This window comes from Falco punctatus (assembly GCF_963210335.1).
Source record: "Falco punctatus genome assembly, chromosome: 10".
NCBI classification, from domain to species: Eukaryota; Metazoa; Chordata; class Aves; order Falconiformes; family Falconidae; genus Falco; species Falco punctatus.
Genome location: NC_137590.1, coordinates 7,506,045 through 7,792,586, shown reverse-complemented (window position 1 = coordinate 7,792,586; position 286,542 = coordinate 7,506,045). Strand labels below are relative to the sequence as shown.

The following is a 286,542-nucleotide window of genomic DNA, read 5'->3' as shown; positions in this document are numbered from 1 at the left end:
GTGCTCCTCCTATACACACCTCCCTACATGGACAGAGTAAGATAATTTTGAAGACTGCAAGCTTTTTGAAACCTCATGGCAGGAGGAGTTGTTCTTTAGATCCTACAGAACAATACCCTCCGTATATTGTTTGATGGTTTGTGGAAAAACAGACAAATGCTCTGGGATGCCTTATGTACTCCAGCTTTTTGCACATGAGGTTTCAGAGTGGCTTTTCTTTAGTTTTCTTTAGTACTCCTGCTTAGCCAGAAATTGCGTTAAAATAAAACCCAGGCAGAGGGGTGCTGTTGTTACCACCTTCTCATGGCCTTTGCTTTGACTCTTTCAAAATAATTCCCATCTGCCTTTTATGATTAATTCATGACTCACTGTACTAGCTACTTTCCCTCTGTATATGACTCAATCCTCTCTCATCTGCTTTATGCTTTTTCAGGGGTTACTTCAATCTGTATGGATCAATTTAAAATTAGATTATAATTATAATTAAGATAAAAAGTAAGTTAAGAAACTGTTTCTCCTCCCTTTGTCCAAATAGTTACTCTGTGCTAACACTAACCAAGCTCTGCCTTTGGGATATTTTTGAAATTACATTGCTTGGCTTTTTCCACCGCTCTCATTTATCTTTTTTAGTAAAAAATAATGCACAAGTCTTGGGAAATGTAAAAAGAAAAAATAAAACCCACAAATCAGTGAACCACTGAATAAAAAACCCAAACCAACCATCTTCTCTGTCTTGCTAAGATTAATGTCCTTCTTGTTCCTCTTGCGTGCTTTGGAGTCCTCAATGTCAATCAGTCTGATGAGCGGCATGGTTCCTCCTCCCAGCAGCAAAATTGTGAACAGTACTATGATGATTGTTGTTGTCCCAATGAGCTGCCGCTTCTCTATCGGTTCCAAGCCCAAATGGAGGCTGAGGGCATAGGGAATTGCACCACGTAAGCCTGATCAAAGAGGACAGTAAATCAATGAAGACTGAATCAACAAGCACACTGGTCTACAGCACCCTGATAATAGGAATTCTCCATCTTTAAAAGATTTTTTACAATCCTGTATTGTGTCTGTTTGTTTATCATTTGTTGCCACCCTAAAATCAATCTGAGCTCTCTGGATACTGTTCAAACTGTGAAGTTGCTAGACCTAGGAAGAAAAGTAGATTCTCTGCAGAAAAGCTTTAGTGGGGATCACCACTGCATAGTCCTCTAGCATAAGCAGGAAAGAGAACACATACACTGCACTTGGGTTTCAGAACAGTGAAAATGTTGAGTTTTGTTCCACAGATGGAAACCCAGTTCTTCCTGGAGTAGCCCACACAATGTAAAAGGTAAAACATTTTTTCCATTTCTCTGCACTTTGAGCTTTAACTTACCACTAAACCACATGATAAACATCATTTTGGGGGTGATTTTATGATCACGGAAAAAGTTGAGTAGGTAGGAAAGTGGGAAAATATTCACTGCTCTGCCAAACAGAACAAGTACCTGAAAAACAGAAATAAAAGCAAAAGACCGTTTGATGTGTTACATTCAAGCAGGCCCCGGCCGCACCTGGTTTGCACAGGGTAAGGTGAGTACGCTCTTTTCACTCACAAGTCTTGCAAGCAGGCGTGCTGCTAAACTGACATAGAGAAATCCCTCAGCATAGGTCATTGTGGAATTCAACTTTTTAAACATTTTGTCTGATTAACTGAAACTCAACCAGACTTGTCACTGACAGAGACCAGACGCCACTTTACTTTTAATAAATAAATGAAACCCAAGAGGCGTTCCAGGGAGACCAAGAATTACTTTGGGTAAAAGTTCTCCTCAGTTCAGCCCCTTTAATCATTCCCTTGGCACAGCAGCTAAAAGGCAGTAAGATATTTCTATTGTCTCCCCATGGACCAGTTCCTCAGAGAAAAAGGCCAGAAGCCAAACAAACAGCATGTAATCCAGTTCCTCAGCACTTCCCGGGGTACGCTTAGAAAATATACCATGCACTGAAGTAACATTTTGAGGTGTGTGTGTGTGGGGAGGTACTATTGATTTAATGGCAGACAATTAACAAATACAGTGAAAACTTCAACTCAAATAACAAAGGTTTTCACAATGGCATTGCTTTTAAGCTCCACTACAAACAGACCTCGGTAAGGTAAATATCCTCAAATTAGTCAGCAGGATCCTTGAAGGGCTGTGCTGTTTTCCTTTATGAATCACCCCAAAATTACACAATTTGCATTATACCTGTGAGGGCAATGCAATATAAGGAAGTGTCACACCTTAGATATATATTAGATAAGGAAGCTGGGTGTTATGCAGTGAGAGCAGTTCCCCATGCTGATACTACTATCTGTAAATTGTAGATAACAATTCTCCCCTTGAACCATGGACTAAAATGTGCCAGTATACATTGCTGTACATGACTGGAAATGGATTCACATTTCCCTCTTTTGACTCTGCAAAACGGAACATACCCTTCATGTCTATGTTCAACAATTATAATAGCAATAGATGTAGGTAACCGCCGTGTGAAACAGAAGTCAAAGTGCCACTACATAAAACTACACTGAAATACAGAATGAAAGAAAAAGATTTAAGAATGGAGTCAAAGAATGAGTACACATTGAAGAAGGTTTGAGTAAGGTCTTCCTCTGAAGAAGGTGAGCACAGAGTGAAGAAGTGATACTAAATTGGATTGTGATACTAAATTGAAGGAGTGATGGAATTAATTGGTTTATCTAAACAAACTGCAATGAACTCAGGATTGTTTTCTGTAAAATAACTTCTAGAATAAAGTGGCCTGTATAATAACCTCTCAACACGTTTTGAGATTTCTTTTATTTTAATAAATCTAATAGGGTCAAAACAAGTCAGGTTGTTTTCCTTCTTTTTAATAATCTTACACAACAGGGCTCCAAAAAAACAGCAAACCAAAATTCGTTAAAGACGACTGATGCATTTGTACACCACAGTGCTGAGAACTAGATGAATAATTTCATGCTAGCTATTAGTGATAGATAACTTTGTGCAATATATAAAAACATAGAAGTATTTTCATAAAACCAACAAAACATAACAACTATTCTAAAATGTTTTAACTGTAAGGTGTTTCCACCCTCCCGAATACCAAGGTATCTAAAGAAGTATGAAAGTAAATACCTACTATGCACCAGATGACAAAGGACATTTCAAACTTGTGAGGAAAACTAAAAATTGACAGGCCAAGAAATGCAAAAACACACGTTTCTGAAAAAGAGAAATCACATCTTAAATAAGTAATGATATAAAATATTTTTTACTTTTATTATAAGTCACTACATAGGGTACATAAAATACTATTTCCTGAGTTTTGAATGCACAAAGGCCATTAAGCAAAAAGCCAGCTTCTTCCACTCCTGCTGTCAGTGGACAGCACCTTAGTCTATGTGTGTAGGCTTTTTTTAGCTGTAAATTACTAATGAGTATGAAACAAAGCTAGCAAAACCTTGTTCTAAAGACTGAGGAATTTTTTACTTGAGGAATATAGGACAAACTGCAGAACACAAGCTACATGAGCAACTACTGATGACTTCTGTAGCTTTGAATCAGATTCTATACAAAACTGAAATATCAAGGCACAATCTCATATATTGCAAACTGAACACTACTACGAAGTATTAAATGCCTTACATTCTTATAAATGGCAGCAGTTCATTACTTGATTTGTAATAAAATACTGTACTGTATGATCTAACAACCCTAGAAGCGATGTTTGCAAATCTGAAATAGTACCACCACTGCACAGTGACTACAGTAATCCAGATATTTTATTTCCACAGCACCAATCCATTACACCATCAGAGAACTGCAGAGTCAAGATGTTTCGTCAGTTCACTGCTGCCCTAGCAAGGTAGGTTCCTTGTCATAAAGGCAGTTAAAAAAAGGACAGTTTTGGACAGACAGTAGCAATACCTGAGTTACTGCAGCATAAGACATTGGTCATGCTTTGGGTACTGGCCACTTACATTTGCATGTTCACAACCTGCTGCAGATGTGTTTTACAGTCTTTTGAATGAATACGTGCTTTTTTAGCATTTGTAATAGATTAAGACCAAACCTGATGAGCTACTGGTGCTCAGGTAATGAGTGGTTTAGTTTGCAGCAAGGCCGCTCCCTGACCATGTTCCAAATGCATATTCCTGCAAACAATACAGAACGCATTCATGCCATCCCCTAAAACCCAGGGCTGTATTAGTAATACAGAAGCATGCCACTTCTTTGAAAGTTTGCTTGTAAAAAGAAACAGAAAGACTATGGGATTCTAAGATGCTTGTATCCCTACTTCCAAAACCAACTTCTCCATTTGTGAAGCTATCGTTTTTGCAAGTATCTTCTTATATCCAAAACTGTTTTTAAAAATACCGCTAAAAATCCATCTCCTAAAACTAAAAATTGACCAGAGGAATACAGGAGTCAGAGATCTCATTTGGTTATCAGTCTTGTGGCAAATCCTAGCAGGAGCTTGCAGGATGGGAGAGATTTACTGGATGTTTTATCCAGTATGGCAGGAAAGGTGACTTTTGACTGCCTTCCAGCCTCCACTACTAGGAATTCTTCTCTTGAAGACACGTACTACTGACATAAGCATGGCCTAAAGAAAATTCACACCTCTGCTGCTCCCATCAGAATCACCATTTCAGGCAAATGTATGTTTAAACTATTAATATTAGATATTAATATATATTAATATAACCATTAATCTTGGATATTAATAGCAGGAAGAACCTACCACACATGAAAGCAACAGTTCTCAGTGTCTGCTGCATTAAAATCTGTGTCACTGGGGACAAGTTATGATGTGTGTAGTGAGACATCACAATGCCAGAGAAGAGGATTGCCATGATACCTGGAGATAAAAATGTGACAGTCAACAGAAGACAAATAGCTTGCACTGCAAATATTTGTGTTCATCGCCCTTACTAACTCAAAAGCTTACGAAGAAATAAGTGAGCCACTCCAGTATGGTGCACCACATCCACCAATACCATAAAAAACTAAGAATGAGCAGCACATACAGGTGTACCCCAATTTTCCATCAATCTGAGAATGAGAAAAGCTATTGAAACTTGAGAATTCAGGGCAAAAATTACCTTCATAGGGATCATAGAATCCCAACTGTAAGGAAGGTACAGCCTGATACCTAAGGCCCACAAGGAATGCTACTGTGCAGAATGTCCCTTATCTCCAGCAGAAAGCGTCACTAAAGCATCTGCTGTAAGTTACTACAGAGATGTATCTTGGCTATCGACTATGGGAAAATGCACCAAATTTGCCATTTATAGAGTTCTGTCCCCCTACTGACATGCACAGCTTGGACAGAGGTACAGCAACAGATACCACAGGCCAGAACAGCTACCTCAGATTTCACTGTATTTTGATTTGTGTTAGGGATTTTTCCCATCTACCTTGCTTGCCAGCTCTTGGTTATTTATGGGAAGAATCTGAACTTCACTCTATCTTGCTAACTGCTCAAGACCTATCACAGGTGCTGTCAGCTGTTCACTGTTCAGAGGGAGCTGGATATCTTTAAGCATTTCCACGGCTGCTGCATAGACTTACACCTGCAAAGGATGTCATCTGAGATGATGGTTAGGGTTGTGGAAAAATTTAGCAGTCCACTTGAAGAACAACTTCCCTGTGAGGAAATGATTGACCAAAATTGACAGCATAACCCAGACGAAATCAATTGCAATGCAAAACTCGAGAGGACAGGATGACATGTGGGATTATGTCCTCTTTGCCCCAAACAAGCAAGGTTCAAAAGACTAGAAGTATTTGGCTGGAGCTACGTGCCTGGGAGTGGCCCTGAACGCAACTGGAAGGATTAAAATACCTGAGAATACAAGAATCCTTTGTCTGAAACACACAGGTGACCTAAGGTCATTCAAAGTTTGTATTTCTTGAGAAGTCATTCTTGAAGGCATGTCAGCAAATTAAAGAGGTTGTCTTTACAAATAAAATTACAAAGAACCTCTATCATCCTGACAGTAACTAACTAGGAATCTTACTGTAAATTCTTTTTCATTGTATACCAACATACAGATAAGTTGGTTATATAATGCAATGACACTGTAATTCTGTAGTATTTTATTATAATTTTATATTAATAAGCAATATAAATTAGAAATAGAAAAGGCCACATTTTGAAACCCTCCAGAATAATCTTCTCACAAGGAAAAACTTGTTTTTACAGCAATACAGATATTTTAACATATCAAACTACTTGCTCAGGTTTCCTATACTATCATTTCCCTACATATGTATTGACCTATACACACATATGGAGTAGTTCTGGATGCAAGTGGGCAGGATGGAATGTTTGCATTAGGATTACGCACCTTCGTTGTGTAACTACCATGATTACAGGTCATATCTTCTTACATATTAAAAAAATACAACTCCACTGACAGTGAAGGTATGCTGATATACACTGCTACAGATCCATTTCAAAACAGCCACATTAGCTCACATTTACTTCTTCAGAAAGTCTGATTTCAAACTTGCAGCTCATTTACAAGAAATCTAGTCCTGCTGCTACTCCTCACAAACTTGTAACATTCTTACACAGTTCAAGTTCTAGAGCAAATATATCTTTTAATGCACTTAAAATTAGAAAAAAGGGAAAAAAGGAAAAACAAGAGCCAAGCAGAGGCTCTAGCTATTTGGATTATAGTAACTCTTACATCCTTTCCTACTTTTCTTTGAGAAATGAGACGGGAAGCTGATTGCCTTTAAAAACCACTTAAATCAGCAAAGATCAGAGACATTGGGCATCCAGCAGAACTGGACCCTGTCTTCATACTTGGTTCCACAGAATGATGGAAGAAGTTCAACTGTAAGCCTCTTCTTGTGGCCTTTAGCAAAACTTCCCCCAAGTATTCAGAGATACATATGACACTCAGTGGTCTCAGTTGACTTCCCCAATGGCACCGAAGGACAGGCAGAAATACGGCTACAAGCGTAGTGGGCTGGATATGATCCAAGTCAGCTCAGATGTGGCTCAGATCTACAGTGTGCAGCTGAAATTTTAATTCTCTGTTAGGCAGAGGTAACCAAGGAGAATACTAGTCTTTATGTTCATTAACTAATGCTTATGAAAACTGCAATTACCTTTCCTATACTTTTATAACATGAAGTAGAGAATAAGTGTTTATTTAAAGTATGTCAAAGTTAGAAGTAAAAGCATAGGTTAAAAGAGAAAACGTGTGATAAACCAGGGGCCCTCTTAGACGCAAATAATATCTAGTCCTTAAATGTACCAAAGAAACCAGCACACACTCATTTTGCTACTCACCTGAGAGTGAGATACCTTCTGCAAGTCCATATGGAAGGTAAGCGAAAATAATCATCATCCCAAACTCTAGGGAGGGTGTCTTCCTTAAATCAATATGCTTTAGCACGTACACATAAAAACGTTATGGAAAATTTTAAAAAAAAAACATTTCAAAGGCAAGTTTAAATCTGTGCTATTCCATTACAAAACCAGGATTACGCTTAATGTACTGCATCTACTGAATAGCTACTAAAGCCTGCACATTGGCCTTTGACTCAAGTATGGAAAGATGAATAATTTCTTACGAGGACTGTTTCTTATAGAATCTACTGCTGGTAGAAATTTAACAGAAAGGACACACCTAAAGACAGAAAAGATCTGCTACTGATGTACCCATACAACACTGATAGCAACACACCAAACCGTTCAGAGCTAGAAGGGCCATTTCCCTACACATTCAGTCTTTGAAATATCTGCCTCAAAACTATTGCAGAAAATCCACAGAGAATCATTAAATAGTAAAGGAGCACTATGAAACAGCAAATGAAAGAGTAAAATAGCTCTCATTTATGTTTTAACAAAAATAATGTCCTTTTGATACTCATAATATTTAAAACTTACTTTATATTTGTAGTCATAAATGTGGACTCTTGTCAAGGGCCACAAGTTCTGCTTTGCATCTCATGCATGGTTCTGCAGCACAGTGGCCAAGTACAAGTACATTTTGCGTCAGACATCGTTATTTGTCACACTAAGCATGCATGCAATCTCCTCTGCTCAGTCACTAGACTTCTAGCTACTTTCAAATGGATATGACGGATTTGCAGTAATATTAACAGCGAGGAATATTCCTTCAATCACATCCTTGCCTTAACACTTAAGATACTCTACCTACCATCTTTGTTAAAATTCACATGCCTGTGACATGGAAGTTCACATTCCTCCTGGGTCATGAACAAGCAACAACCTTCAACGATATTTATTTGATGGCAACTGGTAAAAGATGTCCTTTGCCACACTGAAATTTTGCATGCTTAGGGTAAATCCAATAATTTGAGGCACAAGTAACTGCAATAGGGCAAACAAGCTGCTTTTCTCTTTGTCTTAATATAATTTAGATATCAGTGAAAGAAGTGTTGAACATCTGTCTCCCTGTTTTGTTCAGATGCATGGAATAATTTAAAAGTTCATGGAATGAGGCTAATAAACTAAGACACAGAAGTGTGTCTACATTTAATGAAACACTCTGTTCCTGTTATTTACAAACAAAGTGCTTAACAGTATGTCCCAAATGACATCAATAACTGTTGTACAAACCTACCACAAAGACAGTATTAATATAAAACAAGCTCTGAAAAGTAACAAAGGTGTCTGACTTACAGCAAACATCCCTCCTTATCTCAACAGAGAAGCCGCTGGGTTGTTTAGCAACCAATTCATGGTAGTAAAAGAGGCAAAATATAACTCAAGAGTAAATCCAAATGGAACAGTATCTATTCAGCTGCCTGAATATGATACATAGGGACAAATGAGCTGGTCTGACTCAAAAGCCCTCAGGAAAAACAGTTCTTTTTTTCCTTTTTAATTAACTGTTTTATGTATGTAAAAAAGGAGCCATATGCTTGTAAAAATGGATCAGTATTGAAATGGAGTAAGATATTTTGAATTCACAAAACAATTAGCATATTTTATAACACTCCAATGCACATAATATACACTCTACTATACAGCATTTCCGACATTAATTATGTTCATAAAAAATTTATGCAACTTTTTAATACACATGCATGCACACTAATATAAAACCAAAATGAGCATGAGGAAATCTGCAGCCAACAAAATAACATCTAATAAGAAATAAGCCCTAAGAAATGTTGGAGAAGATGGGAAACTAAAATACTATTCAAATGCTGAAGTTCACCAATTTATACATGTGTATCACCAAAATTAAAAAAGGATATTAATGCAGAAATAAGACCAGTAAGTGTGCCCAGTGCTGCAGAGCCAAAGAACATCTTGAGGAAGTATCCCAGTGCCTGTAGAAAGGTTTGCCATCCACTGACATCTGACATATTTTCTCTTGTCAAACCTTCTGCTGTGCTAGATACAATTAACGAATAAATAAAAAGAAACAGTTACAAATTCTAAGACTGGATCCCAAAATTCCAAACGTCTTTTGAGAACAACAAAAAAAAAAGACTTCCGTTTCTTTGTGGCTACCATTCTTAAAAGGCTTTTACTGTGATACACATAACAAGAGGAATGTCAAAACACGTTACATCAAATCTTAGCGTAATCCCCAAAGGGAAACCTAATTCTGCTAAAAATCTGAAAATCCAGCATTGCTCTGCTGAAGAATCCCCAGAATGGCGTAAATAGGCTATGGTAATGCCCAGTATTACAAAACAATTTTCAAACTCTGAAAAGGAAAACACATTTTGCAGTGGTAAAAACTCATGAAAAAGAAAAGAGGTGGATCATGTGATCTTCAGAGAAGAACAAATTAACAGGAAAACCTCTCATCGAATATTTAGGTGTGGATGAGAGGCAAGAAGGTCACTGAAGAAGAACGAAGAAGCTCTCAGGAGGAAAGGGGAGAACTCTCTTTGAATTTCAGCAATGTATTTCATAAAAATTCCATGCAAAGACGACATGGATTCCAACTACTGTTCTTTTTGACTCCTGTTAGCCTTCATGGTCTTCCATAAAAGAACCACAACTGTATTAAAAGCAATTAGTTCACTGAAAAATGACTAACTTCATTACCTTCTTCGTGTATCTACTTCTATACATTCATAGTCATATCTACTGACCTTAGCAATAATATGAAGATAGACTTTTTATTTTTTTATACTCTTTCAATCCCAAAGAATTATCATGGACAAAGCATAAGTATATTGGATGTTTTTCTTCCATATAGTCCCAACATATACATAAACCTATTGCATGGATGTTGAGGTATCATTGCCCTCCCCCCAGCTGAAGGTGACTCTTGGGTACAAGCCAATACCGGAGACACAGCTGTGTATTTGGCAAGCTAAATATTTTTGTGCAAGCCTGAAAGGACACAGGTTGGGTTTCTGTTGACAGGTGGAAGAGAGCTGGTCAATGTATGGACTTAGAAAACAATCAGTTATCTGGGGTCAATGAGATACGACATTCAGGTAGTGGTAATAAGACATCCATTAACTGTCTTCTGCCTGCACAGTTTATGTTATGGACTGCTTTTAACAAAGAAAAATCATACACAATTCAGCTTTACACCAGAAACACATGATTTGCTCCAAATGGAGATGGAAGAATTACTGTATATTTGAACAATTAATTAACAGAACATAGCATGGTTGCTGTTTCCATGAACACGTGTAGTTCCAACGCACTTACTTCGTCAAGACAATAGAGACCGCATCATTGAGAATGCTTTCTCCAAAAACCAGCATGTTAAGTACAGGATCCACATTGAGGGCATTGAAAATGGCAATAGTAGCCACAGGGTCAACTGCAGATATTAAAGAGCCAAATGCAAAACTGGGAAAACACAAAAAAACCCAGAAAGCTAGATTAAAGAAAACTGTGTACCTAGTAAACTTACGTGAACAACTAGTAACAAAGACATCATGTGTTAACAGTTTCTACACAGTGAAAAGTAGTCTTCCCATTCATAAGAACCTGAAGGGACAAAAGGGAAGGTTTTGTTTTTCATTTTCTGATATACCAAAGAGAAAAGTTGTTATCCAGCTGGAGGAGATGTTGGAGAAATAGCTATCAATGTCTTGCTCCAACTAAATAAAAAAATCAGAGGAATGGGAAACGAAAACAACTTTACAGACACAGCCCAAACCACGTACCATACATGTATAGTGTTACCTGTTCAGGAGTACTAGTCAGGAAGATTTAAAGGGAATTGCTAAAACTCCTTTACTTTGGAATCCAAACATAGACAATACAGAGGCAATGTGACTGCTCAGCTGTGGCTATGTAAAGTTGAACACTGGAACCAAGTAAGGAAGATTTTTGCTGTTCATGCATATTTTACTTGTTATGTTTCTTGCTTGCCACCCAATTTATTTGGTAATCCATTTATTTATGGTTTTTAACAGAAAACTGTTGTATTTGCTCTACAATAAACAAACAAAAATCCCAACTAAACGAGGAACAAACTTTACTTAAAGGTAGGGTGCTGTACTCCTAAAAACTGATTAGATCCTCTTCCAAGTTCTTAAAAAATCTTCATTACTGACACTGAAAAACTCATTCTGTCTTCTAAGAGAAGATTTGGACAAGGAACTTATGCCCCTATCATATATATTAGTAATAGCAACCAATCAAAGTTCGTACGTTTTAACTTAATTTAAAAGTTGGTTAAAAAACCCAGCTAGAAAAATCACTAAGCACAGAATACTATTTGGAAACAAGGGTGTAATAAATAGGGTTTAGAAGTGTTTGATCTGTTTATTACTGTCATACACCATGTTGAATCTAAGTAATGTAAACAATAAGCAGAAGAGCTGGCCAACTACAGGGCATTTCCCATAGACAGTTACCTTGAATAATGCTTCATTTCATTCATATACACCGTTTTCCCAAGAGCTTACCTGTCTGTCATGTTGAGTTTATAAATTACATCAGCCTGAAAAAATAAGTAAAACATTACAACAAATCACAATCCACTGTGTTTTTCTGCTGTTTCAAAAAATGAAACTATTCATCAAATCCTAAGTTTTCTATCACGAAAAAAAATCACAGTAGTGATGTTAGCCAGTCTAACACTACCCTTCAACAGTGATCTACTCCTACAGTTCTGGTCACCCAAAACCAGGGAAGACCAGATGAAACTGGAAAAGATACAGGTGAGCAGAGTAACTAAGGTATTCAAAGGAATGAAAATCTGAGAGGCAAAGAGGAAAGTATGGATTGTTTGGCCTAACAGAATGAAGTCTGAGAGAAAATGTAATTATCTATGTCTGTAACTAATCAATGAGGAAACACCAAAGAAGAGAAGCAAAAAAAAAAAAAAAATATTGAGAGAAGAACAAGTAAGTTTAATACTGGAAATTAGAAGGCTCTAGAGAATACAGGTTTTGGAACAGCCTTCTGACAGGAAGATTGAGTAAGTTAAAAAAGTAAAACTCAAGTCTTAATTGCTTTTAACATGGAGCATGCTATATCTGTGGAAGGGATTATACAACATTGCCTCTGTGACAGCAGAGAACTGGACTTTGTGACCCAGGAATTCACTTTCACTATGTTTGCCTGCTCTTGAAAGATGGACTTTCAAAGAGTAAGCCAAATAAGCTTAAGTGCTTCAAAGCTGTTATTCTTACCTGGCCCAGGAAATAAATTCCTCCACCTACAATGAAAGCTGATATTGCAGTGCCAAACACAGAAAACAGAGTGATGGAACCAATGTTCTGGAAAAAATTACCCTGGAACACAATAATAGAGTAAGTAAATTAATGAAAATTATCTGAGGGAAAACTCATGTTTGGGTCTGCATATAAACTAGATTGTGATTCACAACTGGGTTTCCAATAATAAAGCTTTATTACTTTGGTGCCAGGTACCCCAGGACATCCACCCACCCCATTTGCCTGCTCTCCTGAGGGTAACAGCAAATCCCTCTGATACCCAGGACAGGCTGTCAGTCTGGTACACCGACAACAAACCAATGCTCACACCAACAGCAAGATATTCACAGCACTTTGACATATTCCCCACCTGACAACTGTAAATTAAGCCATCTATTGAAGACAGGGCATGTGAAAAGGCTTGTAAACTTCCCAGTTGCTAGTCCATCTCTTAGGCTGTGATTCTGTATGAAAAAATCTTCTGTGTTGGTACCAATTCATGATAATGCTGTCACCCACTGCTCACTCTCTTTCTGCAGCACAGCTCAAGCTGAAAGGCAGCACACAGGGAGGACCAGACCCGCTTCAGCCAGGACCAGTGCTGTGAGAAATGCCGATGGAAACACAGGCTCCCGGGCAAACAGTGAAAACCCTTGTAAACATTTACCTCCTCTTTAGGTATGGAGTGGCCCCACCGTTGCCACTTCTGATCCTACTCCTTCCCATTTTGCCTCCTCCACATCAGCCCTCGTACAGCTCTGATGAGGTAAGAAACCTCTCCAACCAAGGGAAACAAGCTCTACGCAGTACCTAACACCTTGCCAACATTCATTTAACAGGAATAAGCTACCTTCCCTGCATTCTGCGTTGAAAAGGCTTTAATTTTGCATCCACAATTCCCTAATGATTAACATGATGGAATTTTTTGCAATTATTCTAAACTTCATGAAGATTAATTACAAGCAGAATGTGTTCCAAACAAAACCTCAACATGTAAAATGACTGTCTGGCAGGGGCTAACTAACCTTGTGCAATGAATATCCAGATTCAAATATAATAGGTGGAAGCAAAAGCAGAAAAAACATATTTGGACGAAACATTTCTTCTTCCTGCAAAACAAAAATGAAGTATAATTTCAAGGATATCATAATTATTGAAATAACACCTAATCTCTCAGAAGGGAAATTTTTTAAAACAAACAAACAAAAATGTTGGAAAATGGAAAGGGCATTAACCTTTCTCCCTTCTTATCACAAAATAAAAGACTGAACAACAGAAAGCTACTCTCCAGGGCTGCTATTTCTATTGGAGTTTTTTAATCCAATAATGGAAATCTAGGCATTACTAATTTTAAATTACTGCATCCAAGTATACTGCACAAAAAAGGGATTGTTTATAGCAAAGGAAAAGTCTTTCTGTTTCCACAAAAAAGTATTCCCATTCTATCTCATGGTCTCAAAATCTGTAAGGACTGTCAAGGAGCAGTGGCCTCCCGGTCACTGGTTTGAATATAATCTAGATTAGCTATGACCAAGTACAGTTTCACTAGAAAATTCATCACCCAACAGGCAGAAAACAGATTATGTTAGTACACTTGCAAGTGAACAGGCTCAAGATATACGTTGCTGTTAAGAGTCTGAGGATCGATTCTTCTTGGCAAATGTCATTTATGCCTGTAATTTAATGTTCTGATGTTCCTTTTTACCATCAGAGTGATATAAATGAAGCCTACCATGAAGTAAGATGTTATTTTTTGGTGACCATACTCTTTGACACCCATCTCATCACCTCACTAACACTGCTTTATGGAGTTGTGCCCCCAAACTGGCACTGGTACCTTGTTTTTTCTGCTGGCAGATTAAGCACAGAAGGCAAACCTGGCTGAATGTGCCTCTCGTGCTCTACCCACCAGGCTGCCTCCTGGTCACCAGAGGTCTGAATACAGCAGAACTTGTCACCTTTGTAAGCAGTGATTAATTTGTATAAATCCAGGTTAAACTGCCAATTGACTGTTCTGTTAAAACATCAGCTTTCAAAAAAAAGTACTCATCTCTTTAAAGTCTCATTCCTGTCTGTACCAGCGATAATCATCTTAAAGGATTTGGGGGACTTAGAAAATAAAACTCATCCTTTATACTGAAATGCTTTAGTCCATTATTCTGCATGCACAATTCCATGTGTCGATGGCTAACACTACCTAGTTTCTGTCAACACAGTAACTGCGCTAGAACAAAAAACCCACATACCTGATTAATTACACTGTTTAAAAGCCCCTGAAAGCAAAGCTGGACAAGGAGGGGAGAAATAATTAAAAGGAAGGACTGCATTTGTACTGCATTGAAGCAGAGACCAGGAAAGTAAAACATGAAGACTGTAATTATCAGCCATGCTAGCCAGCAAGAAACACCAGCAAGTACAAGGTCCGCCGAAGACTTAATAAGACACAATTGCAAGAAATTACATTACAAAGTTCTTAGGGCAGGGATATCATCCAAGATTTGCTTTGTACACGTACATAGCCTGCAGTTAAATATTATAATTTTTTCCATATCAGATAAAAAAAGCTCTAGTAAATTTATAATATTTAAAACCATTTTATAAAGCACATAATAATTATTGATGAAAACATTTAATATCTGAAGTTATGACAGCCTATGTTAAGACCTAAGCTTTAACACAGTGAAAGTAACTTAAATAAGCAAATAATAATGTGATATCTGCAACCCTTTACCTTAGCTGATAACATGAGCAACTGGACACAGCATCTGCAGTGCCTTCCAACATTTGACCAATGAATACCAGAAATATAATTCACTAGCTATGATCAATATTTCCTGTGTTTATAGGATCAGTGCTCAAATCAGAACATACTTCAAGATTCCTTTTTTCTTCCTACAGAGGCAATCTTCTTCAAAGTATTTGATTTAACCAATAAGAAGCTATTTTAAAATGCTGATTTTGTAGTTGTTTAACTGACTTTCAATTTTAAGTCAAATCCAGTTGAAACAAAACAGGAATGAAAAAACACTAACCAGTGCATCATCCACTGTTTCTAATAAATAAATACATAGAAATTAGGTATTACAACATAACTCTTGAACTATGTAATTGCTTACATGAATGTACACAGAACTAGTGAAGTTAGTTGACAAAGAGTATAATATGTAATTAAAAAGCTACATCTGATTTAAAATATATGCATTTTAATGCATTTCAACTAAGGAAAAAAAAATTAAAAAATCTTCCTTTAGGGAAATAACTGCCAAGAACTATAAAGCTGCAAGCTAGGATGAGAATTCACTACTAAGCCAAGTTTTGAATATCTTTGTGGATAAAGATTCCCACAATCTCTCTGGTCACATGTTCCTATGTTTGGTTGCCAGCACTGTTAACATTTTCTTCCTAACGTCTAAATCCATAAAGTACCAGGCACCAGCCTCCTGCACAGAAGCTTTGCTTGCGTTTTCTGCTGGAAATACAGCTCAAATCATGTTTCCATTGTCTTAATCAGCATGAAGCATGCTGCTGCTTCAGGCACGCTGGTTTCAGCAGTCTTTCCAAAAGAAGCAAAAGAAGCACCCAGGAAACATGCCATGCTGAATGGATTGCTTTGAGAACTGTCTGTTCTTAGGACCACAATTTGTTCGTTTTAAGTATAAGTAAATAAAACAAGTAAATAACATGAATTTTAGCATAGCTATTCTGAAGAAGTGCTCCTTTTTACCTCTGTGAAATCCATGTCAACATCTTCAGGTAAAACATCTGACTTTACAACCTATCAAAACACACTGTTTTCTATGAAAACACCTACAAAATCAACGCTAAAAAGGAGGAAGAGGACAAAATACCATCAAAAAGTATCCAAGACAAATAACTGAACTGCTGTATTTTTTACTCTAATTGATCCCAAAGATGCCCAGTACCTTCTACCATGTATCTAACAGGAACAGATTTGGTACTGTGAAAAGGATTACTGGGAGAAAAAAAAATACTCTGCAGAAAATGTTTAGCAGCATCAGGACCTCAAATTGGTTGTATTATTATTTTTAAAAACCTGAATTCTGGCATCAAGTATAATGTACCTGATTTTTGGAAATTACATCTAAAGAAACCAATATTTCAGCCTTATTTTAAACATTTAAGGATTTTTCTACAATTAAAAATTCATTGCTTCAAATATACCTTCCAGTTGGCCAGCTTTTGAGCCTCTATGATTTTTATAAAAGCTCCCATAAGGATACCTAGGAGAGAACGAGATAACATTCTGAAATATTCACAAAACACATCACTGTTTCCATTAACTGTTTATCAACTCTTAGTCAAAATAGTTTTAAAAGTGAAAACAAAGCAAAACATAAAGCAGCAAGTCTTCCATTCCTATCACAATTCACAAAAACACAAACTGCTTTTTGGGTCAGATGTATGCCATTTTCCAGTACGTTACATAATTATATAGCTTCCCTACACAACAGATTGTCACTTGGGATATTCAAATCCTGAACACACATATTGAGAGTGCTGTGTTCATTGGTTCATAAAGGTAACAGGTTTACTCAAAAACGCTTCTCATCTAAGCTGCATTTAAATAAAATTTCAACTTTCATGCTAAAGAATCAGGAAATTATGAGTTAGATATCTGTGTCATAGCACAAAACCTTCATGTCACTTCGTTATGAGTTAGATATCTGTGTCATAGCACAAAATCTTCATGTCACTTCAATGGTATTTGCAGTGCTAACACAGATGAAGTGAAATCGGTCTCCTCCACAGAAGTGAATTCTGTCTCCATGAAATCATAGTGCTTACTGGCAATCAAGTAGGCAACAAATTCTCATCAGGGTGGAGACACTGTCAGAACTATTTCCCAAATGAATTACACACATTTTAAGTCATGTAGAAATACTAATTTGAGTATAGAAGAATTTATCAAGGGTGCTGCAAACTCAATAGTTAAAGGTTATCAGGTTCTTTCCTCCTGTATGTATTCAAACAGATAAAGTCATCAAGAAGTTATGAGAAATGTTATTTAGTCAAATTTCAGATCTGTGTTTCTGCACAGTTGTGTTTTATTATTTACATAACGGAGACTTCATAGTCAAACACTGGGATGTAGACATGAAATACACTGAATGAGAGGTAAAATGTGGCTAAGAAGCTTAAAGCATGCTTTCCTTTAAGTCATGCGTTTTCATTCTCTCATGATGTAGCTATCAAAAGAGTATTACAAACAGCATCACATGGATTACTCCTGATGGATGTGTCATACACACAAAGCCACATAAAAAATATGTGAGAGCACTGGTTCCAGAGGGCAGAAATAATTGTTTCATGAAATGGTTTATATGGAAAGGAAGAGCAAAACATTAGTGAGGGAACATCAAAGGTCTGCTGTTCTTTGAAGGAGGGCAGAATGCAGATACAGCCACTCATATGCCATATGAACACTGGTCTCAGCACTAACAGGCAGGCTTTCCATGCTGGGATGGAAGCTGTGTCAGAAGCTGAGAACTACAACATTTCTATTTCTGCATAGGAGCAACACTGTCTTCAACTGGTACAGGCAGTACTTGTATCACTTAAAAAGAAGTTTATGTGGGGAAACAACAAACCACAACAACCAGACTGCATACATCTGAAGGCACAGACTTTAGAAAGTATATACTTCCTGAATGAGCTTGCAGTATTTTTTGAATTAGTATTGAGAGCTCTCACATAAATTTAAAAGAAAAGAGAATCCCTTAACTCACATCTCCTGAAGTGGAAGGGCTCCAGCACAACTTTGTGAAATTGGACCCCCCTGAGTAGGCCAACCACAGCCTGTGGGCTACAAGCTGGGCATCCCTATCCTATGAGCTCACGAGGCTTAAGTAAAAGGCTGGTCTCGACCTCTTTTTTAGAGGAAGAGCTAACCACAAGCTGACCCTAACAACAGTGACACAGACAGATGAGGTCCTTTTATGATATCAAAAGTTAAGCGAACAACAATATAAATTTAAGGCAACAGCAGAGATTATGGGAAAAGGATAATCCTGAATCATACAACTTACACCTTTATATAGCACAAAGCTGCATGTTACACACAACAGCACTACTAAACTAAAATTATGCTAAGTCAAGTCATGAAAAGGCTGCACAAAATAATGCATCACCAAGAGGGTTTAATAGCAGCAGAATCAAACTTTGACACTGGTTTTCAAAACCTGTCCCACATATCCTTACAAACTACTCTTCTTTTATTACTAGATTAATGAATGCAGGTTTTGTTCAGCTGGTTCCATATACTTAATCAGGCAGATCAGTTGTGTGACAGGGCTAATTGGAAAGATAAGTCTGTAAGAGTTAATCTAAGCCTCATTCTTTTGAAAATGCTATAGGAATCTTCTTATTACAACCAGCCTTTATTTTTCTTGAGAACAAGTTAAAACTCGCTAAGAAATCAAAGAGAAAAACTCTTCTGGCAACTGTTTTTACAAAAAAAATATTCCAGTAACTTTTAAGAATGAAGACCACAATCCAGAGAATGCACTCCCATCCTGTCCCCTGGGACAGTAACATATCCTAGAAACTGTGAAGTGGAGCTTCCCGAGTAGCTTAGACAATGGAAGGAAAAGCAGTCATGAAAATCGTACTTCTCTTCTCTGCTGCCATTTTTACTAGTCTTCAATAACTTTCTGAGAGTATTTGCTTAATTTACAGGACAAAATAGGACACACCTCACTTCTGGCACGGCTAGCAACACTGGATACTTGAAACTCAAGCTGTGCTCTTGCAGCTGTGTAGATCATTACCAGTAACAGAGGCTCACTGACCAGCAATTAGCTGGCAATTCCAATAATTATACAGATGCCACACCCTGTCAACAGAGTTGACAGTAGTTTAAATATGACTGAGTCAATACACTAAATAAATAAGACTTAAGTGACACAGGACATCTGTTAGCTGGGTTGCTACTGGGTATAACTCCTGATTTAGTGGAATTGCATTTGCTGGTATCAGCTTGTCTGGTTTGGGAGACAAGACTACAGCTATGCTGCAGTTCAGAACAAAAACCAAACTCTGCAGGTCTCCTATACACCCTCTATGTAAAACCACAAGAGATGCACACAACTGGTCCATCTTACCCATCTTGAGTAGCAGTGACAGCCCCAGCAAGAAAACTTACCAGTTTCATGAACGAGCTTTTGTTGGGACTGACAGAAGCACAGAACATACTAGCACAGCTAAAATCCTTGTCCTACTGCTGAGATGCCAAGAACAAGAAACAGAATGGCTGTGCCTCTGCTGCTCTCTGCAAAGCTCAGCAGGAGCAGTGACGTAAGCTTGCCTGACACCTCAGCTCAGCACTGCCCAGTAGTTGGCTTGGGGAAAACCCTAAGAAATTATAGCAAAGAAAATCCAAAACTATGCCAGCAAGAGCAATCAATATACTGCTGCATTTAAAATTGGGGGTTATGCTTAAATTTAGATTAGCTATTTGATAACAATGGTAACTAACCTCATTAGAAGCCAAATTAACATCCTTCACCTGGATTTTTGTGTACAAAGATGAAGATATAAAGGGATAGTACAGTCCTTTTGGAATCTTTCAAGACACTGGAAGATATACTACACAAGACATCTCAACTATCCACAGCAATAATGTAAGAAGGGAAGGGAAGAGAAGTGTGTCAACAGTGAATCAAATGCTGCATGGTTTCTATGGGGATGACACAGTAAGGCAGGATGATCTGCAGCAGCTCTGATCTTTCTATGTCATAAGATGGTAGACAGAAACACAAACGCACAAAGCCTGATGGATGCTGCTCTGATAAAGATGAGGTGTGCATGCAATACCCAGGAAATCCATACCAGCACTGACAGATTTACAGGTCTACTTGTTTTTCAACTGCACAGAAATATCGAAACTCAGATAGGGCCTTGCAAGTGAATGTCCCTAAGCTTCAATACTTTCTACTGTGCCAGTAATGTGATGTGATCTGCATCAAATTGAGTTCTCTAAAAATTCAGGAAATCACGCCTGCAGGAAAATATGTTTTTCTTTCTGCTAAGTAACAGCTCTAAGATTTTTTCAATCTAACACCCAAGATGCAAGAAGATCCCTGTTTTTCAGAAAGCATAAGGTACTGACAAGCACCAGAAAGCTTACTCCCTCCCATTGAGAAATTGTGTGAAACTACAGTTAAGAAATGAGAGCAGAAGACACCAGCAAAGCCCAGGAGAAAGTAAAAAATCTACCTGCTCAACAAGTATTACACTCCCCCATGCTACGTTAGGATTATAGCTTAGCACCTTTCTCTTTGTGTTCTATTTTCAGAATGGCTGTCAGTGAAAGTGTCAGTATTAACAGAAGCAAAATATCACAGATTCTTGTAAACAAGTTACAGAGACAGCTGAAAAACTGTTGCTGGGATTAGTTAGGCCAGGTTCTTTAAACGTTATGTTAAACATTATGTAGAGAAAATAACTGTATTTGGCCTGATTCCCTCCTCATTTAGACATTAATACATCAGGAGCAACAGCATACAAATAAATGAAATTACCCTAACATAAAACTACATGATTAGGAATATTCCCAATTTGATTCATATTAAGTAAGCACTTGATCTCCATTAAGAGTGGTACTCTTATAGCTCACGTCACAGGAAGAGCTCTTGTCATGTTACTGAAGGGATAGTTCAGTATCTGGAAGTCCAGCCAAGTTTTCAGGATGCAATTACAGTCCCCAACTAGATTAAAATCACATATACAGACATCATTCCACCAAAACTAAAACAAACACATATACTACTTCAAAGGGAAGGCCAGAGTCTTGCTGCCAGGGAATGTGGCCATATCTTGTCCAGATGCAAAAATAAGAGGAAGCTGCCGGTAGTGACACCCCTATAGTGCCTGTTATGTATCATTTTACTGCGCTAGCCTCTGCGCATATGCTCATTTCTTGATTTCTCCCATGAATCTAATCATACGAATTGGTTGTTTTCTTTGCTGCAGTTTGCCACATCTTTCTAGTGATGGTTAACACATAACAGAGCATTATTTCAAGTACAGGCTACCGAGGGTAGTCTGTAAACAAATTCAATATAAAAATGTTCCAGTTACTCACCTAAAGAAACAACAGCCACACTCTCTGGTAAAAAATGAAGTCTGTATTTTATCAGTAAATGCACCAATATGATGCAGATAGCTGTGAAGGGAAAAAAATCAGATTTAGAAGTGTTAGAAGAGAATAAAATATACTTTTAAGTGGGAATACTAAAATGCACGCAGCAAATCTTACTGCTAATGATTCAGTAGAAACTCACTAATGCAAGTAACCAAATTTTAGTTCAAACCTAATTCTCACTTAAGTACATAAATGGATCTACAAATGACAGAGAATAACTAAAAGCAAATTTTAGGCCTCAAAATTATCTCCTAAAAATACAAGTATTACTACATTTAAAGCCTGATTCAGCTTACAAGAAAACATTCTCTGAGCAGTAGCTGTAAAAAATGATTTATACAGAATACAGTTTTAATAAAGCTTTTGGTAAACCATTTTGTATTTTTTAACTAAAACATACATGTACACATGGCCTCAATTAAAATTTCAAAGCAACGCTTTCACGTCTGAGTCCCTCTGAGCAAATGGACTTTACCCAAACCGATAATTATAGAATCTGAAAAATTACATTGGAAGGGATCTCTCGAGGTCATCTAGTCCAACTTCCTGCTTAAAGCAGGGCTAACCTGAAATCAAAGAAGGCTTACCAGGGACTTGTCCAGTCAAGTTTGAAAATCTCTGAAGACAGAGAAGTCACAACCTCTGTCAACCCCAGTCCCACTGCTTAAGTCTTATGGTGAAGAATGTTCTTCTCTCCAATCCACATTTCCCTTTTTGCAAGTTGCGACTGGTGCTTCTTGTTTTTTTGTGCACCTCAGAAGTGTCTCGCTAAATAGCCTCTGTAACTCCCGTTCACTGGGGCTATGAGGTTGCAGAAGGCCAACTGTTCAAATACCCCGGTTCTCATAACAAGCAGCAGCCAAATTCTTATCCAAATCAGCAAGAGACATTTATTGCTGAGCATTGCTAAAAGTTAAACCAGTGAGGGGAAAAGACAGATCTGGCTTGAAGTTAAAAAACAACCAGAATTTAAATCTGATGCAACATTCACTTATTATTTTTAAAAATTCAATTTTGTACTGTAGTAATGTATTTCACCCAGTAGGGAGAAAGCCTATGTCTCACAACAAGAACAAAGGTTACAGTAATAGGAAAATCCCATCACAGCCTCTGTGCCAATGGTAAAGGCAAATTACAAAGGATGTATAGCAGATCTGGGTACCTTCCGTGGATAATTTTGGAAGACACCATTTGATTTATTTACAACTACTGCAGGCAGGAAATTTATTTAAAAGCATCAAATAATCCTGGGTTATTGAATTCTTAAGAATTTTGATCTAAATATTCCCCATATTGAAAGTACCACAATTCTTCTCCCATTTTAATTTAGCTCAACAAAGGGTCAACCAAAGAAACAACATCTGGCTTGCTTGCCTATAATACATGTATTTCTATTTGCTAACAAATCATTCTGCAGTGGCCAGGGATATAAGCTGTATTACTGCTTGTTTTGTCAGAAAGCAACTGAAGCTCAAGCTAAGTCAATAGCATTTTACATACAGGAATCAAATTGTGGCCTGTTAATTGCAGCAGAAACTGTTTTAAACTGTGTACTTGGCAAACCTAGTCACAACTGCAACAGGACTCTTCATTCTTACTCCGTGCCTTGTGTCTGTGACTCTCACCCTATTTCAGCGTGGGCAGCACAGTGCCAGGCCACAATACAACAGTGCGTATTTTGAACCTGGGAACGAACTAGCTTCTTGGAACTGCTCTTGGTGATTTGGTTTAACAGCTCCTTCTAGTTCGCTAAAAGCCAGCCCCTCAGAGATGGTTTAGAAGAGTGTTTTCAGATTTCAACCTGAAAAGGTGCAAAATGGCCCACAAGTAGTTCTCAGCACTGGCATGGTTTACTGGATCCCACCACCCATGAACTACTGGGGGTCTACAACATGATCTGTATTAACTATATAGTCACAAAGAAGTACAAACCTCATAAATAAAGTATCATTTTTCATTGTCCCACTCTCCAATACAGTGCTAAGGAACGGGATATCACACTAACGCCTGCATTCTGCCACTTGCTATCTTGTACACTCGGTTCATAACAACATGGTAAGCATTTCATTGACGTGCACGTGAATAGATGGATGGGTTTACAAACTGAGCAAGAACTCATGAAAACCAGTAATATTTGCTCAATTACTGGCATGTAATTTGTTCAGGGACAAAGCTGTGGGTTTGGAGTGATGAGCAGGGATGGTTCCACTCATGAAGACTGGCAGGGCTCTCCCACATATTTACCCCACTTCCACTCCACCAATCTTTAAGATATTGGATCAACCAGTTCTTGAAACACCTGAGTTTACAGTACGATACTTTAATGCACGCAAGCTGGTGTGTTTAAAAAGCTGTAGTAGAAACTGCAGCAGTTCAGAAGCTGACTAACAAGCAACTAAGATATTTGGCTGCTAAGTGCCAAACAGACTATGGGAGCAATATCTTCATCATGTATCCCAAGCAAAGTTTTTATTCACCTGTCAATCAGTATTATTGAGTTTCATAACATGAAAAATATGCATCTAGTAACGACATCTAGGATTACTGTGTTAAAAGCATTCTATACTGCTCTTTGGGATAGATCCATAAAGGCATCTGGACATGACGGATTTCCAGCGAACTCCAACGCAAGCACAAACATGCCTTCTATTCAACTGATCTAATCACCATCTCCTTTCTAGCAGCTTCTGACTACTTTGGCAATAAACCAAAAAGCAACCATAGCCTAAGAAGTAACTCCCACCACCATAAATATTATGGCAGCCTGGTATACTCTTTAGCTGTTGGTCACCCACTCCTTGTGTAAGACTGCTCAGTTCATATCTGGCAGTGTATCATCTGCTCCAGGCACTTGTATGTATCAGGAGTACAACAAGGCAACAGACTAAAAAACCCAGTGTTCTGGACAGGCTAAAAGACCATTTGAGCGTCCCTTTAAGGATGAGCACAGTAAAAGCATATAATATAAAAGAAGGGAATTCATAGGTCACATGAATACAGCAGAACAGAGGCAAGACTTTGAAAGTGAATTGGTGTTTGAACAGATAAACAAGCCATAGAAATCTGGGGTCAAAGACTAACTCATGCTACTTCAGGGACTTGAAATTTGGTGCTTGACTCTGACACTACACAGCCATGAACTGATCTGCTTCTGGGTCTATTCCAGTTTAGCCCATTTCAAAGAGCATTTTACAGCTCACAACATCCAGATTTAAGAGTATGGTATACACATTCATTTTTACTATTCCTACACTCTTAAATCAGACATTATAAATGGGAATAACTATGAAAAATAAGCTTTCATACTGGCTTTACTTTGTTCAGGGAACTCCCCTGTCCTGAGGGTGATGCTTTTAAGATCCATTAAGTTACTAAAATGGCATAAATAGGCTGGAACACAGCCAAAAAAATCATAGCTCCGTTCTTGCGACTTAAGAATACAATTTTTCCATGAATGGCCCTTTTAAAATCCACGAGACACATGTATTCAGAAACTTTCTTTTAATCTTAGAGGTCTTCTGATCACTGCATTTTGCTTTGGTCTTTCCTTTGTTTCTGTTCGAATTCTAATATGCCACTGACCTCTGGAAAAACATTAACCCTCTTTGAAGACAAGTAGACACTTTAGAAATAAGTAGAAGCCTTCTACTTTTTGCTGCACTTAGTAAGTTATTTATAGGAGGCAAAAAAATCCTTTTTTAAACTCAAATGTCTTGAAGAAGTTTCTGCATTGCTGTCCACTCCATAGCTATTATTTTCTCCATTTGCTACTGGAAAGAATAACCACTTAAAAGACTAGGTGACCCATCTGTCACAAGAAAGTGTCTCTGCGTAGGTTGCTTTGAAGGAACCAAACACAAATGAGAACATATGAACCTCAACCCTCCATAAAGTTTTGTTATTGTTACAGTTTTGATTACAGCACTGCTCTAAGCAGATGGTGAGAGATAACTATATTCTATTAAAATAAGATAACAGCCCAGACTTACAGAAAAGCTGGGCATGCATCTGTCATTCAAAATGCCTATAGAGGTACAACATTAATACAATTATGGCAATCTGCAGATTATCATACTCTTGTAGGAATGTAAGAAAGTAACGAGAGCCAGAAAAATAGATACTGAACTTTAGTATTTGTGCACGTAAATCTGACTGTCTTCTATTGGTTTATATACCAAAATATCTGAGGGCTGGCCAGAAGTGCTAGAAGTAGTTAAATTGGCATCTATCCAGTACACTGTCCTCAAAGACAGATGCAAACACCATAGAGTATTCTGACAGTGTCTTTTTCATATATGAACATATGCCATGTGCTTGATAAAGAAGGCAAAGACAATTAAGCATGTTGTTTGCACATTTGAGACCACAGTGAAAAGGTTTGGAATGGTCTTCAGCCTTCTACAGTTTTGGGAGGTTCAGGCATTTGTATACCCAATTTTCTAACCCCCTGTGCCTATATGATATTCCACTTCATGGAGAGAAAACCAGAGGATAAATAAATATGATTTAGAAAGCTGGCCTATATCCTTCAGACAGAGTACAATTAACAGAGATTAAAAGACTTTCAGTTCATCATTCACCTAGAACAAGAAGACTAAAAAAAATCGTCATGCCACTAGATTGCTCCTCTTGCTGTGCTTGGACTCCAGTCTGAACTGGAAGGATAGGTTTAGCAGGTGTTGGTACCACCAGTTTGGTAGTAGCAGCCAGCGTAGTGTGGAGGGTGACATTGATGACTTCACGTGTGGCATTTGCGGACCTGTCAGGATAACATAACACGTGATTATACTGGATGGGAGCAGCAAGATGAAGACTTAGCCTACCAAAGACAGGCACATATGAAATAACTACCAGGTCACAGTGAATTTGTACTGGTGACCAACATGTTAAGAGTGTTTTTTAGAAGTGGTCTCTGATCACAGATAAATACTGGAACTTCAGATTCACGAAGCCGATTATTGCTGAGCTCCTTCACACACCTCAGATACCAAATATTCTGTGCTGCAGCTCGGGGTGCAGGTGAAAGCCAGACTCAAGCGAATGAAGTACCCCGCTCAGCCTGCCGAGTGTAACAAGCCTGCTGTGCAGGGACCCCGGGACCGCACTCGCCAGCTCCCACTGCCCTCCCCACCGCGCAGGGCCGCTCCAGAGCCGGCCTCCCGCGCCCGGGGGCCCGATGCTCCCAGAGCCACCAGGGGCCCGCCCCGCAGCCCCCAGCCCAAGGGCAGGCAGAGCCCACCGGGCTGCCCCACTACACGGCGGGCCGTCCCGCAGCTGCAGGCGCCGCGCTGAGCGGAGAGGCCGGCACCGAGGGGCTGGGGACGCTGCCCCCTTCCCCCCGGAAGCCCCTGCTGAGGGGAAAGGCAAAGGCGCCCCCGTCGGACACACGGCAGCGAGGCCCTGCCCCGGAGACGGCGCCTTCCCGCCAACAGGGCCCGGGGGAAGCAGGCCAACCCCTCCCGCCGCCCGTGGCCCACCCGCCACCGCACTCACTCCGCCATCTTGCCGGCCGCCAGCTTAAACCTCCCACCGCGCTCCTGCGGGGCCGCCCCACATGCAGCCACTTCCGGGGCTCCTGGGCGACACTCTGGCGGGCGCGTCCGCAGTCTCTATGGTAGAAGCAGGGCGGGGCGGGAGGGCGCACGCGTGCGCGGGGGCTGCCTGCCGCCGGCCTCCTGCGACGGGCGCGTGATCGGGGCCGGGAGGGGGACGTCACGTGGGAGCGGGGCGGCTGCGCGCGCGGCGGGAGGCGAGAGGGGTTGGGCGCGTGGTGGCGGCGCGTCGTCGTGCGCGGAGCGGTGGCGGTGTGTCCTGCCGCCCGGCCCCTCAGCCGCCATCGGCCCGCGGCCTCGGCTACCTCAGCCGCCATCGGCCCGCGGCCTCTGCTACCTCAGCCGCCATCGCCCCGCGGCCTCGGCTGCCTCAGCCGCCATCGCCCCGCGGCCTCTGCTACCTCAGCCGCCATCGCCCCGCGGCCTCGGCTACCTCAGCTGCCATCGCCCCGCGGCCTCTGCTACCTCAGCCGCCATCACCCTATGGCTTCTGGCCCCTCAGCTGCCATCCCCCATGGCCTCTGGTCCCTGAACCATAACCCAGCAGCCCTGGTCCCTCAGCCATTACAGCCTGGGTGCTGTGTCCCTCAGCTACCTTTGCCCTATGGCAACTGGTCCCTCAGCCATCACAGCCTGGTGCCACGTCCCTCAGCCACCATCGCCCAGTTCCTGGTTCCTCAGCCATTGCTGCTTGACACCATGTCCCTCAGAGCTGCCACCACCCAGCAGCTTACTCTCCCTCAGTCACCCTGGCCTTGCACCTTGTCCTGCAGTTGTCTGGTGGCTCCTCCTGCTTTGGCCAGGACTGCCCAGCAGCTCCGTGTCCCTCAGCCACAGTCGTCCAGTAGCTGCTTGTCCCTCAGTCGTTGTTACCTGACAGCTCCTTCCCCAGCACTATTGCCCAGCTGCTTTCCCCTCAGCTGCCATCACCCAGCCGCAACTTGTCCCTCAACTGTCATTGCCTGGTGGCTCCTTGTCCCTCCACCACCATCACCGAAGCTCATACGTAACCCCTTGTGCTTAAATGGAGACTGAGGTCAGGATGGCGTAGGGTTATTGGAGAGGGTCTGCTGAAACCTGGGTATAATGACTGCAAAAGTATGCCGAAGTATCACGTCAAAGTATTCTGCCTAAAAGCAGGAAATTGGTCCTGACTTTTTTAAACAAGACACGATCAACGTGCAGCCCCTCTAACCCTTTCCCACTGCCTGAGCAGACCTGGGCAGCTGATCCGTGGTCAGCTTTCACTGCTTAATCACAGACTGAAAACCTAGCCTTACAGCAAAAAGGAAGCGTCAAATCAGCATTTATCCGGTTACCATCAAACTGAAATAGAAAGCCAGTGCCTCAAAATCAGTGTCAAAGTGCTCTTGAGTTAAAATATCGTCGAGTTGTCAGCCTTACTCAGTGTGAGTTTCAAATGCCGTCCTCTGGCACAGGCTGCCGCTCTGACTCGGGTCTCTGAGCTCTCCCGCAAATCCATTCTGGAAATCGAAAAAAAACCCTGGAAAATGGGGCTGATTAGCAACTCCAAGCTTATAAAGCCAGCCATGGACACACATCCAGTCTGTGAAACTCTGAGATGCTGGGATGGTGGGCACTATGGAAACAAACAGTATAATGTCATTACATGCCTTTCTGTTCATTGCTGGTTTGACTTCTTCAGGGCAAAAAAAGGGGATTGTACAGCAGACATACTGGTTTGTATAGCTCGGGTCATTTTGAAGGCCCTTTAGTGTATCAGCTGTGCACTTAAAATGAAATTTTAGATTTATGGCACAGACACACTGTCACTCATGTGATCCGTTTACATGAAAGTGAAAGCCGCTCAAATAGGTGTGAACATGCATGAGTTTTAAAAAACAGTGAGATTTGGGCAGCAGCTGGTTTTATCTGTTCCACAGGCAGGGCAAAGCTGGAGAATGTCTGGTTTCCTGTAGTGAGACTGAACCCACACCTCCTTTGCTCTCATCTTCTGATATGGTTTTGTGGTGACCTACTTAGATAGCCTTACTACAGTTACAACCAAATATTTTTTTCCCACACTGGCTAATTTCTGACAATCTGCAGTTTGCTAATCCCTAACTGCTTTAACTCATTCTCTCCATCCCAGTAGTGTTTGGTACAATTTAGAGAGCGTGACTTCAGCTTAGCACATGTGATGTGGCGCACTTAAAGCTTACTGATGCCAGTGAAAAACGAGAGTGGCGCTTTGCAAAGTGGTGCATTTGGACATTGCCCATTTGGAAACTAGGGGCGACTGCGGCCCTCCAACACATCTTAAGCTCAGGCACTTCTGCTTCTTTGATCTCTGTTTTCATGATGCTCTGGGGTGGAGATTTTGAACAACAACTTCATCCATAAATAATGAAGCTTGATCCAGAATGTGTTACACTTAAATGGATGAAACACAGGAAATTTCCTGTGAATGCTATCTTCCTTTTTTGTGCAAAAATTAAAATTCAAAGTTTGCCAAGACTCGGCCAATTTCAGTGTTTGTGAAGTGCTCCAAATGCTCTGTGTCAAAGCACCGGAGGACTATGGAGGTCAGTCTAGATGGCTGGAAGTTGCTGGTTGCTAAAAGGTGAATTCTCAGTGTTTCCCTTGAGGACATCTCTAAAACGGAATTGGTCTTCTGCAAATTGGCATGTTTTTAGCTTTTACTAATTTTAGGGTGTCTTCTTTTGCTTTTCTGGGAAGCTCCATGAAAATGCAAGAAGTTAAATTGAAAGGGATTGAGGGAGAACAGGTGGGAACATGGCAGAGAAGGACAGTGAGGGCCAGGGGCATCTCGCCTCCACACAGTATGGCTCATGCTCTGGGTCATACGACAGGAAGAAGGTCCCCTGTTGTGCAGCCCAGTCCTCCTCGCCTGGTTCTTACCCTATCCATCTAGAAATCAGAGAAAAAATAGTTGAAAGGCACCTCTGGAGAGCTCCAGTCCAGCCTCCTGCTCACAGTTGGGCCAACTTCAAAGTTAGAGGACGTTGCTCTTGTCCAGATAAATTTTGAAAATCTCTGAGGATGGAGGGTTCCCAGCTTCTCTGGGAGACCTCTCACCATGCTGCACCACTGTCAGGGTGAAGAACTTTTCCCCTGTTGCACAGCTGGAAGCCTCCTTTTTGCCACTTCATAACTGGTGCCTCTTCTGTTGTGCAGCTCTGATAGGAGTCTGCTCCTCCTCCCTGTAGCCCACTTCCTCCATATCTTATAGCTGTGCCTATGCTGCTCTGAGTTAAAAGGAGTAGCTGGGTTTGTCTGCAAGGGCAAAGTTTCTTAAAAGCGAATGGTGGAAGACGTAGAGCCATTGCAGCAGTGCCGGACCAGGAAAAGGGCATGGCTAGAGTCCCGTGTAATCTTCATCTGTTGCAATGGGCTCTTGCAGCTGTCATCAGAGTGATGTTCATTTCTGTACCAGACTGGTGTAGAATAAAGAAAAACTTAAAACTATCTTTCTTAGTCACTCGAGTTTTGCTTGGCGTGAAGAATAGGTCATCTGGCCTAAGAATGAAAGCCAGAAATTTTAGCTGTTTTGCTTTCTGTTTGGTTTTGTGTTGTTTTGGGCTTTTTTGGTTTTGGCCTTGACTTTGGCCTCATTTTTTTGGTTGTTTTTGTTCCTTAAATCATTAAACTGGCATGATCAGGAAACTCCACGCTTGTTTTCTTGTAGCTGTCATGTGCTTTTAGTCTTGAGAGATTGATGTAGAAAAGGGATGACTGCAGATGCAACTCTGCAGGACGTGAGCTGACCTTCTCCTCACTGTGCCTGCTGGCCCTGGCCAAAGGGAAATCACAGATGGGTGTTGGGGGCCATGGGAAGGGTTCAGGAAGGGATGTGGAAGGAAGGAGGACTGAGCCAGGAAAGCAGAGGCCTGGGAACCTAGAGAAATAAAAATCCAGGACTGAACCTCACAAAAGCCAGGATCTGAAGGGGGGGGGGGGGGGGGGGAGCGAAAAAGAAAAAAAAAAAAAGAAAAAGGTAAAAGGTAGGAGGAGGACAAGAATCCCAGGGACCCCTGTGGGAGCAGGGAGCATCAGAGCAGCTGGAGGCTGATCAGGGGCTGCTGAGTCAAGCAACTGTGTGAGAACAGAAAGCCACAAGTACCAGGAGGTGCAGTTGGTCAGCTACTGTGAATTGTCGCATTTCCACTGAGAGCACACACTGTGGGTGAAGTAACCACAGGTGATATCAAATTATAATGTCTAAAATGTTCTGTATGGAGAGACAGTGATTTTCATGTCTCACCCCTGACTCATCAGCAGGAAATACCACTGCTTGCTTGACCTGTTGTTGCCACTGAGAAGGGGTAAGTCAGACTTACTGCCACAGAGATAACTACTGAACCAAACACCAGTCTAGCATCTCTATACAGATGGTTTTCCAAGGACTTGGTGGCAACAGAAAGTAATCATTTTGGCAGGAGGCCTTTCAGCCTGCTTCTCACTTGTGGTTTTCTGATACACAGCTACTGAGCATCTGTTGATTAATGTGTGCACTGAATGTTTCTTTTAATAGATCCCAGGAATTTCACAGTTGTTTAAGCTCATCTAAGATGATGTGGCTGTAGGTAACATAGTATTTAGTTTTAATTCTTCAATTATACAGAGCAGCCTAAATAGATAGCTGTGTGGAACACTGAGGGCAAGCACAGATGAGTAAGTGACCAGCTGTAACCCTGTGCTGGAAATGTAGGGGAAGGTGCTAATTTACAGGCACAGGACTTTGTTCTTTCTTGTAAGTGGAGGCTGTCAGCTCCAAAGAGCAAGGGCATGCCACGCTTGCTCTAGGGACCTGGTTTAGCAGATATGGCAGCCTTTGGCCGTGGAGAGCTCTGCATTCGCCTTTTAGATTATCTGCAAACATGGTGATCTTAAGCAGGCTGGAGTGACCCTTGATTCAAGTCTTTCTGAAACAGAGACCAGTGAACTTCCTCCTGCAGCATTGTTAGGTGGTGGGAGGAGGCTGCCACATGTAGGTAAGGTAGAAGTGCTTCACCTAAATTTAATGTAGAACTATCCTACAAGTACTTAAATACACCAATCACCTTCATAGCTTGCTTTTGTAGTAAAAAGAAAATACTTCCTGGGGTGTGGAGAGTGGTTACACTCTAAGCTCACCTGAAGCCAGATTCTGATTTTGGTGTGGAATATGGTATAGGCCAAACAACAAGATGAGCCTGGGATTTCAATGGCATAAGACAAAATCAGCAGTATCAACAATACCAAAATCAGGAGTAGTCTTAAAATGTCAGTATCTATAGGCTGCATGTGAGGAAATGCCTATGGCTATGGCACCAAAGTGCCAACAGGACACTTATTGCTTACAAAAGCCTTGCCTTTTGGGGGCATCTTCGTTCCCCAGGATCGGTCCCATCACAGCTCCTGAAGACGTTGGCAGGCTGGGATGTGAATGCTGAGGAGCTGCATTGGCCTGAAAACAATCTGTGCAGTAAGATCATCTCCTCCTACTCCCTTCTCTCAGTTCTCCTGCACTCTGGTATGAGACTGAGAGAGAACTGATGGTACTTTAAAAGAGAGGATGAATGATCTTTGTTATAAGACTCAGGACATTTATTTATTATACAGGCAAAGGTTAAACATGCTGCTAAGAAGGTAGGGAAAGAGTCAGCTGTGTAATTTGCTTGCTTTATTGCTTTTGGGCAGATGGGAAGGATTCTCTTAAGCTGACTGATGAAATGCTGAAAATTGTTTTAAACCCTTCACTATATAGATTTGGTTTTATATCTTCTTAATGTGTCTTGGTATATATAGTGTCTTATTCTCCTGTTCTCTAGATATATGCAGTAGGCATATGCCTGTGTGAATACATATACACACACTTACATATATAAATATAAGCAAATATATATATATATATATATATATGTATATATGCAAATTCCAGGCATGAGTTCTCAGCAGATAATGTTTCTCCTGTTGCTTTGGTATTTGTTGTTTGAAACTATTGGATGCGTGGATCTAAAAAAGAAACTATTTGTTTGCCTTTCATTTCATGTTTTATCTGCTTCTGACATGCTAAATCTGGAGTGTTTCTAGGAGGAAGCAGTGACAGAGGGAAGCCCATCACATGGCTGTAGTCAGTGCCCAGCAAGATGTGCTGCTGTGGCCAGTCACCAGAACTTGTGATCCATCTGCAATGAAATGCAAACAAATGGGATCAGCCCTTGGAAACACAGACCCAAAGGGCGCTGGGAAGGGAATGTTCCCAAGGTCACTGTCATGTCACCTGCTGGCACTGCCAGTTAGGTGGCTGAATACACAGGCTGGGGAGACTGAACTCCTCCCTTTCCTTGGACATGGGGGTGGGGTGAGGTGTTCTTTGTTGAGAAGTAATGGCTGACTTCTCCAGCCCTGTTTGCCCTTCAGGAAAATGCAGCCCTCCTGACCCCAACCTCATTTCCTCATTTTTGGTACCAGATCCTTGTTCATGCTGGCTTGTGCCCTGCCACGCACCGACAACTCCGCTGGGTAGGCAGACACAGTCCCCATCCATGGAGCTGGCAGGCTTCCCAGCAGACAGGCTGTGCTGAGTGAATGGTTCAGACCCTGTCAAGTGAGGCCAGGAGGTGCAGCCCAGAGACAGGACATAGAGGAATTGTCCTTCCTCAGCTTTGCTTTTAAACAGCAAATTTTTTTGGACTGAGAGCTCAGGCATTTCATGTGTTTCAGAGCTGGTGCTGTGCTTGTGTGCCATGACTCATCCGAGTCTGCTCTCGCAGCAGTGTGTGATGGGCCTTCTGTCTCAAGACGTGACTCTCCCAGCATGAATGGGTTATGCTTAGTGACAGGCTTCAGCAGGAGGCAGTTGCTATTTTACAAATGCCTAAACTGAGGCACAGAGAGGCTGGAGAAACAGCCCTGAAATGGACAGCAAGTCAACAAGTGAGCTGGGAAGCACATCTCACAGCATGCCCTACCTCCTGCCCTCTGACCAATGCTTTATCTGAAGACTCGAAAAGACTGGGAATATCTGGTCCCACTTTTTCACTCTAATCTCCCAGTAAACAGGTTTCTGTTTGTTTACTGGCACAGACAGCTCTCACTAACACCTTTCTTATCTGATGTTTGTGGCCACCACAGGCAGCCAGCCACACAGGCTCACCGCACCACAGGCTGAAGCCCAGCATTATGCAGCGCCATGGCCATGTCCTCTGCCAGGCCCAGGGATGCAGCTGCACTGTGTCAGGCCAGCAGGTCCTGCAGGCCCTGGGCCTTCTTTCCAGCAGTGGCCTCCAAATGCTTCTGCACGGTCAGAAAATGAGGGGAGAAGGCAGTGACAGCAAAGTACCACCCTTTTCCATATCTTCCTGAATGTCTTCCTCAAGTCAATGTAGTTTCTTCTTCAGAGGGCTGTTAAATGCTTAATTTCAAACATGCATTGCAAGTTCAAGCCTCCCGCAGCCTGTGACAGGTGTGATTTCTGGAGTGTATCTATTTGGTACATGTGTATCTATCCCAGAATTTGATGGCATGTTGCATGTGTGCATATATAGAGGGGATGACAGGGAAAGAAGATGCCAACAGTAGAAACCATCATTTGTAAATTAAGAAAGACAAACAAAATAACCAAGAAGGGAAAAATCAATTATGGTCAGACTAGAATTAGAATTTAAAAAAACAACACCTGCCTCTTCTCCTACACAAAGCCAGCAGAGGCTGTAAGCAGAACTCTTGAGAGACAAAGAGCAGGGCAAGCAGATGCAGTCCTGCTCCTGATAGCCTCCAGCTACTCTTCAGCATTTTGAAATTGTGGAAATGTATAGTATCTGCAGCTTCCTCTAGCAGCCAGTCCCCTGTTTGCATCGGGCTGTGAGCAGAACCACCTCCTTTTCTGTTCTGGACCTGGCTGCCCCAGCTTCCTTGGATGTGTGTCCATGCATGCGAGGGACCATGAGTGTTGTGTCCGCCTTCGCCCTCGATGGCCATGCAGCAGCTGCTTCCCGGACAGAAGCCATTCATCACCCGGGAGGTGAAACCTGAATACCAGCTGCAGGAAGCTTGGCCTTGCATGTCCTCTGCCTTCCTCTCTCCCACAGCGGTTCTTCACTGCCTGCCCCTCCAATGGGGGTTGTTTGTAATGCTGAATACCTTTTTGCTGAGGGCAGTGTTTAGGTATTCTCTGAATTACATTCTTGTTGGCATAGACATTAAAAATTCTTCCTCCTTCCTTGCTGCAGACTATCCTGAAAGCCCTTCCGGCAGTGGGAATTAACAAATCTTTGTGACAACTCTGATAAACAGACTGTGTTGTTAGCTGGATTACAGTTACTGGTACTAGACCCAAATGAGTCCAAGTATCCGTTGTACTGGTGAGACGCATCTGCTGTGACATGTCTACAAACAAACGGCAATGGTAAAAGAGAACAACTGTACAAACTGCATTTCTCGCTCGGAGCAGTAGCCTGGAGCTGCTGGGCACTCCCAGGACTTGTCACCTCACGCTTACATGAGCAGCCTGCTCTTGAGCTGCCTCCGATACCTGCCAGCCCTTGCGGGAGGCAGCGCAGGGCCCTTCCAAGAAGGATGCCAATCTTCTCTGCCCTTTGCCAGTAATGGGATGGCATGGCAAAGGCAGCTGGGACACAGGGAGGCACCTGGGGTGGGCACCCCAAAGTGTGATTTAATGACAGTGTGCACACAGATGTCCCACCAGCTGGGTGCTTCTGCTCAGTAGCCCTGATGCAGCCAGAGTGCTGTTTAGCAGATTGTTGGGAATCCAAGCAGTAGGACCTAGATTTTTTTGGTAGGCTCTGTTACCCTGCCCATGGTGCCTCTGCTGGGAGAAGTTTCACAGCTGATATGAGGCAAGTATCCAGTTCAGTATCCAGCAAAGTGATAGCAGAGAGAAAAACAGTAATCTGAATGTGCTGACTCCTGCTCTAACTAGTAAACCATGTTTTCTCTCATGTCTTCTTTCCATCAGAAGCAGCTGGTGGTGATTTTTATGAGCACTCTTCTGAAGTGTCTCCCTAGAAGAATGTTCTGCTGCTTCTGATATCTCTGTAATCCCTCATCAGGACAGCAATTGGTTTGTTGATAAAACACAGCTCCTGTTCACACCTACTCCACAAATCGCTTTTGATACACAACATGAAGGCCCCATATCATAGAGCAGGGCATCCCTTCCCATGGCTATGTGGCCTGCCTTGCCCTGGGTAGAGCAACATTGCTTCTGCAGCCAGGAGCAGAGATAGGAGGAGAAGTACAGATTTAAGAGAGTTAAAATGAAAAAGCAACAATAACAGAGATTTAACACTGGCAAGAGTGGTAACCATCTCATAGGAAAGGGGGGAAACATAACAAAAGAAACAGAAAGGCTAAATGGAAGGAAACTTATCTAGCTGTGGTGGGCTGGTAAGCACCCACCCAAGTTGTTCACTCCCCTCCGGTGGGATGGGGGAAAGAATCAGAAGGGCGAAAGTGAGAAAAAACTAGTGGATTGAGACACAATTTAATAAGTGAAGCAAAGCTGCATGAGCAAGCAAAGCAAATTAAGGAATTCATTCACTGCTTACCATCAGCAGGCAGGTGTTCGACCATTCCTAGCAAACCAAACAGAGGTTACTTGGGAAGACAAACACCATAACCTCAAACATCCCCCTTTCCTCCTCCTGTCCCTGAGTTTTTATTGCTGAGCACAACATCCTATGGCATGGAATACCCCTTTGGTAACTGGGGGTCAGCTGTCCTGGCTGTGTGTCTCCCCCTCAGCTTCTCACCACCCCCAGCCTCCTTGTTGAGAGGGCAGAGTAGGAAAAAGAAAAAAAAAGCCTTGATGCTGTGCCAGCCCTGCTCAGCAGTAGGTAAAACACTGCGGTGTTATCAGCACTGGTTTAGTCACAGATCCAAAACACAGCACCCGACCAGAGCCTCTGAAGAAAATCCACTCCCCCCCAGCCAGACCCCCTCCAGCAGCACTGGAGGAGGAGAGCCTGGTGAAAACAGACCAAGAGCTGAGGGCATGGGAATTGTTTCTTTCCTTGGCAAGGCCATTCTCCTTGGACCCTTTCTTCCCAAGAAGAGCTCAGCTCTGGCAGCCTCCTTTCACCCCCGCAATGACCCTTCTGATAGCTCCATCTGCCCCTTCTCTCTGCCACATCCATCCAGCCTTGGTACACGAATTGAAGGGGGTGCCTCACCCATCGCCACGGTGCTGCTGCCCATGTCTCTCCCTAGCTGTGGGGCGAGACGAAGCTGTAACCCAGCGGGTCCCCCTGCTCTGAAAGCCAAGGGAAAGCCTGAGGGTCAGGCCTTCGGCTGATGCCTCCAATGAATTTCAGAGACACTGCCAGAAAAATGGCTGCATGGTCTCAGAGTTTCAGCTGGGATGTACAACATCTCACCCCTCTGTCCTAGCAAAGCAGTACTGGCTCAAAGAGATCAGTGCTGTTCTAAACCTAGAAATCTGCAGTGCTAGTGAAAATGTTAACAAAAAGTGTTTGTTTAGTTCAAAATACCCTTACAAACTAAACAGCTTAAATCCATGTTGTGTATAATGAACTGCACACTGTAAAAAAAATTTTTTTCTTGGTTTATCTGAGAAAAATATGCCCATGGCAAAGCCAAGTTTGGTTTGTTGTTGTAACTAGGCACCCTTCTTAGCAAACTTGCCTGCTAGCCGCCGTCAGCTGTTGTGAATAACTAGTGCAGGTTGCATAAGATGAGAAACTCTGTGAACCTGGCTGAAACCAGCTGTCATGCTGGTAATGCAGGGAGTACCTCTCTTCCCTGTGAATCATGAGGTGGCGATTGTTTAGGGACACATAGCAGTTAGGGCCAGAAGAGCCAGTAGGTCATCGCCACTGGCCACCTCTCTATCACAGACCATGTAATACAGCTGTAAAACTCTGTAATGAACCTCATAGCTTGTGTTTCAGGAAGGTAGGATGTTGGCTGACACAGAAATTCCACAGAATTACACTTCTTTAACTAGGTGACAGCGAGAAATAAAGAAACTACAACTTCCACTTTTGCTATTACAAAATTAATCCCAGCCTTTAATTGGAATATTTCTGTCTGCAGTTACATCATGTAGTCACTCAGGTTGTTCATAACAAGCAAATATGAGCCCTGGTGTCTTGATTAAATTCCAGGTTAGATGATTGCGTTCTGCTTTGCTACAGTTTCCACCATTCCCGTACCAGCTGGTGATGCTCTGCCTTTCCTGCCCTGCCCTGCCCTGTGATCTGGGGTCATTCTGTGCTGTCAGCTGCAGACCCTGGCATGGGCTTGGGCTGACGTCTTGAGCTCACCAGAGGAAATATCAGCACAGGCTCAGCCTGATCATGGATTGCAGCCCTTGTTCCTGTTCTTCAGATGGATACATAGCACACACAGAGCCACATGTGCAAAACCAAACCAATCTGGCTGGCAGCCACGGTGCCACCGCCAAATGGTGCCATGTTGCAGTATCCGGGCTGGCACAGACAACCCCGTCACACCAAAAACGTGGTGTCCATCAGGAAATGCTCTGCCTCTTTCAAGGCCCACCCTGCGATGACTGCCGTCTTTCCCTGTGGGTGAATGGGACCTCTGCCATTCCGTGTGGGGAACCAGGGCTGGTGCCTTTCTTTGTGGCTTTACTGGGCAGATGGTTTGTACACACTTAGCAAATCCATTGCACGCAAAAGGTGCTGATCCATCACACACATGTACGCAGCTGCACAGCACCTCTACAATAAATCTGATCCTTCCAGAAGGTGTTAGTCTTGCAGCAGATTCACTATGTGATGGACAGAATAACGCTGTGCTGCTTCCTGATTTTTGCTGTGTGTGGCAGCACAGCTGGGGCTGTCGTACAGCGGTGCCAACCAGCTTGCAGATCCCGGACTGCTGTAAATAACTCTTCTCTCCAGGTACAACGTCTAGGCTGAAAAAGAGCATGTATCTTGGGAAATGCAGGCAGGCAGCAAGCTTGCCTAGGGGGATGGCTGCAGTTTGGAAATAAGTCACTTCCGGGTGCCTGAGGATCCTTGCACTGACGGTATCGAATCAATACCTATTTCACTGCTATAGGCAGGGTCCTGCTTATGTCAACAGCTGATGCTTCAAAGCATTAAGTAATTAGAAAAATGAACTGCCCTGTAGAGTAAGATATGCAGTGGAGTAAAGATCTATTTAAACCAGATTGTTGTGACGGATGCTGTGCAAACCTCAGAGGCCACTCAAGAGATACTTTGCCCTTGAATTCTGTGGAGAAGGAAGGACAAGAGATGTGCACGTGGCACCTCCCAGCCTTGCGTGAAGGTCATCACAGGGATGACTCTGGTGAGCGTTTTCCAGAACCAGTACTGCAAAGACAGTGTGTGAGCAGTGGTGCGGGTGTCGCTTTGTGCAGGTGTGTGCCCTGCCCTTGGTGGCAGATCAGCTCTTTGACTCCAGCCCTGTACTGTTGAAATCACTCATTTACTTTATTTTGCTCAGTAAGTCAGGCCAATACCCTGGGAATGGGCAAGCTGAGCCCTTGCCCTTGCTTCACGCTGGACTTCTGCAAGCAGCAGCATCTGTAGAGCCCTGCATGCTGGGGGCCTGGGGCGGTTTATAGTTTGCAACCCCATATTCAGAGTCCTGTTATAGCTGTTACAAACAATCCTGCTGGCCCTGAGTTTCACTTTCTGCTCCATGCTAGGGATTTTCTGGTTGTTAATTTTTCAGAGGCACCCAGCACAGCTGAGTAATGCAGGGAAGCAGCCTCAGACTGCCTGAGCGTGGAGGAAGTTACACATTTGGCATTTGAGAAAATGTATGCAAATAGCTTTTCCAAGGCGTTCTTATCATCATCCATGTTGAAAGCAATTAAACCTCCCTCAGAGTGACACTTCTATGCAAAAAACATTATACAGCACGTCGCCAAACTCCAGCACAGCCAAATAAATCATCGGAGGCAACGATTCTGGGCTATGAACTGTTGCTCTCCAGATGAGGTATAAATCAGTTGCAGCAGCAAGAGCAGCAGCTGTTTTTAGAGCTGGTAAAGGTCTCTTTAGCTTGACTTCACCTTTTCTGCTCTTGGTCACGCTCTCTTCTGCAAAGATTTCAGAGTCAGATATTTATAGAGCAACAGCAGGAGTCCCATTGGAAACAGGAACAAAATCAAGCATGACAGAAAATCATTAGGATTTCCTCAGAATAAAATAAATATAGCAAAGGTGCAAATGCTCCTTCGGGGAAAAATAAAAGCATACAGCACAAGTGGTGCCAGCACCAAAAGCAGGCGGTAATTAAGCCTAGAGGAGAGGGAACCCGAAAGGGTGGTGTTGATGGTTCTAGCAGATCGCTCGCACGGGCTGAGCTGCTTCCCAAGCCTTGATTCAGCACATGCCTAAGCCGTGCTGAAGTTGGTGACTTTTAAGCAGGTATTTGAGTGCTTTGTTGAATTGCAGGTTACAGGGAAGGGAAGGGGAGCGTGGCCACCATGCATGCCTCTCACCCAGCACTGTCACCAATGTGCAGCCCACTATGCAGTGTGTCAGTGTTACCTGCCTCGTGTCAGCACCACAGCAGTGCTCTACACAGGAGAACATCCTGAGTATGGTCCTGCCTGGTACCCACTGCAGTGCAGCCGGCAGGTCCCCCGGAGCTCTGCAGTGGCCATGACCAGGAGCTTTTTCCATGTCTATGTTACAGCTCATCACAGCAAACATTTAGCAGTCACCACTTCGGGACTGCTGCGGGAGCAGGGGGCAGCAGGGCCAGCCTTCCAGCCCTATGGTTTTCGTAGGGAAGTGAGTGACATGGGGACCTGGAAAACAAATGCCCAAGGTCCTGTTGGCTGTGGAGGGCAAAGCAAGCCTCCCCTCATCAGACCAAGCTCAGCAGGAATCACTTTGTGCAACGTTCACCACACCGCTTCTGAGCGACAAACCCCAAAACGAGCCCGACCTTGCTATGATTTTAAAAGAAATGAAAGGCTGCACTTGTTTTAAGAAAGTCCTACAAGCCTTTTCCCTGTACATCAAAGGGCAATGACTACAGAGGCAAAGCCTGGGTAGTCAAGAGGTTCAGCTCTTTGCCTTTTTAATTAAATATTTATTCCACTTAATCAAAATCCAGGCTGGGAAGAAGGTTAAGATGGCTGGAAGCCTTTACACGTTATTCCAGCAAAATATCTAAATATATTCACAGAATTAATTGGGACTCAGCTGTGTGGCTGGAAGTATGAGGAGGCATCCAGAATGGAGCCGTCTCGTTGGGTCACCTGGGTAGTTTGCGCTGGTCAGCGATAGAGTGGAAATGGTTAAAATCCCCTCAGCTGCAGCTCTTGAAGGTAATGGGCATTTTCTGCTGCACAGCAGAATTTATATTCTATATTTAAAACACGGTATTTAACATAGCTGGAAGGTTCTTATTCACCACACAACTGTCTTCCCCGCTTGGGAATCCAATTAAGCTGTTGGCCTTTGCAAGTTACTTTTGCATTATGTAATTATGAGTTAATAGAAAGCAATTTCCTCTGAACTGTTCTTTGTTCCTGGTTGTCCTTGTCCCCAGATTTCTGGAAGGCAGTCACATTTCTACATGGTGTGAAGTCCTGAAATCATTTTTACAGGTGGCTTCAATACAGGCAGAGTTTGATCCCATTTTCTTGCCTCTGCTGTTAGTTTTGAAATCCAGCTGAATGTCTGAATAGTCCAGATGTTTCTTTTCCATCGCTATCACCTGGCAGGAGTTAGGCAGGGTTTCACCTCTGCCTGCACTGCCCTTTCATCTGGTTTTTCCCGATGTCCTTACAATCAGACCAGGGAAGAGCAGTGTTCTTCCATACCGTCCACAAACAAGGCTGGCCCCAGTGGAGAATTTCCTGGCACCCCCATCTCGACCTCCTGGTGTGCCGAAGATGGCCTATTTATTTTCTGACTTTTAGACAGTTCGGGCTGTTTGACAGTATTTTAGCCCAGCCATCATCATAACTTTTTGAGATGTAGAAAATATTTTGTTAAATGACATTTGAAAAGCTTTGTTAAATGACATTTGAAAATCTGGATAAGGGACTTACACTAAATTATGCAATAATTTTACTTCCTGTCTGCTGAAGTTTCCTTCCTTGTGAAATTTTGGAAAGTACAGCCTGATGTATTCCCTCAACAGAATATTTAGATCCCAAAGGCATTTTATGAGCTTTACACAAGACCACTTTGACTGGGATAGATCATCAGCCTCCAGAGGTAGGCTGATGCAAACAGAGGCAACAAAATCAATTGCATCTCTGCAAAGTGCCATGACAAGCTTAATATTTTAGCCTACTTTTCTGATGACAGCCACCTTCCAAGTGAACATGAAGCTCTGCAAAATGATTTCTGTCGATATTGCCTCCTTTTGGGAGCTATGACACATCTATTGACTGTGGTAGAATGAGCAGTCCCTATGGTTAGTCACGTGTACAGGTGCTATTAAGATCGGAGCCCTAACAGCCTTGTTAGAAAGTGTAGTGGGTGGCATAATCTGAGAACTGGTCTACAGTAATTCTGCTGGCAAGGAGCACCTTGCAGTGTTCAGTTGAGTTTTTCCATCTTAATAAACAAATATCTGCCTTTGGTTTCCTTTCTGCTGCTGCCGACACATTGATGTGAGATAAAACAGCAGCACTCGTGGGTGGCAGTGGTCTTAACAGCCAAAAATGCCAGGGCCACTTAGGTGTGCTCTTATTGCCAAATTAAGTACACACCCTGTTGTGTCTTTTTGAAAAACCTGCTGCATCAATAATTATGTCTATGATCTGGCACACAGCAAACGATATGCTGAGTGAGTATTTATTGCATACTCTGTGTCTGTGGGTGTAAATGTAGAAAATATTTACATTCCTACTGTGCATCCTCTGTATCTTGCTCCTGCTCAAAGCTGGTGATGACACTGCGTTGGCTTTAAATGGAGCTGGAGCAAGCCCTGTGTTGCAAAGAGACTTTTAGTAAAAAACAGAGGGAGCACATTGTTTTCGTAAAGCCGAGAGCTGGTCAGCATCTACTCCACCCCAAGTGTCCGTCTCTGAGTGACACAGCTCAGGCTCCCACGTTGCTCACAAACCATCTGGCAGCAGAAACTCCAGGGAAGATCTAAAGCAAACAGCATTGCTGAGCAGCTGGAGGGCTGACATGGTGCAATGCTGACTGTCCTCACCTTTAAGTAGAGGCATTTTCCTAATCACAGGATGGAGTCTATTCTGGAAAGTCTCTACCATTGGGGCTGGAGGTGCCAGAAGCTCTGGAGACTATGACAAAGACAGCAAAACACTAGTGAGGGCTGTGACATCCTTGCTACAATCTGTTATTTGCTGAAGTGGCAGAACAAAGATTATCCTCCCAGATTAGACAGTCCGCGTCAAGCCTTTGCATAAAGTGGCAATAAAAGGTGTGTGGTTGAAGTGGAGCAGCCCTTTAACGACTGTTTCAACCCCAAAACTGAGGATTAGGTTCCCCACAGCAGCTGTTTTACATGGCTGCCTGCTCTGGGGCCAGGTCCTGCGTGTGGCTCTGCTGCTAACCCTGCTGTGCAGCGCTCCCCAGCCCTGCCTGCTCCCCGCTGGCCCTTGGGAGCATGTGACACCATCCTTCAGAGGTCCGAGACCTTGGGGCACTTACTGGGCAGGTGAGTTTGCTCCTTGCAGGGTGCAGGGCAGCCCCTGGTCACCCTCTCCCATAGTGGCTCCGATGCTCTCGCAGCTGGGCACAGGATCTGGCCCTGCCAGACGTCTGCCCATCCTGGCCACGCCAGTGTTCATCAGGAGTGAGCAATGATAGCTCCCAGGCTGGTCTCCCACACACAGCGCTTGAGCAACTGTGTTGGTGCCACTGTGAATATGCAGCTCCAGCCTCTCCAGACCGTGCGTGGTGCAATAGTGCCTGTACCGTCCCTCCAAGCACCGCACTTGCACCGGGGCACCCCCAAGCCATCAAAACAGAGCTCTCCCTCCAGTGATGCAGAATGCCTTTTATGTGGAGACGTGCTTTAAGGGTGCAGCTACATCTTCTTGTGAGCGTAGGTGCGCTGGCAGGACCTGTCCCTCCATTCCTGCTCATGGCCACACAGCAAGAGATCTTACCTTCCCCTTCAGGCTGCTGGCAAAGCTGCTCACACAAGCCCTCCTTAAAGTGTCTCAGGCACCATCCATATGTTAAACTCTGCAGAAAATGGGACTTGGCTTATCCACCTCAGGCTGGGAGGGCTGGAGTAGCAGGTGCAGGCTGGAGCAGGGCAGGCAGAGGAAGGTGGTGGGACCGAGCCAGGACTCCCTGGGCATGAGCCACCCACACGCTCCCTGCAACAGCCCTGCTCAGAAGTGCTCCCACCCCGAAGTCCTCACCTGGCCCTGTGGAATGATCTGAGACTTGTAAATCTCTCTTCCTGTTGTTTTTCATTTTATTTTATTGGAAGAGGGCAAAGGGAGGGAGAATGGCTTTGGCTGGTGTTTCTATTCCCTTAGTGGAGAGGCAGGATGGGGAGAAGAGGGAAAGAGGGAGTAAGCAAAAAAAAAAAAAAAAGGGGTGGGGTGGGGAAAGTGAAGTGGGCTGAGTGGGACTGAGCTGAGCCCTGGGAGAGGGAGAGGTGAGGTGAGTCAGAGCCAGGGCAGCAGGGCAGGCATGCCCCAGCATGGCTCCAGGGCTTCCCTGGCTTCACTCCTCCGTGACAGTCCCCATTGCGGCAGCCTGGGCCTGGGAGTGAGTTTCTGGGTGGCTCCTCCAGCAATGTCATTGCTAATTAAATATGTTTAAAAGGTTAGATTATTGGTTGTGACGATGTCTCACCTTTGACGATGTCTGCATCAAACAAATCATAAACCAAGCAAGAAATCTTGAGTTTCCTTGACCAAGGCATCCTTTTAGGAGTTGGATAAAAGGTATTTTGCAAACAGCAGTTCCAGCCACCACTTGGCCGTGCAGTTCTGCTGGAGTATTGTGGGCTCCCAGAAATTAATAGGGCTCAGGGATTAGTTTATTTCAGTTAAGGTGGTGATGGAGTGGCAATTCTGGAAAAGAAGAACAAGTACCAGTTTCCTTGTTCCTGAAGTTAATGCAGCTCACACAGCCTCTTCAGGGAAATCCCTGCTTTCCTCCTCAGCCTTCTGGCTCTTGAGGGTCTTCTGCCCTTGAGATCCTTCTGCACCTTGGCACATTAAGAAAATTAATGCCTTACCTTTTAAAGAGAGATTTCTACTTATCCCTGCTCTTTTTTACTTTATCTTTGTTTTTTATCTCCTCTCTCTTCTGAGAACCTATGTCTCTAACAGGAACATGTTTGTCTCCCATTTGTCAAACATGGGAACTGTTTTCTTCATTTGCCCTTACTGCATCCAGGCTGGAAGGGGGGCTAATCCTTCCTGGAATTACTGTAATATACAGCTGTACCTGGAGAATCCTTTATCCCAGTGTCTGGCCCCTGGCTGACATGGGGCTGGCGCTGGGCACCCCCCAGCCCACAGCCAGGCAGTCACCGTCTGGCTGGGTCAGAAGTCTGGATTGAGCAATGCCTCGCTCCCTGCTGGGGAGAGGCTCACCCTGGGGCGCGGAAGCAGTTGGGGACACACTGGACATGTCCCAGCAGACAGTCTGTCCCCATCTCCCACCCCACAGCCCGCCGTTACGGGAGGTGCCCCTGCCTTTGCTGCCCACCCTGGGTGGAGGTGGCCAGCCTCTGCCTGCATGCCTGATCCACAGCCCTGCATCCCGCCCTTGGCTGGGAGCCCGGGCTCAGTTTTCTCAGCTCTGTCTGTCGATGAAATACAGAATTACCTCTCCCTCCGGCCTCCCCTGAATGAAGTCTGAGTTGCACTGATCCTGCAATCATAAATGAGGCAAAAATCACAGCTCCATGGGCTGGACTGGGCCCCATCTGCTCTGCAGCTACTTCTGGCTCCCCTGATGGGGATGGCGTTTCTTCCAGTTTTTCATTTTCAGGCATCTCCGTATCTCCTTCCAACTCCTCCTACACACAACAGAGGAACTGCCCAGAAACATGTGCAAAACTGCTTAATTACTCTTTAACCGACGGGGCTGCTGATTGCTGCTGGTGCTGATCATTGCACTGACCGTGATGGCTTCGCCCCATCTTCACTTCTGCCCATCTGTGCCCATCACCTCCTCCCAGGCTGCGCCTCCTGCGCAGTGTCTGGGGGGCACACAGCACTCATCTGAACAGACCCCTGCTGCCTGGTGGGCTGAGTGTCCTTGCTCTCCTGCGGCTGGGTGTCTCAGGTTCATTACCAGGTGTCCCAGGACCATGGCTGGGTGCCCTGAGCCACTGTCAAGTGTCTTGGGGCCATTGCTGGGTGTTCCAGGCATATGGATGAATGTCCCTGGACCATTGCTGAGTGTCTCAGATCCATTGCAGGGTGTCCCAGGGCCATTGCTGAGGCTCAGGGGCTATTGCTGGGTGTCCCAGGGCCATCAGTGGTACCCCAGGACCATGGCTGGGTGTCCTAATGTCATTGCTGGGTGTCCCAGGACCATTGCTGGGTATGTCAAGACCATCAGCATGTGTCCCAGGACCATGGCTGAGCATGTTGAGGCCACTGCCTGGTGCCCCAGGGCCATCAGTTTTGCCCAGATCTGTGGTCAGGTGTCCCTGGGTCACTGCCGGGTGTCCTGGGGTCCACGGCCAGGTGTCGTGGGGCCGTCAGGGGTGCCCAGGTCGATAGCTGGGTGTCCCTGAGTCACTGCCCAGAGTCCCAGGGCCATCAAGACGTGCCCAGTCCATCATAAGGTGTTGTTGGTTCACTGTCTGGTGTCCTGGGGCCATCAGTTGTGCCCACATCTGTGGTCAGGTGTCCCTGGGTCACCGCCCGTGGTCCTGGGGTCCACAGCTAGGTGCCCCAGGGCCATCAGGGGTGCCCAGGTCCATGACCAGGTGTCCTTGGGTCACTGCCCGGGGCCCCAGGGTCCACAGCCAGGCGTCCTGGGGCCACCAGGGGTGCCCAGGTCCGTGGCCGGGTGTCCCCAGGACCACAGCGGGGCCGCAGGGTGCCCGGCAGCCGCGGGGGGCCGGGGGGGCGGTCTCTGCCGCGGATCCCCCGGCGCTGCAGCGGCGGCGGCGGCGGGAGTTTGCTGCCGGTCCCCGGGCGCCCCGCCCCGCCCCGCGCCTCCCGCCCCGCCCCGCCGCGGCTCATTCATGCGGCGGCGCTGGGCGCGGGCGGCGGCTCGGAGCGGCCCAGGCGCGGCGCTTCCCGCCGGGCCTCGGCGCATGTGAGCGGCGGCGGCGGTAGCAGGGCGGCGGCAGCAGCAGCAGGGCGGCGGCGGCGCCGCATCGGCCATGCGGTGGCACCGCGGCCCCCGCTGTGCCTGGCGGCTGCTGCCCCGGCGCTCGCTGCTGGCCGCGCTCTTCCTCTTCTCGCTCTCTTCCTCCTTCCTCTACTTCGTCTATGTGGCGCCGGGCATCGGTAAGCGGCGGGCCGAGGCCCGGGGCGCGGGGAGGGGGCACGCCGTCTCCCACTGGAAACGCTGAGTAATCCGCGGAGGGGGGGCGGCATCCCCGGCGGCCGCTGCCCCGAGAGGGACGGCCCGGGCCCGGCGGCCCCGGCTGCGGCTCCGCGGTGCCCCGGGGCTCGGCGCGGCAGCGCGTCCTCGCCCCGCTGCGGGGCTGGGGGAGCCCGGGGGTGGGGGGCTCCCCCCGGGGGGGCGCCCGCTTGTGCCTCTCAGGGTGGGCACACGGAGGGGTGACGGGAGGTGCCGGCCGCGCTCCCCGCGGGCTTTCCCGGGCCGTGGCGCTGCCGGAGCCGGGCGGGGGGCAGCGATCCTGGCAGCCTCCTGCCTGCCTCCTGCCTGCGAGTTTGTTTTGAAGAAGTGGAGCGTTGTCCAAGTGCTTGTGGTCTAAACTCGCTCTCTGGCGGAAATCCTAATCTTTTTGTCAAGTGGGAAGATGGGAAGTGTGTGTTTCGGAAGGAGCGCGCACTCCTTCCTATCGTCTTTTCCTTAGCGTGCTTCGCGGGGGCCCCGGTATCAAAATGGCCAGTGCCTGGCGGCGGGGCCAGCGGGGCTGCGTGCCCATCTCCCCTGAGATACGGGAAGACTCGTTCCTCAGAAAGCAGCTGTTGTCTTGATATGGTGTGTCTTGTTTCTGTGAGGAGCCAAGGCTCGCGGTTTGGCCTTCAACCAAACTTTGGCAACAATTTATTTCTATGAAAACAACCCTTTCAAAAGAAATCTTGCGGATGGGAGTTTCTCCTTGAAATGTCATTGGTATTGCTCATGCCATTCCTAGCTTGGACATCCCATGGAGACCTTTGTGTGACTTCCAAGGTGACTTCTGTGGGTTTTTATTAACGGATGGTGTCCCATGGCTGCCAGTGGGCTTTAGGAGCCTTTCCTGGGGCTAGGTAGGGGCTGGCTGGTGTGCGAAGACCTGCTCATGGGGCTCATGTCTGGGCAGAGCCTGGGTGAGGCTGGGCATCCCTGTGGTGGCCCAGGGCTTTGCTGTCCCCACAGGCAGGCCACCGAGCTCCTGGCCACTGTCCTGCAGGCTGGCCTCGGAGCTGCTGAGCTGCTCTCCTGCATGTGTTGGAGGACATGGTACTGTGGGTGGTGCAGCTGCTGCTTGCTCCCTCTGTAAACACAGCTGGACTTGTCCTGTTCTTGTGCTGCTGTGGGGCCAGCAGTTGTATCAGATGCATCCCGCAGCCCTTTGTGGGGCAGGCCCAAGGGATGCCTTCTCCAAGAGCTGTGGTGTGGGTGTTGACAGACTTCCCTGGGCCCAGAGGGAATAGCTTTTTAGAAATAGTACAGTTTAAGAAGGAAACTTCTCTTATAAGGGTGGTTTTGTTCCTTTTTTAGAGTTGTCTAATTCATTTTGTGCCTCTTCTGCATGGTTGCCAGTTCTAGAGGTGCTGGAGATGCTGTAGGGTATAAAAAGCTGTTTAAAACCAGCTTTGGGCCCAGAGGCCTTTTCCTAAGTGGACCTTGGATAATGTGGTCATGTCCCACCCAGTGTTCTCACTATCTCTGATGCTGGAAGAAGAGGCAGGGAGGTGAAGGTGGTCCCTTTCCCCACCCACCCATGGATTTTAGTGGTGTTCTGAGTCATCTCCCCATCAGGTGACAGAAGATCTGCTTCCTGGTTTGGTTTTTTATTTTCTCTCCCTCTTTCAGCCAAAAGTGTTCACTCATGAAAACCCAGCCCCAGTATTCCTGGGGTGGCTGGGCTTGTCCTCCCAGTGCTTGAAGAGAGTTTGTGTTCAGGCCAGAGTGGTGAGGAGAAGCTTGGAAGAAAAGGAAATGAGAGGACATGAGCAGAGCTGGGGACTTTAATAAACTGTATGGCATGTGATGGAGAGATGTTGTCAGCAGGGTGTTCTGGAGGCCTTTGGCCTGCCTGCCGCCGCCTTGGTGTGGTGGGGTAGGGCTGGGCTGGTTTTCTCCAGCCACTGAAGGGCCTGGAGAAGCTTCTGTCCTAAAACTGTCTGTTGCAGGACATGCTGGAGAAGCGGCTGAAGAAGGACTTGCAGCTCATCAGCTAAAGCACAGGCAGAGGAGTGATGAATCCATTACTTGATCATACATCAGTTAAAAAGGAAAAAGTCCAAATAAACATGACATGATGCTGCAAGTGAGCTTGAACCTGCTGGAGCCTGGGCCTGGAAGGGCTTTCATCTGTGTGGTGCCACAGGCTGCTGGGGAGGGTCTGTTACAGCAGACCCCCGCTTGTGGGGGTCAGCAGCTGGTGCTGCCAGGGCTGGAGCCAGCCTGCCCTGTCTGGACAGTGTCAGCCCCATGGCGTGGGGGACGGCCCTGCGAGGGGAGTTAGGGTCTAGGCATCCCTGCAGTAGGATGTGCTGTCACTGTGGCAGAGGGCAGAGCTGGGCCAAGCCTGTCCCTGAGCCCCTCATTTGGGGGGGCAAAAACTCATCAGCATTGTTAAGGCTTGTTGTGTTTGAGCAGTTGTGCGCCAGTGCCAGGAGAAAACTGGGACAGTTGCACTTCTGGGTGCTGTCTCAGCGCATTGGCGTGGAGCTGGCGTGCTTGCCGGCTCTCTTGTCGGCTGGAAAACTGCTCCTGGTGCCCTTTGGAGGTGGGAAAGGCGAGGCCAGCCTGGGCTCTGGGTTGCCTACCCCAGCGCTGGCCTGTTGCCCGGCTGGCTGTTGTGCTTGGCTCCCTGCAGCCCAGGTAATGCCAGCGTGCCCTCGGTCTGCTTGAGACGGAAAAGCAGGAAGAAATTCGTGTTTACTGTCAGCAAATCACCATGCTTGGTACCCAGAGAGTCCAGAGCTCTTGGGGCTTATGTCTGTATTGTGCCTGGGTTTGTGACGACTGGGGTAGCTCCTTATTTCTGTTCTTCACTGAGGTTTCCTCCCGTGGAACTGAGATTTTCTTGTGGCATCAGTTTTGTGCAGAGGGATCAAATGTGAACACCCAGTGCTGCCTCTTTCCCTGCACTCGCATCCCATGTCTGGGTGTCCTCCCCACGCATCACCCTGAGAACTTACATCCCCGTGCTCCCACAGCCACCTCAGAAAGTAAATTACCAGAGACCCATCTGATGGCACAAATACAGAAGGCTGCCCTTTTATTCGATGCTATTCCCTGGCGCTCACTTGCTTTTGTCCCTGCTGTGGCTGGGGTGATTATGTGGGTCTGTCTCATCGTGGCCATTGTGCGCTGGATGAGGCGGCCAATTGTTCTGCTCCGCAGCGAGCTGTGGCTGAGGCATGCCGGGGCTGGTGGAGATGAAGCGGCTGGAGGCTCCAGGAGATGCTCTCGTATCTGCATGGGTCCCCGCTCCTCCTAGAGAAGCCTCACCAGGCAGCAGGTATGAGGCGATGCTGTATGGGTGGGGAGCTTGCTTTTCCTTGCTCTGAAGTCTTGTGAGTGGCAGCAGCAGGGTAAAGAGCTGTGAGGCAGACTGTTTTAATTACAAGAAGTTGCACTGGCCTTGTCTCTGGAATAAGCAGAGCTTGGCGCTGGGTGAACTGTTTTGGCTCACTCTGGGGTCCAGCAGGCACCTCAGCAGGTTTTTTTTGCAGCGCTCGTTGCTGGCGTTGAGGCTTTCGCCCTCCTGGGACAGCCACCCTGCGTGCTTCTCGCTTCTCCAGAAGGAATGTGAAGAAGTGGGCTTGCCAGAGTTGTTCTGGTGTGGTGGTTCATCCAGCTTTCCTAAAAATGTCAGCTTTTGTGCTCTTTTAACAGGGCCTAGGAAATCAGGGGAATGCCTTCCTGCAGCTGGAACAGTAATGCTTTGACAAGCTGCGTGCACTGCAAGCTGCTGTTTCATCTTGATAACTCGCTACAACAGTAGGAATTTCTCAGGCCTTGGACTTGGCCCTCGCAGAGAGGGTGGTTGCTGCGTGGCTGGGAGCAGCGAGGTCAGGGACTTTCCTCGGTGCTTGGGTAGCTGTCCTTGGCTTTTCCCTTGTCCCTCCAGACACTGGAGTCTTTTTTTAATTATTATTTTTAAATTTTTTTAAAACTTGAGTTTGCACTGGAGTCTTATTTGATTGAATCTGATGCAGGAAAATAATGCTGAGAAATTATTGGGTGAGAGACTATTACCTTTGTGAGACAGCTGTAATTCGCTATGGCTTTACTTCCCCAAAGCTTATTGGGAATTGCTCCCCATTGGTCGTACGGGACACGAAGTAGCAGCGTTATCCCTGGATTACCTTTATGGCACAAGAACTTGATTTTGATAGTCAGGAGTGCTTTGAAATGATATTGCTTCACGCTGTGTTTGGGTAGACAGCAGAGCAGTACTGTGCAGACCAGAAGCTTCCTTTGTACAGCTTGCTTGTGGCTTTGGTCCCTTTCAAGAACATTATATGGCTGGATGTGGCTGATCCAGTTTGGTGGTTTAATGCATCAGCCTGACAAATTTTAGCACAGAGAAGATCCACGGGTGAAAATGCCAAAAGATTTTGCTGCTGCCAGTTTGCCCCAGATTGAGGGGACCATGGCACTGTGAGGAGTGGGTGAGTTGCCCTTGGTGTCAAGGAACAGAGGAAAAGTAGTGGCCGTGGTCCCAGGAGAGGAGATGGCACTGTGGGGACACAGAGCTGGGGCTGGTGAGCCCTCGAATGACAGAATTGTTTAGATTGGAAAAAAAACTTTTAAGATCATTGAGTCCAACTGTTAACCCAGCACTGCCAAGTCCATCACTAAACTGTGTCCCTAAGTGCCACATCTATGTGTTTTTTGAGTACCTCCAGGGATGGTGACTCCCCTGCTCCCTGGGTAGCCTGTTTCAATGCTTGATAGCCCTTTCAGTGAAGAAATTTTTCCTAATATCCAGTGTAAACCTCCTTGGCACAACCTGAGGCCATTTCCTCTTGTCTTGCTGCTTTTTACTTGGGGGAAGAGACTGACACCAAGTCTGGGCGAGGGGAGTGGGGAGGTCATATGGGGGAATGGGTACCTGCTGCTGTACCTTCTGTGCACCTCTCGTGGGGATGCCATCAGGACTAGCACGGTTAGACTGAGTGGCCGGTGGAGAGAAAGGCAGAAGGGGGCTGGCAGTGCAGAGTCCTGAGCGAGGGGGCAGGGGTTGCTGGTACCCAGCTCATCAGAGAAACACTGGTGCGCTGTGGTGGCCTTGGCTCGGCTGGGCAGAGGCTGGGTGCAGGTGTCCTTCTGGGCTTGCCACGTGGCTGGGCACTGCCTGAGCTGGGACAGAAGGTGAAGGTGCAGCATGGAATAATGACGCGAGGTTTGTGCGGCGGTAGCCCTGGCTCTTATCTTCTGAGCCTTCCCTCAGCAGTGTAAGGGAGTATGGTACCTCACTGAAACACCAACAGTGCTGCCCTCCTCCACCCTCTCTGCCTGAAAGATCTGCCAAGCAGCATTTCACAACCAAAGTAAGGAACAGCCCAGTTCCTCAGCATATCCTACTGAGGTTTTTGCAGTCAGCGGATCCAGCAGTGACTGGGGGTAGTAAGAAATCCTCAGGTGCTCCTAGATGCAGTAACTTGAGCTCAGGATCTCCTGTGCTGTGCATGGAAGGAGACTGGTGGTGGCTGTGGGACACTGCTCCTTTGGTAGCACCACTTTTTTCCAGCACCGAGCCTCCTCAGAGGCAGATGCAGGCAGGAGAGCAACTGAGGCCCTGCTTGCACATTGCTGCTCCTGTGCCAATGCATCCAAAGTGCTGGTGGTGCAGAGCATTGGCTGGAGACCACCTTTTGGTCAAGGCTAACAAATTACAAGATTTATTTGAGGGCAGGTGAATTACTGGACTTTCTTTGCCTGTAAGCACCTGTGTTGTCTGTCAGGCACATCTGGTTTGGGTTATCTTGCTGGTGGCTCACAGGGTGTTGCAACTGCAGGGAGGATGTGAAGAATTTGTGTCTCATCTGTCTACCTCTGGAAGGCCTGGCTTCTGGAAGCTGCTCAGCAGTCACAAAACCTTACAGGTACTGGTTCATTCCTGCAAATTAAATGCTTCGAAACTTGATGTTCTGCCACAGACCAAACCTTAAAGCAAAGCCATTAGTGCTGTCAGCCCAGGCTTCCAAGAGACCTGATCTGCATGGGCTTGGGAGGCCATGGAAGGCTGGGGCTTCACCGGGTACTCAGCCACTTCAGCTGGCTGCTGGCTTGGGGGGAGATAAGGGCTCCGACACTGCTGGTTTGTTTCCTGAGCTGATCGGCTGACTTTTCCAGGTGGACTCATTAATTGTATTAACTCGGCAGCATCTGCTCTGCAGGGTACGGTGGAACACCCAGGGGACGACTGCAGGGAATGGAGATGAGCAATGTGGGGAGCTGTATGTTTGCACTTGTTCCTATTTGAATGCTGTTACTGTTAGTGGATTTTAATATCCAAGCAGTGCGTGGAGTCTTAAAATGCTTAATTTTATTTGAACTTCTGGGGAATATCACAGGGCTGGCACTGGTGACCCTCAAGCAGTGGTGCTGGCTGGGGCTGCTGTGCTGCTGGCTGGGTAGGACTGCAGAGCCCTCGGCTCTCCCTGTGGCAGCATCAAGGGATGAATAGTCTGGAAGAGAAACTGATATGTAGCTATACAGAGTGAGAAAATCTTTCCTTGAACAGCTTTATTTTTCAAGCATCATTGTTACAATAGAATGCATTTACTTTGACAAAACCTTTGCTGGGTTAGTTTAGTAAAGTTGATTTTCATACTAGCTTTTTCTTTGCATTTGCATTTTGACTGTTGTTCTGGCTGTGGTTTTGTCTGACAGCATTTTGAATGCTGGTGTGTTAGGGTGGTTAATGTGTGTTTGAAGGTTTTCTAGCACTTGCTGTAAATACTGTGGGTATTAGTCCTGTTTTGAGAGATGGAGCAGAAAATGTATAGTGGACTGTGCTGCTGAAATGCAAAGAAAAAAACCCAAATCAGAAATTTTTGAGAGTTGTTTGTGGGTGTATTTTTGAGAACATTAAAAATGCCAGGGCTTTTTGGAGCTGATCTTATTTTGAAAGGAAAGGTAGACCACAAAGCTGAGGGGTGATATCAGTGCCTGGCAGGAAAACTGTTCTTGGCCATCCTCATCTGCTACTTGGAAAGGTCCCAGGGGTGATGGAGGGACAGCATGTGTAACACCCATCCTGGTGACTGGCAGGGCAGCGGAGCCCTTTTTCTGTTACAAAAGGAATTTTCTGGGGCTTGCAGGTTGTGCTCAAACCTAAAGAGGAACGGGCTGTTGTGCCTGGGGGGCAGGCAGGTTTGGGGAATCCCTTGTGCTCTGTAGTGACCTGTGGGTGTGTTGTATAAAGCCGCAAGCTTTAGTACACCTTATTTGACACTTTGTTTTTCCAAGGCATGTAAATACTACTTCAGGGGTACAAGAAGCTCAGCTTGTTCGTCCCTCCTTGGCTACATGGAGGAGGCAAGGGGGTTAGTGCTTGCTTGGGCTGGGCTTTAGCGGAAAGTCTGTGGCCATGTTGTTTGTGACTTCCTAAAGCTCATTTTTGTAGGTTTTTGGTTTTGAGGTGCAAAACCAATGGGCTCTTTCCTTTGCAAACCTGTGGTTGTGTGTGACATGGCTGGGCTGAGACAAGTGCCTCCAGCGTCCTTGCCCTGTGATGGGTCTTGCCCTGGGGGCCCTCTGAAGACGCTGGCAGGGTGCTGGCCAGCCCCCCTTGCAGCAGAGGGGACCCCAACCTGGGTACCCATCCCTTCCCCCCCAGCTCTTGCTGCAAGGGAGAGGCTGCTTGCAGGGGATTTGGGTTCAAATAGCACTATGGGTATTTTTTTTCCCTCCAGTTTGTGTCTTGGTTTCCCTGCTTGGTGAGAGCCGGTTGTTAGAAAGCCGCTGTTTTCCTGCCCCGGTGAGCAGGCACATGTCTGCACGGTGCTTGCTTGGGCTGTGTGCTCCCAGCCTGCTGCGAGAGGGCTGCATGTGAGATGGCGCCTGCAAAGCTCTTCCCTCCGTGTGCCTTTCTAACCTGCCAGGTAAATGTTTGGAGGTATTTCTGCATGGAGGATGCCACGGCACACGTAATGGAAGAAAGCAAATACAGGCAAAAAAACCCATCACACAGCTGCAGGTTGGACTATGGTATAAGCAGTCTTCAGCCAGTGTTTGCTTGCATATCTAGGGAATTTTATGGCAAAGTAATTGATCGGTTTTACTTGAATGCTATTGTCGTACAGATGATCAAAGGAACGTCTTGAATCCTGGCACTGTTAGCTACCTTCCTTGCTTTGGAGAGGCCAGGGACCAAGCTGTGCTGAAACTTTATAAATATGCTGATATGCTGCCAAAAGGCTCCTGTGCAGGGATCAGAGGGTTACGCTCCAACAACGAGGACAAGCTGGTGGAGGTCTGTGTCATGCCTGTGATGGGGGAGCCTGTACTCTTAATTTATGGTGTCTCCCCTCAGCAGCAGGTTGGGAGAGGCTATGTCTTGAGCAAGGATTTTGGATGGGAAGTGGTGAAGACTGCTATGCGAATGCCAATGTTTATGAAGTGCCTCTGGAAAAAAAATATGTGTACAAAGCATACAGAGTAGAAGAGGAAAGCAAACACTGCAGTGCACCAGGTAGTCAAGTCCTAACTGATTTTTTTTTTTTTTCCTCTCCCTCACTGACCTGGCAGGAAAAGGAAAGGGTTTCAGTCCTGTTTCCTGCCTTTCATGTCCCTGTGTGGCATGTGGCCGTGGCGTGGGAGCCTTGGGCACGTTGCGCAATGGCTGCTCTTGCTAAAACACCCGGCAGTGTGGCCAGGGCTCTGCTGGGGGGCTGCTTGGGGTGCAAAGCAACGAGGGGAAGCTGCTGGGAGTCTGCAAGTGATGCACAGACCACAGCTAAATAAACCTGCTAAAATGGCTGTCTTACACAGCAGGAAAGCCCAGGGCTGTCCTAGCTTGAAACTAGTGTGGGCCATGCCCAAGGCGTGTGGTATGTTCTGCGCTAGGGTTGCAGCAACCTGCTTTGGGGGAGAAAACTGGATATTAAGGTCCTGTCGGCAAACATGGTGTTCCCTTGGAGCTGGGGACCCTTGGGAGGTGCATGGGGTGGCCCCCAGCCACAGCAGCTCCCGCAGGAGTGTGAAATGATTCCACACATGCAGTTCGCTCTTATTCTGCAGTCATATTTTTTTCCCCCTCAGTGTTTTTCCAACTCATGTCTTGCTGCCAGAGTCCATATTAATAATGCATGACTTTTTTTTTTTTTTATGGTGCTTCCTTCCCAGCGTCCCTTTCAGCTGCTGAGTCAGAGAAGATTGTTATAGCAGCAACCTCTGAAGCGGTGAAATGCCCCTGCAATGCTCAACTGCTGTCATTTATCATCCCGGCTCCTCTGCAGGCAGCCCTTTCCCTTGCTGGGCTCTGGGTGAGGATACCAATGCCAAAAGGCTGGTTCCCGCTACGCCAGCTGGTGACTGGCAAGATCTGCTCTGCTGAGCCTTCCTGGCTAGTATTTGATTAAAGCAGTTACTGTCTCTGACTGCTTTTTTGGTTTGTTTGTTTTGAAATCCTGTGAGGGTTGTTTTCTCTCTTACCCCCCCGATCTGCCAGAGACTCTGCTTTGGGATCATGCCCAAGATTCCCCCCAAGTAATTTTTAAATCGTAGTTTTTTTTCCTCCTCCCTGCATTCCCCCTGAGATCTGTGCCTGAGCTTTTTAAGGTAATTGAGATGACAGAAACCACATAACGTATTAACATGGTTAAATTAACTTAAAATCCTTCAGTGGACGTTGAAACGTGCCTGGCTGCTGCGGGAAGCTGTAGAGCTGTTAATGCAGCACGGAGCAGGGCTTTGCGGGGCTCCTGCCTCTGGGTTGGGATCGGCCCTGGGGGGGAAATCACCACCCCTCAGAGCCGGTCCCCACCTGTAGGGTCCGACACCTGGAGGGGAATAGGGAACAGCAGTGCTTTCCAGAGAATTTGTCTTCTAATGACTCAAATAATAAATATGCTGTAGTCTTTGGAGCTGATCTCTCCTGTCCCATGTCCCAACAGAATTTTCTCTTTGGATGGAACTGGTGGGGAGTGGGGTCATACAGCTTCAGGCTGGGAAGGAGCATCCTTGGGGCTGGGAAACAGCATCTTCATAGTCTACTTCTGTGGGCTTTGAAAGACTCACCTGTTATATAAATATATATATGTTTATAGAGTTATCCCAGAGCCAAGCAAGAGAGGAACAGGCTTGCCTGGGGCAGGAGGGTTTCTTTTTGCCAGACTTCCCCAACTGCCTTGTTCCCCCATGTCTCGCTGCTGGGGATGGCATGAACATGCGTGCACCCACACTGGCATCTGCGCTGGGAAGTGCAGAGGAGTTGGAGAGAGGCAGCCTGGGACCCAGCAGGGAAGTGGTGCTGCTTTTCCTCCTCAGCTGGTGAGCGATGCCACCCTTGGGAGCGGGCTGTGCGTGCGAGGCAGACCCTGGCTGCGTGCCTGTATCTCGCCCAGAGCCAGGCTCTTGCCTGTCTGGCATGGGGAAAGTTGCCCTTGCTGTGGCACGCTTCCCACGCAGCAGCCGGGCCTTTCTGCTAATGCTCTACGAACGCCGTGCCACAGATTCATTCGTCCCGAGGAAGGGGAAGCGTGACCAGCGTATCCTGCGCTCCAGCCTGGCTCCCTTGCTCGGGGCCAGTGATTGCGCTGGTGTGACCAGTGCTGAGTGGTGTTCCTATGGAGTCTGTGCTGGGACCAGTGCTGTTCAGCATCTTTGTCAGTGACGTGGACAGTGGGATCAAGTGCACCCTTGGCAAGTTTGCCAGTGACAGTGAGCTGTGTAGTGTGGTTGATGTGCTGGAGGGAAGGACGTGCTGTCCAGAGGGACCTGGAGAGGCTTGGATGGTGGGGCCGAGCAAACCTCGTGAAGTTCAGCAAGGCCAAGTGCAAGATCTTGTATGTGGGATGGGGCAGTCCCCAGCAGCAACACAGGCTGAGCAGAGAGTGCATTGAGAGCAGCCCTGTGGAGGAGGACTTGGGGGTGCTGGTCAGTAAAAAACTGAATATGAGCCAGCAATGGCTGTTTGCAGCCCAGAAAACCAGCCGTGTCCTGGGCTGCACCAGAAGAAGTGTGACCAGCAGGTCGAGCGAGGCGATTCTCCCCCTCTGCTCTGCTCTTGTGAGACACACCCCCCCCCCCCCCCCAGTGCTGCGTTCAGCTCTGGGGCCCCCAGCGTTAAGAAGGACACGGACCTGCTGGAGCAAGTCCAGAGGAGGCCACGAAGATGGGCAGAGGGCTGGAACACCTCTCCTGGGATGAGGGGCTGAGAGAGCTGGGGTTGTTCAGCCTGGAGAAGTGAAGGCTCTGGGGAGACCTTACAGCTCCTGCCGGTACCTAAAGGGGCTGACAGGAAAGCTGGCGAGGGGCTTGTCACAAGGGCATGTGGCGATAGGACAAGGGGGAATGGGTTTAAACTGAAAGAGGGTAGATTTAGGTTAGATATCAGGAAGAAATTCTTCACCGTGAGGGTGGTGAGACCCTGGAACAGGCTGCCCAGAGCAGCTGTGGCTGCCCCATCCCTGGAAGTGCTCAAGGCCAGGCTGGATGGGGCTGGGAGCAACTGGTCTAGTGGAAGGTGTCCCTGCCCATGGCTGGGGGTTGGAACCCGGTGATCTTTAGGGTCCCTTCCAACCCAAACCGTTCTATGATTTCTTTTGCTGTAGTTTTTTTGTTGTTTGGTTTTTTTAATATTTTTTTTTTAGAGCTTTGCTGGCTGTTGGATGCTCATTGTCCTGGCCATGGGGTGAGCCTGGAAGTGGTCTCCCTGTGTCCTCCAGCGGGTAGCAGACAAGCTCTTTCCCTGGGTGGCTTTTGCCAGTTACGGGGAAAAGCTTTATGGAAGGGTCTTGTGAACTTCTATGCACCTTGAATCCATATGGGCTTGCTGGGGCAGTGGTGGCAAGCAGTGCACCTTCTTGCTGTGGTTGCCAGCTGCCCCAGTGCTTCTGCCTGCCTGGGCTGTGTCCCCGAGGGGCACTGTCACGCTGGAGGCAGCCTGGCTTGCCTGGCAGTGAAACGCAACGCCACCCACAACTAGTGAGATGAGCGACTTGCTTCTCGGCTAACAAGATTTAGGTGGATTATGCTATGTATTTAATCAAGGGCTAAGCTCATTGCCTTATTTGAAATGGATCAAAGCCTTTGAAAATGCCAGCCTGGAGACCAGCTATTGAGCAAGAATATTATCCAGCCGTGTTTGTGTGGCAAGGCTTGCTTTCGAAGAAGTCGGGTAGTTTAGCAGGCAGGTTTCAGACTGCAACAGTGACCAAATGCAGAACCAGATGGGAAAAGTCTGAAGTGATGGGGAAGTAGGAGCGTGCAAATGTTCTTAGTCATTCAGCATCCTGGAGGATTTTGGGGAAAAGGGCGTCCTTTTCTGGCTTGCAGTTTGAACCCATGTTTCCAGATATATAAAGCTCCGTGCTGACAGGTAAGGGAGATGCTCTGGCATTTGGCAGTCAGGCTTCCACCTTCTAGAAAAGCAGCTGTGACTTGTGGAGCTTGTGTGGCTCTGCAGAAGGGACCAGATTCTCCAGAGCTTCCACAGGGAGGCCAGCACCCCCCTGCAGTGGCCATTGCCAGCGTTGGACCTCACAAGGGTCTCCCCTGCCCTTATGCCAGTCGCTGCAGCATTGTGTCCCTGGGAGCCTGTGGGACTTCAGCTGTGGCAGCCGAGGAGCTCGTGCTGGTTGCAGAGGAGTAAAGCAGATGATGCCTCTTGCTGCGCTCTCAGCCCAGAGGCACTGGCTGCTCGGCCCTTTGCTGCGCTGGAGGCACGCCGGGCGGTGGGAGCCCACCTCTCCCCCTTTCCTGGGGTTGCTGGCCACAGGGCTTCTGCTGGGCTCGGGCAGGTGCTGCCCTGCCTGGAGCTTGTCCTGGCACAGGGCACGGGGGGACCTGGCCCCCTCCCACCCCATGCCCTGCTCACGCTGCCGGTGTGGGCATGGCAGCAGACCGGCTGTGCTGGGTTTGTGCCTGCGTGTGTGCCATGGCGGGCAGAGGGAAGTGTCTCAATCGGCAGATAGAGGGAAGTTTAAAATCACTTTCCAGTTAAGAGCTGTTGTGCTTGCCAGCATCCACCTGGAGTGGTAGGGCAAGGGTGTCCAAGGTGCATGGCTATCTCTTTTTTTCGCAAGGTTACAGTTTTTTGCTGTGGGAGTGTCTTGGTGCTTGTGGGTGCCCTGTCCCCGTGGGTCTGTGATCATTGTGCTGTGAGCGTGCCCTGTGCCGCTTCACCTGCGTGCAGCGAGCTGCCCTGACTTAGCTGAATGAGCTGCTGAAAATATGCTGGCTATTCAAATTGTCTTTCCTTTTTCTTAAAAAGGCTTATTCTGGTAACCACCTTCTGTCTCCCTGCCATTCGACATAAGGAGGGCAGCCACAGCTCGCAGCAATCCAGTGCTTTGCTTGTGACTGTTGGCACTGCCGGCAGGACAGAAAATACCCCAAGCAAGTGGCTTGGAGGATTTGGGGCCGGAGGACAGGTATTGGTGACTTCTGCTTTGAGATGAACTGAACAGTGCAGTTATCATGCAGCAGCAGATGCTGGTGCTCCCTGCAGTGTTGTTGCTCCTTCCCCTTTGCTTAAAGCAGTGATGCTGCTTTGCAGACTTCTCTCCGCTCTGATTCTCAGACCTCCTCATGTTTTTGTCTCGTTGCATGCTGCAGTGGAAATTATTCCAGAGTAAATGCGAGGCAATAAATTCAGCTGCATCCCACCTGTGCTGCAGGCATGGGGGCCCCACACTCAGGCTGCCCCCTCTCTCCTGGATGTGACCTGAGCCCTTGTGTGGGGCTGGCAGAGCTTCTTGTGTGACAGCCGGCTGCAAAATGTTCCCATGTTTAATTTATTGCTAATCAAACCTGCAAATGAGGCTTGGCCTCAGTTCTCCTCCAGCCTAAGCCCGTTATATGTCTTCCTGCCCTAACTTGCTTTTGTAATTACGGGCAAGGATTAGTCAAGCATCTTTTTGTATTTCGGAGGCCTTGGCAGACTTGCTAGCTTGCAATAGTCTTGTCAGCACAGCCTTTCTGGTGTCCTGGGTTGTATCAAATGGTCTTACAGCTTCTAGGTTGCAGCAGTGGGCTGTCTGCTGGTACCTGGCCCTGTGAAGCAGCTCCAGGGTTGCTGGTTCCGCACATGATGTTGCGAAGGGCTGTAGGGCAAGAGCAGATGGAGGGAACTGTGCTGGGGGCGGGGGGCTGCCTAGCTTCAGGGTGCTCTAGGTTAACCTTGCTTTCACATAATTAAAGTAGAAAAAATGCCAGTCAACACAGTAATTGTCTTGTTTGCTGCTGTGCTGCAGAAAGCTGATAGCAAAGCACGTCTTGCAGCGGGTGCTGACACCAACCCTTTCCCCCCTTGTTGCACTCCCCCAGCTGCCTCCCCACTTTGCATTTGGGGTACTGCAACTGGTTCAGGAGCCGGTCAGACCCCTCCCCCACCCCCACCCCCATTTGCAGGGTGCTGCTGAAGAGGGACCTGGCACTTAGGGGCTGTGTTTGCAAGGTGCTGCTGAGGGCTTGGCCGCATTGGGGATGGGGGAGCGGAGGAGGATGGGGTTTAGCTGTAATACCTTGGAGAAGCAAGCGCAACCTGCACACATCGGGTAACTTGACTGAATACATCAGTGTAATCTAAAAATCTCGTTATCCAGCATGGAGGGAAGGGCTGGTGCCTCGGCCAGGAGGAGGGTGGGCTGCTGTCACTGGGCTGGTGCGGTGCTGGGTGGGTTGGAGGGGCTGCTGTGGGCAGTCTGTGGGACACCAGCCCTGATCAGCTCCTTCCGTGTGGCCCCTTGGGGTCCTGCGCTTGCTTCGTGCCCGGCTCCTTCCCTGCAGCCTTCGCAAACCCATGGGTGTCTGCAGTAGCCAACCCTGCCCGTTTGAAGTGAGGGGGCTGTTTGCAGAGGGAGAGAAGGAGGTTAACCCCTGATGAAGCTAGCTTTGCTTCCAGCTGTCCTGTGTGGGCTCTCCCAGTGCCCGCCCTGGCCCCAAGGCTGATGGGGAGCTGCTCTGATCCATCTTCGTGAGATGCACACCAAGATACATATTTTTTTTTGGTGCATTTTTTTAGGATGCAAAGGAAACATGTCATCCCTGAGACCTCACAGCATGCTTGATGCACTCATGAGTTTTAGCTTCCCAGTAGTGATGTGGGGGTTGGAGGCCAGGAAGACTCTTAAATGGGAGCTGGATGTGAGAGGGAACAGAAATTGGAGGCTGGCATCTCTGGGCTCTGCGTATGGTCACAGGGAGTTGCTTGGGTAAGGGCAGGGAAGCCCATGTCAGGATCAGCCACAGCTTCAGGTGAGCACAGGGGCTTCCTTCTCTGCATCTGAGACTGAAACACTGCAAGGCCTGGTGCTGCCTTGGTGCGGGAGGTGGCCAGTGTTTGCTCTTAGAGGTTGTGTTTCTGACCCATCCCACCCTTAGTGTTTGTATGCTGGGCGTCCCCTTGGGGTTTGGTGCCCTCTTGGACTTTGGTGTCTTGCTCTGCCTCTGCTCAGGGATCTGGTTGCGCAGTAAGGTGCCAGCATGCTCCCGGTTTTCCCAGAGCCCACCCTTGTGCTGTGGTGACAAAGCCCTGAGCTGCTCCCCAGCTCGCCCTGCCTTGCTCCTGCCCACCCGGGTCCTGTTTGCAGGCTGTGGTAGGTGCTGGAGCACCGCTGGGTGCTGGGTGCTGGCCCCCATGGATGGGCTTCTGGAGCTGCCATGTCTAAACCCTGCTCCTGAGCCCAAACAGAGATGTGCCCACCTGTGAGAAGTTAATTCCCCTCCTGGTCTGCCAAGTGCCGCCCTGATCTGGGGGTCTGTGCAGGAGGCAGGCTGGGGCAGCACAGCAGAGCTGGGCACGGCGGGGGGACGTGTCCCACGTGGGGCTGGGGAGGGATGATCAACCTGGGGAGCACTGGCCTCCTGTTCCCAGCGTGTTTATCTTTTCCAAGGTAGCCAAATGTATGACTCTTGTTTGCAAAGCTTGACTTCGGGCCACAGGCAGGCTGGAATCTGGTTTATTTTTTTATTTTATTTCCCTCCCCTGCCCTGTTTCTCATATTGATGATCAGATCCCTCAGTAAACACACACCTCTAAAACTTCAGCTGCTGCTGTGTGTGAGGAGATAAAGGTGTCTGTGGGGCAGTGGGTTGCAGGGAGGGGGTGTTTGCTGTTCCCCAGTGTGTCCCCACATGTACTTGTCTCTCTCCAGGGCTGCCGGGGTGGGGGTGCTAAGGAAGAACATTGGCTTGGAAGTCCCCAGGCAGCTGTAGAGCCACCACACAGGTGAGTGCTGGTGGCTCCGGGCAGGAGAAGGCAGCCCTGGCTGCCTGCGGTGGGACGGGCATGGCACTGTGTGCCCCATGCTGCTGGGATGCTGTGGGCAGCTGGGCTCGGTGCCCAGCGCCCTGTCCCCACAGCCTGCTCACGGGCACCCTGTGATGCTGAACTTGCATCAGGTTTTTCCCCTGTTTGTATAAACCCCAAACCTGGTGGAGCGGGAGCTGGGGGGCTGCAAGCTTCCAGTCTCTTGCAGCCAGCATGTCCCCATCACGCCATGAAGCCTGGTTACAGCTTGCGGCTGTGGGCGCTCTTTCTTATCCCTTGATGAGCTCACTCACTTAATAGCCTTTTTTCTGCTTATCTGGGATTAATATGTAACTTAATGGTAGTGTGTTAGGCACAACTCTGCAAGTGTGCTGATTGTGGTAAAGGGCGGTGCAAATGTGGTTCCTGATGCCAGGGCACTTTATCACGGGAAGGGGGGAATAGGGTTTAGGGTTTTCTTTACGCCTGGCGCCAGGGCAGCAGTGCTGTTAGTAAATGTTTGCCAGAGGGAGGGAGAGCAGGGTGATCCTGGGGGGAAGCCGTGGGGCGCAGCAGAGGTGTGTGGCGTGGGGTGGTGGAGAGAAGAGTTTTTCAATTTCAGACATTTATGTCCTATTCAGGGCATCCCGAACAGACTGTCACACCATTGTTTTTCTGCTGACATACAGGAGGGCATCACACAGGCTGTGATTTGGTGTGTAGTCTCTTAGTTAAGTGCTCAATAAGTTTGCAGATGTGAATTACTTCCAATAAAATAATTCCCTACTCTGATAATGGAATTAGTTAATTTATTTACAGCAGCTGTATTACCAGCTTGCTTGTCAGGTGGAAGAAGACCATATTAAAAATGTTAGGTATTTCAAGGCTGCATAAGTCACAACAAAGCTGATTAATGTCTTGGGACATCAGAGTTCTTACAAAATCTGATAGGTAATGGTCTGTGTGTTGGAACTTCAAAGTCCCATCCTGTCTCTGATAGCTTTTTCTGTTCTATAAAAACGCAGCAGCTGGTACGGACTGTTTGCAGTGCAGTCTTTAATTATTGCAGACGAGAACAACTCTGTAATCTTACTGCGGAGGCCAGGCTACTGTGGATCTTGATGGCACTGTACGGTGAAAGTACCCTTGGCAGGGAGCTCCGAGCTGCTGCCTTTTAAAATCTTGGACAACAATAATCCCACGTGATTGAAGAATTTCAGCTTGGAGAATTTTTTAGGAGTTGAAAGGGCTAATGGGCAGATGAGCCAGGCTGATGCATAGTGTGGAGATGGGGCTGTGGCAGTGCTCCTTCTCTGGCTGCTGAAACGGTGGGTTTCCCAGGACCTGGCAATGTATGGGAAAGAAATCACAGCAGGGACAGTCTTGGTGTATTGCTACAGAGGGATCTCTCCTTAGATGCAGTCTCCACAGTGCAAATAGTGTCTGCTGCAAAGCTGCTTTTACACTTCCCAGGGCTGGAGCATTTGCAGGGTGGTTTATTCCCACCAGCAGGTACTGACCCAGTATCGCGGTGCATGCTCCTGGCTCTGGGCTTTTTAGCCGCAGCGAGGAGTCAAAGCGCCTGATGTCAGGTCAGATGAGAGCCTGCATCTTCTGGTGGTAGATATTGCCCTGCTGATAAGAGTAATCATGTTATGGCGCTTGGGTATTGCTAGGGTAAATGCCTTAGTGCAGGCGGAGGGTTGCGCTCTGCAGCCTGCCTCGAACCTCCCATGGGACGGTTCGTGGGGTGTCCCTGTCCTGCTCAGGTTGGGGACACGAAGCAGCCAGCAGCTTGGCATAGGAAAGACCACTGCAGGGCTAAAAATCGCTGCCTTGGGTTTCACCGTTCCGATGGTGAGGAGTGGGTCCCCTGGGATTGCATGCATCGTGGGCAAACTAGGCAGGGGGCAGGACTTGCCCCGTGGTAATCTGGTTTTTTGGAGACAGATTTCATAGGAGCTGGGCCGTGCTTTAGCAGTAAATGGCAGTGGAAGATGTGCCACGGGTCTTGCTGAACTGATCAGAGAGCAAATGCCATCCTGGATGCTGTAACTACAAATCTGGTGCCTGTATTTAAGCATAACTGGGAGGGCATATTGTTTCGTATGTGTTAACTGGGATGGTCCAGCCTGGTGTAAGAGGCAAGCCACTGACCAGAAACAACATCTCGGGCTCCCCTACGGAACTGCTCATTGCCGTAAACATGAGGCTGTACATGTGATAACCCTTTTTGTTCAGCCACGCTGAACTTGTAAAACATGCTTGAAAAATCAGGTCTTTTGTCTGTTTTTTGGGGGAATATCCTAAACAACAGTCCCGTTGTCTTTTTCTCCATTAAAGTCAGGGTGTGAAAGCTTCAGACAGTGCAGTTTGTACTGTGTGAACTGAGTCAGTAAATCCATGACTCTGAAATTGTTTTTATCTTGACAATTTTATACTCTCCAATAAGTACAGCTGATCTCCTAATTTGGAAGGCTAACAAATCGGTGATTTCAAAATCTATTTAAATAGTGTGTGATGTATATAGAAATTTTAAATCCAAATCTAACCTGTCTTCTGTTCTCTGCTGTGGTCTGGCTGTATTCCAGATTGCTTCAACTGGTGAAGGCCAGCCCTGAGGAAAACGCCCTGTTGAATGCATTTCTTGAGGAGTACCACCCCATGTGTACCCTTTTTCCTGTACGTCCTAAGGCTGCGTGTTTGAGTAGGGTGCCCAGGCTGGTGCCTGGGGTTGCCTGCAGTAAAGGATTTCCTTCCTGTCCTGCAGCCCTTCTGATTCCCACGACCTGGGAGATGAGGAGTTGTCCCAGGCTGCCCACATCCTCCCCTGCCCTTCTGCTTCTGGGGCAGCACGGGGGAGTATCTGCCTGTTCTTCCTCTCCCTTGCTTGCCCAAGTGTTCACTGATTTATTTTTTTTTTAAATTGAAACCCTCCCTCTGTTTCCTTATCCTGATCCTATGTGAGCATTGGGCTTAGGTGTCAGGATTCCTGCTGCTTTGAGATGGTGTCTGGGGTGCAGGAATTTCCACCGCTTTGTCTCCTAATGAACCTAAGGAACAAATGCTGAGCTGTAAATGTTTGCTGTTGGTAGCCAGCAGCAGCCTGCCAGTGCTGCCAGCCAGAGAGGTTAGCAACCATTTCACTCCGCCTGCTGAAGAGACTTTTATTGTGCATTTAACTGTGCGGTGCCCACAAGTGCCCAGTGAGTGCTGTGCTTTTATGCTTTGTGTGCGGAGAAATCTGCTGGCAGCTGATGCTCTTTTTCTCCTTGGAAGTGTTTGCGCTGACCCTGGCGAAGGGAGGCGAGATGGGGAGGGCAGGCTGGCTGTAGATGGGGAGAGCTGCCCATTGCTGTGAAGGAGGAGGGATGGAAAATAAACAGGAGATACAGTCGTGTGGAATTGCATCTCCTGAGCTGCAGTTAGAGTCCGAATCTCTCTGGGAAGGGTAATATTTAACTTGGGCAAATGCTTGTTATGCTCTGTGCTCCAGCCTGCACATGTCACTACGCCCTTCCTTGCAAAGAGGAATTGCAGCCAAGCCCAGGGGCTGAGCTGCTCGCTGCTCTTGGGCTTTGTAAAGCCCTGTGTGACCTTACAGCCATCCGTTGTGTTGCTGCCCTGGTGCACGAGTGTACTCTGTCCTCCTGGTTTCCCCACCCGCAGCATCACTTGTGTGGAGCCAGGTACAGTGCGTGCCGGCGCTGGGCTCCTTGCTGTCCCGGTCAGTGTGACTGTGCCTGGGTGACCTGGGGCTCAATCCCTCCGCCTGTCCTGGCAGCTGCTGGGGTGCAGGGCTCCTTCCACGGGTACTTTGGTGCTGTAAACACTCCCTTGGACTCCTGAGTTTTCCCATGCGCAGAGCATGTTGTGCTTTTCTTGCTGGGTATCCTAAAATTGGTGCAGCGTTCTTCAAAGTGACAAACACCTTAGCTTGTCCAGTTGTGGGATTGCAACTGAAAGCTGCCATCTTAAATATGTCCATTAAAATTTCAGGGATTATTAGAATAATTTGAATTTTCTTCCCTCTTGCTAAATCCTCCCCAGGGTCACTTTTCTCTAAGACAGTTCAGATGCAGATTCCCTGTATTCAGGTTCTGGTTGAGCATCCCTGTAGTCTCCCATCTTCCCCACTGGCTTCGTGCACGTGCAGGCTGTGAACTCGCCAATTTTGGGGCTGGATGGTTTGTAATTAACAGCTCAGTGCTGCTGCTGCACTGTTAATTCTTAGACCACTTAACGTATCAAATTATTCCTTCCTGTACTATTTATAGGTGAAGGACTAAGTAACAGTGAGGGCGTTAATATTATATTCTCTAAAACTAATAGGAACCGCTTGCTTATTTGTTCTGGCACTCTGTATGTCTGGGGAATACGGTGCTGCTGGAAGGCTAATAGAGACAGAGGTCTCGTGGTGTGTTAGTGATGGGATGCTGCTAAACTTCCTAGTTAGTCTTAACTCGTAAACAACCTATCTTAACTGTCTATCTGTTCCTTGGAGGCTTAGTTTGATTAAACCCCTTTGTACTGCTAATGCTAACAGAGCTGAATTGATGCTGGGGATCTGCTGGGAGAGCTTAACCAAAGGCTTAAGGCAGACGTGACTGCTGGTTTGGCTGTCTCTGGGCCCCGTGGGAGGTGTTGGCAGTGGGCAGCATCTCCCAGCCCTGGCAGGGTGCTGGGTGACCTCAGCACCCAGCCCTGCTGCCTGTGGGACCTTCACCCCTTCTGGAGTCTGTTGTGCCTCCTGCGTGCGGGGGTCCCGCAGGCTCTGCTGGGTGCTTCCTACCTGCTCCCAGCGCCTGGCCGAGCAGTTTGTGCAGCGGCAGTTCCCTTTCCCTGGCTGTATGGATTTATGATGGGGTTGTTGGGATGTGCGCTCCCGCGGCAGGGCAGGGGTACGTGCTGGCTGCCCTGGCTGGGCTGGGGTCCAGCTGCCCCAGAGCTCCCGGGAGAATGCTGCACGTCGCAGTGAGACCATGGTAAACTCACAAATGGGGCCCCTCTGTGCATCTGCATGACGGACTAACGAACTGGGAAAAATGCTGAATGGAACAGTCCTAAATCTCAAAGCAGAGGAAGACCTGCTCCTTCCTCAGGAAAGCCTGGGTGTCGTGCTGGGCGCTGATACTGCTGCGGGCATGCAGGGCTGCTGTGAGCTGCCTGGCCCCTCTTCCTGACCCCAGCCCCGGTGGGTGGCTGTCCCTCCCAGCGTGGGGCTTGGCGTGCCGCGCCATCCCTGTGCCGGGGGATGCTGGAGGAAGGTCCTTTCCGCAGGTGGCGGAAGCATGCTGGGGTCAGGAGCAAGACGTGTCAGGTCTGTCTCCTTCCTGTGCCGGTAGCTGGCACGGCTTATGCTCAGACCTCTTCTGAATCAACTCCCAAGTTGCAAATTACCCTGCTGCCTCTTCTAGTACATATCATCACAGTGAAATTAATTTTCCATGAGCGAGTCAGCTGTTTCTTGATTAGAAGTGCTCCGAAAATACCACTGGAGAAATGATTACAGGAAGCCTTCAGCACTCATTTATATAATTGGACTTTACCTCCTCAGTTGAAGTCACTGCATCCACTCGTGGCTTGGACGAGCGCTTGCCATCCCTGTTGCTTGTGGGCAGGGGTTGGGGTGCAGCAGCCCTGGGGTGCAGCCGGGGACCTCTGCTCCAGCTGGTGGCAAGCTGTAGGTCTGATGTCATGGTTTCCACGTGTTTAAATCCCAGCAGGGTTGACTTGTTCTTTAACGAGCTAACAAGAATAATTTTCAGGCAGTCGTTTGGGCACTCTTAAAGCTTGCTCGTTTTACGTGTGGGTAGTGAGGGTCTGCTGGAAATTGGTAGGAAAAGGGACGTTTCCCCAACCACTCACAGCAGCTAAAAATCCCTCTCCTGTCCTTGTCCCGCTGCTCTGTGGCCGCGGCCAGGCTGTTACTGCTGCGTGTATGTGGTCTGAAGTGCTGCATGCTCAAATGGAATAAAGGCAGAAGGCCAATGTAATTTTCAAGATCATCCTATGTGATTAGGTTAGCAATATCTCACAACATGGAGAATTACTTTCTGGCTGAACCCTGGTTCAGACCGAGCGCACCGTGGGGGGGTGTGTGCACGTTCCTCCCCTGGCAGAGGGGATGCCCGATGCTCGGCATGCCCTTCCTCCCTGGTGGGGGCTCTGGCACTGGGGCGATGTCGGGTCAGCCAGGTCAGGCTTAATACATTTAAAACGTGGCCGATTTGCTCATCAGAAGCAAAGTAAAGGGAGGAGTTGAGGTATGAGTTCGGTGCAGTGATTCCCAAATGTCTGTCCAGACCCAGCCCTGGCCACGGCAGCCCTGTGGGGCTAATTTAAGCCCCGTATGGGTACGTGGAGTGAAATGTTTTCAATCATGAGTTTTAAATCTGATTTTCTGACCTGAATGGATTGCGTGTTCTGGATAAGCATGGGGTTTGTGAAGCTTATCTCATGGTGGCGGGTCATTTTGGGGGCAGGAGAAGGGACTCTCATCCCTGGGCTGGGGTCATATGGCTGGGGCAGGGGGGATCTTGGTGTTGGGGGTGTGGCGTGTTGGTGGCACGGCTTGTCTGTGGCCAGGTATCTCCTGAATCATCTGAGTAAAGGGGTTAATATGTGAAAAGACAACTGCTGCCTTAAACAAAGCTGGCGTTGTTTGTGCTCGTTCTCCCCTGGGATGGTGGCTGCTGTGACAGTCTGTTCAGGATTCCCACTGCAGCTCCGTGGACCAGCAAGCCGTGTCATGTGGCTGTGGTGAGCCCTGCTCCGTCTGCCCGCCGAGGCAGCGGGGAACAAATGGCGCTTTCACTGCGCCCAGCAAACCTCCCTCGTCCTTAAATGAAGCAGGGATTGGATGCCGGTTTGCGTCTCTCCTGTTCTTTCATGCTTCACCAAACCTGGTTCTGCTTTATCCAGTAAATGGAAGGCGTAATGAAGTAAAAGCTAAATTACTTGTTCAGCATCAGCGAGTTACGCCTTGCCGCTGACTCAAACTCCATGTGAGCTGGGAGGCGAAGGCTTGCTGCCCCCTCTTTCCTTATCAGCAGCCTGGTCCTGATAAGCATCTCGACTCCACTCGGTGGCTTCAGCTACCCATTGCTCCGTGCAAAGAGGAGAGGAGCTGCCCCGGCTCTTGGTTAGCCTTTCAGGTTTTTGGGAAGGGAGCTGGGCAGTCGCTAACCCTCGCTGATGGCAGAGGTGAGGCTGTGCCGCTCTCCCTTAGGAGCCCACACTCTGCCGTACTCCTCGGCTTTGGAGGATGCCGCTCCTGTCCCGCAGTGTTGGGTTTGTGCTGCCTCCCTGCAGAGCCTCGCAGCGTCTGCCCGCAGCTTGGGGTGGGTGCTCTCCGTGGGGCAGGGCGTTGTAAATGTGTCCTGAGGAGCTGTATGCCCCAAGCATCAGCCCTTAATATGTCACCTTTGCAACCGAGGCAGAGCTGCGACTTGGGCTGCTGAGCTAGAGCAGAGACTGCCCAGCTTCTGTGTCCTGTTGTCATCTGGGAGAGCTGCCCTGTGCATCCTGCCCTCGACCCCAAGGCCATGCCAGCCTGGCTGTGTCGCTCGCTTGTTCACCACTAGCCCCCCTGCCCCCCTCCCTGAACAAGCCCATTTCTGTGAATTTTTATTCTCCCTCCAGGAACTCCTCATTTCCGTAAATCCTGGTTGGCAGCTGCCTGGCGATGCTGGGGCTGTGGTGGGGAGGGATGCTGGGGCTGAATCGCTGATGCTGGGAGGCGACGCAGTTTCATGCTGAGCTCTGAGCAGGACACGAGTCCAAGTGTGAGCATATGAAGGTTTTAGGGCTGGGTGTAAGGCTTTGCATGGGAATTCCAGCTACATTCTTTTCTGGCCAGTAGTGCCACATCAAAATGCCAGCTTTTCATTCAGCTTTGTCCCCTGGGGATCTGGCAGAGCGGATTCCCCATCTTTCTGAGTGGGAGCAGCCCTTGCTGCCTCTCACTGTCATTGCAACAGGAGTGCCTTGCCAAGGAGCTGCACCAGAGCACATGTTTATTTTGTAGCTGTCACTAATGGACCCCGACGGCGGGTGAGCAAAGAGGGTTTGGGTGGGTGCAGCTTTGGCTGAGGCAGCTCCTGCTTGCAGCTGCTGTAACGACTGGCTCAGGGTGCCATCGCTGGCTCCACCACGAAGGGTACCCAGTGGGAAGGGAGGGGGATGGGAATGGGCATTTAAAATTGCATTTCAAAGCCATTTAGTTGCCAAGGACTTAATGCAGCTGACCCTCTTTTTGCTGAAAATCTGATGATTGCCCATGGCTCAGAGGCAGGCTGGGCACGGGCAGCACCTGTGGGGGCTCTGGGCATGGCATGGGGCTCTGTTGCCCTTTAAAATATTTACTTAGCTGTGTGAAAACAAAGTCTGGTTGGGATTGGGAAATGCATCTGAGCAGCCTTTCTGGAGGCTGACTCAGTCTGCGGGTGTAAAAGGGGCAAGCAGGGCAGGGAGGCTGTGGGGCGTGCGTCTGGCTGTGTGTTGGGGGGACCTCACTCTCTGATAGTGGTGCCATCTCTGGGCTGCCCTATCTAATCTGTGCTCCTCGTGACTCCAGCAGTGACTGTACCTTCCTGGCACCGGCAGCCACTGGTTTCAGGCTATTACAGCTTGTGATATGCCTGCTGTGGAAATGACCTGTTCGTTATGGATGTTCCGTGATGACGTTTCATCGGTTACTGCCCTCCTCTGTGCGGGGTCCCTGGTCTTCCCTTGGCCTGCTGCCCTTTTCATCCCTCCTGGAGCATCTTCTGACCTGGTTTTTTGAATATTAATACAGAACTGTTAGATCTCCCCTCCTCCACGTTTTGAAATCAAGATTATTTTTTTTTTCTTCCTTTCATTCTTAAGCCTAAAACTTCACTGCAGGGGGCACGTGGCTGGCACTGCGATGCTGGTGAGGGGTGCTGGGGCGTGCATGGTGGCTGTCCTGCGTCCCCACGAGTGCTGCTGGGGCTGCAGGGCTGTGCTTGCTGCCATTTGCTCTGGGACCCGTGTCTGCCAGCGCCGGGTGTCAGCTTAAACTGAAACCTAAGTAGGCTCAGTCTGAGCTGTGCCAGGGCACGGGGTCAGAGGGAAAGGAGGGGGGGAAGAAACCTGGCTTTGGGGGGGAGGCTGGTCCCAGGGAGCCAGGGGGCTTGTGCTGCAAAATGCTGCCTGCTCTGGGACTTCCAGATTGCTGGTGGGCTCAGAGACTGGCAGTGGGATGTTTTTTGTGGTGCCCGTTGAGGCACCCTTGCCGAGCAAGTGTCAACCCTTGGTGTTGCAGTCTAGGAACGACTGCCCTTCTCCAGGCGTGCAGCTTGGTTTCCTGTTATAATGATATTTCCTAATTAAACTTCCCTACTTGGGCAGCAAAAGGTACGGGTCTTAAGCTGAATGCTGTGTTACAGTCTGTGTTGTCAGGTCTAGCTGGGGACGTTCCCCTTATTAACCAGCTGGGTTTCCAGACATGCCCTACGCCTCTGCTTCCCGACTCCATGCCCTTCCCAGCTCCCGTCAGGCAACCGAGGCACGTGCGACCTGGGGATCCTCCTGGCAGGAGGGAGCTGAAACCAAGCAGAAGGCTGGGAATGGTTCCAAAAGACTCCTATTTCTCTTTACTATAAAAGCTGATGCTTGTGGAAATATTCCTTTTTTCTTTTTTTCTTCTTCCTTGCAGTGAACACCTACCTCTTCATGATGCAAGCCCAAGGCATCATGATTCGTGAAAACATGAGAACAATAGGAGCTCAGGTGTACGAGCAGGTGGTCCGCAGTGCCTATGCCAAGAGGAACAGCAGTGTGAATGACTCAGGTACTTCTTGAGTAATTGTCATTTTGATCAAAGATTCTGTTTCCATTGGAAATAAGAGTGGTTCAGGTCAACTCTGCTTGAAAGAATTAATGCATGCTGGTAAATGCAGGGTGGGAACTTTAATTGGTTTATTTTTTTATTTTTATATGTAAGAATATTTTATGTAACATAAAATACATATGATATAAAGAATGAATATGTATATATATGCACTATATATAAAAAATATTAATTTCTTTATAAAACATACAAATGCTTCTGACTTGTGTAAGGGGTGAAAAATCTTGAAAGGTCTCAAATGATGGAATGTGGAGCTGAGAACCTCTTTGCTTTCCAGGAATTCAGCTTGTTAGCTTCAACCAGTCTGAGGGTAAACATTGGAAATTCAGTGCAAGGATCAGGTTTCATATGTAAAAAATAACTTCCCAGGCACAAGCGCATGCAGATCCCCGGCTCCATGCACGTGGAGGAGCCTGTGCTCATAAGCTTCACTCTTCCCATGCAAGGATGAGCAGAGATGACTTGGCTGGAGACCTGCCACAAATAATATATTGAACTTTGGGCAGAATGCAGCGAGCAGAGTCGCAGGCTCCCACTCCCAGGCTGCTCATCGTCTGTAATATAAAGCTGATAACAGGGTTATGAGTTTTGGTGTAAATCTGGTACAGCGAAGCATAAATGCACATTGGCTGTGTGTAAGGCAGGGTGAGGCATCATCGCCTTTGGGCTGCTGTGACACCGAGCGGGTACCTTCCCTGCTGACATGTCACCAGTGCCCCATGCTGGTGGGGCTGGCATCAGGCTGCAGCAGTGCCAGGGAGCTCAGCTCAGCTCCTCCACTGCGAGGGCTCGGCGGCAGGGGCTGGCAGGGTTGTCACGGGGCAAGATTATTTTCTTATTAACAAGAAATAGAAGCAGTGTCCTTGCTGGCCAGCCTGCTGGGGAGCTGAGCGGGGTGGCTGACAGTTCGGCTGTACTCTGGCTGGGGATGGGGATGGGGGGTGGTGTGGTGGTGGTGGTGGAATTATCAACTTGTGCAAGGGATTGACACGCCGGGTCTCCTCCAAAGGCAGCCGAGGCTGCCACCATGGGCTATTTTTGAGGCTGGAAACATGGAGTAGAGCAGACACAGGGTGAGGAAGTGGCTGATCCCCTGAGGGGAGGAGGGTTTGGTGCTCCCACCGCTGCTTGTGGTGATGAGAGCCTCAGCCCTGCTGCTGTCCCGGCCCTCGGGGCTCCGAGCCCTGCAGAAGCCTGCTGTGTGCTCCTGCTGCCTGCAGCAGGCAGGGGGATGGTTACCACGTTAGCGTAGCAATACTGGTGGTGCCATTAATGAAATAACTGTCCTTGCTTGGACCTCACATCTGTCCCAGATCTGCAGGCAGGGGCAGATGCCCCTCCTGCCCTGAGAGATCCGGCTGCAAGGAGAGTTTAACGTACACAAGTGCTGTGCGCCATTCTTGGGCGGCCTTCCCTGGCAGGCAGGTCGGAGCACATGCATGACGGATGGTGGTGACATCTGGAAGGCACGTGGCACTGTGGCCACAAGGATTATGTTAACACTGGGATCGGTATCTTGCCTCCCTGACTCTAGGTTTGGGTGCCTCGGTGGGATCTGGGTGGGCAGCACTGCCTGGTTAGCGCATCCTCCCCACGCTGCTGCGGGCAGCGTGACAGTGACGGCCAGGAGAGCGAGCCTACCTGGTGCGGTGGTGGGGATGGACCCAGCAAAGGCCTTGGCTGTCCCAGCAGCTCCCCAGGCTCTCCTGCCTCCACCCTGCCCTGCAGGCAGCAGTGGGTGTCACATCTCTCCCTGTGCCCCCTCCCCATCCCTGTGCTCCCTCCCCTTTTGCTGGGTGAGGCATGTGGAGCAGGGTCGGGGATGCTGCTTCTGGGTGTGAGCTCCACAGGTCACAAACCAGTTTGGGCAGTAGAAGACCCTGTGACCCCTCTCTGGTTGTCCCTGCTCCAGCTGCATGGGAGCACTGGGAAGTAGGAGGCTGCCGATGCTTTCTGAGCTGCAACCTCTCCCGCACATCATTTGTGTTCCAGCAAGGGGCTGGGCAGGGGGGAGCAGTTCTTTGTGCAGTGCTGCCTCATGTTTGTGTCCTCCTGGGGCTTTAATTTTGGGGCAGATTCCTTAAAGATGCGATGTCCCACCCTGAATGACGAGGTGCCCAAGCACAGAGTGGTCTGCTGCGAGCACAGTGTGCTTGTCCCCATCCAGCTGCACTTATTCTTTGCCCTTAGCTGTTTCCCTCTTGTGTTAAAATGGGGAAGTAATTTATCTTTTTCTGCATTTGCTAATAGATGCAATAATAGGTTTCCTGTTTGGTTAAGTCAAAAAGGGTCCCTTCTGTGCTTCTGCAAGCAAAAAAGGTGGCCCTTTATGCAAAAGAAGGGAGCTGAGCTTCACCATGTGTTGTCAGCTGGACCAAATATTGAGAGTGCACTTTGGTGATAGGAGTCTAATGGGAATTTGGTTATTAAAATTTAGAACAGCATCAGGCATTCAAAACAGTATCAATCATACTTGGAAAGCTCTTAGGTTCTGTTTACAAGTCCATCTTGAGTCTGAGAGAGTTTGGGTGCCACTTCTTTGCGTGGATAAACAGTATTCATGTTGTGATGGTAGATACTAGCACAATAAAGCAAGCTGAAATATCAGTCCAGCAATTACTTGCCCCAGTTAATTGAAATGAAAGATTTTGACCTTGCAGGTAAAGACAACCTTCCCTGCTTTGCTTTAAAAAGATTAACTTGTCACTAGATTATTTTTCCCAGATACATCATTAATGTGGTTATTAGATGCAGCCTTTCTGCTGCAGAGAATATACTGTGCTTAAGCAATTACTTAAATGTCCCTATCCTTAAATATGACTTACATTCTTAACTCCTAATCTTAGCAGATTCATTTACTTCACTACACTGTAATTCTAGGTTTATTAAATTGCTCCCAGGATAAAATGTGTGAAGCCCTTTTGCTATCAGTATGTTCTTGATACTAAATGTATGCTTAATTTGAAAGGTTATAGCTGCTGGTTTAAAAAACGTGTGAATCTCACACTGGGTTCAGTCAAATAACTTAAAAATCTGGCTCCCTACTGTAAAATCAAGTTTGCTGATGGATCACTTGCCAACCCTTGTGTCCAAGGCTTAGCAGAGCTGCTTGGACAGCTCTCGGGGGGGTGGCAGGAGGGATCCTAGACCTCCTTTTTGTCTCTGGGTGCCTGAACACCAGCTGGTTTGTACTGTGCTCATGAGAAACCAGGGCTGCTCTTGCTCTGAATCAGCATGGTGAATGTCAGCCCCAAGGCGTGCTTCTGCAGCTCATGCTGCAGATGCCTCTGCATGGGAAGGCAACGAGAAAGGATGAGACCACCTTGTCCTGGTAGGTCTGAGGGCTGCCTGTGATGGGACTGGGTGGCTCAGCACTAAATGGCTGCTTTCCAGGACTGCTGTGAGGTGTCAGGTTGGTGCTGTGGGACCAAAAGGCCAACATCAGATCAGAGAAAGTACATCCTCCTGTAACAGCTGATGCTTTACCACAGACAGGGAACTTTTTCTAGTGCCTAAAATGAAGGTTATGCTTGGCTAAAGAAGCCTTATGCAAAGCTGGTGACTTTGCTGTAGAAAGCAGAAGTTCATGGTTATGTAAAAACCTTCTTAAAACATCTCCAGGTGTAGCAGGCTGGAGGGAGTTTGCCTGGGAGGTACAAGGATGCAGGGGGTTGGGGGGGCTTGAAAAATGTGCTGTGCTGGGCACTGCCGCAGCTGCTGGGGCACGGGGGCTCCTCTGCTTTTGCACGGTGTAAAGCAGAGGAAAGGCCAGGTGTAACGTGATCATTTTTATTGATCCTTTGAGGAGGATGCAAGGCAGGATTTCCCTGCGCAGACTGCTGCACTGACGGTCCTTGCTGGCATCAGGACCTGCCTGGGGACTTCCCGCTCTGAGCCTGTTGGGAAAGGACCCGCTGGAGGGGCAAGTCTCCTCCCGCTGTGCCGTGGTCCTTCTTCCAAGTGCCATGTGCTCCTTCACTTTGAGCTGTTTGTGGTACCTAAAGGTGACACTCAAAATTCTTCCTCTGGCCAGAAAACGTGAAGGTTTCTTTGGTGTGGCATTGTGTATGGCCACGGGGGCTTCTGCAGCCACCAGCCCCAGGGTGGGGATGAGCCCATAGCTGGGCTGCAAGTCTAGAGCTGGTGTTGTGGGGGGACACTCGCGTGCCATTGGGGACATCCTTAGCCATGGGTGGCTTTGGAGTCTGCTCACAGTGGCACAGGGAGGTGGCTGAAAACTGCAGCTCAAGTGTGCACTCTTTTTTTTTTTTTTTCTTTTTTCTCATTCCTCAGATTATCCTCTTGATCTGAACCACAACGACACCTTTCTGCAAGCCACAACATTTCTTCCTGAAGACTTTACCTACTTCCCCAACCTCACCTGCCCTGAGAGGCTCCCTTCTATGAGTGAGTAGCATCCTGACAGCCCTGTGCCCTTTGAGGTCCTGTTCCCTGTGGCTTTGGAGGGCACATTGTGGCATTCCCTGGCTCGCCAACGTTGCACCTTTCCCTGCCGGGTACCTGGGGGTGAATGGCAGCGCTGTTTGGAGCCTGGTCCCCTCCTGGGAAATCATTGTTTACCCACTCACAGAAATTAATCCCTGCTATGTCGGAGGCACGTCTCCCCGCCGAAGCAGGAACCCATTGCTTGGCAGACGCAAACAAAAGAGGGATTGTGTGCTGGGAGCTGGTGAAAAGGCTCGGCCAGCTCTTTTCCAGGGGCAGTGGCGGCGGGGTGGCTCCTTTGCCCTGTGGCAGTGCTGCTGGTCCCAGCCTGAGCTGTGCCCGGTACAGCTGGGCAGGGGCTGGTGCGGGAGACAGGCTGGTGGTGGACCCCCAGAAGGGAGCCGCAGCCAGGAGAAATGCTTCCAGCAAAGTGATATTGCAGTGGAAAACTGGGCTTTTGCCGGTAAATTTTTCCTGAAAGGGGGAGACTGCTCTCTGCTGAGGTGAGGGGTGTTGCATCTGCTGGAAACCTGTATGGAGGAGTAGAGGGGTGCCATGGCCAGTGTGGGTCTCTAATGGAGTGCATCCATCGGCCACAAAGGCTAAACAGCCCAGCTGCCAAGGAGATGGAGGTGTTACAAGTCGTGCCAGCAGCATTTCCTAATAATTTTTGTTGGTGCTTGGGGAAAAGAAGAGGCTGCCTGCATTCAGTGCTGGGGATAGAGGGCAGGGATGCAGCGAAGTGCTGCCCTGAGCAGGCACTGAGCCACCTCAGGACCACAGCGGTTCCTGACCCCCTCCTGCTTCTCCCTGCTGTCTCTGCAGAGGGCCTCATTGATGTAAATATGAGCGAGATCACGATGGAGGATATCCACCAGTTCTTCTCAAAAGACCCTTCTATCAAGCTGGGAGGCCACTGGAAGCCGAGCGACTGCCTGCCTCGCTGGAAGGTAACTGGGGTGCTGGGCAGCCCCGTGTCCCTGCTGAGCACGGGGGGGTGGAGGGTCCCAAGGGGGTGGTGGGAAGACAGGAATGTCTCTCATGTGCTACAGCTTCAGAGTAATGAATATAAGGATCTGAAGTGTGGGGCTGCAGTGCCTGAGGAAGAAACGCTGAACTCAGAGGCTGCTTTAGTGCTGCGTGAGTCAGCTCTGGATTTCTGCACGGACTGCTGAGGGGTCGGGCAGCAAGCTTGCCTGCCTGCTTCCCTGCTGCCCTGTCCGGGGTAGGATCTGATGTAGAGAGGCAAGGTGGCAGTGCTGGGACTCCTGTTTCCAGCGGGCGGTGGCTTTAGGCCAGCATGATAGCAGGACCTGGCCCCGCTCCTGCTGTGCCTGGCACCGGGCAGAGGCAGTGGGGTGGGCAGCGGGTCTCCCTCCTAGTCAAGGTCACACAGAATTTCCCCAAAGCAACAATTCCCCAAGAGGTGAATAAGAAATCCATGTTGTGGGGGTTGGAAGGGTTTCAGGCTGCTCAGCCCTACTTGGGAGAGCTGAGACACCACGTTTAGTGCTGCTCCTCCGACAACACCGTGCCAGCCAGCCCCGCTCCCCAGCCCAGGGGTCAGTCAGCAGCAGGAGCCACTGGTGCAGTACAGTAAGAGCTGTGTCCTCTCCCCATCAGGTGGCAATCCTGATCCCATTCCGCAACCGATACGAGCATCTTCCTGTCCTCTTCAGACACCTTATTCCCATGCTGCAGCGACAACGTTTACAGTTCGCCTTCTACGTTGTGGAACAAGTGAGTGAGCCCTGGGGTGGTCTGGGCAGCAGCCACTGGGGCATGGATGTGCTGCGCTAAAAACGCATCTGCGAAAGCTGCAAGTGTAGCTCTGTGCCGTGTCCCACGGAGCTTACCTGCCAGATCACATCATTTGACCTGTGGCAGGTTTAGGGTTCATGTTGCAATGTGTAAGTTGTCCCATTCTGCCTAGAAGTGGCACAGCTAAGAGGGGTGCCCAAAAATCACTGGTTTTATCTGAAAATGAAGTAGATTCAGGGTGGTGTGGTTGGTTTTTTTTTAAGTCCTGTATTGGAGGAGGTATTTTTTTTAAAAAAAAGACAACTTTGAACCTAGTATTTGTAGTTTAACTAATGCTGCGTTATTTTTGTGGGTTTGTACATCTGTTCTGGGGAGCATCCCCTAGGCACAGGGTGGCCTGACCAGAGTCAGACATTTCTTGTCTGGGCAGTATCTAGAAGACTTTTATAAATGTTAAACCTAAGATTCTCATTTGGTATACACATGGCTTCATCCACTCAGTAAATGTACTTTCATATTTAGCTCTATCTTAAAAAAAATGATGAAAACTGGGTAGTGGGGTGGTTTTTTTTTTCCAAGTGTCTGAGTAAATAAGACTTTAGCATCTTTATTTTTGCTCCTGCACAGTAAAGTGAATATTTAAGTCTTGGTTGATCTCACCAGTCTGTCCCAATACATCGTTTCCTTTTGCGGCACCTTGGTGGGAGCTGGTTGCCCTCCAGTTTTCTAGACAAGACAGAGAAAGTATACGCAGACATGAGCTGCGCGGGACTCCCCTTGAGAAGGAACTTTCTCCCTCCTAGGCTGGAAACCACCCCTTTAACCGTGCCATGCTCTTCAATGTTGGCTTTCGGGAAGCAATGAAGGACTTGGACTGGGACTGTCTCATCTTCCACGATGTGGACCACATACCAGAAAATGACCGTAACTATTATGGGTGTGGACAGATGCCGAGGCACTTTGCAGCCAAGCTGGATAAGTACATGTATCTGTAAGCACTGTTCTTCCTCCCCACTACCATAGTAGCTAAGGAGCCAGTGTTAGATGTATTTATTTTTTTTTTTTAAAAGAAGGAAGATGAATTTCAGTTTGCTTCTCAGGCTTTGTGCAAAGTGGACATGGGAGGGGAATAGAAGAAGGCATCCTCCCAGCTCGGGCTTTCCCCGTTGCAGGCAGGAGAGCTGCAGTGCTGGTGGGCTCTGCCCTAACCCCTTCTCTCCCGCTTAGGCTCCCTTACAAGGAGTTCTTCGGTGGGGTGAGCGGCCTGACTGTCGAGCAGTTTCAGAAGATCAATGGTTTCGCTAACGCCTTCTGGGGCTGGGGCGGCGAAGACGATGACCTCTGGAACAGGTACGGGCTTGGCTCAGCCGGCGCCCCTGAGCTCACTGCTGTGGTGGTTCTGCGTGCCGGGCTTTGCACATGCTGCGGCACGAAGCGTTGTCACCGCGGCAGTCGGCGCTGGGCTTGCTGCGCCTGCTTCACCGTGGCTAGGGACCAGCCAGCCTGGCTGCGGTGGCTTGGTGGGAACAGGGGCTGCTCCAGCCCGTGCAGGCACTAGATGGGAAACTCAGAGCAGTGCTGGCTGGGGGAGTTGTTGGCCCTGTGTGTGGTTATCCCACGCTGCTGAGCTCAAACTGATCTTGGCTGAGCTGAAGCCTTGAGGTGCGTGCCGAGCGTCGTGTGGCTTGCCTGGAGCCTGGGCTGGAGTGAGGAGGTTTGCATGGCTTATCTGCTGGGTGGAAAGGCAGAGCTGCTGTCGGAGCCGCAAGCGCGCTGACTGTGCAGCCCTGGCAAGTGCTGACAGCACAGCAAATGCAATGACGGATTTTTACTTTATTTCTCCCCTTTCTAATGCAGGGTGCAGTATGCAGGTTACTCGGTGACTCGACCAGAAGGAGACACAGGGAAATACAAATCAATTCCTCACCATCATCGGGGAGAAGTCCAGTTCCTGGGAAGGCAAGTAGTTTTTTAATTTTAATATCTTGTGGGGTTTTTTAAGAATTCCAAAGCCCTTCACAAAGAGTCTACCAAGTACAAGGCTCCCTGCAGCTGTTTGGGGGCAGTAACAGCCTTAACTCCTGAAGGAAACCAACTGTGGAGAGATGGAGGTAGAGCACTGTCGGGATTCCTTCATCCCTGTGTTTTATATCCCGCATCCCTGCAACAAGGGGTCCTCACTTTGTGGCTTTAGCTGGTTGGGTGCCATCCAGAAGAGGGAGTTGTCAGCATGGCACGCTGTGGGCCTGTCCTGTATCTCCAGCGGGATGTTCCCAAAGGGGTGGCTAATGCCAGATGTCAGAGAAGATTTGTGTGTTCCTAGGAGAGCCTGACCCAAGTGTTGAAGGAGGAACTGGTCGTCCCACAGAAGGCAGAGAGCAGGGGCTCTCTCTGTATGTGGCTGCTAAAGCATCAGGTGTCCCTGAGAACACTGACAAGGTCCAGCAGCAACACCCTGGCTTTGTGCCGCAAAGGCAGTTGCTGTCACAGCAGCGATGTCCTCCTGCGGTGGAGTTCTTCAGCAGTGGATGGTGTTCAGGGTTTGGAGTCGGAGGGTAGCACTGACACCAATTTCATCCCGTGATGGTGTGTGCAGACAGGGAGATGGCAGCAGCTCCAGCACACTTCCACTGCAGTGCTGAGACGGAGCAGCTCGCTCCTTCCCATTCTTCTGTTCCTGCCTCTTGGCCCCAAACTGGGCTGAGTGTACAGAGCCCCTGAACTCAGGGTTTGCTCTCTTGCGAGACTTTGGACATCCATCAGGGGCACTGACTGTCCCCTGCATCTAGGGAGCATGCGTACTACGTGAACGTTTTGTCTTTTTTTCTCAAAAAGCTGAAATTTTGGAGCTTTCCAGGACATCTCCGACCCCTTTGTCCAGGAGCCAGGGTTGTTTCAGAAGGTACAAGAACTGGTTGAATGACTGCGTTTGCCTAGAGACCTGGGTGGAACTGGAGTCTTCTGAAAACTGTGCAACAAAAAATGAGAGAAATAACTTTTTCACAAACAACTGCAGGAATTAACACTTACAAGTGATGAGCTGCTGGACCATGCAAGCTCTGTTCTGTGCGGGGGCTCCTGGCTGCTGCTGCAGAAGAGGCAGCAAGGAGGGTTTTTATGTTGCAGACACCATGTCAGCTGTCTGTGGGTCTCTTTACAGAAAACTCATTTTTTTGGGAGTTTCCATTTGAGGTTGTCATCTTTAGCCCTAGTTTCCATTTCTCTTTTAGGCAGAATGCAGCCACTAAGAGATACTTCACTTGTTCCACTCTTGAAAAAGAGAAGTTGGTTTGGCTTAAAGCCGTATTTAGTCAAACCCTTGAAGCATGGAAGGCTGGCAGTGCAGTGGGATTGAGCTCTTGTTCCTGATGGTTCCCTGGTCTCCTGTTGGCCCCAGCCAGCCAGGAGCCCGAGTTCAATGTCAGCAGGAGCTGTGGGAGGGGGATCTGCGGTGAAGGGTGGTGGTGGGTAAGGCAGTGATGGCCCTGGTGAGGCTGGCGCCGGTGCTGCTAGTGCTCCTGCCTCTGCTGCTGCATCTGGAGCTCGATGCCCAGCCTAGGCAAGGCTTAGCAATAGATACCCTCTTGTGTCCTGCACGGAAACCTCAATTTCCTTCTCCTCTGCGCTCACCCACAGGCAAGTACTAACTGCTGCCATCTGAAAGCCCTGCTGCTTCTCCCACCTGAGCAGGGGGACCCAACACTTCTCGCTGTGGAGAAGGAAAGTGTTCATCAAGACACTTAAGTGTCCTGCCCATGTCCTGATGCTGTGACTTTGAAACGAGCTTTAGCACTTCCCTCTTTGCTCTCACCCAGCATCTTTCTCTTCCTCCTGGCACATCCCTTCCCTGGTGCTTTTTCTGTCCCCAGGTCTCAGCCCAGCTCCCGCTCGTCCTGGTGCTGCCAGGCCCCCAGCACTGTGGTGCAGAAAGTCAGTGCCATGTCCTGATGAAATGTTTCTGCTTATTTTGTTTTTTGCCCCTCTCACCCTTAGCCTGTACATCTCATCATCTTGCCTCTAAATATGGTTGAGGTGGGTAGTTTTTATGCACCAGCTGCAGTTTCTTTCCCCAAACCGTCATTTTTCTAGTTTTACTTCCTTTTCCCCCATCCCTTAGACTAAACCAATTCAGTTCTGCTCTTGTTTGTGGCCTAGGTTGTCAAAAATGGACAGGACCACATCACCCATTACTGGTTTTCTCTGGAATGTTTTGTCTGGTGAGGGCTTGGCAGGATGCCCCCATGCTCATCCACCTCCTGGGAATGGGACCCCCAGGCTTTGGGCAGGAGTGACAGGCTGTTCTGACAGCTGAGTGCTTGCTGGTGGCACAGGGAGCATTTTACTCTTCATCCAGTGATGGACTGTAATTTTCAAAGTTTGGGGTATTTACCAGTATAGAAAGTGTGATTGTTCCCTTTATTAAGGGCTCAGAAGTGTGTTGGGTTGTACCTGCTGCTGGGACTGGCTGTTTTAAGGGTGTTTTAGTAGCGTTGGGAGAACTTTGCAGGGCTCTGTGGGATACAGGGAAGTGACTCTGGCCTCTGGTTCTCATTCCACAGGTATGCCTTGCTGAGGAAGTCGAGAGAAAGGCAAGCCCTGGACGGCCTCAATAACTTGAACTACTTTCCAAACGTCACGTATGACGCCTTGTATAAGAACATCACTGTTAACCTGACACCGGAGCTGGCTCTGGTGCCTGAATATTAAGAGGAGAAAATAACTTTGCTCTGCCCTTCACCAAGAAAGCACCACACTAGACTTTCTTTTCCAAGGGTTATCAAGGACAAGCAACACTTTGTCTAATGAAGGATCACAGTATTTTGGAGAATAAGGCTGAAAGTGCACGCACAAATTGCCCTAGCTGTACCAATCCAGCCCGATACTTGTGCAGCGAGCTCATCAGTCTCTTTTCTTTTTTCTGCCACTTGCTTTCTGGGTTTCAGGACAACTGTTTGACCTGCTGCTCTCGACTCCACATTCCTCCTCCAGCAATCTTCGGCACTGGGACTCGCCTCGGACGTGCTTTCTCCTCCAGGAAGCAGCTCAGCTGGGGGACTCTGGCTTCTCGATGGCGAACGTCGGGAGTGATTCAGTCGGTAACTGCCCTGGTGGGAGATCAGGCGACTTCTAATACCGTTCTTCTATGTCTGTGCAGTTTTTTAAATGACCTGCTTGAAGTATATACAACAGAATCGCTTCTTAAAGAAGTGTAAGTGTAAATATGCTGTGTAAATTGCCCCTTTTTTCCTCCTATGGCTCAAATCCAAGCTAGAGGTTTACATACAGTCACTCATTTTAGTCCTGAATTCTGTAAACACTTGTGTGTGCATCACTGTACTTGTGCAAGGTGTTCCCTTTTAAGCCAGTGAGACTGCTTGCATGATTTAAGCTGTGCATATGCAGAAAAGTTTGTGGGACAGGGCCCTAAACTTGCCAGTGTAGCGGATGAAATACAGCCATGTCATTGCTCATTCCAGAAACCACAGGGGTGGCTTTTTCCAGGGAGAATGAGGAGATGGGAATATTTATGACAAAACTCCCCTTTCTGTCACTCTTGCAACACGATGTGCAAATGAATCCAGAAGCCATATGGAATAAAATCCTTTGCCTGTTGCTCTCTATCCCAGTGGTGGTAAGCGTGAGCATGGCAGGTTGCTCAAGAGCTCACATCCCCGCTGCTGCGGGAAGCGCAGCCCCTGGGCGCCATCCTCGGAATGGGGCGGCTGACCCCCCACGGAGCCCTCCCCGCACCAGCAGCGCCCTGCCATCGCTCCTGTAACGTGACGGTACAGTTTGGGAGGTTGTTCCTGTGTAAATCCAGCAGCACACTGGTGCTGTCAGAGCCAGGCAGTGCCTGTGGTTATCATCGTCGGCACCTGGTGGCCCTTGCGCAGGCGCAGCTGGTGGGGTAGGTTGTTGCAGGTTAGTGAGAGAAATGAAGGACGCACGTATCAAGCTCATGAAAACATGAGGACCAGGAACCAGAGAGCTTGGTCCGACACCCCATCCAGCCACCCAAACTGGAGTGCCCGCTCCCTTCTCCCGTGGGCCGCCCCCTCCTTCCCCGCAGCCGCGGTGGGCAGGCTGGGCTCCGGGCTCTCCCCACCGCTGCCCCTCGGTCCGGTCCTTACACAGCACCGACACAGTCACTTCTACTGGACCTCTGACTTAAAAGTAAATACATTGGGGGTTGCTTTTTAATTTGTATTTCTACGTAACAATGGTGTGTACGTAACCTCCAACGTACTTTAACTTTCTCTTTATTGCATTGTTTGCCTTCGATTTCCTTATCTCCTCATGGTTTACATTGTTTTCTTGGTTCTGTGGACGTATGATCCCCATATGCATCTGTTGTGGGTGTGACTGCCCAGGGCATTCCTAACCTGTGTCCAGAAAATGTTAGTTTAGAAAACACGAGTTCTTGTGTAGATCTTATCGGCCGGTATGAGAGGACAGCAAGCCTGCCCTTGAAAAGCGCTGATAAGTTTGTAACTTAGGTTTTAAAGTCTTTGAACTTACATGTGCTTTAAGCTCACTTCCCAAGGGGATTCAACCTGGCTATTTATAGGCAGAGGTGAGGACTTGCTTTTTATGGCGCATATAGCAATAAAGACTTTTGCTTCTGAATCTCGATGTCTAATTCACGTGGACCCTTTTCAGATGCTGAACCCGTGTTGCCCTACCCTGCTTTTCTTTCATCTTGAGACCTTGCTAGAAATCTTTGTTTAATGGTGCTTCAAACAAGGAATGTATTTCAACTAGTCCAAGTCCACTACCCCAGGAATCATGCATGTGTGTGTGAGTAGGTGTTAAACTACCTTAGTCGGGATCCTCAGCCTTTGATGTGTACCTGAGACCCATCGCACCTTGTGTTGAACAAAAAGCCGTTACCTCTGCTCAGAAATGCACTCTATGGTTGGCACAAAAGGGTCCACCCCCTGCCCCAGCAGCATCCTTCTTCATAGTTCCTTTGTTCTAATCACGTTGATTTTTCTCCACCCCCTTCCCCCCTTTTTAAGATGTGGAATATCTGAAAATGTGCACTGTTAATCTTATCAGCTATGTCAAATCCTGTATAGTAAATGTAATTGTTAAAAACATACTGTCAAGCGCATGTGCTGTTATGGTGTAAAAATTCTCATATTAAGGAGAACTTGTACATATTCTGGCAGCTGAGATTCAACAAGGCCACTCACCCCTTCCATGTCAACACCGTTGGTCAGCCCTGCTGGAGGGCAGGTCCTGTTCAATGCTGATATCTTCTTTTTTTTTTAATTGATTTTTTTTTTTAATGAGCCATGTGGATTTTATTTGAAAAACTATTTATTGACAGTTAATTATCTATAAAGCTCTGCTTCTCTAAGGGAGGTACCGTCTGAGCAACAGCCACGCACTTCGGGTCGCTCACCATCAGAAGTGGCTTTAAACTCTAAAGTAGTTTCCATCATCATGGCTTTTGAGCTTACTGTTACGTTTTTAAGAGGTGCCAGGGGGACGTTTTTGCACTGAAGACTAGTGTTTTAAAACACACACACACTTCTCAGCAAAGCAATCCTTTGTGTCATTACATTTATTTACCCATGTGTTTGTACATTTTTGTATTTGTTAATTTATGAATGATTTTTTCAGTAAAAAATACATATTCAAGAACAAAGTTTGCAGTCATTGCTTTTTTTTATAGGAAGTTGGGGTGTGCTTTTGGTTTGAAGGAGGTGAGATCTGTAAGCCCAGAGTGGTAAGCACTTATGGCAGTTTGAGTGGAGAAGGGTAAGTCCTGGATGCTAAAAATGGTTAGAATTTTTATGGTTAGAAATCTGTCATTAGGACTGGACAGAAGTAAACTGAGTGCAGGATGGGGATGCTCCCCAAGCTCGTACCACACTGTACATGCTACAGCCTTTTCTCCAAGCATCTGCTTCAGTGTAGTACTGATGGTGGGGCTGCTGTAGAGAGGGTGCATTTGGGAAGGTACATGGCTGTAGGTGGTGCAGGGCTTGGAGCTGTTGGTGGGGAGGGCTGGTAATTAGATTTTTTGATCAACAAACCCAGGCAGATAGACAAGCGTCCTTGGAGCAGCTTTAAAATATCTTTCTCCTGCTCTGCAGCGTATAGGCATGCTAGAATAAATAGCTGGCAGCCCTGGGTTGTTCCAGGCCTTGCCTTTATTTAGCTCTCTGTCTTCTGGGAAGCTTCCTCCCACCCACGGCGCTTGGCTGGAGCCTGCGGGGTGACAGGCTCCTTCCAGCCACTGCCACCCGCCTGGGAATGGCAGCCTTGCCTCCCCCTACACTTGCAGGAGCGAGGGTGGGAGCTTGTCTTGCTGGTGGGAGTCTGACCTCACTTTGTGGGGGGTCCTCTGTGGGTACCCTGGCTGCCCCGAGGGGTTCGTTGCCTGTGTTGTCCCTGCAGCGGCTGGGGGAGATGGATGCACATGCAAAATATTGGGGTTGCTCCTATACAGGAAAAATGAGATGGGTAGCGAAGCCTCCAGCCTGCATCCCACGTGTGTGTGTGGGACCCCTTCACTGGGGCCAGCTGCAAAAACAGGAGCTGAAGCAAACCCCCTTTTGCACGGGCTGTGCTGGGAGGGTGCTAAAGAGAGGAGCCCTGCGAGGGACTGGCATGGCAGCACGTTTCTGGCATGGCCACCGCTGCAGACCAGCAGCCACAGAGCTGAGGCTTTCCTCCGGAGCAGCCCATGCCTGTGCGGGAGAGCGCTCGCTGCTCAGGTTGGAAAACCCTCAAGCTTCTCTGCAGAGTGCATCAAAAAGAACCCTAACTGCCAAAGCAGGGTGTTTTCTCACACTTCTTCCCCTCTTCATCTCTGTGTGGCACAATAGACCTGCCTGGGTTGGCCCGGGCTGGCAGCGGGGGCCACGCGTGCTGGGGCGTGCAGCTGCAGGGCATCCCTGCCCATCCGGAGCAGCCCCACCAGGATGCCCAGAGGATGCCCGGCTCAGGAGCTGGTGGAAAGGCTGGGCAGGAGCTTGGGGCAGGAGTTTCTGTCCTGTTCATGAGTATTTTTATGGCACTGTTCAGCCTCACCGGGCTGGGGGGTGTGAGTGTGGGCACCCACAATGGCTTGGGAGAGGCAGAGGCACTGGTCCCTGCGCTGCAATGAGCTCAAGTTGGAAGTGTGAGGCTAGTGCTACTCCTTCCACTATAGAGCACCTGCTCTAGAAATCAGGCTTTTTCTGAACATCTGGTAAATACCACAGAAAACCTTTCCCCCCCCCAAAGATTCATCAGTGTAACCTTTCCCAGGGTAACAGCATCTACCCTGGCAGGACGGGGCCAGGCTGTCTGCCCAGTGGCCGGTGGCACAGCCCTGCTGCTGGCACATGCCATCAGTGCATCTCCTGGGATTAGGCGGCTGCACGTGGTGATACCCCTGGTGAAACCTCAGTATGGCTTCAGAGGCTCCTCCAGTGCTGGGAAGTCATTTTTTTAGGTTAAAAGTTTTTAGTTGCAGGAATTTTGTTCCCCTTTAGGGTTACTAATTTCCTCCCGGGAGTGTTGTGCTGATGTACAGTGGCTCTTGGGTTGGCCTCTCTCCTCCCACAGACCAAAAGGCACAGCCGGGGGCTCCTGCTGACCCCCCGAGCCTGGGGGTTTGCTGCTGCAGGCGTGCTCCCCACGGGAAGGGCAAGGTGTCCCCAGATATTTGTTCTCTTGGGCGAGCAGTGTGACAATACTGACTTATTTAAGAAGGGTTCTTGGTAATCATGAGGTGAGGGGGCAAGCGAGCAGGAGTGGTGGGGTCATGGAGGCTCTCAGGCAGCTGCCCTTGGTAAAGCCTGCTGGGGAGGACTTCCTAAAAAACCTCTTTTCTCTGAAAGACTCTCCCACTTATGCAGCCAAGGACTGCCGGCAGCTCCCTCTCCTCCCCCGCAGACGGTACCGATAGCTCAGCCCCACCATGCCCACCCTTTGCATCCCGTCTCCCACCGCCCCGGGTGCCCCCTTTGCCAGCTGGCCACCCTGGTGGTGCCCAGCCAGCACCCTGCTCTGCCCCAGCAGCACCCACCGGGGCAAGGAGCCTCGGTGACATCCCTCCAGGGATTTCGGGCACCTCCTGCTGTGGGGGGTCAGGCCGGAGCTCCGTGAGGTTTATCTGGGCAGCCTGGGGCACGAGGAGCAGAGCCACAGGCACCGGCCCACGTCACAGCTCCCAGGCTCTCCAGCACCGCTGATGGTGCTGCGTGCCCACCGCATTGCTTTTGGGTAAGGAAACAGCAAAAAGGGCGAAAACCAAAAACTCATCCAGCATCACCCGGGTGATGCTAGAGCAAACACTCCCCTGTGAGCAGCGGGGACTCAGGCTGGTCCTTTACCCCCATTGTGCTGGCGCAGGTGCAGGATGAGTGGGTGGGTGGCTGGGGGGAACAGGCAGAGCTGGTCAGCCAAGGGGAGCTATGGGATGCCTGGACATCCAGGTGAGAAACTGGCTCCTTAAGTGCCGTCTTGAGCAGGGGACGGTGGGCGGCAGGGCACTTTCCGAAGGCCACGGATGAGGTGGCATGTTTGGGACTCCCTTGCACAGCCACCTGCATCCCCAGGACCTCCTGCTCACTGGTGGTGGGTTCCCAGCGGACAGGAATGCTTCCTCGGCCATAAAACTGCGAGTCACCTCGCAGTGCGTGCCTCGCTGCAGAGCCAAGGTACAGGACCAGGCGGGCCCTGCCGCCCCTGCTCTGCCCGCGGCGGGGTCGGGCACGGGCAGTGCCTCCCCAGGACTAACACTGGTGGCCCCAGCACAGTCCCTGCGGCCACATTGCTGCAATTTGCGTTGGCCCATGAGACAGGCTGGGGACCAGGCTGGGGGGCGATGCCGGTGCAGCCAGCTGTGCTGCCCGGGAATCACCGCCAGGCACACTGCCTCCCCACACATCCCAGCACCGCTCCCCTCTGATTACATTTCATCCCAGCACCGCTCCCCGCTTTGATTGCATTACGGCAGCTAATCGTGTTATTGAGGCAATGGCCCGGGATCCATCCCGGGGTACGCGTGTGCCGGGGCTTTGTTACCGGTAAGTGTCCCCAGCACACGGCTGAGACCTAACCCCTGAGCAGAGCCCTGCCTCTGACAAAGCAAATTCATTCATAATTCAGAGCTGCTTCTGTGGCTGGAAACTTCCCCTGGGGGACTGATCAGCCTGGAGCTGCCGTGGCCCCGGCAGCCACCCCAGGGCAGGGCGCCCCCGAACAGCTCATTTTAACAGAGCTCGTTTCTGCTGGGGTTTGGAGCCCCCCTGAAGCGGGGGATGAGGCAGGGTCGGGGTTACCGTGCCTGGCTCCGCGGTCGGTAATCCCGTGCGGCAGCGGGCTGGGCTGGGAGCTCGCTACCGTGGGGGGCGGGGGGGTCACTGGAAGGCAGATCAGCTGTTTGCCTGGGGGGTCCCTGCCCAGCTGCTCCCTGCCTGGCTGCGGGGGGTCCCTGCCCGCTGGGACCCCCGCGGCGGGGGCTGTAGCCCGGCTCTGGGGCGCGGCCAGGCCGCTGCTACCCTCCTGGGACGGGGGGCAGAAGGCAACGCTGCGGAGGCAGCGCTGAGCCCCGACCCCCCCCGCAGAGCCGGACCCCCGCCCCGCTGCAGCCCCCCTCCGAGGCGGGACCAGGCAGGTGCTTCGGGGCAGCCCGGAGCGGAAGGAGCCGGGGAGGGCAGCCGGGGCCAGGGCTGGGGGTGCCCCCGGGACCTGGCCTTGCCCCCCCCGCGTCCCCCCGGACCGCCCTGCGGCAGGGGCTGACGGGGCTGATGGCTCCGGGGGCGGCGGGGGTGGGCTCAGGCGGGGCCGGGCCTCGGGGCGCCCGGAGGAGGGCTCGGGAGATGCTCCGCAAGCAGCAGCAGCCCAGAGCTGCCAGGGGCGCGGGGGAGACCCCCAGCCCCGACCCCGGCCCCTCTCTCCGAGCTGGCGGCCGGGTGGAGCCGTGCCGCCGGGGCCCGGGGGATGTTCCGGCGGGGCGGGGCGGGCGGTGGAGCGCGGTCCCACAGCGCCGCCTGGCGGCACGAGCGAGCGAGGCCTCGGCCCCGCCGCCACCGAACCCCGCGTCCCCCTTTCGGCGCGGCGGCACCCACGCGTGTGCCCCCCGGGGGCCAGCCGCCCCCTGCCCGGCCTCGCAGGGTCCCGCTTTGCCGTCAAGCCCCGGCAGCGAGGCTGGCCGGCTCCCCCCCCGGCGGGCTCGTACCGGCGCTTTGCCGGCTCCGGTCCGGGTGCGGCGGGCAGCCAGAGCCCGGGGGACCGGCCGCCGGGGTGTGGGGCAGGGGGGGTGAAGAGGGAGGAAGGCGCCGGAGGGGAAGGGGGTTCAGGGGGTTCTTTCGCTCCCAGGAGCAATCCTCAGCCCAGCATCCCCAGCATTTGCTGGTCGGGGTAATGATGGCAGCTGGGCAAAATAAAAAAATAGCTTGGGGAAAAACTGGGACCAGTTTCTGCACGAGGGAGAGAAATCCCAGAATTTCAGAGGCAGCAAAAGGCGCCAAGTGAAAACGAAGCAGGAGACTCGGCACCCACGGAGGCTGGGCACCCCCGGGTGAGCGGCTGACGGCTTTTGCTTGCTGGGTGTGAGATGAGGCCGGGGCTTGAAGATGCTCCCCGACATCTCCGTGACGCTTCCCTGATTTCTCTGGGTGAGTTATCCCTCTCTTGCAGCTGGCACTTTCCACCCAGACGACATCACTGTAACTTTTTCAGTTGCTTCATTCCTTTCTGTAACAGTGCCTGGTGAGGGTCTCCCTTCCACTACCCCTCCGCAGAGCACTGAGCCTGCCATGGATTTTCCTGTCCCGTGACCAAAACTAGGGAAAGTTCTGAGCTGAAGAGAAACATCTGTCCCCAAACTCATATATGATGTTTCATGTTCACGCTGTTTTACCCTCCTGTTTAACCCTTTTCTCTATTAATATTTATCAACACAACATTTTTCTTCTTTTAAACAATGTCTTGCAAAATGATTTGCCTTAAAATAAAAAAAAAAAGTAGATTAAAATTTTTAAGTGCTTGGACGTTTTTCAGCTCCCCCTTTCCTTCTTCCCTGCCTGTTTTGGCCCAAACTGCAGCCTGATTTTAGTGAAATGTATTATTCTGTAGAAACATCAGATAAACATGCCTAGCTCAAATGCTGTCAGCCTCCTGAAACAGCTGCAAGGTCAGTGTCATGCCAGGAGATGGACACAGGGAGGTGAAGCCACATCTCCTTCCCATGGATGGGCTCAAGAAACCTGAGTGCTCTTGCAGCCACTTCTGTGGTAAAGGCACCCTTCCCAGCACCCTTCCCAGCACCCCTCCCAGCACCCCTGCTCCCTCGCACCCCTGCCAGCACCCCTCCCAGTGCCCCTGCTCTCTCTGAGACCCAGTGGGGCTGGGTTCCCCCTGCCCTGCTCATCCCACCAACCTTCACGGCTGCCTGCTGTTGTGTCCCTTCCGCTCCTTCCTCTGACTTTTAGGGGAGTGCAGCATCCTCGTGGGTGCCCCTTGAACTGCCGTGGCACTCCTGGCCCTTGCTCCCCCCCAAGCAGGGACCTGACCAAGCCTAGAAAGGAGCTGAAGTTCCCCGTGCTCTCATGCCTTGTTTGGGTAAACCGTTTGGCTATCAGAGGGAGAGAGTGGGGAGCTGGGTCCTCTGCGGGGGGGTGTGTGTGAGCCACGTTTGTGACAGTCCAGCTGTCTGCCTGCACAGGAGGAGGTTGGGATGTAAGTTGGGACAATATGGGAAGGCATATGGAAAAGGAGACAGGTGTTTCTGAACATCCCATGAGTCTATCTTGAGAGCTTTTTTTTCCCTGTGGGAATTTTACAGGGAACCAGGTTTCTCTCAGAAAACCAAGGTGTCTTGAAGGCTTAACTCACCTCTGCTCCCAAACCCTGTGCAAGCCAGCAGCAGTGGCTGTTCCCCTGGGAGCATGTCCTACCCTGCTCCAGAAGCACTGTGTCCCACCAGGTGCAGCTTAGGATGTGGTGGATTTTTAAACCTGATGCTTTACTCCTTTCAAGTACTGTCTCTTCTCAAGACACTGCAGTTCATGTTTTTCTTAAGTACACACGAATACTGCAAAGTCTGACAGTGGTTTATGTTGGCGAATTCCTGCTGCCCTTGCGTATCTATCTTGTGTTTGTTGGATGATGTGAATCAGTTCTTTGGGTTTTTCATGTTCTTATTTGGTAAACTAAGGTTCATGTTCTAGGAAGTTCACCCCAGAGCTCTATCATGGTCTGTGAGTATAAATCTACTTTGAATTAGTGCTCATTGCCAACATTTTTCAAAATAAATATTGAATGAGAGAGGTTTCTGGTTAATATAAACCTGAGTCAATTTATGATGACAAAATATTGCTAGATGTGTCAGGGAAAAGACAATCTGCTGAAAAGTTTGGCTAAAGTCAAGTTAAAAACTGGAACGTTGTTCTTTGGTGGATTCCCAAAGCCTGGCTCCAGCAGGGTGGGGAGGTTGCTCGTCACCAGCTACCTTTGCCAGCTCCCGGTTGTGTTCAGGAGGAGGATGGAGACTGATGTTTTCAACCATTTGGCAGTGGGTGGTGGGTAAGGTCCTTCTGAAACTCAGCTGGTCTGTTTTGATGGTGCATTTGGTTTGGTTTGGTTTTCTTCTTTAAGATATCTTCAGTGCAAAATGCGGTTATGGATATTTTGCTTGAGATAAAAAGGTGCAGAGCCCTGTAGTGCTGTACTCAGACTAGCGACTTCCCACACTTTCCTGATGCAAACACTGATGGCTGCAACTCGGGCAGGCTGTGATGACTGACTAAAAGTGGTTTTCCTGGTTGGTTTCCAGTGGCTCAAGGACAATACTTTCTCCTGCTGGGACTTGATGGAGTTGGACTTGATGATCCTTATGGATTCTTTCCAACCTGAGATATTCTATCATTGCAGCACCCAGGCAGGAGCACCTTCAGGGTCTGCAGCATCCATCAGTGAATGGCTTGGCCATTAAGCTGAAGGTGCTTAACATTTATGGTTAAATTCACTGAGAGTTTTTGCAGCCTGAGGGGCTGGAGACCCATCTGCTGCTCAGAAACACCTGCGTCCAGACCTCTGCTCTCCAGTGTCTGTCTGTGCCCCTTCACCGTGCGGCTCGGCCGCTGAGCCTGGGAAAGCAGCTTGTGCTCTGTGAAAATGTCTCCTGGTACTGACAACCTGTTCACACACAGCTATTGGACTTCATTATATTTTCAGTCCCAAATAACTCTGGAGACAACAGGAACACAGGGAAATGCACAGCAAAGGGTCTCCACGGTCCTTGCTCCCCTCACTCTTGCTCAAGGAGTTACTCTGCCAGAGCTGTGTCAGCCTCGTTAGCTGACAGCATAAGGTGTCTTCCTCTCCCCTTCCCGACAACATGCCTGCCTGTTTTTCTTCCATTTTCTGCCTGAGGTAGCTGTAGGGCTGTGTGTGTATGGAGCTGGGAGAGATTTACTTGGCTGGGTCAGATACAACAAGATATCAGCATGATCAGTTGCCCTTCTTGATTGCCAAAGCAGCCTACAGCTGAAATGGTGATGCTGATACGGGTGTGCCATGATCACTGGCTGCTGGAAAGTCACTCCTTTGTGCCCTTAATCCCATTTTTGTGCCTTCTGCTGGGGCTGTCAGGGCTCTGTCCCACCATGGGGTCATCAGCCCTGCTGCAGTGAGCTGGGTTCAACCTCGTGCAGGAGGTTCTGCTCCCTGTGGGGCATGCCTAGGGACAGAGGGTCCCTCCTGAGGGGCATACCTAGGGATGGGGGCCTGGGGACCACTGAGAAATGTGCTCAGGGATGAAGCAGCCACCTCTGTGCAGGCTGCTCCAGCTGTAGTCATGTGTGTGGTTTCAACACAAGAGATGAATGGAAAGGAGGAACCTCAAGCAATCAAGTGAAAACATTTTTCTTGGGATCAAAATTATGAATGTGTCTCAGAATACTTTGTCAAAACTCTCAGCGCTTGCACTGTGCTTGCACCTCAAAGCCAAAGGAGACTTCACAATGTGAGTAAGGGCGGCTCTGAGAGGATCAATAACACTCAAAAGCATATTCATACTTCCAGTGGCTTGAATTTAAATAGTTAAATCCTCTTCCCTCCAGTGCAGTCTTCCTTGCTTGCCAGCTGTCAGATCTTGTGATTATTTGTCTGTATGGCATGCACTTATGACTTAAAGACATTAATAAGTAACAGAAACAGTAACTTTTTCTTTGCAATGACACTGCTATGAGCTTGGAGCAGAGCTCCTCAGAAGTACCCCCAAGTGTTTGCAGGAGGTTGCACATGTTCTAAGCAGCAGCTCAGAGTTTCCAGTGTCAGGTTTTCCATTTGCAATAATCTAACCCATTACTTATCCAAATGTGTCCAGAAGAGTGATAGCGGTGCTGGACTTTTATATTATTTTATTTTCGTAAGGGGAAGGCATGCCCTCACACTCTTATTCAGGGCAAGAACTTTAGGCTGAGGTCCAGCCTTTGCGCCTGTCCCTGTTCATCACCACTGCCTCTGCCGCTTTTGAGGGGTTTCTGCAGTGTATTGAAAGATGACGGGGATCAAATCATTGGCAGCTTCTGTTATAGTTTGAGTTTTTGTGTGCTGAATCTCTGCACCGGATGAAAAATGAATCGGATAAGGCAGGGTGGCAGCGGGGTGAGTCGAGTTCTGTCTCTGGCACTGTGGTTTCTGTGCAAGCCTCTGTGCAAGGTCTTGAGCCAGCTCCCTCTGATGCTGGTGCAATGCACTGTGATACACTTGGATCATCCCGAGGAGAGAGGTCTGGAACAAAGGCCGTGGGTTAGCTGCCAGACCACCGCAGCAATAGTTGCTGTGTAGATCTGGACATATCAAGTGTCTTGGCCACGCAGTTAAACTGCAGGACACTGGAGAAGGGCAGAAAGCTGGTATGGGGCCGGCAGAACTGTCTCTAGGGAGGAGAGACTGTCCTTCAGGCTGTAACAAGCATAACTCTGCTAAAAGTGAGTTAAAAACCTGAAAGGCCTGAGTTAGAGACTTAATCTCATGATCATATATTTTCCATCCTCCTCAGGCGTGGAGGTGCCTTGCCAGGGGCCGAGCTGTCACAAGGGGGTGGCTTTGCTTCGGACATGGAGCCAGATCCCTTTGCTGTAGGTTGCTGTGGGGCGTGGGCACAAAGCAGAGCCCACTCTGATCTGAGCACCATGGTGTACTGGGTGAGTTGGGCTAAACCAGCGTGGTTTCCTCCAAAAGGCTTAGCGCCGTACGGCTCAGGAAATCCCCAGGGTGAGCCCTGTGGCTCCGTGCACCAAGGAGGATGGGAAATGATGGAAGCTGCCCTGGATGCTGCTGAGATGGTGTGAAGAGATCAGAGGGCTGGGTCTGCTCATGCAAGCGGTGCGGGGCTGCTCATTCCCACACCGTGTTTGTCACCCCGCAGCCTCGTCAGCAGGAACGCTGATCTCTGCCTGGGAAAGGTGTGCTGTGCCAGCCAAACCCTGCAGCCGCACCACGGCCACCCCCACCCCCGATCACTGCACCACCCCGATCACCATCCAGCCAAGCCTGTAGCTGCCTTTCTCCTCCCCAGACGTCATTCCTCCTTGAGACCAAAACGTGGAGGTCATGCCCTTGTGGGACCCGAGACACGAACACGCTGAGGGCAGCAGCTGGGCTGTGTCCGTCCTGCCGTGAGGGCCATGCAACCGCAGATGCCAGGGATGCCATGTGCCAGCAACGATTATCTATCGCTGCTTCTCTGCGGGGAGAGGAGAGGTGTTTGCTGGAAGTTTGGGAGATGGTTTTGGTGGTTTTAACCAGGAGTCCAAAAGCAAGGAGAAGTGAGTGACAAGAGAGCCACTGAATACCAAAATGCTGATGTACCAGATGAAGACAAACACCATGAGTACAGAGTGTTTTCACTGTTCATTTTGACTAGAGCTGGGTCCCTGATGCTATCTGGCAATGACAGAGGAAACTGCAGCGCTCCACCTCCTCGGGCTACAGGCTGGACACATCTGTGAGCAGTTCAGGAACGCGGAGCAGGTTTTGATGCCATGCCTGCTCCATGCTGGCCACAGGTCACTGCCAGGGCTGGGGTGACCATGCAGCTGCTCTCCTACTCTCCTCCTTGCGGGGGGGAATGATGAGTGTTGGCTGCTTTTGATTTGCTTTCTGAGCAGTATAACTTTATTTCGGGCTGATACCCGTTTTGTGGAGGTTACTGCTCAGACCAGGGCTGGGGTTCCCCCTGCACTGCCCTCATCTAGGGCATCACGAGCCAGCAGAGAAGTTCCCATTGAGCCAGAGGCCTGGGGAAGAAGGGAGAGGGCTGTTTCCTGCAGTGTCATTAGGAAGAAAGCAATTTGAAATCATCTGCATTCTGGTTATCTGCCTTCATAACATCCCTAATTGCGAGGGAGAACCTGCTTTAAGGCAGGCACTGGGGCAGATTGATTTTGCATCGCATTGGCTCTCCAGCACTTTGTTCTTTTTTTGGTTTGACCTCAGCAAATGTGTCTTCCCAGATGACTCTGTGCTGCACAGGGGACCAAAACACGCTCTCATCACAAGACAGACTTCCTCAGCTCATTCACAGCCCGGCAGTTTGCTGGGTGTAATCCACAGAAAGATGAAAGCTGCTTTATTCTTTGTAACGCGCAACCAAGGCAGCTTGCTCCAAACATGAATGATTAAAGACCCACGTGTGTTTGTAAATGCCTACATTTAAATTAAAAAGCAACCTTCTCCTTGAAAATTTAGGCAGCTAAAGTGGCATTGTGCTTACCAAAAGAGCATGAATTATTTGTGTGATATGCTCTGCTCTTTAAATTACTTGGGTTTAATGTACTGCATAGGCACTCTGTATTGATAACAGTACTGTTTTGCTTCCACTTAATCATCCCAACTTCATTTATTTATTTATTAACAAGAACAAAAGCACCCAGCGCTGGCCAATCTGACCCTTTGCTGGGCTGCTGACAGGCTGCGTTTCCTCCCAGTCTTATTTTGTAATAATGGTGGTTTTGCTGTAAAGAGGCTGTTTCACAGCCCGCTGTAGTACTTGGTGCTGTGCGTGAGCTGGGACGGTGGCATTTGTCACCACAGTGGTGCTGACACCCATTTGTGTTTTGCTCTCTGTGCTTTATGGGAGCTCTGTTGGTTCCAGTTCATCTACTCACCGTTTTAATAACTGACTCCTCTCGGGTGTTTATTTTTAGGGTAATGTAGGCCCTGCGGTTTTTTGGCTTCTCCTGTTTCTTTTAAAGTATCCTGCAGCTGTGGCAGCAGTTCAAGGTGAATTAGAAAAAGTAGTAGAAGCAGAGAGAGGGACAAGCTGCAAAGCTGATACGTGGATGTAACCAGGGGATGCTGGACAATGCGGCTGTTCTGGGCTGCTGCACCTCCTCTGCGTGTTTTGATTCCCAATAACTCTGAGCTTTATTTTCCTAGAATTGAATTTACCAGAAAAGAAAACTTTTGGACGACTTAGGAGACCGTGTTCAAGGGGACTGGATGCCTTGAACAGAGTTGCTGCCCTGTGTCTGTGGTTTGCAGCCATTGCACAGTGTGCACGGTCACGTCGCCGCGTGCAGAGCTGGCGTAGGGTGCAAGAGCGTTGCACAACAGCTTTCAGGGGAGGAAGCCAGAGGTAAGAGGCAACCGTGGGAGCATCTGTTTGCCACGCAGCAGCTGTGGAGGTCTCCCTCAGGTGCACCTTACTCCTTTCCTGGCTTATCTAACCCATAAATGATCCTTTTTGGTGCCCAGATACCTGCCTGCGCCTGCGGCACAGTGAGAGCGTGCAATGCTGCTGGGGCACCTCGGCCCTGGTTTGGTGGCATCGCTGCACAGATTTAATGAGCATTTTTTGCCCAGAGCAGGGGCAGGGCTGTGCCCGCTGAGCGGCTCTCTCCCTGGCTGGGTTACAGACCTAGAAGCCCTGGCTGCCTGTGGAGGGCAGTTTGGATCTGATTTTGATACAAAGCAGAAGGTTTTTGATAGAGCTGAGCAGAAGCAAACATTGGGGCTTTGATTTAATTTATTTTGCCTTGCCATTTGGAATTAGACTGCCATGTTACCAGAGTTATTTCAGATGGGGTCAGTTGCTACTTTCTTGTGACAATTTAAAAATATTTCATTTCAATTTTGATACACTCCCTTCATTTTCCCTCTGTTTCAACTATCAGTTGTTGGGGGTTTTGTTTTTGTAATTCAAATCAGTTGGGATTCAAGCTGCCTGGCTGCTCAGCAGCCTCCCCACTGGGATTGCTCTGTCAGCTTTAATGTGGTACCGTACCCCGTTAGTAATTGCACACTCTTCAGGCGCACAGGGATGCTGTGTGCAATCTCCTGACTTCTTTTCCACAGTCTCCTAGTAAGCAAAGGATTTTGACTCTTAGTAAGATGCAAAGAGCTGCTGTTAACTCCAGAACAGTCAAGACAGTTTAGCACGAACTTAAAAGCGTAGAAAACCAGGCATTGATGGGCTGCAGGAAAGGTGTTATTGCATTACAGACATTTCTAAGTGCTGGGTCATGTTTGCTAGATTAGTAACAGGTTTTGCTAGTTTAAGATAAAGGGGCATCAGCTGAGAGGGATGGAGCAGATAGACCTGTGAATGCTGCTGCTGGGGACACCGAGCTTCCAGGCTGCTGTGGCCATGAAAAGGCAAGCTGAAAACTGCTGAGCCTGCAAAGAGAGGTGCTGCCGGGGTGCCGCTGAAAACTTTAGCTTCCTTCTGAAATACCAGACCTAACTCCGGTCACTGCAATCAAGAAGACTCTGACTGCTGTAAATGGCTGCTGAGGTGTGTGGAAGATCAGTGTGTGATGGTAATGCATAGGTGAGGTTCTCATAGAAAAACCAAGTTATGTGTGGCAGGAAGGGACAGGAAGATGTACCTTAATCCATCCTCTTGTACCAAGCCCAGATCGATATGTCTAGACCATCCCTGACAGATGCTTAAGCACCTTTTTCTTGAAAGTCTTCATGATGTCTCCATCCTCCAGTCTCCTTGGGCAACCTACCCCAGGCCTTTACTGTACTTCTGCTATGAAAGTTTTTCCCAACAGCCATTCTAATTCTCTCATCTTATTTTTTGTCTGATTCCCAGCAGACGTGGAAAGCAAGTCTCCTTTCTTCTACAGGAACAGAAACCTGTTACCCCATCTCTGCTCTGCCTTCCATTTTCATGAGTTAATTGACCCATTTTCTCTGCCTCTCTGTAGAGGCTGTTTTCTCCATCTCTGGTCACTCCTGCTGCTGCCCTCTGGGCTCTTGCCAGTTTGGGCCTCTCTTTCTTGATGAACAGTGCCCAAACTTGGATGCAGGGCTCCAGCCGAGGCTTTAGTGACGGGGAAGGGAAGGTTTATTTCGTATGTCTCACATACAGCTTTTCTGTTTATGAATTCCAGCTTGATAGCTGCAAAAAAAAGCAAACCATGTCCTGGTGGCCCTTGAGATTTGTGCACAGTGGAGATGAGGACCATATAAGCACATGGATGGATGCAGGGATGAAATGCAGGCTTTCACCTGTCAGACAAAAGAAATTAAGCTTGGGGAAGTGGCACCGCAAGGGACAAACTCCTGCTACCATATGTGTGAGCCTCAGGTCTGCCCTGATGAGGACCGACGATGGGTGTGGAAGGAGGGGTTCGTTCCCATCCCACCGGGATGCACCCCGTGAGTACCTTGTTCACATCCAGAGCAGTTGCCTGGGGACACACCAGGTGGGTTTCAGCATGCTGGTGGCTCCCAGCCCCTGTGGGCTCCATGAGCTGAGCGGGTCTGAGCCTTTCTGCTGCTAGACTTGGCGCTCAGCGCTTGTCTCTGTAGGCATATTTATTTAAGCTGTTCTTCTCATTTGCTTTTCACTTCTGGAGGAAAAATCTTTCTGTGAAAAGATGAGTTGCACATTTTTTTTTTGCCTCCCCTTCAGCCCAAGTGTTAGGCAGGAGGCTGGTGAGTGATGCAAAGTTGGGCTCTGCAGAGGATGGCGGGGAGGCGTTTGGAGGAGCACGCGGTGGTGGCTGGAATTCCTGTTGCCATAACAACCGGATGCAGGGCTCAAATATAGAACGGGTTCTACCCCATAGCCTCCCTCTGTCCTCACTCCTGTAACACAGGAGCAAATGGCCTTTGCTTCCTTCACGCTGCAACCTGGTAAGGGTCCAAAAGGTCAGGAACGGGGCCGACCGCGGCAATGTAAACTGTAATAAAATGGTGAGGGCGGTGTGGGAGGTCAAGAGACTGGCTAGTAACGGGTGTGATGGTCCTGCTCCGTTCAGAGCTGTGGTGTGTGGGCTCCAGATACTGGTTTAGCTCAGTGAATATCCTCAGACAGGTTGGGCTGAAAGAAAAAAATCTCCCAGCAAGAGTGGAAAACATTTAACTGCTGACATGGCTGCTTCCCTGCTGCAGCTTTGACCGTGGTGGGTGGGAGGGGACCATCGCTGCTTTGGAGCTGGGCAGGGATGGGGACAAACTGTGCCAGAGCAAAATGTCAGCCTTACTCTGCGTGGGGACTCGGTGTCATTTTCCAAAGGAAAACTTGATTGAAGGAGCTGCCCTGTCTTTGTGAGCTATTTGCAGATGCTGTCCAAAGAACTGTCCCCACACAAGGGTCTTCTTTCCTGTGACCCCCTGTCACTGTCTCATTCCCATGAACACTGGGAGACTGCAAAGCATCAATGGCTGTGCTCCATGCATCAAGCATGAGCTGTCTGCACCAGGGACAGGTCAATTAGCCGGGATGTGGCATTATTGTCTTTCAGGAACTTAACTACAGGAGATTCCTCAATGCAGACACCACCGAGGAAGATTTCTAGATGGGAGGCTCAGTACTGCAGCGTGCTGTGGGGAGCAGGAGCGAGGAAACGTGTTGGGCAGCTACGTGCAGTCAGTAGCATCAAGCAGTAAGCGTGCAGCGAGTCTGCGGAGTGTGGCTCTCCTCCCCAGCGTGCTCCTGGTGATGGTGATGCTAATGAATTCAGCTGAAGTCCCTTAGCTTGGGAGAAAGATCATCACATAGAAAATTCACTGGATGCCTTTGATATCTCCAGCGTATGATTACACAGCAAACCCATCTGTTAAATTTATGCTTATTCCTCAGCAAACTGTATAGATGCTTTTAGAACTTCATACATATCTTTTTAATTAAATATTGGGTTTCATACCATAGATCAGGAAAAGTCCCAAACTGCAGGAATTATTTACTGGTGCAATATAGCGGGAGAGCTCCCAGGATCCTGACTACACTGTAGTCTTGGTTTCATTTTGTTAGTGTAATTAGTGTAATTTCATTCTCCTAGTTTGTTAGAGGGATACTTGGATTGCGAAATCAAGCAGCTAATTGATATGAAATACTATAATTAAAGTTTTCCCATAAAATCCTAATTCCTCTCCCTTATCAATCTACAGAGAGATGCAACCTGCAAATGGCAGATGAATCTCTTATTTTTCATTCTCCAATAACAATCTCATCCCTGTTAATGTTGTGTAATTTTCCCCTCATCTGGTCATTGAAAATAGCCAATTTTCCTGAAATGGCCTTTGATTCCTGCTAGACATCAACAAATGGTGTGGAAAATTCCAACCTGAGCCATTTTAATCTTGGCAAAGTTGCAAGTAACTGAATATGGAATAACTTGGGTAGGTCAAGCAGGTATCTTCCAAGTGCCCCAACAGAAGACAGCTCTTCTGAACTGACTGTTCTACCATTTTAGATATATTTTCCTTCAGTTGACCTCTTCTGAATTGGAAGTGAAAGACAGCAGTTCACAGATTCCAGGGTTTAACAAGGGAAAGACACCACTTTGGGATGTCACAGCTAGAAAAGGACATCAGGGTTCAATATCAATTGAAGATTGAGTAAAAGAGAACGGGCTTGCCTTCCATCAGCTGATCATCTTCTTCCACTTCTCTGTATGTTTGTTGAGAATTGTTACTGTCCTGCTTCTCAACCCAACTAATATATTGATTAGTCCATTGGGATGAAGAAAAAATTGCACTCAAAAAATAGCATTGCTGTACATCAGCTTTGTAGCTGTGAGCCTCTACCTTTGACACAGAGTGTCTGAGGATGCTGGGGGGTTCCAGCATGCTGTACAGTCATTTCAAGTAACTAAGGACTAGATACACTCAAAGACAACTGCATCCTGGAGGCATATTTCAAGGGAAAACATAACTGTCAGAAACTACAGGATGTAACTTGCAATTAAGTTTGCACATTCATCCATTTTCTTGCAAATCCTTGGGTAGATGGGAGCTAAATATAGCTAATGGACTCATGAGCTCAAGTACACACAATGCTGTGCTTTTATTTCTACAGAGTGAGCCCCAGGGTCTGGGCAGAGGGTTGATGTTCCTTGACAGCAGCATAACGAGTGAGAACTGGAGGGAAGATGCTCTGGAGTGACTCAGCATCACAACTGCACATATAAAGTGCATTAGTGCCATATTTAGCCACTGGAAAAAGTCCTGACAGGGTTTAAGGTCCCCGCCCAAGCAGTGGTGGACCAGAAGACCTGCATGCAGCATGGCTGGGCAGGAGATGCTCAGATGGGTGTTTAAAGGTGGCTGCTGTGTTTGTATAGGTGTTCCCCAAGGGCTGGAGGTGCAGTGCACAACTCACCTGGCTCAGAGCTGCTGCAGTGGCTTCTCACAGCACCAAGGAGCTGCTGCCCTGTGCAGCTGTCCCCTGGCAGACCAGTTGTGTTTGAAGCAGGGAAGAGGGGGAGGAGGAGGCAGCTAATCTTGTAACCCTTTGTTCCAAACCTGGGGAGACTATTTCTCTCTGAGAACCAAGCAGAACTTTCAAGTGTCTTTGGTAAACCTGGTGGCACCTAGCAGAAAGGCACAAGTCTTGCTTTGCCTGTAACTACTGGTGCTTATGCGTGCCCTCCTGCAAGGCACTAGCTGGAAAGTTCATCTTCTCCCAGGCTGCAGCTTTCCAGCTGCTCGGTGCTGAGACAGCCTCCTGCTCTCTTCTGGGGGTGCTCCTTTAGGGTCTGGAAAGACTGCATTTAAACCTGGAAACTGTGAGCAGGCCAAAGGATTTGCTTGTATCTACAAAGTCACCCCCCTAAAGTGTGCTTTAGTCCATATGAGGGCTGGAGCATCACATTTCTCCTGATCCAGCAAATGGCTGGGAGATTTGGTCTCAGATTGCACTGCAAAGACTTGTAAAGCAAACCATTGAAGTTCCTGGGATGGTTCCCCAGGCACTGCTGCTTGTTTGTGCTTGTTCCTGTCCTAATTAATTTTTTTCTGCAGGGAAACCCTTGTTTTAGTCAATTTCTTTCAAAATTGAACTGGTCTTTCTTGGTTTACTAAATAAAAATCCACAAAGATGGATGCTTTAAGAATAGATACTTCAAGACGTATTGTTCACATGGTTGATGCTGATGTTGCAGCAAGATGACCAGTGCACACCTCTCTGCTCACACGAGATGAACCCAGGCTCTTCCGTAGGCAAGGAAGGGATACCAAGGGACAGTGTTCCTAATGGCACATGCTCAGCAGTCTGGGACTGCCAGGGTAAGTCGTACCTGCGTATCTGTGTGATGTTACTTCAGGTCTTTGCATGGCTGCAGTAGGACATGCTGCTTTAACTTAAAGAACCCACTGATGGGCACTTCTGCAGGGACCCATCAGTTGCCAATGTTGTCTTAGTAACCGTAGAGAAGCAGTGGAGAAGACCTGCTTGCACCCAGTGCTGGGGAAGGGGAACAGCTGAACTAACCTCAAGGTATTGTTATGGAAACTTCAAGCAAACCTACTTTTTATTACTGAATAAAATACTTACCTTTGTTACCCTGAAGAAACAATACAAGCTCAAAACCTGTGCTTTTTACAGTGCTTTTTTTTTTTTTTTTATTCCCTTGTGTGCATTGTTCCTGGGGGCTATTAGCTGCTTTAACTGGAAAAGCAGCTGCTGGGACCCTGGGTATTTGCCCTCAGAGGCAGCATGTTCCCTGCAGCCCCAGCCCCTGCGGGGGGGCCCACACTCAGAGCCCTCATCAGCCTCTGAACTGCTGCCCTACATCTCCCTGCCTCCTTTCCTCTGAAAGCATCATTTAGGAGAGCAAAGACCAGGGCAGGAAGGGTTTGTGCAGCCACGTGTGGCACCCTAAAGGTCAATCCACATTTTACGGGGACTTTTTCTGCAGAAAGGAGAAAAACACACATGCAGGACAAACAGCTTTAGGCTAGGAATGAATTGTAGCTGCTTTATGGAGCTTAAGATCTATTGAAATGATACTTGTGTTGCCCTTGGTAATCAGGAGAGCTGAACTGCTGCTTGGCTTCCCTAAGCCCCCCCTGCACAAGGGATTGTGCCCTTTCTGTATCAAAGGGATTGGTCTGGGCAAGGCACGCAGAGATCACCCGCACACACACTGGGCTTGGGGGGGAGGCTTTGATGTGTTGCTGAGCAGAGGTATTTAATTAAGCTCCTCTGATTTTGATGGAGAGCCACCTTCACTTTTTATGTGCAAGAGAAAAAGGGACTGCCTGAAGAGCAGCCATCTGTAGATGATGGCCAAGCGAGTGTTGGGATGGGCTTGGTTCACTCACCTCTGGTTTTCCAGTGCAAGACTGTGGCTGACCTTTGCAAACACACCAGAAAATAAAGACAGGGTGAGGGAGTTGAAGAAAACTGGAGAGAACATCTCCAGATGCCTTATGTTCCCCCAGCATGATGCAGAGTGATACGGGCAGTGTGCGGGGGGTGGAGAAACACCCTGCTCCTTCCAGCAAGTGAGCCATGGCCTCGAGCCATGGATCTGCTCTGCACCAAGACCAAAGGGAAGAGGGAAGGTGGACATCCCCTAGCATCAGCTGCCAGGACAGAGGATTTCAGTGCTTCCAGCTGTGGTGAATTCCACCAGGCGGAGGTGCAAGTGGGTCATCCCTCGGCAGCCTTACTTAGCCCTGTTGCACACCCCATCAGGAGTGAGGAGATAGGTTGGAAATGCAGGCTAAGCTTGAATGGCCATCGAAGGATTTTGGAGAACAATTATGAAATATTGAAATGGCTGCTTGTTCTTCAAGCACAACGATGGGTGAGAAGTTTGGGAGTTTACTGGGATTTCCTGGAGATAACTGCTTGAACTGAGGGCCTTTTAAATTTCACACTATGCTGGCTAGGTGTCAATATTTAACATATGGAAAAAGAAAAAGGTACCTACAACTGAAAACAGCTGACAGCTCTCTTAAAGTTAAAATCTCTATTATGATAATCCTGAGGAATCTTTGCTATTGTTATTACTTTGGTTACTGGAATGGCCGAACATAAATGCGAGGAGCAGGGAAGGAAATCCGGTTTGTGCCAGGAGCCATGTGAATGGAGGGGGGCCAGAAGCCTGCAGTCTCAAAGACAGGGAGGACATGGGGACAGAAGTCTGTCCCCTAGTGAAGGCTGTGACCATGTCAAGCCCTCAATGTCTCGTGGCTGCACTCAAGGCAGCCCTCTCTGATGTGACTCCCTGCGCTGTGCTGGGTGCTCCTGCCCCATGGGGTGCGATGTCCTCTGCGGGGCACCTGTGACTGCCATGCCACTGCACGGAGCAGGAAGGCATCCCAAGTCTGGGGTCATGCCGCTGCTTTTTAACCTGCGGCCTTTTCTCCTCTCCCCTTCCCAGCCTTGCCCTTCCAGCCAGCAGAGATTCGAAGAGCTGGTGGTGGCAGCCCAGGACTGCTGCTCCCCGAAGGCACTCACCACCTGCAAAGCTGCAGGAGCTTAGCCAGACCATACCTTTTCATCTGCTTAAAACAGGTGACAATGATTTCTGTCTTCCACAGTGGATCTGAGTTCTGCTGAATCCCCCCTCCCCGAGCTGCCATAAGCACAGGCAGGGATTTCAGAGGCATCTCTGCCGGATCCTCTGCCCTTTGCACAGAAGCAGCCTGATGTGCTTTACAGCAAAGCTGGATTGCAACTGTTTTTTGCAAAAAATAAAGCATTCACCAGAACCCTTAATTCTGTGTTATAGTGAGGAGCTTGATAGTAAAATGCTTTTTAGAGCGCTCCAATGCTAGATGGTAGAAATTTCTAAGCTGTTGACCTTTTTAGGTGTTTAGTCACACTGGAAAATGAGTCTCCATGGGACTGGGATGGTTGGGTTAGATGTTGGGGTAAAGGTTTTGCTGTGAAGCTGTTGAGAATTTCTATGCCTAAATCTAAAGCAGTTGGGGGCAGGGAGTGGATTTGAGCCTATTTGTGCTGAAGGACTTGAGCAGGGGTCTCTGCTCCCTCGACAAGTGTTCATTGCTGAAGTATTTCTAAAAAAATTAAAAATCTGCTTGGACCCATGTTTTCCAGCTGCACCTCTGAGAAACAAAGTGACCAGTAAGCAATACACTGAAAGATGTAGCACATGAAACTTTAGGAGAGGGTCTCAAGGCTGCAAATCCCAAGGGGAAGCAGAAATGCCCCTGGCCCCCTCAAAGAGGGACTACCCAAACATCCAAAAAATATGATCTTAAGATGGCTTTATCCTCTGGTTTTCCTCCTGGTCTGCTCCAGATAACTCCTTGCTTCATTGCTGGCTCTTCCCAGCCCTGCTTTACTGCTCCGTGGGCACTGTGCAATAGCCTGGTCTCAAAATCCAGACCTGCAGCACCCTCTGAGCTGGGCACTGCGGCAATACCTGCTCTGCTCTCAGCATCCTCCACTCCTGCTGAGATCAAGGAAGTGAAGCTGCATTTTGGTAAGTTATTGCAGTGTTTTCAGTTTGTATGATTACCCTCGATTTGTTCTTTTTGGTTAGCTGCTGCTGGCTATTGTTCTTCTGCAGAACCCGTGTATACGGCGAAAAAGGCATGTTTAGAAGAGCTCATTAAAATTCACGGGGAGTAGTGCTGTCCCATGTGAAGAAGTTTAATCCGAGGCAGGCTTCAAGAATGGCTTATCGCAGCCTTCTGCATCACCCACAAATACTTTGGGGAAAAACAGGGAAGCAGAATTAGTGTGTTAGATAAGCTGCTTTGAAGCGATCTTCATAATCCTGCAAATTAAAACATATTTTGTTAAAGACAAGTTACAGATGCAAAATAACGCAAGGAAGGCTGGAAGTTACCCTTCCCAGAGACAATTTATGCTATTCCTGCAACTGTGACTGGATGTTACTGAAATCAAAGCTCTCCCCACTCCAAGGAGTAAGCCCCACTGGTGGCACAAGACACCCAGCCTTTCTTCCAGGACCTCTCCCCAGGAGACCTAGGCCCCCTTAATACTAGGAATAGCGTTAAATAGTTGCTTGAAATTAGATTTGACCCCGCCACGTCACTTTGCAGCCATTGGCATTGGACCCCAATGTGGCCCAGCTTTTACTGCTGTTGAAGGGCACAACGGCGAGGAGAAGGAGGAGTGCTTTTATTCAAGGCTTAGGGCAACTGAGATCAGCAAATGGCCAAGAAGGGCTGGGTTCATGCAAGGTTTTCAAATCCTGCCCATTTTCTGCCAGTTCCTCATAAAAGATGAGCATCAAAAAGCTTAAACTGTTGGGTACTCCCATCAGCCTTATTCTCACCGAGACGTGCGACTCTCAGAAAAGCTTCTGCCACGGGTGGCAGCAGCCTCTGACAGACACGCTCCCCGTTAGCGGCACTAACAGGGACAAGGCAAACAATCTTGGTAGGAATCACTGAAGGATAGCTCTTAAGATTTAAAGTACATTTAGCTGCTCATTTATCCCCCACCCCATGTGGTTTTTGGCAGGTCGCTTTAATCCTTCTTAGTCTCAATTTCCCTCAGCCTGAAAGAGGATATTACCGTACTTTCCTCCCAGGAACCATCTGAAATTGCTCTCTGACTGCAGAATCCTTTTAGGATCTGCATATGCAAGAGCAGAGCAGTTCTTACTCTCATTATCCTGAGAAAACTCCCACTTCAGGACACTGAAGTGATAGCATTTTCCCAGCATTAGACTCCAAAGAAGATTTTATCTGTTGGCTGAGTTAGGTGTTTGCTCTGCCTCCAGTGCTGAGCCTTCAGCCTGTGTCTGTTAAAGAGGAGCTGGGCAAGAGATGGGGCAGGGATGGAAATTGGGTGTCTGTCGAGCAGCAGTGAATTCTATTAGGAACAAGTTCAGGTCACAGCTGCCTTGTTGCCACATTCCCACACTATATCCCCAAACTCAGGTGAAAGATGCTTAGGGAGAGAACTTGACTTCTCCTCTCCAGCTGTGAGGATGCTGTGAGCAGCTGCACCCTGACATGCCCTTCAGAGCCCCAGCTCCCTTGCAGCATCACTTGTCTTTGCTTCAGCCACACGGGAAGATGCTGCCAGGGACTGGAACAGGGAAGCTCTTTTGGAGACCCAGCTGCTAGCTATACTGCTTGGAGTCCTGCTGCCAAAAGCCTTTCCTGAAGCAGTTGAGCTGGCATATTGTCTACTGGAGGAAGGTGGACTTGTCGTTCCTCTTGCTGCTCTTTCTCAGTGCTTCTGTCCCCAGTAGCAGGCGATGGCTCCCCACCCCCTGTTGTGGCATGCTTCAAGAAGTTTGGCTCTCCCTCCACACGCTGGTTAAAGCAGTCAGGATTCCTCCAACCCAGGGGGAGAAACAGCACCCACCACCTTTGAATCAGACTCGTGTGTAATGTGCAGGGCTGGTGGAAGCATGACAGGGTCAATGATATTTATCTAGTTCCCATTACATCCCTATTTGTGTCTTTTGTTCAGAGCTGGGACGTCACCTTGCTCCCTGCATCAGCAGCTGCCCTACCATGTCTGCAGCCCCTGCCTGGCTGTCCAAGGGGGTTTCCCCTACGTGCAAGCTCCCCCCATGGCTGGGATCCCTGTGGCAGCTGGGGGAGGTGGCTAGGCTGAGGGAGGCAGAGGAATCCCAGCCGTGGGGGCAGCTTAGGGAGGGCAGGCAGGGCCTCCTGCCCATGACTTCCTGGGAATGATACTGCATCTGGCTCCTGCATCCTGGCTTTGCCAAAAGACTGCCCAGTCCACCTGCAGTCAGCATGAGTCTGGTGTGCCACAGCCCCCAAGGGGTGTGAAGGGCTGCAGGGCCATTTACAGCCCTCAGCAGGTGGGAAAGTGGCCTGGTCACCCCTGCGAGAGAGAGGTCACATCACCACTGCAGACACTGGCTGAGACCTCTAGCTCTGCTGCCCTTCCTCCTGACTGGTGGCGAGGTGACTAATGTGAGCCTCCAGCCCTTCAGGGGCTAATAAATCTGCAGTTGCTGAATAACACAGTGAGTCCAATTGCTTTACAGATCTTGGCGCTTAAAGCTAAATGTTAGGTAACATATTATAGGCAGCTGTTTTTCCCTTGGTGCCAGCCTTGCCTTGAACAGCACAAGCCAGGAGGATAAAAGATCCCCCTGGACCCTCCATGGGCTGCCACCAGTCCTTCCTGGGCAGGACAGGGACCTGGGGCCCCAAGGATTTGGCTTAGGATGATGATAAGTAGGAAAAAAATTAATTTCTCAGGTCATTTTGCAAATTCCCTAGCAGGTGGGTGACAGGAACAAATTGGCCCATTGGGGGCTTTTTATTCCTTAATCAGCAGAGAAGTTTGTGTATTTTTTGTTCCTGCATGAATTGTATTTGGTCTCAAACCTGATGTGAACAAGACAGGCGCAGCCGGGAGGTGATGTTTTACACACCTGGCCACCTTAGGGAATAGGCTGGTGCTTCCACAGCTTTCAGTCAGTCCCCCAGACTCATCCTCATCAAGATAAGAGGAAAGGTGGGTCTGATGGAGCCATCCTTGGGAAGAAGAGTCGCAGGGTGTGTGCTTGTGGTCAGTGAGCACAGAGAGGAGACTTAACAGAGGAAATGCACACCCTGGGGAAGGCAGAAAGCTGGAGCCAAGGCGGGTGGCTCTGAATGCGCTTTGTGGGAACCTGAACCAGAAGCTTCTCTGATAACCAATTTGCACTGGCGTGTTTCCTGCCCTTTTCCTGAAGGCCAAAGGAGCCCAAGGCTGACTAAGCACCAAGAGCCTGGGCAGAGTCGTGTCAGGCAAGCAGCAAAGCAGCTCTGCTCTGCCCCTCCTTGAGGCAGCAGGACGGAGGGAAGCCTGCCCGCAGCTGGGGGTGCGGGACGACTTTGGGCACTCCTGGGACTTCAAAATGCATCTGAAAAGTTTACATAAGCTAGAAATTTCAACTCCTTACAGGACAGGGTCCCCCTGTGGCTTATTGTCCCCCAGAACGTGAGAGAGGGCTGCCCTCACCTGTCTTTTCCATACCTGAGACTTTTCAGAGACTGCCCTCTGCCAAGGGGCATTTGCTGTCTGGTCCTTGGTCCCTGCTGAGACCTCTCCACTCTTCCTCTGTCCATCTCCCACTTTTGCAGATATCCAGCCATCCAGCTCAGCCCTCCCCAATCCTTTGGTACTTCTCTGAGGACCCAGAGAGCCTGGCAGAGGTCAGACCCTGCTTTCTGCACCAAGAAGCTATTATGGACTTAAACAGCTGGGAAAAGGCTTTTACCGTGGTGAGAGGAGAAGCTGGTACAAGGCAAGAGTGGACAATGGAGCATGCTGGGAGGCCAGGAAAGCCGTGGCTACCACGGCTTCCCCCCTGCATGCAGAGCCTGCTTTTCCACAGTAGTGCAGCTCAACTCCTCCAAAAGGGGCTTTCAGCAAGGGACAATGTGGTGGTGGAGCCCAACTGCTGCTGCTGTTGTCATCCAAGCTCTGCCTAAGTTTTTCAAGGAGGACCTTGTCTCTTTAAGGTTCATTTTTGGATTGTATTTTGCTGTCTGCTTCCAGTATTCTTCCCTGGTATTCCAGTATTTCCACGCTCCTGGGCTCTCAGTAGCACAAGTCACTCTGCATTATGTATCTCAGTTCTTTTTGCCCTTTTCAACACTTGCTACAGTTCTGTGCCAAGAAACCTGGTAATTTTTTTCCCGTTTAAGGGGAAGGATTTTGGACTACAAAAGAAAATCTCCATTGTACTTAAAGTGTTTCTATGCTGGAAAGAAAATCCCTGGAAACTAAGGGAATCCTTAAAGGGACATAACAGGAAACACTGTAACGGAGACAGCTTATTGTGTATAACTGTCTTTCCCACTCACCAGGATGAGTACAAGGCCCTTGGGCTGCAAGAACAATAGGTGTAATTGTTACATCTTATAGCTCATTTTAGAATGTGAAATCCAGTATCCTCCAGCATCAGGAACCAGCCAAAAATCATGGGCCACCAAAGCTGCTGTGCCCATCTCTGCTGGAAACCCATTGTTCCACATACCATTGCTGTGTCGGGGCTGAGCGCTTGTTTACTGGCGAGAAGTCTTTCTTTTCTCACAGCCTTTTGTTCTTCTTTGACCAGTAACATGACGTAAATTGCCCTCCCCTCTTGCTTCGCAGGATGGACAGGAAGATGCCAGACTGTTGTATAGGCGTGGGTGTTTGCGAAGATGTGACACTTTTCCTGATGCAGGCAGAGGAGTCACTGCAGATCAGCAGAGGGATATTTCCACATTTAGGCTGAGCCTATTTCCCTGTCACGTTGTAGCTCAACAAACACTGTCTTAAGGACCTTTCCTGCCTGGCAGGTGTAATCGAGATATGTATATATTACTGACTGTGAGCCCAGGAGAACATGCATTTGTTGGGCTCTGCCTATTTCCTCTAAAGTACTTGAGGTTTAAGGTGTTTCCTTGTGAAGAACTGCTGTAGTACCTGGAAAGGAACAGGGGTTGCCACGGACTGCATTCAAGCATTTGGCTGGCTCCATAGGCTGTGGAAATAACAAACCATAAATTAAGTTTGCAGAAGCTCAGAGTACAAAAATCTCAATTGAAAGGTATATCCAAACCAGGGGGTTAAATAACCTTGGAGAAGAGTGAGCAGGCTGCACAGCTCTGCATCCTCAGGCCTGCACTGCCCCTTGTTGACAAACTCTCCATCTTGGGACAAGAAACGCTGCAGGGAACAGATGTCCTGGGGGTGGAAACACCCTTTCCTCTCCCCAGACTCCTGGATCACCCCAGGCACAGCCAGTTGGAGGGTCTGTCCTGAGCAGGGTTCCCTCTCACAGCTTCTACCTGAGACTCTAGTATGGTTTTTCAGTACTGGCAAGAAGATGCGTGGAAGGGTGAGGAACAGCAGTGGAGGAGTCTGTGCTTCCATGCTACCCCCTCACGTGCCCCCCTTCACAGCTGGTTCACTGGCCTCTTGGCAGAACATGCGAATGACATTGGCATGGTAGCAAGAGTGATGCAAGAAGATACAAATGCCTTGCTAATAAACCCAAGTTGCCTCTCTCCCAGTGATTTAACTGCATTGAATCTGATGAATCTCCCTGAATTTGGCTACTTGTCATCTTCCCTCCCAGCACCCTCTTCCCGCAGAAGAGTGGTCTGCGTTTTCACAAGGGGAGATGATGTGCCCTGGATGCCAGTGCTGACAAAAACCTAACTTGCTCTCCTATAGCATCTTCCAGCTGGAAGTTTCAAAGCACTTTGTAATCATTAACAGGTTTGTTTCCTAGCCCTGAGGAATGGTCGTCTTCTCTGCTATAAGAGGAGTAAAGCAGGGTCTGGAGGCGAAATGACAAGAAAGTCAGGGGAGAACGGTTCACCTCTGGATACTGCTTATAGGTTTTCATGGAGTAGGAGGAGCTACTTCAGTGGATGGGTATTGGTCTGGGATTACACTGGTCAACAGATTTTATTGCCAATTCTTCCTTCCACTCCCTCTGGGTGATCTTGCTTTTCTATATCTTATTTTCCCCACCTGCAAAAGGAAGGTAGTGACCCACTTCTAAGAAATTCTGAAATTTACAGTTGATATACAGTTGTGGGAGGTACTGGAGAAAAACAAACACTGCCTGGGATTTCAGAAAGCTATCTCTAAGGAAGATGTGGACATTCAAAACCACATATAAAAGCATAACATCAACATTGTGTACGCTGAGCAATGGGAGACTGGTGGGGGCTAGGGAGAGAAGCATAGAAAGAAGGGAAAAGCAGCACTGAGACTCTTTTCCCCCTAGTTAATCACATAAAATCAGACACTGGGCTCCTATTTTAGAAACCTGGTAGCAGGAATTGTCACTGCAGTCCAAAAGCCATGGTCAATCAATACAAGAGGACAAAGGGCTAACGAGCATTGCATTGCCGGATACCTCTGGTACACCAGCCTAAGCAGGTGAACTGCATTAAGTGCTAATGTACCCATTAAATGGTACTAATGGAGCTCCAGGCAAGGTCCATTTCCCTTGTTGGGGGTGAAGGCAGAAGGCAAGGACAGAGGGATACTTTGAATGCTGTGCTGTTACCTGGAAAGTCGCCCTTTTCTCCACTTCTGCTGTATTTTCAGGTTAGTGAATGCTCCTTTTTATTATACTTACAATCCTAAGCAGCAGCACAGACCTGTATCCCCAATATATGTAACCACCCTGAGAAGAGGGTCTTTCCCCTGACGAGGGGCTGCCGGAGGGCTGCCGAGGGCCCGGATTGCTCCCTGCTCAGTGATGTGCAGCCTGGCTGGGCTCAGCTGCTCCTGGCTCAGGCAGCAGGGCCTGGGAGCCGGGGGGGGGGGGGCCCTGCTGGGCTCCCAGGCGCTCTCGGCTCAGCATTCATCTGCTGGCACCAATCCCTGCTCCTATTTGCACGGGTGATACCACCGGGAGCTGGAGGATGGTGGGAAGAGCCCCATCCCCCTAAGGAGAGATGCGGCGGCTCTCCCCCCCACACCCCCCCCCCCCCCCCCCCCCCCGGTGCTGGGTCTGCTCCAGGCGCCTCCCCCACTGTAAATCAGCCCCGGGGCGGCGGGGCCCGGCCAGGAAAGCGTTAACCTTCCCTGCAATGCTGCATCCCAGCTCACGGTGGAGCTGCCTTCCTCTCTTCCACCCCCAACTTCCAATTCACTCCAAACAACTCCGGGACAGAATTGCAGGGAAAAGCCGGCGGTTCAGCCTAGACTTGTTGATCTCCGTTCCGAGGCAGCAGGAGGAAGTGCTGGAGCTTTCCTTTGTGTCCGCGCCGGCAGCGGGCTGGGGGGGCGGGGGCAGATGCGGCTTCGGCGCTGACTGTAGGCAGGAGCGAGGAGCCGCAGCCGAGGGAAGGCCTGGGAAAGCTTCCTGCCGAGGGATCCGATTTACCTCGTTTCCCTTCCCCTCCCCCCGGGCTCCGTGGACAGCCGGGAGCGCCACCGCCATCCCTCCGCCTTGAGGCTGCCCGCGGGGGGATGCGAGCGGGGCCGCCCCTGCTGCCCGCCCCGCCGCACGATGTAGCCGCCCTCGGCCCCGCACAGCCCCGCACCGCCTTGCTGGGAGCCCGCAGGAGGAGGTAGGTGCGGGCCGGGCTCGGGCGAGGCGAGGGAGCCTTTCCCCGTGCGCGGCGGCGGCGGCGGGGAGCAGCCCCGGAGGCGGCCTGGGGGCAGCGGCGGTGTCTCGGTTTTGGGGCTGGGGGGGACCTGGATCGGCGGGGAGGGGAGCCGAACCCCCGGGGCTGTGCCGGCTGGGCGCGGGGGAGCCGTTCCTTTCCGCGCCGGGGTTTCTCTTCGTGCCATCTTGTGTAAGCAACAGTGCTCAGGGCTGTCATAAGCCACCCGGCTTTGCAGGGAAGGCTCGGGTTTTTTCCTTGTTCCGATTTTCGTTGATTTCTTTGTTATGCGGAGGTTGGCGTGGGGGTGTGGGGGGGCATCCCTGGGTAGCCCGGTGAGGTAGAGTGCGTCGTTAGAGTGGCTGGAGATAGCCCCCCTCCCCCTTTTCCCTTCCCCAGCTCTTTCCTCGGGGAAATTTGCAAGCCTGGAGTTACAGAAAGCTTCCGCGCCTCCCTGTAGCCTGCAGGGCCGGGGACACCGCCGGCTCCGAGGGCGGGGGGTGCCCCGGTGGGGTCGTAGGGGCACCCAGGGTCTGGCAGGGCCGCTCTGCGGGAGGGAGCGGCGGCGGGGCCGGGCGCTCGGGAGACGGCGGTGGCGGGGCCGGTGCGCTCCCAGCCGGTCGCTCCGGGATGGGTGACAACGCGCCAGCGCACCCCTGGCCACCGGCCCGGCGTCTTTTGGGGCGCGTTGCTGAGCTCTGCTCTCTCCTCTCGCTCAGCAGCTCCCAGACCTTTGCTAGCAGAGGCTCCCGGGGCCGTGTCCAGCCTCCGCGCCTCTCCCGGACGGGGTGTGCGAGCGACCCTCCCGGGGCGCCGCGGGGAGGGGGGGAGACCGGCACCGGGCCGCCGCCCGGGGGAGCTCGGCGGCAGCGCCCGGGCCGACACGTGGGAGCGGGCGGCCTCCGGCACCGCGGGCGCGGACAGCGGCCGGCCGGCGGAGCGCGGTTCAGCACCGCCAGTGCGGACAGCGCCGCCGCCCCCCCCGGCAGATTAGCGGCGCCCGGCGCTCCCCCGCGCGGGGATCAGGCGGCGGCGGCGGGGGGCGGCGGGCGGGGACCCACGGCTTGGCCTCTCTTGCAGCTCCGGGCATGGAGGGGAAGGAGAGGTGAGGAGAGCGTCCTGCCCCACGCCGCACCTTGGAGCGTCCAGCCTGAGGGGGACCAGCGATGCCTCTGGGGATGAATAAGCATGGATCTCGCTCTACTACCTCTTTGCCTCCGGACCCCACCGAGATCGTCAGGAGCAAGGCCTGCTCCCGAAGGGTCAAGCTCAACGTGGGGGGGCTGGCCCACGAGGTTCTCTGGCGGACCTTGGACAGGTTGCCACGGACCAGGCTGGGTAAGCTCAGAGACTGCAACACACATGACTCCCTCATGGAGATCTGTGATGACTACAACCTGGAGGAGAACGAGTACTTCTTCGACAGGCATCCCGGGGCATTCACCTCAATCTTGAACTTCTACCGTACTGGCAAGCTGCACATGATGGAGGAGATGTGCGCCTTGTCCTTCAGCCAGGAGCTGGACTACTGGGGGGTGGATGAGATCTACCTGGAGTCCTGCTGCCAGGCCCGCTACCACCAGAAGAAGGAGCAGATGAATGAGGAGCTGAAGAGAGAAGCTGAGACATTGAGGGAAAGGGAAGGGGAGGAATTTGATAACACTTGCTGTGCTGACAAAAGGAAAAAGCTCTGGGACCTCCTGGAGAAGCCCAACTCCTCCGTAGCGGCCAAGGTAAGAACTTCACGTTTCTTCTCAAGCCTTGTCTATATTGGCTCATGACTGGTGATTCTTACAAGGTGTTGTTCTGTTAACGTTGCTTTCATGTCTGGAGGCTTGTGGATGCTCAGAGTGAAGGGGAGAAAGGCCTCTCGGATGCAAACAAGTTTTAATTTTTTTTTTTTTGGGGGGGGGTGGCGGGTAGTTTGGAAGGGATCTGGTTTGAGTTTCCCTGAGGCAGCCCAGGCCGCTCAGTGTGGGAGCAGCCCCACTGCCCTGTGGGTCAGTGTACATGGATTGCTGTGGCTAGAGGTTGTAGGCTTGTTATCCAGTGGCCGCCTTGGTGCGTTTTGTAACAGAGATTTCTTTGGGCCTAAAACGTGTGTCTCCTACTGCTTAATCAAACTGGCCTTTAAGAAGAGGAAATGTACTTGAACTTTAAGACCCAGTTCTATTCAGGAAATAACGCCTCCCCTTCTAGGGCTTAATTTAAAATTTTGCAGCGAAACACATCTCCTAGTTGTTTGCATCATGTGCTCCAAGGCGGTGGATCTGCTAAAGCCAGTGTTTGAATTTCATCCTTTACCTGAATCCAGCCTATTTTAAGTCGCCCTGTGCAATACTGCTGCAGCTCTGTCTCTGTCAATAGTTGAAGTGCTGCTTACTCTGAAGTTGGTACCAGTGCAACAGATCTATTTGAAGGCGCTTGGAAGATAAGATCCATGTTAGGAGAAACGAATGTCAGAGTTGGTTCTGATAATTTAGCCGTCTCATGTTAGTCACGTTCTTTAGTGAGGAAAATCTCTCTGAACACAGTGATTCAGTAACCATGGGGACAAAAGTGAAGGGGGAGAGGTTGAAAACTGTGTGATGAATAACTGAAAAGCATGACAGACTGAGCAGTAGGGACCAAAACTTGAATTTTTTATGGACCAGTGTCCTCACAGTCTGGCAAAGTAGTAGAAAGAGGCCCCAGCTATCTCTTTAACGTCACCTCCCTGTTGTATGTACATTTGCAAATGCAAACCTTGGCTCCATCTCATAGGGAGCCTGGCTTTGGTGGGCCACTTATGAAAACAGACTTCTTCTTTCCCTCTTTTCTCTTATCAAAATGTTGCGCATCATGAACCAAGAGCATGTGTGGAAGTTTGGGGAAGGGATTTTATGAAGTGTGGAGCTAAATGGCTCATTCTGGCAGGGGAAGGGAGAGGCATGGTCGGCTGCTGAACCGATTATCACTTCTTTAATGACAAACGGAGGCCCAGAATGTCTCTTTCTCTCCAATGGCACAGATGACACTGTGCTGAATGCATTAATCATTTATAAGTCTCCTTTGGCACAGTCCTGGAATCCTGAAACACAGGCCCCGGGCTTTGCTGTCTGTGGCACTGACTCAAAATCCATTAGAGACTGTTGATGCTCATGATTTATTGTATATGAGCAGGGGTCATTCTTGCCAAATAAGTGTCTTTTGTGATTTATAAATGAAATGCACTGTAGTACCATTTTCCGAGAAAATTCTCGGAGTAAGTGCATTCAGCATTGCAGGCTTTGGATTAATTGAGAAGGAATGGTAATGCATTATTATCCTTGATGTTTAAAGCTACCATTCTGTGACTTCATTACTGTAATGAAAATGGTGCCGTACGTTCTCAGACCTCAGATATTCCAGCAGTTCCCAAACACCAATTTCTACTCAATTCAAATGTAGCAAGGAAAATGCGCATGATGAACAATTAGCTTACCAGGCAGGGACAGAAGAGCTGCTAAGCCTATTCTTTATCCGATTTTCTCCCTGCTGCTGGATAGCTTTTCTCTCATGCCAGAGTATGCCCTTTGCTTTGATCACCTTCATGAGAATTCATTCCACACATTGAATAGGCTGGACCAAATCTTCTACTCCTGATGGAAGGATGTGGGGAGAGGGACTTGGCAGCCTGACCTGTTATCTGACCTAGCTAGCTGTGCCTAGGCTCTGTTTTCAGGCTGAATTTTTCTAAATCTGACAGCTCCTGGCCAGCTTTCCTCAGCTGTCTGCTCAGTGGAGCACTTTCGCTAAGGCCACGGGCCTCCAGGAACTTCTGCCACCTTTCCTAAAGCCAGGCTCCATCTGCTTGGCCAGGTCTGGGAGCTCAGACTGTTCCTATGGAAAGGGAACAAAGTAAACTATTCTGAGGTTTAATGACTGTCACTGAAAGACCTAAAATCGCCATTGGGAAAATCTGTACCAGTCTCACCTATTCTTTTTCTTCAGACTTGTGTCACTCAATGCAAAGGTTTTTTTCCATTTAAATGTAACAAATCGAGGCTACCTTCATGTTTCCTTTAAGAAGTCTAGAAAATGGCTACAAATGCAGGTTCTCCCTGAAACCTAACACAGTCCCCTCTGTAAGCCATGTCCCACCACCTAACTCCCGCTCCAGCATGGTGAGCTTTCTTGCCAGCTGTCAACATTGTTTGTATTTTCACGTTTTCTGCACAACACTCGACCTGACTCCTCCATAACAGCTTGCTGCAGAGCTTCTCATGGTTATACTGGGACTGGTTGAATACTGAAAGTGTGAGTTGTGTTTTACTTTTTTTTTTTTTTTTTTTTCCCCAAAGGAATTATGTGATAAACCTCAGGATGCAAAACAGCATTCAAATAGGAGAAGAATCCCCCAGACCTTAACTTTTGTTGCTTTTTTACCCAGTGGGGATTTATCCATATCTTTTGGCTAATCTGTCTGGCTTTTAAACTAACCACCTCATGGCAAGCAGTGTCTTATTTATGTGCAATGCTTCACCCTGTACGTGACTGGAGAGAACGCTGTTAGACTTTACAATACCCACTCTATGAGAGCCTCCCGATTTCTGCAATGAGGAATTGGACAGCTGGTGAAGCCCCAGGCTTGCCTTGTTACCCCCCAGCACTAGCAGAGCTGGGGTGTTTGCTCCTTTCCTATAACACTGCAGTCCCTTGCCGTTGTCACTGAAGCTGTGCTGTCCTTGTGTGAGATGCTCTAGAGCCATGGGACAGCATTCCCAGCCCTTCCCCAGGCTCAGGCTGGGCAACCGGGGCCCAAACTATTTCACCCACCAGTCCATTTAACTGGGAGGCACTTGATGTGCTGCACTCCCCTGAGCTAGTCTTGCCCAGTGGGAAAACCCCTACGCACAAAGTCGACCAAATGAAAAAATACTTAACCAGAAGTTATTTAATAAAACTTAATTTCTTCCTCTAGTCTTACAATGTATTTTAAAGGACCAGTTTATCCTGTTTCCAGTGACTTTGTCTGTGTACTTCTCAGAAATATTCATTGCAGTCTTCATTGGATGCTTCCTCCTCTTCCTGCAATTGCTGTTTTTGCACGCTCCTGCTTATTTTTATCATTCTCTCAGTCTGTGTGAATAGTCTGGTGGCTGATTTTTGTTTTTTAAACAGTGTTCTTCCTGTACTTTTGTGTACTTATAACATCCATTTTAAACCATAGAGGACACTGGTGTTTTCATCTGTCCAGATTTACCCTAGATGAAGATGAGGTGGAGATATTTTCTGGAGTAGCTGTTACATTTTTTGGTATGGTAGATTTCCTTTCCCCAGGAAAGAAAAGCAGCTCTCCAGAAGCCAAGCAGAACTGCTGCTTTTTCTTGGGGCTTAGTGTCCATGTCAGGGCAGTAGTGACTAGCAGTTCTCCAGCACTCTGGTTTGGGCTTTTAATCTTAATTACTCTTTCCCTTGCCAAGGCTAAGCCTGGGCAGCTTGTTTCTGGTACTCACAATGCAGCTAGCAGCCCTGGGTTTCCAAAGCAGAGGTCCCTCCTGTAGCTGTTGTTTTTTACTAACCAAGCTAGTTAGGATCTGTGGGTGTCTTGCCTGCCTGGTGAGACATTCATGCCCCTTGAGAGAGCCAGCCTAGCTGTTACTTCAACTAGTCTTCATGGCATCCTGAAAAATCACAGGCTGCTGTTGTTCTGTGCCTTCCAGTATAAACGAGTAACAAATTAGAACAACTCAACATCTTAACTAACTTATATGGTCTTGGAAATCCTCTGGTCACCTGGACCTTTCCAGCAACTCTGCAAAAATATTGCCCTTTTTGCCCCTTAAGAGGAAAATAAATCCTTTCTTCTTTTAGTCCTTAGAAAATATTTTCCCGATCAATATTTGAGCAATTAGTGTTGCACGGAGTGGAGGGGGGGAAGTCTGCTCGTCTTACAGACTCCTCTGCATGTGCTGGTTTCATCTATTTTTCTCTTGCTGTCCTGAAGGCTGAGAAAAACACGATGACATCACCCACTTTGCAAAAAGCTTCTCTGCATATCTGCATGTCAAGTAGGATGTGCACTTCCTCTCCTCCTCGCTGCCTCCACTTCCCACTTGTCCCTGTCCTGTTGGGAGCTCAGCTGCAGCAACCCCTCCATTCTGACAGGCTATTTCGCATCCTTTCCCCTGTTCCTACTACGTCTGCCAGTGCAATAATATCACGTTTATCCCTGAAAACATGCAACTCCAATTCAGTAATCTTATTATGCATGCCTCTACATTTGTTGAACAGCTTTTCTCAAGCTGCCCACTGCTCTCTGCTGCTAATCTCTGGATGCATTGCTTAGGGATTGGGGAGGTTGCTCTGTAAGCTCTTTTCTTATTATTGTTGATAGTAGTGACAAAATAAGAATGATAAAGCCTCTTGGAGATGCATTTGCTACATCTAGAGAGTTCTTCCCCCACATGGGCTTTCTATTCCTGGCCCTCCCTTATGGCATGCAGTTTTCATTCATCTCCAGACCTGCCTGAATTTAGCATTCAGCAGAGGAAACCCCTCTCTTTAATTGCAGGGGTCACATCTTAGCTCTGTCTCGTCTGCCTCTGAGGCTCCCATCACAGGGCAGATGTTGGCTTTGTCTGTTAAAGCCAGATTGCCCATATTTTGCTGGTATCTGTAGCTTTCATTTTTCTGATGCGGCTACTGCCTTGGTTTTCCTGCTATATATAAAAGACTTTTTTTTTTTTTTTTTTTTTTCCCTTCATCCAAGGTAAACTCCTGTCTTCAGAGATCCCAAAAAAGCAGAACCTCGTTCCAAAGCCTTTCCCCTGGGTTCACTGATTTGCCACTTTGGTCTATAGTTTATTGCTGGGTTTCTAGCACAGTGCTGTCCTGTGGGTGCACAAATCATTGCTGTTCTGTATCAATCTCTTTTCAACCTGCAGCTCCTTTCTGGGGGCTTGTCCTTCCAGTGAACTTCTGAAATCTTTTGTCTGGGGAGCTCTAATTCCTACATCATTCCACGCAACGTGTCCTCTGCCTCACTAGTGACCTTCCCACAATGTATTGCTGTGCTGCCAGATCCCAGAACTCCTCTGCATTACAGCCTCCCTAAAGTCCCAGTTTGAGGGGTAGAAGAGAACAGCCTAGTAACACTGCTGGCTTGGTAATAATGTCCTGTGACTGTTTCCTGGCTCTAAAGAATCTTGCTGGGAGTCCTTGTCCAGGGTCTCTCATATGTTTACGTCTCATAACATTACATTGGTAGTCTCCCACATTTCTAATGCAACATCCCATGTTATTTCCTTCATGGGATGCATCTGCCAACAACTTGTTCTAAGCTCTTCAAGTGGGAGCCTCACCCTTCCAAGGTGATCCTTTCTCTAGACCTGTTACTGCAGCCCTGAGCAGCCCTTGGATCCAGGCAGGCAGCTGCCTGGCAGTTCTTGCCTGAAAATGGTTTGGGTTCAGCAGTTTACAATCCAAGCCTGCAGGTCTGCAGTCTATAAAGAATTTTATAAAAGGGAAGTTAAAACAGTTACACCTGGTAGTTCTTTTGATGCACTTGCCATACAATCCATGAAGTATAGTATGCATGAACAGATATATGTACACATACTGCTGGATTGTTAATTTAACCTGTAACTTTCTGCTAGGAGAGCCTGGAGCAAGTCTTCCCTGAGCCTAAGCATCCACATCAGTGGGAGACTGCCTGCCTGCGTGTCACAGGAGGGAAGCAACAAGCTTATGTGCTAGGGCTGAATCCCTTACAGGACGTGCGCTATAGAAATATAGTCAAAGCTATTTTTAAAGCACCAGTTCTCATTTGTACCTTTGAAAAATGTCTCTGAGAAATTAATTCCCTTTGCTGCTCATCATTCTTCCATCCTGCTCAGCCTGTGAGCAGACGTGGTTTAAGGTGCCAACACCACCAGTCAGAAATGTAGGAAATCTTGCAAGAATAGAAAAATCCCTGTTTTGTTCAACTGTAACTGCAGAGGTTTAGTAATAATGGGATTCAGAAGAAAAGTACTGGGCCTGATCCCCACCCCCCTCTCCCCCAGATATGCTGGTGTGGTGTAATGCACACAACGTGTGGGTGCAGCTTCAGCTTGTACCTGTACAAGGCGCTTGCATGTGCTGCTGAGCCAAGCATGCTGTGCCCCATGGGTGCGTGCTGCCTGCAGCCAGTCAGGGCTAGCTGTGCAGGGGAGCTCCAGCACTGTGTGAAAAAATCAATCCTTCTCACTTTTTAAAATACTTTCTTCACTTAACTCCTCTTACACAGTGGGATAAATATCCTTGCCATCACGTTCCTCCTTTTACCTCTTTCCCTTGATCCTGAAGATCACAGTTTTCTTCTGATTTCTTTCAACACAAATACCCCCATGGAAAGGAATAATCCAATGTTACTTTTGCAACGTGAGCGTTGCTATTTGTCATTGCTAATGGCAAAATATTTATGTCAAAGAAAGTTCACAGCTGATCACTTAGTTCTTATAATAAACACAGTCAATATGATTTACTCCATGGAGATATCTGGCAGCAACAGAAGAGGCACAATGCGGCCAGTGAATGTGAGCAAGACATTAATATTAGCCTTCTCTCAAGAAGTTACACATAGAAGATACACATCGTCACTGCTGCTACCACGTTAAGGCAGACAAGGACCAGACCCTTACTGTTGGGAGAGTTGCCTGGTTTGTTTCCTGGATCTTGAGGCTTAGCTCCATCGTGGGCTGGGTTGGCTTCCCATGTGTTGCAGTAGTACTGGGAGCACTGGCACCATTGGTACGGCAATAGCTGAGCTCAGGCTTGGAGGTCTTTCATTATGGGGAAAGCTGCTTTGAGGGCCGAGTGGGTATGTTGGCTCTGCATTGCTCTGTGCCATGGACCTATGAGCTAGCAACAGCTCAGGGATCCCTGCCCCACACCCCATCGCTTAACTGTTGTGTCTGAGCTGCTTTAGCTTTGGCACTCTTTATCCTTAAGATGACTTTGCTCTAAGTTTAGTCCCTGGGGCAATAGCCACATGTTCACCTCCTGGTGCTCTCAATTAGTACAGCAAAAGTAAACCTTGTAGTAAGCTTCCCCGCTGAGTTTGGCTGGTCTCTGGTTTCTCTCTGCTGTCCTAACTCTTCCAGGCCTCTGTCTCCTTTACAACCTGGCACTAGCTGAACATGTTTACCAGGAGGATTTGGTAAGGTCTTACTCTGATTTTTAATTAAAAAGGTCTACTCTTTATCCTAGGCCAAGCCTGGAAGAGTGCTGAGCACCCCTAAGCAAGCACTATGCCTTTGTACCTGCTATAGCCCCTTCCAAAATGCCAGTATTTAAACACACCCCAAGCATATCTATTTTCTAGGTCCCTCAATAGCCCCAGCAGCCCCAGCCCTGCTCCTGTGGAGGAGGAGGTGCTGGCATTCAACTCCCGTTGAATGTAATGGGAACAGATGAGTATTATAATGTCTGAACTCATCAAGCAAAGCTCTCAAAATGCTTTGAAAAGATGGATTAGTTAAGGCTAGGACAAACCTGTGATATATGTATTATCCTCATCTTAAAGTGAAGAGGTGATCATTGCCCCAAGGTCGGCGAGGAAGGCTAGGGCAGAGCTGGGGGGGGTCCTAGCTACCCCCTATCTTGTGTCACCAGTACATTTTCACGGTATAGATGAACTTCCAGTGGCCTCTGCCTGCAGTGGGGTATTACAGAGGGAAAGGTGCTGGCAGCACTCTGACAGTTTATTCAAGGGGAAGGCATGAGAAAGCAAACCTGTCCTTGTTTCCGCACAGGTATTCCTACTTAAATGAGCCCAGTCTGCATGGGAAGGTCCTGGGAAATTTTTTCATGTTTGAGGAATGCGTGGTTACAGGAAAACTGGCAAGTTTTTTAGTAGATCTAAAAGCAGAAGGTCTGTGCTGAGGCATTTTCAGCACGCTGTGGTGCAGCTCTGACTCTAGTGTCAATGGTGTCAAGTGGGTTTGAATAGCAGGAGGGTACATATGTTAGACTATATATGTAAATAGCTGTATTGTGAAATGATAAATCATAATACATATCTAATGTAGTATATGTTGATATGTATGCACACATAGTACATTAAAATTCCCCTTCCATATGGGGAATTCCTTTGTACCAAAATTAACCTATATAAGCAAGGTATTTATTGTCAATTAAGAACTAATCCTAGCAATGAGTTCTGCTTTAAGCACAGAAAACATAATGAGCGACTCAAACATTACTCAACTTGAATAGTATCTAAGACAAAGCAATTGCTGTCTTTGATAGTAACAGTATCCGTGTGAACGTTACGGTCAGAGCCTGGGCTTTCTGGTAGTTTGGACCTCCCTTCTAGCCTGGCCTCAAAGATGTATTGATGTTTTTAGGAATGTTCCTCCTTTCCCCATTTGCAAGTCTCACCTAGGCTGTTGTGATTCCTTCGGGTGTTTTTGCTGAAGGTTGCAGCTATTCTGGTCCAATGATGTGGACCACTGGTCCCATGGCTGTGGATGTTTTGTGACTGCACCCTGAGGTGCTGGCACTGCAGTGTGGGGAAGGTGGTGTTAACTCAGCACTCTGCCTTAGTCGTGTGCCTGAAGCCTGGGAGTGGGCGAGAGAAATCAGTATCAAAGCAAAAAATGAAGTACTTGGTACCCGAATCTTGTATCAACAACATTGGTCAGGCATCCATCTAATCTGATAAAAAAATTTGTTGCTAACAAAAGTTGAATTGAACAGTCAAAGCAAATGGAAGGAGCAATTTATTTTAAAGTTCAATTTTTTCTGCAGTGCATAATCAGTTCCGGTTATTAGAAGTTGAACTTAATTCAGTGCTATTCGGACTAGGATTCATGCAGAGTCTTCAGCCAAAAGCACATATTAGTTTTTTTTTATTTTATTTAAGTGCATTTGCTCTTGCTCACTTTTGAGCAAAATGGAGCTGTAAATCTCATTTGCAGTACATAAACACATAAACACCAGAAATGCTATCTTGTCGGTACTGATGGACAAAATGTTTCTAAAACTTGATTATACTTACCAAATTTTGTTTTAGACTTAAGGTTCCTTGTGGGTATCTCTTAAAAAAAAATATACTAATTTTGCTCAAAAAATAAACTGAAGATGTGAGCAAAGATATCTGTCCCAGTCTTGCTACTTTTTCTGTAGGGAGCAGGAACTGTAGTAAGCACACTTCCCACAACACAACAAATCTCTTCCACTTGCCAGGTATGCTTGGCTTGGCTGGTTTCAATGGTATCTAGTGGTGGCATAAACTGGGAATAGAAACATGTTGTGGCACAAAGCACCAGGAGCAGCTCCTTGGTTCCCTGAGGACCCTTTTAAATGACAATGTCCAGTCTTCTCTTAACTTTTTCTGCAGTGATTCAGCATCTGCCCATCCCTAGCTTTCTCTACCCTGGTATCTGAGTGCATTGTAATTTGTCCTCACGTTTGTCTTGTGAAGGAGAGCAGCGTGATTATCCCAATTTACTTGGAGAGGGTATAGAGGGACTAACTGGCTTCTCAAGGTCTGTGATGGAGCAAGGAACAGAGTCATAATCCACCCCTAATCCCAGGACCACTTTTCTCCTCTGGTGCAGCTGGTTTCCAGCCATAAGCATTCAAGAGGCAGCTGCAATATATAAGCGTTTAATGCTTCCATGAAACTGCCTAGGGATCCATCCCAGATTGGGTTTCTTCATATTTCTGGGAATCTTGTTTGTATCTGGCACATTCTCAGCTCTGAAAAACTTCATTCGCACAGCTGTAATTTTTCTGTTTGTTTCAAAATGTCCATCTATTGCTCTGCAGAAATACTTTCTTTTGCATCACGTGCTCCTATTAACCGTAGCAATCACACATTAAACAAACTCTCTTTACTTCTCATAGCTGGTGCATTTGACCACTTCCACTATCAATAATTACCTTCACATCCTTATATTTCTCCAAATCTGTCCATTCCCAAGAACTATGGGTTCATCAAGTGTCTGGATAGAAAAGGAGTGTAACTCTCTTTCTGAAGCCATGTTTGCTGTCTGCTATCAGGAGTTGGAATAGGGAGATTTTTATTTATTTGTGATTTTTTAGTAAATCTGTCCTTCATAGCATTAAAGTTAAATCTTTTTAGAAAAGGGAAGAAAAAAAAATGTTGTCTCCTCTCCTGTCAATGTGCCAGAAGTTTATTAATAAAACATCATAATTATACATTGCATTTCTTCTCTCCTTTCATCTGAGGATCTTAAAGTGCTTCACAAACATTAATTAAGTGATCCCCATGTCTATCTGGTGCAGTAACTATTATCATCAATCTACACTTAAATATGACAAAGCAGAAGAAATAGTAAATAAGAAAATTTCCCAAATACAGGCAAGAGTAAACCTGATTTAGGAAGATTTGAGCAGATATTATAATTTTCTGGTTGCGTTTTGTGTAAGTGAATCCACTAGTCTGCCTGTCAATGTGTCTGAGCCATTATATCTGAAGTTGATTGGTGTTGGACACAGGCTGAAGACAGCAGTTAGAACTGATTTTCTAGACCAACACAGTATTATCTCTGCTGGCAAGAGGGAAGTTGCGACTGGCAGCAGAACTCGTGTCGCTGGTAGAAAGCAGCAGAGCTAGTGGCGGAGGGCTTTCTCCGAAGCCGCCTCTGTGATGGGGTTTACTGATCCTTGCTCCAAGAGAGCCTTCATTTGTTATCCTTTGCAGGAGGTGGCCCTGCGGTGCAGCCCATCAAGTGCGTGTAGTGTCCCACAAAGGGTCTTTTTAACTTTCAGCAGACCCAGCTGGCCACCAAGGCTGTCACAGCGATGGGGTCTCTTCCAGCGCTCATACCACATGGGTGCAAGGACCCAAAGCTATAAGCCCAGTGCAGTTGGTCTCACCAAGGTGTCACTACGCAGAGTGGGGGGACATTCACCCTTGAGCCTTTCATTTCTGACTGCTCTCCTGCTCTCTTCCCTTCCACAGGGAGCCACTGCAGAGCTGCTGCTCCCGGGCTGAGTCTGCTTTTGCAGGGGAAGGAGTTTTTGTGGTGTCGCACCTAAGATAGCGCTCTCCTTTCCACGCACAAAGCTTTAGGAAGTCCTGCACAGGGTCAACTGCAACAGTGGCCTTTAGTTCTTTCCCCTCAGCCCATGGACTAAGAGTTGCATGAGCATCTATGTCTTATTATCTTGACCAACATCACTTAGGAATGGGTTTGTTCTCAGAAAGAATAGTTTTTCTTAAGGTAGAACAGAGATGATAAAAAAAAAAAAAACAACCAACCAAACACAAAAAATGTTCTGGCAGCAAATGCACTCTCATTTTATAGATGTATCTCATGCTTATTGCTAGTGAGCTGGATTAAGTTAGTCAACACATGGTTATTCTTAGCCTCTAGTCTTCCCCAGGTAAGAGTCTGATTGATCTCGGCAGGTTTTACAGCATATAGCTGAGAAAAGCCATGTCTTTTCAATGTGCTACCTGTTACTATGACGAAAGCAGGCTCACACAACAGCAGTTTTGGTTTGCAGTGTTAAGTACCTGCTGGTTTTTGCAAGGTATTAAGATAGATACTGCCTGTGTTGGGAAGGACTACGAGAATGTGGTCTGGCATGGTTTCCCAGGAGGGCTGAAGACCCTCTGGTACCACCAGAGCTCTTGGATACGTCAACCCTGAGTTTGGCCTTCTGGAGGAGGTGACAAGCAGCATGAATGACACTTATTTTTAGTTTATTTTGACAAAGTTGTGGGATAGGTAGCTGACTCCAGGTACATTGGGTCCTACTTATTGTTATTTTGATCCTTCAAAGTAAATTTGAAGCAGGTGAGGTGCAGTGTGTGATGCCTGAGTCCTACTCATCCGGGCCTCCCAGCCCCATCTTGACTGAAGCAGATCTTGCCAAAGGGAGCTTTTCAGGAGTCAGAACCTCACACATCCTTCATGCCGCCCGAGGTACCAACAGACTCAACACTTGCTGTATGTGTTTTGACCCCTTTCTGACTCCCAGGCTCCTGTATGTGGCTCGGTATGGCAGGACAGGGCACTTTTGGGCTGTCATGGTAAGGAGATACCTCCACCAAGTGTAAGATGTGCTGCATTCTAGATCACGTCAGGTATCAGAGTTCATTTTGCTAATTGACACGTTTGTGTTTTGCATCTGCATTTACACACAATGTTATTCTATAGAAGTAACTTTAGACTTCTAGCAATCCCAGGGAATGGTCTCATTTAACACCTGTGGCCCTGGCCAAAGCCAGCTTTAGCATATGCAATCTACCTACTGAAATATAAGACTCCCATCATGCTAGGCAAGTGCATCAGGTCCCACTGGAGTGATACCTGGCTTTTCTTTCCTCTCTTCTGAATGTGAGGGCAGGTATAATTCTGCTATTTTTGCATGTCTGTTAAGTTAACAAATTTGCTAAAGTTTCTGGCTAGGAATGAATGTCCACGAACAAAACCCACTTGACTTGATACTTATTTTTAAGGATGCTCTTAAGAGCTTCTTGTAAGTTGGTGTGGAGTACTTCTTAGTTTGCACCGTCTTCTGGAAAACTTGCTTTGTTGTCTAGGTAACATGGGCATGGCAATGCCACTTCCAGGAGTAATAATGTAATTTGTTGAGTTCATAAACTCCTTGCAGAAAGTTCCATCCCTTTGTTTGGTGTTTACATAGCACTAAGCGCAACACTGTCCTGACTCACAGCTCAGGTATGCTACCCCAAAACAAGTAATAAATACGTTTTACAGAGAAAACACAAACTGCCGTAGAAAGGTATGGAATTCGTTTCCATAATTGCTAATCCCATAACCAAACTGGCCGGTTCCTTGAGGAGAAGTGGCAGAAGGATGGCATGCCTCTGCCTGCTCTTTAACCATGCTGCTTACCTTACCACCCCTAGCTCCCCTAAACTGGGATCCCAGTTTTCAGTAGGACTCTGAGCTGTGCAAAGCAGCGAAGGATTACAGGACCTGTTTGGCTGTCCTCCTCTTGCGGAGACTTACATGGAAGCAGTGATCTCCAAAACAGGGAGCAGGGCAGATATGGAGAGAAAGTTATTGCTTTGCCTGTCCCTGCTTAATTCACCTAAGCTGGTTGCATCACAGGTTTTGTCAGTATAAACTAATCCTGCAGCAACTGGGTAGCGTTCCCCCAGGCACTCCATGCCAGCTCTGGTAGATGAATGCGCTACTGATACTTTTCACACGAATGTAACCTGTGGTCCTGATTTGAGCAGACCTAGGGATGTGTGTGCGAGGGAAAGATGAACAGCTAGGTTGTACACGCAGTTGCCGTGATTTAGCATGCAAATCAGGTAGCTGGAATACGCAAATATGTCTTGCAGTTTATACAAGCAATTACTTAATCTGTGTGTGGAAAAACAGGATAATTGTGTGCAAATTAGACATATCATTGCGTACAGTACAGTTGAGTGTTTAAATGGTCAGCAAATCAGATCCTTTCTATCAGTAATTAATGACTTTTTATCCTAAGGGAAGCTAAGTACTAAGTCTCTTCCTAATTTTATTCTTTTTTCCTTTTCCACCAGGTTCTTAAGCAGTTCACATCTCTGCTGTCATTTCATCTCTTGTTCCCTACATGACCACCAGCCTGCTGGAATATTTCTTTTCCTTAGCACATTTTTGGGGGGAGTAAGCCATAATTCTGGTAATAGACTCCCTTTTCCTGCTTGCAGAATGATCTTTTGCACCAAAAGTACATTGCAACCCCCCCTTAAAAGCCTGTTTCTTTCAGTAGAAGTCCTTCACCATTGACCTCCTTGCTGCAGTCTTTCCCAAAGTGTTTCCAGCAAGTCAAAATGTAGCTTGATATTCTTGAATTCGGGCCTATGGCATTATACTGTTCTGGTTTGTCTTCCTGCCGTGCAGGTGGGATGAAACCCCAAGCTGGGATGATGGTCTGTTGGGCACTGACATAGGTGATATTGTCAGATCTCAGGGGTCATGGCTTTGCTGTGAGTTCTCTGCACAAACTCCAAAAGGTGACTTTTCTCTTTTGTACCTCTGATGAACATCTGTAAAAGATGGCAAATCTCTCTTTGCTTTTCCCATGCTTGTCTTGTTAGAATGTAAATCCTTTGGGCACTTCTTTGCCCTGTACTGGTACATCAGAGCCTTAATTCAAGGGGCAAAACAAACACAGTCTGTCTTTTTGCTGCCCTGCTGGTAGAGCATCATTTCTCCTTGTGTTCTTCAGAAGGAATACAAATAAAGCTTAGTTTTGCCAGCTGTCGCCTTTTTGATTTAGTATCTTAGGTGGTCAACAGCTAATGATTAATCTTAAATGTCACCCCTTTTCCTTTCACACTGGCTTCTTAAACTGTTGGGATGTTTCAATACATTTTAAGTAAAGCAATGATGCCCTGTGCCAAAGAACAGAGAGCAAGTATGGCAAAGCTCCAGCCTTTGCACCTGTTCTGGTTTGCTTTTTGTGTGAAGTGCTGTATAATTGTCATCTTCATTAGCAGTCTGCTGAATTCTGGTGTGTCAGGAATTAAAAACTCTAATGAATATGGATTATTTCAAATATTTCCCTTTGGGGCCCAGTACAGAATGGCGTTTTTTGAAGCTATATGTTCATATAATAACATGGAATGGAAGATGCCTTCCCCTACCCTTTTTCAAAGTTATCTCTTAAGAGTGAGTATCAAAACAGACAGCTGATCCTCTTGCTCTGCCTGGGGCATACATGATGCTCAGATCCAGCTGACCCTCTGGCTGGATCTGGCTAGAAGCAAAATGAAAACATTGCTAAGAGTTTTCTCTTAATACTCACATAACTTTCAGCATGTGAGTAGTCTCCTTGAAGTTGACAAGCCTTAAGCATCTGCTTAACATTAAGCATGTAGGAAAGAGGGAGCGAGTTATGGTGCAATTAAGGGACCCATTTCACTGAGGAGGCCAGGAGTATGTGCTGGTTAAGTTTCTGTGTAAATAAGTAAATTTTCCTCCTCTAATTAAAATTCTTCAGTGCTTAAGGTTAATGTGTCATCTGCAACATCCAAGAGGCCTGGAGAGATTGTTTCTGTGAAACAGATGTTTGACAACCTGCATTCCCTTTTTTGTCAGTTTGGATACTTTTTTGCTACTGATTGCAGAAATTGGATTCTTCATATCTACAGGGAAGGCTCTTCTCTGCCCTGGTCCGTCTCTGCGGCGTTCCTCCCAAGGGGATCACAGAGCGCTCTTCAGGAGTCTGCTTAATTAATTCCACTTTGCTGGCAGGGAAACTGAGGCACACTAGCAGCTTTTGCATCTCCCAAGTTGGGTCTAGTCCACAGGCCAGTGTTTCCCACAGCAAGTCAGCCGTGCAGGCAGTGCCAAACCACCCAGCCGAGCTGGTGCCCATCAGATGTGCCCCCCTGGCTGGGGCTCAGAGCAGGCACACCAGCAGTTCCCTCCCTCAGCTGGCATGCCTGGCTGGTAAGCTGCAGCGGAGCATCTCATGGACCTGAGCCCTGGCATCCTATGTGACCATTGAGGTCTCATCTGCTGTTTGTGGCTACAGTTATGACAGTGCTGGGCCCAGGAGCTGTGAGGTATGGCTGAAATGGGGAAGGGAATCTGTATTTTTCTAGAATTCAGCCATCTGTCTCTCATTGCACATCCAGAGCAAGTCCTTTCCCCTCCCTGCTGAAGGGAACCTTGGATTCTCTCTCCTGTCAGCATTGCAGAGCCAGGCTTACTGCAATTGTGGGACAAAGGGGGGAGAACCTCTTTTTGACCTCATTTTGGAAATATCCTCCCAAACTGCATAGCAAAATCCCTCTTAAAGCAGCAATCCATGTAACAGGAGCTTTCTGATGGATGATGTTTCTCACCAGGGTGAAGGAGCAGGATGCCCTTGCAGCAGCTCAGTCAGATCAATAGGCTGGTAGAGGCAGGGCAGCTTAAAGCTATCTGTTACTCTGAAGCTCTTCTTGCTGGGATAAAACTTTTACAGGAACTTTTAACCAGCTCGGGGGGTGGGGGTGGGGGGTGTCTCACTGTAGGTGCAGCAGCTGAGCAGTTCCCCAGGGAAAGCCCCTGGCCCCGCTGCAGCCAGCCAGCACACACAGATGCTCTCCAGCCTGCGGAGAACATAGAGGTCTTTTTTTGTCAGACAATAAATCTCAGTCCTTAACTGGCTGTGCAGGGATACTATTCCTCTCCAGGTGAAGAATCATACAGCCATAAAATTTTGTAATATAAACAAGGCAGACGTGGTCAGAATCCTATTTGGACAGATTTATAGCTTGACTATGGAGCAGCAACCTTGCCTGGGCTTTATGCCACCAGTAATTAATATGCATCCTGGGCTCTGTTTTCCTTCTGGACAGTGTACTCTTGCATGCTTGTGTTTTAGACTGTGAGCATGAAAGTCTGCCGTCTTCTGAGAAAGAGACTTTCCTGGGGAGGCTGTGCTGAAAAGCTACTGCCCTGCAGATTGTGTGGAAGTGAAAGATAGCAAATGGCCCAGTTTGGGAGAGCAGCACTTCCCCAGCACGTTTAAAGCCTCCAGGTAGCTGGCGCTCAGCCTTTGTGCGGTGATTGTCATAAACACAGCCAATGTTTGCCATGGTTTCTGCCTACACTGAGATGAAGAGGTTGTTGAAGAAACCAAGTCTTGTCTGTGGACACTGGACAGTGATGTCCAGCTCCCTGCCCTGCCTGTGGGATGTGTATGGTGAACAGCAGCTGTATCTAGGTGCAAATACCTCCACCAAATCTTTGAATATTGAATGAATTTCTCTGCTGCTAATTTATTCCAGTCTAATTCAGCAAAGCATGTACATGTAGGCTTCACTTTCAGTGTGTGCTTTCCTAATGTGTGTGCATCTCACCAAAGCTGACTAAAGGTGTGCTCATGCCCTCCTGAAAAGGATCAGTGGCATGGAAGGGCTGGGTGTCTATTGAGCAACCTGGAGTGCTGTGACGGAGGGAGGCAAGGACATCAAAGAGAGATTCATCCCTGGCAAACCCTCCTGGCAGCAGGGTCCCACTTGGCCCATGAAAAGGCAGGAGACCAGATGAGGCTAGATCATGTTGCCTCAGTATTTACCTCCTGTGTTCAAATGTAAGCCACAATTTTATTTTCTCCTCTTGATGGATCTTCCTGGAGCGACAGCGGTGCCCTTCGTTGTTCTCCTCATCCATGTGTTCACACCCAGAGGGTGACCGCAGGAGTTACCACCCCTCTGAGCTGCCCAGACTTGCCATTCTTCATCATTCATCCTCGGGTCATCTCTTAGGTGTTCCTTTGCAACTTGTACTTCAAAAACTTTGAAAAATAATGAAGGAATTAAAGAAAAAGGCAGGGAAGTGAGAAAAACTTATCCTGTTATTCCAGGGGTCATGATCCCAGCACCGGATTTGGGCACAGATTTTCAGCTTGAATAGTCCCCACATATGAAATCCCTGCTCAGCATCATTGAGCTCTGTAGCCAGAAACTACCCACAATAACACAATTCTCCTCACAGAACAGCTGTTCCCTTTTTACCATCCTTCCCGTTTTCTGTAGCCATTCAGTCACAGTGCCTGTGTACAGAGGAGTTTTGGCATTGTGAGCCCCCTCCCCCCATATCAGTAGGGGTACGGTGTAAAAGATGTATCTAATGACCAGTGACCCAGTGCCATTCAAAACTGTCATCAGGTAGGAGGCAAGATGCTGAGCACAGTAAAACCTGTCACCTTTAGGATGTGAATTTGGAACAAGCACTATTGGGTTGCTGGCTTATTTGTTTTATTGTTAATGAGATTTCTCTGCATTTTTTTGTCTGTATGGTTGGGAAAACATGTCTTGGTAGGCCAGAAATCCTAGAAACGTAGGCTTTAACAACAAAATCAATGTAGTTTCATTAGACTTAGCACTTGGTGTGCAATTATGCTGTTTTCTCAACAGCAAGTGGATGTATCGGCTCAGGCAGGGAGAAGGGCTTAGCCTGGGAGCTTGCTGAGGCTTGCCTGGGTGTGGACATTGGGCTGCTGGAAGCCAGGGCTTGTGTTTACCAAACACCAGTTTTGCACTAACTCCCCACAGTGATGTTTTTGTATGTGCTGCGTGCAAGACAGTTTACTCCTTGATTGCGTATTTGAAGCCATGGAGACTGTGAAGAGCAAAGGCTACCTTGTGTTTGGGATTGAGTTAGTCACTGAGGGTTGAATAAAAGCATTCTGCAGCAAATGATTCCATCACAGGTGCTCTGTGACCCTACCACACATTATCCCAAAATAACTCGGTCACGTGGCAACTTTACAGCATATGTATGGGCCAAATTAATGCTTTTTAAGCAAGTAGATTAGGTAAAAAGACCTGGTTTTTCTGATGAATGACTTAAGCTGTGTTGATCAAATGACCACTAGTCTGAAAGGCTGGTTGCCATGGGATTGTCTGATAGCTCAAAAAACCCAAAAAACCAAAAACCAACAAAGTTTATTTGGGTTCAGAAGTTGATGGTATACCAGCATTAATGTGAAGGCATGTGGTTTGGTCTGTTTATACTTTCCCTGCTATTTACAGAGCACTCTGGTGGTTTATGAAATTTCATGTGAGACGGCAAGAGGCAAGTGTGCACTGGGATGCTCCAGTGCTGCGCAGATGAATAGCACTTTGTGCTGGCAAAGACCTGGGGAAACTCTGTGCTGTTGGCTGCCTTCACGTCTCCATCCCCACAGAGCCCCTTCCCAGCGTTACCAGCATTTCTGGCAGCGTTTGATTAAAGTCTTTAATCTGAGCTCTGCGTTGCAGGAAAAGCATCAAAAGCAAGCTCTCTCCTTTACCTCTGGCAGAAGGTAGGAGCTGCTTCTGCCCAAGCTGAGCCCATAACTGGGTCTCCTCACCAGGGTTTTCAAAGGAGTAAAGTTTTGTTGTATGATACCACGCATGGCACCAGAGTGTATGTGTATTTCTAAGCCTTTGGGAAGGCGCACAAAATGCGAATGGAATGGCAGGTTAGTTGCTGAGGTGAGCAACACATACTACATTCAAAATGACCTAACCGGTGTAATTATAGAGCTAACAGATGTGTTATAATTGAGTTTTACAAGCGAATGCTTCCCCCACTGCTGGGGGAAGGGTATAAAAGTGCATAAACTATCAAATTTGCTCCTTTAAAATTTATTTAATGATAGAAGGTTTGTATGGCACAAGGTGTCTATATTAGCGGCACTAAGAACGGTGAAGGTCACAGGTAACCTGGAGATGTTACTTGTGGGATCCATCTTTAGTGTAGACTAGCAAACTTCTAAATCCCTTTCCACTACCCTTGTGTCCCCTTCCTGTTATTGACATTTAGGGAAGCTCCAGAGAAAGGAGTATTCTGAACATTTCATCCTCGTAAAGGTGCAAATCATTCCTGGGGCTCGCACCATTAAAGAGATATTTGCAGTCATCAAGATGATGGATGGTAAAGGCTCCTGAGCTTTTTGGGGGAGAGCTACTCATTGACTGAAGAATGAGAGGGTTTGTAGAAGGATTAGCACTCAATAAATCAATCACAGGAGTACCAATATATTATCACTTGGGTTTGGAATATCCCAAAATAACTCAACACCCTGGCAATTTTGCATCATTTATATACTCTCAGCTGGGTAATATGACTTTCTAGAAATGGAGCAGATAAACTGAGCTGTTTTAAGAGGGTCTGTCTCTATTACTCACATATTTCTTCACTTTGCATTCTAGCAGAAATAATAATTTTCCCCAGGGGCACCATTTGTTTGTATGTTCAAAACACAGCCCCAAATGCTAACACCGATAAAACTGAACGTTTTCTTAATTAACAGCCTCAGAAAGCACTGCGTCAGGCAGGTAGATACCATCAGCACTTTAGAACAACATACACTTAGAATGAGATGCAGCTATTTATTAAAAGCTTCTAGAAAGCCAGCAGTAAAACTGTTTGTTTTTCCAGCACATGTTGTGCACTCGCTGCTATTTCTCTAGGTGGAGGGAGCAATCTATGAGACGGTAAAAATACACAACATAGACGAAGAGAACTGTAAAATTATGCTGAATAAACAGTAACCCAAGGAAATCTTACTAGCTTACAGCTTTATCTTCTGTGTGAGGCAGAATAGGTTATAGGGCAGGATTTGATTTGAGGGGGTGCATTGGGCAGCGTTGCATGGAAGCCTGGATGCATCTCTTAGCAGAGAGGACAGCAGCGTGCAAGCCAGGTGGGAACACACTGAGACAGCTGCCTTTGGAAGCAATTTGTTGCAGGATGGGAGCAATGAAATCTATCTTTTGAGATGAACTCAACATGCATAAAACCAGTGAGGAGATGCAATTTGTATTTTCCTTTCTGCAGTAACGTGCAGTGCAGATCAGAGCTGGAGCAAGAGAGAGAGGTTTGAGCCCAGGAACAGCTCTTTACCTTGGGAAAGCGTTGGTGGCTGATGCCGACAAAAGGCAGGCAGGGGAAGCGCTCAGCTTGAGAGCAGGTGACTGGCAGAGGAGGATCAGGTGGGGTTAGTTGTGTTGAGGGCAGGCTGCAGAGAGGCTGTGAAGCCTGAACCACGTTGACTGTGGGCCTGGGGAGCCATTTGGACTGGATGGGGAAGGTCTCATGGACTGTCACTTTCAGATTTTTAGATGCAATGTGGACGCTATCTGTCATTATGTGTAAAGCTGCAACTCCAAAGTGGCTTTGGAGTGGCATTTGCTGTTTCAGACCTAGAGACAATGGAGAGAAAGTAATTTTTCCTAAAATAACAAGCACGTCAAAACTTGATTTTATTTATTGGCCTTTCCAAAAACCCATAAAAATGCTTTTACAGAAATACCCACTGCCTTGCACCTGGCTCCAGAGGCCCGGGGAGCATGTGGAACCCAGCATGACTGCTGCTGGTGTCACTGGGAGCCAGACATGAGGTCTGGGCCCTTGACCATGCACTCGTACATAATTAATTGGCGTAGTTTTAAAAATGACATTTGCTCTGTCTCGTGTCAGCCACACACTTCTGGCTCCGCTGAACTGCTTATTCTTTTGCTCAAGCTTTGCCCTTGCTCTGACAAAGGATTTCTAGTAGTTTATTTTTGATTGCTAACAGCCTGGTAGAAAGTTATAGACGCAGATGTTATTTTCCTGGTAATGCAGAATTCCACTGCGGTGGGGTACTTTTTAAGCCTGTCCGTCAGACAGATAAAACAGGCTCCTTTTTTCTCCACTGTCAGATTTTTCAAAGGCTCTTTCAGAGCAGGTGCATAAATTATAACAAAACTGAAGTTGGAAGAAAACTCTTAAATCTGCATCCTACTGAGAGGGATTATGGGGAGTGGAAAGTATGAGTCATGACATGGCTACTTCTTTTAGACAGAGTTAATGCGGCTTCGGGCAGAACAGGGGAGAGTCCTCTGGAGGGGCAGCCTGTTCTTGCCTCTTTAAAATACATTTCCACTCCTGCAAATCTGATCGGAGTTTCAAAAAAACCCCAACAAAACAAAACCTCCAAAACCCCAAAAAGGAAACAAGTCAGTGAGATGGACTTATCCTTTGTTCTTTCTCTAAAGTCCAGCTTCTTGGCTTGATTTCCAAGTATTTCGGTATTGAGAATGTGGCAGTGTTTAACTCCATGTTGGCAGCTCAGTGACTGCCTGGGGATTTATCCTGGCTGCCCTTTACCTCTGCAGACACACTGGTGCATGGAGCCTGAATGAAATGCCCGGGGTGAAAACTTTGCCCCTGATTCTCTCAACTTCTGGGTTACATCAGGTGCCCCACTGAAGCCAGGGAGGTGGCCGGTGCCTGGAGTAAGATCTGCTCTCCTGGACCTCCCACCCTGGACTTTCTGCCCTTGCAGAACACCCTATTCCTCCCCTTGCACAACACTACACACATAATGAGCTTTATAAATATTAACTGAGAGGCTGAAGGAGCCGTGAGCCTGGAAGTCAGCTCCCATAAAGCTCCCATCATACCAAAATGCTGTGTCTGGAGTTGAATTTTTCTCTCTCAGCCAAGGGAAGTGCAAGGGACGTCTGACGCACTGTGCATGGGCACACATCCCCACCCCGAACAGTGCGGCTACAACCGTGAAATTGGAAACATGGGCTGTGAAATTGGCCTCTCTCTGCTCTGCTCCCCTGCAATCCTGTTCTTCAGTCCTTGTCAGTCAATGGGCTGTTTTCCCACTGGGAACTTGTGGGATCCCAGCATGCAAAGCCTTGGATTTCATAGCTCCTTGTCAGTGGGAAAGGGACAACCTGACAATGTTCACTCGGAACTGAGGGCAGGGGGGTTTGCTTTCCCACCAGCTCAGGCTGTTTACACCTGGTTCCCCAGCAGAGAGCAGATTTGGTTTCCTGTGTGCACTGACCAGTAGGAACCAGCAGACCTGGGATGAATCTGTGTAAGCAATCAGCTGAAACGGACACTTGGGCAAAAGTGTTCACTTTGGTCTGTGTCATTTTTGGATGTTTTATTAGAAATGAGCATATTTATGGGCAGGACAACCTTGTTCAACAGTGGTCTTGCAAGCATGGAGTTTTGCTTTCAGAAAGAACGTCTATAGATTTTTCACAGCATCTCAGGCTTCCTTATGTGCATTTTGGATTTCATCAGGCTTTTCCTTTAAGGCATAGATGGTGCCTTCACTTGATACAGGTACATGCAGCATCAGAAAGATGTCAGCAGACTTGCTGAGTCCCAAAAGTCCCTTTAAAGTTGGAATGCGGACCTTAACTCTCCATCCTTCAGCAAGAGTATCAGAGTTGAGGTTGACCTTGTATTCTCCTAATTAAAAAATTCCGTATCTGCAAACTAAGTGCATTGGTCACTGCATGGTAAGTGAACTTCAGGTGAGGGGGTACTTGTGGCATTACCATCTTGCTGCATCAGCCTGGACTTTCATCCCTCCCAAGAGAGCTCTTTGAAGAGGCAGAGGATAAAAAAAGCCATGGACAGTGTGTACTTACAAAAATTTCTAATGGAGCAAGGTTAACAAGGGCTGTCTTAGTCTCAACTTTCATAAAGGCAGGTTACGTGGAAATGAGAAAACAAGGGTTGTAGGGTTTATATTTTTTCCCCAGGCAAACACAGGAGATAGATTAAACTGAGGAATGCCTTGTTCTTCAGTTTATTCTCCAAATATAACACACATCCAGAGGGATATAATTTTTCTGTTAAGCTTACGACACTATCTTTGTTAGATTCACTTCTGATGATTCACTTGTCACAATAAAAACCTCATCTGAGAAACAATCCGCCGCCGCTCCTCTGCCACTCGCCAGCGCTGGGCTGCCCGTGCGTGGCCACAGCACCCAGTGTAACCCTGGCAAACACTCCTGGGATGCCCGGTGAGTGTGTCCCCCGCCACCCATGACCCCCAGGCACTCCTTGCTCTGAAGGAGATCCGCCCTGGATTGCTGTTGAGCACACTTGGATTCCAGCTCTGCAGTGAAGGTGAGACCATTCAGCCTGATGCTGTTTTCTGTCCCCTTCGCCAGCTGACTGACTGTGCTACGGCTGATGGCAGCGAGGGGGTAATTACCCTCGGAGGAGAAACACTCTGTAAAGCAACAACTTCAGTGGCCTGACACAAGTAGGAGATTGAAGTGCCAGTTACCCAAACCCCAGGAGGGTTTAAGGTGTTAGATTATGCGGTAGCGTGTGATGACAGTTATGGCGTCTCCCTTGTATTTGTACTGACAACTCCTCTGTCCGTGCTCTCTCATGTTTATTTTCCCCTTGTTTCTTCTCTCCATCCTCCCACACCTGCATGTCCTTTATTTCAGTCTGGCTGAGCCCAGGCCACTTTCCCATCCCCACAGCAAGGGGGTTTGTGCCAGGCAAGGCTGCTCGCTCCCTGCTCACACCTTGGGTCCTCTCACTTGACCACATAAACCCCCGTCTGGTCCCTCCTCCTCTCAATACCACCCTCATGGGCCGTTCAAAACGGTGTTGCTAGATTGTGCTGTGTTTCCCCCAGTACGTGCTCCTAGAACCCCATCTTCCTTTCCTATGGATATATACATTTCCTGTTACTATATATGCATCTCTTTCTTTTCTTTGTTGCTATATAAAATGCAGGTAATGCAAATTTACATAGAGGTTCCCTTCCCTCTTCCAATTGTGACTCTTGGTGAGGGGAAGTCCTACTGCCATGTGCTGAGCTGCTTGGGGTTTTGGGGGGATATTCTTTTGGGGACATAAATATAGCTGGATTGTGTTCAAGGTTGAGGTGGAACAGTATAAGCTGAGAAATGTCTGAACAAAATCCTTTGCACTGTTCAGGCTGCAAAGCAAGAGTTGGTTCTTCTTGCTGTGAGTTGAGCTTTCTGCCCTGCTTTTAATTTCTCCCCATTTTTTGCTCCTTTCTTCTCAAAGCCTGAGATATCCCATCCCCAGTGGTGCTGACCCTGTCCCTGGGGTGCTGGAGGGGGGCCCTGAGGTGAAGGAGCCCCAGAGCTGCCTGACAGCCTCCAGGAATAACAAAACCCGAACGTGCCTCATACAGGGGTGGTTTTCTCCGTGAGGGACTGTCATTAGCGATACATCTTCCTTCGGTTTTACTGAAGCAAAGAACCCAGTGAGATTTCAGTCCTTTTGACTCAAAGCAATGAGGATGTAAATTTTAAGGAATATATAGACTGTCATACCAAGACCAGGGGATATTTCTGACAGTGGCTGGGAGCAGATGTTTTGTGGAAAGCTGCCCTGCAGATGTTTACTCATAAAGTCATAGAATGTTTGGGTTGGAAGGGACCTTAAAGATCACCTAGTCCCACCCCCTGCCATGGGCAGGGACGCCTTCTGCTAGGCCAGGTTGCTCAAAGCTCCATCCAGCCTGGCCTTGAGCACTTCCAGGGATGCATCCTAAGCCCTTGCTATCCAAGCATGGGAGCAGGAGGGAGGGATGACAGGGTCCATGAAGACTCAAGGTCCTTATTTTTCAGATTGACGGCCCCTGAGCAACGCCCCTTGGACAGTGCTTCTCACCATATTTTCTGTAACTGAATTTTTCCATCTTTAACTGAGCTCAGGTAGCTGCGGAGGTCATGATGGCAGGGCCTAGGCTTCGATGGAGGAAGGGGTTTGGGGAGAGCTGTGCAGCCAGGCTGGCTGGGGGGTGTGTGGGCGCTGGTGTCAGCGGTTACAGCACAATGGGGCAGATGCTGCCCTGGGCCTGGTGTTACTGGGACAGGCAGACCCAGCCTGGCCAGAGGTGACGATATGGGAAAACATCTGCAGAAAGCAGAGCAGACACTGACGGAGAACGAGGGAGGCTGGTTTTTAAAATTCAAAGAGACCTAGCCCAAAAAGCCTGGGCAAACCTTTCCCCAGCCCCTCACCTCCAGTTAGGCTTTAGTATAAAGATACAGCACAGACCTGCCCCAAGGTGATGGAGCAGGAAAAACTGGTGGGAGATGGAACTTTTGGAGTAGCAAGAGCTGCTCTCACATGGGCAGATGTGATGCCCTCTCGGGCTGTCACCCCATCCGCAGGGTGCTCCAGCCCCCACAGCACGCCTTGGGCTCTTGCAGCATCTTCTCTCTGTGCAGTGCCCAGGGACTGGCCCCAAGTGTGACAGCCCCCCAGCTGCCAGAAGGTCGAGAGGATGGCCACTTGTCAGCAGAGCAACTCTTTTTCCAGGTTTAATTTTCCCTTTCCATAGATTCTTGCCTTACAAATATTTTATGGTTTTCAACAGCCCTACTAATAGGCCTCACTGACAAGTTCACAAACATTGGCATGACGCACTTATAATTAATATTTCCATTGCCTTAGGGATAGCCTTGCAGTGGCTCGTTAGGCACACAGCTGTATGAGCTGGTCCTTGTTACTCTGCACCCCTGGTGCTGCTGCTGAGATGGGCAGGGGGAGCAGGAGAGGAGACGTTGCTCTGTCTGGCTTGTTCACCACATCTGCTGCCCAGGGGTCCCTGCCTTACTGGACAGGTGGTGGAAGAGCCTCAGCTCCCTCTGTGCTTCCTCTGCCCAACTCACTGCCTGTTTCCCTGTGACGTGGCTCACACTTCCTGAGCTGATGTTGTCACCCCGTTCAAACCCCTCCTGGAGAGAGCCATGGTGCCCATGCAGGAGCAGCTCAGTTGCCATCCCAAGCTGGTACAAACTGTCCCACCTCCCCTTGAGCCAGCCAGGCTGCACCAGCTGCCCTTAACTGATTACCTGGGGATCACTGTCTTTATGTGCTTATATTATGGGCATTAACAGCAATATGTAGCGCTCTCCCCATAATTTTAACCCCAAACTGTGGGATGTTATGAAAGAGGAACACTACCTTGTCACTTATTCTAATTCTGGCCTGCAGGGTGTTAGAGATGTTAACATTTAATCCCTCTTTCCTTTTCGTTATTTACGTGTTGTGCAGCTTCTCAGCTGGTGTTGGTGGCTCCAGCCTTGTTGCATGTGGTGGATTTATGCTGCTTGATGCCAGCTCAGGGTCTGGCACTGCACACCAACACTTAGGTAGCTGAGAAAAAAATATGTTCTTGGGTATCATGTGCAATTAGAAGGTCAAACAGTTCAAGCTTACGATGAAAATAATTTTCTGCCACCACTTAGGTCAGCTGTACCGAATTCACACGTCAGAGCGATTGAGATGATTTCTTTCATGCTGAGTAATACGATCATGAAGACTGTGGCTGGTTCCACCTCTTCAGGGCTTTACTCACCAGCTTTGTTCAGAGGATCAGTTGCCAGATTCCAAGTTAGACTTAAGGAATCATATTTATTTATATTACGGTAGTGCTTGGGAGGTCTAGTCCGGGGCCAGGAGCCTGCTGTGCGAGGTGCTGTGCATGCACCCTGGCCCAAGGGCTTTACTATTGTTTTTAAGGGAAAAGAGAAGGGAAGGCAGAGGTCACCCCATGAAGACTGGGGAACACCATTTATTGTCTTGTCAATTCCTTGTAGGGGATGCTGGGGATGAGAGAGATATTTTACTTTTCTAGATATGGGAGGGGACCATACCACTGTGCTGCAGAGAAAATATTTCCTCTCTAAGCTGCTGCTAAAACCAGTTATTGGCATAGGATGGGCACAGGAGTTTGTTTTTTATTGGCTTAGAGTGAGACTTTCATAGCAAAACTTCTTTTTGAGGAAAAGATAAATGGTCCCAGCATTGGCAAATTAGTGCATTATCCATGAGATTAATTACTGTAAAGCGAAATAAGGTGTTCATTATTTATTCAAAGCTTCACTAGAAATCCTTGGTGGATACTGAGCTCAGAGGCCTGACTCGATACAGAGGAAAGGACAAAGCCATCGAGGTGGCATGTAAATAACCATGCTTGTCTCTGCACCAGTGAGTGCTGAGGGGAAAGGGAACCAAGCAACTTCCCCACAAGGAGAGCAGGTCGCCTGTGGGATGGATCCACAACCGCAGCGTGGGAAGAGCCCGTTCTCGCAGGGAATCACCACACTTTGCTTCTACTGCTGACACTGTTTTTACACATGTCATTTCAGTGGCATCTCCCTAGAGCGCTCTGTGCTTGCAGGCAACTCCTTTTTTTCCCCTTTAGTAGCTGTGAGAACTCCTTGCTTTTCAACCAGTTAACTGGCCAGATCACCACTCGCCTGGCAGCTGCGTTACCCCAAGGCACTTGGAGGCTGCCTGCTGGTGCCGTGCTGGATAACCAACTGTGTCACATGAAAAAGAATGTAGAAAAGTCAAAACTTATCACGTGTGTAAAGCCACTGAGTTCAGCAGTGTCATGGCAGGGATGAACTTGGCCTCAGACGGTTATTTCTGCAGCTCTCCCGGCCTCGTGGATGATTGACAGGTTTAGGTGTCTGCTGCTGCCTTGTTTGCTTTTGCCTTCCATGCCTGATGGTAGCTTTGAAATGCTAATTGAAAACTTTATGTGGCCCGTCAAAGGGAGTATGAGTTATTTTGATGTATTTTTGATGTGCTCTGGAGCTTCACAATCAAACTTCGAGGTTTACTTAGGAAGGTAAGAACTGCTCGCTGCCAAAGATGACAGCTGAAAGCAGAGCAGGAAAGGGGCTGAGCAAATTTGCAGTAAGGGCTGAAAGATGAAGTGTCTGCACGTGGAGCTTCAGGGTTCACTAGGAGGTTCAGGCATCAGCATGTGGAGGCTGGGAAGGTGCCACACCAGCACGCCTCTTCTCTGCTGGTGATTGCATAGGGGTACTTGAGTTGGGGTCCTGTCATTGCACTGGGGGATACTGGTTTTTATTCCTTCCCCCGGTGCTGCTGCTGCTGCATTAGGGCATCGCCCACCTTGCCTCCATGCCCCACTGGACGCTGGTCTATTTAAACCTCAGGCTGCTGTGGGCAGCACTGGCCCTGTGCGCGGTGGGGAGCACAGAGCCAGCCCTTGGGCTCTGGGGAATATTTTAGGCACTGGTGTAAGACAAATGAGAAGCGCCGTTCCTTCAGTGGGCTACAGAAACTGGGTTGTATTGAAAAGAAATGTTATATAAGGGGCTAAAATTAGCAGGATGGAAAAAGAAGTCTGCTAAATACTCCTGTCTCTCTGTTGATACAAGCAGACTTCCGCCAGGAGGGGAGGGCTCCTTAATTATACTTTTCTGACGTATTCCGGAAATCAGGGATTGAGAGGGTCCATGAGCTCGGGTTGCCCACCCCGGTGGGTTGCTGGTGGGGGGATGATCTGGACAGCCCTGGCCTGTAGCCCCCTCCCCACGTAGGGTCTGACTTGCCATGCTACAGCATGATGGGGTGGGAACAGACCCTGCCCTGTCCCCTGTGGGAAGGAAGCCCTGCCGCTGGGACAGGCAGCGCTGACCGGGCAGATGGAGCTGGTGTTGCTGGAGGTGGATTTTTGGAGGTAGCAGGGTGGGAGCTATTAACTGCCCACCCCCACCCAGGCAGGTTAATCATAGGTGAGCATCCCTGCGGGAGGACACAGTGGCCTGTTTCCCCCAGCTAGGCACCCAAGCAAACGAATTTATTATTTTTTTAGCACCTTCCTGTTGAATTGGAGCCTGTAGCGCAGCACGGCTGAGGTTCACTCCTCCTGCTTTTGGCTTTGCCCGCTCTGCCAACAGACTGGTTTATTTGCTTTTCATGATTTATCCCCTAAGCCGTAACCTTAGAGACCTTCCTTGCCCTGTAAATACCAGTTGTCTTTTGCTCTTTATCCAGAGAAATGGTACAGGGATATGGGATGGCCCCAGGTGGGTGCCGGGGAGACGTTGCTATTTGCACTGTGCTCCTGGGCTCCAGGGAGCTGCGGGCTGTGCACACATCTATTGCTCTGCCCCCACCGAACAGCCTTGCGGGGCACGGCGTGGATTCGGTCCTTTTGTTGAGCTGTGAACACAGCTTCAGCATCTCTAGGGGAAGAAAGGAGATCAGATCAGTGAAAGGACAGTGGAAACCGAATCCTCTCCTAAGGGATGCTCCTGTCCACACAGCAGCAGGGGCAGCTGCGCCATCCGCGGCTCGTGCCTGCGTTCCCGGTGCTGCCATGCTGCGGAAGCAGACGCTCACCCCAGTACTGTCATCCCTGACAGAAAACATCCATTTCGCTGACACCCACACGCTCGGCATCACAGGAAATCAGAAGCTTTATATAGAGGTGGGAACCACACTCCCCAGCCGCCCCGGCGCAGAGGGGTTGCCTCGCACATGTGCTCACAGCACCTTCCGAGGGAGGAGGAGGAGGAATGCCCGGCTCCTTGCTCCTGCTCACGGAGAGCCCGACCAAGTGGCCGCCTTGCAGGCTGCTTCCCTGAGCCTAAAGGAGAGCAGGACCTGTGTACAGGAGCTTTCCCATATGGCAAAGGGGCCTTTCCCCTGCGGTTCCCTCCCGCTGGCAGCAGACCAGCTCATCAGCTGTGCCAGCGCTGTCCTTTCCCAGGGCCCCTGGAAGCATTGCTGTTATAGCTACAGCTGCTGGAAAATTTTCCAGCAAAGCCATTTTCTAGCTGAAAACTATATTTCAGCAAAATGAAGCAGATGTTTGTTTTTTTTTTTTTTTGCTGGGAGTGGGTTGGTTTGTGTTTGGTTTTTTTGTTCCCCCTATAGACCGTTTGGATATTTTTGCCAAAAAAAAAAAAAAAAATTACTTGGAAATGCTTTTGTAGGGATTCATGGGAGTCGTAGTCCAGTGCCTTGCATCCCTATTCTTCCTTCTACTCTGAGCTCCCAGGAGAGAACATACTTTCTGTGGTGCACCACATAGGTTTATGAAGGGAGGAAACCATGTAGTAAGTGAAGTTTGTTCAGAAGCTGTGGTCCAGAAATGAAGATTAAATAAGAGGTATCGGCACCAAACTCAGCAGTAGCTGAGGTTAGATGCCACAGCCTGAGAGGGTAACAATCCATGAGCTAAAGCTATAAATTAGTATAGCTCAAACAAAAGATTGTTCACATTTCTTGAGGGAGTCTATGGTAGAACCTTGCTTGTTGCATGGGGCATCCTTCAGTGTTTGCAGTGCCTTGGCAGAGCAGAGTTGGATGTGCTGTCAGGGTGTCTGTATATTTACAAGTATAAGTGTTTACCAGTAGCCACTGACTTTGATTCCTCTTTCACCCACTGCTTTGCTGGGATACTGCTAAGAGCAAAATAGGAGATTAACTGATGAGAATGAGCTGAGCTATTTTTAGCAGAGGTTCATAAATCACCCAATATCTGAAGTTTTTGTTTTGAACTTTAAATTCAGACAATGGAAAATAGAGCTCCCAGATCAAATAAACATTCTCTTTCTATTGACAGAAAAATAAACATGAGCTGCTTAAATATCTGTAGAGCATAATTTATTAATCACATGAGAATGAAAAACACAAGCCCACTGTGATCTTGTGATAAGTATGAGTCTCAGGAGTGCATGAAAGGCTGGGAGAGGTCAAGGCTGTTAGGGCTGGAAAATGAAGCAGTTGTGGTTTCCAGGCTAGGATGTGGCACGTACAAGTTTTAATGTGTCCAGACAGCACTGGGTAGGACAGAGCAGGGATGCAAACCACACCTGTCGCCTGCAAGATTTCCAAATTCCCATTCATGCACCAAAGTGGAGAGTGGTAGTTGAGGCTCGGTTTATATATCATTGAGCTGTGCTACTAGCCGTGGAGGCAACCCTGGTCTGAAGCTGCCTGGAGGTGGCAGGGCAGGATCCTGGCACAGGCACACACAGTACAGCTGGCCCCAGCGATGACCCGGGTCCCCCGCCAGGAAAGCTCACACAGGGGTGAGCTGTGCTCTGGGGGCCATGGGTAGCATGCGGTGTGCGCAGAGCGTGTTAGGATGAGTAAGATGCTCTGGCTGAGAGTGGATGATCTTGCTTTCCAATGCCCTTGATGATATATCTCCTCTTAGCCATGTATGTGACAGCTAAGGGCCCTCTCCACTAGACCCTGGGACTCCAGGCTATGTTGCATCATGAATTCAGAAGAAAATGCTTGCACAGTCCCTTTTGCACAATTCTATCATCCTTAAATTTCAATTTATTTGAATTTGGGTCATCTTGGTCATCTTCTAAGCATTTTACGAAGGGAGTTGTTTTGAGATGTTTTTTTAACATAGGAACAAAACAGTGCAGACATTTCTATTGAATGTGCATATATATGATACCTGTATTTATAGGCATCACATACCTGCTGACCAACCCCTAGCACATGGGCTCTCTTCACCCACTAGATCTTCCTGGTAGTTATAGATTGTTCCTACAGTGCATGCATAGAACTGTATGGAGCTGCAAGTGCAGGTGTATATGTATATGGGTATTTGACCAGTCGTAGGTAAAAGCTAGGTCCAAATTTGCAAATGTTTTTTGGCAAGAGAATACAGCACTATTTCCAGTTCGGAGTCATTCAACTTACTTTTGAAAGCATATGCAACACCTCTGAGAGACTGCATTGCTTCACAATTTTTAATTATCACTCCCAATCACCATCAGATGGCTGGGAACCTGTCATGGGATGGTTCTTTTCTCCCTTTGACGGGTGTGTTTGGAGTAACAGCCCTGCGCTGGGAGGACTAATCACGTCCCTCCCAATGAAAATCAACACAGGCTGTGTGATAGGAACTGCACACTAGAAAAAGCCAAGCTGGAAAGTCTTGGAGCTGATGCCATGCTCCCAGACATGCGTCCCTGGCTCGGCGGGCTGCCGTGGCACCGGGAGGCACCGCAGGCAGCACACGCTGCCTGTGGATGGAGGTGTCCAAGGGGAGTGGGAAATCCCATCTCTTCACTGCATGAGGCTGCTTGGTTTATGCTTGTTTTCAAGACTTTTTCTTTCTGCATCATGGAAAGGCTGAGTTGAAACGGTATTTTATCTGCAGAGAAGATTCTAAGAACTAAGTCATGCGTCTGTTTGGCACATGATCACAAGCGTATAAACCCATGAAGGAAGAATGTAAGTTAACCCTTACAAACCTGACTTATCCATTTCCCATGGCACTGATTTCAGTCAATTTCTGTTGTATTGGACCATGTGAGAAAAAGTCATCATACAATCCCTGATAAAACAAAAGCAAAATCAAATTCCAAGCACCGTCTTTTTCTTCTTCAGCAAAATCTCTGCAGAGAGTGAGCTTTCTTTTGAATTCAGAGAGAACCGATTTAGAAAAGAGTTGGGACGTGGTTTCCAGTAGCCGTAAATCCAAAGAGTTTTGACAGTGTTTCTTTTCAGTTGTAACACGAGACTTTGCTTTGGTTGTGCTCACAATCAAGATCTGAATTTCAGAGCTTTCTCTAGGCACCTTCTCATTCCAACGCTTCAGGCAGAGTCTCTTCAAACAAAAAGGCTCAAACTTTCTTTCTGCCACGTGACTTCTCCAACCTTTCTCCCTCCTGCCGTGGAGAAGCCGGCCTTGTAGATGTGGGACTTTTACAGACCTTCAAAAGCTTCTTGCATCAAATGGCATCCGGGATCCAGTTTGGAGCTGTCAGCATAAGTGACCTGGCAGAGCAGCGATCGGTGCCAGCCAGGATGGGCAGGGAGAGGGCTGCCCGCAAGGCCTCAGCAGGGATCAGGGAAAGGGTCTGCATCCTCAAAAAAGCATCAAATTGTGAAAGATTAGTGGAGCAGCTTGCACAAAGAGTGCACCTGGGCAGTCGTGTCCCAGATGTAAATGAGCACTGCCTTTTTGTCTCAGTCCCTGTCGTATTGAAATAGATTGAGGTTGGGGTGGTGGTGGTTTTCTTTTTATCCATCACTCAGGTGCCAGTGACATGCCCATGGCCCAGCCAGCCAAGTCTTCTGCTAGCACAGCTCCTCAGAGACCCCACATTCAAGTGCAGCGGCTGGAGGAGAACGCCCCATGCAGGGGCACGGTGGCCTTCCCTAGGTCTGGGTGAAACATGGGCTCGCAAGAACGATGTGTCCCTGCCTGCTTAGAAATTCTTCCAAGGACCATCCTGTGTCCCTGGCTCACCTTGGCTGTGCCACAGCCCTGATGGTGATGGCAGTGCCCAGCCACCTGCCACTGGAAGGAACCTGGAAAATATCCTGTGGTATTTAGGAAAACCCAGCGTTTAAATCCTCGCTACTCAAAAGGTAGAACGTGAATTTTTTTTTCCAAAACTAGAAGAAGAGACTGTGAAATCCTCTGGCTGCCTCTGAGGTTTGCTCTTGCTGGGAGGGAGGGCTGACCTTTCCACGCTGCCTAAATCTGTACTCTTTCACAGAAAGCTTCTGCTTTTCTTCAGACTGCAGCATCTTGTCCAGCCCTCCTTTGCCCTCCCACTACCAGCGGGAGCCACATTCACATACCGTCCTGCTTCATCTTCTGAGCAACTTCAGATGCAGAATTTCAAAGGGGTAAAAAAAAAAAAAAAAAAAAAAAAAATTAGTTCTCTCAAGCTGGACGTTTCTGTGACCTTGAGTTAGTTTAAATAAACAATTGTCTTTTACGGTCTTACCAACAGTGAAAACTTGTCTTTCTGTCTGTCAATGCAATTCTTATTACTGCTGGTTTCACTTCCAAAAGTTGTCGAGTAGAAAAACAAGCTCCCTCCTCCCCTTCCTCCTTCCCCTCGGTCAGTTCAGGCAGTTGCAGGGTGGCTGAACTGCCCCAGCAGCTCCTTCCAGGGCAAGACAGGCAAAGGCAACCCGGGATGTTATTTAGAGACCCAGGTTTAGAGAGGAACACAGAGATCCTTAGAGGAGCTGGTAATGGTCCGTGTGTGTGCAAGGCAGTGGGTGATACCTGTGCTGGCACAGCTGCCCGCACATGCTAAGTGGGTTTTTCTTTTACAGAGTCTGTGATTTCATCCAAACCAGACCAAAATTTTCTTGAAGGCTTTGTCATGCCTTTGTTTTTGAAATGAGAGAATGTAATTCAAAGGGAAGAAATGATTTGCCCCAGACTGCACTAGTGGGAGCTGTGGGGTCAGCAGGAGTTGACCCCTTGGTTTTTCTGCCTCTAACATGCGCTTCTTTCCTCCTGTACGCAGCTGCTCGCTGTACCTGGTATGGCTTGAGGAAAGGACCTCCAGGCAGCTGTTTGATGAATTTTCATCAATCTGGGCAACAGGAGAATAAAGGCTGGAGGAACAGAGTCAGGGAGGGGAAGAAATCAGGAGGGGCATCCTGGAGGGGTTATCCCAGAAGAGTTTAAAAGGGAGCAGTTAGAGGGGTGAAATCTTGGCTGATGCATGCCTGGAGCTGTAAGAAAGGAAACTTCATTCCTGCTTCTTTTCAGGGAACCAAGGCTGTTCATTCTGCATAAATAAGTAGGATTTGATCGGAGAAATGCCTAAGTCCTTTGTCAATTTTTCCTATTAATTAGGTCATCTAGTGGGGCACCAAATCAAGCAGGGATAAGCCTGGCTATCAGAAGAAGGAGCGTTTCAAAGAAACAAGCTGTGAGCTAGTGTGGCTGCTGAATCTGATGGAGCAAATAACCAAGTCATGCACAGAGCCCAGGACCTTAGGCCAAAAGACTTTAAGTGAAGGCTTAAAACAAGAGGTGGAGATCTTGCAAAAGGAATTAGAGTAGATCTAAGGCAGCTAGAGACTTTGCAAAAGGAATTAAAATAAGATTAGAGCAAATTCTAATAAAGAGCCATGGGTTTCAAAAAAAAAAAAAAGAAGTAAAGGAGCATCTGGAAGATTCCCAGAGGGGCTGGACGATGTCTTGCAGGCAGGGATGAAGTTTGTGCTGGGGGTGGGAGCACAAAACATCCCGGCAGGCTGCCGAGCACAGCTGCAGTTGTGCCAGCCCTCCCTTGGGACTGGAGAAACAAGAGACCTTTGGCCATCATGGAGCTTGCTAACCAAGAGGAGCTACAGCAGGAAGTAAAGGAGCTGAAAAGCACCTACAAAATAGAAAGAAAATAGGCAAGTTTTTGCTATTGGTCATCCTATTCCAATAAGACCAGTACTGAAACAAAAAGGTGGTGCCCATTTACAGAAAGAAATCCATCACCGGCTGAAACCGAGCCCAGAAGAAATCTAACTCCAGGCCAGGAATTTGTTGCAATTTTCTTTACCACCAAACCACAGAGGCCTTGATAAGAGGTCAGACTATCTCTACTCAAGCTGTCCTTGAGAGAAAAAAATTCCTGAGGGGACTTATTTGCTCAGTTCAAGATCACTGAGCACACAGCTGGCTGGAAGGTGAACACCGAGGCTGTTGCCAGCCGCCGGTGATGGTGATCCAGCTCTGCTGGTGCTGGAGAGACATTTGATTTAACACTAAGGTCTGAAAGTTAGAAAGAGGGAGAAAAGCATGCCCACCTGAATTCCTGACATTTCCAGGTGCCCACAGGGGCTTCTGAAATGACCTGGCAGTCAGACAGCCTGGAGGGGGTTTGCTGGGTTTGGGCTGCACGTTGAGAGGCCAAGTGGGATCTGCAGCGGTGTGGGGGCATCCTGCTCCCAACAGAGAGAGGAGCTGAGCCCTGAGCCAGCTTCAATGCTTCAGCAGCCATGGGGCTGGGGAGGGAGGGTACTGCTGCCTGCCCTCCGCTTTGCTGCAGTCCTGCATGGATGGAAAGCTAAGGAAATGCATGAACGTGGTCTGCCCTGAGAGACAGTGGAGAGCTTTTGGGTTGAGTACCGGCTGCAGGAGGTGGGAGGGAAGATACTGCTAATTGCTTTTCTCAGGTACAAGATGGGAAATGTTTCCTTGTAGCTGAGCAGATTTCCAGGACATGCAAACTCAGGCTGTGCCGTGATAATTAGGTGAAATGCCAGGGAGCACTGGGACAGACCTGGGTGCCAAGCCTTTGTCATTCTGTATGTGAAACATATCATGCTGTATTTTGATAAAGATATTAGCAACTTCTTGGGTTTTGCTGGTAATTAGATGCCAATCTTATAAAAGGTCTCTGTACAGTGAAATTTCGTGTTGTTATCTTGCAACAAGGGACTGTCTCTGACTGACAGCACACGAGTTTTGCAACAACAAAAACTGGTAGGAGCTTGGCAATTAAAGCCCATAAATGGCATCTCCCTTGAATGCCAGATAACTTAAAGTGATTAAAGACAGATCAGCCAGGCACAACAAATGAACAAAGCAATGGGTGGCGAGGGTGTACCCCCAGCTGATGTGTTACTGCTGCAGGACCCTTTCTTTTGGTGGTCAGGGGTCAACCGGTGTTTGAGCACCAGACTCTTGGTGTGATGGAACGAAGGTAAATGGAGAAGGCTGAGAGGGTCTGTGGCCCCATGGTTAAAGGCTAAAATCCAGATTGATCATCTATCCTCAAACAAATGAAATCTGGCCCTCTCATCTCCCTTCTAGCCCTCTCAGCTTTGCCTGCAATGTACTCTGGCAACGCTCACGTGTTGTTTGGTCAAAACAATTTCTAGTTGGCTTGTGAAATGCTCCCTTCTCTCATCAGGGAAGCAGACAAGTCAAATGACCTGAATACCAAGCAGAAGAAACCTAAAGCTAAGCTGTGTGGTGAATGACTTGTACAGTATTTTTGTAGCCATTACTCCTTCCCTACCTCTGTCCCTGGTTTTGCTGTCTGGACATTTTTGGGATGGGGCACACTGTCTTCTGGGAGTGTCCTGCAGCTCTGGAGACCTTGTTCCCAGGGGCTGGGACTGTTCATTAATCTTTAAGCTGTCTGAGAACTCTTGTCACAAGAATCGCATTTAGTTGCTTATCAATCTGTCAAAATTTCCCTTGATGGCTGTTTCAGTTAACTTGCACAGATCTTATCTGCTGTTCTTCCTTCATGCCGCTGTGAAACCTATTAAAATAACAAATAAGCTGGGAAATTCAGTGTCCAAGTCAGGGTGGTTAGTGTGGCAGCAAGGCTCTGACAGCAGGGACTCCATCAGGAGGCCCTTCAAGGACTCAAGGGAAGGTTTGGGTATTTGCATTTCTGGCGGCCTTTCCCAAAGTTCGAGGGAGTTTTTTTGTGTGCCTAGAGCAGGAGATGGGGGACCAGGATAGTGCCTTTGCTGCTGGCAGCTGCCTGTCAGCCCAAGCCTCTGACCCTGCACTGGCTTCTGAAAGGCTTTTGGGTACCAAAAGATGTGTACTTCATGGTGGCTTTACTTAGGACCTCAGATAGGTTAAGTATCTGCTGATTTTTCTTAAATAATCTTTGTGGGCCAGTAGATTTCAAGCTGCATCTTTGACACCTAAAATTTCAGCACGTTTGGGTAGCGTGTGGGGTTTCTGTTGCACCCAATGTTTTGGGATGCTCACCAAACTCTTTCAAGCCCACGCTGTCACCAGCACCAAAGAAGCTTTAGGCTTTGAGGGGCTCCTGCCTCCCACTGCCTTGCTATAGCTCAGCACTTTCTGAGCACAATCTCATGCCTCCATTTGCCTGTTGGCCTCATTCAGCTGAGCAATTTGTGCCTTATTGACAGCACTTTTCAGTGCCCTAATGAGAGAGAGAAGTGGGTAGGAGATGATTTGAATCATGGTCTACCTGCAAGAGATGGAAATATTTCTTTTTTCCTTGCAAGCCTCACAGTGCCAGGAAATACCTTTGTGGCAGTGAATGTCATTGAAGAAAACTCGTTAGTCCAGGACAAGACTGAAACAGAGTTTTGTAGATCTGGATTTCTTTGAATTTCTGGCTTATGATCCTTTTGTGCCCAGCCTCATTTGCGGTGAATTTGCTCCACAACAGGTTTCCAAACCGTTTATCTTAACATTGCAGGAGCACAGAGGATCCCACAAGGGATAGCAGGGGTAATTTCAGAGTTGTGTGTCTTGGGGAGGGAATCTACTTCAGCTGTGCGTTAGACAGCTGCTGTTAGAAAAGGGCATTTGCAAGGTTTCCATGGCAGCTGATTCCCACTGCTGGAGCTGCAAGCTGCGACTGGGGACACTTTAAAAGCACAAGAAGGAAAATCCAGACACCCCGCTCATTTGGAGCCTGCAAAGCCTGCAGGGCAGTTAGTGGACCCTATTTTGTTCCTGGCTATCTGCCAGCTTCAGCTTTTGGAGCTGCTGGCTGGCAGGCGGCAGGGAAGGGCTGATGCAGGAGGTGTGCTGGGTGATGTGGGGCCGTTGGGCTGGACCCCATGGACAGGGGAACCCCCGTCTGCGTGGAGGTGGAAGGGGGATGGGGGGCTGTGAGCATCCCTTCCCTCTGGAATCTCTGAATTATGCTGTATTTATTGTATAGGCAACACATATCACGTGTGCTTTGCACAGAAGGCAAAGCAGTTTGTCAGTGCCGCCAGCATCCAGCGTGAGGGAAGATTAGGATGAAAGAAAAGGAAGTGCCACACATGAAACAGATTTACTGGGGTTTTTGCAGCCCTTTTATCCCCTCATTCATTAAACTGGGCCCTCCAGCAAATATTTTTCCACCCACAGTGAGTAAACTTGAGATTTTTCCCTCTGCAGCTTGATGGGCCGGTGATGGCTGGTTCAGGGGCAGCTCAGTGCCTGGGCAGGCAGAGGGGACCTGCGGCTCCCTGTGCAGGTGGTATTTAATTACTGGAGCAACCTTTCAGGAGCTCACACCTGTCAATACCCACAGTGCCGTTGGACCAAACAAAATGAATCCTGCTTGTCCAGCACATCCCTGTTCCCCCACAGCCAGCTGCAGCGCCGAGTGCTGTGCAGGCTCCGTGCTGTGCAGGGCCGGTGGCTGCACCGGGTTGTATTTACAAGCTGGTGCGAGTAGCAGCAAGGGAATGTATTTAGTAGCATTGCATAAGCATGGTATTTGCAGACACAGGCGAGTTCTTGTGCTGATGTCAAAGAGCAAAGCTCAGCTGGAGTCAATGCAAATCTCCACCTACTAAGGATCAGCCTGTGGTGCCAAAACTCTGGAGTGTTTTGTTTTCAGGGCACCAGGAGAATATTTCAGCTTTTTTTTTTTTTTTCTTTTCTTTCCTTTTGCAGTTGGAGAGCTGAAGTAAATACTGGCATAAAGCAGCTGTCTCAGTGCTAAGGACTCTTCTGGACAGGCTTTTTGTCAGCTAATGAAATCCCGGAGCATTTCAAGGGGGCAGGCTGTTTCTCAGTACAAGGCATGGTCACAGGCCAGTTTTAAAGATGCTCTTCAGATATTCAGGTTGAGACCTTTCTGATGCAAGACCAGCTCTAATACCACTGCAGGTTCCTGTAGGCTTTCTAACGATGAGCAACAGCTGAGGAACCCCAGCAGTGGGGAGAGGACCTCCTGTCAAGGCTGCCAGGTCCCCCTGCCCTCCCAGCTGGGGAGGCGAGATGCGAGTATGTTGTAAACACTTGCCTGAACCCTGTTCATACGTCAGCAGTTTTGCCCAGCCTGCAGTTTTCCTCACTTTTTATGGATTGCCTTGTGCATGGTTTGGCTTTGCAGGCACAGAGTCGATGTGGGGAACAAAGATACCTTGACTCGCCACAGGGATCTGTTTAATTGGGAAGGAAATTGCAATGGGCTTTGAGTTTTTCCATCCTTTTCCTCTACCATAGGAGGTGCTCGTTTGGGATGGACGTCTGGTCACAGACTGGATGTGGGGAGAAATAAGGTGGGGAGAAAGTGCACAGGGCTGTCAGACTTGATGAGATGACTCTGTAAGAATCTAGAGAAGTGACTGAGCAGAGCAGGAGGATCTGACCAAATTTTAGTGTGGTCCTTAACTGACCAAGGACCAGCACTGGTCCATGTCCTTATCTGGTGATAGCTCTTCACATCACCTCCTTCCTCACACTGGTGCCCTGATGCACCAAGTAGGACCATGTCCAGTGATGATGAGTACAGGCATCCCGACCTGAAAGCACATCTCCTGCTTGCTTTGTTCCTATATTTGTGTTTCCTCTGTTCAGCCTGGATGTGACAGGTCCCAGGTTAAGAATCAGCATGATATCAGGTGCTGTTGCCTTCTGTCTACACGAGCAGCTGCTCTCATACCAATCTGGTCTAGCCGGTAAGAGCAGAGGTGTGACCATGGATTTTGATAGTAGACACACAAGGAGAATTTTTCAGAGCATGAATTGGTTTTGGATTCCCACTGTTGGACAAGGGCACATAGGTCCTGGTCAGAGTGAAGCCAGCCCTTCAGACAGAACTTCAGACAGCTTCTCAGAATCTGAGACTTGCTGAAGGAAGGCAGTCAGATGTATCACAATAAGCTGTCACCCTGACACTGCTAAAAGTTACAAAATGCAGTGCCAGTGCCTCGTTACCCTCTTGTGCTGGTACTGTGCTGCTGAGTCAGGATGCTCTGGACTGAGAACCCTGGGAGATGGGGGTCTTCATCACGTGTTGGCATTTTCTGATGGGTGTGGGGAGGTGTAAGGGGCCAGGGAGGACGAGGCTCGTAGGTTTTGGAGCTGTTCTGGGGAAGGTGTCAGCAGCCTTGGAAAAGGAGAATGTGTCTTGCAGAAGGTCAGAGCCTGACAGCGCTTTTGAATGTCACTCTGAAACTCTGCCATGTCATAATGTGCATGAGGAATAGTTATTTCCCTAATGAGTGGGTCTCTGCCTGTAATCTTCAGCCTCTTGGCAGGCAGCAGCAGTGGAGAAGCCAAGGACCGAGTGGGTGGCAGCATCCAGGTACATAACACATGTTGGAGTGGGGCAGGAGGAATTCACTTTTCAGTGGCACTTTTCCAGCACACAACCCCTTTGAGCAGCCGTGGCAAGATGTGGCAGTCTCAGCAGAGCACAGGAGACAGGCAGGCTGGGCAGTATAGAGTCCTGCTCCAGGGGGTCCTGCTCTGCTCTGGTCCACCTAGTCCCTGCCTTCACCTGGCTTTCTGTAAGAAATTCACAGGTCAAATCATGCATTTTACCCAGGCTGTGGGCTGTCTGGAAGAGGCTGAGCAGCAGTGGGGACCTTGCTGCCCAGATGCCCACAGCAGGGAAGCAGCTGCGGTGCTGCCAGCACATGGGGAGCCCTGGCAGGGCTGAGCCACCGCGGGGCACCCACTCGGTATTTCAGGCTCTGGCAGCAAAACCTTTCCCTGCGTGAGCTACCTCTGCCTTGCCTCTCCCCCAAAGGGCAGGGACATGTGAGACAAGGGCACGGTTACCCCAAAACGCTGGCTGGGAGCACTGCAAGGCAGGGACCATCTGCATTTGGTGCCCGCTGGATCAGCCTCTGCTGTGCTCCCCCAGTGCTCCTTGCAAGAATCAGTATTAAAACATGTCCTGTCTTAGGGATGCCACCAGATCCCTGATTTCCTCTCCTTTCCTTCGTCCTTGAAAGGATGGATAGTTGACAGCTTAGGAGAACCCCCCCTGCACTGTGGGGTGAGAGCAGCGGGGTGCCCCACAGCCCAGGGATACCGGTCAGCCCCTGCCTGCATCCCAGCCCTCCCAGCACTGCGCCGCTGGCAGCAGCCAGCACTCTGTCCTCTTGACCAAATTCGAAAAAGGAATTATTTATGTCTTCTGCATATTTCTGGGCTTGACTGCCAAAAATGGCAAGCAGCACTGGGGCACCGTGATATTGCGGTGGCTGGAGGAGCAGCCCTGGCAGGGGACAGGCAGACAGACACCCACCAGCCATTCCCCCCATCAAGTCCCTGCTAATTGTGGGAGGGGGCAGGCAGGGGGAAGGGGGTTGAGTATTTGGGTGGGTGCTGCTCAGAAATTACTGAAGGATTCAGTGCAGAGCCTCTTTTTCCCTGAAGTACTTCTTACAAAAAAAAAAAAAAAAACAAACCACCACATCGTCTTTTTTTAGCTTTCTGTAATGGATAAAAATAGCTAATATGTTATAAGAGAGACAGAGGCGTGCCTGCCCAAAGAATCACTGTCCTGGTTTGTGTCCTGCGATGTTTGATTGCAGCAGCTCTGTCAGATGTCTGCTGAGGGGAGGAAGAGATGGCTTTTACAAGGAGGGTTTCAAAACACCAAAGTGATTAGCAGTACCAGTCCCTTGAGAAGGCAGCAGAAAAGATTCTGGGGAGAAATTCGATGATTGCTTAAAAACGGTGGTTTGCTACATGTTTTCAAGTAAGCAGGAAGCTGTGGGGCAGCAAAACAGGAGCAGGGACTGTGCTCCCACCAGCTGGGAACAGCCCCAGGCTTCAGGGATGTTCCAGTCTTGTCCGGGGTTTTGTTAGGGTAGGACAATGCCCCAGGGAAAATGGATTTACTGTTGAAGCCACATAACATAGCTAGAAACTTCAGTTTTGTTCAGAAATCTGCCAGCAGAACCACAACGTTTCAGTCATGCTTAAATTAAGATGCTTTGTGGGCCATGTTAATTTTGCCTGAATTCCCTACTGGAACAGCTCAAATGAACTGATGGTCTTGTTTTGTTTAATTTTGTGTTAAATACAGATATTATATTTAACTGTAATTTCCTTGGTATAGTTAATATTAATATCATGCATATCCATCTTGTTAAAGCACAGCATTTGAGTGAGTCAACTTTTTATTGAACTTCATTCCATAGGAGATTTCAAAATTCAGGGCTGCTTTTTTTTTTTTTTTTTTTTTTTTTTCCTTCCAAGGCAGAAGGTTTTTATTATCTAAACCTATAATAACCAGGATTTCCTGCGGCTGGCAATTCTGGTTCCCGCCCACATGGCTCCATCCGTGCCCAGATGCAGCTGTGCTCCTGTTGCTTTGCCAGGGCTGTTTCGGCAGCCGCGATGCTGTACTGGTGCTGCTGGAGCTGTTAACTGGGGCAGAGCAGAGCGGGCAGGACTGGGTCCAGCCATGCTTAGGGAGACAGGCTCTGCCACACAGAGACACACACCTTTTTGTGTGGTCAGAGGTGTCGTTGCTTGTGGCTCTCTGGGTTTGCATCTAATCACACCGAGCTGTGTGCCAGCGTGCTGCGCAGGGGTGGCTGTTGCCAGCTATGGGTATACGTGTGGTTCAGTCCCTCACCTCTGTGTATCCACCCCCAAACTAGGGACATACCTGTTGATAAAGTCATGCTGTCAGATGCCCATGAAACCTTGATGCAAGGATCACATGAAAAATGCATGGGCAAACACGTCCCTGCCCAGACCACAGGTTGCCTTCATGATGGTGAACTTGATCTTTTCAATTTCCTATAAATGAGAGTAGAAAATGCCATCCCCTGAAATACTGCTGAATGTCAGGATGCAGCACGCAGTACAGCCCTACAAGTGGAATTACTAATAACCTCCTAATGAGGGAAAATTACATTAGGCAGTCTTTGGCTGGTGCTTCCTTTGGGTAATATAATCCGAGCGTGCGGGCTGTCTAACCCTACTGCCGCGAACAGGGAGATTCATTGGATATATTGGCATTTATCTCATAATGGAATTTGCCAACATCCAGAGTTTCTAAGGGCTCATACCGCAAAGTCTCCATGCTGAAACCTGCCGTGGCAGGAGCATTAAACCCGCAGCAAGGATGCAAGGCATGGTACCCATCCCGTACCTGCGCAGGGAGCAGTCCCGCTGGGGACACTTGCTGGTTTTGTTCTTTCTCTGTTCAAAGATAAAAATCCCATTAATTTCCACAGCCCCAGAGCGTGCACAAAAGCAAGCGCTTCTGTGATGCCATCTTTGCTGCTTGACAATAATAAGAAAGAAGAAGTTATTGGAGGGGGGTAAGAAATAAGTGCAGCCGTAGGAGACCTTTAGCAGCAGGAGAAGGCAGGGCGAGGGGCTGGTCCCTCCATCCCTGGTCATGATGGAATCTTTTTATCTGCAGAAATATCGTTATCTCACCTCTGGGGGGGATGACCGGGCACCCAGCAGCTGCTTTGCCAAGGCCACCCAAGGAGTCTGGCAATGCACAGAGGGGCCAGGGCGCCCTGGGCACTGCGTCCTCCCTGGTGCTTTCTCAGCGACAGTAAAGAAGTAATTTTTAAATGCAGAATAGTCTTCCATCTGAAAGCACAGCTTTGTTGGATTTGTTTTAGAGACACACCAGTTAAACTTCCTTTTTGCACTTCTCCTTTGCACAAGGGTGAACCGTTTCCACTGTGTTTTCAGAGGTGAGTGGTGTGAAGGTGTAGTGTGCTTATTCCCTTGGCTACTTCAACACGATGAAACCAACTGATTTGGCATTGCTCTAACAACACCTTTCTGCATTTCTGTTCTGTATAAACGTCAAAAATGTAGTTTCCTTCTTTCAGTTTGGATCAGAAGTTCTGTTTTTCCTAATCCACCTTGTTGCACTAATGGCTGACTGCACATCTAATTCCAGGGAGCCCATCAGCGTGGCATCTGGGACTGAATGACAGAGACCTCTCTTAGATAACAGTTCGCAACTGTAATTATTCTCCTTGACTGGCACGAATGACCAAAAGTACTTGCAGTGCTTTAGGACTATTAGAAGATCAAAATCTGAATATCAATAAACCCTTTCCCATCTGAAGGCAGTCCGGGGAGATCAGCGGGGCACAGCCACGTTGCTCAGGCTGAGCCTTCCACGTGCATGATCTGAACAGCAGGTCTGGCCTCAAACCAGCCATCCATGTTCCCTGGGCTTTTTATATGTGGAACAGGTTGATTTTCATCTCAAGAAGCAAAGAGAACATCCTATGAGCAGTCTCGTGGCGTGGCAAAAATCTGGTCTGCTCTGAGCAGAGGAAAGCAAAACAATCCCCATTGAATTTCCTATGTCCTCTCCGGGGAAACCAGGGCTTCCCCTAGCAGAGGGCAGCACTATTCCTACTTCTGGGGACACAGTGTGACACCTTTGGTCAGTCCAGACTGGGGATGGGGCTTTCTTAGGGGCTCTTTGCTGCTGGAGGTGTGTGTGAGCATCCCTGGCAGGTCCCTGGGCATGCAGTTACCCTGAGAAAAGTGAAAGTTCTCTAATCCGTGAATACATGTATGCACACTTGTGCTCTTGCACATATGAAGAGGTCTGCACACAGGCTTTCATGCATGTGTGAGTGTACATATACATGCCTATGTATACAAACCCAGTCCTTTACTTAGCAACTCTTCTGTTAGTTTTGCAAGGCGATTTCTATGTTTATTTTTAAGTCTTATTTTGATAGTAGTGATTTATCTGGCAATCAATTTTTGCTTGCAGTCTGTTACTTTGTATTGTGGATTTCTGCCACTTTCATTTATTGGGATTATGTTTCCTGTTAACATGTTATTGCAAACCATCTTTCACTGTCAGGATTCAGTCCTGTAGCTGTTACCTTTAGAACAAAATTCTGCAGATTTATCCTTCCTCACTAGACTGACTCAAAGCAGCCCCATCTCTGTAAGTGACAAGGGAGTGGTAGAATTTATTTGGAAAGGGGATTTGTTTGCTTAATTCTGGGGATCACATATTTAACCATTACCTGAACCGTTCAGTCTGGAACCTCTCCATCTGTGGCTCCTCTTGGTCTGTTCCCGGAGATGCATGCAGTTACATGGCCAGCATTTGGTGGAACGTGCTTGATTTCTTTCTTTCTCTGTTCAGAACTGTTTTGCTGGAAAAATGAGATGTGAATACACCAGTATTTGCTGCTCCCTGATGGGCAGGAATGTGCAGAATGGCTTTGATGGGATTCTGCTCTTGCAGCCAAGCCAGGAGTGCATGCCACATGCTCAGGATGGGACCTTTTGCTCTTTGCTGGGGATTTCTGCTCAGAACTGAGCAGCCCCCCAAAAGGACGGAAGGATCCTTCCGGCAGTGCAAGGGAAAGCATGGCCAAAGTCCCCTCATGTCCCTAGCGTGAGCTGGGCATGACCCAATGGACTATTCAGTTCACCAGCCTTTTGCTGGGATACCAGGGAGACAGGACTGGCTGAGCTGGGGCACTGCTGGCTCTCAGGCTCTTTCCACATCAGCTGCAGCACACAGATACTATCAAATCAGCCTTATGGCTAACAGGCAAGAAATAATTCCATTTTTGTCACGTGGAAACCAAGGCATATCTCCGTGTCAGTAAGACATTTCCTCAGTTGCTCCTTGCTGTCCAAGACCAGCTTGGTTAGATATGTCTGGATGTGTCTGCTGCCTCTGTGGTGCCCAGATGTCCACAGGTACCTGGGTAAAACAGTCCAAGGGGGTTATTAGCATCCTTCTAGGAGATTCCCAAACTTGGCCATGTCCTGCAGTGCTTACTTCCCCATGCAGTTCTTTCGGCTCGGCCAACCCCTGCTCATTCCCTACCAGACCAGTGAAGACCAACATGGGGAAATGCTGGGCATCACCACACCCTTGGTGCTGCTCGTGGCCCAGTGGAAATCAGTCCTGGATCTCTGCTCAGATGGTTCCACATGTGCCTTGTGGTGTTGCTGCCTGAGGAGGCTCCATCCAACAGCTCCCAGAGACCTGAGCCCTTCCCCACATGCAGGCTCGGGAACTCGGCAAACAAGAAGCAGATGTAAATAGGAAAGGCAGACAGAAATCCCATCAAAACATAACCATGACAGACAAGCTAGGAGCAGCAATGAGGCTTTATTTACATGCTAATCAAATCAATCCTGCTTTGTCAGCCACGTTTTCTGGATTGAAAGAGGCTATAAATACACAGGAGCAGAAAGAAGCTCCAGAGAAGAACTCATCTAATTCTGGTGTATTTTTGCCATTAATGGAAGGATACACCCTGTGTACAAGACCCAACGAAGAGTTTTTACCCTTGCAATGCACGAACGGCTGTGCCTCCAAACCTCAGTCCAGACATCTGTAAAGTGTCTCTTGTTATTTCCTTTCCCCGGCTGTTTGATACAGCACTCTTGTGACAACCTGTGTCATCTTATGTCAGATACAACAGCTTGCATTGTGTGGCTGCTTCTTGTTGTGTGTTTATGGCTTGCTATAACATGGCGTGACTCTGTGCAGCAGCCCTGGTGCATGGGAGGACATGGCTATGTGGAAATGGAAATGCATTTCCCTGTTCTCCCTCCTTTCCCCTTTACAGATTCCCAGCGTCCCTCAGAAACAAATTTCAAAACTACAGTGCTTTAGTGAGAAAAGTGTTTTCTAGAAAACTTTCGCTACGAAAAAATGCAGATAGAACTGGGGGCATGGGAGGTAACCTACTGCAACCATTAACAGACAGGATTTTTTTTCAGTGGACAATGTTTGGATAAAATTTCAACTTCTCAGAAAATTTAAACATTTGAAAAAGGATATTTCCCATCAGCATATGTTTCTTGATGGAAAAATATCCCCCCTCCGCTCCTATTGCATCTGCTCCTATTGCATTGGCAGGCTAAGTACAAAGGATGTAGTGGCAGTCTTTGAAATGGGAACTTTGCCTTGATTTAAATGGGATTAAGATTACAACTTTGATTTTGAGGAAACCCAAGCTAAAAGGCAGTGGTTTGTGCTGGTGCCATAACAGGGCAATTTTAAAGTATTTGACAAAAGTTCATTTAGATTCTGTATTAGTTTGAGTAACAGGAGAAAGGCAGAAAATTGCTGCTTTCTTTGAGAACATATACTGTGATTCACTGTGTAGATGTGCTTTAGGGACAGAACAGTATGTGGTTGTTTAAGATCATAAAACTTAAAAACATGCATGGATGTCCCTGGCAGATAACTCCAGAACCTATTTCGGCTCGCTTCTCTCTGCATAATTTCAGCAGCAAGTAGGTGGGTACTTTACAGCTCAGGAATAATCTATCAAACTATAGCAAAACAAACACATTACACTGTAGTGGCTGTGTGCAAATGGACTAAAGGACTTGGTGCAAATTGTCTGGTCTCTTGGTCATGTGTTTTTTTTAAAGCCTGCTGTGCCAAAACTGGGAGTACATAGTGGGCTCAGCTTCATTTAAAAAAAGAAAAGAAAGTCTCAGGTCCTCATGAGTGCAGAAAAAAGCTCTAAGATACAAAATCAAAGGTTAAAAAAGCAGAAGGCAGATACAGAGCCTGAAAAAAAATATGTATTTGTACCAGTCTCATGATCTGAATGCTTAAAGTTAGCAATATGTCCCTGTGGCTCTGATTCACCTAGATCCTGGCATGCGTGTGGCTGTCTGTGGCACCCAGCGCACCCCGTCCTGTCACCCACTGACCTCCTCTGTGTGTATGGAGGGCACAGGCATCGCTCATCCCCAGCCAGGGGAAACTGAGGCACTGGCTGGTGGAAGACCTGCCCACAGGTATGAAGCAACCCTGAAGCTGGGCAATGAGTAGCTCCCAGGCTGGGTTGCTGCCCCAGGCATGCTCCTGCGCACGGGGGGCACACGCGTGTGAGCTGCCCCCGGGTTGTCTGGGGGCTGGCGTGGGTCAGAGGCGTCATGCTGAATGTTTGCTCCAGTGACGGCTTCTTGCCTCGTTCAGCCAATGGTTTTCATGTGTCTCCTACCCAGGGACCAGGCCCTTTCAGAATTCTTTCATGCATGGTTTATAAGACTGACAGACCCATGAAACTGTCCTTTCCTTTATGGGTCCATGGAGCAGCAAGCTGGAAGCCACCCACTGAAATTTTACCCAATCAAAGCCATGGGTAGGAGGACAACCAAATTCATCCATGCAAATTTTAGTTTTCATACCCGTGTTTGTGAAATTAGACCCTCAGGTACCCATCATCTTCGTTCTGAAAGTGAAGACCGTCTCCCTCCCTAAGACATCGGCTGACCATCCTTTCCCTTGTATCTCCTCTTCAACAGGCTCAGCTTCCCGTAGCTCTAGCAGACATCCTCCGAGCCCCTTCTCCTCCAGCTCATTTTGCAGAGGCTTTTTTCTCTGCTTGCTCTAAATAAAAATAGGTCAGTTGTAAGTAATTTATTATGTGATGATTTTACTATATTTTGCCAGACATAAAAATCATACAGTTGTAGCAAATTCTAGTTTTGGTCAAGTCATGGTTCCACTCTGGCTGTTACAGCTTTTCACGTAAGTTGCTGTTGAACATTTTTCAGAGGTCTCAAACATTGTTCCTCCTGCAATGACTGAGCAAGTCAATGAAGTGTCTCTTTTTCTTTTGAAGAAATGAAAAGACTGAGTATGACAAAAATATTAAGTGGCAGTAGAGATTTACATACTAAAACTCTCTTCCAGCTAAAACCCAAACAAACCTCCAGTTTCCACTTGGGTTAGGTGAACATTAGGGCTGCCTTGAATCTTACATTTGAAAAGCAGCAGGTTTGAGATATATATGCCTTAAATATGAGATTTTCTGAGCACTTAGGGGCTCAGCAGGAGACTGAATTGTCTATTGGCTGTGGCCTGCATTTGGGCTCTCCCTCCTCACCCTCCCTAGCATCTCCAGCCAAGGACGGTGGTCCTGCAGTGACAGCCTTGGCTGTGGTGCTGGTTCAGGGGTCAGACACCACAGGGACTAAAGCCTCCTCCCTCTCCACTGCATACAGACACCACAGCCCCTGGCTCTCCAGGACCCCCGATGCCCGAGTCAGGCTGAAGGGTGAAGGATTGCGATTACCCAGCCCATGAGAATTCTGACTAAGCCTAGCCTTTGAGTATGTGGGGAGCCTAAGCCACGCTCTTCTCCACCTTTTTCAAGTGTATAAAACACAAGTGGAAACAAAATACATTGCTGTCAATTTTTTTTCTGTTTCCCGCTACTAGCCTCTAGATTTAAAAAATACAGTCGATGCAACTTGGAAAATCCCATAGGCTCCGTTAGAATTAAGGATCTCAGTACAAGTGCCTGCTCTTTTATCTGATGGTGTGACATAGTAGGACACATTAGATGGTGTTCCTGCTGTATCCTTTTGCATGAATTTGAAGCACTGTCACTCCCAGGCTCCATTCTCTGACTACAAGTCATGCACTCAGTGAATAGGATCAGAGTTTCCTTTCTGGACTGATTAATGAGTCTAGGCAGATGAGAGACACTCAAATCCAGCCCTGGGAACCAAAACGTGTCCATCTTTTCTCTCCTCATCTTTTGCTTCACTTCTATGAACCACCTCCGCACCAAGAAACATATTTGCAAAATCTATTTTCAGCCTCACAAGGCAACATGATACATACCGGCTCACATTTGTCAACTGAAAAGATGTCGATTGGTTAAAAATTACAGACCAAACCTTGCTGGAAGTAAACTGTGAGAGCTTTATAGCCATTCATTTATACCATCTATTTTTACCACTAAATACTAAGGTGTTCTTTAATGCGTAGACTATGCTAAAGTTCGCATGCAGTTACGGGGAACGCACAGGCAAAGGGTATTTTGTTCTCCAACTGCAGTAAATAAATGCACATAATTTAGGTACATTTTCTTGAAATAGGATGTTTGAAATGAAAGTTTTTCACCTTTTTATTAGTAAAAGTGCAGATGGCTTATTAAGACTGGATAATTGATGAGAGACAAATCTATCTTTACTGGGGGCCTCGTGGGGAAAATGGTTGGGTTTGGTTCTGCAAAATTCGGTTACCTTTCAGTGTTGCTGGTCAATATTATCACTTAGGAACATGGTGAGGATCCCCTTACAGCTTTCTCCTTCACCCCATGGTCATTGCGTACATGCGAGATTGGTTTCCACCTTGCCCCACAAGACTTTTGTGGGAAACAGTGTGGAGATTGAGCCCTCCGGGGGGCCAAAGGATGCCCTGGGTGGGAAACGGGAGGGGACAGAGGAGGGGAGCAGCACTTCTGGTGTGCCAGTGGCTTTCTCAGCTGTGTAAGGACAGCGAGTGTGACTGTCCACAGGTCTGCTGTCCTACATGGCAGCCAGCAGCGGTGCAGAGCTGGTGTTTTGCAGAGAGCACATCCCTTTTTACATGGAAAGTGGGTTTTCCAACCCCTCAGACACTCAGCGTTCCAGCAGCAGATTGCCAGATTGTTATAGCTCATTTTCAGACTGGAATATCTCATTTACACTGTTCAGTAAAGGTCACTGGCAAAATAGGTTGTAGTCTGTTTTGGTCCAGCAGTAAATTCTTTATTCTGCCTTAAACATTTTGTTGCTGATGCCTCTCTCTGGAGGACTTGGGTGCCTTCTGGATAGCTGTTTGCTTGCTGGAAAACAGAATTGCGCTTTTCATACAGAGGCAATAATGCTTCAGGGTATAAATTATTGTCAATAAAAATAAGGCTGTAAAATATGCATCATCCAGAGTCTGTGGAGCACTGGTGTGTGATTTAATGTTATGGACAAGATTGCTAAAATTACAGCTGGGTTTTTAGCTCTTGCTTTTATCCTGTAACATACGCTTTTGTAGTATCATCTGATTTCTATGTAACATTTTACGGTCAGTTGTAGTAGACAGTCCCACCAAGTTAAAATCTTGGAGCACTAAAAATGAGCTCTGTTTTGTTTCAAATGTTATTTCTTACTTATTCTTAGTATGGAGCCCTAGGGACAATATAGCCAACACATCTGCCGTCATCAAATAGGTCATGCAGTACAAACCAACAGCCCACCTGCTTTCACGTGGGAGAGGGGGGCAGCTGTCTGGGGGTGCAGGCAACCCATCTCTAGCAGAGAGATGCATCAGACACTGCTTGGGTTTAATGGGAGGGTAATGGAGCAGGAGAAATTAAGGCTGCAGTGTCAAAGAGCTTTTACTTCGATGTGCTTCACGCCTGTTGGTTTGTGTATGGTATCAGGTCTGTCCCATCCCACACTGGCAGCTGTAAAGTCAGAGGGTGCTTGTGCCTCCCCCCAGGACCCCGCTGCTCTCAGCTGTCTGCAGCTCTCGGTTCCCTTGCGCTCTTCTGCCATTGGCAGCAACAGAAATAACTCCTGACTGCCCCTGGCTGTTGGATTCCCTGTCTGAATATATATATAAAATTCCCGATGCATCTCACTTGCTTGAATTAGTCTTTCGCCTTCCTCAAAGCTGAGTAAGCAAAGCTGGTGGAGATACTGTGTGAGGAACAGGAAAAGTCAGGGAAGAAGATGTTGTCAGCCAAGGTATTGATCTAAGAGCTCGAGAGCAAGGCTTGATTCAACAAACTTCCTATGTAGTTCTGCACAGAAGTGGAGATATATTTTTATATATATATATTTTTTTTTTTTTGAAAAAATTGTTCTGTACATCAGTTCCCTCGTGTAAAACTCAGATACTGGCACTGTTGCTGCCTAACCAGAAAGATTCCCACTCACTAAATGGAGATCAGACCACATCTATAGATTATGCACGGCAAAAGGATGAGCAGAGAACTGGCCTTTCGTTCCTTCCAGACCAGACCAAGGTATTTAAAGAAAAACAACCTTAGAATATGCATGTTTAAAAAAGAAGAAATAGAACAGTAAAGGTATTCAGACACAGCAAAGTCTTCTCAGTACATGTTGTATTTTGGAAGGACAACTGAGCTGTGCTCAGGAATGCTGCTGAGCTAGAAGTCTTGTTCGGGAAACTGTGCTATGAAACACTTCAGTTGTTCTTCCCATTTAAAATCCTGATAGGTGTGAGTACTTTCTCCCAATTGTATAGGATTGAAAAGCACCACTACAACTTTCCAATGTGCCCTGCAAGAGCCTGAAGCTTGAAGAAGCTTCCCAACAGAGGGAAGTTGCCCATAGAAATTCCTATTTTTGTTTCCTCAAGGCGACATAGGCAAATGATAGGAGTAAATTTTTGGAGAGGCTCTTGGACAGCAGTTGCTGTTAGAGGACTTTAAAGAAGAAACGATTCTGGAGGAACGTAAATGTGACATTCACCTTCAAGAGATTTTGGGCTTCTGATCAGGTTCTCTCTGCCAGTCTCTGAATCATTATGGTAATAATATAGTAATAATAGTAATAAACTGTGACCATCTTCAGGAGGACATTAACCATTTATAGATAATTCTACAAATTCTTCATTATGGCAAGGAAAGCAAAAAATATTCTCAGGTTGTTCATTTCATGTTGAGATCATCATTCATCACTGTGTTTTCTTTAAGGCCAGAGATTTTTGCCCGAAGCGGTCTTATGTGTGTGTTTTCCCATGAATTTTCAAAGCTGTTAATGCCCAAGGGGTAAGGCGCTGATGTGGAAAATAGGCAGCACCCATGTGATTTGTTCTCATGATGATGCCACAGGCTTTCTGGTTCATTAAGGAAAAACCAAAATTTAAGTCCAATTTCAAAAAGCTCTAAGGTTCCCAATTCCTATACAAACACCTAACAGCTCATATCTATTAGTCCAACTAGGAATTAAGTGTCTAAACATTTTGTTGTTTCTTGTCATATGCATTTGACCGTGGCTCCCTGCCGGGCAGGGCAAAGGATGGTGAGGAGGGACCAAGGCACCTTAATTCTGGGCAGAGACAAGAGCTCATGCATAACCTTTTCTTTCTATGGAAAGCTTCATAATCCTCTGAAAGACTAAAACATACCAGGAAGGATCTAGCTGTCTGACCTCCAGTTATTTCAGCTGCTGCCTCTGAGGATTAACCCCTGTATTTCACTTTGTGCTGAAGCTGCTGTGAGAAGCTGGAGCCTGGCTGAAGTCAGGAGTTGTTAGGAAAGAGGATAGTGCTGCTGACACGGGGCATCTTGAACGCCCCTCACTCTCAGTGGTTTCCATCTCCTCTCCCCAGCCCTTATTCTTCCATAAGAAAAGAATGACATCAGAAGGACACTGGATATTCTCATTTTGTAGCTGGCCAAGAGGTCATTGCCCTTTCCATGCAAAGAAGGTTATGGGACTTGCTGGCACTGGGTTATTTTGTAAAGCTTTTGACTAGAAATAGAAAACTCGGACCTGTTCTGACCCTGATCTTAACATACACACAAAACCACGCCTCAGGCTTCCATTTATGGCCCAGAAGATGATGATGGGCCTTTTCTTTTCTCTGTAAAAATGCCTCTAGCTCAGAATTTATCTAAAAACTCTGCAAAACAGTCATTCTTCAGAGATCAAGGAATTTCTCTTTGAGTTTGGCTGGAGGATAGATTGAGGAACTGTGTGTGTCTTCTGAGCAGGCATTTCTGAACTTAAGTGAGGGAACACGTAATTCCTTGGAATTAACTGATATTTTTTCCTTTGAGTGTCCTGTCATGGTCTAATTTTCAGTGTCATTGCTTGAAGAAGGCATAATGGTTCAGAGGAGACATTTTCGTAGCTGGGAAGACTTTGGAAAGGAGTTTTAGGGATGAAGTCCCAATCTTGTTTTTCTTTGTGCAGACCTCACAGTGGCTGGCTCGCAGAGACCCTGTGCTTACACCACTTAGTGGCCATGATGCGGCTGTGGGTGGAGGGATGCAGCTCTCTCTGGTGCAGCCCAGAGATCCTGAACCTTCCAGAATAGAGGGAAAGAAAAAAGGCTTTGTTTAATGCAAGACAGAAAAGGAAACTTCCAGTACATAATTGCTGCTCTATTTGTATTGTTTGCTTTAGACGTTTAAAGCTTGTGAAACTCCCAGGAGAGGAATGTGATCAGTGACTTTGCTATCTTGTAACATTTTGGCTGTCCCAAGAACCACAAAAGAGCTGCAAGCTAACAATAAGATCCCACCACGCTTCCAAGCGAGTCGATGCTCCCTTCTGCCACCATGGCGGGGAGCATGCAGAGCTGTAGGAGCCGCACACCGGTATGTTGGTGGCTGCCTGGCTGCTCTGTGCTCCTCTGCCCATGGCCTGGGTCTGAGCACGAAAGCTTCCCTGTCCTCTAACTCCCAGGGATCATAACCATGTATGGTATAGATCTACTCTAATTGCATATTTCTGTGGCAGCTTGTATATATGGTTTGTGGCATCTCATGAGCAAAACTGATTGTAGCTAGTCATGAAAGTGGCAGAGGGAAGGAGGAATTTATCTTATCACTCCTCAGGGTGCCTTTTGTGTTGAGGGAGAAAAAATATGGGTCAATGGAAGAGGAAAATCTACTGCTTTCATTTTTAGAAGAGCAGGTTAGAAGGACTACGTAGTTCCTTGGCTCACAAGCATGGAAGATGGCAAGAGGTCTCCTCGGGGGACCAGGGGTTCCAGACACAGACACTGCCATGCCTGGAGAGGAAGCTCAACTCTGCCAAGATGCCATTTTCAAACAAGCAGAAATGGCAAAGAGCTTCCAGTTCTGGCTCTCCTGGTGTTGGGCACTGCTGTTTTCAGTTCCCACCCTGGAGAACCTCCTGCAGAGCAGACACGAAGTGGCAAATGGGGCCAGCTGGGAAGCAGCAGCTTGCCCAGCAGCACCCAGGCTGCTGCGCACTTGGTGGTCCTGCCTGTTGGTGAAGGTGGAGGCTTTCCAAGGGGGAAAGCATTTGCCTGGGGAGACTAGAAGCAGCTTTCCACAAAACCATGCTGGAGAGTCCTGCAGGTGCTGAGCTGCTGTAACGACCTTATGCAGGGAGCAGCACAGCTGCGTGGTGCCATGTCTGTCCTGGAGGTGGCTGGGACCTCTTGGCTGCATCGTCTTGCTCTGTGGTGGCTGGTGGATCACAGAGGGTGATGTTTCCCAGGCTGCTTTTCTCTGTTCCCATGAAAAAGCCCAGTGTCAAAACTCCTGGAAAGGGAGAAGGATTCCCACTGTTGAATGTGAGCTTGGGGCTAGTTCACCACGGGAGGGAAGTGCTCGTGGCATCACTGGGGCTGCAGGTCCTCATGGAAAGGCCAGTCTGCTTTTCCTTTAAGAAAAAAAGAGCTTATGACCAAGAAAGACTTTGGGCTTGATAACCCCAAGTCTCCTATTTTAAGATCTGGGAACAATCTGACACTGTAGAAATTCTGTTTGGGTCTCTGGTGCAATATTTTTATTAGAAGACGACTGTTGAAGCTGAAGCTGCATACAGGAAAGTGTCAGCTTTCAGGTCTCCCTTCTCTGAAACAAGTTTAAAACAAGAGTTTAAGAGAAGCTTTGAAATGGGATTTTTCTGATGTGTGATTCAAAACAGCTTTTATGATTAGACTTAATATATTTTATGTTAAAAATTAATATTAAAATGAACAATTTTTTAGATAACAAAAAATATTGTGAAATCATAAATAATTTAGATTATCCTGCTTATATGAACTTAAAATTTTGTTTAAAATTTTATGTTCTGATTTGGACATAAATTGCCCATCACACCCCAGTGCAAATTTAGTCTAAGAACTGGGCGGGGTGGAGGAGGAGGCACCTGCTTCCCACCAGTGCAGTTCCCTTGGTCTGTCATCTGCTTCAAAGAAAAAAGGGTCTGAGTCCTCTAAAGCCCCTTCCTCACTGTGCTGCTTGTAATCTCTCACACATGCCTCATAACCCTTGGTATGTAACCAGTCTGGTACTGGGATTTGTGTTTGTTTTGCCCTGGGAGCATCGGTAATTGCTACAGCTGAGGCCTCGGGTATGACCACCCTGTGTGTCTGCCTGTCTGACGGGTGGACTTCAGAGATACTAAAAGACTGTCAAGACCAAAGACTGTCAAGGCCAAAGGCAGAACATTTTCTCCTCCTGAATGCATTGCAGCAAGTCTGAGGGTGTCCTTAGGGAAATGATTCACCCTGCTTGCAAACACTTTGTCATCCCAAATGCTAGCCCTGGAAATGCCACTGCTGGCCTTCAAGCACTGAGACCAAGGAGACAAGCATGACTTCATGTCTCTAAATGATCTCATGGCATATTGTGGGATAAAAAGGGTAGGGACTTGCTGGAGACTTGGGCAGATTTCCTCCTTTCCATCCCTTGTGGAAAAGCAAGTAAAATCCCATGCCAGCCCCAGGCTACACCCTCCCGGGTCTGTGTTCTGCTGCTGATCCATCTGCTCCAGGGGGTCCTAACAGGAGTCATTTCCTCAGGACCTTTGGAGGAGAAAGGGCGTTCATATGCTTTGATTAATAATCAGCCAAAGCTCTTTGGACCTGTTTCCATGGGGACCGCAGCGTGGCTTAGGCTTGTCTTCAGTGTAGTTAATGTGGATAATAAAAGCAATGAAGATACTGCAGAGCAGGCTCCCAACCTGTGCTTCCGTGGGTGGGTGGACCGTGTCGGGGCTGGTTCCCTCCCTGCTGCCATTGCTTATGCGACGGGCAAGCCTGGAGCTGCAGAGGGATCCCTGGCAGCACGCGCTGAGGCTGTTTCCAGAACCACAGGAGAACCAGCGCAGTAATAACTGGTGGAAGGGTCATCGTTTGAAGGGTGCCATGAGTAGGCAGCAACGGCGAAAGGTCACTGGGTAGTGCAGTCATTCAGCTGCTGATGCTGTGCTGCAATTGCTTTCCCAGCTAATCTGAAGCAAGAGGCTCCAGGCTGTGCCTTAGTATTCCAGATGCTTCTGAGGTGCATCAGCCTGGGTGTTTCAGGGCTGCAATGGTTAGCCAGCTCATAAGAAAAAATCGGGAAAATGGGAAGATATTCAGGAATTCTCACTTAAAACCTCTGCTAAGACCCTACCTGATGCCTGAAATTGTGTTCTCAGATGAAAAGCTCTGATATGGTTGAAAAGCCATCAAATGAGCAGAAGTACTTTTTAATGGAGGTGGGAAGGAAAGAGCACAAGTCATAACTGTTGCTACAGACAGTTTTAGTTCTGGTGTTAGATCTGTGTATTCCAGTTGCAGTTTTGTATGCAGAATGAAATATTCTGTTTGTCTACCGTTTATATATTAACTTCCACTCATTTCTAGCAACAATATAGGGTCTTGCATCTGCTTTATGATCTTATAGTACCTCTTGAACATCCAGCCAATGCAGCATGTGAACACTGTTATGTATGTGCCCAGGGGACCACCTCCAGGCATTTTGAAGTGAGGCAAATAGTTGAGAAAGCAAAAAAACTTGGATTTCAGGCATATAAATGACAGTCTGTATGACGAACACACATGGAAAATGCATTAAGCAGCAGGTGTGAGACACTGGTCATGTTCTGCAAGAAAGCATCACTGCAGCAGAGAAAGAGGCAGGCAGACACAAAGGATGCCAGCAGCTCCTCTCCTTCCTTTGATAAATATAATCTCTCATCACTCCGTGCAAAAACTGCTGGAGCTCTGTAAACCCCCCAAACTAAACGTGCTTTGGACATAGCCGGGGGGACAGCGTTGCACGCTGAGCAGTACACACAAGTGCCTGCCTAGCTGGGGTCTGGCACGCCTGGGCTGGTTTGCTGGGGCACCGCATGTGCCTCCCACCGCTGTCCCCCCTGCTTCAACAGCTCTGCTCTTCCAGCAGTCACAGCTGGTTGCCCTCACTGGTCATGTTGCCTGCGTGGCATGAAGACGTACCACGGTCACTTCTCTGAGAGTCAGGCAGCACCGTGCTGCTGTCAGTGGCAACCAGCCTGTGTCCTGTCACCCATGTCTGTGTCCATGTCACAGCAGCATGCTCAGTGACATCCCTCAATACAAATGAAAACGCCAACAAATACATACAGGGCCAGGCCATGCAATAGGTTTCCAAAGCCTGCAAGAAAGCAAGCCCCATCTGATGTCTCCCCAGGGTGGAAGCACTGCAGGACTTCCCCTGCATTTCCCCAAAAGTTGTCTTTTCCCCCTGCTCCAGCCTATCATCTGCTGAGCTCAAAGGCTGTTTTCATGCAGCAAGGCTGGAGCTTAGCTCAGCTCAGGGCTCACAGTTTCTAATCCCGTTATCCAGGACCCCGTTGTTTTGTGAACAGTTGTCATGTGTGAAGAGCAGGCGAAGCTTAGCAGATGAAAAATACTTTGTGGAAAGGGGTTTGCATTGTAGAAGTCACATGTTCTCCACATGTTCTTATTTCCGCATCTCTTTTGCAAGGTGCACAAAATATTTAGCTGTTGTATGCAACACATATTGCACCAAAGATCTTTGGATAAGACCTGAATCATCTTCTAAAGAGGTAAATCTCATTGTCGTACCTTCTGTCTTGAGGGTGAGTTGATTGTGCCAGCAGCTAACAAAATAATAAAAATCATCCTATTTCAGACAGCCTGGCTCTTCATCATCCTTTCCAAGATCAACTAATTCCTCGAGGTCTAAGTAGCATCAAACAATGTATTTATGCCCCTGGCTTCACAGGAGCTCCCACATAAGCAGAATAAACCACAGAGGAAACAAAACAGCCTTGTTTTGAGTCAGGATGCTGCAAGGATTACATGTCGTAGCACTCCCAGCACAACTGGAGCACATATTTGGTTGAGGGGCTGGGGGAGTTATGGCAACAGAGGCAACATGACAGCAATAAATTCCTTCTCACATGCCCCAAGCTTACATCTCCACAACTCCACAGGCTTCAGAAAAGCTATTCATGCTTCCGTCAGTGTATGAGAGGAGACCCAAAGCTGGTAGAAACAATGTGTTTCCTTTGAAAAGGGATGCTAAACAGCAAGAGCAGCTGGCTTTGGCAGTCAAGATAATAATAAGTTCGAGTGGTAGATTATTTTACAGCTTTTTGGCTCTGAAACAGCCATGCATATAATATGAACACTCAGGCTAGGCTCTGCTGAAGGGCTGGCAATGACTGCTGCTTGTTAGGAGAGGAGCATATGATGTGCAACATGTAAACAAGGAAAATCGCTATACTGCATAGGATAAAATGTTCTCATCCTGCTCCAGGGATCCAAGCAGAATAATGTCTTTTTCTGCTTAGGATTAATGGTGTTATTTGGGCTAAAATTCTGGATATTTCCCTCCTTTTTTTAGCTTTCTCAAAGAAAGGAAAAGAATCCTTATCTGTGTAAAATGTTTTAATTTGAATCTTGGCTTTTTCAGATAATTCATTTTCTACTCCCACAACTCCATAGTTCATGTGTCATTAAATGAAATAATGAAGCCAGCATGGCTTGTTATCTAACGATGATTTAAGGGCTGACTCTGACCTCACTCTTACACCCATTTGCTCTGCTCTTTTTCTGTTGCCAGCAGGACAGTTGGTCCCGCTTGGTCTCATGGAAAGGATAAGAGAATCACTTCAGTCCTGATCCCAAGCTGTGCAATGAATTTGCTTTCAGCTACCTTGAATGAGTCAAGCCCTTGGTCAGTTCCAGCATGTAACAGTTCCTTTTAGAAAGTTGTCTGATAGATCATCGCGTTTTTTGGTAAACTTGTCCAAAATGATCTCTTCAAAATGGGAATATGATTTTTCCTACAAGGTTTCCAGTGTTCCTGTTTTTCAAACACGGTTCTGAAAAGCTTTGAGAACAACATGTATTAACTATGGTGATTCAGCTCAGATCAGCCAGTTCTACAGGACAAAGAGATTTAAAAAATAATGTTGTCATCATTGTCCCACTCCCTTCCCCTTGAACTTTCTCCAAACATCAGCACACTTTTGATTTAGTAAGAAGGGACCGATGTATTGCTAAATTACTTGATCCATGGGCAAGGAATATGGGACAGTGCCAAAGGACCTAGGATTCAAGCTGTGAAAACTGGGGGTTTTTTCCATGTCCTGATTACTGTGTAAATCCTGTGCTACAGGAGGATAAAAATCTCTTTCTGTCAAACCGGGATTTTGTTAGTCCCCTTTCCTTCTGCACTGTTTTGGGATTAGAAATGAGAAATGCTAAGTAAGTCGTTAGTCATTATAAATAGGAGCGCTACTGCTCATGCTTCGGGGAGAGGACTGGGGACCCCGAAGTGCTGCATGAGTCAGTGGCGTTAGTCCTGCACATGCAGCCTCCAAGGAATCCCACCAGGCTCTCAGACATGATGGCTACCAACACATTGTATAGATATGTAAAAAGGAAGACTTGAAAAAAATGTGTACCGTAAGTTACTCTGGACCTGTGAATATATTCAAAAAGCAAGTCATGCCGAGAGAGGAGAAATCAGAAAAATCACCATTTAGTCACCTTCCTCGGCAGGAGAGCAAGTCTGATGGGAGAAGTCAATGTGTCACCAAGGCCCCGAGCATGCCGAACCCTGACAGTCGCACAAATCCCGCTGGGAAGTCAAGTCACAGATGTGTGAGTTCCCTTGAGCTGCTCAGCGCAGGAGGGCAGGTCTGACCCAGGTGTAACTGCACTAAGGGGCACCCAAAGGAGGGTAGGGGAAAGGGTTGGAACCCTCTTCAGGTCCTTCCAAGGGCTGTCTCAGAGCCCAAAATAATACCCTAAGGAAAGGATTAGCTCCAGATGTATTTCATGATTGTAGGCTCTTTCTGAGTGTTTCCAGTTGTATAACTCAACCCTTTGCTGTGAGTTTATCCTGCAAAATATTTGAAGTTAAAACTCAAATGAATCTGTCAGGCACAAAATGCTCTGCTTTCTTCAAAGCAGTAAATCTAGATAAAACGGAGTTGCAATCCATTGAGGTACTTACAAACCAAGTCAGACCCAAGGATCTCAGAGCTGAGATTCACCTCTTGTTATGACATTTGTGAGGAGGCTGCTAACATACAGCATTAGGCTTTGGTGGCAGTAAAAAGGAATAAAAAGCTATTGCTAAATAGTGAGATTTGGGATGCCCTGGCAAAAATTTGGCAGCGAGGAAGCAATCTGAACAAACATGATAAAAATGAGCACAAGGGGAAGTACTAAGTCGAACATTGTTCACTTGAGTCTGAACACTGAACAGATCTGTGTCATAAATATTCGGTACTCTTGGGTCAGGTCTCTTTCCCACAGTCTATCAAATGGTGTTATATGGTGATTGTTGATGTATTTTTGTCCCTCATTCAGCATCTGTGGTGAACTCAGATGAATGATGCTTCTCTGCAGAGAAGAGCCTGTCTGGCTCCTTACACTCCTTGAAATTTGCTCCTGGTGCATCTAGTTTAACGCGAGGGTGGCGGATGGGTTGTCTTTTCAAGAGGCTGATGGCACGTGGGAGAGGCCAATGAGGTGCAAAAGTTTCACTTGTACTAAGGAACTCGGCGTGGGTGGTTTGTCCTGTACTGTTCCAGCAGCTGAGTCTTTCCTTGCACTTATTGTGCTTCTGTGGGTAAACCACAATCCTACCTTTTAAAACTTTGCTTGTTTTCATAAAGGTCTTCTGTTTTATTTTAAGGCTTTGTTTTGTCATATGTTTTCATAGCTTCAGGTTAGCATCTATTACAAGCTACAGTTAGCTCCAGATAGCAGTTTCATGTGTATCGTCAAACAGCCTTGTAATATTGATGTGTTATTATTATGTCAAGGCAGTGCTCTGAAAACTCATTTTTTTAGTGAGCAGTGGGACAGGTACTTACTTAACCTTACTGTGGCAGCTTCTGAGTTGCCCAGGGTTTCATTAGAACTACCTGAAACTGCTGGAACAGGAGGAGAACTGGAGACCCTCCCCCCTGCCTCTTCTCACACATCTGCACCACGAAGCCCATGACACACGAGTGCAGGTCAGACCTATTTGCCTGTTCACATCAGGAATTTGTTATTGTATGGGACTTATCAAAATGTATACCTGTCCTGGTGCAAAACCCCACCTCAGCAGAAACGTGCAGTTCTGCTTCACGCAGGAGGAGGCTCCTCCAGCCACCTGGAGGGAGGCACCCAGCATCCCTGCCCTCCCTACATCAGACCTGACCACCTACATGGCGAAAGCACCCTCATCCTCCCTTCTCACACCGTCACCGCTTCACTTCTCGTGCCGCTAGAGCTGCTGTCCTTCACTGTGTAAACAAGTTCTCTGGTCTAATGGTTAAGGCCCTGTGGTTTTAGCCTCTGTAATCGCTATAAGGTCAGTGGGAATGGGAGTTCTGGTAAACCTGGAAGCTGCCGGCCAAGTTCGCAAAGGCTGCGCACTCAGCTGGGTGACGTTTCTGGGTCTGTCTGCTTCTATGTATGGAACGAGATCCATTTTTAATGCTGAATCCTGTCCGGGAGAGGAGGGAGAACAGAGAGCTCCTGTCACTGCCAGGAGGAGAGCAGTGGCCTCCACCGCTCGGCCTGGCCGTGCAGCAAGCAGCTGGCAGCATCAGGAGGTGGACCTTGGATCTTGCTGTTTCCCACCAGGACACAGCAGCTGTCATGGGCTGGTGTTGCTGTGTGCTCCATCACCACTGTTGCCCCTCCAACACCCAAGCGTGGCCACAGCTGGATCCCAGGGTGGCTCCGGACAGATGTCTTAGGCTGTGTGAAAAGGCTGAGCTTAAATTAACTTTCCTCTCCTCTCTTGTGGATGAATTTGCTGGGATACAGCAAATTACTTCTGGCTAGGCTGTTTCTTTAGCAGCCAGATAGAGAAAGTGCCCCAGAACAAGAGGGAGATTGTTTCAGGTTGGAAAGGTAGAGAAACAGCTTAATTGAGTCACAGATGATGTCTGTGTTTCGGTATTTAAATAATTGGCTGGCTGAGACACTGCTCTGTAAACAGGTGGTAGACACATGTTCCCTTAAGTCAAAACACAAAAATCAAGGTTTAAGATTTCTCCTCTCTAGAATATTAAAGGGCAGACTTAGAAATATCATGTGTTTTGGAATGAAATCACATACTAACTGACTTTACAATTAATTCCTTTTTTTATTCCACCTGTACTGGGAAAGCCATGTACTTGAAAGGATATTAGTATTTTCCATTTGGGACTACCTTATCTTGTTGTCTAGTTTTATTAAGATACTGCTGGGGTACTGAAGAATCAGATGGAATATGCAGTTCTTGTTTCCTTTCTTAAATCTGTCATAAAAAACCCTGTAGGATTTTACAAAGAATAATGTTCTTTCTTGAACTAGAGTATAAGATGATAAAGATGAAGCATAATTCTCAGCTGAATCATATAAGTCATTGCATAAATTTCTCCATAAACTTTTTATTGATACCTGCAGGTTCTTAATGCTTGTAGCAGTGGAACTGATTTCTACCCACTTTGTCCCCACAAGCGTCTAAGAGACTTTTCTAGAGGGGGAGATGGGGAAGAGCATCAAAGGAACTGATTTGCGTGAAATGGGAAGGCGCTGAGGCTCGCACTCCTCTGGAGTTCTGCTCACGCCAACAGAAAGAGCACAGGCACGCACAGAGGCATCCTGCTCCTCCGCGGGGCTTGCAAGCCCAGCGCCAGGGCTGCATCGTCTCCAGCATCCCCAGCCCACGTGCTGACCCCCCGCTGCAGCATTTCAGGTCTGTGGGATTCCCCACACAGTGCTGGTCAGCCACCCTCCTTCTTTTCAGGGTCTGGGGGCACAAGGGATGGCTTTGGGAGCTGAAGCCCTTTGGAGGAATGTCAAACAGCCCCACAGGACCTCCAGAATCCGTACTGGCTGGGAAACTTGAGCCCTTTTGCACCAGCATCGTGGTTTTCCAATGAGCCAGTGCAGAGCCAGCACCCGGGAAGGGAGCAAGAGGGACAGGGAGGCTCTGGCTGTGATGGTGTGGGGCCTCCCCAGATCCTCCTCAAATTAGAAATATTTCATGGAAATGTGTCAGTACCAACTAAGTCTTTCATGGGAAACGTCAAATCATTTTGACTTTCTTGTTTAGTTTCAATAACATCAAAGGTGTTTCATTTTGCTAAGGTAAAAATGTTTCCCTTTGATTTGATCATTTCAGTTTGTGTCATTTTGGCTTCTGAGTTAGATGAAAATACAAGCTTTAAAATGTGAATCAAAGAATAATAGAATCGTTTAGGCTGGAAAAGACCTTTAAGATCGTCGAGTCCAACCATACAACATGTCGTCTTCTATAGTGGATTATGACTTTGCACTTTTAGCACAAAGAATCATAATTCATCAAACTGAAACGATTCATTATCAAAGCACATTATCCCATGTTCTCTTTTCTGTTGCTCCAAAGAAAATATAAAAATGACGGCTCTCCAGATCATCACAAGTTTCCACAAAACAGATTTTTCTGATTAGCTTTGCTAAAGTAAAGATAAATACAGCATCATAGCTGTTGAGTCTGGAGAAATGAAAGCTCTCTGTTGTGCATAAAATCAGGGGATGTCAGGGTGGGAAATGTGCCAGCCTTCTCCATTGCTGTTTGTCCCTCTTTCCCCCGCCAAAGTGCCTGCGGGAGGAGTACTGGGAGGGTATAGCAGCATATACCTGGTATTACCTTTGCTGGACATAGAAAAATGGAACGATCTTGGAAATGTATTTTCAATGCTGCCGTTGGCTGGCTCTCGGTTCAAGTTGAACCAATATGTGCTATTAATTCCGTGTCACACACTCCACGGTTCTCTGCTGATAACTTCCCCCAGCTGCTCACTTCTCTGCACAGCTCCATTGGCATTGTGCACGCTCCCAGCTCCCAGCTGGGCTGTGTGGGGACAGCCCGGCTCATGAGACCGCGGGTTGCTCCCACGGTGGCTGCTCCATCCGACTTCTTATCTGCAGGGAAAAGAGAGGGTAACAAACCCAGTGCTGCTTCAAAGCAGTTCATATAATGCATTAAAAGGCTGAGTGTACAGTGACTTCTAACCATCTTGGCTATTAAAGAAAGAAACAAGCCAGAAAACGCTGCGATTTTGGTAGAAAAGGGAATATTTGATTCTGTGTCTGGTTTATTGCAGCTGGGAATAGCATAGCATCTGCAGTGCCAGGCTGACTTTGCTCTGGTGGCTTTCTCCACCACCCTGCTGTCCTCACAGACTCAGTCACACGCATCTTGGGGAGGGAGTAGGGTCTTCTCCATGGTGCAAGTGTCATGCTGGAACGTGGCAGCTGCTCCATGCTGCTTTGTCCCTCTAGGAGCTTTCAAATTAAGATCACCAGAAGTAACAACACCAGTGGCCAATTTTTCTTTATGCTACCAAGGTGGGACTCCAACTATGGTGAGTTTCCACTGGTTTTTTCCTGTCTGAAAGAGACAGGAGATCCTCCAGGGTTTCACTCACAAACACTCACAAACAAAGGGGATTCCTGGAGGTTCCTGGCACATATAAACTCAAAGCTGGACCTGGGGGGAGTTTTCAAGCCAGAGTGTAAATGGCGCTGAGGGGCTGTAGATCTTCATCTCTCAAACACACAGAGCATTGTTAGCGGAGGTGGAGTAAATTTACTTGTTCACATGATTAACAATTAATAATTAAATATCTCTCCCAGTTGCAGCTGTAATGTAATCATGATGTCTGTTTACTACTTGGTTTCAGCTCGTTGCAAACTGATGATTCTCAGGTTAATTCTCCTCTGTGCCAACCTTATCTTCTCTCTGAAGGAAATTATTAATAAATTTATGTCTGTCTTGGGGAAGCCATTCCAGATTTGCATTTTTTTGGAGTGTACATGTTCTTTCATTCTCCCCTGAAGGCCTTTCAGTCTTATCTAAACAAAACATCCCTGTTGTCATACCAACCATGTAAATTTGTGTGCACATATCTTTCTGGTTTTCTACTTACTTTGTTTGTAACTCAACTCGTATCGCTTCAAAACATAAATTCCTACAAAATAGGACAATGTTATCCTATCACCTATCAAAATGATGCATTTCAGAAACTGTCTTTCGAGGAAATAGATAATTCTCTAGCTGCCAGACCTTGAGCAGCAGAAGGGTTTAGAAGAGTTGTGAGAGTTTTGACTTCTGGTGACAGTGAGGACTAGGGAGAGACCCTCAGGTTGTTTTCATGGAGAACTTCCTCAGGCGCTGGTCAGCCATTCCCAACTGGTCCATAGGAGAAACTGGTTGCAAAGAATGATTACCAAAACCATACGTAAAACCACACAAGCACATGCTACTGCATCCACAGCCCAGGAAACAAACCCAGAGGGATAAAAAAATATAAATGAGTATTGGACATTTAACCATGACTGCCTTTTGCAGCCATCAATGCAGACCACTAAGGCAACACAGTAAAAGGATATTGTTGAGTTTTTCTGTTGAATTACGTTACACCTTCTCTAATGGGAGGCTGGGAGGTCCTCAGAGTTTGATCCGGCAGCTGAGAACTGAGAACAGGAGGACTCTGCTCTCGAGGTAGAGCTACAGATCTCAGGGTGCCTAGAAGGAAGCAAGCAATTGAGAGTAATGTATTCTTTATTAATAGGACATGGATAAAGTCATTTAACCTCTGGAAGACACAATGTCATCAATAGAATGGGGGCAATGGTCAATTTATCTCTGCCACAAATGCCACTTTGTGATGCAAAATGAAAGTTAAGACCTGGACATAGGGTATTAATAGAGTGGCAGCTTCCAGAGGAAAACTCACCTCTTGAAAACAGCGTTATCAGAATGGCATATTCAATTTTCTTATCTGAATAGGATGAAATTCAGGTTCCACTGTTTAGGGCTATGTATTCAGAAAAAGTATTTTTAACCTCCCCTCTGTGGCTTGCCTGCTTGCATGCTGCAGATTCACCAATGGCATGAGTATGAAAAGAACACAGTACTGAAAATAGCATCTCAGGTCCCAATCCTGCATGGCAATGTGCTTTGCTGAGTCTCCTTAAAATCAGTCAGATCTCATTTTATTGCTGATATCAGCTGTACTAGCCGACCTCATGGCAGGCCTCGGCCTCGGAAAATATACGTTTGCCTTTCTCTCTCAAAGAAGTCTCTGTTCATTCTACCATACATGGTAGAGATTCATTGATCTTATTCCTGTTATGCACGTGTGTATTGTCAGTGGTGTGATACTACCTCTGCAGAAAAGGACTAATGCTCTGAGGGGAAGACAGTGAAGTTCTGTTGCTCCATGCGAACTTATGTGTCCAGGTCTGCTTTACCCACTGACATGTATTTTTGCTTCAAAGAAGTCTGGGAAATGGTTCTTGGCAGATGTGGGTAAGGAAAACATATCCTTTTGGTCATGACTAGCATTGCGTGTTTGCAGGGTGCTAACTACAGGCAGCACTTTGCAGAGCCTGCTAATCAGAGCAATTTCAGTGTATCTGGTTGTCATTAGCATAACCAAGCCCAGCTGGCAGGCATAGACCAGCTCAGGCTGCAATGGACTTGCATAGAGAGAATGTGGACAGAAACCTGGTAGAAATGGAACAGAGCAGGGTGAGATGCTTCTTTGTAAGCCAGACCTCTCAAGTCATCTGCCAAAGGGAGTGACCAAGTTTTTATCAATAAAACATGGGCAACAGCAGAGTGATGCTGGTACTCAAGTGCTACTGGGCAGTGGAACAGATGGGAACTGGCAGGCTGCAGCAGCCGGGAGGAAGAGGAGCACGCAGCCCTGCCCAGCACGAGACAGGCACCATGTGGGAGGGAGCCTCTCTGCAGCCTCTCTAGAGAGCTGCAGGTTTCTTGGCCAACATTCGTTACAGGAGGGTCCCGACATCTCAGCCTGGTCCCATTGCTGTCCTTGGACATCCAGGTATGGACGTGTCCCACATGAGGTGTGCACTGAGGCAGAGGCTAGGATGGACAGACAGTCTCAGCATGGTTTTCTAGGTTGTCCCGTCTCGGTTCAATACGAAGGCACAAAGCTTTTACCTGGACACAAGCACAGACCGTGGGCCTTGGTCACTCTGCTCTATCACCACTTGTTTTTGGTAGAGGAGACCTCGGGAATGGGTGATTTGGACCCGAATGGCCTTGTCTGAAGGTAGGATGTTGAGAGCTGGCACACCTGGGCTCTGACCCTGGCACTGCCACGTCCATTTAACTACATTTAGACTATGTTACACAGAAGGGGTACACACAGAAAAGCCAGAAATCCTGGTGCTGCCATTGTCCAAGCTGAAAGCATGGATGGAGCACCCCGTAGCTCCCTTATGACCCGGGTGGTTGAGTTTCCATTCTTCCAAAACGAGAATATACCTGCGTACATGTATAGAAACGCCTTTCAGCCTTCCTCAAATGTGAGCTTTTGCAACTACTTAAATAATACAGTAATATTAAATATTGCAGTCACCTGGCAGAGTCTGGCCCCAGATTTTACATATCAACGACCAAACAAGCATCACCCAGGTTAGCCTGAATATTCACATTCTCTCCCCTCTCTAGACAGACACTGCTTGTCCAGGTATTGCTGAATACTAACCAGGAGCCATTCAGCAGGTGAGCTACCATGGGCAGGCAGGTAGTCGTGGGGATACATGGATCTGCACCTCCCAGTACATCTCAGAATACCAGTTTCTGTCATTTCACCTACTCCAGTTATAACCAGCCTCTCTGTGGCACTGTGGGGTAATTAATCGCCTCTATACTCGTGATGCAGCAGGAGTGTTAGTGACTGCCCATACAAAGTTTCCTGCCATTCAGGCTTCCTAACCCAGCAGGTTCCATCACCTGTGCCAGGCTCAGCACCAGCACTTGTACATAACTTTCGTCCTAGTCAGCGCCAAAGCACCCTGTGAAGCAGTAGAAACCTCAGCTATCGATTTACAATTAAGGTTGATCCAGCAGAAAATTAGATTTTGCTCACATTTGTTCCCCAAGGCTGTACTCTCTGGTCCTGGCTGAGACCGAGGTAGTGTTGCTGACAATGTGGATGGGCTTGTAAGACCTGAGGCTGTGCCAGGACACAATTCTTATGGCTGGAAGTTAGTAGGAGGACTAATATGATAATGGATACCTCCTTAAATTTACTTCCCTGAGCTGGGTTTGGTGGTGTTTTGGGATATAGCCCAGCATCCTGGAAGTTCTCCACATGGCAGCAGAACTGGTTCTCCTGAGCAATCTTTGTTGCCAACTGACCTGTGACTGCTGGGTGGGAGAGGAGGTGGCCTCCAGGACAGGGCTGGGCATGGCAACTGGGCTGACTTAGTGGCATGTGGGATAGCAAAGTTTTGGAGAGGTGAAACATGGAGAAATGGATAAATATTTGGTTCTAATTATTTAGAAGACTGAAAAATCTTAGGTTAGCATAAGCCAAACTGTTTCTCTTTCTACCTCTCCCTTACCCAATTTTCTCCCTGTTTTTTCTTCTCTGCCATTTTTCATCCTTTTATCCTTTGCCCCTTTGTTTTTCTCCTTTTCAATGGGGAAATATAAGGGATATGTTCAGTGAAATTAGAAAACATATAAAAACCTGCATGTGCTTTATAGACATTACCATAAAGACACTACCATTGCGACAGAGTGCTGGAGAGATGAAAACCGGAGTGCCATTTCAGCATCTTCCATAGCATGAGTCAGAGAGATTGATAGTTATCCTCTTGCAATTAGAATTTTTATTAGCACTGCCAGTGGCCCTTGGCGTGCTGTGAATGGATGCCATTTTCTTGGAGTGTTTAGTCTTTCATAACACTTTAGAGAAAATAAAGATGGGCTGGAGTCACTCACCACATAATACTGAGGGGAAAATCATGTTTTATGCTGCCTCAGGCTAGGTTTTCGAACTCCAAATACCAGGCATAAAACCCATTAGGTATCTGCACAGAGGAAATCTCAGCAGAGCTCACATGTCCCCAGGGCTCTGGAGCACCAGGAATGGGCTGAGGCTCAGAAGCTTGGCTGAGTGCTCTGGAGGGATGGGATGGTCCAGCTCTGCTGCTCTCACCGTTCCTGAGCATTCCTGGTCTGGTCACAGAGAGGCACCTCCAACGCAGCCTGCTAATGCCCAGCAATCTGCATCAAAACAGCCATTTCATTCCTTAAAGGAACTTGTTCTCTACTTTTTCTGTCCTTGAGGCAGACACAGACCCCAAAATGAGCTGATGAGGGTTAAACAAGCCATGGCACTCTTTTTGCAGGGTGGTTTTTTTAAATAACTTGATGATAATCCTGCTATAATACAGAAGAATTACATTTTTTCCTTTTCTATAAGATTCATATTACTGAACCAGGGAGAGTCTAACACCTGTGCTAGAGCCAAAAAGCAAACTGGAATGTTTTTTTTTCCCTTTGAGACTTTCCCCAATTCTTTATGGTCTTCAAAATTCAGCTTCTGAGTAATGCAAGATGCTGCTTGGTACAACTTCACATTCACACAGGGAATTTCTGTCTCTTGCCCTGCCCTTTCTGGAAGGCAAGGGCAGCAGTTTTCCACAAACCGCCCTCCCGGAGCTCACAGCAGCCTGTCGAACACGATAGAGTGTTCTCCAAGCCTGCCGAAAAATACATCCTGGGGGATCAAGCCCCTGTGGAGATGCAGGTGCTTCCTGCTCTCTTCCCAAAGTACCGCAGGTTCTGGAGCACCCACTGGAAACAGGGCTCTGAGCATATCACAAGCATTTTGGCTGCTTTAAAATTACCGACAGGCAGAAACGCTGCCCCTATGGTGGGATCTGCATTACTTTCATCAGTGCCCTCGGGGTGGGCTTAGAATCTGTTTGCCGGCTCAGCTGCCTGTAGCCTTATGACGATCTGCCCCGCAGTGCCTACGCCTCTTTTGAGAGTAGGAGGCAGGCTACTAAATCAAGCGCTCAGTTCTGAGCATCACAGCCGGCTTACACGCCTGTGCCTGTACCCGTGTGCCTCCATGGCCAGCCCCTGCTGCAGGTCCCTGGGTCCAGCCCATGGCCACTTGGCTACGTGTGTGGTGAGCTGGGAGCCACTGGGGAAGGAGCCCTTGGGTGCCTGTGCCCGCCCAGTGGGGACGGATGCTGCACGGAGATGATGAATTACCTCCCTGGGTAGCGACACCCGCTGAAGGTCTTGCAATATGCCAACCAAACAAGCCTAAGCCAAGCATACAGACAAGCCACTTGTAATTCAAAACAGGCCTGATTTTTCCTTTAAAAACCCATAATATGCGGGTTTATTTTCTGCAACTCTTCCAGGCCGGTTACCCCAACTGTTGGCAAACTGAGAGGATGGGGTTGCCATGGATACGCTCTGCACTGATTCACATGAAATACATCATTGCATTATCCCCAGAGTGGTGAAAGCCTTTCACAGCTGATAATTTTTAAGGGAATGATTCATCGTTAAATATATCATGGCAGCTCTGCATTGTTTGCTCTTCCTTGGAAGCATAATCTGGAAATAAGCAGCTCTTGGGATGCTCCTGAAGTCGGGAGTGAGATCGTGAGCGAGATGCCTGCCGCAGAGCGCAGTGGCATTTGGATTTCATTCACCTTGTGCTGGGAGCAGGAGAGGGTCCTGTGCTGCACGGCTGCCTGCTCACTCAGGGCCAGGTTTTGAGGAAGAAACACCCCAGTCTGGGTCCTGTCCCACCAAAACCCATGGGAATTGCCTAGATGTTGGCTGGGGTGGCTGGGGGGATCACGGTCCAGCCACCTGGCTGCGCGAGCCCTGGGCTGGAACATCTGTTAGGGTTGTTGGTATTCACCTCTTGAGATTATTCTGTACAGTCAGGGGAAAGGCAAAATCCGCGTTAGAGCCAGGTGCTGAGAGGGGGCCACGTCTCTCCCCTGGGTGCTGTGCCACATTCAGATCCCCTTACCACTTGGTGCCGACTAGGAGACCAGAGCGCTGTCTGTCAGAAACAGAGCCAGGATGAGTCCACACCATGGGGATCTTCCCCCATCCTCCACTACCTCTCCCAGCTCCATATCCCCCATCCTCATCACGCCACCCTGCTCTCAGCCCTCCCTCCTGCCCTGCCAGGCTCTGCAGCCAGCAGAAGGGACCTCATCTCCTGCCACATTCCCCAAAGTACTGATGAACGCGATCATCCAGGCACGTTTTTGAGGTACCAGCTGTGCTTCAGGGTGCAAGCAGCTCCCTGTTCATGCAAGGGGAGGGAGGTTCAGAAGAGGCAAATTTTTTTCTCCTGGAAAAGCTAGTGTGAGCTGAGAGGTCACCCAGAGCCCCTTTTTATCACTGTGAGTAACGAGGAGGGAAACTTAGACATGGTACACAGGGATGGACCTGGCCTGAGTGATCTGGGGCAGAGGCAGAAGTGCTGAGCCCTTGGCTGTGTGTTATCCCAGCAAGAAGGGATCATGCCAGCTCCCTCCGAGGGATGGATGCGTCCCCTTGGTCCCCTGGGAACTGCTGTGGCAGGTCAGGCACTGGCCTGGCCGAGGTCCTGCTGCCCTCCACGCTGACCAGCACAAGGATGAGGATGGAGAGGGATTAGTGTGCAGTAGGAGGGAGAGGTGAGTGCCACAGAGGGAAAGGAAGAGGGAGGATGAGAGGAATGAGGACACATCCAAGCTGGGCTTCGTGTGGGTGATCCAGGGGAGAGCTGGAGCAGCCAGCATAGGGCTGGGAGAACAGGAATGGAGTTGGAGAGCTGGATATTGCCTAAGTGAAGGAGGAATCTGCAGCCATGTATTTAGCGTTTTTCCTGGTAACTTCTGTGTATCTGAGAGCAGAGGAAGAGCTCCAGTGTCTCCTTGTTGGGTGGTGGGTATCTTAGAGGCAGCAGCTCAGAGGCATGTCTGATGCCCACTGCTGGGTGTGTGCAGAGGGAAGGAGGGAAGACAGCATCATCTGGATTTTATCTGTGATCACAGGAAACTGCCAGGTGCCCAGACACCCGGCTCAGCTGAGATCAAACAATGGTTTCTGCAAATACGCCCAAGTGCCGTGGCAGACTGGCAGTCAGGGCTTGCAGGCTGGTGCAGGGAGCATGCACGCGAGCAGAAAATAAGCAGCAACATTTTTCCAAGATACTTACGTGATTTGCAACCCTTTTTCTGGCCTACTGTTTAAAAACTGATTAGGTGCCTAGAAGTGTTGGAGGATTCATGGTTGGTTTTTCAGGTGTGGAGGGGTGGAACACAACTCAGAACAGGTTTACGTGTCCTCTGGAGTCACTGGAGATCTGCCAGGCAGCAGCCCCGGAGCTGGGAAGACAGGAGTTACACTGCCTGCTCTGGCTCTGCAATGGTGCGTTGAGAGAATTTGTGGAGAGCACAATAACTTTCTTTTCTGTAGGAAATGGGCCCTCGTCAAACAGCTGCCTGCACTTAGAAAGTAACCCAAAACCAAGTGAAACGAACAAAAACTGGGCTGTGTGTTCTTGACTCCAGGCCAAAATAATTCTCAGTTATTCCCAAGACAAAACTGTTTCCTCTGTCCCTAAAAGCCAAAGACGTACATTTCATGCATAATTAAAGTGAGATTTTAGTATACATCAGAGCCTAGGGTTGTGTGAGGCACAAATGGGGCTTTCCAAACAAAGCTTTTGATTACCAGTCGTTTTAAGTGCAGGAAATAATAGCACTTCTGAGTTCTCCAAGCCCTCACAGAGGAATTTCTGCCACGACCGATGGTTCCCAGTATATCAGGGCTCCAGTCAGTATAGCAGCTTCCCCCAGGTGGAGAGAAACACCAGGGGGGACTGGAATGGCTGTTAGACCCTGAGCCCAGGGGATGGAGACCCACACCGTGTTCTGGCATTGTCCTACAGCAGCTGCTGTCACCTCGCCTGCGGCAAACCGACACGCACCATGAGTATTTCTGTAGCTCCTAATACCCAGTGAGTTTTCAATCCTTTAATCCCTGTTTCTCTGTTTTTTTGAGAGCAGCCGCTAACAGGTGAGGGAGGAGGGTAACAGTTCCCATTTGTGCTCTGCTGACGCTGCGGGGATGTGTCTGGTCCAGTGTGGATGGTACCCTGCGGGGTGCCCTGCAGATCTCCCATATCGCCCCCCTCCCGTTGTGCTGAGTCTGTAAGGAAAACACTGGCACTGGCTGTGTCTTCCAGGACTCCTGTATTTCATGGGCTCTCCTCCAGAGTAGAGTACACCATAGTGTCCTCTGGCTTTGCTTTCTTTAGAGAATGGAGGGAGGCCTTCTTTTCATCAAAAAAGACTGAATTTTCACCTTTTCCCCAAAAACCTTAGAGCCACGAGAACTCAAATATAAGAGGACCAGCAGTGATGAGAACTGAGAGTCCCGGTGAGGAGAGAAGGAAGGTGTCAGACAGGTGCTACTACACCATGTCCTTGTCTTGGCGGTTTGGGTTCATTTGAACCCCTGACTCCTGTCGCCCAAGGTAATATTTGTCATTTTTAGCCAGTTAAATTATCCAACATGTTCTACAAGGTTAAGAGACAGGGATTAGCGCTGCCTGTCCAGGCAGATGCTGGCTGGCAGTGGCAGCCTGCCACAGCAGTGTACACATGTATATGTTCCTCCAGACAGGAGGTCCATGGCCCACGTCAGCACTGCTGGGGGCCAGCTGAGCCCCCCACTCCACGCAGCTTGCCCCTTTCCCCAGCAGCCCACCGCCTGCCACCAGCTTTTCACGGTATCACAGGTAACCCTCCCCTCTATCTGGGCTCATCCCTATCCTTATTAAGGGTTTGCTTCAGATAAGAGCATTGAGAAAACATGATCTCCTTTCCCCTTTCTTGCTCCTTCTCAATGACACCGGCCCCTTCCCAGCAAGAATGGGCTGCCTGTAAATCTAAATCCACTGCCTGCACTGGGCTCTCTGTGCCCAAACCAGGCATGGTGCTGACCCCATGCTACCTCCCCCTTCTCCCTGCCTCATCCACTCTGCTGTCCAGCTATGGCACAGACTGCTTGCCCCCCCCGCCCCCCCCCCCCCCCCCCCAATGCCCCCAGCAGCCTCGGGTGCAGTGAGGCTCTGTAACACCTCATGAAAGCAGACACTGGGGGGCTTTCACTGGGTGACATGGAGGGGAGAAAGGGGAGCTGCTCCATAAAATACATGGTTTTCTTCCAGGCCAGATGAAGCTGGGTATCCCTGATTTCATGTAGGGCTGGGGGCTGAGCGGGCACACCGGGAGCCAGCCTGGGAAGGGGAGGGGAAGCCGGTGGTGCCTGCCTGCAGCTGCAGGGCAAAGGCTGTCAGAGCTGTGGGTCCTGTCAGAGCAGCTTGTGGCAGAGGTGAACCTGGCCCCTGTTTTTCAGTCTGTGATGTCCAATGATCAATAGGAACAGGCCATAAGAATTTGAGGCAAATGATGAGAGAGACAGATGTGCAGAAGGGAGATGTACAGTGAGGGTGAGCTGCAGCCCATTCACCTCCCTCAGTCTCTCTGATTAAGAATGGAAGCCATGTGATTTTAGGTGGATCTCCACTTGACATACGTTATTCATGCTCCTACCTCTCTCTGATCCCCATCTCAACTCAGTGAGGTTACAAAGAGCTGGGTATGTGCTAGGGCTAATCAGCCCTGTATTAATAGTTGATTTATGGAAGCAGATGTTGACATACACAAGGCTTAGAATAAAAGTCATCCCTGGGGCAGGGGAAGAGTGTAAGAAAGTAGAAAATAAGGGTTTTCTTCTTCTGCATGGAGCAGCCATTTAGCATCCTGGATTTCAAAGGCCTTTCAAAATCTTCCATAAGCAGGTAATAAAAAAATAGTTCACAATTAAGCTCTTGATTTCAAAATGAATCTGCTTGGAATGATACATGATGTGTGTAATTATACTGGGGACTGACTGAGCTGTAAAGCTGTTCATCGGGAAAGACACTGAAGGCGTTCTGTGCTTTGCCAGGGCTGAGCTGCGGTTCGCATGCAGCGCCCCATGGCAGGGGCCAGGCACCTTCCCTCGCTCCTCTTCCAGCAGCACTTCCCGATCCGGCTGGCAGGAGCCCCAGGGGTGAGCAGGGAGTTCAGACTGTCTGGTCTACTCAGACCTTGTTTTTTGGCAACGTCAGCTCCCTGCAAAAACTGCAGGCTAATGGGAAATGGTTAGAGCAAGTGGTAACGAGGGTTTGTGTGAAATGGGTTGCAAAGAAATCAGATGGAGCCCTCCCCTGCACCTTGCAGAAAAAACCCATGTCATCTTCTTGCAGGAAAAATTCCTGTAGGCCACCATCACTTTGGAGGATCACCTAATCCATGTGCCAGAAGCAGGATCTGCTGGGGGACCCAGCTAAGGAGGGCTTTTCTCCATAGGAAGCTCAGCAGGAAAAGTCAATAGGAAATCAGTATCCTAATGGCCAAATAAGACTTAAAGTTGACCTGCAGCCCTCTTTCAGGACCGTAGTGAAGCTTTGGTCATCTGCAGCTCATGTCTCAAGGGGTGTTTTGTCTCCTGTTTGTCAGGAAAATGAAACAACTTTGGAAGGGCAGCACTGTATCAGGCTGTGCTTCTGGGAGTCAGGGGAGAGCTGACCCTCCCCTAACAAACAGCAGAACCTCAATATCCCACCAGTTTGCCCAAAAGCATTTTCCCTGCCTGGCACTTTCTCTACCTTGCAAGCTCAGCTTGCAGGGGACAGAGGGTTTTCCAGAGCCACCAGCTCCACAGGATTGCATGAGTTCTTCCCAGGGGCAGGTCAGGTCAGGTCCGCACCTTTGCCAAAGCCAGCAGGTCAGCATGGGCAGGAGGGGGAGTTTCTTTGTACAGTGATAGTGCTGAAGTGGCCGTCTCTGGCATCACTTTGTCTCTTAACCTGTCCCTGCATTTCTTTCTCTGGATTTTCGTCTCCTTTGGACGTAGCACTGCATGTCTGGTAGCTCGTTCACTGTCTGCTCAGAGCATGGCCAGTGACAAGCACAAACCCAGGGCCCTGAAATGCTCCATCGTGCTCCACTCTGTAAAGGAGGGATTTCCAAGCAGGAGAGATTTGGGGTTCCTGAACGGTGGAAACTCCACATGTTGGCAGGGCATGGCTCTGGGCTCACCAGCCCAGCCTGACAGCACAGGGAAGGGCTCTTTTGGAGGCATCTCTGTAGGGCTCCTACCAGATGCTCCACAGGCTGCACTCCTCATAACCAAAGACCACTGGCTCGGTGCTTCTGCTGCAGCCTTCATGCACCCAGCAAGTGAGAAACGGAGAAGAAAATTCTACTCTGCTTCTGGAGATGCAGCTTTGCCCATAGGTGTCTGTTCACATGTGATTTAGGGTGCATTTTAAACTGCTTATATATTAAACTGGTATCACCTGGCTTGTAAATTAGGCTGTTCATTGAGTACCTGTATTGCTCTTTACACCTGCACTGGGCTGGATGTGGGTGAGCAGTGGATTTCAGGGCTCAGCATGGGTGTGCAGTGAGGAGCACAGTACTTACTTTCATTATAACCAAAACCATTCTGTGGTTCTTCTACCTCAGTTAAGGGACCTAAGGGAATCCCTCGATAAGGACAATTGCTGTTATAGTTATAATACCCCAGGTTCTCCTTTTGCAACCCCTAACCTGACATTTGCAAGTGTTCACAAAACCAGGCTGTGGGTCAGTTAACTTTGCTTGAGCCCTGGGCTGCGTTATCTCTTGAATTCCTTAATGTGCTGTTTTTTTCGCTCAGCAAATGGCTGAGTAATACTGAGTATTCAGTAAATGGCATTTTGACCTGTTTGCTAATGCATCTTACCACAGACGGGAAATGTTTCTGGATGGTACAAGCACAGCTCTGAAGTGCTCTTAAACCTGCAGTATAGCAGGACACTCGAGGAGCAGAGGTGAAATGCAGTTGTCAGTGGCTTCACCCGTTTTGGGTGAAAGAATTATACAACTCTGGAAACCAGGGAGCAGGAGAGTGCTTCCTGCCAGACCTGCTTCTGCTCCCATGAACAGCTAACGTCAGCCTCTGCCCAGCCCTGTGGAGCTGATGTTGAAAGCAGGGTTTGCACTGTTTTTACGAAGCCTTGTGGCTCCCTGCTTGGGGGTTAGTTTGGGCTGATGCAGCTGACAACCAGGTCTCAGGTCCATGCCAAGACCGAGCTGAGTTTGAGGCCAAGGAGATGTGGCTTTGCACCCACTGCCTTTCCGTGCTGGGGCTGCTGTACATCACACCCAGCACGGCAACTCCCTGCGATCTCTTGAACTGGGATTACTGGGGGCAAGGTGGGTTTAGTCCTCCTGACCACCACCCCCCAGGAAATCAGGAGTTCCCTGTTGGCACCTAGACTCTCAGGGCTGCCCAGGGAGTTCCCCCTCAAGCACTTTGCCTCCAGAAGCTTGTCTTCTGTTAAAATTCTTTATTTCCATGGTATTTTGGCTCTTCAGCCACAGTACGCTGACTGCGTGCTAGCCCAATTCCAGTTTGGCTGGCTCTGCTGGGAAACAGGGGCTTGCACAAGAGGCCAGCCAGCACCAGGGTCTGCTCCTGCATGAGCACTGAGGTACCCAGGCGGTGAGCTGCTTTACCTGCCTGCTCTGGAGCGTGGGTATCAGCAGAGATGGATGTTGTGGAAGAAAACAGTAAGGGAGATACTGCTTTTGATAAAATGGAGATGGTACAACTTTGGTTCAGTTTTGGAATGACTTTTCTTTCCAAGATTCATCTTATTTTCTATAGCTCATAGTGTTTCTTAAGGGCGTGACCTCATGGAACAAAATTTTTCAGTATTCTCAAAATGGTTTTATTTATCTGAAACATAGTATATTTTCAAAAATGTTGTTATACAGTAAATGTCAAAATGTCCTTAATTCCTATGGGAAACAAAAAAAAATCTGCTCTAGTCTTAGCACAGAGTCGCTTGGTTAATGGCAAAGACCTGAAGCCACACGTTGGAAACCTTCAGCTCACTTCATTGCACACCAGAAAATTATATATAATTACATAGAGCTATTGTATGGAGTGACCCTTAGTCATATTGTCTAAGCTGCTTATCGCAACAGAAATAAAATATATATAGTAATCTTCTTATACTTACTAAGAAACCTAAACAAGGCCAGTACTGTGGTGGGGTCACTTCTCTCTGGCTGTAATAAGGTTACTATACAAGGAGATATTAATGTTGGGAAAAGCATGCTGGAGATTTCACATTTAAGTCAGTGTAATTATTTCTGTCTTAAATAGATGAACATAGGTTTTCTTAGTGGTTCATGAGTGAGTATCCACCCTCCAGAAAGGAAAAGGAATGAGTAGGACATCCCCGTGCGATGCTGGGGTGACACTGTTCACTCTGTCTTCTCTGAACAAGTCTTGCAGAACTGTCTGACAAAGAAGTGTGCAGGGAGTATGTCTCGGTGTTGCTGGAATAATGATAAGTACTGATTTTCTGTAAAATTAAACATGAAGATACAAGCTGGGAATTGTAGGTTGACGTTGCATCCAGATCCCCCTTCCTTTCAAAAGCAGCCACCTCCCGAGGCGCGCAGTGGCAGCAATTCTGAATCCAGATGGTTTTTAGCCAAGGGGTAACTTTCTGTGTCTGGGTTTTTAAGAGACAGTTGAGAAGATAAGAAGAGCCAAGGAAGAGTTAATGGTTTAAAAGAAAGATTTACACATTGTGTTTGAAACTTCAATAGCAAAGCATTTTCCTGTAAGGAGAAAAATGTTTTAGCAAAAAAGCCTCTGTTTTTTCCCTGGGGAAAATATATTCTAGTTACACTACTAATTCCCAAAGTGGGATCTACAGAGGGTCTGTGGAACATTTTTGGAGTTGTTCCTTGGAGGGCAGAAGCGGTCAGTGAGGGAAATTTTCTCTTACAGCACTCTGCATGGAAAAATTGGAGTCATTAGTTCGCGTAAGAGGGGTCACTTTCAGGGCTCAGCTTACGTGTAGCTCCCCTCCAGCAAAAGCTTTTTTGAGACACAGCAGAGCCAGCGAAGTGAGCGCAGGAAGGGGCTGGGGTAGATCTGGGGCAGGAATGACCTGTTGGCCTCTCTCCTCCATCTGGCACCAGCAGAGATTTGCATTGGCACCAGCGATCGTGCAGTGCAAAATGGTTTTTAAAAATAAATTTGGAAGCAGGCGCTGGCCCAGTTCACCAGTGCTGGACGTGATGGTCATGGGAACAGTCACGGGAACAGAGAGTGGGGCCATGGGGAAGGCATGTCACAGAGATCCTGTTAATACAGAAATCATTTTCCAGAAGCAGAAACCTGAGATTAAGCAATACATTGCTGGGATAAAACCAGTATCATTAATCTTAGCTGTACTGAATACTTGCAGCTCCTTTTCAAAAATGCCTTGGAGAAAAAGCCCCTGAAACAATGTTTAAAAGATGGGGGGGAGCCTCTGGTGAGCTGTTGTCCTTTCTTGGTTGCATATTATGTAAGAGAGAGATTTCTCCCAGGTTTTGGTTGATACCAGGCCTATCGCTGCTGGTGTGGAATAGCAGATCAGCTCTCCCAAAGTAATCACCTGGGACTTAAGCTTATCAGGCCTGTGTCTGGGACAGGGGCTGTGTAAGGGAGGCATGGAAAACCTGACCCAGAGGTGCTGGGGTGTCTGGGTGCTGAATTGCCACCTGTGCTGGCAGAGGACCTGCTGGAAATGCTTCATCTACAATCGTTGGCTATTAGACTTTAAAAAAAAATAGATCACCAAGGCAAAGGAAGCATCCAGTCCTCAGGAGTCAGCAAGGCTGTGCACCAGGCACATTGGTATTTCTGAGCTCTCCTGGTCTGGCTTAATTTATGGAGGTTTAGGGTTTGATAAAGCGCACACACGTACATAGAAAACCTATCCACAGCATCCTCCTTGCAATTCCTTTATCTCTTAAAGATGAATATTCTACAAAAAGCCAGTTCTCCCACCACAAAATGTTGGTGAGCCCCTGTCTTCTCGCGGCACTCCCTTTCTCTCCTTCACAGGATCTTGAAAAGAACGAGGCAGCTAACTGCAAACAAAAGGGAGAGATTTAGAGGCCTCATCTGGGTTTGATTGCTCTAAGAGATGATGATGAATTAGACCACTGGGATGATCCACTGTGTGACCCATCTCTGCTGGCATGGGCCAAACCTGCCTCCCCCCATATCCCTGCTCGCAGCTTGGCTCTCCCTGCGGTGGGTGAGTCACTGTTCACTGTTCATTCATGAAAGTCCAAAATGGCACTTGGGAAATGTGCCAAATCTTTTAGGAATATTAGCTCCTCGATTACTGCCCAGTTTTACGGCAGTTATGGGGACGTGACAGACAGATGACGCTGCAGTGAGCTGCAGACAGGCGAAGCGCTGTGACGGATGACACGGTGCTGCATCTGCTCTGTCACTGGCGTGTGCATCCTGCGCGCTCCACGGTGGAGCCTACGCCCCGGAGGCTGGTTTCTTTCCAAAGGCATAGTGATGAAATATCTGTTGTGCTCAGAAATCTCCTGAAAACCAAAACCACTTCTATCCAGCCCTTTGCCCTTTGGCAGATGACTTGAGCTCTTCTTCACCTGGTTAACCTGGGAGATTCATTTGGTGAGCAGGGTGTCGGTTCTCATTTACCTAAAGGCTCCTGATACTTTTCCTGCTTGCAGATACTGCTGCTGTCATGGCAACAAGGTTATTTATGCATAATAGATACCTACTTTTCTTTTTTTTTTTTTAATGTTGCTAAGTGGAGATAGAGTCAGAGAGGCCATAAAATGGAGTGGGAAACTCCCAGCCCCATACACATGTTATTAAGCCCTCCAGACCTCCTTCCTCTTCTCTGGCACCTGGCTGATCTGGTTCAGATCCCTGTAACCGCCCTCAGTCCAACCCTTCCTCTGACAGGAACAAGTGACAGCAGAAGGGCATCTGGAGACACAGCCAGAAGGTGCTGACACCCCCTTCACCGCAGGCGGAGACGTGCTGATCTCCACACAGCGCAGACCCTGTCACGGCTCAAAGTGCCGTCTGCCAAGCTGCCTTCATTCGCCTGACCCTTTACCTACCTTGATTTGTAACTTGTGCTCTGTCAATACTGCTGTTCAATTGTTTAACAGCCAGGCCACCAAAGAAACAGGTTGATGAACAAGGTTCTAGGGCGACAATTTCAATTTCATTAAGTTCTCCTTTAAATTCTTCGTGGATTTCATCTGTCCATTTTCCATGGCAACCGGCAAGGACCAGAGGTCAGAAGGGAAAGCGAGGGAGTCATTTTAGTCATTTTGTTTAAATTAGATGAAGCTCTGTTAGTCACTGGAGCACTTTGCATGTGAAGGGTTTTCTACAAGAAGGACCACTTGCTCCAGGAGGGATATAGTGTGTGTCCTGGCAAACCTCTCTCTGCAGAGCTTTCTTGTTTTCCTTTGCCGAGGAGCTGCTTCTCAGGACCTAGATCAATTCTATTTACATACAATATTGAGTCCAAAGAGTGGAAAAAGCCTCCACAGAAAGAGGAGAGTAAGTGGCTGCCCAGAATTCATTGTCAGATAATGATCCAATCCCCCAACAAATAAAAAGCTTCTCCTCGCAGCTCACGGACGCTGCCTCACTTGGCCTGGCAGATGCTTGCAGCCGCCTGCCTCCAACAAAGCCTCTGCTTCGCCGGGGTTCAGACATCCCAGATGTTGTAAGAGTGATGCTGGGCAGTCATGACAGCAGTTGCACCATCACCTGCCACAAGTCTCCCTGAGCCCAGCATGCACATGCTTGCTGGGAACACTGATGCTGAGCATGTCTCTGGGGAACCCCTGAGTCCGCCCCCAGGTGCTGGGCTCCTTTGCTGGTGCAGCTCTGGGTGCTGTTTGCAGCCCATCCACAAAGCCAGGTCCTTGGCACGTGGCTGAGCAACGCAACCCTTGGCTGCCACCGCTCCCAGAGGCTGCACAGCTCCTGTCCCTGCAAGGCACTGGGAGTCACACAACTCCACCAGCTCCAGTTGTTGCCATTTAAAACCAGTGCTCAGAGCGGCTCAGAATCTGTTGGGTCGAGGTGTTGCAGCTGGGAAGCACAGGGAATTTCCCTGTCCTGGGCATCCCAGTGAGAGGGGGCAAAGGCAGGGTGTAGTCTGGGGAGAGCAGCACTCTGAAACCAGGTGAATCCCCCTTCCCCATCAGCATCAGGGGCTGCTCCAGCAGCGCACGTGCCCTGCCTAGCCCCGCCGAGCAGAAGTTAGAAAAGCTGCCCACGCCTGCGGTGGCTGAGCAGGCGGGAGCGAGGAGCACCGTCCCGGGGAAAAGGAGGGCACATGAAGGCATAACAATACTTTCCTCTTATGTAACTCTTGCCTAAAATACTTCGAAGTGGGCTCATAGATAAATAATTGAAGATAATACAGAAATAGCTATCATTTTGTATGTCAGAAAGTAAAATTCTCCGTTGCTTCTGTGCCGGTTAGATACCGAAACCACTGTTTGTGGGCTGAAATGAGGCCACGTGGCTTCAGAAGCTGACCAAGAGAGCGTGATGTGTGCTCACATACTGCAGTAAACTCAGTGTTTAGAGCAAAAATTATTTACAAAAAAAAAAAAAAAATTGCAAGTAATTCTGAATAATGAATAATTGAGAAATTTCTAATTCACCCACAAGCAGTTTGCAAGGATGGGGAGAGGGGAGAGGGGAAACAACATTTGTCAGATAAATTATTTGTGAATTAATCACTCTGAAGTCGAGGGGGTACTTGCATAAATAGGACTATTCATGGAGGAGACCAAGTTTTTAATGGGACTGTGAGAATGGTAAATTCATTAGCTGAAAGCACTGATTATGAATCAAAGAGATAGGGAGGGGAGAAAATCAAGTCATAATTAGTCACTTAAATTGTATCAAGTAGCAAGCAAGTGATTTTAAACAGGTCCAAACAAAGGGGAAATGATTTGTTCTGATTAAGTCAGTCACTCTTGCCCTTTTAAAGATTTATGAAAGAATGTCAATAAATTATGGTTCTTGGGTCTCCACCTATAAAAACTGCATAGAAACACAATACAATAAAATGTCAGTCATGTGGGTCAGAGACAGTGAAACAGAAATTAAATGCTTATTTGCTAAGGAGATATATAATGAGTCTCATGTCAGCCAAGTATTGACCAACTGCCTCCAGCCTAAACTCTCCTCACTCCTGCTGCGAGCAATTCTCTCTCTGGCTCTTCTTCCGATGCTGAAGCCAGACCCAATTAGATCACCGATAAGCTTAATTACACTGCTGAAGAACTTCTGGTAGAACTAAGTGAGCTGGGTTAATCGTGGTGGTGGTGGATTTCGTAGCATGCACATACAGACCCATCTGGAGTTTTCCCTGTCCCAGTGCAGCCTGCAAACTGGATTTCCTAGAATACAGTTTCCAACTGCTGTCAAAACGATGCTGCAGGGACAGGGCAGGTCTGTGGTTTTAGGGGTCTCTTTCTCCAAGGCAATGTGTTGTAATAGTGGTATAAAAGAAGCAAACAGTATTTGCTACGAAATAGTAAATTTAGGCATACCAGTTCTGGTGCCGGTGGTGGTGGTATTATTGTTACTGTCTTTATTACCATTATTGCTATTAAGAAAGCATCAGTAATGAACTCGGTGCTCTCTCTAACAGGCACTTTCATCCAAATTATATCACGGGCTCCTAGCTGGGACAGAAATAATGCACACTGGTGGACTTAGGGAAGGGCAGACTATATTTAAACTGGAAAGTACTGAACCTTTTCTGGGTTTGATCCAGAGCTAGCAGAGCTAATAGCGCCTCACAGTAAGACTGACTTATCCAGGATTTCCCGGCATTTTGCATTAAAGAAGAAACGTTCTCGTGTGTGTCTGGGTACTGGGAGCAGCTAAGCTCAGTTTAGCGAAGCACTTGAACAGATGCTTCAGCTTGGGTCCACACAAGTCCCACTGAAATCTTGGAGACTTAACCACATGCTTGAGCTATTTGTCAGAGACTGATGGGTCTGTCCGACACGCAGCATGTGCACCAGGTTTTAATTCAGCTAGCCACCCCACCACTGGCAACGATACATTAAAACAAAACTAGGCGAGGTTTATGAGCAGTCAGCAGTGTTGTGGTGCTAGCAAACCGGGGAGCAGCCCTTCTGCAGAGATCTGCAGGTGGGTTGAACTTCTGATTGTGCATTAGGAACAGTGCTGACATTCCCCAGCTCATTTTTCCTCCACCCATCAGAAACCACTGGAGAGGACCAGCAGGCTGCATGGGCACCTGCCTTCTGGATGCAGAAGGCTTTGCTACACCAAACTTCTCCAGTCGCCCAGTCCTGTCCTGCTCTATTTTTGGTACCAATAAATCTCCTGTAGACATCCCCTTTGTTACAGCCTTATTCCCAGCCCCTAACTCTGTAGGCCTGTTCCAAATGTAATTGCTCTTCATCTTTTTTTTTTTTTCCCTTTTTTTTTCTTGCTGCCTGGAACCATAGCTCATCATCCTACACTTCTCATTATCTTAATTAAACCAGGGCAAATCAAGCACCTGTTTTATAACCTGACATTACCCTGTACAATTTTTTAGCTCAAAAGATGTGAATTAGTGCTGAGATATCTCCTTGGAGGGAACTGGCACCTCTGCTCTCTCGGCTTTCAGTACTGTGGTTGTCTGAGGAGAGCTGAAACTGAGCTGAGCACTCTGGTGTGCCCCATCACACCAGGTAAAACCAGTCTTTTCCATAGCAGCCCAGTTCCTTCCCACTGTCTCTGGTGCTCCTGTATGGTTGCTGTGGGTAATTGTGTTGCAAACCACTAGATCTACCTCCTCTATTCTATTCTATTCTATTCTATTCTATTCTATTCTATTCTATTCTGTTCTGTTCTATTCTATTCTATTCTATACTATGCTATGCTATGCTAATGCTATGTTATGCTATGCTATGCTATGCTACGCTGCGCTACGCTACGCTACACTACCCTATCCTATCCTAAATTCACTTACTGCTCACTGTACTGGCTGATGGTTGCTCCATTGGTTTTAGCTGCATTTGTACATCCCAAGCTGCTGTCTGCCAAGGCAACCGTGCAGCACCCCAGAGTTAGGCGAGAAAGCCGAGCCCTGTCTCCAGCAAGTGGTGGTAGATAGTGCAGGCTGCTGGGATGGTTCGTGGTGGCTTTTACTCCAGCCTTTGCACGAGCAGTGTTTGTAGGCAATGCTCAGGGCACAGCGCGTGCCCCGCTCCAAGCCACGGGGAGGGACAAGCTGTCGGACCACAGCACAGCGGGACTTCTTGGTCCTGCTGCAGGTCCCAAGCAATGTCCCTTGAACTGATTAATCCTCCTCCTGGCTCCCTTCTGAGCAAAATACTATTTTATGTGATGTGGCATTTAAGTGCCATTACAGGGAACAGGACTGGCCCATTCCTGGTCCACACAATCTCATGTTTTCAGTACAGATTTGCTGCTGACCTGGTAATGTTATCTGGAGAAAGGTGGCTTTGCTTTTTGGTACTGGAGCTAGATGATTTCTGACACCGGTTCTAACCAGAGTCTAGGTTCTGGGAGGATCAGAAGGAAAAAACGGGGAGAAGATAATTTAAACCAACAAATTTTTACGCTGTTTTGGGGCCATGGCCCTCCTGGTTTTTTATACCACGAAGAGTAAGAGCATTTGGGTCCCTTTACTCAGGTGTCTCATCTTGTCATGCTGGAAGTCCTTGGGTAATGCTTGCAATTTCAGAATGAGGAAAATAAAATGAAGAGGGTTTAGAGGTGCATATGGCCAGGAGGGCGTGCTGGGAGCCAGGTACCATCCCCACCATCCCCAGGGATGAGCACCCATATTGACACATGCAACCCGGTATGAATACGGGCCAGTCATTACGTCTCAGTTCTGCGTGTGTAAATGTTGATGATAACAGTGCTATTCAGTCCTTTCAGGAGAATTATCTGCTCTTTAATTAAGCAATGTTTGTACAATATCTAGAATGGCTCTGTTGTAAACATATGGTGTGCAGCTCGGAGCGCCATCGGTGGGGAAGCTGCCATTTACTTGTACAACAGCAACTGATCTTGCGCTGTGCTTTGTCCACGTATGTCTCGAGATGAGCTGTGGAGGAAGGGAGGCAACACCGCTGGCACATCTGCTTTTTAGAAGAATCTGCGGGTTTACCTAGCCCCACAGAGCCCCTGCAGGCCACCCCAGGAAAGCGGCTTGTGTCCCCTGGGTCATTTCTCTGCATCATGAACAGTGACATTTTGTGGTATCAGGATGGCCAAGGGGTCTACCTGGACCTTGAGATAACAGACTCCAGAACAGATTACTTTGAGAGTTTATAGCTTTCCTCTCCTCTTGTTGGTGGGTTTTTATGCTCCACTTGTAGGTCTTACTATGGAGCTATGTGGCTGACCTGCCAGCACAGCTCTGGCTCAGGGCGATGCGGGTCTACCCGGTAACTCCAACCCAGAAGACGCATTGGGAATTGTACCCGAGGGCTTGGAGAAACATTAACGTGGTATTAGACATGAGTCACCAAACACCTTTCCCTAATGAGCTTCAAAAGTGGAGCACCGTCTGGCCTCACCTTCAGCACCTCAATTAAACAAACATCCTGCAACTGCGTGTTCAGGTGCACCAGGGAGGCTGCCTTGGGTAAGAGGCTTAAACCTCGTGTGGTGCGGGGACCACACTGTCCTTGGGCTCTGCTGCTCCAGGGGGAGCACCCACAAGAGCATGAGCAGCAGTACCTGCTGGGAGAAATTTGGTGACTCGGTGGCAGCGAGGAAAGTCCTTTCAGACAGGCTGTGGTTAAAAAGCCTGTACTTGTGTCAGAGCAAAGCCGGTGAGAAGCAGGCAGGGAACAAGTGCTGAATAAGGAGATTTTCTTGCAATGAAAATTACACCTTTAAAATCTCATGTAAATATTAGTTCCAGAAGCAAACAACTGACTGCTCTGATTTTACAGGGAAACAAGAGATTCAGGTGGTATTAGACGTTATTTCCTTTCAAAATACTGCCAGGAAATTTTCCATTTGTATTCTGAAGTGAAAATACATTTTTAAAACATGCCTTCCCCCCTTGCTGTCTGGCCACTGAAAAACTTTCAGCAGTATTAGCAAAGCTGATGGTTGCTAAATGGCCTTCTTTCCAACAGTAATGAGCTGCATTTCATAATGAATTAAACATCATTAACCGGGGAAGTTTTTGGTGAATGCTTCTTTAATATCATTGTGCAGCAATTATCACTGGAGTGAATAGCTCAGCCCTGTCCAGCTGCACCATTTGTCGTTGTTTGGAGGAGCAGTAAAATCACTGTGGTCCACGAGGGCTAATAACGTTAAGTGACACTGAGTAAAGTTTAACAAGTGATTCTGTTCATCATGCTGACCAGAATAACTAAAATGCTTCATCCTGCTCCACCTTGCTTCTGTGTCTGGATGACCCGGCTAGCCTGGCTGTGTTTCTGCAGTCAATGAAAGCCCCTCTCAGTATGAGCTAATTCATAGGCACATGAAGTTTCTTTATTAAAAATTGATACACACAATTAAATGATGATAAAAGACAATAATGGGAGTAATGAAGCTATTTGGAATTTGCAGTCTTTATTATACAGTGCCATTGCGCAGTAATGAGACCTTCCAGGCATATTTATCATCTCTAGTTATAGGATCACATTCATGAAAGCATGCTCGGTACTTTTCCAAAAATTATTCCCCTTAAAATAATGGATGCTGAAAAAAAATTAATATAACTATTTAACAGTGTTTCTTTGGCGTTTCCTTACTGCTATAGCTGAGTGATGTATTTTTTAGTAAATCTTGTAGTTGCCAAAATATTCCTTTTCAGGAAGAGAGGGGCATTGCACAGCTTGCAGCCCTGAGGAATACTTCAGTCTGCAGCAATGAGAACTGTAATTCAGGGATGGCTAAACATTTTATTTGAGCTGAAAGGAAGTGATCTGTTGTAATATTTTCTAAATGAAATGGTTCTTTTTTGAAATCATGCTAAGATAACTTTTCTGGTTAAAAAAAAATAAATCTTAATTTTGGTAACCCAGAGCAAATCAAACTTTTTTTTCTTTTGAACAGAAAAAAATATTTTGAGTCTAGTCAAATTTTTATTTTTCAGTTTTTCCGTGTGGTCTCCCAGCTAAGCAACCTGTTATTTGGCAGCACTGCTTGTTGTATCCCCACCTCCCTGCCAAAGCAAGGGCTTCTCTGCTCTACCCAAGGCTTGCTGGAGTTGTGCAACTCAGGTAGCAGGCAAAAGACACAGCACTTACTCTGGCCTAAAAGAGTAGAAATAACTGCTTTGGGTTTTTTAAATTATGGAATGGTGGAAAAGCAGAGGCTGGAGTGAAGCAGCACCCCTGGGCCCTGTATGTGCCTATGATTTACGTCTCCTCGCTGCAGGAAAGCTTTCTGTCTCTATTTACCCTGTTGCTCAGAAGAAGAGCAGCACATTTGCAATGGGCAGGCTTGCCCCAGACGGTGGCTTGTGCTGCTGGTAACCGTGGAGTTGTTGCATCTGTGGCAGCTCAGGGGAGGCTACAGCCAGGGTGCCCGGACTGCTGTTTGGCACTGGCAGAGCCTGCAGCTCCATTTCCCTAACGCCTGAGCTGATGGGACTTCCTAAACCTGGTGCTGGACGCAGCAGAGGCAGAATGAGCAGCTCACTGCACTTCAGCAGAAGGAGCTGTGGGGTGTTTCTCATGCCAGCAACACCCAGCTTAGCTTCTCCAGCTGTCTTGTTGCTCTGGAAGGGTGAAATACAAGGAGGAAACTCCGATGTGGAGGTCTTTCACAGGGGCCTTTCTTCTCATAAGCTCTGCAGTGTTCATGGCCGTGGGACAAGTATAACCACAGAGTAACAACACATATTTCAAAAAACAGCAGCTTCTTGGTTTTGCACCTTTGTGTATCATTCAGCAGGGATCACGCTGCAACAACCAGCTCCAATCATAAAGTAGCTATAGCAACAATATTGCATAGTAAACAGATGTAGGCACCAACATGTTTATGGATAGAAATCAATGTATTGGATTTAATTGATGTTTAGACATCCCAGACAACTGCAGCTCCAGGCTGGACACAGCCATGAGCAAACTGGATGTGTAAAACATCATGAGAGGGTCAAATTATTGCATGAATCACTTGCCAGGCTTCAGCTGGTCTCCAGGAGGGAAGGTGACGTGTCACCGATTCCATCCAAGAGACTGTTGGAAACTGGATGCTGTGGTGGGCCAGGTGGTCTTCCCCAGGGCACTGGGGCTCTTCCGTTCCCAAGAAGTGCCCAGTGCCCAGTTTAGTGCAAACATCTGCAGGACTGATTGAACTGCTGCTCCAGAGTATTCTCAGCTGCAATGCAGTTAAAACCTCAGAGGAATTTCTCCATCTCTCTCCCATGTGCCCACTGGCACATTCAGCAGCAGCACAGTCTCCGCAGTGCAGGGTACCAGCCTGGGCAGTGGGTCACAGGCGTGTTACACATTGCCTTGGCTCCACCAGCCCAAAGATGCTCCTGCCAAGACTGCAATTGCTGAGCCACTTGGGGCTCTCTGAAAACACCCATTTACTCCCCGCTGGTATCAGGCGTGAGTGCAGGCTGATCAGCTCCTTCTCCTTCCTGCTCAATGATCAAAATATTTACAGCTCAGTGAGTGGGGCTGGCAGCATCCCCAAAACTTTGCTCTTGATAGTAAATGTCACATTTAATATTGATGATGTGGGCTACTCAAGTCACACTTGGATGAGTTATTAACCATTGGGAATGACATCCATAATAGGAAACTCCTAAAATGTGACTTGCCTTGTAAGTGCACATAGCTTCTTTTTTTACAAAAGGTACAGAAATCGAAGCAATTCACTAAAAATATAAGGATGCTGTTCATTGTTATATGGGCAGGAGAACCCATCTGCTGTCCAGGCTGGTTTATTATTCACTTTAGCAGTGCATGAAGCTACAGCCTGCAGGGTTACAGAGCAGTTATTTTATCATCCTGAGCAAACAGAGCACAGAGCAACACGGTGCTGTCACTGGAGATGGGTCAGACCCCACCAGCTCTGCTCCCTCGTGTGCAGTTCCCACTGCTCCATGTGGCGAGAGAGAGGATGCCAGAGGCTGATGCCTCCCTGCCGCAGTAGCATTAGGGCTCTTGCATTTTCTTTTATTGTGCACTGAAACTAAAATAAGTGACTTCACAGGGATTCAGGCCAGCGCTAATATACTATGAATGAATTGGGCTCTGCATTTTCACACCACTAAGAAATAGTAGGGTAAGTAGTACAGCAGATTTGTCGTTAGTGTTCTACTGGGACTTACCGTTAAAGAGACTCTGTACATTATCAATATTACGGGAGGCAAGAAGTGAATATAAAGTTACACAGAAGGTCAACATTTATAGCTTTTCATAAAGGGTTTCTTATCATTGGGAGATGAATTCTCTTCTCATGTATATTGGTGCAAACACTGAGTATCTATAGAAATTCAGTAATTTGGTTAAACCATACTATCAGCTTCATCAACTGCTGTGTTGATCAAGTCACTGAATACCAAGATGAGCAGTTACTCTGGGCTGGAGTGCAATAAGAATGGGTTGCTCATGGATCCCATAAATCTATTCTAGGTACTGGTTCTCCAAGGCTCTAAAAGCCAGACAGGAAGACTCTGTAGGGAGCTTATTTCCTCGGACTGAGGAGAGGTGTTGCACGTTGGGAATGGCAGCTTCAACATAAAAGGGGTTGAAAACATGGTCAGACCCAAACTTCTGTATTTGATGGCATCTTGCATCACCCTCAGCCGGCTAGCAAGTTTGCAAGGTGAATACATCTACCGTGCATTATAGCTAGGTTGAAAAAGACCTAAAGAAAGTACAATATTGTGTTATTCTTCCTGCTTGGCTTCCAAAATAGCACTATGGATTTCAAGATGATGGGTGGAAATGCAGGTGGTCATAGGGTGAGCTGCAGCTTCTTACCCACAGTGCAAGACGTAGCTACTCCACTCCCTGTGCTACTAAAGCTGTCAGAACCCACTTTGCTCCACTTTACGCTGCTCCTCTGGTAAACAAAAATGCAAACCCACAGCAGAAGTGACCAAAGCAGATCCAGACTCACTCCCCATAAAAGCCAGAGCCCCCTGACAGCTCCTTCTGCTCCCGGTGCCGGCAGCCCCTCTGGTCAGCTTTGCATCATCGATACAGCTGTATCTGACACCTACCTCAAGTAAAATAAATAGTAATTATTTCCACTTTTAACCTCTACAGTGTCTCTTAGCACATCACAGACTTGCTGCGTGCCAAAGTCTGCCCTGACTCATACCTTCACCTAAGCCAAGAAAAGCCAACCTTTTTGAGCAGTAGCTATTAACCTTCTTTTACAGATGAGGAAACCGTGCACAAAGAGAATAAATTATTTACCCAAGGTCACAGAACAAATCCAAAATGCCATAATTAGGAAAAAGCCCCAGATTGCCTAATTCTCCTTCCTGTGTTTTAACAGCAAATGTTATTTTTCCTCCTCACTGTGACTTACTGTCCCTGGGGCACCCTGTCATCCCCCCCACACCCGATCCCTTTCTCATTTGGTACCTATCCTACTTTTTCACTTCTGACTCAGCTGTACCACGGCACACACCGAAGCATTCAGTCTCAGTGTAGCATCGTGTCTGGCAAAGTAAGATTTGCATTTGTCTCTTTAGAGTCTAAATGCAAATTACACGGTTGTGTTGAAGCACCGATTTATACTAATTTGTGCTCTGTTTTGCTTTGGGAAGAGCTACCTGAGAGACTACAGCTTTTTTTAACCTTTAATAATGACAGGGTTTTTAAAGCTGATTCTGTGAAGTAGTGGAACTGATTGTTTCATCAACCCAAATTGTGGCTGAGATCAGTTCAGTCTATGGACACACTAAAGTCTTCCAATCTCATGCTCTTCAGTCTCCCAGTCAATGTGGGCTAACTCTGATTATCCCGATGGCCTTGCAAAGGGCCCTTTTGCCTGTAATCATGTTTAAAAGTGTCAAGAGCAGGTACTGCATCAACATGATCATCAGAAGTATCTGAATTAAAATTAACTTCTTGGTGCATTGACTGGATGAGGCTTGTCGCAGGACAAAATGTATGGTGTATTGCCAGAGTTTGCAGCTAGATGTGTCACATTCTCTTGAAGCGTTATCAATCAAGAAAGAAAATACATTAACAAACCACAACAAACGCTCTAGCTTTTTTTGCAGAAACAAATCAGAAGTGCATTTAATGTGCAGGAAAGGGAACACCCAAATCGCAACCTGGATGTACTGAAGGTCTTATGAGAATCATAAAGGTCCATCCCCCATCAGACGAAGGAGCAATCACTAAGCTTAGCAGTTAATTTCCTGCAGAATAAAGCAAATTTTGATAAAAATATCAGAAAGAGTAAGTGTAAGGGCAATCAGCATGAACCAGGTAAGCTGTGAGATCTGGCAAGCCCGTGTCCAGGTTCAGCCTGAGGGCAAGGGCCTGTATTTCCAGCATCACAGTTAACACCTTTTTCTCAGCAATTCAAAAGCTCCTAGTGAGAAGCTTTAAAATTACTAAAATAGTATTTTTAAAAGTGTTCTTTCTCCCTGCCTTTGCATCTTGCATGCAATGAGAGGAGCTTCTTGACCTGCAGACCTCTCATGCTCCAAGGCACAGCTAAGTGGGGGATTTTCCTTTAGCAAACACGACGGAGCATGCAAGGCACGCTGAGCCTCCCGGGAGGGTGCCGAAGTGCCTGGCTGCCATTCCTTGGGCTTCTGAGAGCCATCTCGAGATATGTTGGGAATGACAATGACATCCAGAGAGCTGCCAAAAAATCACAAGGAACAGCTGGTAAAAATGCTCAAACCTCCCAGTGCCCTTAATATACCGTAAACAAATCTGCTTCATTTAAACCACACACAAGGTGGTTAGGAGACTCGCTCCTAGATTTATGGGCTTTAATCATTGTTATTGCCATTCCCAAACATAAGAAATGTAAAGCACTTTAGGAACAAAAAAACACCTGTGAGGGAAATAACTTTAAGTCTTCTGAGGTTGTTGCTAATGTTTCCAAAAGACCTAGAGCTTTTCTGGAATCCTGTAAAGAAAAATGTGTCACAAAATGGCTTTTTTTTCTGTTTCTGGCCAGTTGGAACAGCAAGACAGCACGTCATTAGAGCATTGCCACACACTGGAGCTGCTGCTCTGGTAGAGGAATGAGATAGTCACACCTTTTGGCTGGGGTTTTTATTAAGGTTTCAGGTGCCTGCCTTCTGCCATCCACTCCATTTAAGTAATGATGACCAAAGCCCAGCTCAGTTCTCAAAGATTAACAGCTTGCTGGGAATATTTAATTGTCTGGAAACAGAACTGAAGGATCCTGCAGCAAGTCCCTCGCTCCCAGGGAAGCCCCTGAGGCCAGGACTGATGCTGTCATTTACAGGATTAAAATCCCAGTGTGTCCCAGTGCAGAGGTGGCTGGATTCTAGTGGGGAGAACGTGGTTCGAAGCCAAGTGTCCATGTGTCCATGGCTTTGACAGCAGGATGGAAACTGTCTGGCTTAAAGTTGCTGTGAAATCATCTTGACTTGTTCTTATGGGATCCTGACATCTGTCAGTGAAGCAGCACTAAATTATTTTGCACTGGTGGTTTTTGTATGTTCCTAAGCACCTACTATTGCAGGACCACCAGGGACATGGGGGTCTCAGAGAAGGTCTAGCCCTTGGCTGGTGGCTTTTCTTGGGCATTGCAGCTCAGTGTGCAAGCCTGTGTGCGTGCAGATGTGTTACGGGAACACTTTACTGCGGATGGGGTAACATTTGCTTCTGTACACGTGAAAGACCCTTACACACACTCTCCTGCTCGTTGTCTTCACGCAAATTTGATCTTGTGTTCAGGGCATTAAGGTTACAGCAGAAAACTCTCATATCTGCATCCTTCTCCCTCTCGCCCTCACATTTCCATTCTCTAGTGCCTTAAGTGGTCACTTCAGAAAAAGCCTGTGTAACTTTTTTTAAGAGCCACCCTGCTCCTCACAGCCTCCCATACCCCAGGACTAAAGCTCTCAGCAGTCGGATTGTTTCCCTTGCTGCAAGGCTTGCACCAGCCCAGCGGAGCAGGGCCCGGAGCTTGGACTGACCCCCCTAGTCCCAAACACCATGCTCCAGCCCTCAGGGTATGCCACCACCTTCTCTTTCTCCCTTTTTTCCTGTGGGAAAAGACAGCCCTGGTGGAGGTGTCCATCTCCTGCAAGTTGCCGTCTGCCTTTTACGGTGATGTTTAGCTCTGCCCCAGCCCAAGATTTCTTTCACTCCTTTAGGCTGATCTCTGGTCAGGTCTGTGATCCCATTTCTCAGGCATTTAACTCTTTGCCTATACAATGCAGGAGATGTGCAACCCGGCACTGATTCTGGGAGGGCAGCCAGGTAGGACACTGCTGAGCTCAGGGTCCCTGGGGGGATGGATTGGGTTGGGGCTGCGAGCTGTTGGCTTCAGCGAGGGGTAGATGCCATGGCAGGCGCCAGACCCCGAGTACCTTTGCAGAGCTGGCCCTCTGCCGCTTTGCTGCACCTCTTTAATTCAAGTGGTGACTCACAACCTGGAACTATTAGGTAGATGGCATATGCAGTTAGTGAGTGGTATTTTTCAGTGCTCATTTTACTTATTATATTATATTTTGATTTATAATTATATATACAGTGCATTCCTCTCCTGGGCTCCAGGCATCCTTGCCAAAATTAAAAAGTACAGTTAGCAAACTAAAGCCAACAGATGCTCAGAGCTCTCAGTCAAATATAACCAGCCAGAGTGACTGTTTCTTCCACCAGCTCTTCATGTATTTTGTGTCCTCCCTACACTTCTCTTCCTGTGGACCTCAGGAGGAGGAGAGCAGCCCCCAGACCACCTTCTTGGCCCCACAACAACAATGCAAAGAGCAACAAAACAGCTCCAACTCATTCCTCAAATCAGGAGCAGCACTTGCTGGTATTCCCAAGTCTTCCAAATAATTGACCATGTACTTCTGGGAGTTTTAATGCAGGGAGAAGTGTCTGTGTAATCATTAGGTGGGATGTGCAAGTGCCTGTGAGAGGGGATGCAGTGAAGCATCGCCTCTCAGTCTCTGGAAGCCTTTATTGTTCAAAGAAATTGTTTGCCGTGAAGAGGATCCGGGGGCCTAGGGTGGCATTTCTGGAAAGGTAGGGGGGAAGCAAGTCCTATGCAAGGTGTCTTACACTGAAGTATTTGTATAAACAGCACAAGTTATACTAACTCCAGAATCCCTGCTCTCTCCTTTCCCGGGGGCAATGGCTGGGGTCGGTACTACCGTGAGAGATGAAGGCAGTAACTCAAAAGCTGTCTTTAGAGTCATCTGTAAGAGTCAGCTCAAAGGGCTCTGCTGGCAGGGGCTGCACAGCCAACACCAACAAATCATCCCCTAAAAAGTCCTCTGTGAGATTTTTAGACAAGGTGAGGTAATATTTATGGACTTGCCTCTACAAAGTATGACTGACAGCTGGCAGGACAGCGTCCAAAGAGCCGGTCAGAGGGTTGTTAAACCTGACAGGAAAAAAATAAAAAAAATAAAAAAAAAAAAGAAAGGAAAAAAAAAAGGCACAAATCCATAATTATTTCAGGCTTCCCTTGGAGATCAAAGAGCAAAGCTGATACAGGCCTGGTAGGGAATTGTCTAGATTTAGTGCAAGGCAAGAAGAGGCTAACGCTGTGATTACTGCTGGAAACAACTGATGGGGGAACACCTATGGAGGCAGCAGTTGATTAATAGGGGAAAAGCTTTGCCTTTCCTGTTACTGAAGTAGAAAGGAGGCACAGGCTGGCCAGGACAGAGGGCTTTCATGGGAATGCTGCAGCAGGGATGAGTGCGAGCTCTAGCACGAACCCAGCAGGTCTGTCACAGTGCAGTGTCACAGCTGAGTGCAAGGCTGATGAGTCTGATAGGAGAGATGCTAATTTGGTTGAAACTTGAAAATTTAATTGAAATTCCTGCATAATCCTGAAGGCTGCTTGTAAAAATGTAAATTTTCATCAGCAAATACAGTAAAAAGAGCTGATAGTGATTGGGTGTCATCCCAGGAGCTGCATCTCTAGATACGTTTGTGACTGTGTCTTGTCTCTTTGAGAAGGACATCAAACCACCCAAAGGCCGAGGAGGTCCAAGCAGGGAATGTGCCAGATCTTCTTAAGGCACAGGTGATAGACTGGGGAGGTGCAGGAAATAGTTTTCTTGTCTAAAATAATTTTTAATACTTTGGAAATTTTCCCTCCCCAAATTGTGCAACCATTTTTCTCCCCAGATCCTATATTTTGGGTCTGAGTATTCAAGATATTTTATTTAAGTAATTTCAGACCAGGACATTTCAAAAACATCTGTAATTTAAAAAAAAAATAATTAACCAAACTAGGGAGAGAAGGCACTTTGAGATCAAAAGAGAGGTTTTCTTTTAATGTTGTTGAAAGGGAACATTCTGAACATGCAAAAATACGCATCTATTTTTCACACAGACCATAGGAACCCAACTCTTGATCCCAGAATGTTTCTGGTTTGATAAATGATTGTATTGTCACAAATGTAACTGTAATATTTCTGACCTGGTCAAGTTCAGAGCAATCACACTGATTGATCAGCCAAAAGGAACTGAGTTTTGTATGGCAGAGAAGGATAGTAGGAATCGGAGTCTTAAAAATTAGAATGGAGCTAAAGGCTGAACTGAAAAGATGCTATTGTGTAACTCTGGGTGTAAAATCACACCGGTTTGAGGGCATAATGTATTCTCAAGGTTAATTACACTTGATTGTATGCAAATAGCTATTTCTCTCTGCCACATGTCTCGGTGCTCAGAGTCTCTAGGGATAAATTCCTGCCACTGGATGTACACATTGGGCTCCCCTGGATCTGGGTTTGGGGAATGCCTGAGCAGGGATGGGATGGAGGAGCAGGCACCAGCTGGTTGGGGTTGGGTGGTTTCCCAAGTGAAACACAGAGTGCACTGTGCTGTCCTTGTACTGCCGGGCAGACGCTGCTCCTAAAACCAAAATCACACACTGGGACAAGTAGAGGGAAGGATCTGACTGCTGCTGCCTCTTCTCTGCTCATTCTCAGCGTAAGGAGATCAGTGTAATCCCAAGGACTGGCAACGCCTCACCATGTTAAAATGCAATCAGAGAAAGCCACTGTCTTTCCCTGGTTTTTTGTAGTCTGGGAATATTTATACCAAATAAGGTCAGTGCATGGGCCAGAGAGCACCCAGCAAAGCGGAGTGCAGTAGGGCTTGTCCCTCTTGTTCCAAAGTTTATGCTCCAGCCAGAATTTTTCTTCTTACCAGTATGCTGGTGGTTACTGGGAGGTCAGATTTGCCATGGGTCCAGGGTGGCATTCCTGTGCTTGGTCCTAGGGGGAGAGTTTTGTTTTCTCTGGGACAGATTTAGACTCTTTTCAATAAGCACAATTGTAGCTGCTGTTCTGGTGTGTTGATAAAGCTTCCAGATGGCTACTTGTGTCTCTTGAAGGCAAAGAGAAACTCAGCAGCCAGTAGTAGCAAAATCCAACAGAAAAAAATATCTCTGGCTCTGGGACCACCTGATTCCTGGAGATTTGTTTTTACTAGCTCACTTTAAAAAATAGATGTTGCCTTTGTTGTGATATAATGGCTTAAGAATTTATCCAGATAACAACTGAGACAGTAATATAAGAGGATTATAGTAATTTCTTTGTCCCGTATGGGAGGATGCGGTTTCTGCTTTGGCTAGTTCACTGATAACTGGACTCTACGACAGTCAAGTGATTGCATTCCTGGTGCAGGTTGCTGGAACAGCTGGTGATCTATCTGATCCATGCGGTGACATGATAAGCCATCCAGCTGTGACTGGCTAAGGGAATCCAGGGAGATATTTGTTGCAATGTCACACACCCCTGGTAGCTCCAAAGCTCTTTCCATCCCTTGCCTGAACCGGAGGCAAAGGCAGCTGCTTGACGCAAGCTCCTGGCCTGTCTGCAATGTCTGTGCCCTGCAGACACTGAGTTTGTTCTGCTGGTTTATGCTGTTTCAAAACAAGTTTTAGGCACCCAGGGAATTAACAGTATTGTTGCCCAGTAAAGCTGGTTTGTGTAACTGTTTTCTGGTTTTCTTTGTCCAAGGTTTTATTTGAGCAGACTGGAAAAATGTATTGATACAATTTCTACCTATAAGAAAAAGGAATTCTAAGAATTCTGCTGATAAAAGGCACCCTGCCAGCAGTTACTTAAATACCACCTTGCTGAGATTTCTAATAATCAGAAATTTGCGTTACCTTGGTTCCTATAAAATTGCAGCCCAGCATTGGCTTTGGCTACAGGATGGTTGGCTCTTGGTGACAGGGCATCTTGGAAAGGGGGCAGAACACAGCAGGGACACAGTATCTGCTGGAGAAGGTAGTGGCCACCTACCAGGAATGAAACCACCATGAGATGCACTAGCTGGTAGTCCCAGTCTCCCACCACAGCAGGCTCTAAGGTGGAGACAAAGCCCTGGCTTTTAAATCCCTTCAGAGACGTGATTGAGCACCTGCATGTCGGAGAGCTGGCTGCAGGCTTCAGTGGAGAGAGGTGCAACTGGCCCTGCGCTTCATGGCACCTTCTGGGCTTTGACTGAGCCTTCTCCCCACACGCTATGTGCTCAGGTTGATGCCAGTCTGACTTCACTCACACCAGCCCCCTCTGAGCACCGACCCCGCAGCTTGGCTCCCCCCACTCCAAACAGGACGTGCAGGGTGTTCTCAGGTACTCACTGACCACTGTAAGAGCCACAGGGACCTATGGAAAGAGGGACTACCTCATATGGCTCAAGCTTCCATAATTACTGAGCTGAAAAGTTAATTAATTCCTTAATTATACTGAAACAGCTATCAGAGGTTTTAAAAATTGACCTCTTCTACCTGATGCCTCAAACCCAGCCTCTGCCCTGACAGAGCCCTGCTGAAGCACGGTGAGATGCCATGGGAGGACCCTAGCTCACAGGGCAGGACATTGGGGGGGTGCCCTGGGGGCTGCAGGGCAGTCTCTCCGGTCCCCACTGTGGGCACACACCTCAGCAGGAGCTGGGAATAACAGGGCCTGTGTCCCGTAGTCCTGATGTGACAGCAGCACCACGTGGGGAAGTTTGCAGCAGCAGAGCCAGGGATCAGCCGTCAAGAAAAGGTTCAACTTGAACCTTGATGAAGACCTGCCAGGTCCACATCTCGAAGCAACACAGATCCCCACCCAGAATACCTGGCATTAGCTTAGGACGCATGAGAGCTCCCTTTTTAACAATCAGTATCGACCTCTATCCCTGTTGCTAAGCCATGAGGACACACGCATTTCACGTGTTTGCATCCAGCAGCAGCCAGAATGGCGCTGGCAGGACTCACCTGAAGCAGGGGGCTTGGGAAAATCAGGGTCCTTCCATCCTCCATTATTTCAACAACACTTACTCTGGTTTTGGGCAATACAGAAAACCAGTGGATGTTTTTAGGCTGTGTCACTGGCCACGTCTTTTGCTGGTCCATTGGGACGAGCTGCCCTCCTCACCCTGCACTGGGAAGACCATTCGCTGGGCATTTGCCCCCCTTGGCCCTGTGCTTGCCACAAGCCCAGCCTGGCCTCTTGGTCCTGAGGAGCCAGCCTTCCTTCATCTAGCTATTTTACTGCTGGTGTCAACATGAATAAACCATATTACTTTTAAGCTACCTACAACTTTTGACAGCTACAGTGCTGTAAATAAAGCAGCTAACGCAGATGCTAATATTAATTCACATGACCCAGTTGTGCTTCACTAATAGTATCTGGGTTACCAGCTGGGCAAGACAAGAGCACAAAATATTTAGCCTGTCTCAGTCTGTTACACCAAAAAAAGCAAGCATTTGAAGATACTAATTTCTAGAGCTAAACCTCAGATGTGCAAAAAGGCACAAGGAAGGTCTGAAAAGGTCACAGGAATAGGTATTTAGTGATGGTTAGCAATTAAGCCATGCTGGCCACACACGGGGTGACACCAGCACCTCTTGCCATGCTGCAAATGTGCTGTGACATCCTCGGGTCAGGTCTTGTCCCATCCAGGACATGCCTGGCACAGACAGACTGTTGTGGCAGTCAGACATGGGCAATTTTCAGGATTGTGAGTTGCATTGTGGTTTTTAAAGCAATATTTAAGATACTAGTTAGCAATATTAAGATTGCAGGATAATCACCAATATAGCCCCTTCCAGCTGCAGCTCGTACGCTCTTACTCATCCCTTTGGTTTCTGCACAGGAGCTTCATTGATGTTCAGTTTTTTCTGGAGCAATTCAAAGACAGTCAAGTGTGAATAGTGTGAAAAAGTGTTAGGGGAGAAACATGCATGTTGTCGGCCAAGCTTACACAGCCGAACCGAAATGGCCAGGCCATTCAAATGTGCCCTGACACCCATGGCACAGCCTGACACAGCTGTTCAGCTCTCCAGTCTGCGTGAGTGCTCTGAAGGTTCATGCTGATGTTCAGCAAAAATTGTCCATAGGAGCACTGGGGATACTGCTACCCAGCTGTTTTTCACTAGCTGCAGGTGTAATCTTGCTTCCTTAGAGACTTGCAAAGCCCCTCCAGAAAGGCCAGGCTCAGGGCCTGGCTGGTCATTACCAATTTTATTTATCCTCACAGCCGTGCAATGAAAATACTGACATGCATGAGCAACTAGTCTTCAGCCGGAACAGAGCTGTTCGCAAGAGCAGAGTTATTGCCATATGCATGTGGTTGTGGATTTGGGCTCTCAGTCATAAAGGATTAGCAGGACAACTCTTCCTACAAAGAACTTGCTTTGAATTTGTGGAGAACAATCAGAATGAAGACAGGGAGGCAGCCTTTGAGGGGGCTGTGGTACAGGTGTGCTGTTTGTGTTTTCTATGATAACATGACCATGCGGCTGCAGAGGCAGAATTGTGCTGCTCGCAGCAGGCTTGGAGGCTTAATTAAGCTTCTAGCATTCTGTAAAGTTCATTTCACTGTTCGGTGGAGGACAGTTTAGGATAAGCATAATAGGATTACTGCTGCTATATACAGCCACATAAGCCAGGAAGTCCTCATAATGGGCCTTTACCCAGTAGGAAAATCTTTTCAGAGGATGCTTTTTATAAACTGCACAGTTACGCACGCTATGAGCATTTGGGGAAAGGTATCCTTCCTTACGCAGGTTTGCCAGAACCAGCCCAGGTAACCGCTGTGGGACAGCACATGTCTCACCGTGCCAGGGGCACTGAGGTTTGCCACTAACGGCGCAAGTCATGTATTTGCTATCCTGTGGAACGGTCTTCCCTTATAAGTGCTTCCCCTGATACTAATCCTGGAGCTGAAGTCCAGGTGCCTCCAGCTGTGTAAGCCCGGGTGAATCTCGCCTGCCCAGGCTCACACAGAACCAGTAAGCACAGCTGCCCGGTGGCTGTGGGAGGCGGGTGTCTGCCTTCCTCCGGGAATGATGAGATCCAGCAAACCACAAGGCGAGAGCAGGATGGTGTTCGTGTTGAATGGCTAATTCATCAGCATGTCTTATTAGGAGCAGAGACAAGACTCCTGGGCTACTGCCTATGAGAGCCAGAGTCCTGCTGGTCCTCTGGGAGCGGGGCCAGGCTGAGTCTGATGCTTTGTCACTAACCAGGAACAGCTACAACCCCCCCGGTAGTTATCCATGCACATAGAGCGGCAAGCTGCACTGAAAACAAGATGGAATTTTAAAAGTGCCCAGTCCTCAGGCTGTCCCAATTGCTCTTAAAAGAGCTGCCACCTGGGAAACCCGCCCGCTCAGCAGTGCAGGCTGGCAGCTGGCCAAGCCGTGTCACACATGCAGGGTGGGCTTTGCACACCAAGACCCTCATGTGGCTCTGCAGCCCCATGTCACAGTCCAGCCACCCATCCTGCTTTGGAGCTGCCACGCCCATGGAGCTGGTGCACACAGAGGGCATCGAAACACCCCTGCAGCACCATGCTGAAGGCGAGGTGCCAGCAGGCACCCTTGGCTCCCACTGGAAGCAAGAGGTCTCTTCCTGCTGGCCCCAGCCACTCCTGCATTGTAACGCTGTGGGGTTTTAATGCATTTTTTAATGTGTCACGGCCCCGGCGTATCCCGTGAGCGCTGGCCTGAGAGGCACAGTAAGGAGAGATGCCAGCTGGTTTAGGGGTGGCAGGTAGCTGTCTGGCTCCCCTGGCTCTGGAGAGCAGCACCCCTCTGCGATACTGTCACATCACCCTGAGAAGCAGAAGCAGAGCTCAGCTGCGAGCAAATAATCCCACTAATGCTGTTCCCAACAAGGCCGATTCAGGCCGGTTCCCTTATCTTTGCCTTTTCTGCACAGCAGCAGGTAATTCATAGATAAAACAATCAGTGCTTATACACACACAGACGCTTAGGAGCTATTCTTAATCTTTCCAAATCCCTTAATATACCTTATGTATACAGTTTGGAACTTGTAGATTTAGCATGATAGATTGATTTCACACACTATCTCAATGGAAAATGACATTAATAACTAAATTCCTTTTTTTTTTTTAGCCCTGGCTAAGCTACTTGCAGAACACTGAACTGTGGTAAATCTGTCCAGGGCACAGCAGCAATGCAATCAGACCAAATTCTCTGATTTGTGTCTGGTGTTATTGCCTGGGTTATATAAACCTCAAGTTGTGGTACAGCCATAGGAGAATTTGGCCAAATAACTGCAGTTTGAGCATGTTATAACCAATCAGCTGGAACGATTTTATTTATTTTTCACAGCTCCCCCAAAATGGAGAAAATGCATGAGAATTGAGTGGGTCATGCAGATTGACAGGGGAAGCTGCTATGACAGTTTGAAACAGATGACTCAGATTTTTTGCTTCGTGGTTTTCTGCATGTACCACCAGGAATTTCCAAGAGGCTTCTCCAGTAAAAACAGGCAGGCAAAACCACAGACTTTCCTCATTAGCCATCCCATAGCAAAACGGCACAAGTGCTCGTGTCCCTGAGCTGTCCTCTCCTCCCCAGTCCTCCTGCTCTCACCTTGAGCAGCTGGTGTTTTTAAGAAGCATGTACAGAGCTCACGCGTGGAGCACACCATATGTTTGGCAGTCCCAGGAGCTGTGTCACTTGGCTCTCTCGCCGAGCAGCGCCCAACCTGGCTCGGGAAGCAGATGTCTCATCCCAACCTTGGGACTGGTGTGGTACCACCATGCCCATAAGCATTGCCGAGCGCTTGCTTCTTCGCACTACCCAAACTCCACCATGGTGTGAACAGACAGCTTGCCTGCACATGGGTGTTATCCTGTGGCAGCCAGAGGTGTGAACTGGGGCACCCTCTGCTTTGCACAGACAGCACGGGGTGGGCTTCAGTTTGCAGAGCAGCTGAGTTTGCTTTCGGAGCTACCTTGCAAGTAGTGGCCAGCATGAGCAATGCAGGCTGGCTCCTGTGCACCAGCCTGCTGCTTCGGTGATGGCACTCGCGCTCTCACACTATGTCTAACAGATTATGTCTAACAGATTGTCTGGGCTCCCCTTTCCCTGTGGGGACAGTGATGTTGGCTCATCTCGCAGAGCCCTGGGAAACTTACTGCATGAGTGCTCATGAGACAGCCTCGCACTGCAGCCGCAGAGGCTGGGTGTGCTTGGGTACAGGTGTTTTGCATCTCCAGTCACGATGCTGTGACTGTACCACCAAGCATGGTGCCTTCTACGCTTCTCCCCTTCGCCTTTAGAGGAAAATGTTTCCACTGCGTAAATCGAGCTATGGCCAACCCCGGCTATCATTTTGTCTATGTTTTTATGTCCCTTTGAATATACATGTCAGCTCTGCCACATCCCGTCTGTTAGAAAATGCCTGGGTTTACACATTACCTCATTAGTCTTACTGTCTGTCCAGCATTTTTTCCATCCTACAGGCTCCTCACTCCTTTTACATCACTATGATTAAATCATTTGCTTAGGCCATTAGCAACAGGGCTTAGTGTTTTTATACTTCTGGCTCTGTAGGAGATGGTGTGGGAGAGGACTGAGGAGGGGGAATATGTTGACTTTTAAGTCGCAAGCTGGGGATGTCAGAACAGAGCAGCACAAGGAACGTATATTTTATGATGCCGCTGTCGCAAAGCAACACAGCAGAGCGGTGGCTTCGTGTCAAGAAACACTGTGCAGAGCAGTTTCTGTGTTTATTTTTTGGAGCAGCCTGAACTAGGAGAAGAAAAAAACCAGAAACCTCCCCCAGCAAGCGGACGGACGCGCTTGGCTATTCTGAAGCTGTTTCCCTTGAAAACGTCGTTCAGGGCTCATGACTGGCGCCAGCGGCACAGCTCCAAAGCAGGACATGCGCAAGGCACGCAGGATTAACCGGCAGCCTTAAAGCACAGGTTTTCCAAGGCTTGATTGTACCGCTGCTGTATCGCCCACTGGGGCTGCCATAATTAACACTCTGTCAACTTCCAGCAGCCGCCTTTCCATGCTGTGATTTTCTTGGGGGTATAATTTAACCCAAAGCTCTTGCTTGGCAGCACGTTATTTTACAAGGTTACTTAAAAATATGTTTAAACCGCTTCAAATTACAGATTGGCCCCCAAAAAATGCTTTCTCAAACTAGGGTCACCCTTTTAAACACAGGCATCAACGTTTGGCTGGTAAATTGCCTGGGTACTGAGGGGTGGTGGGGTTTTCAGGGGACAATTAAGGAGCGCTTGGAGACAAGAGCCTGTAACAGCACCAGTCTTTACTACAACAGCAGGCATCTAATAAACTCTTAAAAGAAAGTGATTGGGAGGGAGGAGATCTGCCTGGCTCTCTGTCGGGCTATTACCAGGTAATCTTAAGAACAGCTTGTTGAAGACAGGTTGGTTCATAGCCTGTGCTCGGGAGAGTCGCCTCTGCTGCTGGCATCTATTTACACCCAGCACTCCTGTGCACGGGGAGCAGCAGTGCCCTGTGTGTCTGGAGGCAGGCAAAGGCTCACTAGCACTGTGCACATGCACACAGTGACCCTTACAGAGAATTTTAACTTTGGCAGTATAACGAGGATTGGGTTTTTTTCCCGTGAAGTTCAGGTCTAGTGGCACAGACCCTCGTGATGGCAGGGATGGGGTAGACCAGGGCCAGGTGGGATGTGCACACAGGTGCCAGCTCATGTGCATCCCTTTCCCTGGCCCCCAGCATCACATCCAGGCTGCACAAGCCATTTGGCAGGATTTGGCCACAGGACTGGAGCACATCTCAGGTGCTTAATGCTGCAGGGATACACCCTGAGAGCCCATAAAACCCCTGTGCCACAGGAAGGAAATCCCGTGACATTGTGCCTGACTGTAGCAGGAAGGACTCATGCATTGAGCCACTGTGCCACCTGGAGTTCGTCCACTTGGTGCTCACGCAGCCGTTCCTCTGCCAAAAAAAGAACACTAATAGACTTATTTTCTTCAGAATAATAAAACAGAGAAACAGCAACAAAGCCAAGAACGTTGAGATGGTGACAGCAAGAGTCTGGCTTGAATACCTCAAAATAACATCAACTAGAGCCTGATTTCAAAGCAGCAGACACCGAGCTGCAAATGCAGAGAGCTGGTGATTGTTACTGTTTTCTTCAACAGAATTTTCTTTAACAATAACACTTGACATTTTTCTTTGACTAACTGTATAGTTCCTTCCAAATTTCCCATTTCTTCTATGTTTTCTGCCGTCTTCGCATAGAGGGAGATCGGCCGCAATTAGTTTTGGCAAACAGCAACTTTGGAGGGGGATACAGGGTCCGACCTTGATTCCTCTGAGCATGCAAACCTGGAGGGAGAAGTCTTGGAAGAGACGGGTGAGCCCTGCAAAAGGCACTCCTGATTACTCCTTCCAGGCAGACCCCTCCTTCCAGGCTGCCTTTCATAGGGGCTGAGCATGGTCCCACACTAATTTCAAGCTCACTTCTTTGGGAATTATTTTTTGGTGCAGAGAGGAGGTTTTGCAAAAGATGGAGCTGAGAGGCAGAGGTCCGTTACTTCACACATTACAGCCTTTGAAAATCCTCTCTTTAAGTGAGTTCTCAGGCTGCAATAGTAGCACACTCAGTGTATGAGCAAGGCTGACCATCTCCCACCCACAGAAGTGCAACAGTGCAGGAACGGAGGGTCCTGCATCTTGCATCCAGGTGTGCATGGAGCAAATCCCTCCTGGTGTGGCTGTCAGACGCTACTGCTGGCAGCGTGGGGAGACGTGGCCTTTGCTGTCACTTTGACAAAGCAACCCTGCTGCTATGTTGCTGTTTGTGTTAATAATATTTTAGCAATTTTCAAGAGTTGCTTGATTTGATAGGTTTGAAAGGTAAACTGTCAGCATTTCAGTGCTTCCCCGTGGAGCAGTGAAATAAACCAGGAGCATGGCATTGCTGGCTAATTTTCTTGCTTTGTATCTTCATTATCTCTCCCTTCGGTAACTGCGATCGTTGTTAGCTTAGCGGTTTAACTGCATTTTGGAGCATAATCTAGAGGTTTAGAAGGGGCTGCATTTGATTAAGACACCTTTAAATAGGAACCATCCCTTCCCGTCCTGCCCTGCTGACAAAGTATTCGTGATTTTTTATTTGGTTTCCAATACTGTCATCTCTTACATGCAGCTTTAATAAGCCTGAGTAACTATTCATATTTCCAAGAGCAGTGTTTCAGCCAGAACACCCCATTTTTGTCTGATTTGGTATCCAGTTTGCCCAAAGCCAGGATTGAAATGGGAAGTTTTCAAGCCTCCCTTCATGGGGCTGGTGGCAAGAGCAGAGCAGCGGGGCATGGCTGGGCAGGCAGTGACCACCCTGCCAGCATGTCGAGTGCCAGACCCGGTGTTTGCATCCTTTTTGTTAAGAAAAAGACTTCATCCCTCCACCCTGAATTGTCTTTTGGCAAATAACACGGGAAGGAAAGACCCTTGGTGAAACAGTGCCCTACTGAAGCAAGGGATTTCTGCTGCTGACCTCAGCCGGGTCAGGAGCAGGATCCTGTCACTGCATCTCTCCTCCAGACACGTCTCTGTACATCAAGATAAACAGATGGTGACTGAGGACTCACCACACGAACACTGCAATACACACAGAAGCTGCCTGTGCTATAGAAGGGTGTGAAACAAATCTACTTTTTCATTATTTTCATGTTTCTGTTATATTTTCATCTTAAATTTTAATTATTTAATCAAAGCTTTTCCTTTTGACCTCTTTAACCCTGAACTATTATTCTTTTTGCCTTAAATCGAATGTTCAGAGAGTTTCAGAAGCAGGAAAAGTTCATAAATGAGAACGATCCTGAAGAAGTCAGCCCTTCCTGAGAACACCACCTCACGTGGGCTGTCCCCAGCTGTGTCCCACAGGTGAACAGCCTCTCTCCTTGCCTTAGGTCCTTCTCAGTTCTTTTCCTGAGTTGACACCTGTGATCTCTGGTCCTAAACTGGGGAAGTCGATGTTTAAGTCCAGCTGTCCACAGAGCATGCATCTCACCTGTGTCTTCCATGGGGCCACAGATACAGTCAGCACAAGCCTGGCTTGTCTGGGGCTCCTGTTAACAGCCTCTGGCTGGGAGCCTGCGCTGGCACATTTGCAGCAAAACAAGATGAGACCATCCAGAACGGAACATTATTTATTCCTTCTGCAAAGGTACAAAGCCTTAGAGGAAATGAGTTAACGCATAGACAGCCCCAAGCCACACATCTTCAGTCAAGCTTAGCCGCAGTAGTAGCAGCTCCATGTCCAGTTTGCTCACCCCAGAAGGAAGGAGAGCTTGTGCCTGGCTCCCTGCCTGCCCAGGGAAAGCGTCTGCTCCTTGCCCTGCTGATCTTATGCTCTAAGTAACCATTCCCTAAACAAGTCCACTGTCTGCTCGATAACCTGACAAAGACATTCCTGCCCAGAAGGTAGCAGAAATCTCACGTCAAAGATTTGAATCTCATGAGACCTTGCTAGCAAAACTCTGCAGAGAACAAGCTAATCCTCTGCAATATTGCAGGGAGCAATGCATAAGGTGTTAAATTAAGAAAATAATTGTTCTCTGTAAGGCATTTTTACCACTGCACCTTCTTCTCCGTAGTTACCCAGCTGGACAGGGTGGAGTTGAGCAGCAGAGCACAGAAGCTCAGGATTAGGATTCACCACTTCTTCTTTTCAGCTTGTGCTTTCAGTAGCCACTAACTGGAAGTTACAAATCGGGAATTTCCAGTCCAGGTGGAAAACCTTCAGGAAGAGGCTATAGTTTTCATGCAGACTATAAACATCTTGCAACCTATGAATCCATCCACAGCAACAGTTGGCACCAGAGAACAATTGCTGTTGGTTTATAGAGTTGAAGCAAGTTTTTGGTGTGTGCAGGGGTGCTGCTGCAGCCCCCCAGCTCAGCAGTGAGCAGGAACACCCCCAGACACTGGGGTTCTGTAACCCTAGCTGGGGACATCTTGGTTCCAGCTTATTTCTACCTACCAGTGAAATAATCATCTCCTGCCATTGGAGTTTTCTTTAAAAATTGTGTGTCTGAAATGATCAAAGGGGCTTTTCGTGTGATGGGTAAGCAAGGGAAGCTCTCAAGGTCAAACCCAAAATGGCCTAATGACTCTGGGACTTGGATCTGACCTCCAGCAGCAGCAATGAGCCACGAGAAGATGAGCAGATCAGGAACCAGAAAACGAAGCTTTTGAAGCCAGCAATACCCTCTAGCAGTGAGCAATCAATTGACAGAGAAATGAGAGGAAAAAAATAAAAAGACAGCTCATTCAGCCAGGCTGCAGGAAGGGCAGCACCATAAAGCAGGACTATCACATAAATAGAGCGGCACCTTTTTTCCTTCCCCTCTTTCTTTCCCAGGGGAGAGTGGCCATGGGAACAGACACACTTTGTGCCCTCTGAAGGGGATGCAGGAGAAAGCAGACTGACCCTACCTGCAGCAGGTTAATTGGGACACACAGCTCCAGTATCACTACCCTTAGGATGCTTTTTCCTCTCTAAGAAATAAAGGAAAACAACAAGCCAGGATTAGCTCCTTTGATGAGCCTGGCCTTTCGGGACTGCCTTGGGAATTGCCAGCTCATTCCACGTAGCGCACAGAGAGCCCTCAGCTGCTGAGGACTCTCATTCACATCCGTGCCAGATTTCAACCATTGAAAGGTTATTCCTAGATTCCTTAGTAATTCCTATAAACTTATTTCCCTGCTACGCTGAGGGTTTTTTTCCCCGTTAGTGTTTTGCCTTCTTTAAATGACTCCCAGTTTAGACTGGATTTGGTTTTCCCACCTAGCAGTGGGTTTCTCTCCGTGCCAGGCTTCCTCTGTGTCCCGTTTCCAAATGTGCTGGGTGACTTCTCACCAGACCAGCTCGCACCAGGCAGCAGATAATTGCCACAAGTGTTGTCGATGAGAGATGCTGGGTATTACACGCATTAAAAAGCCATATTTTAATACCTAGAGAGGAGCTGGGATCTTTTGCTAATCTCGCTCCATTGGGGGGTTTTGGCATTTGGTGTTGTACTCATGGTGAGGCCAAATGTATTTACAAATAGGTGCCCATTCCAGAAGAACCCAGGATCGCCTATTCCAGCAGGGAAGCTTTGGGGTAAATCCCCCAGTTCAGCAACCAGCATTTTGCAGGACCGTGAGCAATTTATGTGCCTTGTTCCGGACCCAGTTCATAGCCAGGCTTCCCCGTGGGCACGCAAGCATGCATGGAAAAGGTGAAGTGCTGCCCTTGGGAAGGTGGGTCTTACCAGTTTGTCTTGATGGAAGAGCAGAGAGCTGAAGCATCTGCCAGAGCTCGTTAGGGATAATGCAACCCGATGGGAGACAGAGCTTTATCCAGCGGCTAAAGGAACCCACAGGGTGGCTTTTGTCTGACCTTGCACTGGATTGCGCGGTGTCGCCCCGGGGCACGGCCTCTGCGGACCCGCTCTCTCTTTCCGAAGAAAGTTATTGCAGATGGAAGGGATGGGCACCTCTGCCGCGAGGACGGTGGCACTCAGGATTTAGATGTGTGTGTTTAGAGGGACAGGTTATTTTCTGCTGGCTGAAACGCCCAGACACGGCTGGAGCTCGGGAGCCACAGCAGGGCAAGTCCGGCAGAGGGGGAAAGCTGAAAGAGGCTTCAAGGGGGAAAACGGCGGGGCCAGGCGAGGGCTGGGCGGCTGAACTGCAATGACATTTCAGAACAAAACCGCAAAAACCAAGTGACCTGGCCCCCATCCACACTTAATATGTGTTTCGCAAACGCTGAAGCTGTCGTGCTTGCAGTCTGTTCAGTGTGCGAGATAACGGGACCGCGTGCCTGACAGAAAATCCCGAGTTTCCCAGGACGTCAAAACCGCACGTTTCCCTGGAATGACAAGTTCTATCTTTGGCAAACAAAACTCAGGCTCTTTAATATGCTTCTCCCCCAACACGCCATGTTAGCATGTGTTTGTTTAGCAAACAGTTACTAGGAGGCCTCGGTAGGATTAAAAAAAAAAAAAAAAAGTGATTCTGGCTATTATTATTCATGGATGGAGGTGGGGAGGAGAGAGAAAAACAGTGCTAATGTAGCCAGCAAGTTCAAGTAAGGTTCAACTTTGCTATTCTAAAATCTGCTGCTATGATAATGAGGCAGTCAAATCAGCTCAAATTAAGAGCTCAGGAAGGCTCAGCCTTTCAAAGAAGTACATTCGTGACAAGATTAATTTCTGCCAGCCAGTATATACCATGGTATCATCCTATATTAACACAGAAACCCCAAATAAAAAAAAAAAAACAGGCAACTGAAAAACGCGCTAAAACCAGGGAAGTGTATCATTCCCTTTAATTTTCTGGACTGGCTTTGCTATTCTGCACGTGGATTAAAATATGATATGCCACCTGGTACCGTTCGGCTGCCATTTACAGGGAACCTTGTCTACTCCTCTCCCTCTCTTCAAAAACCATTCATTGAAAGGCAGCACACCTGCATTTTCCAGTTTCAGGTGACATTTATTAGGGTAAAGGGCAAAATATCAGTAAAACAGCCACTAAAAAAGCCAAACAACCAAAAAAACCCAAGAAACAGTACAAACCTCAGCTCTGCTCCCTATCAAAACAAAGTGGCTTTATTTTTCTTTTTCTCCTTTTTTTTTCTCTTCCTCCCCACGCTTTTTTTAATTTCTTTTTGTTCAGCTCTGATTTTCTGTAGTCCCCTGACCATTGCAAAAGGTGTAGTAAAGAAAAGGTAAGTTCCTGTTGTAAAAGGACTTCTCAGGTACCACAGTAGCATAAATGAGTCTCTGCTGTTTGTGACCACCCAGGGAGGGTGACAGCAGCGGGGTGATCTCAGGGGTCTGGGTCAAGGAGAGGATGGGAGAGGGAAGCGACTGCGCTGTGTGATGCTGTGTGATGCCTGTCCCGTTGCTGGCCAGCCTGGGCAGTGTCTGTTGGGAGCCTGCTGGGAGGCAGTAACATAGGAAAGGCTATCAGAAGAGGTTTCAAAGCTATCAGAAAGCCAAGGGCTATCTGAGGTAGGCTTTTATTTCTTGTGGTTTGGAAAGGTTTATTGTTGTGTCAATGTCCAGAAGTCAGTAAGTACCCAAGTGAGCGTTCCCAGATTGCCAGCCAACACTTCAAAGAGTTTGAGCTTTTTCTGAGCTCAGTTTAAAAAAAAAAAAAAAAAGCAAAAAAACACAACCAAAAAAACACAACCAAATCCCAATAAAGAACCAAGTGCGCATCTCCACACTTCAGTTTCATCCTCTATATTTATAGCTAGAATGCATCAAATTTGTCTTACTGAGCTGAGATGAAATTCTCTTGTTGAAATTCTGATGTACAGCTGCCTTTATTTTTGTGTTCAAACAGATTCGCTATCCACTGTCTCTGCTTACCACTTGCCTCGTACTGAGTGATTAATTGCCAAGGATTAGCTTTTAGCTGCTTTTCTACACAGTTTGTATACAGTTGTTGCTTTTTATTAAATATGTGATATCTAATCCAGCGCTTACAAAGGGAGGAACCATCCACGTTTGAGATTAAAACACTTGATTCATGTTGTGCCAAAGCCCTCACCAAGGGCTCCGTGCTCTGCTGTATTAGAGCAAAACCTTGGGAAGCCGCTTTTGGGAAGGCTGGGCCATGTGTGGCCACGTCCCTGCACCAAAGCCCTTCAGTCTGATTGAGGGTCTGCCTGCCAAGCACGAAGGTGAGAGTGGGCATGATGGAAAGCAGAGAAGCTGATCAGGAAATAAAGAGGTTTTAGCAGAATAAAGGACTAAGAATTAAGAAGGTGCTGAGACTGGAGGGATCCTGCAGAGATGTTTCCTGCTCCCTATAGGTTTTCTATGTCTCTTTTGCAAAAAGAGGGGTGCTAGTACTCAATTTCCTTGCAGGCTACTTGCAAGGAAGAGACAATTAATAGCTGTAATGCCCTGTGTGAGCCCAAGGCTTCCTCATCAGTGCAAGCTTTGCCACCAAAGCCCCCCTTACAGTGTATGGGCAAAGTCTGGGGCGGTGCAGCCCAGGCGAAGGCTGTACCCAAGGTACAGGAGGATTTGTTTCCCTAAAGAAGTCTATCTCCCCCAGCCTGTGAGGCAGTAGAAATGCTTCAGCCTGAATTTTGTGCCCTTGTTCCAAGTATGAATGGAAAAAAAACACCTCTAAAACCCCATGGAGACATCTCCCATGACCGGCAGCAGGAGCCCAGGTGCAGCAGCCCCAGTAATTTAAAGCCAGCCCTTCGGAACAGCCTCCTGAAATGCTCAGGTGCTTCGGTAACAGGGCCATGCTAGCATCGAACATATTAAACAGGTAGAAGATATTGCCTCTGCCTTTCTATCTATAGGGATTTGCTGTTCCTGCAGGCTCCCCTGCCTCTTTGTAATGTCATTCGTGTGGCTGGTGCTGGTAACCGGATTTGCCACTTTTCCTAACACATTTCTGGGAGAAATATTAAACAGGTCACCATTTTTGCAGACAAAACGTCACTTCAGCTCTGTTCTAATTTCCTCTCTATGTGGCAACCCAGTATGGTATCAATGACTAGGTAAATCTCCCTGCAGCAACATTAATTATACCTTTTGGTGAGAAAGTGGCAGTGGAACCGCTTTACTCTTCCAAAAAATTCCACACTATAATATGCAGGACTAATGTGGCTCAGATTTGAAAAGAATTAATATCAGTTATTCTCATGCATAGTTATGAGAGGAAGACTGGTTTAGCAATCAAGCTAATAGTTTTTACTTAATTACATTTAGTTGATTTCATGCTATCTTGGCACATTCCTGATTGAATTTAACCATTAAAAAAAACCCTTCCACAACTGCTCCAGCAAACACCAACACTTTAAGCACAGCATCCCCTGTAAATAGTGTCTGAGGCTGAGCAGACTGTTTGGGACAGTGGGAGTTGATCATGAACATATTCTGTCCCTGTTGCAGAGTAAAATCACAAAAGCATCTTGAAGAGATGTTCCCAGGCGTTTACCAGTGCTGAGGGTTACAGCACTCTTTTCTGTAATTATTTTCTATTTTTCTGAATCCAAACCATCATCTACTTGAATGCAATATATATAGCAGGAGTGGGAGAGATACCTGAAAGCGAAGCATCAAGCTGGAGGGAAGGTGCTTCCACCACAAGCTGGGCAGGTGGTCTGGAGCCTGACCCTGGTAACAGCTAATGATGTGCTGCAGTGCAAAGGGTTGAAGAGCCGCTGGGATGTTCTGTGCATGATGGGGGTGGGAGTGGTGAGGGTGGGGGGGTGTCTGTGTCTTTAGTTGTCTTCCAGGGAAAGACCAGGCTGTGCAATACCGCACTGCCATTCCACCTTCTGTGCTGCAAGACCAGCGTTTTGCATGGCACAGAGGGTGGGAAGGTGTGAGCAAGCTGAAAGCATAGTGGGTCAGGCCAGAGGGCTGGGAAGGGTGGTGGCAGGAGGGCTGGGGAGGGAGACCCCCTGCTCCGGCTGGTGGGGAGCTGGGGACAGCAGGTACTGGCACGGTTGGAGCCCTCCTTGGAAGCGTGTGTCACCTTCTGACATGCGAGGCCTGAGCAGAGCACGCTGCTGTGGCTTGAGCATGGCAGTAAGGTTCATCTGCATGGACGTGCAGGGAGGACACGCAGTTTGGGTCTGTCTGGTGCTGCTGGGGCTGAGTCTCTTGCAGCAGTGCTGCTTGCTGGGGTTGCAGTCTTTCTGGGCAGAAGGCAAGGCCAGGAGAAAAAAAATGGGAAACTTCAGTTTCCATGTGCCGTGCGTTTGTTTTCTTTTTTGATTTTCCCCAGGCTAACAGCAGCAGAAATAGGACAGATGCTCCCCTCTCATCCTCTCTTAAGCACTATCACTGCACAGATGTCTGAAGGCAGCATATGCCTTTGAAGTTTGCCTTTTCAGTATTTTCATTCATTTATCATTTTCTTCTCCAGCACACCATTTGCATCTGGGCTTTGCTCAGAAGGAAGACTGACACCATTTATCATTTAATGGGGCTTGATAGCTCTCTGACAACTAAACATGTTCTTAACAGCATTAAGGAATTTGCAGGCAGCCATGCCTGAAGGCTACTTTTCTGCCCACTTTAGCTTAGTCAGCAGCAGTTGTAGCTGCAGCTCTCTGGGTGCCTGTAGGCAAACGAAGCACTGGCATATAATCAGCAGAAGTATTGTATCCCCTTTTAAACCAGACTAACCCCCTCAACAGGTAAAATCATTACAAGTGTAACCGAAATTAGGTAATTAACCATTATTCAATCTGGACTTTTCCAGGCAATGTTACAATTAAGATCTCATGTATTTCCAAAGCAAAATATGAATGGTTTTACCTTGATTTTGGTTTTATGGTTTTTATACTATGCAGTGATGCTTACAGAAGAGCATAGTTTCCTTTCTCATAGACTGTGGACACAGTCACTGGGGACACCATAGGGATGTGAGTGAGCTGGTGTGTGCAGGGTCCTACCCCTCCAGAGCTCAGATCTCCTGGGGCAAATGGGACCTGCTTGGGGCAGGATGCAGAAGAGGCATGTAAAGTGCCACACCAGGGAAAGCTCTTCAGCATGGTTTATACTCCACAGGAATCAGTGGGCCTTAAGGGTTTTGGAGATTCAACAAAGAATGTTGATTTTGCATCTTAACATCCTTCCACATGAAAAAGCAAAATAAAGGTTCTCTGCATTTCCCTTGCAACTCTATCCCCAAGTCTGACCTCAACTTCTTGCCATGGTTCAAGAAGCAAATGTTACTTTTCGTTATGGCATCAGCATTTTCTAGAAAAAATGTCCTGCAAGCCCAGTGGTCAGAATCATGACATCAGAAGTGAGCATTTTCTGTGAGCTCTTCCAGTTAATGAATAGATAGGCATTTTCTAGTGAAGAACTATTTCCTAGAACAAGTCCCTGACAATAAATACCATAGGCATGTATAGCTGCCATGAGCAGGAGACGTTATTCCCATGCAGAATGAAGCAGGGGGAAGATTAAGGAACTCTCCATCTGTTTGTGCACTCTGCAGCATGTTGGATATCGCTCAAAATACACCCTGCGCTCTGTTTCTCAGAGCCTGGGGAGACAGAGGCTGGCATAGGCATGGCAGGTTGGAGCTGGACAGTCTGACTCAAAAGTAGATTGTTTGCTTGGGGAAGTAAGGGGGCTGCAGGAAAAATCCCTTAGTAAATGGAGCATATGAATGAAACCTGTTCCTGATGCCAAGTTTATTCTGCAGGCCTTGATGGAGCTAAAAAAGCGCATTAGACAAAACCATTATTGAACTTCTTGATTACATAACAATTTCCTCATCGTATTTCCAAGAATATTGAATCTATATTCAAACACCCTCCTACTCTCTCCCACACACCACCCCTTCTCCTTGCTATATCAGCTTCATTACTGAGTATGAAGACAAAAAAAGTGTAGGGCATGTTGCCATGAGCAGATAGATCTCAGAGTGCTTACACACTGAGATTTTAGAGCCATCTATAGGATTGGGACAGCCAATTCTCACTAATTTTAATGGCCTTGAAAGTCTCTGGTCTTATGCCTTGACCTTAGTTATGGTCTTTAGCAGTCCAAAGAGCAGATAATCAAGTGATAAATATCAGTGACCTTGCCAACACAAAGGGTGAGTCTCTGGGGCCACTCTCACCCAGAAAGCACCAGGTGCAGAGCAGGTGAGTATCTCCTGACAGGTTTACCTGCCCAGTTTTTGGGGAGATGCTGGAGGAGATGGGGATTAGTGGCTTGCAAGCACGGCACATCCATCCTGCCTCAGGAAGCAGCAGTTGCACACAAACTGGTTACACTTACTCACATAATCAGCTTGCTTGTCTCATTTGCATGTGTAATAACCATCATGTATGTACAATCATGCTAATCACTTTGGGGCAACTGCTTTAAATTCATTCAAAGCCTTGCCCTGCCTGTCATTGGGTTATTTAGCTTTCACAGAGGAGCCATAAGAGCAATCCAGAGATTCACTCAACAAAAATCTTTCTGAAACAGTCAGTTTAGTGGAGATTTTTTTTCTCTGGAATCCTGCCCATACACACCGAGACTTGCACTACGAGCCAGTGCTGTCATTAGGAGCCCATCCAACACCCTCTGCAAGTCACCTAGAAAAGTACGTGATGGGGTATTTCACAATTTATAGTATGTTGCTACAGGTGAAATGTAAGAGTAAATACAGAAGCAAAGAGGAAGCTACACAGCTTCTCTCTGGCAATCTGCTGCGGAAATCGTCTGAAAGTTGTGCGGGGAAAAACTAGTCTTAAACCCTGCCAGCTTCATGAGCTGCTTAAGGCGTGTCTGTGATGTTCTGTTGTGGATACTTGCCCAGTAAGACCTGGGCTGTCAGGGCTCCTGGCGTTAGCTCCAATGGAGCCCGTGTGAGGATGCTGGAGAGCAGCGCTCATGGAGGTGGCACCAGGAGTACATGGATTCTCTCACCTGCCTCTGCCACCAATGTAGCCTGTCCTCAGGCCAGTTCTTTCAGACTTTTGTGCCTCCAAATCTTTTTCCTATGCCTCCAAATTTTAGGCTGCAAGCTTTTTCGTGGTTTTAGCTACATGTTTTATAGGACCTACTGCAGACATGGGGCCGACAAGTCAGAAGCTTTGGATGTGCCTGCAGGGATACTGGAGGTACCTTCCCCAGCTCCCATAACAAGTCAGCATATGCCAGATAAGCCATCAGCAAGATATAGGAGGGGGTACAGCTAGCTCTATAAGGAGGAATATGCACATTTCAGCAGCACTCACAAACTCTTAACCGGCCCCTAATACTTAACTTTCCCCTCCTGGTTCCTTCTGCAAGTCTGAGCTGGCACTCAAGGGACTTTTCTGTGCTTAAGCCTGTTCAGCCTCAGCTCTTCGGTTGCCATCCCAAAAGTTTTCACCAGCACAAGGCTGTGCTGCATGGTTTTCAAGGAATCATGGAAACTAGTGCTACAGGAGGAGGCCCCTGGCCCATTCTTGCTTCCATTGCAAGCAGCAGCTGATGCGGCAGCCAGGCTCTGGGTCAGCACTCTGGAGCAGGGACAACAGACGCTTTTTCCTGGTGACCGCTTGCCTAAGCAGCCAGAGCCTCGTTCTCTGCACAGGGATCGTTCCTGCTCAAGTCCAGATTTGTCCCATTCTTGTTAAAATGAGCAAGTGGAAGAAGAAAGGACAGAGGAAAGGCCAGGAATCAAATGAAAAAGTTGCCTGCCACACAGAGCATGGCTAGAGGCATTCTCAGTGGTATAAATGTCTTCCCTTCAGCTTTCTGTCTCTTACTACTGACAATATGAAAATACAAAAGCTGCTAAGATAGAAAACCTTACCAGACAGACGGACGGTGATTTCTAGAATCTGAAATCCCAGACTGTAAATCCATTGGCATAGAGCCCTGTGCCACTGGATGCAGTGTTAATGCCTGACAACAGCAGCTGGATCCAGTTTTCCATAGACAGCTGCTCCCTGGGTGTCTTTTGTTGGATGGTGGATGCTACCAGGACATGCTGATGTATGCTTTAGATGCTTTAGAGAAGTAGAAGGATCCTCTAATCCCCGCTGGAGATATTCCATCTCTCAGGTTTTTGTACTCTCAAAATGAAAAGTGCTTTGAATACCTGAGAACAGTCAACCTCACATTTAGAAGTTTTTCTTAGCCTGACAAGATTCACAAAGATGTATGATTGCAGTAGATCAATAGGGAGAAAAATCTGTATCTTAGGAGCACAGGTGACATCTTGCTGCAACTTGCAGAAGAAATGATAAATGTCTCTCTCTTTTTATTGCTTAGCTCTGTGGCTAAATCTGCTAAACCAAAAGCAAATTTTACCCTCAGATCTCCTAGTTTTCAAATTTATGTTCATCTGGCATTGTCTTGATCTTCAAAGCAGGAAGGTATATCAAAGGAAACAGAAGCTTTGACACCAATTACTGCTGCTGGATGCCATCCACTGAATAAAGATGGAGTGTTAATATTTACACCGAAAGTGAAAGAGATAAAACACACTGGGTACACCTAAGTCTACAAATAAGCCCTTCTGTGTATAGTGGGCAGAGATAAAACCAAGTGAAAAAAAAAATTGAAATTGCCATTGAAAACATCCCAAACACCTTCAGAAATGCTGGGTTGTAAACAAAGAAACGACAGCAAAAACACTAGAAGACCCTTCTAGGAAAGCAAATCAGGCACCCTGCTTCTTGGGGGCATTACCTGGTCATCAGAAGATGGTCTTTTGAAACAAACAACTGTGCAGAAGTAGTTAGCATCTGCATTTCTCGCCATGAGATACTTACATTTTATTCTCCTGAGCTTGAAGCCATCAGTTCAAGCACTTTCCCCTGTGTCTCTCTGTTTCTCTTCATCCCGTGGTTCTTCTCCCTTTTTTGCACCCCCCCAAGCCTTTCCCACAGCTTCTTTGCCTCACTGACCTGCGAAGTCTCTCAACAAGGCAAATGCCCCATTGCACAAATTGTTGTGAGGTTGTTCATATGTCAGCAGCAAATTTATGGGAGAGGAAGGTGGCAAGGAGGAGGCGAATGGTTCACTGGCACTATGAGGGTGCACAGCACAGCGAGCCACAAATATTATTTTATGCAACCTCTTTAAAAAGGAAAAGGAATCCTCCCAGCATTTTTCCTGGCAACAATTTAGCAACTGCAAGCGAGGCTATTCTAAAATTCCCAGCACTAGAGCATTGCACAGGAGGCTATTTACAGTGTTCACTTCTTCCATCTAATCCAATTTAGACAATGAAACCAGTGTTTAATGGAGTTAATTTTTGTTTCTAGTCAAATCTCATTCTTCAGATTAAATTACTAGGTCTGCAGTGTAACGTACAAATCAAAGTTATATAGTACATTTTAGTGAGTTAGAAGGTAAATGGTTTCATTACATGGATTTGGAAGGGATTTTCTTAACAGCGAGTGGATTTCAAAATGCTTGTTGAAATAAAAATTTCAGAATTGAAACTCTTTGCCTTAGTTTTGGATTTTTTGAAGGTATATGGGCTTTTCTCCTAAAGTCATAGCTTAAGCTTACTATATGAATTTAATTCAAGTAAAGCTTACGGCCTTTGTTGAGCACTTCTGCCTTTCAGCTTTGGACACTTATCTCGAGAAGACCGCGGTGTTTCTGAACTGTACTGGGTCTGCATGTTTCTCCTGCAGCAGCAAGGCTTGTTCCTCTGTAGTGTCTGTCCATGTGGGGCTAAACATTCAGAAGTCTGATATTTCCTGACTGTTAGAATATCTGTGCCAGGCTTGGCTAAAGAGAAATCCTGCAAGAATTCCTTTCTCCAGTGCTCCAGGTGGTAACTGTGGATATTGCGGTAATCGCAAGGCTGGCTGAGAAAGGTCACTGTGAGGAAGTCTAAAATCTAGTTATATTGGCAAAGGAAGACTGTGTCAGATTTGCAATTCATGATGCAGAACGGTGTATGTTTTACAATTCATTGCTTAATATTGTGTATCTAGTCATCACGCACATACGTTGCAATTGATTTCATGCTGCTTTTCTATCAAGCAGGAGAAAAGCGAGCACAAGGGACCAGCTTACACTGAAATGAATACATAAAACATGAGTCACATATACATGTGTTTTGAAATCATTGCGGTATTTTGGCAGTAACCTAAGAAACTAGATAAATCCCACCCAATTAACTAACTAAAGAAAGAATTCACTGATAGAAAAAAACACTCCTCAAATTGTCTGTCAGTTCTAAAACCTCCCTGAACTTATTTTAAAAGAAGATGTAATTAGGGAAAACTAGAAAGTACAGCATTAACGTATATATAAAACAGGTATGGAAGGACAGCCTGCCTACACCACCTGAAAGCTACAGATGCACTAATCCAGCACTTCACACTTTCCAGCTCTGCACAGAGTCAGTGGCCCTGGACCCGAGCGGATTTACGTGGCTTTTTAGAGAGGCTGCTCACTGCAGACCCTTCTTCTCTCATTGCACTGTAGCCCAGGCGCTGGTTTCTGGCAATGGATGAGGTCCCCAGTGGCTGGACCTGCCCCACCTTGGCTGTCTCATGTTGTGCAGTTTGGTTTGCCGGGATGAGTTTGCTCCTTCCCCCGGTTGCAGTGAGGAACTAGGATGGCCAGTCAATCGCATGCAGAGTAGCTCAGAGTTCAAAATGTTTTAGAAAGCTTGATAAAGTTTTTGTGTATTTCACAACCATCAAGTTTCAGATTAGAGATGAGTCATTAAAAAAGAGTGTATTACTTGTACGCTTCTATCTAACAGAATTGTGCACACATCTCGGTAATTAGCCATAGGCACCCAAAATCACAGATGTAACCATGCATTAAATGGAGGATTGAACGCTCTGATTGAATCTTCCATTCACAATCACATTCCTTCTTGCTTAGATTTCAGAGCCTGTTGTCCAGATGGGCTTTGTTGGGTTCCTCATTAGTAGTTAATCAAAAGCTCCTGCTGTGAACTGCTTCACAGCCCTCCTGGCATCCTAGCTGCTTGGTACACATTCCTTGACTACACAGAGATGAAGGTGCAGGAGCTGAAGTAAATGCTTTATCTCCTTTATGAATCTGGCATAACTAAAGCAGCTTCCAAAACAAAACCACCTCAGGATGCATCAGTTATCTGACTTCCACGCACTGAGAGCAAAATTGGTCTTGAAATGTAGAAGTGGAAATACAGCCATGTGTTAATGGCAATGGTAGACAGCATAATACATTCGGAGATGAACTCACTGTTTTCTCTTTCCTTTCCAGATTTTGGCAATCATTTCCATCATGTTTATTGTACTATCTACAATTGCCTTGTCCCTTAACACACTTCCTGAACTACAAGGCGTGGATGAATTTGGACAGACCACAGATAATCCCCAACTTGCCCACGTGGAAGCGGTGTGCATCGCATGGTTTACAATGGAATACCTCTTGCGGTTCCTATCCTCACCTAAGAAATGGAAGTTTTTCAAAGGCCCGCTGAATGCTATTGATTTGCTAGCTATCTTACCGTACTATGTCACTATCTTCCTCACAGAATCCAACAAAAGTGTACTTCAGTTCCAAAACGTACGACGAGTGGTCCAAATATTTCGGATTATGAGGATACTCCGGATTCTAAAGCTCGCCCGGCACTCAACGGGTTTACAGTCCTTGGGATTTACACTGAGGAGGAGTTACAATGAGCTTGGATTACTCATCTTGTTTTTGGCCATGGGCATTATGATCTTTTCCAGTCTAGTGTTTTTTGCAGAAAAGGACGAGGATGATACAAAATTCAAGAGCATCCCAGCTTCTTTCTGGTGGGCAACAATCACCATGACAACAGTAGGCTATGGAGACATCTACCCCAAAACACTTTTAGGTAAAATAGTAGGAGGACTGTGCTGCATTGCTGGAGTGCTGGTGATTGCTCTTCCCATCCCAATTATTGTCAATAACTTCTCTGAGTTCTACAAAGAGCAGAAGAGGCAGGAGAAAGCCATTAAGCGCAGGGAAGCTCTTGAAAGGGCAAAAAGGAATGGCAGTATTGTTTCCATGAACATGAAGGATGCATTTGCCCGCAGTATAGAACTCATGGACATTGTGGTTGAAAAGAATGGAGAAAGCATAGCCAAAAAGGATAAAGTTCAGGACAATCATTTATCTCCCAGCAAATGGAAATGGACGAAGAGAACGCTCTCGGAAACTAGCTCTAGTAAATCTTTTGAAACTAAGGAACAAGGTTCTCCAGAAAAAGCCAGGTCGTCTTCAAGTCCCCAGCACCTAAATGTCCAACAGCTAGAGGACATGTATAACAAAATGGCAAAGACTCAGTCCCAGCCAAACCTTAATACTAAAGAGTCGAGTCAACCTGGAAAGCAAAAGGAAGAGCTGGAAATGGAAACCCTTCCCGGCCCTATGGTGCCCTTGCTGACGACTCGCACTGACGGGATCATTGACATGAGGAGCATGTCCAGCATCGACAGCTTCATCAGTTGCGCGGCGGAGTTCCCTGACTCTGGGAGGTTTTCCCACAGCCCGCTCGCTACCCTTCCCTGCAAAGGTGGCATCAACGTGATTCAGGAGCAGAGCAGGCCGGAGGGGAGCGGGGCCAGATTTGTGGAAATGAACCCAAGCTCTGAAGGCAGCCACCGTTCTGCTTTTTTCATAGAAAGCCCCAAAAGCTCCATAAAGGCCACTAACCCTCTAAAGCTACGATCTCTGAAAGTCAACTTCATGGAAGAGGACACCAGCACATTAGTACCAGCATCAAATGTACTGAGAATATATCCAGGCCCTCTCAAGAGCCAGGGAGCTGCTGCTGCCGCCACAGATTCTTCCCTACTCTCCGACAGATCTCTCATGAGCCCAGAAACCTCCATCTACACAACCGCGAGTGCGAGAACACCCCCAAAGTCACCAGAGACGCAGACAGCCATAGCATTCAACTTCCACGATGCTGGTATACACAAATATATAGATGCTGACACGGATGATGAAGGTCAGCTGCTCTACGATTCAAGCCCACCTGGAAATATGAGTCCCAAGTACAATGTTACAAACAGTGGCTATCTAAAGCAAAAGGACAATGTTTATAGAACAGAGAAGAATCATCTAGAAGCTGCTGCTTTACCCACCTCCCCTAAGCTGATAGGGCAAAACTGCATTTACTCTATGGAAGGTATCACTGGAAGAACCCAGGGCAATCAGGAGACCGTCAGACTAGAAAATCACATTTCCCCAGAAGTCCATGTATTACCAGGCAGCGGAGGACATGCTAACACACATGAGCAAAACATCTGAGATGGGCTCCAAAAGAACTTACTGAAAGTTTAAAGGAATGTCTTTACAGTCAACACACACAAAAAAAAAAAAAAAAAAAAAAAAAAAAAAAAAAAAAAAGAGCTTCTGCATGGCATGAACTTGGCTGAAACAAGCCACCTGTTTCTAAAAGTCTGGGGGAGGTCCAGTGTGGGTTTGTGAAAATGTCCTTCTCTGAAACAACTCTAAAGACGTTGCCCACATCAGTCAAAAATAAGGATTGCAAATCATGATCACACATTGATCTCCTTTCATGTTGTCCAGTGAAGCCAATGTGACCAAATATCCACCCATTCCCCTTGAACGCTAGAGCTCCTTTTGGAAATAGTAACATCAGATTTGCATTAGTTCCATAAAGGATGCCAAGGCAGCCAGATTTGAACTCTAGAATAAATTGTTGGGGTTGGTATAAAGCTATCAAAAACACAATGCTCACTGCTTCAGGGCAGCTGTTCCCCATCTACAGCTTTCTCTGATGGATATTATGTCTAAAGGTAACAGGGAACACTTACATTATTGGAAAAATCCAAGCAAAACCCATTTAAAACTAGTAACGGTCTAGAGAAACCAATTATTAAAATGCTCTGTGTGTGTTTAACAATACGATATCCTGTAGGACCTGATGTTTTCTTTTGAAATATCAGCAGGGTGAGTTGCACCACTTGTATCTAAGCCCAAACATCCCCTAGGACATAGTGAAACTTGCACTTACCCTCTGCTAAAAGCTGATCCCTGCCCCAGGGGCCAGCGCGTGGCCCTCAGGGGACCCACAGCCCACGCTGGGAAGGAGTGAAGGAGCCATGCAGAAGCAGGACTCTCCGGGGGCATCGCAGCCAGACCCTCTTCCCGGTGCTGGGGAGCGGAGGGCTGGAAGGAGAGCTCAGCTCTCGCCCTACCCTTCCATGGCCGGGGGGCGCTGGCTGCCCTGCCCCGTGGGGATGGCCGAGCGCGGTGGCGGGGATGCTGCGGCTGGCCCTGCGGTGCGTGCTGGGGGTACTGGGATGGCTCCGGCCTCCCCTTCCCGCCCGCACGCCGACCCCAGGCCTCAGCCAAAGGCTCGCCCTTGGCGTAGGAGAGGAACCGGTCGGTCTGAAGCTTTTTGCGCCCGAGCGGCGCAGTGAAAGATATGCAAGTGTTAAATAAATATGCAAAAAGAGGGATTCGTTAGCGACCCGCCCCGGGCCTGGCTGTGCTCTCTCTCGTGAGGAGGTCAGGCAGGAGAGGCTCCTGCAAAGCTGTGGCGTCAAGCAGCTGCGAGAGACAGGAGAATCAGGCCTGATGTTTTAATAACATCCAGTCATTTTTAAAGGAAACAAGAAAAAAAAAAAAAGAAAAAAAAAAAGAAAAAAAAAGAAAAAAAAAGATTTGACCATTTTAAATGAACAGAACTAGCAGCCACCAGCCTAGGTTTTTAAAATATTATTGTTTCAATAAAGTTATGTCAAATTGTGTAGGAAATAATTTGTCTTTGGTTTTTAATCTCGGGGGGGGAAAGCACTTTACGTTGACTTTTTGTTGTTGTTGTTGTGATGCTGGAGTAGGATAGCAGAGTGTAACAATCAAGCACTTTAACCAAGCACTATTTTAATTTGTGCCTCCTGTTGTGACCGTGATTTGTTACACGCCTGTAGCAAGTCACAACCTGTCCTGTGATAACTGTGATGGTAATCTTTTCTGTTGTTCTCTGTTTCTACTGTAAAAACTCAATTGTAAATAACTCTGTCAATGAGCGTTTCCTGACCTATTTCTGAGTACCTGCCGGGGTATGTGGCGATCTGCAGGCAGCAGGTCCGGGGACGTGCCGGGACACGGGACGTGGGAGCGGAGGTGCACAGGAGGGAGGAAGACCCCGAGCCGCTCGAGCCTGCTGCGTTTTGTTCCTTCCTATTGTAAAAAACAAAAACAAAACAAACAAAAAACAAAAACCACGTTGGTTAGTCCTGAATGTAAATGTCTGTCCGTCCAAGCTGTACAGTACTTCTGTCTGTAATCCGTAATAGTGAATGCAGCATGTACGGACAAAAGCAATAAGCACATATATGTTTTAGGAACTATTATGGGTTACGACGATAGCTTTGTTAGGTCTCTCCTTGGCACAAAACTGTACACGCGTTGGAGTTAACTCTGCTCAGCCGACCCCATCCCCGGGTGGCGGGACGCAGCCCGAGGTCCCCACTCAGAACTCACCCTTGCGCCCCAGCAAGGCAAGACCCTGAGGAAGGCGTGAGTAAGACCTGAGCCACCACCTCACGAATTAGCCCGCCGGCAGCGAAGGAGACCTCGTGCCATGCAAAGAGTGATGCGGGAGGTACTCAAAATAAGTTCAAGGCACCTACGTGCGCAAAAAATACTCTCCAGAGTATTTACACAGGGCCAATTCCTGAGGTTCGTTAGCTTTTACTCTGCCTCCACTCAGCCAAAACCACCGTTCCTCTGAGTGGGCTCTTTGCCTGGTGAAGGACTTTAGGATTTGGCCATAGTAAATACAAGTGTACTTAGAGGAACCAACGTATTGCTGAGATACTAGTTAAGATTGAGTCATCACAAAAAAGTAAAGTGACTTTCCAGCAGATAAGCTTTAAATACTGATTTATTCTGTGGCTTTCCGAGGCCATAGAGCGGCAACAAGAAATCTTAAAAAGAACAGTCTTAACATAATCTCTATGTTTCAGTGATCATTCATGTCTGCCATCAGCACAAATGTAAAAAGAAGAAAAATCAGGGAATTTTTTTTTGATAAAGTAAGTAATAGTGATTTCCAAGTTAAATATTTTTAGAGCTGATGCTTTCATGTGGAAAAAAAAGTCATATTTTACATATCACGAAAGTGAACGTATTTAAATATAGCCATATAGTGTAGTATTTACCACACTCTCATCCAAATTGATGTATTTGGTTTATAGATGGCACTGACAAAAATGTATAGATCAACAATTCTATCATTTTTTAACTGATAATCAACTGGTGCAACTCTCCTTGTAACCAAAGGCCCTCTGTCTGCCTTGTGTGATCACTCATGACACACACCTTATATCATCTATTTAGTCCTACCTTTAAAGTAGCATTTTATTGAGTCACTTTTGAAAGCCAAATTCAAAAGTATCATTAAAAATCTACCTTTTAAGTCTGAATAGCCAAAGTCCTATAGATTTCTTATAGAAAGCAAATAATTTAAAATTAAGCATATAATATGCTTGAAGAGCATTTCTTTCTTATTTGTGTATGAAGATGTAGCTCTCATTTTGTGCCCAGTCAAAAAGGAAGTATGTTTAATTTATTTTAATGAAATAAAGTCTGAATATGAAGTATGTATCTATATATGTGTGTGTGTGCATAATACACATATATATAATGTAAGCACTGGGAAATCTACTCTAACATAATGCTATGGTAGACTAAATCTGTACTCATTACAAAAGGAAAGGCAGTGCTTTGAAAACATAACGCTCATCAAATCCTATAGACACTAAAAAGACAATTTCATTTTATAGTTTGTTTGATACGTGTTTCCCAAAGCTCATAACAGTTGGGGAATATATGCAATATCTTTTGCATCGAGCTAAAGCGTGCAGTTTAATCACTGATATTTGGCATTCAGGTCTGCGAATTTACTGTGCATCATGTATCAAGCAAGCTGACAGAGTTTCACCTGCTGCTGCAGAAGACATCATATCTGAACGGACTATGTACGTGTGATGCCTGCACTTGCTTGTATCTTACGTCATCAACATCGTTTTTAATACATATATATAAAATATATATATATATATAATATATATATATGCGCGGAAGGAATGGGTGCAGTTTTCTTAACCAGGAGGCAAAGCTCCTTTGAGTTTTAGCCCTGAATAGAGGAAAACAGCAGTCACATTGCAGTAGATTTCTCAGTGCCTTTTCTTAGAAACTTCACCTAAGCACACTTACGGGGGAAAAAAGAAAAACCAAACCACGAAACAAAAGAGTCTCCTGTGAAATCCATATTTTTCTGAAAGGTTCGAGAGTCAATAAAGGTAGAAGAAGGAAAAATAAAAAAGAGGAAAAGAAAACCTGCGGAACGCACATTCCCTTCCTGAACATGCTGTGTGTCAAATGCCGGGGAATATCTGTCTGCGCAAGTCACACAGAAACACATCCGAGGCGGTCGGTTTCTTTGGCAACTATGGCTGTGATAAACTGTAGCCTTTTCTTCCCTTGCAGCTAATAAGATACACATTTCTAAGGAAAACAGTATTCTCTTCTGTAAAATTGTAATGTATTGTTAATATTTGTACCTATTGTATATTTATGTCTTGACAGAATTATGACTGGTACAGTTTATAGTAAATCACAAGGGTATTTAAAACTCATCGCAAAGACAAGGTTTCTAAAGCCAAGTTCTCTCTCTGTCGGTAAGCTCCACATTACCTGATCTCCAATAGTCTCTAACACCTCATTTTAAAGCGCATAGTAGAATTACTGAATAAAGTAGCCAAGCGATGGAGACCGTGTGGCACTGACGCCCTCCTGTGCAGCTCAGTCGGGAGCGGGATGGGGAGGGGAGCTTCCCTGGCGACCAAATTAGCTCCGATGTCTTCATGTTTGGTCTGTCACTTCTGCTTACGCTAATCAGACTGAACAAGTGTTACCTTAGGTTGCTTTAGGATCACCCACTTGGGGAGAATATGGCTTTAAATAGTTCTTGAATAAAGTACAGATGTTCTAGTTACCTCTGTACCTCCTGTTTGCCATTGTGTTGGCTTTATAAGTATCTGATGTATGGAAAAGTCATGTGACTTTCATGCATTCCAGAGTAGTCTATTTTTCTGTTCAGATTTAAAAAAAAAAATTATATATATATAAAAATATAAATATATATCTGTATTTTTAGCAAATTTATAATAGGGTAATCAAGTCAGATTTCTTCTTTTTGTATTACAGAATAATATATTAGATGCTTTCTTGGTGTTCATTTACATAGCTGATCCCTTAACCTTTTTGTTGTCATTTTTTTTCTTCTGTTCTGAAAAACACCTGCAACATCCCTCCTGGAAGTGCGTCTGCAAAAGGTCACTGAGTTTGTCTGATGTTGTCACATTTTTGTATTTTCCTGTTTGTGGTACTTAAAAATACCCAGGGACTGGCTATGGAAACCGAGGTGTTCCTTCTGAGAAACACAGCGTGGGCCAGGCTCTGCCCTCGGCTATGGCAGCGTAAATGTCAGCAAATGCCTCTGGCTTTAGTGTTAGCCACAGCCTGGACTTCAGTGGGTTTCCAGATTTACGTTGATTAAGCTCAGAGCATAAAGGAGAGAGAGAGGATTTGAATCTGATTGTCCTCATCACTATGGTGGAGTTGGGATAAGCATTGAAATTCAGGCTCTTATTTTAAGGCAGTGACCTGACAATGCTCAGGCAAAGCTCCCACCATCGGGGGAGCTTTTCCTGGGTTAAAACAGAAGGGTCAAGACTTTCATTTCCCACTGGGTTTTGGAACTTCTATTTTCAGCCCCAGACAAAATCAGGAAACAAGAAAAAATTATGGGGGAATGAAAAACCTGAATGTATACATTCAGAAAGGGACCGGATCTGGATTTTGTTATGGTAAAGTCCATCCGTACACCTGCTTACTTAATGATCTTCCTTGCTCCTTTATAGCTGTACCATCACATAAACTGAATAAAAAGTCCATGAGATAAACGTGTGTCCTGAAGCTATCTCATGGCTTGTTGAAGTCTAGCATGACAAAGAGCTTTGGACCAGCTCTGTAGCTCCGCACAAACATTTCCCTTTGAATCCACCCAGCAGTCTGGTCAGTGACCATGGGTTTTTCCAAAGATGGAGTTTCTGGTCCCATTTCCTTTTGTTTGCTTGTGTGGTTTTCTTATACGCCCACCACACGAGCCAATTAACTTGAAACAATTAATTTGGGAAACCGTGTGTTTCAGACAGTCCAGATACCACCCAAATGAACCGAATAACAACGAGATACAGTTCTGCATGTGGTGATGTGTCAGCAAGACCCATTCACACATGAAGGTCTTAAAAGTGGGTGGGATATTTCTTTTTTTGAAAGCAGTTAATGCAATAGCCTGCCATATCTGTCATTAACGATCACATAAATCCCTTCAAAAGGCACCTTCCATATCAGTAAGTTTGTTTGAGCATAATCAACAAAACCATAGAAAGCTTCTAGTCAGACTAGTCTTAAATTTGCCCCTGCAGGTAGCCCACCCACGACAGAAACGACCCAAATACCAACCAGCCCTTCAAAGAAGAGGCGGTTATTTTCCAGCATGTGTTTCACACCCCATGCTGATCAGATTTAGGCTCTTGCACTGAAACTTTGTCTTGGCCAGACAAGGGAAACCTTAGAAAAACTGAAAGTCTGCATTCAGGGTGTGTATCCCCTTCGTTGCTGGTGTTACCTAAGCCACAAATAAGTGTCCTTTGACACCAATGGTAGGGTGCCACAAGTGTTCCTATCTGTAAATACTACTCAGAATTTTGCTTTGCTTGATTCTGGCTTCATCGCACAAGAAGTTTTCAGTCTAGAGGCTTAGAAGAGAAAGCTTCACTTTATACCTAGAAATAATATTCTTGATATTCTGTAAGACTGAACAAGGACTAACCTTTGACATTTGTAAAGGGGTTTTTTTGCAAGGCTGTAGCAACACGACCGTCAAGAAAATAACAATCAGGCTAGGCTCAGTACAAAGACCCACCCAGACCAGAGCCTTGTGGAAGCCAGGGAGCCAAATTTGCATGAAATGCCAAATTCTTTGCTGCTGTAAGTAAAAGTCCATTGAGGTCAATGGAGCTGTGCCCCATTTAGCCCAGTAAAGAATTAGGACCCGTAGCTCTAAAAGCTAATGGCAAACAAAAGCTCTGAATGACCTCAGGGATGGAGGTGTCTCTCCACAGCACCTACAAGGAAACCAGTGGGGTGAGGGAATGGGAAATGGAGACAGGGAAAGGACAGAATACTTCAGGTATAAGGAGGATAATCACGTCATCCCAATGTTGACTGAGCATCCCTCCATGTCAGCTCACTCTTTGTGGGCTTGATGCTGCAAGTGGCACCCCAGACTTGCAGATAACTTGTCCCTGCAGCAGGACCACAAGCTCAGCCACACGGTTCAACAGTCTCAGCCCTCAATCCAGGGATTTTACTGATGCTGGGAGGACACCACCAGCAGATGGGCCATTGGTCACCTTTGTGTCACAGCCTCTGGTCCTATTGGTAATCTACATTTAAGACCATTTTAAGATTCATCAGTTCTTCTCTATCTCCATATTTCGTTTAGGAGCTCTGCCCTTTATGCCACTCTCCCTGTTATGTTTCACTGCCTCTAAGTATCATTAGCCGCATGTCGGCTCATGTGACCACTGGTATCTGTTCTGTTTATATCAGTTTTGTTGGCTTGTGGCAAAGACAAAGAACATTTTTTTTTCCCATTCTTTCTGGCTTTTTGGTGGTGGGTGCAGAAAATTGCTTTTGCATTGAAACATTCCCCACTGGTGTTGGGGGGGAGCAGCATCTCCATGTTACTTGGAACTTTGAAGCCATGATACTGCAATCAGAAAGGCCAGCCACAGCTACCAACCAAACTTGCTTTCCAAATAGATTAGCATTAAAAAAAGATACCCCAACTTACTTACTGCAGCACAATCCTGCTTTCTAATCAGGCCAGTGAAGCAGTTCCTGAATGGGGAGAAAACACTCGATGAGAAGCTGTTGCAAGTGCTGTTGATGTCAGTGCCATGCCCGCGGAAGGACGCTGGGGCAGTCCGTTGCTGTGCTGCACATCGCGGCTGCTCAGTGTTTGACAGGCCAGGGAACAGCTCAGGTCTCCCTTCTCCCAAAGCACAGGACAGGTGCTGCACCCGCAGAGCTCTGCCAGCTGCCGGACCCGCAGAGCAGCCCGCGAGCCCCGGGCGAGGGCTTCCCTGTTCCATCTCCAAAGCGGTGAGCATCCCTAGTCATTGAAGGATAAGCAAGCTGTGAGGTTCCCTTTAAAAGAAAAACGTCATGTTTAACAACAAATAAAAACTGGAAAAATGTAACTTTCCTGTGGCTCTTCTAGTACACGTAGATCAAATTGCTTTTGTAGCTGGAAATTGGAACTGACTGTGACCTGGCTTGAGAAAAGGCAGAACATGACAGGTTCCTCCATTGCCTTGCACCGCAGTTAGTCTTGAAGCTGCGCAATGGGGGAGCACTGGGGAACCCAGCCCAGCGTGTCTGTAGTGAAGGGCAGTGCCTCTTGGCCCAGCCCAGCAGATCCTGCACATCTTGCAGAATCTCTTCATTGGGTTATGTTGGATCGACCCAAGGGGCAACACGTCAGCAGGTGTTCTCTCCCCTTTTAAGCAATGTTTCAATACCCTGGCACTTTGGGGTGATTACAGCAACGTTAGCCATATACTAGTGTACTTAGAGTCTTACATTTTTTGTAACTTTGATTTAGTCATTCTTTGTTGAAGTTTATTGACCTCTCCAGTTGTTTCCGTAAACAAATTATTAAAAAAAAAAAGAAAAAAAATCAGTGTCTTTATATGCATGTAGTAGTATGAAACTGTGATCAATGTGTGACATTCAGAAACTGTACTGTCTTGTAAAATATGTCCAAATGTCTAAGGATTTTAAAGCAATGGTCCCTTACTACAGACTACAGAAATAAATAAAAAGGTATGGATAAAACCAAAGCCTTTATTTGCTCTGTTTCATGATCATATGTACTGGCCAAAAATATAACCACCATCAGCTGGCACTGAGTTTCTGCTTTAGCTCATTGCAGTTGACAGCAGGTTTAGGCAGATGCTATTTGCTCACGGGCACAGCCGTGATTCAGGAAAGCAGTGCTGGGCTGGACTCCTCCTGTTTTAAGCCTGACAGATTCAGTGCATGAACCTGTGGGCTTCAGTCCTCACCCTACACGGACAAAATCTACCCTCATCTGCCATAGCCATGTCCGGGCTCGGGGACCGGGGCATCTCCTGGCTTCTCTCTGTGTGTGCGCGATGCACGGGCAGATCCCTGTCACACGCAGCACCTGGAAATCGGCGTCTTCATCGTGCAGATGTGGAGAGAGATGCAGATGGGAGAACAGCCGAGGTTTGGAGACAAAGAGCTTTGGGTGTGAAAACTATACAAACAAGCTGCTTTGGCTGCTACTTGAGGCAAAAACTTGGGCTTTCTACTAGAGCCACCGTGGTTTTCTTCCCCATTAACTGAAGCAGTGGGATGGTTAAATTATGCAAGTCATCCGAGCAAACGTAATTCAAACTGCTCAGGAATATTTTCTTTAAGTTGATTACATCAGAATTTTTTTATACCGGAATGCAATTTCTGTAAGAGCCCTCAAAGCTCTAATCTGAACCCCCTGATTTATGGAGTCGTTAATTGATGGCCATTTAGAAATGTAAAAAGAACAAATAAGCACAGGTTTCTACCCAGACTGACAGCTTGCTTGTATGGTTCTGCACTCCACGCACCCTTACAGGTTCCTGCACATACAAATCAAATTAAAAACACCAAGTGCACAGTTCTACATCTTATTTTATACAGCCTCCACATTTCCAAATGGAAACCAAAAAGTTAAATGCACAAGTGGACAAATCTTAGGAAGTTCATGCATAGCATTTTAATGGCACATTTCTGTATTTGCTTGTGTTCATTTTCAGTTTAGTAAGGTCATTTTAAGGAAAATCTAAACGATCAGTTGGGTGTTTCTTAACAAGCAGTGGCAATGACATCTAATAAGATTAAGGCACTGAACCTGAAGGGAAGTTTACAAATGAAAAACTAGAAAGTGGAGAAATTCCTATAACATATGTCTTCCTCTTCCACTTTCTGCTAATGACTTTTCTTGTTATTTGCCTGCCAGCCTCAGCATGCAAGCTCCTGATTTATAATCCAGTATCTGTAATTATACTGTCCGAGGAGGTTTTCTTTATAAATTGATTTACTTTATCAAGTCGATTAAAATAATGCCTGTCTCCTGAGGCGTTGTGGTTCATTATTGTGTGCCAAATCTATGGCTATGAAATATTTTTGCCCTAGTTAACATAATCTACAGAAACTTGGCTTTGCTTTGCCTAAATCCTCTACCCCACAGCCCTTCGCCCGTTACTCACATGTGCTTTACACCAAGCCAATGCAAAAGTAAACCCCAAGGCACAAGCTCCGTGTGGGCAGCAGGCTCCCTCCCAGTCCTCAGCACCAGCGGCAGCTCAGCACCTGCTCAGCACCAGCCACAGCCTTACTTCAGGCACCAGCTGCCAACTGTTACCAGGGCCAACATCAGTAGATTTACTTATCTACCAACAACATAAAGCATTTTCCAAACTTTATACAGATTAATGAAATGCAGCAGCTTTTTCACTTTTCTAGTCTCCTCTCCTTCACCTATTCCAGCCCACGTCCTCAGGCAATCTCTCCTCTGCATCCATCAGCGATAACTTCACTAAATCTTCCTTCCCACCTGGATGCATTTTCCTGTGATTCTTCTTAATTAAGCCAAACTAGGCTCTTTTTGGTTGCTTTGTTACACACCCTCCTCTAAACCACCTACAAAACCCCTGTTTCTGTCTTCCAAACACCCAGACCAAGCCGATGTCTGCCTCGCACCAAGCTGGACAACAGCCAATAATCCCAAAGGTTAACGAAACAAAACCATCTGGCGAGGGCATGAACACCCCGAGCCAGGGCACAGGAGCCCCAGCGCTGCCCCCCCAGCGCTGGTGGGGCTCATCCAGCCCTCGCCATCCCCCCATAGGGCAGAGCAAGCCAAGGTGAGCGGCGCAGCTGGGAGGGCACAGGCGGGGAGTGCAGGCAGGCAGCGCAGGCAGGCAGCGCAGGCAGGGAGCGCAGGCAGCCCCCACGGGTGCCCAGGCACCCACCGCTGGGCTGCACCGGCTGCCTCCACTGCCCGACACCACGGCACTGCGCTGTGCTCTGCGTCACGCCATCATACACGTGTCAAACACGTAGCAGGGAACCATCTGGCAAGGGCGTGCTGGGCTCCGTTTGGCCACGGGCACTTCATTGTGTTACTTTTAATTCTCTCTTTAGCAAAGCTGGTGGAGTTTTTCCAGAGTGTAACTTGGCGTGCGGTGCCGGGAGCTGGGCTGCTGCAAGTACAGATGGTGCCGCATGGCCCTCGCTCCTACAGATGTCACTGCCTTCTCCTGGGACATTTCTGCTCCCACACACTAGCGTATTGTGGCACTAAACCCAAGGAGGATGTTCAGGTATTTCAGCACAGATGAACATGAGGAAAGGTTCAGCTTTTCCATATATTCTGATCATTTCAAAAGAGTCAGTAACAATTTAAATAATTTACAAGGGGGTTTTTGGTAGGAAAATCTCTGCTTATAAAATATAAATTAGATTTTGCCATACTGCCTCTTTGTACATACCTTCCTTCCTACTTTCCACAAGGAAATTTAGCTACTGAGATGTGACATCATTATTATTCAGCAAGCAAGAGCATTTAGAGGTAACTTTGCCCCAGAGTATCATCTGCAACCATCCAGGCAGAAGCTGAGACCGATGTGTTACAGCAATGAAAGTTTGCGGTTTCTGCTTAGAAACACAAGCACTAAGCATTAACCTTAGCTTTGGAAAATAAGAGCAAATTTGTGCAACGTGACATGATAGAATTTAATCCCTATATAATTAAACAATGAACCCACATCTCTAATCTAAAGGTAGGTTTATATTTAGATATTCCCAATGCCATTTTTATAATGTTAGCTGACACGGTTAACAATAATTGAAGGTAAAATGAATTGGTCGATGTGCTGAACATAAGAAATACATAATGTAAAATGCTGGTTTCATGTCTTGATGATAATTAGTCTTAAAATGAACTGCACGGTGATGCAGCTTCTAGCACTCTCCTGAACGGTGGAGAGGCAAACACTAGGGGACAGTGAGATGAAGACTGATCCAGGCATGAGAAAGCGTAAACGTAATTTATTTAGCAAAAATGAATTCCCATAGACATTCATGGTCTAGTTTTACTCTTTTTTTACAGGCAGATTTAATGGGCAGATGATAAAATAAATTTGAGACATTATTTTCTGAACCAGACATGAGACATAGGGAGATGGGTTAGTGGTGGACTTGGCAGTGCTGGGTTAATGATTGGACTTGATCTTAAAGGTCTTTTCCAACCTAAACAATTCTATGGTTCTATAAGAGACTGACAAAGCCAAAAAAAGCCTTAAAAATTTAAGTCCCCCAAGTGCAGGAGCCTGAGACAGAGCTTATCAAATACCTACAACGCTACACAAGTGTGTGCTTACCTTCCGAGCCTGTGGTAACACCTAGTGCTTGTGTGGCTGTGCAGAACTGCCACCTTTCGTTGGTGTGACCCTGTCACAGCCAGCATGGTGTGCATGACACCAGGCGTCTGGCTGACCTGTAGAGGAAAGTCACTGCAGCCATGCCAAGGAGGCCAACAGACCACAGGGTTTACCACCCTACCTGGGAGCCCCGGGCTCCTGCAACCCCAGCATGGCCCCTCAGGCAACACGATGCAGGAAAATGCAAGAAACAAATCCCAAGAGAGTGGCTGGATCTCTCTCGGCTTTGTTAAAGCAGGGGAAGATGTTCTCTTCTCTAGCCTTGATGGCTAATGTCCAACTTCGTACGATGGAAACGAGGGTCTGGGAAGGACATGCCACTCCTGCTGTGGCCAGGTCACTCATTCGCATCGTTATGTAAATGTGCAATCTGCTTGTCATTAGGACCCGAGCACTACCCTGGGCCATCCACAGGGCCCCGTTCCACCTTCCAGATGAGTGTGGCTTACCAGCCTCAGGTCAGCTGGGTGCTGCCCACCCCGCTAGTGGGGACGTCTGGATGTCCCAGGAGCTCCAAAGGTTTTAAACACTCTATATGGCAACTAAATGGAATAGAAAAAATCGCAGTACAAAAGAAAGAACAAGTTAGAAGGTATATCAACCCTTTGGCTAATGGTATAAAGCAAAAATGATTCATTCTCCTCCACAAATAGAGTAGCACATAAGTTGTCCTGTGTGGCTTTTTCTTATGCATCTTCCCCAAACAGCCAGTGCTGACCAGCTGGGCCAGGTAAGGGGAAGAAGTCTGAGTCTGATGTGTTACAGCAACTACACCCAAACACCTAAATACAAGCTCCTAGCAAATAATGAGGCCGTAACTTTAACTCTGTTTTGTTCTCTTTGTTTGTTTGGGTTTTTTTATTAGTCATTAAAAGCCATCCGGCTGTTGGAAGACAGCTATTGAGTGCTATCTCATAGTAAACAAAAAATATGACCACTTTCTGAAGGTCTAATTGACCAGAAGGATCTGCGGTTTTCTCTATTGATTCGCTTTTCACATCAGCAGCATTGGTTTCCACTAACAATTTCTAGCAAACAAATATTTTTGAGGCATTTCAGTATGGAGTAGGATGGCTGCGTGGAAAAAGCAGACCACCAGCTGCTCCACTGGGAATCCAGCAAAAAAGGAACAGTTGATTTCCTTTTAATATAAATGAGCTTGTTAGCTGGGTTGACTTCAGACTGAGTTCAGCAGTTCAGAGCCTCTATTCCAGGAAATATAGAAATTATATAACAAAAATTGAGAGAAAGTGGAGGACTGAATTTGCAAGTGCCTGTTTCCCCACTAAATGCTTTTGACATTCTGGTGTCAGGGTGGATGAATGGAAGCTGAGGTGGGATACTCTGCGGACTGGACCACCCCCAGAGCTGTAGGAAGATATTATAGACATACTGGGGTACTTAAAGAGGATTTCCAGGACACCAAGCGCCCCATACTGCGTTGCAGTTTTCTTAATATATATGCCCACATCATGAATAGTTTGTGCAATTGATGCCCTCACAGAGTTCCAGAATAAACTCGCTTGTACAGCACTTCTTGGACTTTTTTATGTAAAGCCGAAAGCTTTAAGGATAGGCGATTTCCATCGGTGCTGCTATTATGAGCTTCTAGGATGACTTGATGGCTCTGGCATAATGCTGAGGCCTGAGAATGCCTGAGCGCTGGTCCTATATTTAACTCTGACCCTCTGTTCCTGAGCATCCTTCCATGGGGAGAAAACACGTACCTATTTCATAAGAGTAATTTATGTGATCTGAGAACTACATAGTGTGTTTGGCAAGATAATTAAAAGTGCAGTACCAGGTAGGAATATGGTTTCATGGGAAAAAAAATACAGTGAGGAAGAATAAATAAAAATATTTTAATTTTTGCCATCTCTTATGTTATTCAGGAATTGTTTTTCTGATTTTATTCCCTAGCCGTTTTGTCAGGGAATAAAATCAGACAGCTCTCTCTCGTTCTTGCTCAATTGCTCTTTTTCATCCTGCTCCCAGAACATTTACCCCGGTTCTTAAACAGACACCTTGCCCTCCTATAAATAGTATGCTTCAGTACACACTGTGCAGCTCACCTGCAAAGCGACTCCACTGCCGACTGCGGAGCTGTATGGGAAGAAGAGACGGCTTTGACAGCAAATCAAGCATGTGAAAGTTAGAGAGCACCAGCACAGCAGTCGTGCCTTCGCCTGCTCTTGCAGCTGCTGGGCATGGCTGGGGGCAGGCTGCGGCGGCCGCGCTCCAGCATAAAGCATGAGCAAATCCATGACAGTGCAGGAATCGCACAGATCGGATATGTTCTGAAATTCAGGATTTGTATTTTGCAAGTTCGGTAACAGCCAGGTCCCCAAATGGGTAGGGGGGTGGGATTTTTTTCTCCCCTCTGGACACACAGAGCTGCCTGTGAGCCCCTGTTCAGAACAGTTTCCCTTCCACAGCCACTGTCCCAGCTGGTTTTATGTCCAGCATCCCCCAAGCACTCACTGAGAACATGAAATGTGTTTTCTTTAGCCTTTTCACAGTCTCTGGACTCTGAGAGACTATGTGTTTGCTTTGCCACCTCACAGGGACGAGCGTTACGCTGCGTGCTAGCAACACCCTGTGGCCTCCCCATGGCGGGGAGCGAGTGGAGCCCTGCCACACTGTCACCCCACGCCTGGCTCACATCACCCCGGCCCACGTCAGAGGCTGTGGATCACACCACAACAACCTCCTGGCATACATCCCCCCCCCAGCTGGTGCCCGGTCCCTGCGCGCACTGCGAAGTCACAAACTGCTTCACAGAGGAGAATTCTGAATGGCCAAAACAGGACCCCAGAGACACTGGGTGTCTATGCCAGGAGGGACTGGGGGGATTCCCAGGGGCAGGATTACAGACCTCCAGCTCCCAGGCTGCTGTCTTAAATATTAAGCATTCTTCCAGGAGGGGGAACCTAAAAAACCCTATATTGGAATAACGAGCCCACGTTCTGGACATAGTAAGTCCATCTCCCCTATTGAATCTCCCTTACTCTGTCTCCCTTCTGAGAATAATCTCTCCAAAGCCTTGCAAAAGCTTTTTTCAATATCATTCTCTGCCTGAAACAAGCGTTTTCTCCACCACGGGTGAAAAAGCTGGGTGCCTCTCTTTTCCTGGCTGTTACTTAAGGTATAAGATCCATATCCCTACCACAAACCATGCTGGGACATCTAATTGGGTTTTCCTCCCACTGTAACTCCCTCTACCATCTGTTTCTCTTTTTCTCTTGGATGACACATCCCTCAGTCACCGAGCAGTGCCACTGGGATGGCAACCCAACCCTGGAACCTCACCAGAGCAGCACCGTCCCTCCTCCCCGTGCCCCCGGCAGCCACGAGCCTCAGCTCCAGCTGCCAGGTGGGACTTCAGATCACCACCTCACCCTCTGGGGACAGGCAGTATTCCAGTCCAGCTCCTGGCTGGATTTTAACTCCGGCTTGGCCACAGGGTTTCTTTGGGAAGGAGGCAGAAACCCTGGTGTCCCTGAAGCCCAGAGCAAAACCTGCATCGCTCTCAGCAGGGCTGGGGTCCCATCCCGCGTTTGCAGATAGCAGCAGAGCTGTTTGACCTCTGACACAACGATATTTTCTGCTTAGCTTGAAAGCACCACTGGGCTTACAGCAACCAGAAACACCCCGGCACTAACGAAGGGCTCTGAAGTCTCTCTGTTGAGCTAATTGGTTGCCCCAGGCTTCAGTAGGATCTGGCCACTGTTCTCCGCTGCTGCATCTGAGGAGATCACTAAACTGTCAGAAACATGGCTACTTCTTCTGGCCTCTTTCCAGACCCCCAGTCACGTTAGAGTTGAGCTACTGCAAATGAAAATACATTAGAATTTTAAATCAGTACATAAGTGATGCTTGCTCATTGGGAACTTGAAGTTAATGTTGCCTGCAGCTATTACTAGTTTTCAGAAATAGTTCATTAGCTGAAAAAGAACCTTGTTTCATGTCTCAGGAGATGAAACAAAAAATTAGCTACTTTACCTTTATTGTTAATTCCTTCCTTCCCATCTCCTTCAGCATCCTCCCCTTTCCAGGCTGCAAAGCAGAGACATGGAGCAGTAAGGCCAGAGACCACAAAGACACCTTTCAGACGAGCTCTTGGCTGGGTACCATAAGATGGTACCTTCCCCTGGTGATGCTATACTCATGCACAGGGTTTTCTGAGCGGGGTTTCTGCCAGTCCCTACCTAAGAGAAGAGCAGTTGGTCACTCTCGGTGGTGGCCTCTGGCTGCCCCGGGCACGCTCAGCATAGCTCCATGGCTGAATACAAAAAGGCTCCTGTTCCGCTAAAGCCAGACTCCCCCTGACACACAGCTTAGCCCCGGGGACCAAGGTAGAGGAACTTTTTTTACCTGTAGCAACTCTAACAACTCAGTTTTTCATAGGGTGAAAAAGGCTCCAGGAAGATGATTTTTTTTCTCTGCACTTCAGCTCCTCTGCTTTTGATCCCAGAAGAAAAGCAACACACGTAAATGAACGATAGAGGGAGAGAGTTTTGTAGATTTTCTTTCAAAGAAAATACACCAGCAGCTGAAGTCAAGTCCTCTTGGTTACTCCATCAAAAATGTTTTGTTCAACCTCATAATGCCTGAGGAATGTGAAACCTGATTTCTTGCAATTTCAGGGCTCCGAAAAATTTAAGGTCTTTCTGAAAGCCACGAAGAGCAGCAAAGAGCTTTCTGCTGGGCTATCCCTGCACCTACCCAGGGTGCTCCCTGCAAGCCCAGGCGAACCTCCCTCTTTCTGCACAGGAGGGGCACAGCTGTCTGAAGCCATCCCTGCCCAAGCAAGGGAAGGAAACAGCCACCCTGAGTCCAACAGAGGACGCATGTTTTCACCCAGGTGTCTCTCTCACACACATCTCAGCTTTGCTGACAAATTCAAGGAGCATCCTTTTTCCCAGGACACGGGGTCGCTTTAACATGTAAGCGAAACAAGACAAAGATGTGAGTGGTTTGCTTATTGTCCTGGAGAACACTTGGCTGAAGTGATCATCTCTAGAAAACCTAATACACTTGATGCCATCTGCAGATGGCACCATCGCGTGCTGCTTTCTGGACCCATCATACCTCCATCTCAGGGAGAGGCAGCACCGGGGGGAAACAGATCTGGCAAAGACGCCTCTGCTCTTTTTTGGTGGGTGCCCACCCACATGCCCAGGTGCTCCCGCATTCAGGCTGCCTGTCCCGAGCTCTGTGTGCTGCTTCATGCTCCCGTTTCTCCCTCCAGATGCAGCAGCTGTGTCAGGTGGCATCTAGAAGGGAACTCATTTTTTCTCCTTAGCGGTTTGATACCAAAATTAGATTGGGTTCAATTGCTGGGACATTACCACCTGTGCTAATAGCCAAAATTGCTTTCAAAGATAGACTGCAGTGGTTTGAATCTGAAGAAAGATTGCTGTCCCTTTTAATTACATTTTCTGTCCATAATGAGACAATTATAAGCATTTCAATAGCTCCCAGTCACAGGAGAAAAAGGCAGCCCCACCTCCCCCCTTCTCCTTCCCCTCCCACCCACTAATTTCTTTGAGCAATTCACAAGTGTGTCATGTATATTCATCTCCATTCTGGCAGGGATCCTAGCAGCACTCAGCTCACCCAGAGCATCCTCATGTAGCCACTGCACTACTCCAGCTGTTGTGCTTGAGGACCAAACTCCCGTTTCAGTGACCCTCAGTGGGCAGCACGTGTGTAAAGAACAGCTGCACCCCACCTACTCACCCCTCTTTTTCACTTTAGGTATTTTTTTTTACCAATCCAGAGTGTTGAAATCAAAGATTTCATTCATATATGGAGAGAGAAAGGGAGAATATTGTCTCAAAAATAAAACCTATCAGGAACACAGAAGCGGGCACGCCAGACCCGCACCGGGCTATCTGCTCCAGTGATCTTCTCACAAAGGTCAGCAGCTTCAGTGCTGGAAATGTTGCTGGAAAATAAGTTGTTAGCTCAGGTTTGTGCTACATTGAATCTGAGCACTGGAGGTCTGATTCCTTCCAGCTAGAAATCCTTTCACCTCTTGAAACCTCAGCCTTTTAATCTGAAGTAGCATCAAATGTTACTGTACAATTGCATAGCACTGCAAATAAATACTGCATTTAACATACCGATGTAATGAAGTACAAACCTCTGGTCAAGAATAAGAGTTTATTTAAGGCAATATAAAGATACTGCCATTCATCCAGGGTTCTTGTACCCTACAAATCAGGCTGCTGCAGAAGCAGGTTAAATTTAAAGGCTTCCCCATATGCAGGCTGCCATGATACTGCTTTGCAGAGTCACAGGGCATCTTAAATGAACAATGAATATGCTCCTGCTTCCCATGGGTCTACCTCAAAGGTCCCAGTTAATCAGGCCCAGCTGAACACGTGAGGTGGGGGGTGTTTTCCACACGTATTCACGAAGCCTTTGCAAAAAGTTGGAGAAATTCAAAGGAGGAGGAGAGTTTCAGGTGAAATCTGTAATAAGAAGCTTTATTAACCCAGAGAGACAAAAGAACCTTAAAAAGCAAGAGCTGATCAGGGTCTTCCCTGTGTGCTGAGTCCCTTTCCTCAGCCCCAGGGTTTCCAAAGGCCAAACAAGCCCTTAATCTTCACATCCCCTGATACATCCCCAGCCATCCCCAAGATCTTGCATTACCTCCCTGACAGTGGGGTCAGCAGCCTAACTGTACAAAAGGGAAAACAAGTATAATACACTTGTTGGCTGGGTGCTACCAGCTATTTCGGAACTGGAATATATTGAAATATTAGGGACCTCAGCTGTCTGGTTACAGCAGATTGCATGGCCCTGCATTGGGTGCACAGAGAAAAAAGAAACCCTTCTAGGAAAGCAGCTACACCTAGCAGTGGGACCTTCAAAGGAATGCAAGAGTTATTTATTTGTGGTGATACATCTACACATATACCATGGTATCTACAGCCATTTGTGGTGTACATCTACACATATACCATGGTATCTACAGCCACATGGGCCGATGCCAGGGGAGCAGACAGCAGGGAAAGCAGGAGGAAGAGTGAAAACAAGACCAAACATTAAGCCTGGAGTGGGAGCAAAGAGTGAGTCAGAAGCTCCCGGGATGCCCGTGCAGCCCTGTGCCACTCTGCCCTGGAGCCCCTCGTGCCCCGCACACCACAGGCAAGATGCACAGTTCATGTGGCTGCAAACATTACCTGCACTTGGGACTTCTCCACTGAGATACCCTCAGGATTAGTGTTGCTGACTTTGTGATGCTGAGAGACCAGGGAACAAAGAGCTGGGACTCCTGGAAACGATGAATTTCCAACCAAGCTGGAGGGCTCAGCTGATCTTCAAACCAAAATCATCTCCTTTACTTTTTTTTTTTTTTTTTTTTTTGTACAGCTTCTAGAAAATAAGTCTGAAAAGATTTGCTAGGGTTCAGAGCTCTCCAGCTACAGCTCTGATGCGACAAAAACTGCATATTAAACAGTTCCCATCAAAAACCCCAAGCGGTGAGGACTAGGCAGTTGTGTAAAACTCTTAACAACAGCCTGTCCATGGGGAAACCCCTGTGAGCCAGCGAGAGCGAGGTCTTACCATCCACCCAGTTAAACATGAATCATTGCTTCTGATTAAAGATGATCTTCCCAGTACTTTTCTACCTCAACCATGCTGTTTTGACATACTAGTTCAAGAGCTGTCACTTTAATTGTAAGAATGGGTGGTGATGCAGAAAACCAGCAGTAGCAGCAACAACAACAACAACAAAAAATATTACAAATTCCCAACTCATAAAAGCAGAGCTTTAATGAGATTAGTGGAGACGGCTGGAGGGGGTTGCACGCTGTATATATATGCAGGACGAAATGAGCATGCCGCCTGCATCCAGAGCATCTCGCTGAGGGACTCAGCCCTTCACAAAAATGGTGAAGTTTACAACCCCCCCTTTGACAGCTGAGAAGATGAAACGGAGAAGAGAAGAGCTGCAGTCTCAGAGGCATGCAGGAGACCAGAGGCTGAACAGGAATCAGGGTCCATGTCTCTGTGCTGTGCTGCAGCTGGCAGCACTTGTGAGACATCGAATTGCGGAGGCTGATGTCAAATTATTGACGTTTCCAGCTAAGGCAGCAGGTAGCAATAATCAAGATTTGCTACTCAAACTTTTCTGGGGAGTTGTTCTCGTCAAAGGAAATGGCTTCTTACTAGAAATAAACTTTCAATCTCCATTTGCCCTTCAGATTTCCTTCAAGTTGTTCATGTTTTTATTTAAGAAAGTCTTCACAGGCACCAAAACTACCCAGTTTGTTTAACACCTTTCAAGTTGACCGAAGATTGTGGTTTGGGGAGGGGAAAAAAAAAAAAAAAAAGCCTTGATTTTGAGACTTGCATTTAGCAAGAAATGAAAAACATGCATTCTCACCAACCTTTCTCACTTAGAAAAACCTCCTCAACAACTTCTATCCAATCCTGCTTCCTAAAAAAAAAAAAAAAAAAAAAAAAAAAGAGATGAGAAATAGAAGTGCTCTGTGCCCCCCAGCAAAGCTCTGGGGTTTCACAGCTTACCCATTGGCCACCATGACCCACCACTTGTTTTACAATCGAGTGACCCCCATGACTTTGGGCAGAGAGCACCCAACAAGATCAGCGACCCCGGGACTCTAAAGCCAGACCTGTTACCTGCATGAATGAGCTGGGGGAGGAAAAAAAACCACCCAGGGGCACTCACAGCAATGAGTTTGTGATGCCAGGGCTCAGTGACAGGGCTGTGAAACCCTCTACAACGTTGGGATAAATTCCAAGACAGTTTATAATCCAGAGCTCATATTCTCTCAATCCTATTTATTAAAGCAATAAGAAATTGCACTTCCCATAGCACCCTGGGCATATTATTATACTATGTAATTTCCTTCTGCAAAAACCCAATTAACTGTACATGTCTGTACCCATTCTGCCAACTATATCATTTTGTAATTTTGGAACAGCAGCACAAACTGCCAGGGAGTTATCAGTAAGAACTGTTCTGCAATAATTAATAGATGCAAAGATTAAAAAGAGGAGCAAAATAGGCACACAAATTAACACAGTCAATTATAACATAGCTAACTACAGGCCTAGGATCTTGCGTAAAATGAATTTCCTTATTAAGTTTTACCATTGCCCCCCCTCCATGACAGAGGTCAAGAAGGAGACTGAACATGAGCCGACTTGAGAACTGGTTTGATTTCCCTCCATGCTCAAAGGACAGAGACCTGAGAGCCAGCAGGCAGGATCGCCGCTGGGGATCATGATCATCTCTGTCCCCCCTTCCCTCTCATCTCTGATCAATAGGTGACAGTCATGCTGATAGAAACCTTCCATCATGGACATTGCTCTCTTATCTTAGCCACCTAAAGCCTTCTGTGGATCTGGCCATTTTACACCCTTCCAGACCCTTTGAGAGGCCGGGGTGGGCACTGCTGGCCCCACCATGCAGCTGTCTGCGGCCCCCTTGGAGACCACCAACATCCATTGGGTTCCTGCACAACGTTGGCTGCTCCAAGCATGGAAGGCAGTTAAACGTTCAGCTTTACCTTGCCCCAGCGCCTTTAGAAAGCCCACTCCCACCCAGTTTTGTGGAAAGCTTCTGCTCCAAGCAATTCAGATTCTTCTGAGATTTGGTGGGGTTTAGTGTAAGGCGGGAACACAAAGCACAATCCAGACTATGAAAGAAGAAATTCTGCCCCACACTAGAAACCTCCGCTACTAATGAGGAGTTTGAACATCTACTTGTCACACTGATTCTACATAACACCTTTTCACTCCTGATTTCAAGCAAAGAGCTGCTTCTGCTTATCACCTCAAGCTCTTCTCCAAGACCCCAATGCACTGAGGTGATCAGTTTTTTAATCAAATCCTGCAAGCAGCAGTGAGAAGGCAGCCTGTGAGAGGGAGAAGGATGGACCTTATCACCTGCATTGCCTTTTGGTTTGGCCCAAGGCTATGCATTTCTGGAGAGGGTTAAAGGATTTGGCTGGTTTTAAAGACACTCCAGCCTGCCGTGTACTCTTCCATGAAAGTGAGGTCACTTCCCAGATGGAAGAGAGAAAATGGCTTTTTGCATATCCACGAGCTAGAAGAACAACTCTATTTATGCTACATCTACCCACTTCTTACCAAAGGTGCACAACAGGACAGAACAGATCCATTGCAGGCATACAGGATATATAAAAAAATGGATGATCATAATCCTGGAAAATATATTTGCCTAATTGCATGGCTTCCACATTTCCCAATAAACAACTTCAATACAGTCATTAAGCCATTTTTACTGAAATGTACTGCCATAAAGCTAACATATTGGCCATTGCATTTGCACATTTTGTTTAATAACCCATTCCCAATAGGTTAAAGTAGCAACCATTCCAGCGTTCTTGCTTTGGAAGCCACTTCTGGGCGCTTGAAATGCTGGTCAGAAGCGCATTTGGAGACACAGAACATCACAGGGCGCTTCTCTTGCTACCTATTAGCAGCGCAGCGCCTCTCCCTGCTCCTGCCCTTCCCTGCCTGCCTGTTCCAGCCAGGCATCCTTCCTCCCCCTCACCCAGCGGACACCGGGCAGAGGACACTGCCCATCACTCCTGTGACACTTACGACTTATTGAATGGGTTTATTCCCATGACTGCTTATGACTCAGTGCTGCTTGGGGCTCGTACAGCTGCTGTGTGGTGAGGAACTCTTAAAAAAAGACTTGTTTCAGGCAGCGCCAGGCAGCGGGCAGGCAGCAGACGTGCCGTCCTGCCTCACCGCCAGCTCTGCTCCCTTCTCCTTCAAGGACACAGGTGACACACCGCGACTGCATGGCTTGCTTCAAACTCCAGCTGAGGGCAGCTGTAACACACCCTGACACGTCAATGCCTTTACATTAGTAAGACCAATTACTGATGCCAGCTACGGTAAACGCTCCCCTCTCTCTGACAACCCCAATCACATCAATTTAATTGTACGTTGGTTTTTACATGTAATTTTCATTTCTAGGAAACTTCTGTTAACGACTATTGATAGTGCAATTCTAAATGTTACCAAAAAAAACCAAAACAAAACCAGAAAAAACCACCTTAGTGGAGCTGAATGATTTCTCACATCCAAAGGTCCCATTTGCCATCAGGTTGTTTTGCATTTTGACACAGAAATTAAGCCACACAGCTGATGTGCTAGAGAAGTCCCCACACTCGCCCTGTGAGCCTGCACCCAAGATGTGGTGGTCAGCTGCCCACGATTTCACACAGGCACGGCCATCCTTCGGAGAAACAGCATTAACCTTGGAGACTATTTGCATTTGAAGGAAAAAAGAAAGAAAAGCCCATCCACATTACAAACAAACCCACAGCTATTCCCGAAACGCTGCGGTTGTGACTGGAGCCGCGAGAGATACAACTGCAACTGCTGAGCCAGGCGCTGGAGATGCCCTGCACCATCAGCCCATCGCCCAGGTCCGCGTACAGCCTCTCCTCTGCACGCTCAGCATCTCCGACAGCACAGCTAACTGCTGGATCCTTCTGCTTTGGGGTTTACTACTGACTTGCAGGCCAGCTGCCCTATACACGGTATGAGAAGTACACAGTAAATTCTGCCCACTGCTTCATATATTAATTCTATATTTATATAAATATATTTTATATATATATATATTTAATATATAAATATATTAATAACAACATTTGAACTATCACTGGCAAATAGAGACCATTTAAATTCAAAATTTAACTAGCTCAGAGTGAATTACCTCTGGCCCCTTGGGAAGGGCATCTACCTGGTCCCCTGAGCTGCCACCAGCTGGGGCTCTGTGCATGGGAGATGCTGTTGAAGATGGACCTGTCCTTCTGTTGGTACCTGACACGTAGTTAACATTACCAGTGTGGGCAGTCCTGCTCCAGTCAAGAAACTGCTCTTAAAAACTGGTTTAGAAATTCCCATTAGGTCTAAGCCTTTAATCATTAAAACAGACCTTCAAAACTTAAAACTAGGTAAAGATCTATTGGATTATTGAGACAATGAGACTGGAGTAACAAAGCAGGCGTGAACATCGCTATATAGGATACAAAACTGATCTGCCTCTGTGTTCTCCACGTATATAATATTTTCAAAGAAAATGCTCATATAAGGAAGCAGTGTAAGTGGGGAACAAAGCTGCAGTGATGCACAGAGGGGCACTGCTAGGGCTGGCTGGGCTACCATATATACTTACTTCTCTGTTTTGACATTTGCTGTTTGATGGCAAAAGCTTAACCAGTTTTTGGAAGCTGAGATGTTTATGTTCACCAGGTCCTGCAGTTCGTACTCCACTATTCTGTGGAAGAAGGTCTTGCAGATTCTTCTCCGTGGCTGTCTTTTTTGTCCTACCTTTTTGTTACCAAATCATGTCTGGGGTGCCCCCCGGCCTGCCAACAACACCCCGTCCCCATCAAGGCGGAGGGGCAGTCTCACAAGTCTCTCCCAGCAGCCAGGCAGCTCTGAAGACAAACAACAAGACGAAATAGCATCTTACAGCAGAAGTCTTAATATTTCATAGCCCTGTGCCAGTAGCAAGCTTATGGCTCTAAAGGGTCATTTTGTGTAGAGAAGACTGCAACTCATTTTGGCAACCTCCCAGCTGCTGATGATTTCATTTTTAGGGGAACCTATTCCTGCATAAAGCCTTGATATTCCCCCCGGTGCCCAGAGCGCGCTCAGTCTCTCACAGCACAGCTCCTTTCCCATTTGTTTAGATGTCAGAGGTAAAACAAGGCAGCCTTACGCTGCATTTGTCTCCCCTACACACAAGCATGCCACCCTGGGTGGTGCTGTGCTCCGGGGGCTCGTGTATTATGTCTTTTGGGGCTGGCTGTCAGTCCTCAGTACACACTGTAACTAAACCTTTCCAGCTTAGCCAGCATGATAAACAGTGGTGGGTTTCTTGGAAATATTTAAGCTTTATTTCTGCCATAGAAAGATGAATGGCTTAGGACTTTATTCCTAAATTGGGCAGATGACATTAATATAAAGAGTGCAGCACGCAGAGGAGCTCAGCACGCAAAAGCATGTACCTGTCAGGATTCACCCTAACCAGGCAAACCGAGGGGGAAAAGCCCGGCAGAACACGAGCTCCGTGGCTGTGGGCTTTCGTAACCACATGCGATCGGCTCTTTCCACTGGTGATCACAGGCTGCATTTTCACACTGCTGTGCCCAAACCAGCACAGCCGATGCCCCCAGCGGGGAGCTGAGAGGGAGAGGTGGGTGAGGTGACTCACTTTGTGCCTGAGCATCATTTGTGAAACAGCTCGCTCATTTATCCCCTTGAACCAAAATCGAGCTTTAAGCCACACTCCTTCTTAAAGAATTTCAGGGATCTGCTTCTGTATTGCATCCAGCTGCTAGACACAGTTAAAACAGAGAAAGGAAAAATAACAGCATCCTGTTGTCATGTTGGAGAAACCCTGTTTCTCCACCTAGTATCCTTCTAACACAATTGAGAACTGTTTCCTGGAGATGCTCTCCTATATCTCACCATTTCTCCCAGCAGCCAGGATGCTGCATCAGGTCACAGGTGCTGCCCCAGGGGAGCCCCCCCCAGACACAAGCACACTTGCACTCGGATGGGGATGGTGTCCAGTCGCACTACGTGCTCTCAGACAGGAGCCCCAAGCACTCACAGATCAGCCTCAGCTTGTGGGTGAGCAGGAAGGCACAGGATCCAGCAAGCCAGGCAGCGTCGGCTCGCCCCCGCCAGCAGAAGGAGCTGAGGAACTCCCATTTTTCCCATTTTGCAGACAGCTTCTGCTCCACCTGTTAACAGCTGAAAAATGGTGCAAGGGATACATCAAGAATCGGTTAATTGGTCTGAGGATCGTTACGGAAGAGGAGGAAGGTGAAAGCCCAATAGTGCTGGCATCATCCTACACCACCATTCCAGGAATCCAAAAGCTGTTAGCAGCACGGAAAGGGCACAACAGAGCTCAAGTACAACGAGCACAGAGCACAGCAGGTAACAGCAATGGAACAGTGAACAGAAAGAGCGACGCTGACCTCTGCCCAGGTCCCAGCACAGGATCTTCAACCCTGAGGATTAGGGAATGGTGGTAAAAAGAAACATTGCACCTCCTTTGTGGCACGGACCAGGGTGTGGAACTCCTGGCTTTGGGGGAGTATGGGGTCACACACTGTGCCTGAACTCAGGAAAAAAGGGTGATATTGTGATACTGGTCAGCAGACACGGACAAACTGCACCATGGTTCCACTTTTCTCCCTTTCCAATATCAATTTGTTTACAAGATGCGGCCGAGCACGTCCTGTCCCGAATGCACATCCAGGTCCCACAGTGTCACAGCGAGCTGTGCACATGTGTCACAGGACAAGCCCAGCTGGGGGTACCACAGCCCAGCAGCCTGGAGACACTGCATAGCCCTGGGGATTTAAAAAGCTGGTGATTTGACGGATGCATAGAACAGTCTTTACAAGTGAATGTATTTCACCCAGCTTGAGAATGGGAGAACCAGGGTATTTTAAAAAGAAAAAGAAAAAAAAAATATCTTGCTAATATTTGGGGTTGTAGTTTTAAGCTGCAGGAGACATGTTTACAGAACAGAATAATCTCTGCTGGTTCAGACTCTCCTCTCCTTTCTCACCTCTACTCCTCCACTTGCAGTGTCACGACTATCACCAAGCAACTAATGTTATAACTGGAAAGGACTTAAAAAAACCTTCTTCACAGAAAAAAAAAAAAAAAAAAAGAAAAAAAAAAGGCAGTGATCTTAATATTTAAGGACTCAAAATACACAAAATGAAGGGTAAAAAAAATCAGGTTTAGAAAGCTAAAGATAACAGAGTAGTCTCATTTATGGAGTATTGCTGACTCCTACCATTCATGCAGAATGTGCTCAACTTCTCTGGCCACTGAGCAAAAGAAAAAAAATAGTTTGTCCTGAAAGCAACAAGGCTATTTAAGAAAATCACATTTTTTTACTGTTCTTTACCTTTACCTTTGGCTCCTGAGCTTTCTGGGCATATCTTATCTCTTTTTTCCAAATGCACAAGGGCTTTCTCCCTAAGAAAGGAAGCAGATCCTCATACATTCATTGTTGAATGGTCTTTTACCACCTTATGTTTCAAATGCAGAAGAAAACTGTTGAATCACAGGCTGGGTGCTACAGGGTTAAGGTGAAGAAAAGCAGAATTCTCCCAGGGTCACCCTCTATCTCCATCATGACTGGAAAGATTTCTCTACAACTGAGAAAATCACATGGCTTCTTCAGCAGTTTGTAAAATGGCCTGGATTTCTTGCTTGGCTTTTCATCATTAAAAATTGAGATCCTCAGCTGGAGAGCAGAGGGAAGTTAGGAACATCAATCAAGCTTAATTTTCCTTTTGCATAAATCAGGCTCACTGGTTCTTTGGCTTTATTTGCTCTTCTTTCATCTGGAGCCAAGCTGGTGCCTGAAAGATGGAGCTGCATGTGCACAGCTGGCAGCGCCTCATTCTCCATGCCCAACAGGATGATTTGTGGAAGATGAGGACTAAGCTCCTGGCTTCATGTACTTGCCTTGGGAGACGTTCTCCTGGTGATACCCACTGATGAAAGGTTTTTAGCATTGTCATGGGAACGGCTGTCATATTTGGTGAACAGCCTCTCCTCAACGTCTGGCTGCCTTGCATGTTTACTGTACAAAGCCATTTTTTCAGGAGTATTTTGCTTTGGATTTCCAAGTCTTTCCCAAAACTCAGGCAGCAGAAATGATGGAGGTTATGATGATGATGATGGTGATAAAGCCCCTATAAGGAAACAGGCAGGACCCAGTATGTGTCTACACCATGAGTGGATCTTCATTTGCAGGGAAAGTGATCTGACAGCTTCATTATCTTCGTCAAAGTAAAAGGCTCACTGTTGCTCTCTCTCACACACACACACTTGTATCTCCTTCCTTCCTCCAGGAATTTACCAACAGGATTTGTCTGTACAGTCACCCAAAGCGTGGAGGTGAAGCCAGCACACTGCACAGCCCTTTTTAGGATGTGCTGATGCAATGAGACATTTGCAATGTCTTGTTTCATTAAGAGACATAGCCAGCGTAGAACCACAGCTGCTGTGAGGGTCCCTCAGGGACTAATTCTTTCATACTCCTGCATCCCCAGGGTTTTGGTGACAGAAGCAAAGACTGGAAGTCCTACCAAGCCAGCATCAGCAGCTCTTGTTAGGAACTTCTGTTATCAGCTCTCAGGGCCAATGCAGCAGCAAAAAAAAATGCTGACCAACAAGTCATTGGCCATAGGAACAAACTATTTTGTGCTTACTAATTTAGTATCACGGCTGTCTCAAAAGCAGGACCCAAAAGAGAGCACTATTGATAAATAACTCATTTTGGTCAATTCAAAATGAGGGCTTTTTTTCTCTGACATTTTCCTCAAAACAGAAGCTTGGAAACAATGAGCAGGCTGAATGAAATACTTTGTTTGACTCATGTTGTTTCCATTCTTGAAATAAAACTCCAAAATCAAAGATCAAAGCACTTCTTAGGAGGTATAATAACATTCCACCACTTCTAAATCCCCCTTTTTCTTCTGTCTCCATTTACGAGGACTAATCACCAAATGTGACATGAATCCACAAGCAGTTTCAGTCAACCTAAAGTGCATTTTAGCAAACTTACCATGAAACTCCAAAATATATAATGAAGCCCAGGTTCTGTAGTGATCTGACCCAGATTATTATATCTAAGCAGCCTATTCTCAAACTTCTCAACTCTCCACAGCTACCTTCGCTCACTTAAAAAACTGATTCTGCAAACTTCCTAGACATCAAATTTACACCAAACCTGGCTAGAGTTTCCTACAGTTTCTGCCAGAATAGGACAAAGTATTATCAAAAGAATGTCTCTTAGGGTTCACTTATTCCCAAGACACTGAATCAGGAGGGCAGTCTGGTACCCTGAAAGGTTCACAACCAAACAGACTAGTGTCAGGACTAAATCTGTGACAGAAAGTACTATGACAATTTAATAAAAGTCATACACATAAACATAGCGCAGATAACAAGTATACTCAGTAAATAATAGGTACTGCAATTAATGTGCTTTTAGTTGCCACATCCTTTCACTGATGACAATAAGGCTTTTCCCACTTGACACTATCATTTGTAACCTTGCAATACAGCCTTTTTCTACTTGACTGGTTCTGATGTTATAGGAGAAGGGCACTGGAGTGAACGTAACTTCTGGAAGACTAAGTTTTTTTAAGCATTATTAAGCAAAAATTCTGTCCTTTTTATCTTAAGTACTCAGTTCTGAAAGCATCTGATAAAAGCAGGGTTTCGTGTTGTCAAAAGTTTGGATAGATTTTGAAAATGAAAAATGTTTCCAATAGGAGGCTCCACTCTGCTCCTGAAGTGACCAGCTGCCTCTTTACAGTCGTGTGACCCAATATGGGGCTTCTGCAGGACAAAGAACAACTTCCAATGACTAAATGCTACCGTGATTATGTCTCCACCAAGAAAATGAAACTGGCTTCCAGCTCAACAGGAATTCCTCACTGCAAAAACTGAAATGCTGTACTCCCGTTATTTATTCCCAAGCCATCTCTCAGAGGTTCGCATCCCTCTGCTCACAAACCAGCGAGTACTCCTGAGCAGGCCACAAGTTAGTTACACATTATGTCAGACAGTGAAGCACAAGCCCTCTTTTTTTTTTTTTTTTTTTCCTTAAAATGTTGCTATTCTGGGATGTGATCAACCCACTGTGAATCATTAATCCACAGAGACAGCTTGTAATATATAATGAAAAGCAGAGCCTTGCTCTCAAATCCCTACTGTACTGGCCAAGAGGCATCAGGCACTTTCAGACCTCTCATTGCCATACTACACATGCCTCCAAGCATCTCAAGCACGTATCCGCAGAGCCCTTTAATGTTTCCACGAAAAAGCCTCAACATGGACATTACACAGGTTTCAGAATCCAAATCTAGAGTCAGACTTGAGCATTTAAACTCTCTTCTGGAGCCACCCCCAGCCACTCACCTGGGTTTTGACAAAAGTCATTACACAGACGCTCACCACTGCAGCAACCTGCCGCAAAGCGCAAGTCCTTTCTGTAATTTTCTTTAAGCAGATCCAGAAGCATGTGTATATTAAAAGAAACATCACATCCACTTCTGCATAGTGGCAGGTCGTGGTGCTGGACTTACACCTGTAAATCCTGACTAATTCTGGAACTGGATAGTAGCAACTTTTCCTCCAGTCTTACCTGCTGGAGCAGAGGAGTCAACAGCGGGATCGGCTGGAACAAATTAGGCAGGTTCACGCACTAAAGAGACGGCACTACACAGGTTAATCAAATAGATACACACTGGAAGAATGTCTCCAGTCTCCTTTATTTTCATTTATAGAAAAATAGGAATATAAATCAGAAGAATTTAAAGAAAATATTTCAAATATTTTCCAGTCAAAAATACAAAGCTATAGATAGCCCTCCCGGTACAGCTGGGATGACTTCCTATTTAGAGCCCCAGGAGAGCACTGCATTTTGGAGCAACTCAGAGATGCTCCTTGAAACCTGAAGTCCAAGAGCTAATTTATCCCTGGTACCTTCTGTTCTCACAGATTTGAACAGGCTCATTTCTATGTTTTGCTGTTGTCTCAGCAGCACAAAATCAACCCTCTGTAAGACTGAGGATCAATATGAAATGGTGAGACCAGGGAGAGTGAAAACAAGGGGAAGATATATAAGCATAAGCAGGAAGCATCCATGAAGAAGTGCCATTGCTATGAAAAGCAGGCACTTGAGTTAATTTATTTTGTGTTGTTGATTCTTCATTGAGACTTTAGAAAAATAACAATTAAACCTGGGTTCATATGGCCTTTTTTGTCCAATTCCTTATCCGGTGAATTCTTGTTCCTCTCAAGAAAGGGGGAATTTGCAAGAAGTCATCAGGGTCAGACAGGCCCCTCTCAGGGACAGAAGGGCAGAAAGAGACTGGCACTTCACAGCCACCCTGATTTCTTTGGAAATCGAGGAGTACACACAGACAGAGAGGATTCAGGATGCCCCAGTACAGAGAGCAACCTCTTGAAAGTAAGTGGCACAGCCTCTGACATGAAGTCATTGCTTTGGTTGTGGTTCCGACTGCTGCCACTCGCTGGTGCCAGCCATCACAGCACTTGCTCGCTGGGACTGTCAGAAGTTAGATGAACAAGAAGCTGTGAACAGAAGGGCAGGAGCAAGTGTCTAGCTGGCGAATTCTCTTCCAGGTTCCCCTGCATCGAGGGTTCCCTACCGCCTGCCAGTGCAACAGCTGATTCCTGAAACATAATCATAAGAGGGAGATAGTTAATGAGCTGCACCGCCGCTGCAGGGCAACGAGGGCTTAAATCATCCCGTAAATCCCATTTAGTTTGCTAACATCCATTTTCACTCCATGGATCCAATTCTACCTTTCTACTGCTGTAAGGAAGCAGCAACCACAGTGACCCCCATAGGATTACAATAGTGCCAAGTAAAGCCCCAGTCAGGCAGGCACACTGGACTAGAAGAACCCAGAGCAGCACATACTGTAGATGTTAAGTGCAAAAGGATTCACAGGAATATTCCCTCGAGGTGCCCAGCACTGCATCAACAATTCACAAAGCACACCGACATCCCCATAACTCCTCTAGTGAAAAACCTGACAGGTTACAAAGTTACCCGACAGGTTACACCCCTTTCTCCATTTTTCTTTATAACACCATGCTCCCCCTCAGCAGGCAGAGCTCTGTGGCCACCCATAGCCACCAAGGTGCTGGATAAGTACCTAGCACGCAACACACAGCACGTGTCTGTGTGAGCAGGTGCAGAGACAGGAGCATCTCTGGGTAACCACATTAGTGGAACGCTTGCCTAAGCTTTTCTGCCTTGCTAAGAGCTACACGCCAACACAGCTTCTGGCTGGCAAATAGCTGGAGGTACCAGACCCACAAGTGCTGGGACAAGGTTACTCACAGGCCTCTTAAGTAGAGGAAAAAACCCACTTTTTCTCTCAGGTCCATCAATACGTTGACCAGAACTGAACAGAGAAATATCCTGTTAAAACAACCAAGCAGGTCCGCGGGCCATTTTTCCCAAGCAGTGCTGGCCTAACGGCCACAGAAACTGAAGTTTTGCTATAGCACCATGCTCCTTCCCACATTTTAGCATTTGGTGGTCTAAGGGAACTTCTCACGTCAGTATGTCCCAGCCCTGACCTTCAGAGAAGCACAACTGGATCAACTCTTGCCCTGTGCAGACAGCTGCCCACAGAATAGCCCAACCGACCTCTAAGTTCTGCTTGTTTTATAGTTTTCTGGAAACTGGATTGCTCCAGCTCCACAAACATAACCCTGACCTTGGTTTAATGAGATATCATGCTCCAGAGCACAGTTTTATGCATCACGCATGGTTGGAAAAGGCTCACTGTATTTTTCTTTTGGCTTGGGGTCATTTCAAAATTCCAGAATCTGCACAGGGGGGATTCAGATCCCAGATCAAGCCAGCTGTGCACAGAGCAGTCCCATACCCTTCAGAACTCTGGGCTGCAGCTTTACCTTTAAAAGGCTTTACTCCTTAAACATGTACGCTAAACCTGCTTACTCTCATCTTGCTGATGAGGAAGGCAAATACTGATTTTGCCATAAATCAAGTCCACCCTTCCTCTCTCCCTCCATCCCATGAGCATGGCCACAGACTGTTGCAGTCTGGACATTCATGTGCTACAACTGCCACATCTTGCTCCAGATGATGAAAAACAGCTGATCCTCCTAGACACAGGCTGAGCAACAATTTCACAGATGTCAAGTCTGTGCTTTATTTGTAGACCTTTCAGAAGATGACCCAAAATTAAGAGATCAATTTCCTGGCTCAATGCTTTGCCTTGTTTATCTCATAACCTTCCAGAAGAAAGAAGCCAATGCAAGCTAGATTATCCTAGCTATCCTCACCTGATGGCCACAGGTCTGGCCGAAAATCAAGGACTTTGGAAAACCTCCTCAGCTTGCATAACAGGGGTTAAAATGAACCAGCATCTTCTACAGAGTGGGAGACAGGTGGAAGGCACAGATAACCAGCATCTCTCTTCGACCTGAAGCATTTATAAGCCAGACCCCACTTAGACAGAAGAAGATAATTAGGAAATACTCATCAAAATATACCAGCACTGCTGAGTTTATTTTAAACTCTGTCAGATGTTTTCCTTCCTGAGAGTCACTCTTGGAACAATATCTCAGGGAACTAATGTTGGCACAAGCTGCTGAGCTGACAGGGTGAGAAGCACAGTGCAGGCACGCGTGGGTGCGACGGCAGCAGCTGTGCATGCTTCCCCACACAGCCTCAGCCAGCACCCCCAGAGCCCCGGGCCAGCCCACCACGGCGCAGGTCAGCTGGCACAACCAGCGCTCTGTGGTTACCGCAAACTGTCCCCATGTCCTGGCAGAGTTACACCAGCAAGAAGTCAAAATGAGCGTGAACCGAGCATACAGCCAAGAGACTTGTGAACAGATCTAGGCAAACTCAACACTCGCCGCATCCTAGGCTCTGGCATCAGCTTTGGCCTCCCACCAACCTCCCTCTCAGGGAAACAGTTGCTTTCCCATCTCCTTCCACCTTTCTTTACAAGCATCGCATTTACACCCTCCACATCTAGCCAGCGACTCCCAGCCTGAGGAGCTCACCACGCGATCCCCTCAGAGCACTGCTCCCCTGCAGAGTGCACACTCAGATATGGCCACTTTAACAGAAGGCAGAAGCCTTTTCACAGACATTTCCCTCATCCCACTCAATGGCTGTCCCCACCAACAACCCAGTATCTTCTCAGAGATCACAGAGGTCAGTTTTTTCCTCCATGCAACCTCATAAAAAAAGTATATTCTTTCTTGAAACAAATTAGAGGATAGCTCTGTTCGTATAAAGAATACCTATAGCAAATAGTTGCGCTTGAGATTTTGATATCAAGAAAATCAAGCAAATTACCCAGCCCTGGCCAACAATCTCCTTGACTCACCACTGTAAGGACATACAGTGATAAAGATCACCAGACCATGTTCTGGAGGTGTCCTATCTGGGGGATACATGGGAGTTACCTAAAAGATCCATGCGAAATATAAGGGAGGCTTCACACACACACACACACAGAGGATGAGGAAGCTGCAGACCAGAGACATCATTCATGTTCCACCTGCCAGTCACACATTCTGCTGCCCAGCGCTGACACAGCTGCCCAGCGCTGCTGGTTCAAGGAGGCTTAAAGTGCATCTCCATTGCCTTTTGTAGATGGCAGCTTTGTCCACTGCTCAGGCCACCTCTGCCACCCCTTCAAGTCTATGTTACCACCCTGGCAATGAAACCAAGTGAACACACACAGTACCTCAGCCTGGCGCACACACAGAGCTCATACCTGCCTAGAAAATGCCACAGACATGACCTCATTTGACATTACAGGCAGTAACGCTGGAGGGGTAAAAGCTGGCGGTGTTAGAAGTTGGCTTTCCTGCTGGCTCTCACATGCCTGCAGCGCAAGGGTCCCACCAGTTCAGCTTACAGACCTCTAGCAAGACTCTGGGAACAATTTCTAGGCTCTGCTCAATTGGGATGGATTTAAACCATCTGCTGAGGTGAGGGCTGAGTGCTGACTTCAGTGAACCAGTCATCGTTCACCCCAGCTCCGTTATCGTTACCCCTCTCCAGCCTTCAGCCTACCAGCTACCTGACAATCAGATCACCAATCCTAAAGGACACAGTGCCATTTTCTGTGCTTCCACTCAGTGCTGTTCACCAGGTCAAGCAAATGAAAATGCTCGCCTCTTTTCGCAGCCCAATGAGGAAATGAATTCCTGAACATATTTTTATTTTGCTTAATCTGATGTTCCTGTCTGGCTCCAGGGTTTTAGTAAAATAACATTATTGTAAGCTTTTATAATCAGTTACATCTTGAACACAGGTAAGAGCTACTCCTGGCCAAACCAACTGTGATTTTTTTCTTCTTTATCTAAAAGCTTTTGGAACCTTTGTACATAACAAGCCCAGGCAGGGCAGGAAGAGGCATGAGAAGATGACTTCCTCTTACAAAAAAGCCTGAGAAAAACCCTGCCTAAAAAAGGCCGTTATTGGCAGTCTTGGTAGTGCAACACATTGTGTGCTTCAGGTCTGACAATGCTAATTTAGAGTTTCTAATTCAAATGAACATGCTTATTTCAACATTTATATAAGTTTTTAAAATATCCCTGCCCAGCACTGATGGACAGGCAGGGCTGCCAACCAGTTTCAGAGGATGCCTTTAATAAACTAACAATGGGGCTAAGAGTATGAGCATAAAAGCAGTGCAAAGCTGTGCCTCCAGTGACCACAGCAGAGCTCGGGAGCCAGGATTCCTCTGTTTCTGGCTCTGCCACAGATGTGTTCTGCAGCTTCAAGCCATTCCCTTCCTCTTTGCTGAAGTCTGCTCAATTTGTACAACCTGGGTGGTCCCCATCAGTCACCCCAAAGCTTCTTCAGCTTTCCAGGGAAAGGATGCTGAAAGTGCAAAGATTTAACAGTACTTCCATCCAACCTTAAGTGCCAGCACACTTACACACACCAAGTCCCTAAGCCAGCTGCCACTCACCAGAAACACCCACAAAGGGTCACTTGTAGAAACATAATCCCCAGTGCTTAAAAATCAGAAACAGATTTGGTTTTGTTTGACATCAGACAGGACCATTAACCTTAGAAGCATTGCTAGAGTGTCTTTAAAACAAAAAACCTCCACAACTGTGCCACTTAAAAGTCAATGAGATTTAGCAGGCTAACTGCACGTACTCCCACACTTCAGTCCTGGCTCTGTCACTGGTTTAATACATGAGCTTCCCCAGGTTATTTTGTATCTGCAAGAAACTCATGGTATGCAACAAAGACCAGTTAATATATGTAGAGTGCTCCAGAGAGCTGCACACAGTGCATTATGAAACTGGGACAAGCTGATCAAGGGAGAAAAATGAAAAATTCAACAGGAAAACAAAAGCTAAAACTCTTACTTTTTGCTTCCACTGCCATCCCCATAACAATGTAGGCTTCTGGAGTCTAAAGCTGGGTGCTGACATTCCACACAGACAGTGTGGCCCTCCCTGAGATACTGCATCCAGCGAGTGTATGAGTGGTGGCTGTGCAAGCAGCCCGGCGTGATGGCCACAAGCTGGAATTCAACACAGTACCTGCAATCAAAACAACCAAGCAGGTTAGCTCAGTAACAAGATTAGAGCCCTCCATGGGACAAGAAGAGATAGACTAAACTGTGTGACCACAGGACACTAATTAAGAAAACAAACAAACAAAAAAATCCCACACCCAAGGTCATAAAAACCAGAACATGGCGTGTACCCGCACTTCAACAAGGTTAAATGGGGAACAAAACTACTCTGCTGGTGTTTTCAACTGACATATCAAAAAATATCAGGTATTACTGGCATCTTTTTTTACAAATAGAGATGCAGATTGGTCAAGCATTTGACTAAAGCAAAAAAAACCCCCACCAACAGACAGGTCTTCTGAGTGCAAGTCTGGAATCCATTTGCTGAACCACACTTTATCATCTACTCTCACTTACTTATAACAGGTTTTGCAGAGCAGCTTGCAACAGGAACTAAGAATCAGTCTGTACACGATGATGTGATGATCCCCCTCCTAAGTGACACAGTGGGGTTGTCATATCTCAGTGGGATGACTACCAGATTGACACAGCACTTCTGCCCTGCTCAGACTTTGCTTTGCTTCTGATTTTAACCAGACCCGAGAGGAAAGCCCAAAGGAACTGGCCTTGTTTGGAGGGGAAAACCAAGGAAGTTCAGTAACCATCTAGAAACACAGCAGAGGAATGGGTTCTAGCCTAGACTGGTTCTGTATCAGTCATTACGGGGATTTCCAAACACCTTCAAGCAGCACACTGAACCGTGTGAGCTATTTGCTTCCTTGTCTTACCTGAGGGAAAGAGAGCAAGGATAAATATGGGTGCAATAGAGCTATGTTCACATTTTTGAATTTTACAGGGAGAAGGCTCAACTAATGAGGAGTCCAAGGAAGGCTCAGGGCGAACAGATGCTCTTTCCTTCAGACACTAAAGTGAGGGGGATGGATGCACTCACACACTATGGAAATACTTACATGTACAACAGCATTTGGGGAAATAAATCAACAAGTGCATGGCTGCATCACACTGGAAGAGCAGCTTTGGGAAACTCCACACAGTGTTTACAGGAACAGCAGATCTCAACAAGAAACAGGCAAAACACTAGGGACTGCAGCAAGAACCTCTGGGGAATAACGAGCTTGCAAAGCTGTGTATGAGGGGTTACAGAGTGGAAGATAACCTTTCCCATCAGCACTGTGTCACTGCTAGCCATGATCCCAGCTGGGAAAGAAGGGGACTGGGAAGGCTGATACCAGCTCCCCTGTGTCTTAGGCACCAACCCAAAGGCAGAGCAGCACACACACAGAGATGGCTGTGTCTCAGAAGACAACATGCAACAGAGCTTTCTGCACAACCCTGCCTGTACCTGTGCGGTGCAACAGTGCTGCAGAGGAAAACAGGCAGTGTTACAGCCAAGAAAGGGCTGAAAAGGGGGAGAGATGTTCTTCCCATGCAGAAAGATAGCAAACCCTGTCCCCTGGGAATTTACCCCATTTATGTAAAAAAAGTCCAGACTGCACCAGATTCTACACTGGGAAGTGCTGAATGAATGGTCTTCAGATTTTTGATCACACAACCTTAAACAGCAGCGATGCCATCAACAAAGAGCTGAATTTCAGTCTTGTACTGGCCTTATATCAAGGCAGACCCACAGCTTTCAGATGCACTGCAGTTACTGCTGTCGCTGATGGGAGAGCAGCACCCTGCTCTAGAAGAGAGCCACCCTTCTGCTGGGAAACGCTGATTCTGATGGGCAAAAAGCTGGGCCCAAAACTGCAACCAGTGAGACACTGAAGGTGGAGTGTGACTGAGTGCCTGTGCTGAGCCTCCAACATACCCTGCTCTTTCATTGCCATCAGCTGCAGCTCTTCTTTTCCTCGCTTTTCCAAACCCTCCTGTTGTTATTAATGCTGGGACTGCAAAGAGAAAGAGTACACATAGCGTAAGTGGCAATAATGCACTAAGGCTGTTAACATCTGCAAAACAGTAAAGATAGGCCTTTAATGTCATATGCTTTTATCTTCAGGAGGAGACAAAAACAATTCTAACTTTGTATTTTCACATTATCTGTGACCATCAACCATTTCACTAAAAAGAGAAACTGTACTGTTGCCAGTTTTCCACCTAAGCAGAGTAAGCCTACTTACCAGGCAGACCCAAAAGACAGAGTGGGGAGGCAATATTCACTTAACAACTCTCAACAGGTTTGAAAAAGTCAGTTGTAGCCAGCATCCAGACTGGACCGATTTTGACCCCAAAATACCAGTAAAAATGACAAGCAGCTCTTCTAAAAATCATTTAAGGTACATCATGAAAAGTTGATTCGAACAAACTGAAATCAGGCTCTTTCTCCAGAAATAGATGGAGGTCTCCTCTGCATGCACTCTGCTCCAGCGCAGAGAAGGCATACCTTGCCTTTGATGGGTATTGCTCCTTCATGACTTTTTGCAGATGACTCATAAAATAAAAAATATTAAAAAGAAAAAAATCCTGCTTAACACTCACTTACAGAAGTTTTAAACAGGCATAAATCTACCGACTCTATCAAAATTGCCAGACATTTACACTTGTATAAGCGAGATCACAACTGGCCTGTAGTATTTCACTTTTGAAATACAGCAGATCTCAGCCCACAGCAGGCATTGCTTTCAAATACTGTCCAGGAAAGGACATCTCTAAGCCCCTGCGTGAAGAGCACAGTTCTCAGTTACACCAGACAGGTCCACAGCAAACATGCTGGTGTCTGAAAGCAACTCTTTTCAAGTACAGTAAAGAAAGATCAGCTCTGCTGCCTCAAACTCGGGTCCTCTCCTCGCGTATCCAGCCACTTACATTTTCAGTGGACTTACTCAGGGACTGTTTGCACTCCGTTCCTTGCTGAGTCCAGTACTCCACACAGCCAGCCCTCTCCTCCAGAGGAGGGCATGCCTCTCCTCCGTTCCTGGGCTCCTGGATGATGTGCCTCCTCCGAACACGATACGTGGTCTTGCAAGGCTCCGCGCAGCCACTCCAGACGCTCCACTGAGACACGACACAGGGGATAACTGGAGGTAGGGTAACAAACAGGGACATAGAAGGTTACAGAAGTTATGTCAGTGATGTGCCTTCTCTAGAAAAGACATTTTCTGACAAAGCTCAGTACAACCTTCCTTATTTCACACTTGTCCCACAGTTCTGTTCAGCAGTTCCCAGTAGCTCTGCTCCCAGGAAATCACCTGCTCCAGCCATCCAGAGCAGTCTACATGGGGCCAGTCACCTAATTCTGTTTTTTTTCTATTATTTCTATCTCCTATACTGCTGCAACCCTCCCCTGCAAACTGGGACCTGCACTGGATGAACTGAGAAAAGTTTTAAAATTAGACAAGGTCAAATTGCATGGTAGGGGAAGAGCAGGATAAAGAGCAGGAGAAAAGGGAGGGTGTTGTAGACCCTTCATGCAGATAAGGCCTGAAATCTTACCAACTTCTCTTGTGAGATGTCACACAGCACATGATGACCAGCCACGGAGTCTGGACCACAGCATGGCAGGCTGGAGTTGAGTTCAAGAACTAAAATGAAATACAATGGCTTCCACTTTCTACGTGTTGGAACCAATCCCAAAATAGTCTGAGGATGTGACTCAAGACTTTAAATTTTGGAAACATGCACTATGTAGTGCTTCAAAAATCTTCTCAGCATTGAGCATCCCTACTTGCTCTCACATAGTAGCCACGGCGCTAAACTCCTAAGCTTTGACCTCCAATGCAGCTAAAGAAATGCCTGCCTTCAGCATTCAACATCCCATTCGCTCAGTCTGGAACACACTGGCACCACTCCCTGTGTCACATATCCCCTTCGTGATCTCTTCTCCATGAGCATGCCCATAGTTGAGTTTCATAGGATTGAACCTTTGGGGAGAGCTATCAGGAATAACACAGGAATCACTCAAGCACAAGAGCATTCACCTGCTGGTCTCTCCCAAAGGCAACTGGAGCCATAGCCCATGACATATTTGATCAGTTGTACTTAACCAACACAACCTCACCATCAAGAACAATACCTTTGGAGAAAAACACTTGCAGGTCAGCCTAGACTCATATATTATCATATATTATTTTTTGCCTTACGTATTCTCAGTTGGCTACAGTCCCTCTCCTTGCATTTCTGTATCTTGTGACTGAGCTGGGCCACTGTGTGACAATACACCACACCAGCCTTTCTAAGGACATCAATTTAAAGATGCAGATATGGTTGAATGATGGACTTGGAAGTGCTCGGTTAAACCAGGGCAAGGTTTTGTTTAGACAATGGTCTTGATGACCTTAAAGGTCTTTTCCAACCTAAACGATTCTACAAGCCCATTCAAATCCGTGAAGAGCCACTATGCTCAGCACCTTACAGTAACAGGCATTTGCACCCCAGTTTGAAAGGCATTCAAAAGCCTGAGTCCCAGTGATTTCACCGGGATGTGAACTGCCAAATGCTGTTGCGAATCCCAGCCTTTCTGAGCAGCTCAAGCTTGATACTTCAGTTTATTCTCCCACCAAACACAGATAAGCCCTTGTCCTGCTTTAACCAAAATCAGGACACCCCTGATCACTGCATTAACCTCATTTGAAACTGCCCTTATCTTTCAAAACTTCAGGAAGATCTTTTAAATGCTATTGCTTTTCTTCTTTGTCTAAAGTCACCACAAACAGCTTTTTAAACCTATTCAAAGATCAGGCATTAAATCAATTATCTAAGTGATTGAGACTTTTCATCTATGCAGCAATGGCACCATAAAAAAGTCTGTGCATTGGATCATAGGCTTCCCAACGTTATTATCCTTTTGTGCATCTGATTTACTCAGACTACTCTGCTCTCTTCAGTTTTGTCTGGTGTCAGATGTTAATGCCTTTGCCTTAATATTTTGCTTTACAATTCAGTTTGATAAAGCAGCTCTTCAGCGGTGGGAGGAAGAAAAAAAGGCCAGGCTGCCAAGGCAATACTAGTCAAAGTAGAACTGGGTCCCTTACATCCACCGCAAATGAATCACAAGAAATAATGCAGAAATACCTCATCCTCCACAAAACCGGCTTTCTCGCCGATGCTGTTATTCCTCTAGCGAGCCACAGGATGGCACCGGGCTGGGAGAGGCAGCCCAGTGCCCCGGGCTGGCAGCGAGGGCAGCCCTGGGACACCTGCACGGCTGCAAAGGTGCCCAGCGCAGCGAGGGGCAGTCACCGCTCCCTTCCACCCCCTCACAATGCCTAACAAGGGCTGCAAACACTCTTCTTATTACTCTTCTGTCATGTGAGGAATAGACACAAGGGGTTCCCATCCATCCCGGTTATCCCTGACTGCTGAGGGCAGCGGGACGCAGACTCAGCGGGACTGCAGGAGCACCCAACAGCCCAGCCGTGTGCAGAACAGGCACCAAAGGCACGGGGGCATCCAGCCCCAACGGCAGGACAGCCGAGCTGCACCCTCCCCACAGACCTGGGGTGCCCTGCCCCAGGCCAGAGGTGAGCCAGGTGTACGGGATCCCATGGGCAACATTTTGATGCTTGCTGCTCTCCGCTGCACTTAGGAGTTGCTGGTCCGCAGACCCATCAGCCTGTCCTCATTCAAATCACTTTGGAATTAATTTATTTCCCCCCTTTTTTCCAGCTCTTACTTGAAAGGAAAAGGGCAATTGAATCATGGGAATGCAGGCCCATCTGCCTAGAGCAAAACTCTGCTGCTAAGGCACAGCCATGCAGGTTTCAAAAAAATGACATGATGCGAGCGGGTAAGACTTTTTGAAGGTGCTGTTTGTGGGAAAGGAAACCGAGATTGCACCACTCACTAAAATCACTTACCTCCTCAATTCACATCCGCACTTTAGCAGAAGACATTTATGGATGGATGGAGGGAGGGAGGAAGGGAGTGCTGCTGTGCCCCTGGGAGGGCAGCGCTGCCGGGGACCCGGCACACGGCCGCACAGGCACTGTGGTCAAGGCTGCCACCAGATCCAATGCTGGAGCTGTCGGTGCCTTCTGCCGGGAAGCACGGACTAACAGGTGCCGCAGAACTGATCCCATCCATACTCATTCAACCCACAAGAGGGAAAGGGATCGGGGGATTCTGACTCAGTCCCACTTCGCTTTCCTGTCCTGTCCAAGCACGCAGCATCCCCACGCGTCCCACCAGCGATCTGCTCCAGGGGACCCCAGCACCCCCGGGAGCCACAGCCTCGGCGGGGACCACCGTGCCCGCAGCATCCCTCCGGCCGGCCGCCCCCTTCCGCGTCCCCAGGCGCCCAGCGGCGCCTCCCGGCCGGGCAGCTGCCTGCGCGGGGGGCAGCGGGGCTGAGCCCCGCCGGCCGCTCACCTGGGCAGGCCCGGGCGTAGTCGTGGCAGCAGTCGAGGGTGCGGGCGCACGCCTGGTCGCAGTAGCAGGGCCCGCGGGAGCCGTCGGGCCGCCAGCCGGCGCTGCGGCAGGCCTGGTCGCGGCCCGGGCAGCACAGCCCGCGGGCGGCACAGCCGGCGGCGGCGCGGCGGGGCAGCACCGGCAGCACCAGCAGCGCCAGCAGCGCGGCCCAGGGGGGGCGGCCCGCCATGGCGGCGCGGCGCCCTCAGCCAGCGGCGCTGCCCGCGGCCCGGCCCGGCCGCCAAGGCGCGGAGGGGGCAGGAGCCGACCCGCCTCCCCGCGCCCGGCAGGGGGGAAGGCGGCGGGGCGGGCCGGGCGGAGCCCCGGTGCCGCCAACCCGGGCGGCCGCCTCGGCCCGGAGCCCTTCGGTGCCACCGGCGGCCCCGCAGCGGGCGGGCCCCCCGCCTCGCCTCGCCTCGCCTCGCCCAGGGGGACCGCGGCCCCGGGGGGCGCCGTGCAGCCGCCCCGCACCAGCCCCCGTGTTCTCCGGGCGCTCCCGTGCGGTGCCTCTGCCCTGACCCTGTGGGCAGGGTTCGGACACGCGAGGCTGTCATGTCTGACGGCCAGCGCTTACCAGCCAGATCATCATCGAAACGTACTGGTCAAAGCGCCCATCTGGGGCCGGACTGCACTGCAGCACACCCCAGGAGCCACCACAGACCTGAAGGTACTCCATTCCCAGCACGGCAGCCTGCAAGAAACACGCTCCAGCTGGCTATGCTGCCTCCCTGCAGAATTACCCTGAATTTGCTGCTTACTTCCAAATGCAAGAAGCTTAAAGCGATTAGAGCCACTGGCGTGAATTATTTAGCTATTCAGGAGGAAGCTAAAGGCTTTACTGTAAGTTTTTATCAAACAGGCTTGCTCTAAAATATTGATCGCGACAGATGTTATACTTCGCTGAATACTGAGCTGGGATTTACAAGACCCACCCACTGGTTCTTTTGCAACCGATTACTGTTGTACTAACAGTGGGTATGGGCAGAGCGTTCCCACTTCAGGGAGACTGCAGCAAAGATGCTTCTAGAAAAACAGAAAATAATGTTAGAGGACAGGCTAACACCTTTGTCATGTTCAGTGCTGGAGGCATGGGAGCAGAGGAGACCAGGGCCAGCGCCTCAGCTCAGGG

General features: G+C 47.5%; 4 protein-coding genes across 4 annotated transcripts in view; 2 read left to right on the top strand and 2 right to left on the bottom strand.

Annotated features, from left to right (window-relative positions):
- SLC9A8 (solute carrier family 9 member A8) overlaps positions 1-27,498 on the bottom strand; it is a 30,824-nt gene extending 3,326 nt beyond the window's left edge. The window contains exons 1-14 of the mRNA XM_080405124.1: positions 27,292-27,498; positions 26,379-26,557; positions 21,739-21,819; positions 16,818-16,876; positions 13,661-13,744; positions 12,612-12,713; positions 11,883-11,917; positions 10,672-10,815; positions 9,249-9,387; positions 7,309-7,414; positions 4,744-4,860; positions 3,139-3,221; positions 1,367-1,478; positions 721-941 (exon numbers count right to left, since the gene is read on the bottom strand). Of these exons, the coding sequence (XP_080261250.1) occupies positions 721-941; positions 1,367-1,478; positions 3,139-3,221; positions 4,744-4,860; positions 7,309-7,414; positions 9,249-9,387; positions 10,672-10,815; positions 11,883-11,917; positions 12,612-12,713; positions 13,661-13,744; positions 16,818-16,876; positions 21,739-21,819; positions 26,379-26,557; positions 27,292-27,299 (1,470 nt within the window). The 5' untranslated portion in view covers positions 27,300-27,498. The remainder of the gene's footprint in view (positions 1-720; positions 942-1,366; positions 1,479-3,138; positions 3,222-4,743; positions 4,861-7,308; positions 7,415-9,248; positions 9,388-10,671; positions 10,816-11,882; positions 11,918-12,611; positions 12,714-13,660; positions 13,745-16,817; positions 16,877-21,738; positions 21,820-26,378; positions 26,558-27,291) is intronic.
- A 14,834-nt stretch (positions 27,499-42,332) lies between these two features.
- Positions 42,333-87,745, top strand: B4GALT5 (beta-1,4-galactosyltransferase 5). The gene is made up of 9 exons (XM_080404600.1): positions 42,333-47,736; positions 73,690-73,824; positions 78,178-78,291; positions 79,156-79,280; positions 79,954-80,070; positions 80,895-81,082; positions 81,319-81,441; positions 81,949-82,050; positions 84,651-87,745. The coding sequence occupies exons 1-9, from the start codon at positions 47,610-47,612 to the stop codon at positions 84,796-84,798; spliced, it is 1,179 nt and encodes a 392-aa protein (XP_080260726.1). The 5' UTR covers positions 42,333-47,609; the 3' UTR covers positions 84,799-87,745.
- A 27,966-nt stretch (positions 87,746-115,711) lies between these two features.
- On the top strand, positions 115,712-263,387 carry KCNB1 (potassium voltage-gated channel subfamily B member 1). The gene is made up of 3 exons (XM_080404592.1): positions 115,712-116,298; positions 117,415-118,067; positions 240,503-263,387. Exons 2-3 carry the CDS (start codon positions 117,501-117,503, stop codon positions 242,522-242,524), a joined length of 2,589 nt encoding a protein of 862 aa, XP_080260718.1. The 5' UTR covers positions 115,712-116,298; positions 117,415-117,500; the 3' UTR covers positions 242,525-263,387.
- Positions 263,388-273,229: 9,842 nt separating this feature from the next.
- LOC308070534 (somatomedin-B and thrombospondin type-1 domain-containing protein-like) lies at positions 273,230-285,980 on the bottom strand. Its single transcript, XM_080404601.1, has 5 exons — positions 285,375-285,980; positions 281,891-282,085; positions 280,879-280,957; positions 278,893-279,069; positions 273,230-274,176 (listed from the first exon to the last, which is right to left on the bottom strand). The coding sequence occupies exons 1-5, from the start codon at positions 285,601-285,603 to the stop codon at positions 274,059-274,061; spliced, it is 798 nt and encodes a 265-aa protein (XP_080260727.1). The 5' UTR covers positions 285,604-285,980; the 3' UTR covers positions 273,230-274,058.
- Between the last annotated feature and the right edge of the window lie 562 nt (positions 285,981-286,542).

What these genes read in the sequence shown, in the direction of transcription:
- B4GALT5 (XM_080404600.1), top strand. Translation starts at nt 47,610, where the DNA reads ATGCGGTGGCACCGCGGCCCCCGCTGTGCCTGGCGGCTGCTGCCCCGG. An exon ending in CAGCAGTGTGAATGACTCAG is followed by an intron (nt 73,825 to 78,177) that starts GTACTTCTTGAG and finishes CTCATTCCTCAG; the next exon opens with ATTATCCTCTTGATCTGAAC. An exon ending in GACGATGACCTCTGGAACAG is followed by an intron (nt 81,442 to 81,948) that starts GTACGGGCTTGG and finishes TTTCTAATGCAG; the next exon opens with GGTGCAGTATGCAGGTTACT.
- KCNB1 (XM_080404592.1), top strand. Translation starts at nt 117,501, where the DNA reads ATGCCTCTGGGGATGAATAAGCATGGATCTCGCTCTACTACCTCTTTG. An exon ending in ACTCCTCCGTAGCGGCCAAG is followed by an intron (nt 118,068 to 240,502) that starts GTAAGAACTTCA and finishes TTTCCTTTCCAG; the next exon opens with ATTTTGGCAATCATTTCCAT.
- LOC308070534 (XM_080404601.1), bottom strand. Translation starts at nt 285,603, where the DNA reads ATGGCGGGCCGCCCCCCCTGGGCCGCGCTGCTGGCGCTGCTGGTGCTG. An exon ending in GGAGTGCAAACAGTCCCTGA is followed by an intron (nt 280,958 to 281,890) that starts GTAAGTCCACTG and finishes TTCTCTTTGCAG; the next exon opens with TCCCAGCATTAATAACAACA. An exon ending in GATGGCAATGAAAGAGCAGG is followed by an intron (nt 279,070 to 280,878) that starts GTATGTTGGAGG and finishes TTTTGATTGCAG; the next exon opens with GTACTGTGTTGAATTCCAGC.